This window comes from Falco biarmicus, chromosome 4 (assembly GCF_023638135.1).
Source record: "Falco biarmicus isolate bFalBia1 chromosome 4, bFalBia1.pri, whole genome shotgun sequence".
Classification (NCBI taxonomy): domain Eukaryota; kingdom Metazoa; phylum Chordata; class Aves; order Falconiformes; family Falconidae; genus Falco; species Falco biarmicus.
The window spans coordinates 69,910,188-70,169,411 of NC_079291.1; the positions used below are offsets into that span (position 1 = coordinate 69,910,188).

A 259,224-nucleotide genomic window follows, 5' to 3' on the forward strand; every position below is an offset into this window, starting at 1 on the left:
CTCTGCGATAAGCAGAAAATCCTTTGTGAATCAAAAGAGAAAAAAGTACTTTTTTTTTTTTCCTCTCCACACTTAGGTCCTGTGCATGAAAGGCAGTAAAATACTTACACACTTAAGGTCCTGTAATCAGCAGGGCTATACACAAGTCTATCTGTTAGCCACCGAGTTAGGATACTCTGCAGATTCAAAACCCAAGAGGTAGCAGAAAAGTCCAGGAGATTCCTGGCATAGTAAATAGTACAATTCAGGATGTCTCTGCTTTGCTGCAGTGCTGCTCACCACATGCATGGGGTGATAATCCCCTCTCATTTTACCAACATCTTCACTGCATACTGTTCAGAATGTGTAAGCTCCCAACCACCTTCCTGCTACTGCATGGTCCAGACTGACTCCGGAAGCAGCATGGAGCAACAAGCTTTGTTTGCTCCAAGACTGCAAAGTTAATTGAGGGCCGTGTACTTATGTCTTGTACATATAGGTTTTGGTTTTCTTATTTTGGCTCAAGCAGGCTGAATTACAGATTCCCACTTTTTTTTGTTTCTTCACTGCCTACTTTAATATAAAGAACCGGATTTCACATTGCACATTAAGCTGAGGATCCATCCTCCCGAGTCTCCTGGAATGGAGGAGGAAAGCTAATAGAACAAGGTACAGCTGCTCCTTCTTGTCTCCCAGATTAGATTTGCTAGACATCCTCTTGGTTCACAACACAGAAGTGATTATTTGGTCTACCACCCAAAAATAAAACATCTTACAGGAACATGTCACTGTGCAGATAGATTCAGAATTGCTCCAAAATGAACCCTCCACACTGTGAGCCGAACGTACCTGAAAGGTTGGCTCGCTCTTGCAGTCAAAGGAGTGTCTGAGTGAAGAGGTACAAGTCTACTTTTCTGGGTGGACTGTAGCAGGATACGGCTGCAGATCTAAATCCTAGTGCAAGTACACAAGTGTTCTTTACAAAGGCCCAGCTCAGAGCCTGTGGAAGTATGTCCCAGCTTTCTGGTTTCAGGATTATGTTTTTCATTTTTCTTTCTTACACTGAAACAAAAAAACCCAAACCAACCAAACAAAAAAAATTAAATCACAACAGAGAACTAATAACTGACCTAGAACTCAAGACTAAGCTGCATCTCAAACACTGACAAAGGCAGCATATGCTGTTGTTCGTACTGCAGTGTATGAAAATTACTCATTTGCGGAACTAACCATACTTTAATTCTCAGAGCTGAGAAATACTGTGGTTTCCTTTCCTATGGTTTCCCTAATCTAGAAGCAATTCAGAGACATGACAGCTCCATGTGTAAAATGGAGTAATGAGTTAAGACTAACTAGTCCCTAGCCAGGCCTAGATCTGTATGTATGCCTGCCTGCCTTCACCCCAACATGGCTCTCTTAAGAGGAAAAGTGTGTCCTACTGAACTGTGAAAGACACCTTGTGCCTCTGGTCTGGTTGAATGGAAGAGCTAACTTTTTGCAAGATTTCTAGTGGAGTAGTTTTGGCTAAGGAAGGCTTGCATGAAAGTTGCTTAATACACTTGGAATGAAATACCGTCTCATTAAAAAAACTGGAATATACGTTTCTCCATTGAAAAGCTTGAAATCATAGATTTTGTTCATTTAGTGTCCCCCTAAATTTGTTGGTTTAGATACTTTACATATAACCAAACCATGAGTCATGTTTGAAACTTACCTATAGCCCCCTTTAGGCACAGCGCTGTTCCCTGAGCGTAACACACTGCATGGCATTAAATACATAGTCCGCACAGGAAAGAAAACACATAACCAATCATAAATGTACAGACTTCTCCGCTACTATTCCCATGGGGCCTCACAGAAGTGTAGCTGGACTGATTAGGGATCCTCACTTTGTGTCAACATTACTAGTTTTCTGAACTTTTCAGTTTACAGAGGAGATGGGAAACCGCTCTTCATTCAACTCTTGTTGGCAGCTGAAGCAGTATTCCAGATGATCCTCATCCAGACTGGCTGAAAATCATTCCAGGTTTGTCCTATAATTTTTCTTAAAAGATCTATCTACTCATCATAACATGCTATTCTAAGGAATAGCATTACATGGAAAAGTTTCCTCATAAATACTAGAAAAAAAATCTTGACTAAATGATGTATTTTAACATCAGTTATTACATATAATCTCTCTTAACACTGGAAATACAAAGCAGTCATCAGTAAAGGTAGCTGCTTTGGGTTCAGTTCTTGAGTCATCCACAGACTTTATGTATAATTTTGAGTAATCAGCCTATGATACGCTTTCCTCATCTTTACTACAGAAACAATGCCACTAACTTACACTCAAGTCACACACCCTACCCTACACACAAGTCGTCACTGCAGACTGTAAACTCTGTAAGAGTTTGACTCTTAATTCATGTCTGTACAGCACCTAGTGCAACACTCAGTGTCACCAGGGACATCTGTGCAATACAGCAGTGAAGAATGAGAAGTTCTTGAATCACCTTTTGGTCATCCAGCTCAGAGTCAGTGAGGAATTAGGAAAGAATACAGCATTAAGTATTTCACATTAATAAGATTAGTCATGGGACTATCCAGAAATTTCAGTTTCCAGAATTAATGGTACATTAGCAACCAGGGAGCTGAGGAAATCCTGCCAACAGACACTGATGCATTCTAACACCAGGCTATGGTGACTTCTGCATTTGTTTTCCTGAAAATCAAGACTAGTTTCCCTTGGATACATTCACTTAATTCACTCAGAGTAACATTACAATTATTGTGCTAAAAAATACATATTGAGTGAATCTTGGTTAAGTCTCATTGCTAGTAGTGCCTTAATAGGACTTGGACTGCTGTTCACTTCTGGTTCTTCATTTTGGAATTCTAAGTATACTTAAAAGAAATTATCTATTTCTTTCTGTATACAGACTCTGTTCCCATTCTAGTTCTCAGCTGCTTCCCGAGAAATCTTTTTCTGAAAGACAAGGCTCCACATGAAAAATAGTACAGAAACCAAGCTTTCCATGGTCTTTGACAGACACTCTGTGCGACAGACTGATGAAGTGGGATTGTTCAGTTATTCTGATGAACAGTTACATATCGTATTTGACCTTTGCTGTGGCTTATGTTCATGGATGTCATATTTTCAGTACTGTTACTAATCAAGCTCAAGCAGTTAAAGATTTCTTCATGCTCACCAACATGTAACACACTCCTTTGCCCTGTTAGAGGGAATTTTGTCAGTCCCAACTCAGAGACAGCAAAAGGGAATGTCTGAGAGCTGCTCACCTACACCAACCCTTCCACATTATTTCAAAATACATTTCCCATCAATTTTAGCTGACTTGCCACTGAATCAGATGAAAAGTGTTCACATGTTCTTTTGTAGTGACTGTGGTTTTGTACTTTAATGTCTTAAGTGTGCCATTTTTGCAATTTTTTTTCCAAAATAATTGTGCAACTAAAACCTGAGGCTTTTGCAGAGATGGCCTGTACATCATATTCCTATGGCTGAATTTAAGGCAAATTTTTCACAGTATCTTGCTTTCCTTATGTATTTCTTTTTATTTCTTAAGTTTCATACCTCTTTTAGCCTACATACAAACAGAGTCTTAAATCAGTTTCAACATTCTAAGACTGACTCATGCATTCAGTTTTACTACTTAAAGGATAAATAATTTCCTTACTATCATTAGTAGAATCTTTTCTGTCCGTCCTGCTTCATAGAAATATTGATTAAAAAGAAACCAGGCTTCTTTTCAAACATCAAAACCCTTACCATGAACTAACCAGGCTGGACGATAGTAAACCATTGCAAATTATGACCAAAACTTAAATCAAACAATCCTAGAAGCTAGGAGGAAGATTTTTTTTTTTTTCCTTAACATTGGCAAGTTGTTCAGATGACTCAAGAGTTACAGTGCAAACAAAAACCCCAAAAGTTTCTTTGCAGTGACTTGAAAAATTACAGGTACCCACCAGAAACTACATTACTTGGTACAAGCAGTAAGACTGGAATGATAATTTAAAAAACATTCCTTTATGGCAAGGAGTTAAAAAGACTGATGCTAAGCATCAATATCAAAATGCTTTACAAACATGAACTAAGCTTCACAAGTGCATTATTAATTTTTTTAATGTAAATATATTTGTTCACTTAATGTGAAACAATCTAAATGCAGCTACAGAAAAGTCAGATCTGATTTCCCATAAACAGGTCTGATTTTCTTTTCAGATTCAAAGAACAGAGGAAGCTTAGCTCCAGGACTGGGGTTCAAAGAGATCTGTGGTTTTAAACAAATTGACAAGTTTCCTTCCCATATTAGACGAAACATCTAATACAAAGATCTATTCAGAAACTCACAAAGAAGCTTGCAAGACCTATTTTAACCAGGATTTAGCAGAGTCAAGCAAGACTTTCCCTCCAAAGCATATTGGCAGCTATGTAAGAATTACAGATTATCTAGCAGACAGTGGTTGCAAACACCACTTTCGCAGGAAAGCCTTGAAACTGATAAACTGCGATAAGCAAATTCAAGTGAACTGCATGATGGAAAAGCAGCAAAGCAAAGCTGCTCACATCTTAATTCCAAAGTTCTTGGGAATAAGTTACACCCTTCTCACAATGGGTTTGCATACAAAAATACGCATTTGATGTAGAAAGAGTATGATTTAAGCGCAAATGTGGCTGCAGTTAAATCTGATATTCTTACAGATTAGGTATGTCCTTTATAGTATCAGTTAAGTAACTGGTATCCTGAATAGAGGTCAAGATTACATATAAAACACTATATACTGATGTTTCTTTTCTCTTGGAATGTTCTGTCAAACAAATTATTTTTATTCTTTGTACAACTTTGAAGTCTTCTCTCCAAAAGCTTCAAAACTTCTAATACCTGAAACAAGATCTAGTTACATAGAAGTTAACAAAGGGTTTCAGTTTTCTTATCAGAGAGAAGCCAAAATGGAGCAGCGAAGTCTGTGACCAGTCAGACAAAGCAAAGAGACTTTATTTTGAGCTTAAGGTATGATTACTGTGAAAAATGCATGCCTATGCATACTGGAGAAAATGTCTCTGGTTTGAGAGATGCAGGCAGTCCTAAGCATTCAAAAGGTTGTACGCACATATGCAACATTATGTCTGTCTTGTTAAGGTTCTGGAAACTACTCTATTTTTTTTAAGACAGTTGAACTTTTATTTTCCTTTTAAATAGAAACTTTTTGAACTCTCATCCACTAGAAATGTATGTAAAAACCTCCAGAGCTGGTTATGCAGAAAATAAGACATGAAATTTTGCATCGGACTCTTCAGTTTTACCGAAATTATACAACAAGTAGCCAAGATTTTTGGTACAAATTATTGAAATCACTCTGAAACATTTAAATGGATTTTAACATGTGTCATTAATGACAATGAATCAGTGGGCACAGGGCACTGCAAGAACCATTTAGGCCTCAGGTAAAGGATCTCCACTCTGCCATCTTTAGGAAGAATGCAGAAAAGAGATGGTGAGCTACCAGAAGGCAGGAACAGAACAACCACACAGGGTGAACTTTGGAAACTTGCTCCTTTCTGTCCTTGTTTTACAAGCACTGAGAAAGACGTTCTCATTTCTCTGGTTACTATCTCTCCCATCTCACAATTCCCATTTTGCTTGTTGGAACCTTTTCAAAAAAGAGCAATAATGAATAGAAAAAGGCAGAGTTCATTCTACTGTTTGCAACTTCTCATTTACCATACAGCTCCTACAAAAAGAGGAAGAAGCAAGCCAGATGTTCTGCCTTTAGCCAACTCTTCCTTAGGAACGGTTACTGTTTCCAATGCCATTGCTTGCACTAGCTGGGGAAGGATGTGTTAGCTAACAAGCAGCAGGTTAATTGCACATTCAAAGACCACCCTTCTGGAACACACTGATTTTATTTAATTTTAGAGTATCAGACAGAAATCACAAGATAAGCATAGGAAGTATTCCCAAATCATACCATACCCCAAACTGTATTCATATAGATTAACAGATGTATCAAATAGGGTAACAAATACTGGAAATACAAGGTTAGATGATTACTGGCCAGCTAGGATTTTCTTATGGTGCTTTGCTTTCCGTTATTTTTATGTAATTTTTCCCATCTGCATATAGATATCAACTGATAAAAATAAGTTAAAACTAACATCTAATTACTGCCTTACTTGAAAATCTTCCCCTGAATAGGGCATTACATTTCATTTTAATCTATGTATGATTACTTTGATGCTTTGTGAACTTAGAAGGACAAGACAGATCAAGCTGCAGACAGCTTCAGCAGTGACCAGATGCAGCGGGCCTTACTAGACCGCTCAATCACAGCAGACCTGTGCAGTAACCTAGAACTTTTCAAATTCAGTTCAACTTGAGAACTGCTGACAAACACGTTTAGTTTCTTTTTTAGGAGAGTAACTCCACTAGCTTTCTGAAACAATTTATATCTGAAACAAAGTACTTCAAGTCTCTCCAGCACTGTTCTCTCTAAACAGCTGGGCAGGTTAGAGAGAGGATTGCTCCTTCATCTGCTCCTAAGCCTGCCCTTAGGGCTGGAAAGCAGCAGTCTCACTAAATCAGAAACAGTTGGGTAGGAGACCAGCACAATTTTGAATCTACTTTGTAGTCCTTTTATTGATGTTTTTATTCTTACTCATTGGCAACCTCCCCATACCAGATGTTCTACAACAACCACTTATGCAATTTCTCCTGTTCTATCAGATGCAGACCTAAAAGATAATTAACCCACTTCACCAAACAGCATGCCAGTTAAGGCGCACCTGCACAATACAGTTACCTACATTTGTGATGCTGTACTCTCAATCCCCAGAAAGAGGATAGATTTTCAACAGAAAACAGCAACAAAAGAAAAATGCCAAACCATATCACACACCGAATCAACAGTGAGTCACAACACTCCTAGACTCTGAGTAACGGACCAGAGAATGAAGCAACATTGCAAAGAAAAAACCACAACCCTCTATTAGCATATCTTTTATTGGCTGCATTAAATAAATAATCATGGGAACCGGGGATTTTGTGAAAAATCAACTGCATTGGTGATTTGTTAAGGTTTTTTTGGGCTGCCTTTTTTTTTATTATTATTATTCTCCAAAAACCCTCTTGTAACTCATAAAAGCAGAGGGTAAACTTACTCATCATCTGATATTTCCAAAAACTGTGGAAGTTTTCACCTTAATCATGACTTCCCAATCAGTACTTGTTAGGAAGGGGCATCTGCTATTTGGAGGGAAGCATCTCTCTTAATGAGGATACATTCCTTCCTGCCTGCAGTTTATGGCAGAACCATTAGGGTATTTGTTCACTTTTAGGCACCCAAAATTTAATTTCTACCTTCAGAATATTATCCTAAAGCAAAACTATGTAAACCCAATCCATTTACTAGGGCCCAGAATTGGTAGGAAAATTCTGCAAAGCTATTCTCAGGTATTTTAAAAAAAACCTCACTACCTCTTGCAGATGAGGTTTTTTGGTTTTTCTTTTTTATCAGATCTTGTCATATTTTCTCCTTTTTAGTACTTTCTCTGTAGTTTAAACAAGCTGAGAAAGGCCTAAAGTTTTCCTCAAAATGAACTCAGAGAATGAAGAGTTTCGGCAGAAAACGAAAAAGCAGCTCTTTGTGAATTGCATGGTTTAGAAAGATTTTAAATATCAGAGGATCAAGATTCTGCTCTTCTCAGTTTTATCAGCCTACATGAAAGGATTCCCATCTTCTTGTGATTTCTTCTAAAGCCTTAAAAAACCCACAAAAAACCACCACCAACACACAAAAAAAATAAAACAAGCTTCCTTCCCACTTCCTAAAAATATATAAACAAAAGCAGAGAGGACGAGAGCAATTAGACATTTAAGTAATGCCGTTAAAGAAACTAGGTTAGATAAGAGAGGCTGACAGAGAAACTTCTATTATTTCCACTTTGACCATTCTGAAGAGACTTTCCTTCTGCCTTCTATTTACAAGAACTTTTAGGACAGATGGTTGTTGAAACTGAAACACTGAAGGCTAGCCACCAAAAAACCTCCAGTGAATATATTCACTGTCACATAGTTAAAAAGAAAGCCTTATCTCCATAATTCACCGGTCTTACTTGCTACTCAAAGAGCTTGTCCTAAGCATGTCATCTCCCTGCTGAGGGATCCACCTCTAAATTTGATTGCTTGGTGCACATTACTGAGTAGAATTTCCTGTGCATGCTATTACTCATCTCACCCTGATGTGTGACAGAAATTGCAAGAGGAACTCTGCTTTACCAAGTGCGTAAAATCCATTGCAAAGGAAAAGTAACACACAATTGCATCCTTCCTACACCTAAGACAAGATGCAAAACAGAGTCAAAGGAGCAGTAACAGGCTATGTGGTCCTGCCAACCCATTGTGATTTTATGAGTGTTTTAGTTATTTTAACTAAGGTTCTTAGAATCCTATTATTGGAACATTATTACCCGAGAACCTCATCTCTTACTAAATAGAAACTTTTCTAGCCTCTGTGAGAGGTCAGAAAAACAAGGATCCAGAAATCTATTCCAAAACAAAAACTGAAATCTCTACACAAAAGAACATCAATACAAAGGACTCTACAACCTCTGAGTGAATTCAAGCTGCAGTGAGGGATCTCCTCGCTGATCAAACACTGTAGACCAGGGGTCCTCAAACTTTTTAAACAGGGGGCCGGCGCGCAGATGAAGTGGCAGGAGATCATCTGCGGCTGCTCTGTTTCCCCCCCAACCGGGGGGGGGGGGGGGGGGGGGGGGGGGGGGGCAGGGGGTTCTGTAAATACCGGGGGCCGGATTGAGGACCCCAGGGGGCCGTATCTGGCCCGCAGGCCATAGTTTGAGGACCCCTGCTGTAGAATCATCCATGACCTCTTGACATCTCTGTTCAGGCTGAGGGAGGTGGAGAGGCAAGAGGACTGGGGGTGAGCAGCACGGCAGCAAAATGCTGCATCTGGTGGTAAGGCACACTCACCTGCAAACAACTTCTGTCTATCAAAATCTGACTGAAGTACCTATCATCATACACTGAGATTACTTTGGCTTCTTACTTCCCCTCCTCAGCAATATGTAATTTCAAAGACCTTCTCTATTAGCCTTAAAAGTATACTAACAATGTTATAGTATTTATTAGTAGTCTATCGGGATGTATCAGAGAAGTAAAGCATGTGGGATAAGTGTGAGTACTGTTACTTCAGTTCACAAGTGACAGTCAGGAGTAAGTCTGTTGTTGCATAGTCTACCGGCTTTGTCACTTTTGTTGGACAGAGGACAGATGCAAGCAATTGCCCCTCAATGTTAGAGACTGGACAGTGTTTTCGCTGTTATTCAGCAAAGGAAAACCGTGTGCACACACAGATTGTCATCACAACCAGGTTCTCTTAGGGGAGAGAAAGAGACCACTTTTATCCTTTGTAGGCCCTGCCTTCTTCTACTGACTTGAAATTCCTTTCTCCAAGACATTATCATGATTCTGCCTCTCTCCACCTTCAGAAACGCCTTTTTCTATTTCTGGTAGCTCTAGCTCTTGAGGGAGAGTAAGCTCTGACGATATCTGTAGTGGTGATATAATCTGACTAGGTGCCTCCCGGACTCACTTATCCAACAACATGCAATTTCAAACAGCAGATGGAAATAAAGAGCAAGTTAGCATAGCTGAATAAACAACTTTTCCATAATCCCCAGTTGGGTAACTACCACCAGATCAACAGGACACTTCCCAGCCCTTTAGTAATAGGACGAAGCCGACACATCATTTGAAATAATATGCAACGACTGTAGCTTTCTGAAAAGATCTTGTGGGGACTCTGATGCTGGTACATACACTGAAATAGCTCAGATTTCAGTTGACTTCTTAGTTTCGTACAGACTTTTGTTCTATTACTTCAACTTCATATAGAAGTCTCAAAGTAAGTAATGTTTATAATCCATTTGAATCTTTGAAAAAGTAATCTTGTTGAAGCAAAGACCAAATGCTTCCCAAGAACAAGGGACCCATTTTGGAAGAGCAGGAGAGGTAGGAAGCCTCAGGAAACACACTATTATTAACAACTGCACTAAAATAAACCTCCTCTCCAAATTTCTAACAATTTTTTTAGTAAGTTTTCTGGCAAGAGGCTAGAATAAATTATCATTCTTTGCTCCTGTGCCAATCACAGTAACTCCTGCAACCAGCTTAGCTCAGACAACTGGGTCACTACATCTGTTCACACTACTCCTTTTAATCTACAGAAGTTTTAAGTGTACTTTGTAGTTTTAGACATTTGTCTAAGATTCTCAGCAACCTAAATAAATGATCCAAAAATGAGGACAAATTTATACAAAGATGTCTTCATCCAATTAAAAGCAAAATTTATTTCTGCAGTAAAACAATAGTTTGTTTTCCCATCTTGTGTCACAATGTTTATTGCATACCAAAGCTGAGAAAAATTATATGTAACTAGGAAACAGAGCTTAAGTATTCATCTGTCCCTACTGGTCATCCAAACAGCGGCGTCCCCCCCCCCCCCCCCCCCCAAAAAAAAAAACAAAAAAAACCCAACCCAAAACCAAAACACAACCACCACAAAAAAAAAAAAAACAAAACAACAAACCCAAACCAAAAACTGTGGCCTATGTGAAATATAAACATTTATTTGGGGGCAACACAGTGAGGATGGAATGATGAGATCAGTATTTTCCATTCAACAAGCACATTTCCCAACTTTGTAGAATGAGTCTCTGAGGACAGGCAAAAGCCTTCACTGTATTTCAAAAGGACTTGTAATCTAAGCTTGAATAATAAGGCTCTTGATAATCTAAAAAAATTTCACCTCTCAAAATCCATTTAGAGAACTGGCATCCAAAAGTAATAATAATTTTAAGACCTAGACATGTTTGTAGATAAGCTGTTGGTAAAATCCTTGAGCTAAAACCACACACACAATGGAACACCATCCAACCAGACAGACCGAGTTACTCCCCATCAACTCAACTGCTTTAACTGTGTGTACACTTGCCTGAAACCTTTCTTCAAATTTTGCCAGTGAAGATTTGCAACTCCAGGTGTTGCAGCTCTCACCAACTCTCCTTACTTGAGCGATAAAAGGTATCACCTTAAAATTCAAAGGAATTTTCAGGGAATACACTCACATAAACAGTGAGTTTGCATTCCCAGCTGTACACACCACATATTCAAAAAGATCACCAGAAAGTGTCAATACAGCTTTTGTCTTTGCACAAGATCTAACATGGCAGCATAAAAATGCACTTAGGGATGCAATTTCTTCCCCCCAATAAACAGAAGAATAAAGATACCAATCTCTAAATGCTGCATCTCTACTTAGAAAAAGAGTTACTTTGATAAAGACATATATATCAACACAGTTTCACTTCATTTATATTACTAGAATGAATTATCTTAATAAATATGTGGATTTACCTATTAAATGATGGTTCAAGTGGCTACACTTATATATTCACAGGGACTAAGAAAAGAGTGGACTAATACAGCACTGCATTTCTGTCAAGTTCACCTTCATCCGAGTCAGAACGGGAAGAGGGCCTGAGGCTGTGCTTTCATTCCATCTCTGACCATTAGTAATGCAGGGCAAGATGCTTAACCTGACTCAATGTCCAAGTCTAAAAAGATCTTGCACAGAAACAGAGGAAAAGTAAGACGACAAAAGGCTGCAAGTTCTCAGGCATCAGAAGGAGACATGAACCACAAAATAGTTTCAAACAGAAGGGAACTTCCTGGCCACAAATTATAGAATTGGTATCCTTAAAGCAGTATTATTGGCATAATGTTGAAAGCCCAACTGCTAGAGCAGACTCATGCTCATTTTCCCCAATACACCTTTTTTTAATATTCGTACCTTATAGTAAACCACAATGCCGTCTCCTATCTACAATACTTAGCTTGCTTATTTCATAATACAATGTAATTTAATTTCTTCTTTAAGAAAGCTTCTGGAGCATTGCCTAGTTTGAGAAAAAACATTTTGCAAGGAATGTATATTGACTGTAATTAATTCCTATAGATGGAGAAGCTAATTAACAAGAATCCAACTAATAACGTGGTTGGACTTGATCCATATACTGAACTGGCAACATGCACAAGAGAAAGACAAAAGGTGCAAGGATATATTTGGGGAAGAAATCACGTGACAGGCAAAGTGGTTCACAGACATTTTAAATATTGCCCAGCCACTCTTAACCCCTGGCCTCACCTACTTTCCATCACCTCTACAGGCTTCTCTTCTGCTCTCTCTTCTCATGCTATGTATACCCTGCATACTCAATGCAAAAAAACCCTTGGCTATTTCAGTTTTCAGCTTAAAGGCTAAAAGACCTGACATAGGAAGAACGGTGTGCATATGTCAAACAAAGGCAAACTTTTGCAAATTTTGCGTTCCACTGTTATTGAATCTCCTTGTGTATCAAATCCAGCAACACAACATGAAAGGGAAGAAAGCTTTCTTAGTAACACCATTTTTATTGCCAAGTTCCATTTACAAAGAAAGGTCTGTTGTTCATTCTTGTCCAGGTTTTCAATAGCCATGACACATGATCAATGCCAGCAAATACAGACTCAGCTATAGAAATCTGGATTTCAGAAACATACACCAACATTTTCTAATTTCACTCCCTTCCTAGACATCTAATAACATTTTTCTTTAAATTAACATAAGCTAGTCACATTTACTCCAAATGTCTAACATAAATTAAATTAAATAATTAATACTTATTGCCTGTAGAAAGACATTTCAGAATTCAATTCACCCCGTGTTTGGGCTTTTTCCCATGTAAATGCAAATGCATGTTCAGGACTTTCTTTTTCTCCATTCACCCCACCCCCAAGTGAAGTACATTTCAGACACAAGTTTATTGAAATATATTTCACAGGAGGATAGTTCTCCATATTCATTAAATGCTTTATGCAGTGTTTAAATCCCAGGTACATTCACTCTTCTAGAAAAATACATTTCCCCCTCTTCGCACTTAAAACAGCTCAAAAAGGAAGTAAAAAGTTTGCAACAAAAATATTAACACACCTATTCACAAGTGGAGATGCCTAAAGTTATCCCCTGAAGTTCAAAATGCTTCCAGCAGGTTCCCTAGAGTTGTAACAATCTATTATTGAGTGCCACTACTGGACAAAACAAAGCTCCTAGAAATTCTCAGTCTATGAATTCCCACACTTGAATCTACTCTCAGTCCTTTTCAAAATGATCTTCATGTTCATTGTTCATGTTCACAGTTAGTCCTTAAATACACACACACACAAAACCTCAGACCTTCTCATCTCCTCATACATACTTATCAGATTGCAATTACTATGTCTTAAGCTCACTTCACTACGAGTACCCATAACCAAAAGTAACAGGGAACAAAATGTAAAAAATTCTCTTGCATTTTAAGATTACGATCTTAAAAGAATCCTGGGAACACTATATACTAGTCTGAATATTACTTAACTCATAACTTTTATCATCAACAAGTATTCTTAGTCATTACCTGCTTTTAAGCCCTTTTTAGTTATTTAAAATTTATGTACTCCACACATTTATTTATGCTAACAAGACAGTCACGACTCAAGCGTTTCCTTTTCATATTAAGAACCAATGAATTCAAGTTAGCAAAACAAAACAGATACTGCCACAGCACACATTTATTAGATAAGCAAAATTTAGCTTTATATTTATAATACATTAACAATACATATTTTGCAACCCCTTGCAAAAGAAATCAAATCTGAGCAATGAGCAAATCTAAAAATTTTCGGAGATCAAAATAGGGAAAATCCTGTACAAATGTAATATAAAAATATGTTTCCATAAGAAAGAACCTTCTGTTTGAAACTCAGTCCAGAACAGCATCTCCCATGTCTTTGTTGCTGCTCAAAAAATCCCGAGCTGCAGGAAAAAAAACACCCAGCACTTCCCCCATTCCACCCCCCTAAAAAAATCCCACCCTAGCAAGCCCTGCTTGGTTCACCATCTGCTTTTCAGAATCTGATAGGAGACAGTAAGAGTTATTATTAGGAGACAGCAAGAGTTATTACATTTGTTTCTAATTCATGCTGCAAATGTTCAGAAAGGTCAGAGCAACAAAGCAGGCAAGCACAGGAGAAGCACTCCAAAGACTTCTAGGTAACAGAAGTACAGTGCCCAGGTTAGTGTCATCCCAAGGTAGGCCAGTGATGGTTAAACAGTGACATATTGAACTCTTTCAAGAAGACAGACAGTAACAGTTAGGAAGAAAATTTCCAATATGTACCTATTTAGATGCCTAACATTAGGATGCCTGAAAATAAGTAGTAGCCTCATCATCTTTGAGGCAAAATGCCTAGATCTCACCAATGCCCCTATATGATGTCTCTGCAAATCTTTGATTCAACTATAGAACTAAAAGTTTCCTAGATGACAGCTGACTGGTATAATGTTCTTTTAAAAGCAACTCCCTATTTAACTTTAGCTGGTTAGTGAAGACGACATCAGGATGTTTAGCATAGCAGGTTTCCTCCTGAAGAGTACTACATGCAGGTCAGTGAAACTACCCATTAAGCTATTCTGTAGTTATTTACCTATAACATGTGCAGCAAAAAGAGTGCCTGACTACACTAGAGCACTCCCAGCACCATGTCATTAAATTGTTTACTTTTATGGAGTGGCTCCATACTTATACATAGCTTGACCTGCTTTTGCTTAAGTAATCATCCCAGGCCATTTGCAGTAAGCGTGGAAATTGCAGTCACTCATGTCTTACTGCTTCATTAGGAGAAAAAAATCACAGTAATTTCAGTCCTGAAAATAATTTGTTTATAGCAAAATCAGCAGTTTTAACCATCAGTTTTCAAATTCTACACTCAAGAATACCTCAAAGCCACAAAGGAATGTTATTTTCCCCCTGTATTCTGTCTCTATTGGGCAAAGGGCTCATATGAAGCACTGGACGTTGACTTAAAAGGCTAAATACTGATCTAATTCTGATATGGAAGAAGAGTTTTTAAATGTCACATACCTGTCCTTTAGCAACAATACTGAAAAAGAATAAATAAATTCTGGAAGATATTCCCGATTTTTCCTCACTGAGTTACTTCAAGGAAGATTCCAACTGTGTTGTAAATGAAGAACGCTGAGGAGCTTCCTTAACAGGTGTAATTTTGTATCTTTTTTTCCTCTTTTAAGCTCATCTTAATTTAAAGGAAGAGAAGTCAGCATTTTAGTTTATCATGAATTAGCAGTGGAGAATACAAGTGAGCTCAGTCCTTATACTGTGTACAACTTGACACACAATACAGCATTTAGTATTAATATATGTGGCCACATTTCTAATGAATTTGGTTTAATCCACACAGCTTGTAAAATGAAGTGCAGGAATCTTAACCTTTGGTTCCTTTCTATATCAAAGAATTTCTTCAAAACAATTTTTGCACAAAGTTTTACATTGCAAGCATTAATTCCATGGTGAAGCAGATATTAGAATTGGCCACTAATGTTTCCTCCCTCCCCTTCTTTACCAAATTACCAAGTGTATATGCTGCCATTACTCTCTTCACAAATGAAAAAGCTCGAGCCTTGTTTGTTTTTGTACACTTGATGACAGAAACGCAAAGGGGACCAGCAAGAGGGAGTGAGACCTAACAGTGAAGGCAACACATAGTTCTCTAAACAAGTAATATCCTGGTAAAATTTGATAAAATGACACACAGACCATAAAATAGCAAAGTAACATTCAGTATGCCTTGGCTTCTTTGGCTTCTCTTCTCAAAAGGATGGGAATTATAGAACTGTTGTATGTTAACAGAATATGGCTGAAGATAGGCATAACCTCTACAAACAGTAAGAATTTAGCATCTCTCCAACATTTTGCTCTGAAACATTGCTATACTTACTTTAGAGCGATTCTACCTCCCTCTGCAGTGTTACACTCAAATAATGAGCCTTTTGAATGGTCAGTTGTTTAGCTGCTGCTCTCACTTGCAACTTGGTATCTGGATTTGGTTAGAGAGTGATGTTACACTGACTAAAATAAACTTTTTGTTTAGAAAAAAAAATTACATTTGTGACTGATGTGCTAATGCTTTCTTGGTTAAGCTTCCTTTTTACAGTGAAAGGGGGATAAGGAAGCAGCCCTTGAGTTTTTCTGGTAAGGAAGAGATAGATACAAAACTCTTCAAGGAATTGTAGATGAGTAACATCATCCTTGCAGAGATAAAAGATTGCCAATGACAGATTATTTCAGCATCTCCAGAGCTTTTACATACTGAAGTTTCTACTGCAGCATGAAGCACAGTCAAATTGTGAACACATATGCCTTAACATAAGCAGCAAACAACCCAAAAATCAATTGCTTCTGTGGCATAACCATTCAGCGATTTAGCTTGGTTTGTACCCGTTGTAGCATTTATATAACAACACAACGTCGGTAGAGCTGGTGCAGTCAGAGCTTTCCTAGCACAATTCCATTGTTGCAGAGAGCTTTTGATAGAACTGCTAACAGATATCCCACTTTACCACCCCTTACACCAGCAAGGCTCTGCCAGCCGTGGATTAGACTGTAGACCTAGATACAATTATAAGGAAAATCGAAGACTATCTCAGCTACTTCCTCTGAAGGTCTCAGTAGACAACTGGTCATGAGATTTAAAAGCTACCCAAAGGCAATGAAAAGCACAAAGTCAGCTTTCTTTCCCTTTGTCCCCTTTCTTGTGCAGTATGGCTCAAGGGTGAAATTATGCATACCCACTAAAAAGACTCCTTGTGCATGGTCATTAATTTGAAATTGGATAAATAAAAATCAAGGTTTTCCTGTCTAAAATTAATTCTATTTAAAGGAACTCAGCCCACACAGTGGCATTTTGTGTCATCTAAGTCAAGACTTAAGGTTAACAACTAACACAAAATGCTTTCAAATTAAGGCATTTTTTATAACGATCTTCAGAATATTACTAGGGCTACAGTGTAATGCTGCAACATATTAGAGGAACTCTAGTCTGCAATCAGTTCAGCTAATAAAAAATTACATGGTCCTTGTGTCCAAATTGCTGCTGATGTTTAGGCTTGTTCAGGTACATGTAACATCAGCTGCAACAGTGACTGCAGTGTAAACTCACCCTAAGCGTATGGGGGGGGGCGGGAACCAAAACAAAGGAAGGCTTTTACTCCAGCAATGCCAAATTCTCATCCCATATCCGTGGTAGTGCTGAGGACACCTAACTGTCAGAATTAATTTAGAGTTTGGGCCACTCTGGAATGATCAGAATATTGGTTGATTCGATTTGAGACAAAGTAGAGGTTACAGAAAAATAGAAATCAGTAAAACTGCATGCAAAAGCTAATAAAGGAAGAAAAAAAAATGCTGGCATTCAACAGCAGACACTTTGTATATGTGCTTTACAAAGATTAAGTTGTTCTGTGAAAGGAAAGATGGAAAAAGCAAGTTATACTTGTGGAATAGTCAATCTCATATATAAATATAACATTCAAAATTACTTCAAGTATTCTATATAACAGCCAGGAAAAGGTACAATAAGAGACTGGGAAGTAGATAAAAACTTATCAGATTCACCTACTTTATATGAAATCAGTGTTAGTAGAGACAGAATGAAGAAACAGATTGCACAGATGACTGGAATCACAATACCAAGTAAAGTAAATAATAGTAGTCTTCAATCTTTGAGAGCCAGAAAGCACTCAATGTTATGAGCAGACCAGTAACGACTATCTGCCCATTTTACTATTAACACATGTGGAAACTGATGAAAAAATCTTAAGTTCAATTCATGTTAAATTATGTATTAAATCAGCAAAGAACATTCCAAACTTTAATCAACACTCCTCCACTACTTTGTCAACTTGGTATCAAGATGTAGGAAGCAAAGGCAAGCAAACTCAGAACCACTTTTATGTAGCAGTGTTGTTCAACTGTGATACTATCCCAGATAGGAAAAAACCTACACAATACCTTTCCTTTTGACTTTCAGACTTGCAAAGGAATTAAGTTAGATATGGTGACCTTCCTCCTACATGAAGATGAAAAACTTAGAAAACCTCTTTAGAGCAAAACTGCTTCCATCTGTTTCTAGCAGCTGTCATTCAGTAGAAAGGGCATCATCACTCTTCTGAGGTGTAGCAATTTGACTGTCAGAAGCAAACAAACAAGCTATAGCAAGGTCTTAAAATATTTTAAATTCCTCTGTAGCTAGTTAAAGCAAAGGCTAAAACAGTCTCAAAAATCCCTTAGGTTAATTTGAATAAGCATTTGTCATTAAATTTCAGGCTCTTATAATTTAAAAAATTGTCTGATATATATTTTGCTTTGAATCAAACCTTGAAATAAATATTACACATGGAAAACGCATTGCTGAAGTATGGTATCCTAAGACAACAACACTCAAAGCAGCCAAGCCTGCTGGTATCATGCAGGGCTCCAAAAGATGAATGAGATGAGGGTTTTACAAAAATCCAAGCCAAAACACCCCCCCTACCCCAACAAACACACAAACAAAAAAACCCCAACAATCAAAATTAAAAACACACCATGTCTCAAATGGAAATGTTATCTCTGTACTACAATATATAATTTTTTCTGATCAATAGTATTTTTCCAGTTTCAGAGAAGTAATGAGACAATATCCCGGTATTATGATACAATGGCCAGGTATTCCAAAATGTCTTCAGTCTGCTGTAATACCGTAGACCTTTTACAATTAACTTAGCTCCTGCAGCTGGAACTCCACAGTAGAAAGAAGGTAAGTGCTCTGAAATACTTTCATGTTCTTGTATAACAGGAATTGGTAGGAAACAGCCAGTCCAGATTCAAAAGTTGGGGTTGTTTTTTTTTTTTTTTTTTTTTCCATTTTAAAAATGCTGAGCATCTGATGTTTGCTCTAAAAGCTGCCCACATTCTTTCATCAGTGGGCCTTCTCTTGTGGACCAGACGGCCCCTCAGGCTTCAAAGGGTATCTGCACTCCCAAAGAAAAAAACAACAAAGAATTTGGTTGCATTTGCTTCACCATTTATCACAGTATGCAGGTTGGCTTTAGTCAGAACATTCTTCCTCTACCTCTTTTACCTTGCAGACTTCAACTTCAGATTGCAAAGATGACTGAGGAATGCAGCTGAATGTTCGAATGCTGTGTGGATCAACTGGCGGCACCAGTGTAAGTGACTCTACGCTCAGTGCATCCGTATTGTCATCTGTTATTAATGATATTGTGGGCTGCTGTGCAGGAATCAGGCTTGGAGACAGGTTTGCTATTTCTATGTCACTGTTTTTTACAGCGTTCTTGCTAGACTTTGAGACAGCTGAAAGGGTTTCGTCAGTCAACATCGTCTGACCAGATATGGTCATCTGAGACTGCTCTGGAGCTGAAGCATCATCTAATAAAAGAAAACACCAATAAACAATCAATATTCAACTCAGCATGTACATTAGGCCTAACAGTATACTATTATTTATGGATATTTAAGAATAACTGGGTAGAAAATGCAGTTCTGTGAAGCACTATGCTTACACATTCACTTTTTAGTGGTTAGAAATAAAACGAAATATTATGAAGGCATAACACGCCAGCAGGCAATGTTCAAATAAGGAAATTTTACACATTTAGTATTAGAATATGCAGCAGTATCAGAAATATTCCTAGAGAGAGGAAGAATAAGAAAGCCTCTCCAGTATTTAGTATAGACTGAAATGGTTAGCCATCCCATACCAGGAAGCTCTTTAGTAATAAAAAAAAGAAAAGAACCCCTGTATAACTAGTTTTCCCAAGAGGTGGCTTGTTTCTTACAATAATTTGGAAGTTGTTCTCTCATTTCGTTCTCCAGATTCACATTTAAGTGACACCTCAACCACAGAAAGCAGAACTATGGAAGAACAGGAATGAAAATAATGCGCTTATTGTAACTGAGAAGTGCTGTGAAACAGGCCTGCTTTTATACAAGCTTGCGTGATTATTTTTTTGTGCTCCTAGGTATGGTGCATGTAGCAAACTTGGGAATAAGCACTATTACCACGGAAAACTGATATGCTACTACACCTTCCCAGACAATGGAAAAAAAAACCCAAACCAAAAGCCATTAACAGCTATTTGTACTGTCATTAAAACCTTAGCTAACTATCAAGTAAACTGCTCATTTGGCTCAGATGGATAGTGAATGGAGGAGATGAGGCAATACAGCCTTACACATGAGCAAGTATGCCCAGAAAAGTGTTGTTTTTTTTTTTTCTTTTCAGACTAGAGTAATAGATCCCATTAAAGTAACCAGGTATCCAGCTTCAAAACAGACCATTTTTAGAGCTCTTGAAAGAAACAGTATGTGTTCAAGTGTACAGACATCTGCAGAAAAGTCTACAAGGCAATGTAGTGAATACAGAAGCTAAGATTTAGGTTCTGTTTTTAATACAGTGACCTTAAAAATATTTCAGTTGCAATATGATTCCAATTAATCTCGTGAAAGAACAGACAGTATGAACATAAGGCAAAAAAACCAACCAAACAACCAACAAAAAAACCAAAAAGAAAAACAAAGCTGAGAATGGAATGGATATCAGTATGGTATCAGTGGGATAACAGTAAGATTATTGGGGTTTTAAGCTTTCTGGTAAGATAACCCCACTTCCTCACTTCAGAAAACCACTCAATTTTACTTTTTGCTGAATCTGTGGCTAAAGCTTCTTGCTTTAATAAAACCACCATTTATAGACTGTAGAAAAGTCTCTTTTTAATTAAAAAGGACATCACTGGTTATTTTTGAAAAATAATGACAGATTCAAAGTAACTCTTCAGATTGTTTTTAGCTGTCAAGAAGCTTTAGTGAGAATGTAGCAATTGATAACAGAGGAAGTGATGCAAGATCTGCATGGAAAATGAACTTCTAAAACCATTGAAATAAAGCCTCATTTCTCTGAATTTCAAGATAAATGCTAACCTTTAAGTATCCACAAAACAGTGACTCTCTTTGCAGTGATTTTACTTTCTGAGTTTATAAAATCTTAAAAGAATATCAAATGTTCTTTGCCAAGATTATTTTTTACCTTAATTACAGTATGAGTATTCACCAACATTCAGTATTCAGAAACATGAGATATTCTGGTAAATAAAGTATTATCAACCAATGGCATACTACTCCGGAATGTTATATATAGCACATTTCTATTGCAGTGCTACTATTTCACTTCTGATTCTGTAGTTCATTTCTTAAATTTTTCCTTCCCCAACAAATATTTTCTCAATAGTTTCATTTACTGAAATAATTACAGACATACATATTCTTTTGTTATGCTGTATTGTCCCCAAATCCTTCCATGTAGGATCTAAATTAATGCTGAAGTGATTCTCTTCTTAATGCCACAGAGAAAAAAGTATTTGAAAAAAGTCTCCATTAAAAAAGAAAAAAGTATCTGGAGTCAATGAGTCCAACTTTCCTATCCAAAAGTCTGAAAAAACATTCAGAAAAAAGATAAAAATACCAAAAAATGTAAGCAGCACATTATCCCAGTATTTTAGCTGCAGTACTTGTAGGGAATGCAAAATTAGAGCTCTGGTATACTTCCCTTCAGCTTTTATTTACTATTGATAGAAGTCTCTCTCCTTTACTTCCAACATTTCATTAGCTGCTGTCAGAGCTCCACTTCTGTTACTGTATTTAAGGGTAGCAATGACAGATTTCTGTATCCCAGCATGGCTTTACTGCCAAAATGATGAAGTATTCACAAACTGCCACTAGTTCCTGCAGGGGCAGAAAGCTAATACCAGTACACAAAGCGGCAAGGGAGGGAGAATTTTTAACACTGTCTAGAAAAGGTCAAAAGCTCTCACTATTATTTTGCTATATGTTATCCATTCTGGACTAATAATTAACTAGAAATCTTACTCCCCAGTCACAGCTATAAACTACAGCTCTGAGAGTGGTACTTAGATCTTTGTGACAACACTCTCAAATCCATAAGCTACTTGAGGCGTATACTTAGCTTCAAACTGCAACTATAAATTTGTCCTAGGTAATGATCGTCTCCTGTATCTTTTAGATAGAGGAAAACAATCCTAGACTACAGATGAAAAAACCTAATCAGAAAACAGAATACAGAGATCCAGCATCTTGGAATCAAAATTTAGTATATTAGAGACATTACAATTAAAAAAAAAAATCAAACCACTCCCTTGATGTAAGAAGTTTTCACATATAACACCTCCTAGTTAAATGAATACTGGCTTCAGGACAATAATTACTAATCAGAAAATCTGTGAGGCTCAAAATTTCAAAGCCTTTTGAAGTCATACTCAGTTCAGAGAAGGATCCAAGTAGATAAATACAAATTTATGTATGATCTGAATTCTTAAAGTCTTTCAAACTGGAATAAACAATTGGCAAAAAGATGGACCCAAGCTGGAAAAAAAAAAGCTCAAGAAGGGATTACTACAGGAATGTCTGTCTCTAAAATTCAGATAGGTACCAAGCTCTTGAATCAAGAGTTTCAAGGCACCCAGTATGTTTAGAGATTAAGGTCTCTATCCATTATTGGAACTTCCGTCTATAACGCGCATAAAAATCGTAACTGGCTTTCAAAAAATCCAAACTCCTAACATTTGGTTCCAGTTTGACTTTTGGATAGAAAAAAAAAAAGGGTCATTTTTACCTGAATAAAATCACAAGTCACTAAGATCTACTCTTAAATACCAAAAAGTTATGCTTCTACTGTGGGAAATCAGCACTTCAACTTTATCCCTCTTTACCCCACCCCAACCCCCATGCATTTAAGCAAAAGTGATCTGGCAAAAAATACAAGCAAGATCTGCAACAAAACCAGGGAGAATGAAGTCACTTCTTAAAACAGTTGTGATGTTACCATTTAATTCTAATAAACACCCCCACACCACCCCAAATTTAAGTACCAAATAAGGTTTGAAAAGAGTGTGTAATTTTGCCAGGTTCTGGGTATTATTAGTTCTCTCTGGTTGCAGTGGTTACAGCAACCTTACATGTTTTTCAGCACCTCTATAATGCTACCCGGATTATCATTACTGCAAAAGAATCCAAATCAAATCACTCAGCTTCTGTTATATTAACTCATGCTACAGATGATTATTAGTGTAAGATAGAAAACAACAGGAAAAGGAAAACATGAATATAATCTACAGAGAAGTGTCCCAAGTTGTACACCAACATACTATGAAAGGATAACAAAAACCTAAGTAACAGGACATTAAGTGAAAAGATGAAAAGTAAACCTATAAAGATGAAAATGGGTGTTTTTATAGTATTAACAGAGTAAAATATCTTCATACAATGACAGTAAAAAAAAAGTAATTAGATACAAGTTAAAACAGGTTATATAAATAAGAAGGTACTCTGAAACATATTTACATCTTTTTTGCATGATTACCCTCCTGACCTCCTCAGGCAATTAAACAGTCCACAAAGCCATCTGCCTGAATTTGATGATTATAGAAATATTAAGCTCTAACCATCACAGTCCAAGGACAGTCTTATGCTGAACGCTTGTCCATTTCACCTGAGTTACAGATTTCTTGCTGCTAGCCAAGTACCTGCATTACTGTCCATACAGGAGCCTGTGCTCCCTAAATTCCACTACAGCCATGGCTGCCTCTGTGCAAATGAAGACATAGCTGCTTTGAAGCTGGAGGCTTGATAGCAGTATTTCCATCTTTGGCAAGAGAGCCAAGAAACATGGTAGAAACTGCAGATAAGGCTTTCAGAAACAGCTAATTCTTGCTTTACAACCCAGCCCCCCGCCCACAAAAAAAAAAAATATTATGATGCTTTCTTCATTTTCCTACCTCACTGTCATTGCTGTCAGCATGGAAACCAAATACATTCTATTAACTGTTGTGGGCTTTTGAAATCTTATGGAGGAACCTGCCTGAATTGATATTGCGCGAGTTTCTGTTGCAGCTGCTGCTTGAAGACCTAAACCCAGTGTCCACCGTGACTGTCAGCCTCCGACAGACTAAACACCCGCCGACGTCCTTTCCTGCCAGACCTTACTAGAGGAAAACACAGCGATATATCATACGAAGGCTTTAACAATGAAACAAGGAAGGGAAACTGGAATGAAGACAAAGGATAAATGTTAGAGCAGCAACAAGAATAAGTGACAAGGACACATCCGTAACTGCTGGTATCTTGAATACAAACCGACACCACACCAAGAGTCTTACAAGTCTGGGAAATACTTCTGAAGCTGGAAGTATTCATCCTTTAGAGACAGCAAGTTTAACTGAATCTGATTTTTTGCTTACCTACCTGGAAATGTTCAAAATACAGTTTGGGTCATGTCTGGCAATACCAACAGCACTTACACTGACAAGGGACTGGCAGGCTCTAATTTGAATTACAATCTACTCACATGCTTTAGAAATCTTGAGAGAAGCTGTTTATCACAAATTCTGGTGAGACAGAATTATTCTGATTTCCACTGGCCAAAATTATAAGAGGTGCACTACAGTGCAGGTGATAATTCAGCCCTACTAGTCTGTAACATGAAACTGAAGTGTTAGATTTGGTTCATAATAAAGCCAAACAGTGTTTTAAAAGATAGCAGCAGTTCAGACAATGATGCTTGGTGCGTAGAAAGTTTCTAGAAAAGAAACTTTCTAGAAACAAAAGTACTTCCTCACCTAGTTAAAAAATTACTGGCATCATAGAACAGAGGAGATCAAACCACATTTACATTACTGATTATAGAGGGAAGAGATAGGGACGGTCTCAACAAGATAGGCACTGCTCTTACAAGCTCTCCATCCTTGATTAATCATAGCCTCCTTGGAATATATAAATGTTATTTTACAGACTGGAATCCAATATATTCTCTGCAAAAAAAGATAGCTCTTATTTTAGACCTTTTACCAGCAATATCTGACAGAAATGTGAAATACAGCGTTGAGTGGCACAGAAGATCAATGCCTCCTGAAGTCCTCAGTATCCATTGCTCCAATGTAAACATTTTCTTAAGTACTGAAGCCAATCGCATGTTAAAGCTCAAGATAACTTAAAAAGTGATAAAATACAATGTAGATGACATTACACATACATAATTCCGGAACACTGCTAACTTACAGTAAGAGAGCTTCTTTATCTTAATCCTTAGCATATATAAAAATAAGCACTTTAAAGTGCATAGTTCCAACAAATGTAGCCAAGAAGAGACTGTATTTTAAGCTCAAAAGCTTGTTAATTAAAATCTGCCTAGCAAGAGAACATTTTTATTTTATGTACAGCAACACTTCAAACAGACACGTTAATTTAAAAAAATATCATGTAAATACAAAGGAACAAACCAACCTGACAGCAGCATTTGCAGAACCTGACACTGCTTTTTCTGTCTTGCTAGGGATTCTGATTTAAGGGATGACTTCTGCTTTTTCAATATTAAGGAATGGAGATCTTGCAAAGGCCTAAGCTTAATTCCCAAGTACTGCAAACAGGGCAGCTGCTAGGGTTTAAAATATCCGTGCTGTGAAGTACTGTTACAATTATTAGGTAGCATAGCTGATTACATCAGGAATCATAAGACTATTTTACTCATGACAAAGCCGTTAATGCAACTATTGTTCTCTTACAATGACTAAAACACGCACAGTAGTCATACGATTTTATGCAGGTTCAGTTAACCTCCTTCCTCACATTAAGATAGTGTGTGATTGTTTGGTGCAGGTAGGAGTGACAGCAAGTAAGTTATTTTTACAAAACATAAAATTAAAATTGATTTTTAGGACACTATAATCACAAGTTTACAGCATAAACAGCTGTCACAGTTTAAGATGTTGCTCTTAAGGAAGGTAGTTGAGGTACTTTCCATCCAAAGCCCCCCTTTATCTAATCTGGCCTTCTTGACTGAAGCTCCTGAGCAACCTACCATGTTCTTCATGATCAAAAACCTGGGCAGTTGCCAGAACAAACAGAGGAGCAGGGAAGAAGGGACAGACGGAGAGCACATACATGTGCTCACATGAGTGCATTTAAAATGGAATGGGAGGTAAGAAGATTCAAATGTGACAGACAGTGGCATCATTCAAGTGCTGCCTTGGAGCATAAACCAGATCTTGGTAACCGCTTAATGTTCATCAGCAGTAACTTGCTGTTACTTCCCCCTTGAAAGGGTTGCTTCACATTCACAGCAGAGTAAGATAGTTTAGTTTCAATTGTCCTCAACAGGAAAAATCACAGTGTTTTACACTGAAGTGGGTGAATACCAACAATTGTTTCTGTACCTCAGCTGAGTGATCAGTAAGACCTGATGTAACACAGACAGTGGTCAAGACACTACTGCTTATTTCAGCTGCATACTTCTGTTCATGCAGAAGCCTACAGAACAGCTACCTGGACATACCAAACAGATCATCTCTTTCATGGTCATAGTCCTGGCAACAGTTTCCAGTACAGATCACAATTATATACAAACAGTATAAAAGGGAGAACATTCAGGAGAAGATTCATTACAAACTTGCAGTAAACTGGTCAAATCAGTTAATGCAGAAACACTGTTCCCAGGAATACAACAGTATTGATCTGACACTAAAGATTAGCAAGAAGTGTCAACACAGCTCCCTGGGTTGGAGAAAATCCTCCTCACACTCCCACATTCCAAAGACTCAGCTCCAGGTATTTCAGAATCCTCTCTAGTCTGTATTAAGGACCTTGAGACACCATCAGCCACTCAGCTGTAACTACTTAACACATTACTTTTTCATTATTGGCTGCAACTACATTACCAGTTTGGTTCAGACCAACAGAGAAGCTTTGAAGAATTACGCACACTTACTGCTTTAGCCTGATTTTAGGAACAGTTTCTGTGCATTAATGAGATTCTTTGACAAGGAAACTGAATCATAAGAACTGCAACTATGTACCAAATGCAGTTCAAATATTAATAGCAACATACATCTGAGCTAATAATTGGTCCTTCAGACAATCACATACATGGCAGGGATGCTTGGTCCTAAAGGTCAGGGTAAATATGATCCACAGCAAAATCCCTAAGCCACATGCACCTCAGTACTTAATGTTTATTGTCCTATTGCACCAAATTACCTGCTCATGCACATACAGTCACTGCCTTCCTCTTTGTAACTGCTGAGTAGAGTTAGCAGAACAAGATCCAGGAGCTGAGCTCAAAAGTCCTGCAGCAAATTAATGCAAGCTGCTAACCTGGGACTGAAGTAGCTAACACATTCTCATGCTCCTTTCCCTGACTTTGCTTATGGTTACTATGCCCATAGCGGTAGGACATGGAATTGTATCCTCACAACTTGATTTGCTAAAGCATTTATACCAATGCACCTAGATCCTGTGCAAAAGACCATTTTACTGCATGACACAGGCATTCTGAACATACTTTATGATTAAGCCACAATGAAGACCATGCTAAGTATGTGCAGTTCATGCAACCTGACAGGTAAAGTGCAGACTGAAACCAGGCATTTAAAAAACCCCTTTCCTCTGTTTTCTGATTTATTTTTGCATTTCATTGTTGGTTGGCTGTTTTTTTTCCTTTTTCCATTTGTATTAGATGGTGGGTTTGGTGTTTTGTTTAGGTTTTTTTTTGGGGGGGGGGGGGGGGGGGGGAGTTTGGGGGCTTTTGTGGTTGTCTTTTTTTTTGTGTGTGTGTTTTTCTTTTTTTTTTAAACCCAACAAGCAGCCTCCTGTTATCAGGCTTTTTATACTGTAGGAAGAATAAATAGAATTAGATATTATACAAATGACAACACACTGTGTAAATAGATTTTAATGTTACTTACAGTCTGTGATTATTCTTCAATAAGGCACTATCTTTTTATGCCAGATGAAGAATTATGTGCTCTGGATCTACTCAGTTTTTCATAAAGTCAGATCATATGCACTTGAAAGACTTCAGTTTGAAATCTATAGTATAGTTTTGCTTGACATTTCTGTGAACTAGCATGTTGCTTACAGCAACAATATAGATTTCTTTTTATTTCCTTTACCTTGGTTTTCTCTTAGCCACTATTGCCAAGAACTTGTAGTTGCATTTCACTTCCTGATCACAGAGGATTCAAATACAGCAAAGGACATCGTAGATGAGTCTTTCTACACTGGTAAGGAGAAATGTAGTCAAACAAATGTTTTCTCCTAGTGCCAAACCATACTGAGACTTTTGACAAGTGATACCACTTCTCTGTGTAATCATCACATAAAGGCCATAAAGAGACTAGATAACAGCACTCACCAACAGAGAAAATAAAATTAGGTCCTTCCAAAGTTTTGAAGAGAGTGCATATAGAAAATATTCCACATTTTATTCTGGAATTACACGTATTGCAGGAATATTTTGACTATATGTTAGTCTCACAGTAACAGATACCTTTTATCTAGAGTCTGGGTGCTAGAATGCTTTACACACCATTCATAAACTTCATAAGCAGCCTTTGCTTACCCTTTCCAGCAATACTACTTGCAGATCAATGTACACTATCTCCTGACACTGTCTCCTGACACTGTGAAATCTACAAAATGCTAAATGCCTAACAAGATTGTACCATTTCCTGTAGGACTGCAAAAAAGTTTAGATCTACATGAGGCTTCCAAATAAAGACAAAATGGTATGTCTTAGGGGGAACCAGAACGACCATTTCCCAGAGTGATCAACATTGGAAGTGGCTGTTAAAGTGAGGGAGCTGTTTGAAAATGTCTTGAGAATCAAGCTACCTCTATTGGTTTATAACAAAAATGAAGTAGAGTAGGGTCAGTTCTAGCATGAAAGTATTTCAGTATGTATCCTTTGGGATTTACTTCTTTCTTAGTCTCCAGCTTGAGGCTTTACCTCACACATAACTGAACAAACACCATTCACAAGATTCTCTACAAATATTACACAAAAAGAGAAGGAATGAAGGCATTTTAATGCAACAAGAAGTCCCAGTATAACTATACCCACTAAAAATACTGACCAACACAAACATATTTGTACCTACATTTGTGAAAGTTATACTGTCAGTCTATTTATATGGCAGCTTCTTCTGCACCAATGAAAGCCTCCTCAAAGATGGTGGTGTTCAGCCAGAGCAGTGTTATTGCAAAAACTTTACAATATCAACATCCTAAATAACTATTTTCAAATTATTTCATATTTGGCCTATTGTTATCAACTAAAATGGGTATCAGGTAAACATACAAAAGCAAATGTCACCCAGTTAAAAAAGATACTTTGTGTGGAGATCAACTTATCCATTATGGCGAAAGGCTAACATTTTATTTTACTAATTTATGTAGAGCAGTACTTCAGTTTGAAAAAACACGACCACCAAACCCCAAAAAACAACATTTTAAACTGTATGTGCTAAAACCCAAGTCAGACAAGCAGGACATTATTTCACCAATACTTCAAATTACTGCTGAAAGATGCCAAGTATTCATTAGATTTCCAGAAAGCTAAAAAGATCATTACAATTTGTACCACAATTTACTTTGTTTTAGCTGAATGGCCAAGTGATCTAAAAACATAAAGCCCTACTGTTTTTAAACCACAACACAGTAACTTAGTTTTACACTCAAGTACTCTACATCCCTTAGTGCTTAGACTGAAAATCATGATTTAATACCTGATGGGCTTTGTGCAGCAGAAGGAGTGGATGTTGAGCTTGCAGTTACTGAATCACAGCGCCCTGTGCTCCCACTGCCACTGGAAGGTGATGGTGATGAGAGTGGTGATGGATTGTGCTGATTTATACACTGGGCTACAGCAAAGCCTGCAAAACAGGATGATGCAGTTTACAAGTTAAATATGAGCTTGAAAGAGTTAACCTATATGAACAAATTGAGAAAGGGTAAGAGCAAATGCTGCAAAGTGGTGCTGTTTTTTGTGTAGTGACCCAGAGGATGCACCCTCTCCCACCTTCATCTCAGAAACCAGAAAATCTGAATGCATCTTACTGAAAACAAGCTATAAATGCTGATAAGCAAACAAGAAAGTAGAGATTAAGGGATTCAAAACATTTTAAAACTTAGAGCTTGCACAAACAGTCAAAACTCTTCAGTTTTTTATATAGCCAACAAATTCATGTGTCACAGACCTTAACATGATAAGGAAAATGGTTAAATCAAACGTGAACAAAAAACCTCTTCGATAGAAGGCCTTCACTACATTTTTTATTGCAGGGATAACTTCAGAAAATTTTAATCAATAAATCTAATGCTGGCACTGGATTTCATCTACCTTCTCACAACTCAAACTTCTTCCACTCTGAAGACTGGGAAGTTCTATACAGTGCCTGACAGCACTTAAAATAAGTCTTCTTCTGGCTTTCAGTCTAGTATTTCCTCAAATTCTGGACATTGTAGCATCCTCCTCTTTCCTAACACAACCTTGCATTCATTCCTTTGTCCTTCCTCTGCAACACCCTGTTTCTTTGACATGCCTTAAAATAACCCCCACAAACTACAAAATCTTCATTTTAGTTCCCTCCCTCCCCACATACAATGACTCATGAACTTTCTCTTTCAAGATGCAATTTCAGAAAGTATTGAGGACCTGCAACAGAGGGAAATTCACTGGAAGTATGTAACTTGGGAAAGAAGCACAAAGAAGGAATTCAAATCCCTAGTTTCTCAAACCAAACATGTCAGAACCGAGTAACCTGAGAATAAGGTACTTTGCAATATTTAAGTTCATTGATTTAGTAAAGATGAGAAGCCATGAGTATATGGAATGTATATCATGCATTCACTGCAAAGGACTACACTGAATCAGAAAGTAAACAATAGTTATTCCATGTATGTTGTGCAAGATCTTTTGTGCAGAAGCATGTTACGAGCCAAAAGACAACTGAAATTTATTCTTCAGGTTACTGGTGAATGTATTGTGTTGCCATTCAGCCATATTCTACTAAAACAAGTCCCCACAAAGCTGTCCCCAGTAAATCAGCATCACTGCAAACACATGCTGAACATTTAGTAGAAGTAAACAAGCAGTAAATTTTTCCTTTACAGGTGAGAATGATTGTAGAGTAACTCTGTACCAAATGGATACTACATTAAAAACTTGACATAACTAGCTTGTATTTATAAACACCCTTATCTTTTATATTGCCTTATGGCAATGTGCCTGGTTCACATGATTCTCATGATTCACTTGTGACAATTTTGAATTAAATTTAACACTAAATTTCAGACATTCACAGATTATAAATGCCAAAGGCATACACTTGATCATTATTTCACCTCAACATAAACAGAAACACATGAGTATCTTTGTAAGAATTAGAACACTTCACAACATCAGTCTTGTAAGAATGTAGTTTGTATTTGAAAAGAGAAGCTGGAATATGGAAGCAACAGAAGCAGAAAAAAACACTTGGTGCTTGAGAAGCATGTTACTTTAATATTTTTTTTCTTAAAGTAGTCATGTTCTATTGTATCTGATAGCTGCATTTTTGTTTGTTGTTTTAAACATATTGTGTTTTCCAGCGATTGTTAAGACTTTCTTAAAGCTTATGCTTTCACTTAACAACGAAATGTGTTTATCATTGCTGGGACAAAAGCAAGTAAGCATGCTCTGGCTTTTCAGCAGACTTCAGATCAAGAAAGTCAGAGCACTTAACTCTTGCATCAACCCTCTGCTAGATTATCAGAAAAAAGTTGTTCAGCGACACTATAAAAGGTCCAGGCTTGACAATGGGTTTTCTTTTGCACAAACCCCATACTGTGTAATACCAAGACCTGCACTGAAATTACTCCCATTCTGAAAAACTTCAGTATTTTTTTCCCCACATACTCTGTTGATCCCCGTATGTTGAAGAACCCTGCTTTGGGATCATCTGCTAACTTAAAATTAGACTGTTTGAACAAGTCAGGATATCCCCCATGAGATTAAAACCAGTAAGCTGTCCTTTACTGTATCTTTCAATTAGCTGTTGTTTTCCCCCCTTGCTCTGATTTTTCAACTGATTTTTTAACTTATAGGCTGGGTTTTTTAATACAAGTCAATAATCTGGTCTTGAACTGCATCGGTATTATAAAAAGGCAGAAGGATCAAAACCTTAAAGGTCTAGAGCATTCAACGGGGTAGTATAGTAGCATAATAGCATTCTATGGAATTACATGCTAGAATTTACAGCGTGCTCTGACAGAGAAGTTCACGAACTGCCTTTCCCACACAAGTCCCATGAAGACAACTACCACTGCATTGTTCATACTTAATTGATCCCTTATTCTAGAAGATTACACCCCTTCCACGGTTCTCAGCAGCCTTCCTCACAATGGCATGCCTATAGAAATTCCTCAATTTTATTAGCAAGACTTTCCTTTGGTGGACATTCCTCCTAGTACTTGGAAGCTTAATTGTCATCTCTTCTAGCTTTGATTAAAAGCAGCTTTTCAGAAGCTGAAGCACTTCTTACAGCAAAAAAAGTATCTTCAACATGGGTTGCATGTCAGGTGATGTACACAACTCAGCTGCTTCTGCAGCACTCCTCGCTCTCACATGGGAAAGTATGAATGCAAAATTTTACTTTTTACTGGCAGTCCCCGGAATTATTGAAAGTAGCCATAAGCCGCACTATAAAATACTTAACAATACACTACTTGTTGCCTTCACTGAATAATGAACACTGAAAAGGAAAATATCTGATAATCAGGTATGAAAGAAAGCAAATGCACCACACAAATCTATTCTTTTATATGGGGACCCCCCCATGGCATTGGATGGATGATTCACTCACGTAAGAGAATCTTCCACATGGGCCATTTGCTGGTGCCATGCAGTAGGCAGCCAGTCAAAACTTGCTCCAAGAAGCATATGAAAGCTTCAAAACACAGACAAGTCAGGAAAATGCTATTAGCGGCAACACACACTGACGGGTGGTGTCACAAGGCAAAACCCTGGAGTGGATGAAGAAAGGAAGATACAGAAAAAAAACTATCAAGCATCAGTCCTGTTAATAATCTGACTTAATGTGCAATCCCACCTCTTACCCTCTACCTCTCGTGCTTATACTCAAGAACTAGGCTCAAAACCACTTGCAGAAACACAGTGCTATCTGAATTGCTGTTGTACTTGCATCATAGTTTTAGATGGGCAAGTGCCACTTCTACAAAGCTTTTCTCTTAAGGTACAATTCATTATGTCCAACACAAACACCACTTAAAAGAATTAAATAACCACCATGGCAGGAGACATTATTTCAGTTAAACCCAAAACAGTTTAGTAAGCAACTAATTATTCCATAAATGCAAATAAATCCATATATTTTATTTCAGAAACCAAACTGATTCATCTTCTACAATCATTTAGGTTAAATTAAACTGAGGTTACACACAGTGACGCCTGATAGTCTGCAAAAAGTTAAACACAAACTAAACTACTTCAAATGTGAAAGACTTCTATAGCACTCAGGGCCACTGATACATATAGTTTTTAATATAGCAAATGTGCATTAGGTCTCTCATGCATAGTTCATACTCTGAAATACCAGTTAGGATAGGAAACAATAATCAATGGACTTGTGACCACAAGAGTGAGGCAAAGCCACCTGTTAAAGTGATTGGAACTTGGTTTTGGAACAGTTACTGAAGTCACTGGTATAAAAGTGCTTACACCAATACACTGTTTCCCTTACAGCACTGGAAAAATTTGTACCCACCCAAGACATTCTATACCCACAACAGATTTGCACTTCAAGGGAGTAGAAATCTTCCATCCCCACCAAAATAGCTGACAAAGCCAACAAGGTCTACTGTGGCTATCATAGGAAAAGCTGGCCTGATTCAGCAAGATTGCCTGCCTAAAGGTTCTGCAGAACAGCACTCATGGATTCATGTCCTTACACTGAAGTGTTTGTTTGCAAATGATTTTAATGTATTTTCTCTCCCAATACAGCTGCAGAGGAAGGATATTAAGTGTGCCACAGGAAGGTAGTTTAGACAGGAGGGAAAGGTGAGTCTAAATCATTCAAAATACTGTAAATGGGAAACCACTGACCAAGAATAAGTATTCTAATTGGGAAACTCCTTCAGGAAATAGCTGCAAAGGTGAACAGAATTAATCATGGCAACAGGAAATAACACTCAAAAGGTTCTAGATGTGCCTTTGTTACTACTTTAGGACTCTCAACTTGTGATAGAAGTTCATTACAAATATTTCCTTTCCAGTAGTCATGATTCTGCTTCAACATAACTTTCTACTTAAGACTCAGTAAGTTATTACTGTAAAGATGTACCTTCCCAGTTCCTTGGAGAAGATTTTGTTTCCATAATCACAATGTTTCATAATGCTGTGTTTCTTTCATAAAATATGTATCAACAGTTATACTTTTGCCACGTTTCACGTAACAGCAGCAAAATTTCATGCCAAAACCTGAAACAGCTTCTCAGCTTTTATTTAAAGGAACTTTTTCTTCAGCAATTGATGTAAATAGTTCTCTTAAATTAGAGAAAACTTTCCTGCCCTCTTAGTTTCACGTGAACGACAGCCTGAGCTGTAAGATCTCTTAAGAATAAATCCATTTGCATTATATTACTGGCTATCATAAAATACATTTCAATAATGCAGCATTTGAAATACTTTGTGTTCTGTGCTTGGTTTCTTATACTTGGTATCAGATAAAAGCTTCAAAATACTTTTTCTCTGGATTTGTATGTGCATACTGTAGAATTCTCAATTTCCTGGAATACATAGTTAAGTATGTGGTTGTTTCAATAAACTACCATGGTGCACCAACCCCATTATCTCCCCTGTTATCTCATAAAAAAAATAATAATAATTAGGAGAAGAAGTCACTTGTTATGAACACAAGCACACTCAAGAGAAGATTGATTCTGAAAGAGTAACACTGTCATCTTTTCAACCAAACCTTCTCCATGCAAGTCAAGTCAAATAAGGAAATATATTCCCATCATACAACATACATTTGTCTTTTGAAAAGCTTGACCGTTCAATAATGACAAATTCAATACAAATACATTTATGATTTCTGTTCCCTAGACTCAGGACTTGGGAAGCTGAGCTCTGATTTAGTCCTGAGGCAGAACATCTGCTTTTCAAGCAGGGCATGTGAATCACCGAATCAGATTTGAAAAGAAATGCTGAGTTTTGTGAAATTACTGGCAGCCAGCAGTAACAAGATTGCACCTTTTTGTATAATACAGAAAAATTATGTACTTTCAAGCAGTACAAGATTCAACTTTAAAATGACTCAATCCAAAAGGAGAAAAGTTTACCATCTAGAAAGAAAACTCTGCAGAGAAGCCAATTTGTAAAACAGACAATAAGGAGACAACAAAGCAAAAAGCTCATTGATTTAGAATCGTTCCTTTAACCCCAGTTCCAAGCTAATGTTTTAGGAGTAGCTGTGGCCTTTTTGTGTCTTGCTAACTTTAAGGTAAACAAAGCAGTGCACAGTATTCCAGTTATTGTTACAAACTGGCAAAAGAATTATCACATCCAAATTAAAGGAGGAACTATGCACAACTGACAGGTGTGTTGCAGAAAAACTGAGTACGCGAAAAAGATTTAAGTGAACTCAATTTGTAAAGGAAGGCAAAGTATCAATACACTTTCAGTGTATTTGGGGAAACAGTCACGGATGTATTGCTCACAATGTACCTGGAATACATATCCAGTATTACTTGTTTCTCTAGGGGGAAATTTTTCCCATAAGCTTCACCCTGGAGTTTGCATATTCAGAAACATATCACAGTAATCTTTCAACTGCTTATGCAAGTTACAATTTGGCTTTTGCAGAAACAAAACACAAAGCAAAAATTGCTTCTTAACAAATGCTAATCTTACCTGGAACTTTGTCAACAGATGCAAAAACAGAGCGCTGCACTGTAGGATCACTACTACCACGTCGTGAATGATCATAAAATCTAAATGGAAGGTGTTGGGCTGTAGCTGCAGAGCTGTGTCCAAAACCCATAACAACTTCAGTTGAAGGCTGAACAGGAAGATCCAGGAGAGCTATGTTTAATCACAATTGATAATTTTTGTTACTCAAAAATACGTAAAAGAGCAAGCAGGTGAAAATAAAATTGATAGTTTGCTCAGGATCTTTAAACTAAACCAGATTGATTTACATAACTGTCCTGCATTTACCTCTTAATTATGGTTACAATTGCATCAGAAAAGAAGATAGAGAACATTTCTGGCAACCTTTTCTACCACTGCTGTCCACCCCACATTCACACTACGGAAGCCTCAGAATACAGTGGAAGAGACAAAAAAAGGATTACAATAAGCTCAAAGTCATTCATTAGTTAACACTGAACACTGCAGAAAGCCATTTAAAAAGATAATCTGCTTTAAACTGGCAAAACCCCCCCCCATCAATAAAAAGGCCTTTGCATTACCATTACCTAAAACTTTAATACTGAAAGGCCTGTATTAACCTCAAACTTGCTTTAACATGAAGCAAGCCATAAAAGAAGAAATACCTATTTTGTAAACTCAAAGCATAAAAGTTTTTACTTGGCTTCTTACAGAACCATAAGACACTAAAATAATCTTAACCCATCTATAATTTTCTGGCCAACTCAATTTTAATACCAGCTATGACACTTTTTCACAAGTCTGACTGGTTCATTATTGTTCTTGGACAATCCAAGTAACTGTGATAGCTGCTGTCCTTTTTCATTTGCCCACCTCTTTTCCTCTCTATATTTCAATTTTCTTTTCCATGCTCCCCAATTCACTCAGTTTACTAGTAAGCTTCAATCTATTCTTCACTCACTTGATTATTTAAGTAATATTTTAATCACTTTTTGATAGTTATTCAAATTAACACTTTCCTTCATCTCTGCACATGCATTTCCTCCAAACACAGAAATATTTCTGCTGATACTCCACTTAACATTTTGGATTGTCCATCATCACCACATCTAAGCATTAAACATCATCATCAACACCATGAGGGTACCATTCAACTCGGGACTTGGGTAAGCTGAGCTCCAATTTAGTCCTGAGGCAGGAGAACAACTGCTTTTTAAGCAGGGCATTTGAATTTTGAATCGCTGAATTGCATTTGAAGAGAAATGCTAAGTTTTGTGAAATGACTGGCAGCTAGCAGTAACAAGACACAATTCTTTTTCATCCTTTCTTTGATGTGTCTATCATTAAATATGAAAAAACATATTTGACTCCAACAAAAATCCATTGCTTGGAAACTAGACACTGGTTTACAGTTTTCTGTGGCACACCACTACTTAAGATTTTTCTAACGTATGTTACAGAATGTCTTGCTGTATCATACAAGTCTTGTTAGAATCATGGAAAAAGTAACTTCACCTGCTATTCTCTGCATTTTCATACGCCGAGCTTGGATACGGCCTTTTGCAAGACGTTGTTTTGCAATAATGCAGCGAATGTGATCAGAAAAAATAAATGTAGCTTGAAGGATGGGGAAGGGCTTAGAATGAGGACTTGAGGCAGGCTTGTGAATTATTATGTTCAGAGCTCTACTGTCATCCTCTACTCCCGTCACTTGCATATCCTAAAAAGAAACAGAAGGTAAGTAGCTAATGAAAAAAGTTAGCATTTTCGAACTACAGATTAAACATCAACATTAAAAGAAAACCCTATGAATCCTCCACTACAGCTCCTGAACAACCAGCTTCTGTGTTTTAAAAAAATGCACATTAAACACAATCTTTGATATAGCTCTTCAGAAATTAGTACTCGTAGAGATTAAGTCAGTTTTAAATTCAATTAAGATATTTGAGCATAGTGATTTTTCAGGACATACAAACAGTGCTGACTAAGGCAAGAAGAGAGATATAAAAATGAGACAATCTTCTTAAAGCTTTTAAAATCAATTAGGTAAGCACACATCATTTTTAAGTTACAACATGTTATCTTCCTTACCCATAAGGAAAGTGCTTGGGACTTAATACTAATTGTATATGACTTCAGTGTTCAAATGAACACAGGCCAATATATACTGGGGAAGTTACCTCATTTTCAAGTGTGGCTCTAGTTAGCTATGTTAACTTCAGGAAACCAGAAATAATTTAAACAGCAGGAACTAGAAAAAAAGACTAGTAACAGAAGAAACAAGTAAGCGTGGTACAGAGCTTAAATATATAAGCTAATATTGGTATTACTATTTATCCAGCATAAATGTAGAGTTTTAGCTGAGAAAAAGTAACCACCCAGATTAAAATTTCTCTTACCTGCAAAAGACCTGCAAATTTAACGACACCCCATCCAAGTCTGGCAACATCTGGCTCAACCAAACTCATCTGGTAAATATCCACAGCCAGGAATCTTTGAACTTGACCCCCATCTTTTGTTATGACTGTACAAGCAATTAGATCGCTGTTATCTGAAGGAAGAAAGGAAAAAAGTTACATAGCTACTGAAGTTAAGGATTCTGGATTTTGGTTGTTTCATGTAACAAAATATTAATATATAAAAGTGTAATCATTTTTACAACACTTGTTTAAAGTTATATGTTAAAGAAAACCCCTTGAATATTTTACATTTCCCTATCATTTATAATTACATAGAAAGGGCAGAATAACAACAGTGATTCAGGTATCTTACAAGTTAGGTATAAGATGTGTACTATATGCACCTTGCTTTCTCTTACCACCTTCATTACCTTTTAATATAAAAAGTCATTTCATTTCAGGGGTGAAATTGCAACAGTGCTGATTTTTCTCACTAAGAGGACATCTCAAAGAGTCTTGTCAAAAGTCCACAGATAAGAGTCCTACACCACTGCAGGTAATTACATCCACCTCATTATAATCTTAGGCTCTATTCTGACACAAGTTACACACAGGTCTAAAACCTGACTATTCTGACTGTTGGAAGCCTTTCCACTTCAAGACTCCATGGACTCGCCAGGTAAACTCTATCAAGTTTTTGCCAATATTTGTTATGTGAGGTGACATTTGTTTCCTTTACCCACCCATTTTATGAATATATGAATAAACATATCCACACTCAACCACTATTCTAGGACCCCTCAAACAAGCCTCAAAGTACAGATCTCAGGTAGTAAATAAAAAAACCCAAAAACATTCCCTGATCTTCCTGTATCTCCTCACAGCACCTGTTCTAGTTCAAACCCATCATTCTTGAAAATTGACTAAGTCACCTTCTTTACACCAGCTGAGGTCTACTGAGCACCCTATAACTGACACCGACACCTCCTAGCAGACCTTTGCTTATCTTACAAATTTATACTTTCATTCACATACTTAATACACACAGGTTTTTCCTCTCTGTCATCTAGTACAATTTGTAGCAAGTAAAAGATTCTGTGACCACACATGCTGTCCTACTGGTTTATCATCTTTGCAATTCTAAATGGTACTCCACAATTTGATGGATTTAGTCAGCTAAGTTGCAGCATTTTAACTATTTCCTGCAAAAGTTTTGATTAGGTTTTGTTTAGTTGTGGTTGTTTTCTTTTTTTTTTTTTTTAGGGTAGAAACCATACTATGTGAAAGCACCGAGTTCTGTATTTTGCTTCTATCATAGCCATTCTCCTTAGCATTGCTAAGGCATTGATAGACAGCATCTGGAGTTACTTGTTCAAACAGCCTTTCCTAAAATGAGGGTTCAATGCTATAGGAATCAATTGCTGTTAATTGCTGCTTTTCCCCTCCTCCTATTCCACATATACATACTACTTTTAAGGATGCTATATTTCCAGACATGTGTCTACATACTGAAATCAGTTTGATAAAAAAACTAAAACTAAAAAAATTAGCTAAATGGACAGGAATGAGGCTCCAGGTTATACACAAAATAGTAAAACTTAAATTTACTTGTCCAAACATCTAAACAAGTAGTTAACACTGTATTTCATGCTAGAAACATATGTGGGATAGATACAAGTTACAAGTGGAAGCATACAGCTCTTTGCAGTGGCAGGTCATACAACCAGGGACAACAGCCACAAATTACGGTTTGGGAGGTGGAAGAAATTCTTTTGTGCACAATACGGCACAGCAGGTTAGCCAAAAAAGTTGTGGAATTTCTATCACCACAGGTTTTCAAGTTTAAAAAACCCCAAAACAAACATTCCTTCCAAAACCAGCCTCCTCTTCCCCCCCAAAAACCCCACATACCACAACCAAGAGGTCCCTTCCAGCTAACCTGAAAGACCACAACAAAAACTGACACGAAAATTAAAAAAAAAAACACAACAAAAAACCAAAACCAAACAGAAAGCTCAGTACTTCCAATAATAGTTTAAAGAATACCTGGGAGGCAGGAAGATTTTAATCCATACATAAATAGTACACCATACTTAAACAGTACAAATGGATAAGAAATTTAATACAGGGCCAGGTCTAATAGACAAAACCTACAAATGGCAGCTGTTCCATGGTGAAAATAGTTGATAAAAATACACAACTGGTAGCTCTTTCCTACTAGGACAAAATTTTTAATCAAGAACTAACATTTTTCTAGAAATACACTTCGGTTCAAACAGAACCGGCTTCAGAGGAAGTCATGTGTAATGCACAGGATACATGCAATGATTTTTTTTCCAAGCCACAGAACCAGAACAAAACAAAACAAAATTCCTATGAATATAGCCATTAACTGAGAAGGAATTAATTCTCAAACAGTTGGTATGACTAAACAAGGATGGGCTTACTATATGGCCAGTCTTTATACTGCATACAATTTTATAGCAGATACCTTTTTTGAAGCAGTTTTAACAACAAGCATGTTAGTGTTACCAAGCCCTGAAGGCTTTCAGCAACGCGTTTTGAACAGGACTCTAGAACATGTCTCATTTCTTAACTTGGGACTCTGTATTTATTTATTGCATTTTTCATTCTCTAATCCAATTAGTCCATCCATCAACATATTTGGTTGATATAAATTCCTGGAACAGCCCTATTCTTCTCAAGACCTGAAATAACTGGATTTGGACCTCTCTAAACATACAATGTGTGAGGTTGCTGAATTTTGTAAATAATCTATCATGAGATTCTTAACATATAGGCCACAACAACGGAGTTGTGAAATTCTCAAATACTTGTTTTTTCCAGTATTTATACAGTTTTTAGTGCAACAACAAGAAGACTTAAATACTTTGAATTACTGCTGTACAAATTCTACTGTCTGACTACAAAAACCCAGTACTCAAAGAACTCAAAGGACAGAAGTTGTTTTCCAGAGCACAAAGGTTTCATTTTAGATCTCAAAAAAAATTAAAGCATTACTGTAGAACTTTATCAAAGAACAGAAAGGAAAATTACTCATTTATTAGGCAACTGTTACAGGAATCTTTTGAGTTTATACAAGTGAATGTACCACCTTTACATGACTGTTTTTAGTTAACAGCTGCTGAAGGGTTGTAGGCTACAGTCATCCTTTATGACAAAAACAGAAGAGAATGCGGTTAAACGTGTTTCCAGTGAACTGATCTGAAAATACTTACAGCCATGCTACGTAACAGATATGCAACCACATAGACGAAAATTTCAAGCCTTGTAAACTCCAGTACTATTGAAATTTGATCTGGGGATTAAAGTGAACCACAGATTGAATGGCTCACCGATGCAACACTGCTAAACAAAATGTTTTTGACAACCTATGTTTTGGCCATGTTGTTGAACAGTTTAAAATGTTTTTTTTTCTGTTATTCTTCACAATAAACAGCCCTCTTTCAGAGAGGCTCAGAATTACTTTCTCACTATGTTTGCCAGCTCTCTTCTGTCCAGTAGAAAAGTCAGAATTCCAGTGTGCATACTGGTCCCTCCTCTTGGTCAGGACAGGATGCCACCACCCTTCTCGAGCAGGGTAGACTCTTTCCATGAGGAACAGCAGAAAAGAGCAGTAACAGCTGCTAGGAGTAACTTGAAATCTCTGTGCTTGCAAGAAATGCTAACTACTTTCAAAGAAGAAGTCTTCTTTAATGCATTTCTCAACACCCATTTCAGATAAAGAAATGGGTCTCAAAGGCAGTTTTAATACTAAAGACTTTTTATAAAAGAAAAAGACTACGTTAAGATTTACTGCATAAAAAGAAAGATTCAGGAAAAAGGCAGTGAGGTTTAAGATGACTTTGGAAAGAGGGAAAAAATATGAGTTGAGAAGGCAAGACAAATTGAGGAGAAACCCAGGGCACACATTGCAGAATGTAAACCAAAGGACAAGTCATGTTAAACATCATTTGAGTTGCAGGTTTTATTACCTCCCCACAGTGAAAATCTCTTACTAAGCTACAGAAGGAAGCTTTCATTTACCTAGGCTGTTTATGTCCAAATTAAATGCTACTTATGCAAATAAACTGAATTAAGTTTCATTTTCTTGGCTATACTGTACTGTATATGTTCACTGAACAGACCTGCAAAGTAACTGGATAAGGACTCAATTAGGAAGTTATATTCCTTGGAAGATATTTACTAGAAGAAAAATGTATATGCCCTACAATAAAGCCTCTTATTAAGAGGCTTATGAAAACCTGTTTGTAGAGACTAAAGAAGATGAAGCCAGTGGTATCCAATAACAAGACAAGAAGTGCTGAGCACAAATTGAAACACAGGGAACTCCACAAAAACATTGTGGTGGGAGAAACCCAACAAAAACCCACTTTTTTTTTTATTGTGAAAGTGGTCAAACACTGCAACAGGTTGCAAGCAATGCTGCAAAATCTCCACTGCTGACAACATGCAAAACCTGACTGGTGAGAGCCCTAGGCAACTTGCTCTAGCTGACCCTGTTTTGAGCAGAGGGGCTAGACTAGATGACCTCCTGAGGATCCTTCCAATATGCATTCTAAGATAAAATTTCCTCAGATCTTATTAAAAAAAACCAACAACCCACAATGTTGACTATGATGGCCTTTATAAAAGCTGTATATTTGATGGAGACAGAGTGAACAAGGTGACTTAACTATAACATTTCTTTGTTCATAGTGTAATTTTTTTTTTTTTTTACTTTTTTCAGTTTTAGCAAAGAAATAGAAGTTTCAAAGGTATTACTATTTACCTCTTAACCATAACATTTAAAACATTGTCACTAACAGGATCAGCAGCCTGAAACCAAGCACGGAGGCCGTTAATTTGAAGCTGCTATTGAGCTTCACTGAAACAGTGAGCTACTGAACAAGATTAGAAAAGCCACCTACAGAAGAAACCTACAAACTCACATGCAGCCTAAGGCAGGCAGTTATCACATAATACGCAAGTGCTTCAAAACTATTTACAGTAAAAACCAATATTGACAAGTAACAGTATATATCATTCTTGTAGCAGCATACCCAGCAGCATGGAATGAATCTTCTGTGGAACACCTGACTCATTTCTAAATGTACAGTCACATACAGTGCTGACAACCTTGCAACTACACTTAAAGGTTTACCATGAACATCAAAATATTAAAATGCTTCTCTACATGAATATTTAACCTTTCTCATCAAGTTTCCATAGAACACCAGCATTGTATTCAGAAAAAAAGCCATTTTGATAAGGTGAGTTTTGCAGGATTTTTCAAAATCAAAACAGCTGTGGAAATAATTACTGGATCTTGTTAACCTCTACTCCTTCTTGACACTGTACATATATGAATGAGCACAACCACTGGAGGCATCTCAGTGTTCAGAAAAAAAATTAAAAAGCATTGTGATGTGGATAGAGGAAGATCTGTTAAATCAAAAATATCTCCCAAGTGATAACTAAAAAAGGCACACAATTATAATTTTTGGGGGTCACATTTTGCCAACTGCTAAGTCTCCTCCCAAGATATGGTACTTATGCAATAGCGTGTATCCCATATGCTTTATGCCAAAATGCTGATATTCTCTGGTCTCTCTTTGGCAATGAAGAGACATGAACTGGAAACTATGTCCTCATGCTATCATACACACTATGTCACTGTACTACCCCAATTCAGGTAGTTTAAATAACAATAGCAGTAATAAGCAGTATAGAAAGTGTTACTAATCAAAATACATAAACTGATGCACACATCAATGCGGAACTTCACTCAAAGGCCCCCATGAATGCAGAGTATCTGCCAGAAGCCTTAAAAATATTAGAACTAAAAAAAATAATCACAAACCAACTCTGGATGACTCTGAGCAAAGAACACAGTGTTGTAGGTGGGAAGAAGCAATGGAGGAAAAAAGGTAAATGTCCCAAGGAAAAGGTTAAAAAAACCCCACCAAAAACAACAGAACATAACAGGGAAAAAACAGCTAACACCAACCCCATAGTCATGCATACTCAGCAAGCCACTTACTAAAAAGAAACAGTATCAATTTGCTGTGAGGATCAGATCCAAATATCTGTATCTGTGCTACACAGTATTATTTTAGCCATTTACTGACAAGAAAATCTCCTCCCAAAGAAACACCTGAAACATGACCATATTTTGTGGGCACAGATACCAGTGCCATTTCTTCAGAACACTACTAATGCCTGTCAACTTGACATGAAGATGGTATAAGTCTATGCCTTTCTAGCTAACCAGGAAAGAAAAGTCTTTTGAAGCTAACATATGAAACTCCATGTCAGGCACTGATTGTTCAAAACATATTCTGACTCAAAGACAGGAGTCTGACCCAACAGGAGGGCTTTTTACAGCCCTTTTCATTTTATTTCAGTTTTTGGAAACAGGCTAGAAGTCTGTTCAAAATTTTGAGATCCCAGACTGACTGACTCCCTCTTCAGATAAAGGCTGTTTTCACCAATAGCGGGGTAAGCAATAAGGTTAACTGAACTTCTGTAACTCTGCCAGCTGTGGAAAAAAAATGTTTACTAATAAATGCTGGAATATATGGAAAGACCCAAGCTTTGAAAAATCCATGGCTGTAATTACATGTTGTGGTCCCAAAATCAAGACTAAAACCTTCTGTGAAAAGATCAGAAAGCAGTGAATACATTAATGCACAGAACTGCCATCATTATGTGGATACTCTGTATTTAAACTTAAATATGTAACAGCACACATAAGGAATAGTACAACTGTAATACTCTTCAAGAGTGTAACACTTCTTACTACAATGTACTGTTTATAAAGTCTGTTATCTGCACTAGAGGTTTACTAAACAGTATCTCAGGAGGCAACTGGATCTACCAAAGTATCTCTGCAAAAGGTTCAGGTTTAACACTGATGTAACCTGTAACAGCTCCCATCTGTCCAAAGAATACAAACACATACACTATCTGTGCATTCAGACATTTTGAAAGTCCTACATCAATCCTTCTGTCTTCTGACTTATGTCAGAAAAAACTGGTTTGGTAGTTAACCCCTGGTTGGTAAAAAAAGCACTGATCTTAATTCTTAATTAAAAAAAATAAAATCAGCTCAAGTTAACTACTAAATTTCTACAAGACATTTAGAAATGTCTAAAGGGGGTGGTGGGGGGTGGTGGGAATAAATATCTTTTCAAACATTCCAGTAACACACAATGAGCAGCAGGGATGCATGTACTTAATTTTGAGTGACATGTCCCCTTCCAGGAGAAGCACTTTAGAGAGGTTTTTTTCTGTACAGTTAAACTCAGTTGCTGAAGTCTACACTAATGAGAATTTGGTTTTCTACCCCAAAGAAGGATGGATCTGCTGTCCCAAATTCTGTGTATAATAAATTGTAATTGCTATTTTCAGCAAGTTCTTGGTTTTGTAATCAAAAAGCTACCAGCATATGGTAATATGCTTGATTCAAATTGCATTACAAAAAAATTAAAGTGAGTGTAGCCTGACAGATTCTTACCTACAAGATGGTTTCTAAGCACTATTCCACATTTGAGTCTTTCTGCTTTTCTACTGCAGTTGTAAGCCTTCTTGAATGCTTTTTAACACATCAAGTGATAAACAATGTAGTTAAGAATTTGATATTGTTACTATAATAATTTTGAAAACAACAAAATATTCATTGTAGAACAGTCTGCTGATTTAAAAGACAAGCTAGAAATCACTAGCTAGAAATCCATGAGCTCTTCTAAAAAACAGAGCACTGGGAAAATACAATTTAGCAAAGGTGTTGGGAGGACTATCAAGCAATAAAATAGCTTACTTCATATGAAACTGTCATGCAGGCATCTGTGCTGCCTTCCATTAAGAAAGCAGAAAAGCACAAGTAAGTAGCCTGACTCAAAGAAAAAGCACCTCCAGTCCTTTAAATGAATCAAAGCTAAATAAGGATTCAGTCAATCCTGGTGTTGTTCTTTACTTGAAATACCACCATTTACTTTCTCAAACAGCTTAATGTTGACAAGGAGAATTCTAATCTTCTTATCTAAACCACACGTTTTTTAAACTTAATTTTTATTTTTAACTTGAGTTTATGCTTGTTAAAGAGTGGAAAGGATAAAACCTTCTGAAAATTAAAGTGAGTTACCACATAAACTATTAAAAAAAGATTCTCATATAAGGGTGCCTAGAGGTCCAGAACACTGGTTCCACAGGTAGGGCAATGGAACGTGTTTTTCTTCCCTAGTTATATTTGCACATGTGCAAACACATATCAATGTATACACATATTAACAAATGGCAGCTTCGTGCACATACATACAAGTACCACGTGACAAGCAGTTCAGTACCATTGTTGCCTTCGTTCACATTGGTCAGTATAAACATGTATTTTAAGTTAATGATGGTACCACTGAGGACTATATATGCCTTAAAGCAGCAAATGAGTTTAAATCTAATAGGGTGATGTTCTAAATCAACAGTACAATTTTAATTTAATACAACTTCTTTAGTAAAACCTCACCTTTTATAGTAGGTATTACATCTTTATATTTTAGAACACTTCATTCAAATTGAAGCAGATAATTTTGATGCTAGTAGGTCTGGGGGGTTTTTTACATCCTTTCTCTATACAGGCTCTTTTAATCGTTTATATCTAGCATCCCACACTGGAAGCAGGAAACAACTTTGGATACCATTACACATAAAGGGCATGAACTACTTCTGTAGCAATTAATCTGGCATCATGGACATGTAATAAAAATCACAAACAATTATACAATACAGAGTGAAGTATTAATAATCTATGGTCTAAACTACATGTTCCAAGAAAAGGATACCTTGTGTTCTGTGTAAAAGCAACTGCCTTCGGAAAGTCATGAATAAAAAGACACCTGCAATGAACTGCACAATACCAGTGACAGAGTCCACTAAATTTTATAATAAGAGTGATCAGCATTTCTCTAGACTAACAGATAAGCAAGGACAAAAGGTGTTCCTTTTCTTCTTTTTGCAGGGTTGGGAGGAGGAATAAATAATACTTAGAAACAGTATTTCAATCAGATCTACCTTTTGTTGGGTATATTCTTAAATTAACTTTATAATCACATTTCCAGTTAAGAAAAACAGGTTTTTTCCACTAGAAGCTGATTCATTATTTCATCTCACCCTCTGAAAAAGAGCCAACATTACAATAAATACCTAAATGATTTGAATAGGAAACTGAGTTAATTCTGTATTACCAATCCTTTAGCAAGTCAACAGTAACTATACATTTTGGACATCTTTTTTTTACCTGACAGTTAATAACTGCATAATGTAATTAACAACAGCTTGTGCTTTCTCTTTGGGAAAGACCAAAAGTGATGAGTTTGCATTAAGCTCATTCCATGTAATTCACCAAACCAAAACAATACCAATAGAACAGGACAGAATACTTCTTAAAATGTGTTCTTCAAGTTGCATTTTCCCTGTATATTTTCTTAAATCTTTTAAATAACACAGAAATTCAACAAATGGGAATTGTGATGACTCAACTGTCAAGTCTTCCACACCATCAAATGTGTAGCTACCAAAAATGCAACTGGACTGATATCTTGGCATCTTCTCACCTACTGTAGCCTAAAATTTACATTTACTTAGTAAAATGTTGTGCGTACCCTATAGCTTGTGCAATTTTACAAGTTCAGTTAACAGCAATAGCATTCTCTCCACATTTACAGATGAGTTTATTCTCATTCTAAGCTGCATGGCTTGGGCTTTATGGCAGAGGGAGTATCCTCTGATATTTTCAGTACTTCAAGCAAATATATTTTCAAACAATTAATGATTTTTAGTAATTATAAAATATAAGGTATTTATTTGCTTAAGGTTTAATCTGGATGTTATCCATTAAGCAGCAGCTCTGATATCACAAAACTTCTGCTTAGCTCACTTGATTTCAGTGTTTTCCCCTTCACTCAGATAATTAATATTCTTGATGGACTTGATGCACAAAAAGGTCTCGGATACTGGACATAATCTTCTAACACCTACTAAGGCAACTAGGGTAACCGCTTTAGTTGGAGTAAGATCAACAAGCACTTACTCAGAGAATCAAAGAAAATTAACATCTAAAACATAAAGCATTTTTTCCCCTTCTTTTGTAAGAAAAAGAACCTTCACAAATTAGAGCCCTAGGAAATACACTCTCTATTTTAGCAATCACATGTCCTCTAAAGCTATGAATGGTACCTGCAAGTTCTTAATAAGGTAACTGCCTGAACAAAAGTTAAATACTTATCAGCTGACACCAATATGTCAAATTCTTCTAGGTCTTGATTATAAGAAATGAATTAACAGTATTTATATTATCATGCACCTTCTTTTAAATCCTAGCCTACAAGCACACTTCTGTACATATTTTAAACCTTTAAACAAAACCCTAATGTCTCACACCAGTAAGATTCACTTAAAACATGACAAGTTATTGTTTCATAAAAATGTCAGTGCTGGAGACAGTAAAATTACAGCTTTATGATTTAGGCCAGAGTTAGTCTAAAAGCTGTACTGTTTAGTAACATGAGGTCATCTAGAGATGTATATTTTGCTGTTAAATGAACACAGGTATATTTAATTTGCAGACAAAGAGCACACTTCATGATTCTGTTCCTTCCAACTTTTGTTTCTTCAGTACAGAGAGTGCAGTAGTACTCCATGACACTGCAGAAAGAAGGACTTGGTCTTTACTTCGTAAGAAGTACTACTCAATATCAAAAGGTTATTCTATACATTACAGACTGACTCCCCTTGGGAATAGCTCAGCATCCGCTTCAGCTATAGCAGTAGACCCTTCCACACACCGACTTTAAAATGATGGAAGAGATGTGAAGAACAACTCCTCCAGGGTAGGGCAGGGGGACACGATGACAACCAAATCTCATTATTGGTAAAACAGTGCAGTGATGCTGTTGGAGTAATTATCTCCAGTCTCTTGAAATTCATGACTGCTTTAAGCGCATTTTGAATAGGTGAAAACAGAATCCTAGGATCAGTTAATTTAGAAAATTAACATACCAGGAAATGAAATAAAGGACTCTGAATCCTTTATGTGCTAATCTGTAAACCCTGGTATATTTATTCACAGTTTCTTTTAAAAAGCCACAAAACCCACAAGTTATCCAAATACAATAGAAGACAAACTTCATAAAGTCATCCTTGGTAAAAAAAACAAACAAACAACACACCAAAAAGCCAGCAATTTGTACATGTCATAGAGTGTTTGGGAAATTGAGGGACTACTTACTCAAGTCAAGAACATCATCTGTCTTTATCAGATCTTCCTCCCTTGTGAGTGGTAACTGAGTTTCTGGCTCATCTCTTAAGTGCAGCGAAAGTGAACGGAGCATAAAGAAAACTCTGATTGCCTTGAGAAATTAAAAAAAAATATTGCTGCACTCAGTACTCGATATTTTAACAGAATCTTATAAATGTATATTTGTTTTTACAACCCCTGAGTTTGTTGTCACGCAGTAAATATACTTTTTAAATTGAGAAAGCAGAACTTAATTTTCAAGTAAGTTAAAAAAGAATATTGAAGAAATCGAGACATAACTATTTATTTTCAATGAAGCAGAAGCAGCAGAGCTTTTATCCCACAGGCACACTTACACAGATTGTGACTGACAGGCAAATGATTACAGGAGCTGTTCAAGCAAAACCCCCAATTTTTTCTTTTTAAACATTATTTTAAGACTGACTGTATTTACAGTACCTGTACACTACAGACAACCAATCTTCAGACGCTCTCATCTTTTGAACTTAAAACTGTAATAGCTAGCACACAGGCAGAGACCTTGTACTGGGTTTGCTTGGCAAGACTGTTATCAGGGTGCTACAGCAGTGGCTTCTGTGAGAAGATGCCAGAAGCTTCCCCCATGTCAAATGAAGCCAATGTCAGCCAGCTCCAAGATGAACCCACCGCTGGCCAAGGCTGAGCTAATCAGCAACAGAAAAAAACCCCAACATATCTGTGGCAGTGGGAGAGAGGAATGTGACTACATGAGACCAACAACTCTGCAGGCACCCAGGTCATTGCAGAAGGAGCGGGAGGAGGTGCTCCAGGTGCCGGAGCAGAGATTCCCCTGCAGCCCACGATGAAGACCATGGTGAGGCAGGCTGTCCCCCTCAGACCATGGAGGTCCACGATGGAACCAATCCCCACCTGCAGCCCATGGAGGACCCCACACCGGAGCAGGTGGATGCCCAAAGGAGGCTGTGACCTGTGGGAAGCCTGCACTGGAGCAGGTTTGCTGGCAGGGGTTGTGACCCTGCAGAGGACTCACGCTGGAGCAGTCTGTTCCTGAAGGGAACTGGAGCAGTGTGTCAAGAACTGCAGCCCATGGGAAGGCCTCATGCTAGAGAAGTTCATGGAGAATTCTCTCCTGTGGGAAGGACCCCACGCCAGAGCGGGGGGAAAGTGTGAGGAGGAAGGAGCAGCAGAAACAACTGTGATGAAGCAACTGTAACCCCCATTCCCCGTTTCCCTGCACTGCTCAGGGGGAGGATGCAGAGAAATCGGGAATTAAGCTCAGCCTGGGAAGAACAGAGGGGTGGGGAAGAGGAGGGTTTTTTTTCTGATTTGAATGCTAATAAACAAAGCTAATTTCTCCCCAAGTCGAATCTGGTTTGCCCATGACAGTAGCTCCCGAGTGATCTCCCTGTCCTTATCTCGACCCATGAGCCTTTTGTTATATTTTCTCTCCCCTGTCCAGTTGAGGAGGGGAGCGATAGAGCAGCTTTGGTGGGCACCTGGCATTTAGCCACAGTCAAGCCACTACAGGTGTCTACAAGTTTGAGATAAAACAGTGGGTATTTTTGATTTTAATTTGCTGTGTTCATCAACACTAACCACATGCAATACAGCATTCTTGGAGAACTTAATCTGTATTCTCAGGTCTACATAGGGGCAAAGCATTCTGAAAGCTGCACCAGTTCCGAGGAACTTCCAACAGATGCTTTGTGAAACTAATATTTTTGTTTTGATTTAGAAATTAATGACATGTTATGCAAAGACTAAATAAAAGTGCCAATGAACAATTGCCATTTTATTAGCCACATTTTGAGAGGCACCATTTATAATCCTCTTCCGCTACAAGAACTGTATTTTTGGTACAGCAAATGAAAAATCATTTTTATATTACCTCCAGTGTTTTGTTTTTTAAAACTCTTTCCTATGGAGTAATTTTGTGGCATACTGTAAATTAACTGCTGCCTTACAGTAAAAGCATCGAGTTCATGGAACAGCTGCAGTGCCCAGGAACTCCCAGATTGCAGGAAGTATTAGGAAAACCAAATCTAAACTGCTTTAAGGAAAAACCCTTCAGCCCTCTATTTTTAAAATCAACAGAACTGTGGCTCCCATGAACCAGAAATGTGAGTGCTTGTCCAGCTATCATACTGGTGATGCTTTCAGAAACTTCTGACAGAACAGGAAAGAAGAGAGGGAAGTGATGTATCTGCCTCTTCCAGGAACTGACACCAGAGCAGATGAATTTCATATGCTGTTGAAATCTAATAGGGCAATACAATTATTTGGAGCAATGAACGTCAAGGGTATCTAACAAAAATACAGTATTAATACTACCTTATGAATAAGAGTAGTCACTTTATAATGGCAGATGATCTCTCCTGTTTAGGCAGACTGCATTCTAATGTATTTGTGGATTTACTGAAATTAAGTAAGATTACTATAAAGTAGTTTTACTACCAGATGCTTCAAGAAGAATTCATGGTATTGAGTTTAAAAGCTTCCAACTTCAATCAGGAAGAGTAACAACCTTGCATTTTTGGTGACCCAAAAGTCAAACACAACAGTTGTGGGTTTTTTTGTTGGTTTTTTGATGGTTGTATGTTTGGTTTTTTTTGTGGGAGGTGGGTGTGGGTGTGGGTGGGGGGGTGTTGGCTTTGGGGGTTTTTTTTGTTAATACAGAGGGAAGCCATCACCCAGCCTGCTTTCACTTACTTTCCCCTCAATCCTCTCTCCCTCCTAGACAGACCATTGATTTTCCTTGCATATGTTCCCTATAAAACTAATGTCACCCATCTCCAATGTGTAATCGCATTTACTGCACAATTATCTACAGGAGTAGGAAAAAACCCTAGAACTTTAGCCTTTGCAAGAAAAAAAAGTAAGAACATCAGATGAAAAAGGAACTACACTGTGCTTCCTATAAGACCGATACCCCTCAGTCTGCTAGCAATAGCAATATAAATCCAAATACATGCAATTTGTGACTTCCTGTAACATTTTATTAGATCTCAATAAAACAGCAGAGCAGTTCAGTGGACTACAATTTTTTCAGCTGACTTCTGTTTTCTTGGTTAAGTAGGAACAAATATGAATTACTATCTACATTAAAGAGCTACACATTATGATGAAGTATACTTTGCACTGACTCCTTCACTGATATATACATACCATACACAAAGAAATAGCAGTTTGCAGGGAAACCTATCAGTATCTGATTACATTTCCATGAAATAGTGTTCTCGCAGGTAGTTCAAAACCTTCTCTCAAATTCTTTGCTTGCTGTGTGCTCAAAGGTGCAGAGTTCAACACCCATATTGTTTGTTACTTCCCAAATAAGCATGTAAATGAATTTGCATTATTCTAGGCAACTGGTAAATAGTATCATCTTTAGGACTACAGAAATCAGAAGAAGAGATGCAACCGAAAAGCAGTAACTGGACTATCAACAATTCAAAAGAGCATCTGATTCTGGGCAGAAGGCTTGATCAAGCAGTAGCAGCTGTTTTCAGAAAGCAACCCAACAACTAGTAGTCATTTTCATGTTTTAAGTCAGAGGGGTTGCCTGTCTGGATTTAGGAGATATGCCTTTGACAACTCAAGATCTGATTTCTGAGAGTTCCTTCTAAAGTTAAGAGGAAAAGAACTGCCACTTCAAGGGACCTTCTATAGCAAAAGAAGAAGTGAGAGCCTAAAAAGCTCTGATGTCTAACAGCTAAGAACTCATGATATAATCAAAGTATGAGACTTCTTCACTTACTAGTGAAATAAAACCCGAGAATGTTTTTAGAATCATACCATGGGATGCTCAGAATTGAATCACTACCCATTTGAAACTGTCAGAAAAAAGAAAAAGCCTCAGCAGGTTAAGTGGTAGCAGCAATGTCACAGCATACACCTGAAGTTCAGCATACTGTTATGGCAATTCAGCCTCAGAGAGGTAGCCTAGTTGGAAGAAAATAGCACTAAAACTTCTAGCACAATGTGATCAGGGGAAGGAGAACCAACAAGGAAACATTCTGGGAGCTCTTCTGATGAGAAAGATCTTTTCATCCCAAAAAATTAACAGAATATTTGTATTGATTTTTTAATTTCAACCAACAGAAGCCAAGTTATTCATTATTTAGCACATGAAAAAAACATGGAGCAGTCAGTTTCCATTAATGTGCATTTTTAAGTATCATTCTGTTAAAGCCTCAGAGAGAATTCTAGGAAGCATTTTTGCTTTTCAAGAACAACACTTTTAAAGTCAAGTCACAATACTTTATCAAACTTAACTTGCTGTGATAACAAAAATTATGTGACTTTTAATAAGTAAGGAATTGAGAAGTTTTCAGAAGATTCCCATACAGGTTTTCTTCAAGAGTACTTGAATATACTTACACATACACATAAATGCAAAGCTACCTGAACAAAAGTAGTTTGCAAACAATAATGTTGTGCAGTAATATATCTTTTAACAGTTACTGACACTGTAATGCTTATAGGACACTGTCAACAGGGGCCAAGAACTGATCATTCCAAGAGTGCTGATACTGATGTGAATAACATCATTATCACCTCTATGAATTGTGGCAGTCATAAAAATAGATATTTTGCTATTTTTCTCCTCACTCTCAAGAACACCATCATGAATTACTTTAGCAAGATGAGCACTGCTGAGCAGAACTGTATTTTTTGCTACGTCTAGAAACACAAGCAGCATTAAGCCAGCCAGCCTTCCAGTGGAGATTCTACTACAGGAATATAATGAAAGAGGGACTGAAATAGCAGATCACGAAAGGAAACTGGTCATGTATTAATGAGTATCATCAAAATGTCTTTTTATGTAGATGTCTCTACAGCCTAAAAAACAGAACTCCGGCACAAAGCCATATTGACTATACACAAGAAACTGTAGACAAAGGTTTTTATACCTGGGACAGGTAAGTATTATATCCTCTACACACAGGCCTGTCTTCATCAAGTCTTCATAACTTTATGCATGATATTTCCTATCAAGAAGCTTCAAGCTTTCAAGGAAAAACATCTGTATTTTTGGAACTGTTCTTAAGCCTTTGGCATCATTCCGTCATAAATGAACCTAAGAAAAATAGTCTTACTCACTCTTCGTGTTCTTTCCACATCTCCACAAGGCAATCTTTTCACAAAATCAATACCAGTTAGTGGTGTCCCCGTTGGAGGCAGCAAGATTGAGGCATCCATCATCAAGTACTCTACATTCATGGGTTTAATCTATAAAAATATTTTAACATTGATTACTGTACAGAACAATATGCATTTGCATCTTCACTTGCAAATACAATTCACGGTTGTGAAGTTGAGGAAGGAATTGTTATAGAGTTCTGAGAATTTTTAACACCATCCATCTTAAATTTTAAGCTCTTTACATGCAATCTCTATTTTGTATTTGCTCCTTGTTCCCCAACACACTGTTGAAGCTTCTATACTGAAAAAAAGAGGAAAGAACTCTGAAAGATTAGAGAAGAAAAGCTATTTCAGGAGTACTAAAAACCAAAGTCTGTCAGGTTTTATTTTCAGTTTTGACTCAAATTTGTAATTACTTCAATCACAAGAAAAAGTCTCCCCTATCTTTTCTCTTCAAGAACTCTCTAGTCTCTCATAACACATTAACTTTCACCAATTCCTTTCAGCTTTGCCACGAACAGAGTCTCTCCCTTACATGGTTGTTTATTTTGATGAATAAATGATGGGTGAAATATCTATCCTTCTGTACCTTTGGGCAATTTCATCCAAGTTCTATTATATACACACACACACACACACTGGAAAAACGAGCTTTTTTGCTAGAAAGCCAGCTGGAATGGCTAATACATACAAAAACCCTTCCTACAGCTTGTACAATATTCTGCATGGAAGAAAAATGCAGTCACATGGGCATTCCAAAATAGCCAACTGTAACTAGAAGCATTCCTGGCTACTTTGTAACAGTCAGATACTATAGAAGCAACAGGCTGAAACAAGGTCCAGACTTTTCACAGTGCAGTCTTGAACTGCTGCCTTGCACACATACAAACTCAAAAACAGTCTTTAGCCAATTTTTCTGACCTCAGAACAATTAATCTTCAGCATCTACAATTAACAAATTCAATTAATGTTTAGAAAGATACAGAAATTTACATAGACAGCAGGAACAAATGAGAACACAAACCTAAAATTTGTAACAAGTAAATAACTACTTCAGATGCAATTCACATGAATGTATCCTGGTTTAAACAGCATTTTACATCATAAAGGTGAAGAATATTAAAAAAGGAAACTCAATTGCTGAAAGTGAAAATATTAAGGACTACAGTGCTCAATTTACTTGCTCCTCTGAACTTGCTGTCATCTATCATTAATGAAGACAACTTTTTCTTTCATTAGTCATCTGGACAGAGCAGGTATACTTCTGTCTCTGTAGAAGCTCTATATCATACTATTTGCACAAGTCATCCAACAGGACATTTGTGTTAATCAGCACTTAAATCAGCCCTCCCAGTAAATCATTTGCTATCTAACCAAATAATAGCACTCTAAACAAAACAAAGTTCAAGTTCTAGGGTGTAGCTACGCATTTTATGGTAAACAAAAAAAAAAGAGCAGTCTCAGAAATAGATACAACAGAAAAACCTACACGTATACTGAACTTGCAACATAAAAGTGATGCTAGTATTGATGTGACTTCTCAAACCAAAAGCACAGTAACACAACTACTAAAAAATTAAATGCTTCACTGAATACTTCTATTATTTAGGCTGGTACGATACGTGCAAGATGCGTCCCAAATTAAGGCTTATTGCAACGCACCGACTGTAGCTTGAGCTTTTTCAAAAAGAAAACCATTGGCTGCTCATTAAATAAATGTGGAAAAAACCTTAACTGACTACCCAAAGTATTTTTATCTGAATTCTAACCTAAGAATTTAAACAGATAATTAGTTTTAAAATAAGTTTACAGGTTAGATATGAGCTGTCTGAGATTAAGTTTGGTAATCTGTTAAAACTTCCATATCCAGTACTGCAGCACAGGCTGTATCTCTCCTAGATGAGACAAAGGCCCACATATTTACTGCCTAGAACCCTCTTCTCTACTAGTAAGTAAAGTGGCACCACTCAAAACTGAAACTTTGCTGGACTTCAGAAAGATATAGGAAGATTTTCACAGTGCTCCATAACCAGAAAAAAAAAAAAAATCTGATGTCTCATTTCTCAGGATAAATTAATTTTTACATACTCACTTTCAAAAAGTAATGGGCTTTTATTTAGTAAAGAGCTGTGAAATTTCACATAAATTATTTATTTAGGTGTAGACACAGCTCCTCAGAGACAAAAAAATAGTACTCACATCTTGTTATTCTACTCCCAGAAAGAAATATACCAGTGTTCTCAGTAGTTCTCAATAAGTACTAGCTCTTGCTTTTGTGTTCTATCTGGGTTTGAGGATTTGGCCAAGTAGAAGAGGTGTCACTTACTGTCATACTCCGGTATTCATCTTCAAACATATCCAGAAAAATTTCTTCTCCCTTTCAAAAAAAGGGATATGGACATATCATGAATCCTTATGGCTATGGAGCCACGCTGGTTGTTTTTGTTTAATTACGTACTGGGTGTTGCTGCCCAGGCACTGGTTGCGGGGCTCTGTGAGGGGAGGTGGGTGCCCCCGCAGCCCCCCAGCCAGGCTGCAGCGCCTCTGGGAGAACACATTTTAAAAAGGGAGAGGGATTCCTCTGCAGCCTGAGGAAAGGATCCCAGGTGGAGCAGGGATCGACACTGCTGTGTTGGAGCAGGTGGCTATGCCCTGAAGGAACTGCAGTGTGTGGAGGACCCACACTGAAGCAGATTTTTGTTCCTGGAAAACTGCAGCCCACTGGAAGAGTGGGTCCACATTGGGGCAGGGGAAAAGCATCAGGAGGAAGCAGCAGAGATGAACTGTTATGCACTCCGCCCAAACCCCCATTGCTGAGCCCCACCCCCACTCTGTAAGGGGAGGAGGAGGAAAAGTCGGGAATGAAGGAGCCAAGTTGAGCGTGGGAAAAGGGAGGATGTGCTGAAGGTGGTATTTTGATTTGTCTTTGTTTCTAACTATCTAAATTTATTTTAATAGGCAATAAATTAATTTTCACCAAGTGAGGTCAGTTTTGCCCACGATGGTAATTGGTGAATGACCTCCCTATCTTTATCTCGAGCAGAAGATCTTTTCATTTTATGTCCTCCCACCATCCTGCTGAGGGGAGAGTGTGAGCAGCTGGGCAGATGCCTGGCAACTAGCCAAGGTCAGCCTGCCACAAATTACTGATTTTTGTAAATCACACATTCTTCAAGAGAATTCTAACAAAAAAGGGAAGAGATCTTACATACTTGAAATCTGTCATAGATTTACCTTTCCTTACATACAAGTTACTGCCTAGGGCTAAAAATTTTGTTTCTCTCATTGTTTACAATAAAAAATCTAAAAAGCTGCAGAGGTCTGTAATAAGAAAAAAAGTTAAGTAAAATTTCAGATCATCGCTTCAGGTAAGACAGAAATAAAAAGTAACACCGAAAGGAAATACATTCCATATCAGTGTTGTAGGGGGGTTGCATGGCAAGGTTTTGGTAGCAGGGCGCTACAGGGATTCTGTGAGAAGATGCCAAAAGCTTCCCAGCTCCCAGACAGACCCACCGCTGGCCAAGGTTGAGCTAATCAGCAACAGTAGTAGCACCTCTGGGATAGCATAGTAAGGAGGGGAAAAATATAATCTGTGCCAGTGGGAGAGAGGAGGTGAGACTACATGAGACCAACAACTCTGCAGGCACCCAGTCATTGCAGAAGGAGCGGGAGGAGGTGCTCCAGGTGCCGGAGCAGAGATTCCCCTGCAGCCCACGATGAAGACCATGGTGAGGCAGGCTGTCCCCCTCAGACCATGGAGGTCCACAATGGAACCAACCCCCACCTGCAGCCCATGGAGGACCCCACACCGGAGCAGGTGGATGCCCAAAGGAGGCTGTGACCTGTGGGAAGCCTGCACTGGAGCAGGTTTGCTGGCAGGGGTTGTGACCCTGCAGAGGACTCACGCTGGAGCAGTCTGTTCCTGAAGGGAACTGGAGCAGTGTGTCAAGAACTGCAGCCCATGGGAAGGCCTCATGCTAGAGAAGTTCATGGAGAATTCTCTCCTGTGGGAAGGACCCCACGCCAGAGCGGGGGGAAAGTGTGAGGAGGAAGGAGCAGCAGAAACAACTGTGATGAAGCAACTGTAACCCCCATTCCCCGTTTCCCTGCACTGCTCAGGGGGAGGATGCAGAGAAATCGGGAATTAAGCTCAGCCTGGGAAGAACAGAGGGGTGGGGAAGAGGAGGGTTTTTTTTCTGATTTGAATGCTAATAAACAAAGCTAATTTCTCCCCAAGTCGAATCTGGTTTGCCCATGACAGTAGCTCCCGAGTGATCTCCCTGTCCTTATCTCGACCCATGAGCCTTTTGTTATATTTTCTCTCCCCTGTCTAGTTGAGGAGGGGAGCGATAGAGCAGCTTTGGTGGGCACCTGGCATTTAGCCACAGTCAAGCCACTACAGGTGTCAACGATAAAATCTCAGAAATGTTCTAATAGTGTGGCTCTGTTACATGAAATACTTAGCAGTTGCAACAAAAGCATGACCACTAACTTGGCCCTTCAGAACAAACCCTGTGACACTTCAAACAGCCTTTTTGTGACATATGTCAGCGTGGTACAGGAAGGGCAGGAAAGGAGAGGAATAGTCCACAAAGCACTTCATTTCTCCATCACAACTATGGAGTTCCCATCTATAAAAAAGTGCCGCCTTGGGCACCGTGTAGACAGCGGGCTGCAGACTTGCTTCTAATTCCACATGATGTAAAGTAGTTTCTCCATTCTTTCCTATAGCATTTTGCATATATACCTTATAGAAACGACGAAGGAGGTGAACACTTTCTTCCCTTGCACCCTAGAAAATACAAAAAAAACCTGTGTTTCAGGGAGTAAATACACCATGAACTCAAAAGTCACATTTAAAAAAAAGCCACCCAAAACCTCATACAGAAGAGACTATTAATATTGCCATACTCATAGCCTTCAGCCCAGAATTTGATAGAACACAGTTCTTGCACTTACAAAAATACAGGTTATGTGAGCTTGCTAGTTTCAAAATCACTTTTCTTTACACTGTTGAGACTGATGACACACAAATTTCAGAGCGGGAACTATACATAACCTTGCTTGAGAAGTTAAAAGAATTTAAAAAGCAAGATAACAGCAAAGCTGAGAACAGAGCATGGGGTACTGATTCTTTACTTTCACCGCACAGAGCTGCCAATGGAAAAATGCACTGGAAGCTCATATTTCACACTTTTGCTTATTGCAATCAGGAACAAAATAAATTATTCAATTATACTACAAGACTTGAAGACAAGTAATGCTCTGACTGGTAATTTGAAAGAAAATACTTACCTCAAGGCAAGCAAGGTGAACATCTTTTATGATGCTGCCATTTTTAGAAAACACAAGCTGCTTCAGCAACAGGCAGCCAAGTTCTAAAGTGGCCAAACGGATTTTTCCATCTGCAAAAAGAAAATTTCAATATACAAAACAGTAGCAGTTGAAGCATTGCTCTTCTCATTACCTGATGATGTTAAATGTTTCTACACTTCTCTGCAATTACAAACTTCGCTCCTCTGTCATACACACCATATCTGACACAGATGAATGCTGATGCTGGTTTACAATGCCGACGGGTATAAACAAAAAAAAAAAAAAAAAAAAGAACGGGAAGAGTAATTTAAAGTGAACCATGCAATAAGAAAGCAATAAAGATTAATAGTATTAGAAAAGAAGCCAGAAATAATGCCTTTATCAGTCTGAAGCACAGGCTGGCTTACACTAAAATTAGAAAAGAATCGCAGACATTTGGCATGGATAAAGTTACAAGATCAAAGGAAATTTTGTATATAGCATACTAATAAGGCATAGCTTTTCCTTCAAAAAACACAGTCCAGAGGATTCAGATACAGCCTGGATGTGAGAATCTAGAGAAGTCAGAGTGAAAGAATGCATAGCAATTTTAAGCTTATAGTTTCAGAAAGCTAAAAAAAAAATATAAATAAATATTAGAAATTTACAGTCTGAGCTCAGTGATCAATACTAAGACATATACCCAAGAGACAGACAGCTTTTGACCCCAACTCCCATCTACTATTTTACAAGTTAACACTATGCTGCCATAAAGTAAAGATACAAAGGTCAGTGCTGCTAAAAAGAACCGAAAAGGAGATGCTCCACACAGCATTTAGCAAGCTTTATAAAAATCCATTATTTCCACCCCTCCCCAGAAGCGCTTTTGTTTAAATAAATACATCTCAACTTGGACCCTTTCCTTCTGCAGTATGTACAAACTCTTTACATATAAACATGCTTTTAATCTGTGACTGGCACATCAGCAGAAGTTAATACTCTGAAGATCAGTCTTGTGAATCAAACAAGCATTAGATTTTATTCTGCAGACAATCAGAATCTGATAGTGTTTCAGTTGCAGGGGAAAATCAGTTCTACTCATTTGAAGTTTTAAGAGCAGAAATGCATGGAGAAGAGCTGTGGCTTGAACAAAATTCATGTTTCTGTGGAATAGGTCACTGAGCCTTATATCCCTCGTTACAAAGAAGCTGAAGTCAGGAAAAAACACATTTCTGCAAAACAGTTCGGAACAGAAAATACAATCTGCTATTAAAAAAAAAAAAAAAAGGAAAATTTGCTATAACCTCTAGAGACAAAGGACTGCTATAAGCAAAGGGTTACATATAGTTTTCAAGACTACTCCACTGGAAGTACTTTTATAAGCAAAGGTGCCACAGATCATTTTTCAGGCTGAAATCACTACATGTATCATTTTTGTTTATTCAAAGACACAAAGTAGGAATTGAGACAACAGATCCCTGTATAAAAACAACTATTCAGCAGAAATCCAGTTACTGGTTTCTCAACAAACACTGAAAACCAACAGTTGGCTTTCACAGGCTGTATCTACTTATTGTTCATTGAAGAGCATGTTAAACAGGTTTTCCTCTCAAACACAAGAGGCTAGGCAGCTTTTTGGGGTTTGTCATCAAAAATTTCAGCTTGGCAAGAAAACAAATATTGGAAAAGCAATACCTGGTTGTGCAGCATAATTCATTATCCTGATGAGCCCTTCTGCAAGAACATGATTATATGAATTTCTCTCTTCAGCATGCTGAGCTGGAAGTTGAATTCTCTCCAGCTTGACTGGGTCAATTCCTTTTGTGAGGGATGAATGAAGAAAGGAGAATTAGAGAACAGGAGTACACCTCGAGGCAAGTATTTAATAGACCGTAGCAGTTTTCTCACAAGACTATAATTAGCAATACAGAATTGGGCAAGTTAGTTTTGCATTTCTATTACAAGGAAAAGGAGGAGCCTTTATGTATTTTTTTGTATCACCAAAAAATCTCAGCCTTAAATGGAGCCTACTGGGTGAAGACAATCCCAAAGTGGTTGGTGACATCCAAACCATTTTGCTGCATCTGGAATTTGCAGACTATTTGTTTGCATCTAAATCAAATCAAAGTCAAGCCATATGTGTGAAAAGCATAAAGGTTACATAAAAGTTAAAAGGGAATAGACAAAAGTCTGATTTCAAATTCTGCTTTGGTAGTAAGTGATTGGTTCATATATATTTTAAAAGAATAGGAATTTTCTTTTGTTAGTAGTAGCTTCTTATTTAGTACCCTCCCCAACATGAATCACAGATTCTCACTGACTACTGGTATAAAGAAAGTAAACTCAACTTTCTTCAGCCTATTCCTAAGAGCAAAGTTATTTCTCAGAATAGACTGGTTACTCTAAGACCTCTTAGAACAAAGCGTAGCTGTGGATTGCTGAGGACCTCCCTGCTCTTGTTCTAAAGAATGGTAATAACCCCATAAACCGAAGTTTTAAAGTTTCTTCCAACCCTGAACTTGTAGTTAACTCTATTAACAACACAATCTGTGATATCTAATTTATTTCTTCACTAAGCATACATATTTTGAACAATTAATAAAAGGTCTGTTAGAAGATTATTGACAGTGATACAAATGTTCTCTGTCATGATGAGTAAAGGTGTAGGAGTGAAGGAGGCATTTAAGGAACCAGGGCAATCAGAGATTGTTGTGAACACTAACAGCTTAGTTAAGAGCTACAGTTTCCTTTCTGGAAAGGAAAGCTGCTTATGAGTAAGATTTCTTAGAAAATACCTATACGCAAATTAAGCTCTCACAGAAGGACATGGTTGTTAACCAGCAAAAAAACATTAAAAAAGACTAAGAGGCAAGACCACACAGATGCTCAACAAAGCAGCCAAATTGAAATCATGGTGAAAGAACTCATACTCTGCATCTTTCATTTGGTTGTCTGTCTGCCAAAGATGCAGAGTTCTGCATTCCTGAGATACAGTACATGATCTAGCAACATATATGAAGGGCTCCTTCTGGGATTAAAGATCTCTCAGATACAATTTGCAACAAATCTATCTAGCTGTGCAGGTGCACCTCTTGGGATTCTTTCTTTTTGTTGACACAAACGATTCTTTCTGGTGGAAAAAAAAAAAGAAGTGTATTTTCTTTAAACATGTTCAATAGCATAGTGCAAAACGCAGACTCAGTACCCAAACAGAAGGACTCATGATAAAAAAAGCCTCAATAACAGTGTCTACATGTAGTGGCAAGAGAGCAAGATGCGTTCAGAAGACTTAGAATGCAAGGCCTGAAACCAAAGTTCTTGGTTAAGGTAGGGCTATTCAGATTTTTTTGAATTTGTTCTGTTGTAGCCCTCTCCACATGCCAGAATGAGTAGGATGGGGGAGAAAGGTAAAACTCAAACTGACCAGCTACAGAATCAGAAAAGCCAATATACTCAAACAGAAAACCACAACTCATTTTCCTGTGGTGTAGAGAGGACAAGCTTGTATTGCAGTCACAAGAAATCACTGTAAATTTCCAATTCATTACCTGTTTGTTTGAACTGATTCAAGTGCTCACTAGAGCATTTACCATCTGTCAGACAGTAAACAGATAATCAGATCCTAGACACACAACTCCTAGAGATTTATTACTTTCCGAAACTGGGGAAATAACTTGGCCTTTCGATGTCTGCAGAGACCTTCATGCCATTTTGTAAAAGAAAAGGATCATTGACCCATGCTTTGAGAAAGTCTGTAAGCAGACAGACCTCTTCCATTATACTAAATTCAGATACGAACATTGGCTCCTACTCAATCCTGATGCATCTTCCATGACCGATAATGAATTTGCTGTAGAAAGGAGCAGCTGTACAACTCCTGAGCTTTTAAAGAACATTCTGCTCTTGCATTAAACAGGGACACTAAATCAGGAGCTTGTAAAACCCCTCCTCTTCAAGACACAGAGGCACTGGTTCCATGTTCCCCAGGGCTGAAAGCAGCCTCTTACAGGGCACAAGAGGAGTGGGTTGGTGAGAGACAGTGAAGACCAAAAACTGGATGTCACCTGTCTACTAAGATCTAGGGTCAAGGATAGGGGGAGAAAGGAAAATAGCTTCCAAAGAGCCACAGGCCAATGTAAATTGTTGACAAGGAAAGCCAGTGAGTACAGATAGCCTGAAGAATTTTTCATTTAAAGGGCTGATGTGACCACCAAAGAATGAAGTGTAGATTTTGACCCCTTAAGTGCATGCAAGGTATCTCCAGTTTCAGGGCCAGGATACTTTTAGTCTCTTAGAAGGTAGATATTTAATTTCCTGTTGTATTTCTCTTGGTAACCCTGGATATTGGGTGAAAAATAAACATCAGAGATTTCTGAAACTAAGCAGCAAGAGGCTGTATGTGCTGCATTCCTCACTATTTACAGGCTTCTACAGATGTAAGCAAATGATCCTTGAAACAAGAGGATATCAGACTTCTTTTGGGGAACAAGATATTGAAGAGCGACCAATTACACTGAAACGAAATACAGTGGGCTGAAGGACTATGGTCTTAAATAGAAGAATTCTTAAGAAATACAACCCTAGAGTGCAGGCTCAGTCATTTACAATGACTTTGAAAGATTCCAGGGACACTCTGAAGCTGCAACAGTTACAGCTAATGCTTTTGGTTATTCACAGCTTCAACGAATGGATTTTAAGAGAAGACAATCCACCCGACATCACCGTTTTCTAGCACAATAATGCTCAAAAGTACCTCGGAGAAAGATATTTTCTAGAAGTGGTACGTTGCAGGGGGTGCGTGGGAAATCAAGAGGTGCAAGTCAGAGAGTGCTAGAGCATGGCAAGGCTGTGGTACTATCTTTGGTGATAATAGTTGCATCATTATCTATTGTCATAAGAGACTGTGAAAGCACTGACAATGTCTGCAAATTATAATCTCAGAGAAGCATTCAATTTTTCCTGGAAAAAGATAAAGCTGTCAAGTGGATGGAGGAGAACAGAAGGGGCTCAGCTTAGCTAGTTCGCTCAAGACACTCATTTCCACTCTGCTTGTCCATCAGAGGTACCTTCAAGTCAGAATCGAATCCTTACTTTTAAGCATGCCATCACACCTGATGCTCTTTTGCTCAGTTTACTGTAGCAGTTAGTTCATTTAAATTACTAGTATATTATAGAAACTATCCTCATAAGCAGAAAATAAATTCAGCTCTCAATCCCTGAAACACATGATTATTCACATGAATGAGATGTTTACATGATTGCTCCAAAAAGAATATTTAAAATGCACAAAAAGATAAACAACAAAAAAGCTAACCATAATCATTCCTTCGAAAAGGTTACATATTCTCATGCTGCCTGAATTCTAATGAACTACACATTTAAGATAGTTTTACTAGTTTATAAAATAGTCCAGGCTCCATGGGAGCCTTGCAAGATGTATTATGGCATAGAACACTGACAACTTAAACAAGCCTTCCATCAATTATGGCACAATGGCTGACAAGGTTGATGAGGAACTGCGCAGTGTAAAAAGAATTACTGAAGGACTGTCAAAGCTGGACAGAAAAAGGCAATAGATGACTTCCATAACCACTTCTCAGGTCTTATGTATGATCTAGATGTTTAAAGTATACAAGGATTTAATGTTAACATAGGCGGACAAGTTTTACATTTTATACTTGGCTTACATGTAGCAATCACAGTACATGCAAAGTGGGAAAGAACTGGATCCCACATGTATGTAGATTGAATATAGTGGGCGTCAAATGAAATTAAGAGATTAAAAATGGAACAATAATCCTATTCTAATTCCAAGAAACCTATGGAATACAAGTTACTGACACTCACAAAGCTTTCTACCAAACTGTTCTTAAAAAGGTGATCCTTAGCAACTGTTTTTACTTACAGCATATTTATTTCTGCCTCCTCTATGTGAAGAATTTCTCACTGTTGTATGCATAAGCGTAGAGTACCAACAGATTGTGCCTGTCTAAAACCATGTGTCTCATTCAGTTTTCTCTGGAAAAAGAAAAACTTGTTTACCTTTGTTGTGTGACATTGCATATAAAAGACAGAGCACGAAGAGGGCATAGTAATCATCTTCAGCACAGTCCAGCGCATTATAGACCATATCAAGAAAAGGCCTGTGGAAAGGAGTAATTTTAAAACAGTTTTAAGACAAACACCACGTCTACAGAAAAATTAGTAACTATCTTGTTCTACACATAGCTAACAGAAGAGGCAAATTTACACTAATGCACATTGTCAGGCATTAAACAAAAATTAATATGTTCAGGAATACTCAGATTATAGCCATGCCTTGTATTTACATTCTGACATTAAATCTGATGTTTTAATGGGATTTGTTACACAATACTTCCCCAAGAACTGATTGTTCACACATTTACTGTGTTGTTTGTAGCACATTTAGTATGCATGCAGAGGCATTATACAGCTCCTTTTAAGTGCACACATCAGTAACTTCAAGTAGCTGCTATCACTGTTGCATATATATAAAAAAACCCCTACCTTAAGACTCAAGTACTAAATTCTTACTATTACAAGAAAGCAGTTTTCACTGAAACTTTGGATGAAGGTAGGTTTTCTAAACCAACCAATCAAAAACTTTATCATCGAACAGTTATAGGAAAGACAAATGAACAAGAAGGCAACATTTGGATCAAAAAAAGCAAGCTTTGGACTGCAGATGAGCTTTGTTTTCCTGGGTTTAAGCATGTGTGACCTACAATGCATACACAGGAAGGCTATAAACAGTGCTGACTTCACCCTTCACCCGTACCCTGAACAGATCAGAAAAGTCAATTTAATCCAGAAGCCATCTCGACAGGTCAGATATGGGTGAGAATCAACTGATATTAGCACAACTTGGCTCCTGTCTTAAGCTGGCCTGCATCCAATCAGTTCAGAGCACAAGTAGAAATTAAATTATTTTTTACCACTGGCCCAGACAACAACAACAATAAAAAAAAAAACCAAGGAAGTGTGACAGTCATCAGAATTTTAGAGCCTTGATTGAAAAGAGGTAATTCCTACCTCTCAAAGTATTTTTTTTTAACAGCAAAAGGAAAAAAATAATGCTTCCATTATGTAAATTACATCCAAATAAAATATATTAAAATAACATCCAAAGTCATAAAAACAAATACATTTCCCTATCTTCAGGCCTAGCAGACAAAAAGCATTCACTGCAAACTCATCATTGTGATTACATAACTTTAAAAATACAACTACAACAGTGAGAGATAATACTCATTCCACATGTTTCTTCACAGCATCTATTTGCATTATCAAACTCTCAGTTGCAATAATCTGAACCAGGAACAACTTCTAGGAATCCCACTCATCAACGGGTCCTCATACAGACTAAATATAGGCTAGACTCAGAAAGACTTCAGCTATAAGAAAGAAGCAACAGAAGGTACAACATAGCATGAAGGTTTCACATTTGGGGAAAAAACTTTCATCATAAAAGGAAATGAATTTAAAACAAGCCTTTAGGCTTAAACTTTCCAGTAGTGAGGCACATCAACATAAAATTACACCAAAATTGATTAAACTTTCTCTTTTTATGTTCTTCACAGCAGTAAAAGGGCTAAGGGAAATGGAAAACTTCACTTACATTTTACAGCTGCAGTCTTTTAACTGCAAACTGTGCTGTCTTCCATTTATCTGTCAACAACTTTTACACAATTTTTCAAAACCACTTTTAATGTTAAGGGCTATATGGCAACTATTTTCAAATCTATTTCTTAACTCTGTAAGATTCTGTTATTTTACTAGCAACTTGATCGTAGGAACAGTTCAAATGCCATACAAGTATTCTTCAAATTAATTATTCTTGTGAAGTCTGTCCACAACTGAAGACTGCAACACATTCAGAATCGCTTTCATTACAATTGTTGATGATTACTCCAGCTATGGAGGTTTAACTCACTTCAATCATGGAATAAAAGACCACTGCATCTTCCACCACCACCCTTACCCATGTGGCTTATCTCATCCACAAGACGTGGTGACTCCAAGCAGTGTAAGAAAGAAGCTATATGCACTTGAGCAAATTTCTTGAGAGATTTAGTTACTGTTTTAAATACTGTACTTAACATACAGAATAACAAAAAAATCTTAAGTTATAGCAACTTACCTACATTTCCAAAATATGTACAAAACTAAGGCCAAAAAATGCCCTATACAAGGTCTACCCTTATTTTAAAAATATTTGTAGCTCTGCACATTCTTTGATGCTGTTTATTTTTAGAAAAGATGCAGGATGCTGTCAGATCATACATGCAGATCAAAAGACACATCTGCCACATGCATTGGCATCTCACGTGTAAGTACTCTGCATTTAAGACCTGAGCGTCCCAGTTGCTTAGTATTCAGTGCAGACATTGCCAATTTTTTTCTAAAAGCTATTTGGCACATATTTTAGTCAAAATATCAATAATCTAGAACAATATATTTTAAAACCAGTTCAAGACAAGGTTCAATTTCACTTTTACAATTAAATTAAATGTTGTCTTTATTAATGTATATTATCTAAGCTACATCAAAGCTATAATGGAGACAGAACGAAATTCTGGGAATACTATGCAGCATTTCCCAAATTTAAAAATAAATTTGATACCCTATTAAACATAGGCATTTCCCCAAGGGACATATTTGCAATTATTTTTGTGTCAGAGATAGCACAGTTCTTTGCAGTTTCTTTTCTTTAGCATTCTAATAACACCACAACATTCTTACTGATAAAGTGCCTTGTGGGTATTTAATATATTCTGGTTTAAATTTTGAAGTCAGGACAATCTCTGCTCCCAGAAACACTTAAAACTGCATTTCCAAGAGTAGTTTTCATTACCCCTAGGATATATTAATGGACGTTGGAAGCTGTACATAGGTAGCAGCGTTTATTTGTAACTACTAATACTAAAACTCTGCAAAATTCAGCCCTGAAATGAGGGACTTGCCTTGTTTTTTCCCTATAGGCGCATAAAAAAATTGACAGATGTGACCATAAATAGCCTTAAGAAAACTTCTTCTGGCTTAATTTAGAGGTTTAGAAAATTCTACAATGAGAACATTCACATTTGGGTTTTATTATGTTAATATTCTGTAATTTAACTTCACCAACTTAAGGCATCACAATTGCCATAAAGAGCAGCACAAACTTTACAAAGGAACAGGACCATTTCCAAAACTGATCAGTAGAGAGGCCACATCCCATCCTTCTGTTGCCTCACTTAATTGTGATCCACAAAAACACCTGGAATTTTAATTGGAGGCAGACTTGAAACATCCCTTAAGAGAAGTGAAAGAGTTAATGGGAGGGCAAGTAAGGAAGCAATATAGCAAAATATAACAGTTCCTTTATACCTGTTCCAGTTCGTTATCTCAGTCCCAGAGGCAGCTGCACTCTTTTCTTCATCTGTTGTATTCTGCTCCGTCACAGTAGAGATAGACAATTCTGACAGTTTACATCTCTCCATGATTACCATCTCTATTTCTAAAAAAGAACCAAAAAAACCCCACCAAAATTTGTAATTTTTACCAAACTGTTACCACAAGCTCTTTTGTATTCAATAAATAAGTTTGCTTACATTTCTTTAAGGAATTTAACTGCTTTAAGAAAATTATATATATATAAAATACATGTAAATATACAGATTAGATTATTTTGGCAAATAAGCAACAGTAATCCCCCTCCTGTCCAAACCACAGGATGAAAAAACACAGAACCTCTTTCTGGAAAAAAAAGAAGATCTCTGTGAAAATGCTGGTGAGATCGGGGCATGAGCAAACATCAAGTTTCATAGAGGGTGTAAAGTCTCTACAATTACAGCAAACAGCATATCTGGTCCTGAGTGCTTCATACCTATTGGCTTTAAGTAGAAGTATTAGGATCAAATATAGCTTTTGCTTAAGAATTTGGACAAAGAGGACTACTAAATGCACCAGTGTAAGCAGTAAATCATATTTTCTTCAAATCATGGTAGACAATACATCAGTTATTTGACACCATTTAAGGTAAGCCTTCTCAAACAAACTGCTTACCTAAATTGAAATGCAACGATTTGCGGAGAGGGCTGCCAAATCATAAAGGCCTTGTTTTCAATTGCTTGCCTGCAATTCTGCCACGTTTTTCTCAATTATTCTCAATTGAGAAAAATTCACTCTAGATTTTTTCTCAAACTAGCTAAAGACTAGTTTCTGATGTACATCCTTTAACAGTTACTAACTAATAAAATAAACAGTTAGGATGGACCACTCATCCTACAAAAGCAATACTTAAGGTATTGCATTACATAAAAAATCCTGAAAATGTGCAATTCAATAAAAATCTAAAAATTAAAGATGCTTTCTTCAGGTCTGAACTAAATTATTTAATATCATCTTCTACTATGTACTGTCACTTTTAGCTTGCTGCTTGAATTTTATCACTGAAACGTGCATAAAACACCCCTGACCATCTTAAAAAGGTAAAGCGGCTACACCATTTGCCTTGATACAGAAGGGAAAGTTACAAAGTTGTGAAGTCTACTGATAAAATGCCCCATAATCATGTACAACTTGGTGCAAGGCATGCATTTGTGATGAGGGCCAAAGACTACAGGGAGGCATGAAAACACTTCCATAGTTTTTAAATCAGATTAGAAGTACATGTTCTGGCAGAATGATTTAACATGAGAAAAAAATAGTCAAAGACTGAAACAAATTTAATAGTCCCATGTTTACCTCGTGCAACAAGAGAACAAGTCACATAACAGATCACAGTTAGGTCCATACGGTAAATAAAAGTATCCAAATTGTAAGCATAATGTTTATTTGCCGTTATACTCACCTTCATTTTCACTGCTTGTTCTGATGGCCTTTGAACTTGCTTCTGTACCTTTACCCTTATCTAGGTCATCTTGGTTATCTTCAGATCCTCTCTCCTCTTCATCTTCTTCACCAACATTTTTATAGTTGGGTCTTTTCTGCACCCTCTTCTTCCCCTTCTGTTTGTTAATTTCAAGAGACCTCTCAAGTGTTTCTGTTGGTTTTATGAAACATCTGATACTTGACTTTGCCTGCAAATTTGAAAAGTTTACACTAAGGTACAGCAAGACATTTTTAGCTAACTGGTAAAGAAACTTCAGTTCATATGAAAGAGGGGGTTTAGAATTTAAATTAGCGTACCACTTACAAATCTCAAATCCATTTTGAAGTACAAGAAAGTAGACCTCAAGCTGTATCAAATCATCAGTAGAACAATTATCTCCAAAGTAGCATATCCTAAAGATCTATCATTGAAAAGTATGCCATCTTGAGACAAGAACATATAGAATTACCTATTTCATCAATAGAAGTTTATTAATTTTTTTCCCTTCATTGATCTTTTCTTAACAGGCGAGACAACTAGTAGATTCAAAATTAAGACACCTTTTGCAAAAAGGATAAAGGCAGCAAAATCCAAAGCATGTATTGACAGCAATGTTAATTATGAAACACACTCTTTAAATGTCTTTGGCAATAGCAAGGACAAAAAACAATGCTCTAAGCTATGAGATTTTTTTGAAACTTAAGCTTCCCTCAACAGCATACTAGTCCTTGTATCATCTAGGACAAATGGCACTGATGTCAACCCTTTTTTGGCCTCCAGTCACTAACTTACCAAGTCTGGAAAACCAACACCACTTCATTTGTCAGACCTTAATATACTTGTGTTCTACTGAAAGTTATCAGCAGTTTATTTTTCAAGTCAAAACACTGCTTCTGGATAAGGCAGCAAACAGTATTCAATCAATACCTGATTTTCCTGGTTATTAATTTATAGAGCAAGAAAATAAAGTTAGATGACAAATTTCTCCCAGTGGAAGTATTTCCACGGGTCTGTGCCATCCTAACAACAGAGGATGATGTACTCTTACAGAAAGACTCAAGACACTACAAGAAGTCCTGCAACTAGCAGGACTAACAAAACTTTGTTTCCTACAATTTTGCAGATTGCTTCTGAGCTGTGATGCTTTGAGCTCCCTTCTCACTTGTTAGGCGTGGCAGCTGGATTAGCAGAGTACATGCTCTCTCTCACCTAGAGCTACAAACATTGATCAGCCAAACTTCTGTTACTGAGAAGTGAAACCATGGTCTGGGGGTTTCCTGCCAGCACACATTTATGCTGAACAAGACTGCTACAGAAACTTCATTACCTTTCAGACTTCAATACTTTGATCACACTTAGCTGATGCTGGCTAAAGGGTTAAAAATTTGAGGTCAAGCAAGAGAAAAGATAACTAAATACAAAATTGATTCCATTCCTTGCCTTAGGTGACTCAAGTACAGTAAGCATTGAAAATGGGCATATCAGAGAGCGCTCAAAGTTTGGAAAAACCCCTCCCGTCACTTAATAAGGAACACCTATACAGATTAGGAAAAGATCTGGGAAGAAACCTTCTACAAGTCAGAAGGCTGAAGTATTTCTCTAAATCTTCTGACTTTTAAAACAGGTTTTATAGAAATCTTGCGTAAGTCAGCTTACACTTGCCACTGAAATAAACCATACAGTAGGAGGAATCTTTCACAATACTAAAAAAACCCATAATGTGAAATCTATCAGACTTTTGCAACCCAGTAACCTCTCTGATATATTTTGTCTGATCAAACTGCAACATAGGAAGGTTACAAAACCATCAGAGTTACAACCAGATTACTTTTATTGATGGTTTCCGGTCAGAAAAGTCATAAGAGAAGGGAAGAACACATTAAGCCCTATTCTTCAGGGGGAAAAAAGAAAAGTAGCAACCAGCTGCACAATGCATTCTCCCCTTCCTGCATTCACTCACAATAACTTCCTAGAACCCTGTAGCTGCTTCCTTTATGAAGAATGCATGTACTTAACATCCTTGCATTTCTAATATGCTGCTAGCCTTATCAGCAAAATAACAGAAGAGACCAGTAGACAGCAGTGTGCTCATAACCATCATCTGGTCCATCTCAAGAAAGAAGTCAACATATATATACTCTTCTGCTACATACAACAAGGTTATACACTTAAAACATTCTAAAATCAGACAAAATTAATTTATGTAGTATGTGGTTTATCTAAATTGATTACAGAGTTTGAGATACTGCTATTTTATGCTTTTTAAGTGTCTTTCAACCCTATTTTCAATTATGGTTTATCTTATGCAACGTGTGCTGGTAAGTAAGGCAGTACCAGTAACAGCTTTTACGGGAAGGAGAAAGTAGGTTAAACAAGAAACCAAGAGAAACATGAAATAGGTAGAACTGGCCCACATCCGAATTATGCAGGAAAACAGTTCTCACAGGAAGTAAGGTAAACCTTAGTGTGATGGCTGCTAACAAGTTTAAATACATGTTGGCTACACATATTCAACTCATCATCAGAAATTAGCATTTCTTCTGAAGCCACCTAAAAATTGAAATACAGGGAAAACATGGAAAGACAAGTGTATCTTAATTTGCTATACTTCGAGGTGGAGAACCTGTGGACTCGAGGCTGGGCAATAATTACTGCCCTATGATGCTCAGCAGATCTCCATAGACAGGTTATTGCCAATTCATATGCTGTCAGCAGTAAGATCCATTGCTGATTTTTTCCACAAATTGATTTCCAGTAGAAAGTAGCACTTGTTCCTATCGTGACAATTACCATTGCTCTTTTGCCCTAAATAAGTCTGGATATGTTGCTCTTATACACAGCAACCACAACCCTTCTCAGCATTTTTATTAGGTATTCTTTACTCATTTAGTCTCCTATCATGAGGACACACGACCCTGCTTCTGGTAATCTCAGTCCATACTTTCTACGCCTCATTCCACTTCATCTTACTAGGAAAATGAATATAGACATGATGTTCTGCTTACTTCTGGTTTTACAAACTACATGTTGGAAAATGACAGTTACATGTCAATTTAAATGTATCAAGACATCTCAGTTACAAGAGATAAGCAGTGTTAGGTATAGAGTAGGGGTTCAGAGATAACTGCAGCTCACCATAACACACGGAGATATCCACAAAAGCAGCAGTTTAGGAGAGTATCAGAATGATTAACATGGGAAATTGTAACAGAAAGGAAGTAGAGAAAGATAAATCTGGGTCTGACTTAAGAACAAACACAATTCTAAACTCAGCCAAAAAGTATATTACGTTGCTCATCACTTTTCTCTACTGACTTCAAAACAAGCAAGCCTGAAGTAGCTTCTGAAATAGCTTCCATTATTCAACAGAAGTTAGTAATTTCTTTGCAACAGAATACACCACAGTAACAACTTTGCAATGGTCCTGATACACCTTATAGTCCAAAGAACAGCCCCTCAAATGGCTAACAATGCTCATAAATCAACTTGCTGCTCTAAGAAGTCCTACCACAGGGCAATAGGGAACTGTCTCACCTTTACTTAATTTGTCTGTGCCTCTGTATCTATGGCTGACTAGTCTCACTGCATTGAATTGTGTATCAGTAGAAAACCCCATGCAATATATGCAAGTAGTTTTTCATACTCATCAATGGAGAGCAGCTCATTGACAGCTCCCCTCACTGGAAGTAAAGCACGGAGGTCTTTGCTGAAGATTATTCCCCGCTCTTTCTGCAAGTAACCAGTTTCCACCAGTAGGCTTTCTGACAGTACCGGCTTTCCCCTCCAAAGTTTCCTTGAAGAATATAGTTGAATTTATGGAAAAACCAAGGTTTCTCCCATGGAAGTTTTTTCTTCATCCATAAAAACTGCTACCACTCTGCTCTCCCTGTAACAAAGCTCCACCTCTAGCAGTTTCACCCAGCATCTTCCTAGAAAGCTAACACCCCTCCTATTTATTACCTGTTCAGGCACGACAGAACTGGGAGTTTACATGCCACGGGACACATTTAAGACCAGTGAGAAGCAGCAACCTAAATATTATTAGAAACATCAGAGAATAGATGAACCTAAGTTTATAGGAAACCCCTAAAATTCCTAACAAGCACACAAACATATGCTATATTTTGCAACTCTGTACAGTAACGATGACAGGAAAAGAAAAATCCCACCCAACAAGTGGTGCCGCACCCTCTCACCACAAATTTCCTAGTAACAAAGCTGCTTCTGCACAAGTAGCACACACGACACTTGGTACACAGCTAGCAGAATGTCAGACATTTGCTAATACAAGTGATGGCTTTAACTTAAAAGTATTCAGTCAGCTCTAATATTCCACTCTTTTTACCTAAAAAAGCTTAGATTCTGAGCATCAAGGTCAACAGTACAAAATAACAGAACCCAAAAGCTACTGGCTAAGATTAGCCCAAACAGACTCCACTGCACTGTAGGAAAAAATCTGGAAAAGCTGACTTGTATCATAGAAGAGCAGAAGCGTATCTCCCCCTTGAAACTCTCAGAGCTATGGCAACTGCTGGGAAATAAGGTGCACAAGAACCAATCTACCGCTTCTATAAATTAAATATTCAGTCACTCTTTGCTGACCAGTCAGACATTAGGAGACATGTTCAATCTTTAGACAGAAGTACTACAGTCAGAAGCCTCTTCACCACAGTAAAGTCATACCCACTTCTTATAACCAACACCAATTAGGCTTTTAAAAAGTAAAAAGCAAGCATTTCACAAACTGTGAAACCCACAACGAGAGAGGAAAAAAAAAATAATCATATACATGACACTTAGAAAAACACTAACAACAGCATCTACCAACATCTACACAGGATTAAATCTGAAGGTACAAGGGTGAACCACCATCTATTTGTGGCTGGTCTATATTCTCTTATGCACACTGATGCACACTTTCAGAGATGATCAGCTTTACTGCTAGAACATTGGGAATATTCAGATGAAAATCTTTGTTTCCTTCTATATCCAAAGGATTTACCCCAGGTATTTTTTCTAAGTCTCTCATTTCTGCTAGAAATTGCACAAAGGAATAATTTCAAAGCAAAGCTGTGATCACTCATTTCGATTTCACTACCAAAGAGCTGGTAACAAAAACTTAACACAGAAGACTGGATTAAAAAAGTGTCCCATTAAAACAATGGAAGCCTTTGCACTGTCTGACCTCCACAGAAGCAAGTATTCTGATTTGCATCCTACACATTCTTATGCCACTATATGAAATATACATGCATGCAGAAAAATATTGCAACTTTGACAAGAATGTAAGTTGCATGGAGCATTTTTTTTGCTATCGCATCCAGCAATATAAGGTGAAATCGCCTATAGCTGCTCTTCTCTCCTAAACACAATCACCTTTTATCTTACAGTTTCCAGATACTTGAAAAACAAACCCAGGTACTTTCTTTGCCTCTAAAAAAAATATCAAAGATATTTGGCCACTTACTGAGTTTTTCTGTATATCTTGCTCAACTTTAGAAGAAAACACTGACAGGTCACCATTAAGTATAACCTCAGCCAATGAGTTCACCAAAGGGGCATAATGTATAATTAGAAAAACCTATTAAAAGAAAGATGGAAAAAAATATCAGACATATTACAGAACACATACAGTTTCACAATTTCAGTCACTGAACATGCTTTTTTGACCTTGCTAAACTGGTATCTTAAGTTTACATATACAGTAAAGTACAACTGGTAACACTGATAGTTCATGAAATCTACTTCAAACCACAAGAGACTATAATCTTCTCCATAGGTATCTGACCTTTCTCTACATTTTAAGCTACCTAGTTTTAATAATTCTTCATGCTCTTCTCTCCTTCTGAGAAATGTAAATTCTCTTATTTCAAAGCAGATGAGGAAAAAGTTGTGTGATGTTCTAGCAAGGAACCCAAAATAAAACTGCTCCAGAAAATTGCTTTTTTGAGAATCTACACAAACTGATCATGGTACACAACATCCACTGACCTTGACTGGCGGGACTCCATTAAGTTCTGTGTTGTGTGCCCAATTACTTAGCAGTGATTCACAAGTAAATGTCATGCAATAGGCTGAACTGGATCAGAAGCAGCTTTTCTGGCTATGCAATTGCAAAGAATTATGGTCTAGCTACAAAGTGGCTACATAACACAGGAATAGGGGCCACACTGCCTGTAATGTTAAAGCACTTATCCAGAAGCCCTTCAGTGCTTTAGCAGAGTTCACTGTTTACACTAACTACTCTATTTTGAGGCAAGGTTTACAAGGTTGGGCCAGCAAACAGCTGGCTTCTGGACAGAACCAGCTCAGGTCCAGCCACAATAGCCTTATGTCAGCTTATATCCATTATTGTCACAGGAATATCAAAGCTGTATCCCTAAACAGTAGTTCTAGCTGAGAAATCCCTAAATAATTTCTAATTCAGTAAGCCTAATGGTTGTTCTGACAATATTTAGCTAAATATGATCTCCACGTTTTCTGATTAAAGTGAGAACCACTTCAAAAGTAAAGTGATTATTAGCATGTGGTGGTGACGTATGTAAAAGTTTGGAAAGTCACAACACGCTTCAAAATTACTTTGAACTACCTCACAAATCACTCAAGCTTCTTCTAATTCATAAAGTGTAGCTCAACTATACACAGGCATATTTTAGTGTATGTGCATTACATGTTCACTTTGCTAGTACAAGCCTCTCAAACACTTGTCTCTAATATATGAGTAATGCCTAAAGTGTATGCCTGCTGTCAGTAACAGAAACATTTAAGAAGGTTACTCAGGATACTCAGTGTACACTTTTTCAGATCCTACTCAACAAAGAAACTGTAGGTTAAAAAGATGCATTTCTGCCAGTGACAGAAAAATTAGTTTGACTTTCCACATCACATACCATTCTGATACACAAATTTGTTTCCAATACTTTATGGTTAGGAAAAAAAGTTCCATTTTCTTTACTAAAAGCAATAAAAAACACAGATGCAAAGCATTTGTGATACCTAGCCAATACTTCTGCTGAAAGAAGATGTGAAAAGAGGTTAACATACACAATCCTATGATGCTGATCCCTTTAGTTGCAAGAAAATATTGCTCCCAAGGTTTTATCTGTGGTAAATAATTTAAACTTAAAAAACTGTGGTGATGTGTTATTGTATTATCCTGAAAAATCACATTTTTCAGAGAAGTTCTTAAAAAAAAAGATGGAATTATGGACCACACCATAATGAAATTAATGTAAAATGGTAAGTTCAAAGAAAAAAAGAAGTATAAATGCTATGAATACAAGTCAAAACTATTTTCTGAGAATGCAATTTAAGAAAATTACTCTCATAGCAATGCACTGAAGACTACAGGGAGAAAATACCACTTTTCTCTACAAATACAAAAAAAATTGACAGCAATTTCTTCATTTGAAAATAAGTTCCAAAAAGAAAAGGAGGTGGGACTAGTAAGAACGTGAAAACAACAAGTACTTTATTACAGATTTCAGGTATAAGCATAATGAAATTCAAATTGTGAGGAAGTTTGAGGTTTGGGTGGATTTTGTTTGTTTAAAAAAAATACATCAAAAAAAACCCATGATAACATTTCTCAGAGAGGGAAAGTGCAGCCTGGAATCTTCCAGAGCTTAGGCAGATTCAAAGTGCAATACAGTATCTGCCTAAATTTCGCCTGCAATTTTACTAAATTCTGTCCTAGTATGTTGCATGGCTCTACTACGTACCACTTTTCAGGTGGCGTACATAACCACTGAATGCTCCAAAGGCTACCCTGTGCTATGGGATCCTCAGAAGAATATTAATTCAACTAAGAAGCTATTTGGCACTGCAAAAGATGTTCAGAAGTAGGACAAAATACTTAAAATACTTACTTGAGAAAGAAGATAGAGAGAAACTTGGAGGCTTATTTTTGGACGCTCTCCACCCTATGGAAAAAATGTTATGAAAAATGCAGATTTATTTATACAATGTTAAAGCACTTATTTTTTATTAAAAACAAAACTCTTAATATTGTATTGTTCCACATTCTACTACAAAATGTTCAGAAAGCAGCACGCTCTAACATTCTTTTGTAAGCTATTTCAAATGACGACTCTCCAAATAAGCAAATCCCTTACTCTATATGCTTAAAAAATAGCTAATGATTATTATCTTTCATAGTCACTTTGGTAACTTAAATTTGAACAGATGAGTATCTGGGAAGTATGTTGGTTTTCACTACGCTACTATTCTTTCAAAAAGTACTTCTCAGTTAACGTTCATTAAAATCAACTCTAAACAGCTATTCAGAAACAATGAAATATCACCCACATAATAAAAGCATGGTCAGTAGACACTTCTCTAATCAGGTACATCACACTGGACAAAAATATTTGAAGTAGCACTGTTGTGCTCAAGTTATAAGTTTATATGCCAGTAGTAATGAAAATGTTTCTAAAAATAAATTGGTGATACTTTAAAAACCATAACCACGTAAATTAATTATCTCAAGAGGTACGAACAGCCTAATTTTATGACTGCAAGTATCTCTGACCTCATGATAATAGACAAATCTGCCTGAAAATAGGAGGACAAGCAGATTTTGGTAATGCATGAATGGAAAGAGTTACAATAGCTGAAATAAAAGTCTGGAAGTCTGCTTCACCCTATTTTAATGGCAAGACAAGATGATGTTTATCATTCAATCAATCCTTAGTGCACATACAATATACTGAATTAATTAACCTGACCTCTGGTTAATGAAAGTATGCTGAAATTCACAAAGCATTGTGTATCTTAAGAACAAACACCATTACAGAAGATCGGAGGGGGGAATGGATAAACAGAAATAAAATATAATTTTTTTTTTTTAAAGACAAGTGAATACAGGAACCCACACAGGCTTTAAAAGAATTTCTGTTTCATTAAAAATAAGCTTTTCACTAAATTTAAAGGCTATGCTTTAAGAAAAAATTCAACTATATGACATTGAGACGCAGCTTATCTGCAAATCGAAGAATCGCGTATCAAAATCAAAAGTTAGTATCTTCTGCGTGGAGTGGATTTTTACACCATGGAAAATTTGCACATATAATGGGAAAAGGTATTATAATCTGCTTTTGCCAGGAAACAGGTTACCATATCAGGAAAAGAAATCACACACCTCAAATTTCCCGGTGCCACAGAAATTTAAACCCTGTTCCAAATTTGCAGCTCTTCTTGTCTCCACTATCATTAGCATTTAACAACCACATCATCCAAACCAGTGTTTGTTTCGTGAATAAAGTTCTATCATCTATTCTGCCCTTAATTTCAGTCTCAGGGTACTTCCCCTACAGTTACCTTAAACCATTTCATGTAAAAGACACAAACATAGGTATCTACACTACCAACCCTACTACAGAATACACCTGCTGAACTAATTATTATGCATAAGGAAAGCAAGTAACACTTTTAAGACTTATTTGTTTACAGGCATTAGCTTACCTTATCTTGATTTACTAATGAATACACATAGAGGGGAAGAAAGAGCCTATTAAGTAGGTGGTCTGTTAGCACATCATTTAAAAATTCACAATTAATGATAAGGATATCATTAAGGTAATGTAAATGATCAAGATGTTCTGCTACCAGGTCACTCAGTTTGCCCCTATTTCTGTGCCTGAAAAAGCAAGCAAAAAAAGTCTCAGATACAATCATTTGTCAAAATCTTAAAAACTTCAGAAGAGAATTAATGCATATCCCTTCCATAGATCCCCTTGTGCAGATCAACTGCCTAAACAAGATGTTTTCATTAAAGTCAACAAATGCAGCTAGCAAACAATCTTCAGGCTTATATGTGTTTGAGGATGCACGTATCAGTTTTTCCCCCAAGTTTTCAGATGCAATGTTTTTATAAAACTTCACTTTCCACTGCCAAACTCTTTTCACAAGACATAAAAAAATGTTAAGATTTGTTTCAAAAAAGAAAAGAAAAAATCTATGTTGTATTTAACATCTACATCTTCACTTTAAGAAAGGAAGAAACAGCTGCCCATTCTAAGGTGGGGGTAGGAAGGCAAACCAAGAATAACCCGAAATCAACAAAATGTTTCTGGAGTTGATAGTAGAATATTACACAGGAATTTCAGGTCTGACAGTTCACATACTAAAAAAAGTTCATCTTCCCAATTTAATTTTTTTTCCTACAATCTTTTCAGAAAGCTGTTCTACTGAGATGATACACAGAAAAGGAACATGAAAAAGACCAAGTTGGTAAGTTTGAAAAGCATGGAATACCTTTTGTGTCTTCTGGCTATCTGCTAAATTTAGCAGAATTAAAACAAAGATGGAAAAGCATGCTGCTGAACACTAATTGTATGGATATTAGCACAGATAGGGCACACAGCACTAGTAATTATTAATTCAAAGCTTGAACTGACTACAAGGGAACATATTCAGAAATTAACTTAACTGCACTATTACAGACAAAATAAGGGAAGTCCCAACATATGAGAAAAACATTTCCATTCAATACCCAGCATTTGTAAAAGCTTACTCTTCATCAGTCTGCACACAGTTATCCAGTTCTATCACGTGGCTTCCAATAAACCAAACGAGGTTGGAGAAATAAGGGACAGCAGTTTTATCTCTAATGTAATGCAGCATAGGTTGGTTGTCCACTGAAGAGAAATTATTAAAAAGAAAACTCAGTTGCAATTTTTTTTAAATTAATGTTTAAGAAATACAATAAAGTAACACCTGAGTTTTTATTACATGCTAGCTTTTCATACCAGTATATACCTGACATGATCTTATGCATGAAATGGACATCTACAAAAACATCACATCAACTCTTAATTGGCTCGAACGAGCCTAATATTGATATATTTACATAGATCTGAAGGTAAATCTAGTGGAATGCAGAAAGTTTTTTAGCACAGTCTTTATTAAAAGGAAGAGGAAAAAGCATAAGAATAAAGCGGTAATGCTGAAAGTCAAGCTAGTTAGACTTACATGACACTGCATTAAGGAACACAGGAATCATCAGTGAAGGAAGGGCAAAAGAAACAGACAACAGTTAACAGGATTAGGAACTGGGATAGCGACATCCTCCAAAAGGGTTTAAAAAGCTAAAGCACAAAGCATCTAAACTAAAAGATACAGGGTAGGTGTTAGATCAGAATATATGCAAATGGATAGTCAGAAAATTATGAAACCTGAACATCCGAGCTGTGTTTTCTCAACTCTAACCTTTGTATCACTACAACATTCAATGAAAATCCTATACATTTTTTTGAACCATAAAACCACTTAGTTACGTAAATATATAGCAAATAGGGTATGGAGCCTGCACTTTGCTCTTTTTGTGAGCACACACTTGGGTTTACAGCTCTTTGAAGCAGAAAACTTTGAAGTACCAAGTGTCCATTGCTTAACACAATTTTGCCCCTTGCAGTCAATACTATAAAGAACCTATCTGCTATGCAGGCTATCCAGTTATTTGCAGCACCAATTGTTCATTGTTTTAAAAAAGTTCTCATATTCTTCTACAATAAAGACTCTCATCAAATCACTACTACTCCTGATAGACAGAAAATTTTGTAAATCCAAAATGTAATTTAATTTAAAATGGATTAAAGAATAAGAAGCCCTGCATGAACATATTCCATAATACATACTACCTTACAGCATGCTGATTTCAGAGGTAGAAGTTCTGAATACATGCGAATTTTTCTACAGAGATCACTGATATTTTCAGCCTATTACAGATTTTACACACCCCAACAAAATTTTAGAGGGAAGCAACTTTAGGACATTGCCTAGTCCAAACCCATTCTCAAAGCAGCATTAACTTCAAAGTTCAACCAGGTTGCTAAAGGGCCTTGTAAGTTTTGAAGATCTCAAACAATACAGAATCCTCAGTTTCTCTGGCAAACCTGTTGCAACACTTAACTAGTCTCACAGTGGAGTTTTTGGCTTTTTTTCCTTATGTCCTACTGGAATGTCCAGTACAGGAATTTGCAACTGCAGCCTCCTGGTGTTCACTGGGCACCTCTGGGAATGGTCTAGCTTTTCTTCAGACTGGAGTGACTGCAGCACCTAGAAACTCTACAGTCATATTCTAGTGCACTTCAAATCCAAAAGGAAGTGATGCAGCCAGCAAGGTTACTGCTTCATATATTATAAAGCTCAAGTTCATAAGTAAAAAATACTTGATATTCTTAAAGCACTTTGTTTTGGGGGTTGGGGTTTTTTGTTTGTTTTTTAAATACAGTCACATTCTGATCTCTGCTGGAAAGGAAGCTAAAGGTCCTTGTGTATGCTTGATATTCTTTTGGGTTTTTTAAACCAATTTAATCTGTGTATTTCCAAGTACATACTGTAAGTTTGGGGTTCCATTTCATAAAAACAAAAAGGTGTACCTGAAGCATGTCAATATGCTAAGCTTTTCAATCTCATAAACCAGACAGAAAACCCTCAAATGTAAATAACTGAAAATTAAACTAAATGAAACACACACTTTTCACACATGCCTTTTTTAATATAGAAAAAGCATACCTTTGTAGACATTTAAAGTTATAGTTCTAACAGCAATCCTGACCATGCTTTCTGGGTGGTTAAAAAATTTAATAGCTTCAGTGTACAAAGCAAAGTCATTAGTGTGCTGTAACAAAAGGAGAGAAAGTATTTATGAATTAACGAAAATATGTACAGGGCATTTGTAGGGATTCTGTATGAAAAATGTTTTCCATGTATTATGCTGATATTTTTACCTTCCGATTTGACAATGAACACTCAACTGTATTTGTAGCTCTGCATTAAAATAAATTGCTTTAAGTGTCTGAGCTTTCCGTGTTAACTCTGCTCATATTCAGTGCTTTAATGCCCTCTTCTGGCAAAAAGTGGAATGGAGCACGGAAAAAAGCATTTCGCCTTTGGCCTTTGATTACTCAAGCTTCTTAGACTTTGCCTAAGTATTTTAGAACCAAGTGGTGCAACAGAAAATATCCTGTTTATAAAAGCATTAGAAAACAAAGCATAAACAAGATTGATTCTCACGGAAGTAGACTTCAGAGCTACGGAAACAGTCCAATACTAACTTCCAGATTTTGATTTTATTATAGTTGTACAAGGACAAAGACCTATTCTTTATCATGCTTTCACAGTGCTCCCCACAAATGAATTCTCTATCACAGATATTAAAGTTATAAAAAAAAATTCAGGACATGCTGAGACAAGAGACTGTTTAGAATATGTGCCAAATTACTATCAATTTCTAATTAAAGTCCTCTTAGCATTATACTGCAACTCTTCACTTACCTCATTATAAAAGAAATGTACAGTATGATTGTTGAGCTTCAGGGAAAGGGTTTTCAAAAATGATATGTAATATGCCATGATTTCCTCATCGGAAAAGTCAAATTTGTGGACAATAATAGAATTTACATAATTATTAGAGAGCAGATAGTCTGAAAAATAAAGACATTAAACAGGTTAATAGAAAGAAAAAACCCATTATGCTACCTAGCTGTATGTAAAGTACCAGCCAGCAACAAACTACCTGATGTTGAAGATTCCAATTTTTAGCCAAACAATTCAAGCAATGGCTTCACACGGTAATAAGGAAATTTTTCCCTACAAAGGCCTTTCCTCTCAAGAAAAAGGAAACCAAAAATATACTTCACCTTCCGCAATTTATGTAGGCTTTGCAGCTAATAAGACTTAACTCTCTTTTCCTCCCAAAGTCGTAACACTCAAAGGTTTGCGTACGACTTTCGTTCAATATAGTTGTAGAGTACTTTAATAAATTCTCTGTCCTCTTTATATATTTCTAAAAACTTGGAAGTAAACACAAGTGGCTGAATGCCAGCCCCAATGATGTCAGAACAGTTTCAGTATAAATTATACAACAGTTTCATCATATAACCTGCAGCATCAAGGGGAACATTTCAGACCACAGCTGATATGCTGACTTAAATCCCTTGAAATATGCTAAGTAAGCGTTTGTGTAGTATCAAAAAACTACTTTTGTACTACTGAAAATTAAAAGGTATTTTGGAGTCAAACTACACTGCATTTTTAGTAGCGTTCAATTAAAAATATTGTTAGGGATTCATATAGTTCTTCTGTGAAGGGACACTAGGACTAAATTTCATTAAATGAAAGGGAATTCAACCAAATCTTGAAAGTGTGTCCTTACACAGTGACGTTTCATGACTGATGTTCTCAAAAAGGATGTTCAGGGTCTGTAGAAGCTGTACACACACGTAACGACCAGACTTCTGACGCAAGATGTTCAAGAAGAAAACAAACATATTCTTCTCCAAGAAAAAACTGAAAGAAAAAAATAGAGGTGTCATTAATTCACTTGCTGTTTTCAACAGGAACATAATTTTACTAGGATCAGGGATGATTCCAGGCAAGTCTGACAAACTACATTTTACATTTATGAAGAGTTACTTAGCGAAGTTATATCTGTGTAACAGAAGAGTATCTTCCAAAAACCTTAAATACTAATAAAGGGTGCTTAAATATTCAAATTACACAGAAATAGGATATCAAGAAGTCAGGGCCTTTTTTATTTTTAGTATATTTGATTTATCAGGCAGCTTCCCTACCTTGCAATCATAATTTTGAAGGCAAGAGCCTCTAAATGAGGGTTATGTTTTGTTCACTTGCCCCTTTTAAGCTAACACTTTTTATCTTCAACACTGTAGACCTTATTTTAGACCCACTTTATTTTTTTTCTCCACAGCAGAAGCAAGCATTTAATGGTTTATTGTACAAATCAAACATAAGTGAATGCTTGCCGTGTTTTTAAACCAGAAATGCATGCAATTTAAAGAAAACAGTGTGGACTCTTTCCTACCAGGACAGGACATCATAAATACAAAGCTATGGACATTTTTTTTTTTTCCATTAACTGCAGAAAAGACTCCTCATTCCTAAAACAGCCCCAAGCAGAGAAGACAGTGAGAAATTTGATGGAGTTACAGTATAGACAAGAACAATCAGAGCAAGTTAATCTTCTTAGTCCACATCACAACCTAATCATGTTGAAATAGTGTTTTAAAATAAAACCAACCACTCACTAAATAAGTAATTAAAAACACCAAACACCTTTGTTTTACTTATCTCAAACATAAATGGCATGTATAAAAGAACAAGTGTCAAAGCAAACAGCCAAGGAATGAGCTTTAACACTGTCAGATTTGCAACTGTGAATATTGGTTTTGAAGTTAGTTTTTCTATCACGCTATTTTATGAGGATTAAAATAACATCTGAACAAAAACTCTAAATATCATAGCTGGAATAAGATACTACTTGTAGTATCTTATATAAATTGAAGTTAACAAATTAAAGTCATATGGTATTAATAGATGTACTGAGTAAATCTGGGCCCTAAAATAGGTTAGATTTTGTATTTGTGTCAAAGATTTAAGAGTCAAACAAAAGCAGTACATGAAAGAGTGAAAGCGGGGGCTCTGGACTTGGAACACTTAAAAGCAACAATATCTGGGTTTTTTGTATGGCAAGAATATATGGTCCTGCTTACCCGTTTACTACAGGACATAGTTTCACACCTATATTCATGAAATTCAGTCTTGGAACAGTTATCCTTCTGCACTAGTTCTCATGCAACTCTAACCATTCTTCAAAAACAAAACCAGAGTCAAAATTTCTTAGAAGTACTTACTCAAATACTGAGCTGTCATTCTGATCCCCCCATATAAGGATCTCTGTTATAGAACGAATAGTCTCTACCAGCAGGTTGCGGTTGTGATCTGTTACTGTTGTATTTTTAGTCAAAACATGATACATGTACCTAAAAGAAAAAAATAATTACAAGTAGTATGCTATCCTGCCACTTTCACATCTGCCACTTTATGTGGCACATTTGACTTTAGTCACTGTAACTTAAAGTAGATGCACACACTATGTCTAATCATTGTACAATTTAAAAACCCTAATATTTCCTTTTAATATTGATGCAGAAAGAAAAGTAATTGTTAAACAGAATGTGACAAATGAAAAATCCATAACTAGCCAGGTGAGTTACGAATGCTTATGCATATATTAGCACAGGACTAGAAACTATGTAACACTTGTCCCATGGTGCTTCTTATGGCAACCCACTGAATTTCTTTGCAAGTATGTTAAAGTCAAAGGAGTGATGAGCAAGAAAAAGGAGAAATACAAGCAGCAGTTAAGCATGCAGTAGCTGACACGGGACAGTAATTCTGGAAAAAGGCATATACAGATTTAACTAGAAAAGTTAGATCCCTTCTCTTGTCTGCAGAGACCCTTTACAGACTCATGTTAATTAGCCGGTTAACAATCAGGACTATCAAACACTATTCAAATTGGCAAAGCTTAATCATCAGGTTTCCTGGCCCTTCCAGCATAGAAATACTGATTGGAACTGTGGCAAATGCCAGCTTTACCATCTCAAAGGGCAAACGTTTAAGGCTGTAGTGAAGTTTAAAAAAATGCATGTCTTTATTAGACTGGTGCCAGGTAGACAGGAAGCTAGATAAAATTTGAAAGGCTTGGATTATAAGTCTCAGAATTTTACTCAGTCAAGGAAGCATTTTTTTTTTCTTTCCCAAAATAAGATGTTACATCAAAGATTACTTCCCTTTGTCCTAGTTAAAAAAAAAAAAGGGGGGGGGGGGGGGGGAAATGTGTGGCAAATTCTAATACACGCACAAGAATCACGAGGTTTTCTCCCTCTAGTTTGTTGGGGTTTTTTTGGTTGTTGTTTGTTGGGTTTTTTTTATTTTATATAGTAATAAAGAAAAAGGATGGATGTAAGAAAGTTGCATAATTATGCAAGTAGTTGAATAAAAAATATAATCAGAAATTTCCTGACATTTTAAAACTGCAAGAGTTCAGATGACTGAACATAGATCACATATTGCTATACCGCAATCTATTGAAAACCCTGAGTAACACCTGAGCATTCAGGAATATCTGGGCAACATACTAACAAGTGTTTGGGATGGAACACACATTTTTCTGTACTATTTACCTTGCCATGAAAAGTGGAGTTAATCAAAACTCACATGACCTATTTTTGGGAAAACAGCCTGCATGTCCCAACTCTGGGGCAGCCTATCGTTATTGTTATGGATTCCAGGAAAGTCTGTGCAGTGATTCAGGTTGAAATTTTAGGAATCTTATTAGTACAGTATGATGCAGGAGTTTAGAAGTTCAAGAAACAACAGACCCAAAGACCTCAAGCAGTTATCATGTAAAAGATAAAAATAACAATTTTGCCAAGCTACTGTAGGATTCCAGGAAACACTGTGCATTCTAAAACATAATTTTGGAGCATCAGGTTTAAGGCAAGTTTCAGAAGTTTAGGTCAAAACCAAACTTGAAATCACATTTCAAAAAACAGTATTCCCATCAGTTTTATCTACACTAAGAAAATGAATCACTGCGCAGGGCAAACACTATGCTGGAGACTAAAATGCCATGTAACTGAACACAATATCAGGCTGTACCAAGTAGTTATCAGATGTAACAAGACAAAAGAAGATATCACCTACTTTCAGAATCTTTTTCATGCTTGAATTAAAAAAAAAAAAGTTTGATTATCTTTGCAGCTTACTTAAAGTTTGCAAAATCTGGTTTAGGGAAATCTTCTTCAACCACGGAACTGCCACTCTGTTGGCCAGAGCTTCACAAGACTTGTTGCAAGACACAGTCCATCCTCATAAGCCACGCATGAAGCATAAGCTATTTCAGAGAAGTTTATTATGCCATTATGGGAAAATGCTGTATCCTTGTTGATCTTGATATTGCTTAATGATCAGGTACCGATTTGTCTATGTGGAGTAGTGCACAAGAACACTGAGAGGTAAACAACCCTCAGAAGTTCACAGTTTTAACAGACTTAACATACCACATGCTCTCTTCCCTCCATCCCCACCCAAAACCAGCAATGTGATAAAGCCTACATCATATTAAGGTTAACCTACCAGACAGCAGAGGAAAGAGGAAGAAAAAAGGGAAGACATGGCTAGGAGGGGGAAAAACATTGGCTTTTCATACTCTTCAGTAAAAAATACTCTCCCTCTTCACACTGTTTTTTCCCTTCATAAACCAACACTAATTTTGCAAATCCAGCAAAGAAACTGCTCAGATTGAAACCACTCTAGAAAAGTTGATTCATAGCTATCTCCTACAGTCATAACTGCCTGGTCATGTGCCATACCATAACAGAATTCCTTTAAATAGCAAGTAAACAAGCACCTGCAAATCCTCTTCAACTAATCTGAGGATCACGGTTCAAAATTCCTTCTATGGAAACTGACAGTGTGATGGCTCACAGTGAAGGTCTTAGAGTTTAAGTCTGACCACCTATGAGAATTCCCAGGGCTTTCTAAAACAGCACATGGCACTCAAGCCCTGCAAAATCTCCCCATTATGGCACCATTTGTATTATCAGGACAGTGAGTCAAAAGACAGAGCAAAAACCAAGTCGCTGCTCTGAGCATGCATCAGTTAATGGAACAGTGAACACCTGAAGACAGAAGGCAATTAAATCGGAACAGTTCATTCCACAGCAATCTGTATAGTAAGTATTTTTCCCGAGAGAGTTAAGAATAATTAATATTACACTACTTCAGATATTTTAGCCTATTTATTTGAAGTCACATATAAATTACTGCATCTGTGAACATATATTTCTCATTAATAAATTACATTATACAAACCTGGGAATAAAGTTTACTCCAATTGCAGAACTCTGGGAATGGGAAGCAGTGGGAAGTGCTATTACCTCCTTTGGGAGCCTATAGAACATTTTTGCTTTTGCACCTGTAGCGCTCCTAACATTTAATAGTCAACAATACATGAACTCTAAATTAATTCATTTAATATCAACATTACTGCAAAGTTCTTTGATTTGCTAACACACTGATGCACTTGGAGAAAATCGGGCCTTCACTTCCAAGATAGTCCTTCATCTAATTATTTGAAAATTAATGAGAAAGCATACATGTACTTGTTTCTTTTACCAGACATGCAATGTAATGTATCATGAGAATATAAGGTATCACACAAAACCAGTATTTTTATATTCACATAAATCCTTAAAGCTTGTCTCTATTTGCTGATTACAAAGAGGTCTAGTTCATGCTCCAAAATGCTAAATCCTCAAAGAAGAAGGTTTTGTCATCTCTGTCTCTCTATATCTGAAGACAGGGTTCAAACAAGCAAAAACCTAACAAAAATCCACGATGCAGGAAGCATCAAAGCACCCAATACCATCAAAATCAGTGGAAGATTTTACCAGCAACTTAACAAAACAAAATTCTGAACATTTTCCTTGTAAGAAATCATGCTTAAAGGGATAACATAATAACTCATTAATACAGAAAGTATGTATTAATGACTTTCCTACTTACTATTTTAAAAAAATACACTAAACCAGGTAAGAGTTGAGGAAGACAAGCACTCAAATTTTAACACCCCAGACAATAATAATGAACCTGCTTCTTCATGCTGCCTGTAACTATGTAATCACATGTTGCTCTTGTAGAGGAAGCTCGATGTATAGCATGGACAGTACTTCAGGAAATGAATCAGCTGTGAAACAAGCCTTCAGCCATACGTGTTTATGGACACTGCATCTAACGAAGTCACGAGAAATGTTCAGCACTCAACTCCAATGATATAAAACCTTTTTGTGCAATCAGTTTGCAATTAAAATACCAAGTGTAGAAGCAACAAGGGGAAATAGACTTGAGGGTAATGACAGGGCTATGTAAAATACCCCTTAGAAAAGCAGGAAAAAATTTGCATCTAGAAACAAAGATACTAAGCTTAAGTTCCAAAGCCTTTCACTTCAGCAGGAACACCAGAGACACTACCAGATGAACTCTTCAGAAATGGTTATCACCACTTAAATACTGGGAGAAATTACATAATTCCTCTTCATTCCAATGCAAAGTCAAAACTTGTAGACAGACAGGGAAAGAAGATACAGTTATGCTCTCAAGGAGACATGACCACATATCTGCCAAGGTTACACTATCCTCAGCTGGGCAATATGAAAAGCTTTTTGGTACTTCAACCATAGGCCACAGCTCCTAAGGTGAAGAGCTGCAGAAGCAGAGTACAGTGACTATCAGTCAGTGGCTGGGAAGAACTGTAAGAAACCCTGACCCACACAAGAACACCTGGCATGACATGCAAAGGTAGACCACAAGAGAAAGAAAACACCACGCAGCTTCTGAAGTACCACCAACTCCAAGTCTGTGTAGTGAGACAGACTGTTGCCTAAAAGAGCACCTTGATGTATTTGCTTCTAGAACTAGAAGCATATAATAAACAGAAGAGAGGACCACATAAAGGAAAGGGAAAAAAAGTTCTCATTTTAAACTGCTCGGTTCCACCTTTAAGAAGTGGATTGTGCTCATTTCAGACACAACCCCATGTAAAGATGAACACACCATTTCAGCCTGTTTTCACAAGCAATCACTAACAATTTTCCCGTTTCCAGAATATTTAGGCTTTCTCCACTTAGGAAGTTATTGACATTCCCTCGATTACTAACCAAAGGGCACAAAAATACCAAGTTATCGGAAAAATTATGGTCAGAAGCACTCGGGTAATGCATAGTACTGTTTCATAGCCTCTCTAGACTGTAATTCAGCAAGGCGTGGGAAAGCTGGATTAAATTGTAACTGTTTTCACTAGACCAAGAGACTGTATCAAAACACTTAATACAAACAGCCTCACAATCTTCCTTTAGCCAATCCATTCTATGGCATGTTTGCACAAAGACCGAATAGTAAAATTTCAAAAGCCAGCCTCAAGCAAACTGCATTAGAGCTGATGGGAAAGGGAGTTCCAGATCCAACATTTACTGACAAAAAGCAGTAACTTTCTCAGTACTACTAAACAGGTATATTGCTTAAAATTTAGACTAAACTCTACATTATGCATGTTAAAAATATTTCCATAAGGATAGCCCAGGCTATCTCTTGTAACATAATATATTATACCTTTTATAGGCTAAGCTAACCTTTAATAGCAAGACTGGTGTGTTCTACTCAGCGCATTCACATGGAACACAATATGGGGTTTTGAGGAGTTGAAAATGAGAATGCAGACAGCTCACAAGATGGTGAGCTTAGCAAGACTGACTTTCATGACCCTGAAACGGAGGTTCTTTGCCGGTTTTCCTTCTGTTGCTTTACCCACTTGAACTGCTACCTTAGAAAAGCCCTAAATTTCAATGTAGCTACCTTTGTTGTTGACATCTAGCTACGAACTGATATTTATACCGCCTAGCTTAACAAACACTTAAAATATACATAACCTAAACAGATCAAAGGTCTTGGCTGTCCTTTACATGCTTCTATTTTAGATTTTACGACTAAAGAAATAACACTGCAAAAAAAGCAAAAAAAACAAAGCCAGTACTTTAGTAGAGAACTATATTCTTCAATCCTCAGGTAAGAGGTCAAGCGCAAGCCACAACACTTACAGCCTAATTCCTTTTGCAAATCAAACAGGGTATCACTTTTTCTTCCCTCTACAGCCCTGAGAGAACACACAATCACATTTCTCTTGCCTGAAAAATTCTAACATCCTAAAGTCTCCCTTTTGCTAGCCTATTTTTTCTACACTTAAACTCAATTTCTTCAAATTTCATCATGCATCAGCATTCTTATCTTATCTTCAAGGGTAATATCAAAACCAGATAGATGTAAAGCTCCACTAGTGCTGAGTAGTGGTACCCAATGACTACCCCTTGTACATTAAATAGAACATTCCTAAGTTTATATCTGAGCGTGACTTTCCCCCCTTTCCCTGCAATGCTGGGTCATGTTGATGTACTAGTCTGCCCTACCATGCTTTCAAAATTACTTTCTGAAGTGCTACTGCCTTGTCAGTTTTGTATTTGCAGACTTGATTTCCCTGTCTTTGCTCAGAAGTAATGCATTTCAATTATCTTGCTGGTTTTGAACATTTTTCCAGTTTAGAAACAAAGACCAGAATCCACAAGTCATCTTGATAAAGTAACTGCAAGGTCCAAATCTTCTACAGCACACCCTACTCATTACTGTCAGACTCCATTCATGTCCTCCTTGTAATGGGACTAATCACTGAAAATGACCAGCCACTTACTTCTCAATAAGCTATGTATTCATAGCTATTTCATTTAGAAAATGCTTCCCCTCTTAATGACCTCCTTTTCTTGTTCAGCAGAAAGAGTGGATCTCATTTTTCCTCACAGCAGCACAATGTTTAAAATGGAACAGTGAATTTAAAATTGTTTAATCTCTTGCCAATCTTCCAACTCCCTAGTGGCAGAGCTAGAAAAAACTATTCCACCTTCCTCAGTCAGCAGTAGCACAAGGATATCAGACTCTGGAGACTAACATTATAATCCTCAAGCTCAATGGCTTTACTTTAGCACCAGCTGCTGAGCCCTTTAAGCAGGGAACATCTCCTGGACCTGCAAAACCACCATGCTGACTACCATGAATCACTGGTGACTACTAAGATCCACCCTCCTGCCACACACACCCACCCTCAAAAGGTCTATGTTGTTACAGGCTGGGACCAGGCTCCGCGCTTCCCCATCTCATCCGCTACCAGGAAACCGAGTTCTCCCTCAAAAGGAATGTGGTATTTCTTGTATTTATCACCTCATACGCTCTAATCCACCGAATGAGTCTGTGACATTGTTAAAAATCAAACAAACGCGTCGCAGCCGTGTGACACACCATAGCGAAACTGCGTCTGCCCTGAAGACGTGCTGGGACGAAGGGGCAGGTTTCCATGAGGAGGAGCAGAGCGCGCCGCGCCGCCGGTGCTGCTCCGGCCGGAGAGTCAGCGGCTGGCAGCGCCGTCCGCCGCTCCTCGCCCCCGGGACGCCTGCGAGCCGCCCGGCTCCGCTCCGCAGCCCTCGCCCGGGGAAACGCTGCCCCGAGCAGCTCCGCAGACGCCTACCGACTACCGGAGTCCGCCCCCGGCCCGCCGCGCCGGCCCCGAGCCCCCTCACAGCCCGGGAGAGCGGGCCGCGGCACGGCTCCCCCCACCTCTCTCCTCACAGCCGCCCCGAGCGCGCGGCCGGCCCCGCGCTTACTTGAGGTGATCCAAGGAGTGGATGCTGCGGGCGGCCTTCCCGTGACCGCCGCCCACCCAGCTGCGGGAGCGGCCGAACATACTGACGGCGGACGGTTGCTGCGGCCCGCGGGGCTCTAGGGCTTCATAGCCCCACGGGGAAGGGCGGGCGAGCGGCGCCCGGGCGGACGGACAGCGGGCACTAGCCCCAGTGGCGGCGGGGACCGGCGCACATAGGCGACGACGCGCAGGCGCGGGCGGGGCACGCTGGGAAGCGAGGCCACGCGCCCCGCCCCGCGGACTGCAGCTCCCAGTGGGCACCGGGGGGGCGGGGCCTCCGGCGCGAGCCCGTCAGGTTCCCGCCTTGGCGCGCGACCGCCGCGCTTTCTGCGGCAGTCCGGGCTGAGAGGGCACCGGCAGCGCCGCGGCCCGCCACCCGCCTGCCACTTGCGAGAAAGCGGGAGAGTCCCCGGAGTTCGCTCCTTTCTTGTCCTGATTTCCACAGGACAGGAGAAGCGCGTTGGGCGGCGCGTCGGCAGTTTTTCCTCAGAGCAAACGAGGCGGCCCCGTCGGGCGAGCTCGTCCCTCCGCCAGTGCCACGGCCCCTCCTCGGGCCGCAGGGCTCTGCTCAAGCCTGTGTTGAATTTGCTCCAGCCTTGTCTTTGGCAATCGCGAGTTAGGCCTGGTCAGGTCATAAGAGAACTGTTCGGTTAGAAGAATATGAAAGACTTAAATTTAGACTAAACAAAAACCAGCCTTTCCATGTGTACGTATACCTCCCCGATACACGCTAGCTTGAGGTAACACTTGGCCCCTGACGTTCCTTGCTCACTGGCAACTCAAACTGGAGCAGCTGTGGCGGGTTGGTGCAGGGCGGCGAACACGGCGCTGCAAGTGCAGTGACCCTTGCCAAGCATTTTTTCCAAAAAGGATTGCACATTCACTTTTGAATCGGCTTAAAAAACTAACTTAGGGCAGAACAGCGAGAACCAGACCATTCATGACTTGTCCTCACCTAGTGTTATTTTTTTTTTTTGCTTTAACTGGATTAAAAAAAAAAAAAAAAGTTGAAGAGTTTGCTAGTGTCGCCTCCTTCCCACCCACCACACCCCCGTTTATAATCAAGCTTTTGATTATTTTTTGACACAGGTGGAACCTCGGCCAGCAAAGACGCCCCCACCGACGCCGGCACAGCCGCTTCAGGGGCCCTTGTCCAGCACCGGGAACAGCAACGACTCCCGGGGCCCGCCCCGAGCCCCCGGGCCGCTGCGGGGCCGGCGGGGGGCGGGCACGGCAGGGCGCCCCGGTGCCCTCCCGCCCGGCGCGGCGGCCCCTCGGGCGGGCGGGGGGTGCCGGCTGCCGTAACCGGCGCGGCGGCGGCAGGGGTGGGGAGCGAGGCGAGCGAGAGGCAGGCAGGAGGGTGATATTGAATGAATTCACTTTAGGATAGAATAAGCCTTGTAGTTAAAGTATAATGAATATAATAAATATATTCTAATGAAATTAAGTTGCACAACAAAAGCTGCTATGAAATCCTCTGTACAACCCTGTACCAAGGCTAAGAACTTATATTTACTCAAAAATGTAGGTATAGTAATTAGGTCATGTAACCATAGTCTGAAAGAAATAATTAATGAAATAACTGATCAACGAAGGAGTCTGTTTCTCTTTCTTTAACTTTCTCTAACAAGGGGCCTGCTTATAAGTTATCTAGAGGGAGCAATTAAAAGAAACAAGCGGAAGAAACAGATGGTCGACAAGGACATAAATTAGCTCAGACCGATAAGAACACTGCAAACTGGCAAGATCATCACATACCAGACAAAAGGTGAAAAGTACACCATGAGGAAGACCTACGGCCTTCCTCCCGAAGACCCCTGCCCACAATTCTTAGAGGAATATGCGCAAGCGCAAAGGACTGATAAACTAATTAACATACGAAGCGAGAGTAGGCGGGATTAGGTGATGAATATGTATAGGTATTAATTGAATATTCATTGTTTTATTGTATAAATATAAGATAATTAGTTACTTTAAACATGCACGTTAGGATCCCCCGTGCACCCAGCGCTGCCAATAAAGGATACTTAGTCACTAAGAAATTTTGACTACGTTCTTTAAATCAAGGGGTCCTGCCGCGCCGGCTGGCGGCGGCGGTGCTCGGCGCCCAGCGGCACAGCGCGCCTGCGGGCTCCTTCCGCAAAGTTTGCGGGGGGGCAGGCGGGGAGCGGCGGCGGGACTGCAGCAGCCGGGCGGGAGATGCCCTGAGGAGCCTCCTGCCAACGGCGGGGCTGCGGCAGCGCCGCTGAGGCCCGCGCTGGCCGCCCGCCCGCCTGGCGCGGCGCCTCCGCCTCCGGGGCAGGAAGGGACCGCGGGGCCGCGCTGCGGCTGTGCCCCCCCCCACCCCCACCCCCCCGCGGGACTCGCCTCCTCCCAGCGCCCGGCCCCGGCTCTGGGGCTCGGCCCTCTCCTGCCGTCGGGGCTGCGGAGCGCGGGTCCTGAGCGCCCCGCTCCCGGCTCCGCGCCGGCCGGGCGGGTCGGTGCCCGCCGCCCCCGCCGCCCGAGCCCGCCGCAGCCCCGCACGGCTGCATGCCCGCCGCGGTCTCGGCGCGGCTGGATTCGCTGGAGTCCTGGGCCTTCCATGCGCTGTTGGTGCTGCCCTATATGTTTTACGTGGGCTTGTTCTTCGTCAACGTGCTGATCCTGTACTATGCCTTCCTGATGGAGTACATCGTTCTCAATGTAGGCATCGTCTTCCTGCCCGAGGATATGGACCAGGCTCTGGTGGATCTGGGGGTGCTCTCCGACCCCGGCTCCGTGCTCTACGAGACGGACAGCGAGCTGGATGTCTTTGACGGGTACTTGGAGTAACGCCCCGCGGCGCTCCGAAGCGACTGCGGGGTGACGGCGGCCGGCGCGGGGCTGGGGCCGGTGTCCCGGCGCGGCCGTGACTCGGGGGCCGCCGCGGACCCAGGATGCCCGCGCTGCGGCTCGGCTCCTCCTGCGCAGCGTCCTCCCTTCCACAGGCCCCCCTTCTCCCGGTGCCGGGGCGGGGGACCGGGACCCGCCGCCGCCGGGCAGGGCTGCGGACACGTAGAGGGCTCGCCAGGGAAGTAAGTCCTTTATTTCCTCGGGCTCGCCCCGGCGCGGCGCTGCCCGGGGGGTCCCGGCGCGGCATCCCGGGGGGTCCCGCCCCCGCGCGCTGCCGCTCGCTCCGGGGCCGCTGCAGCGGCTCGCAGCTGGCCCCCGGCTTTGCTAATCCGGGCTGGAAAGCAGCATGAGCCGAAGTGAGTATCCAGGCTAATACTAAAATTCAGAGACCGTACTGCAGCCAGAAATCCGCCTTAGTCAGATGCCCTTTAAAACCTGTATCTCGGATAATAAGAAACCGACCAGCGCACCGTTCTTCCCATGCTAACCGTAGCACCAGGGTTTGCTTGATCGATTTATTGCTGTAGTTTCGAGTGATACTAAAACTCTGGAAATGTTGTAAGGGTTTAGCATTTTAAAATGCTGAAATGCAATTGGGAAGAAAACCGCTATTTCTAGCTAGGACTTTCTGTGCCAAATGTATGTTAATGAAAACATTCACAGTTTAAAATAAAATGTGTTAGCAAATCTGCCAGTAGAAATTTTAGCAAAATACTGTCTGTAAATTTGAAAATCAGTTTAACATACCTTTGTATTTTCCATTTGAAATTACAGAAATAGAAACTGCTATTCTAAGGTTACAAACATAACCTTGGTGAACATACTATAGAAATACCATTTAACATCAAGCTATTTTAATCAGTCTTCTAATTAAAAAACAAAACAAAAAAAACCCCAAACCAAATAAACCTGTCCTGTGGTGCTGTCTTTCACACAGGTTTAAGCTATCTCCTAAATATTTCTGTTCAGGTTCCATATAAAGCAATAGTGGCTGATTTCGGTCAATAGTTCAGAAGGAAAAAATGGAAATTTTTGGTGTTGGAGTAACATTGCACAAACACAGCTGAACAAAGCTTGATCAAAGGCATATGGCAGCATAACAAGTGTGTGTTGGGGCTGGACACGGATCTTTGTTGCTACTGAAGAAATCCCTCTGCCTACAGTTACTGCAAATGAAGGTGTCCATCCCAACATTTGGTGCTCCATCCCAAGCAGCTGGATTAGAATCACTTCTGCTGGAATAGAAGGTCTGGAGCAGAACTAAACTTCCTACAAAACACACTTGGCTACTTTTGGGGCTGTCTCCTCCTCTCCAGCTGGGCTAGTAACACACATGCTTTGTATTCCAGGAAAGCATTTCATATAAACTAATGGAAATTTAAACAAAATCTTTGGTGAGAAAAGCCCTAGCCATTTTCTCCAACAAAATATTTTTCCCCAAACCCCAAATCTTATCACTCCAACACCATCTAATACAGGGATTAAAAATACTTTTTTTTTAATTGCTTTTTTGCTGACCAGGATTTGTCATGGTGAGTTGCAGCTAGTTTTCAGGAAGACCTAAGGAGAACAGACGTAATTTTCCTCGGTGGATTTTTCCTACTACATGAATACATAGTTTGACAGAGTGTAGGGTCTGAGCACAATTCTGCTTAGTGTAGATAAATGGGCTTCTTGAAGTTTTCCTTCATATTAATAGGATGAGCAGCTCTTCCAATTTCTTGATACTCTAACTATAAAACCATGTCACCTCCATATGTAGAAATCAAAATGCAGAGGTCTTCACAAAGCTCTGAAGTAAGTCTCAATCTATATCCACCTTGAGAAAAGAGAACCCTGCACAGGTACCATCCAGCCTTGATCTTTTCATGTGGACGTTGTCATGTTAGGTGGCGGTTTCCACTGGGAATCAAATCCTGCAAGTTAGATCAACTATTAGAGAGCAAAAAGTATACTATTACTCTGCTTCATATATATATATATATATATATATATGTATGCAGCAACCAAACCACAAATTGCATAATTGTTTAGCTACCAGGCAAAGACTTGCCATGCCACTGTGAGCAGGAGCTTGTGTTAAAAGCCTGGTTACAGCTCTGTGCCATTCCTCCTCACCAATTCCTTAGCAAGGCAGGCAGAAGAGGGCCCTAATTTGGAGTTGTGTTCTCTGCTTAGGGAACAGAAGGCACTGAAAGGGAAGATTTGAATCCCCTTGGTGCCTAGCCTGCAGTGACCCGAGTTCTGTACGAGTGTAACCCGTGCTCTGCATAGGCCTGGGAAGGCTGCCCACCTGCCCTGTGCGCTTGGACCCAGAAGTGCTGAGGATTCACAAGGCACTGCAGGAAAAATTTTTACCAGCAGAGATGAAAAATACATAGGCATACTCTGCATTAAATGTAAGAGGAGTGTTCTTCATGTGACTCACCAGTGATTACTGCTAAAAAGCTATGATTAGCCTTGGCTGAAACCTTGCGGTGTGCTCCATGCATTTAGCGAGCATGGAGTGAGTGGCATGCATGACAGGAAGACACAGGGGGGAAATCCCAAGAGGCAGTTCTGCAAAATGTGGAAAGGCTAATTTAGATGTAAAAATAAAAGGGCATGTGGATCAGAAGAGCTCTTTTCTCTCTTGCAGCAAACCCCTCACTTGAATAAACTAACAGGAGCAAAATTATGTCCAGGTTTCTGAGCGTAATTGGTGGCAGAGACTGAAGGCAGACAACTAAGCAGCTGAAAGAAGCTTCCTGTCCTATTCAAATAGAGAAATCAATCTGTGCAAACGGAGCAGAATTGAGCTTGCTCATGTCAGGTACTGTTTTAGCGTGAGCGTGCCGGGTTCCGTATTGTATTTGAAGTCCTCTGGAATAAGGTGATATGACTGTTCTCCTTGTACCTTCTTAAAATCAGATATGACTCATCATGAAGCAATCTAATCAGAAAGAAAATGAGGCAAAAGTAATCAATAATTAAAAGTGCGCAGGAAACACTGGATTTATTTAATCTTACAGTACAAGCATTACCTATATTTTTCCATCACAGTGAGTTATGATGAATATCTTCAGTGAGCAAAATCAAGCACTCAAAAACTTTTGACTCAGCACTTCTGCTGAATGCCAGCATCGAAATCCTGAATCCAAGCAATAGCTTTACTCACCAGCTCATCAATATAGTTAGTGCCAATTAGAAATGCAGGCTCAGTGTCTGTGAGAGACAGCGTGGCCCAGTGGAGTGGGAAATAAACATGTTGGACTCCTTCCTGCATCTGCCAGTGATGTCTTCTCTGAGCTTAACTCATGCCTCCATTCCATCTCTCTAAACCAGAGATGCCATGTAAAGGAACAGATCAGAAGAATGTTATCACTAGCAGTGTCAGGATACACACAAACGCATCAGAAGCCACCTCCTGACTTCTTCCTTTTCAGACTTGGAATCATAAAAATAGTGAACACAGTGATCTGTTACTTGTTTTACCTTGTCATTTTTCACTGTGCTCTCCCCTTATTAGTAGAAATTTCCATGCTAAAAAAAAAAGTGGCTTGTTAACTCCATAGTACAGTTCAGTCAGCTATTTTATACGAGTTACAGTAACAGGATTAAGAACAATAGCTGTGATTTTTAGAACTGTGTTTTGAATTCTTAGATGTTTCTAGAATTAATAGAAGTTGAGTGCTCAAACTCACCTGATAGCTCTGCTTCTGTACTCTGTCTCTTCTTAGCAGGAACTCCATCCTAGATGGAAGGAAGACAAAATCATGTTTAACTGAAGAACTGGCCTTACAGACTCATTAACCACAGCCAGAGACAGTCCTAAGTGATTTTCTACCAAATGCATTCATTTATATAATGCAAAGAGAGGAGGCAGATTTTTAAGTTTTCCAAAAGCTGCTGTTAATAACATGAATTAAAATGAGGCATAGAAAATAGAGACATCAAATTTAGAATAGAAATAGTTCCATCCTGTTTCATGGGTTAGAAGTCCCAGCCACAAGTGATTTTAAAGAATCATTAAAAAACCCCCAAATTATGTGGTTTTTCCTTGCAAAAATGAAATTTACTGTAATCAACTTGCTTTGATATGTGGCAATAGCCAATTACAATTTTTAAGTTGTCAATGGAATTAAGAAACAAATGCAATTTAATGCCTCGTGTTTGTTTCCTCTGGTGGAGGGGCAAAATGACACTACAGTTTAGCTAGCAACTAGCAATCCTAAAATAGGAGAAAAGAATAATTTTTAGAGATTTAGTTTTTATATTTGGCCAGTCCAACTCTTTGCATTTGTCCCCTCATAATGATTCTAGTTTATATGGAGTACAGCTGTCCCAAAGAATTCAATACTACACAGAAGTGGCTACGTCTTTCCCTTTCTTCAGCAAAACTGTCAAGCTCTCTTTCTTTTCCCAGCTGAGTTTTAGTATTTTGGCCACAAACTGGGGAAAAAAACCCTAGAAAAATAGCTGAATAGTTTGGATGATGCTCTCCGAGGACACAAAGATGTTTCTAATACATGTGATTAAAAGGGCAAAGACGAATAGCAGCCATGTATGGAAAATAACGGTATAATGGAAAATGGTGACATGTACTGAATGATTCATTGCTGGGTACAGGTTTAGTTCAGTTAATAGTCTTAAGGTTATGTATTGAAGGACCAGAAAAAAAGACCCGAGGCTTGCTCAGACAGCAGAGCCCAAACAGGCCATGAGATGCGACGCACACCCTTGCAGAATGTCAGGAAACAAAGCAGACAGTGCCCGACTGCAAAACACAGTCACCGTGTTTCCTTTGGTCCAGCCTGAATTGTGAAGAACAGTAACTTCACAGAATGGACAAAAATATCGTGACCAAGTTCCTTCTTCTAATGCTAGCAACACAGTGCTTACGGGCATCTTTTAGGCTATTGGAAGGCTGTAGTTCTGAGATTTTACAGCATTTACTAACTTTTCAGTTTACGTTGTTTTTTGAAATTTTCTGTTAAAAACCAGATTCAGATGAAGTTTAAAGGACAGACTTTTAATCAGCTGAACAAAAAGGCAAAAGTTAATATCCTGGTCAGTTGTGTTATTCACCTCCATTTAGTGTTTGTCACTACAAATTCCAGTCTTGGACTAGCAACCCTGTAGCAATATTTGAAACGTCCATTAGACAGCTTTATACTTTGCTTTGGAGGCCCAACACTTTTTTTTTTGCTGTGCTATTTTTAAGTCAGCCTAGAATTTGATCTACAATGCAGAATACTAGCAGTCTCCCTGAACTGTCTGCTGTAGATCAGAGGTTTCAGTTCAACTTGGCAAGCACAGTCGGATAAACATTAAATGAGTGTCCTGTCAGAGCTGCTGTTTCTCCTTTTCTTGTTCTTTGTTCAGGAGACAGGATTTTGAGCATCTGCTCACTGTTAGCAGGGTACAGTAGCTGATCGATGTGTGATAGACATACCTCACTGGACACAAAAGCGCTTCTTGTTCCTGATCTAGCAACTACAGCAAGTGACACACAAGAACACGGAAGGTCACGATGAGCCAGACTGCGACCACCCAGCCCTCCGCTGCCTCTGACGGACCAGGGCTGCTCGCTGGGAGCACAGGACTGACCCAAATCTGCTGTCTGTTCTCTTTTCCCTTCCCAGAATCCACAGTGGTAGAATAAGGGATATTAGAAGGCACATGGCTGCCCAACCCTTTAATAATGTTTTCCAAACCCGCCACCTTTTGCCCACTCAGTGCTAGGAAATCCTTCTGGAGTTCCTTGCTCTCAGTACAGCATCTGAATATCTGAAAGGACTTACTTTCTGCAGTCTTGAGGATTTCTGTTTGCTCTCATCTCTGGGTCACTAACAGTGATGTGGAATAAAAATTGGTCCCTGGTATACTCTACTGCTGACTGCTACTGACTTCTGTCCTACCAAGCCTTATTGTTTGCTTCCAGTCTTTTAACCTGCTTTCAATCCGTAGCAGAACCTTTCCACTAGCGCTCTCAGCCTGTTTGCTTTTGGGTTCCTGGAACGCCTTTGTTAAGGATGCCCCAGCCTGTCCATGCTCATGCAGAACGTCGGACCATCGCATTTCATTCTGACTCCTCGCAGACTGTTATGCCTCGTGCCCCTGCAGTGGCAGCAGCCCTCCTGCCTCGGGACCCCTCGTGCCAGACAACCCGACATCGACCTGCCGAGGCTTCGCTCCAAGCACAGAAAGGGGGGAGCAGGAGATGGCTGTGCTTCGCCCTGCAGCCCAGGGAGAGCCTTCTGGCAGAGCTCCATGCTTAAAGCAGCTCTGTTAGCAGCTCTGTTACGGCTTTGTACCACAAACTCCCTTCCCATTATACGACCAGATTAGCACCTTTACTGTGTAGGGTAACATATATGTCTTTACATATGTATATGCCTTTCCACACTGCGCAGGAGGCCTGTAATACCTACAAAGGGGAAGGAGGGAAGAGCTTTTCTTCCAGAGACTTGCTCCAAACAGCGCAGATGATCTCCTGAGCTGCAAAGCAGCCAGGGGACCTGCTTTTGGTCTTCTGTACCTCAGCTCTTCTTCAACACAGATTCGTCCCCAGACAATCATCCCGCTTCAGAGCTGCACCGTTCTACACTACATTAATTAGCCCTCTGTAAGACCACAAGACCAAATGGATGCTAGTGCCCAGCACCTTCATAACCCACAGCTCTGGCTCTACTTCAGGCGGCTGCTCAGGCCTTGTGTTTACCTCTGATGATAGTAAAAAGTCACCTCTTGATAGCTGTCAGATACTTTGACCCAGTCAAGGCAAAAGAGATAAACTGGGATCAAGCAATATAACCGCTTTGTTCTTGTCAGTAACCCCAAGAAGTTACCTCAACATATTTCACTGTGTAACTACTTAGCAGGGGATCCAAAATGCTTTGCACAAAGTGACTCTAAAGAAGAAAAAGAGAAAGCAACCAAAATCAGAGGCTACATCAAATGTAGGCAATACATAACTATACAAAAAGCAACAGTCTAATGAACAGTATCTGGTTAAGAAAATGTACCCAGGTCAAAAATTAGTTCTAATAGGTAGGTCTACTGATATCAAGCCTAGCATAAAATAGGATTTCCCACTGTATGTCACAGCTAGTTGTACTCACTTCAGAACAACCCTTACTAATTGACATGATGGACTGTGGCTGACAGCTTCTTCTCATCCCCCTCACACTAATATCTTCACACCTTTATTAAAATTACACCAAGGACTAGTGTGCTCTGGCATTAACAGAAACTGTTACATTGATTTCTTGGAAAGTTTGTTCAGGCCTTTACTTGTCAAAGAATTATTACCCATAGTCACAAAAGGTGTGATTTTTTATTTTATTTTTTAAAAAAACAAGTCAATGGCATGGTGCTATATGTATATAAAATGTACACACTGACTTCTTTGTTCATTTTGGGTATAGAGGGTTACTCTGTATTTATGTGTTTTCTTTTAAACAGATTCATTGAACACCTGAAATGGATTATGACCAGGTTAATGGATCAAGTCATGGAAAGAAACTATATACTCTGAAACGTAGAGATGAAAAGAAGGACAAGGAGACAACAAGAAGAACTGTGATCAGACCTTGTCAGTTGTGACTTTTCTCCATGATCATTGCCTCCTGAGTGTGCACTAACTGAAGTGATTCATGCACTGCACCAGGCTTCCATAGGCAATTCTGGGATGGACTGTATGAACAAGTAATATAAGCTATGTTCTATTATAACAGAAAATCAAGATGTTACTCAGACTTGATAAACTTTTGAATAAATACCGTCACTCGAAAGGACACGCTCTACATAACTGCTTAAGCAAGTTTTACAATCACACATTGAAAATGCTGCCAGTCAGTAGTTCAAAGACAGTGCTCTCAGGGGAAAATATGCAGGAGTGACTGCAAGGAGGTTCTGTTCAGGGTAGTATTACGGCAAGAACTGTGCTAGTGAAATATTTTATTTAAATTGTGAGTTTTGAAATAGATCAGAGAGTGAATTTTATATAAGTCAGATGGATTCATTATCTAACGCAGGATACTTCGCAGATTGTTTAAGCTCATGTTCCTATGTATAGATGTGAAAGCAATACAATAAAGACTGACCTTTTCCATGAAAAAGTTAAGCAGTTGTGTGTTGGAGTTTTTCTTTTCACTTTGAACAGAAAATAATTGAAACAGGCTTTCCAGGAAATTCCAGTTTTCCTACAGGTACCTGGAAGTAGTTCCAGATTGTTGAGATGGCCAGCACGTAGGAAATCCTTCTCATGAGCAACTACTGAAAGAAGTCAGACCTGAACTGAAACAACAGGAAGCGCGCACTGGGGCGGGGAGGAAGCCCACATTAAGGGCAGGCATTAGGCTGTGTTTGTTTTACTGTATTTTTTAGAAACATCTGATTTTTGTAACTGTGTAGTTAAGCCAAGTTGATATATCAAGAACATTTCAGATAAAGCAGAATTGAAAACATTTCTCCTGAACTCTCTCTATGCCTTCCGTCTGTCCTCTGCAGTCTGTGTCCCTACCATCTGCTCCCAACTCGGGCGTTTGGATCCAGACAGACAGATGGTGTCACACGTCTCTTGACAGCTAGTATGGGGGAACAAGAGGCTCATGGTGTAGATCCCCTTGGAAACAATGGCAGAAACTTAGGTATCAAAATCTTACCTTCCGATGCTCTTGGTGTGTTGCAGTTAAACGACATTTTTTAGACTCCTAGTGCAGTAGAAATTAGCTCCCAATCCCCAAAATTCTGTGCCCCAAATGCAATTTTCAGCTGCTCCTGCAAGAGGTGAAGCCCTGTCATTGAACTAAGGAGCTTTTCTCCAAGATAGGTTCCATCAGATACAGTTTGGGGCCTTAAAACACTGATTAGGGAACTAAATCCCCATTTAGGCACCTGTATAAAGAATAGCCAAGTTTAGAATCTTGTTAAGCTTGTGTTCACATACCCATTTGGTACTAACACAAGAAAGGCTGAATTTTGGTCCTGAAGGTGGCATTCCTGCTGCCTATATAATTAGAAATTCCTGCTGTTCACAGAGACAGATTACACTAATTTTTCAGGGTCACATGTACACCATTTTAAGAACAGGGTTCAGTCTGTTATTATAGGTGCTTACAACACTATCTACTTGTTTGTAATCATTTCCCTGAAGTGGGTTAATGCCACACGGTGCACAGATCCAGCAATACAAATTCCACCAAGTAATTAACTTTGGAGATTCTGAATCTTAGATCAAGATTTTCGGTTCCTTAGAAGAACTCAGCTTCATACATTTAAAGGATAAGGAGAGTACTCAGATTACAGGATTTGACTACCATCATAACACAAGCCTTGGCATTCTTTGACCAAAAAAAGAGCATGGACATAAAGAGAGTAGTATTTTTTCTCATCCTAAAAGATTTTTAGAACACGGATTTGATCAGAACAGCATTTTTAGGCTAGCCAGTGAATTCAGTCCTCTATATACAAGGCACTCATTTGGCAAAAGCATTCTGGGTGAGCTTTGTGCCACAAGAACATCCAGACTTGAAACTTTATTGATTTTAGAACTTTAAATGGCAAAAAGCTGAAAGGATGAAAAAAAACTTTTTGCTGTTATTAGCAGGTGGCTTCAGCCAGCACTTTTATATCTTCTAATTTTGGACTCACAGCCTGTCAGTTGGCGTGGCAAAATCACATTGCCTGTTGGGAAGGATTTCTCCATTTCCAGACCCACTGAACTGATAAGTGCCAGCAGCACCAACATGTCTCCCTTGCACCCAGAACTTTCCATTAACTGACAATACAAAGCTCTGAGCACCTCATCATGTTCAGAAGCCAGCGGTGATTTCTTAATGCTTCCAAGAGAAAAAAGAACATGATTTTCAATAGGTACTACAAGCTACTGTAAAAAGGAATACTCACTTTCATTAATACTTTAAAAAAAAATGATGTGTAAAGACAACCAAAACACTGTATTGTTGCTGGCAAAGCAGATGCGTGACTTGGTGTGCAGTAAGTCAGTTTTCACACACTCGGGAAGACATTGCTTATTTATTTCAGGTCTGTGCAAAGCTGGAGGCTAGGTAGTATTCCACAAAGCAAGCCCACCAAACGGGACATTCCATTACAGATTTATACACAAAACCTGCAGAGTTAGTAAGTTTCCAAATCGATCCTCTTTACACTGACTGGTTAGAGATTTCAATATAATTCTAATGTGGTCACACAACCATTTCTACTGTCATGCATGCTGAGGGGAGGGGTCTTCATCTGGGCAAGAGTCTTTTTGACCTAGGGGTGTGATTTTTGGTATTATAATGAGGGTAGTTCAGGTAAGGATACATGGACCTTGAGTCTTCTTGGTAAGTTGGCAATGCACACAAAACATCCTCAAAGTATCCTTAACAGTTTCTTCAAGGCCTGATTGTCCCAGAATATCCTTGCTCTAAGAATGCTGTGTACTCTTTTGATTACAGCCTGAACTTGTCAACTTAGCATATACAAAATATATCTTGCACCAAACAGTCAGACCATTCTAAATTTCTGAGTTAGCCTTCAACAGTATCACAATTTACAATCTGTACGTTATAAACATACATCTCCCACTAACCCACAGAAAGAGAACAGCAGTATACCCAACATGATTTTATGAGTCCATCCAGTGTCCAGTAATACTCAGCTGCCTGTGTAATATTTAGCAGATTCAGGTTCAGTGAAGTGTAGCTGCAGAATATATACCTAAAGGGGCATTTGTCATCCACCTCTTAGTTAAGGGAAGCCAAGACAAGGGCTCACCACAGACCCGCGCAGCTGGAGGGCTGCAGGCTGAGGGGAACATCACACAAGATTTGGCTCAAACTACCTCCCATTCAAGCAGCTGAAAGAGCGGAGTGTAAATGAGGCATTTCCCACGACTCTGGCTACAGAGAAGAACCATGCAGATAGTTAAGAAAAATACCACGTTCCAGGCTGAATCATACTGTCCATAGTCTTTCCACCTTGGTCTCTTGCACTATTGCCTTCATGTACTACCATGTCTGGTTCCCTGCTCTCCTCTGATCAACAGAAACAACAAACCAGACCTTCCTTCCTTCCTTCTGTAGTTTGCCCGCCCTCTTCCATCCCTGCTGTCAAGATTCTGCAGGCACAGAGTATAATTTGCTGGAAAAAACATAAAGATCGGGGACTTCTTTAAAACCAAGGAACAGATCATTTGAGAGGCAAGTAGAGAGACTCTAGTTTGCATAGATCCTTGGGTCAGTATCATCAGTGCTTCCTAGCAGAAGAGAATTCAAAGAGGTTGTTGAGCTAACCCTGAGCTAACTGTGAAGTAGTGACCTTCCTTCCCAATTTGTGGCATATTGAGTATTCCTTGGTTTTTTCTGTCCCTTTTTGTTTCTCTGTCCCCAGGCTGTATCTGGATGGGGAGCCAGAATGCGAGTTCTAGCAATTGTCTCTGTATGTTTATAAGTTCTTTGAATATTCACAGAGCTGAAATAAGAGAAAACAGGAGATGGTTGGTTTGCTTTCACAGTGAGCAGGACCAGTATTTGGCCCACATGTGACTGAGACCAGCACCATAGACACATGATAATGCTTTGAAATATATTATTGTCTGTCATTGCCTAGTTACTCATAACCGTAAGAGAAGAAGGCTACATAAACAACACACGGTAGTGATTTCACTGCAAGTATAAAATTGATGCTTGTACATCTACACTGCCACCTGCAAGTGAGAAACTAAATCCCAATCCAGGTATATGAATTTAAAATTCTCATTTGAGACAGAGTAAAAAACTTTGAAGATTGTCACTTTGAGGATTTCTGTGCAATAAACTGAAGCTATTTGTATGCATTTGGATTTCTGTGATAATGTCAGAAAAATCCTTACTAGTTGTCCAGTTTTAATTCCTTTCTTCTCTTTACACCTTTTTCCCCAATCTTTTTGAAAGATTCTATAACAAGAAAGTGATAGAAAATACCTTTCTATCACTTAATATAGCATTGGTGATTACCATCAAGAAAAGAGCCACTTCTAGATTCTTGTGAACACAATACCAGACAGTTTTCTAAGACCGATTATTATTTATGCTGCTGACCCTAATGCTTCAAATCAGTCCAGACAATCAGATGAAATCTGTAACATAAGCTTTGCAAGTTGAAAAATCATCAAACGGAATCTGATCGCAGTTACCACTGGCACCAAGAAACAATTAGATTTAATATGTCACTACTTCAGATGTTGCAGGTCCAGCAGCTTGCAGTCTACTCTTTGATAAATCAATAATGGAATTTTATACTATCAATATCCTGGTGATTCCTAGTCACCTTTAATGGTGATCACAAAATCCAGATGCTCTTTTCATCTTTGAAACTTGATGTTGCTTAACTCTTCAGCACTTCTGTAGAAATACAACTGGATGTTTGAATAGCATTTTAAATGACCTTTAAAATTTTTGAACTCCATTCACCCACTTCAAGTGTCACTCAGACTTAAATGCGACTTTTCCATTTTGCCACTGTCATGAAATCAGCCACCAATTCATAAAGCAGCAAGAAGGTAGGAAAACACAGAGGACACCTTCCTGTTCTTTATGTTACCTGTGAAATGATGAAGACAGATTATGACATGTACGCCCATAAGCTTAATCACCATTAACATCACCAAAACCATATATTTAAGGTGCTCTGAAAACAGACAACAGTGACTGGTACCTGCTGGATGTTTCAAGTTTGGCAGGTTTGGGAGACAGGATCCACACTTCCTGTTGCTACTTATCCTCAGTGCTAATGAAGAAGACTGTTTCCTCACATACTCAAATACTACACTAACGTGGCAATTGGTGCCAAAGGCATGTGCTGCAAACAGGCAGAATGGCAGGGGAGGGAGATGCGAGGGGTTGTTTACGTGGAGCTGCGTTAAACACATCTTTTGCTTGGTGTGAAAGCTGACTGGTGTCCAAGAACCACCAGCTTTCACAGAGCGGAGCTCTCTACCACTGACTGCCATTTCTCTGTGTCCAGAGGAAAACCAAAGTCATTTGGGAGCTGACCTACATGTTCAGAGACTCTTAATGACAGGTTACAGGAGGTTAGAGAAAGCTTGGCTTTTATAAGGTTTCCTGGCAGAATTCATATCCCTCATGTACTCTTTCCCAACTAGGTATGGTTATCCAACAAGACGGAGACTTAATTGTACTGTAGGCTATTAAGGATCACTACAATTTTTCACTTTTGCTGTATAAAGTAGTCTGTGAAGCTGGTATGGCACCTCGGTCTTCCACAACCTGTCGCCTGATCAGTGCCGTATATACAGCCCAGTCCACCACCGGTGATTAGTGCGCTGAGAGCAAAGTCACGCAAACGCCTGGCTCACTGCATGGTTTAGGGAGCCAGTGGCAACTGCAGCCATTGCCAGGGCCATTGAAACCACAGCTCAAGCAGCTGGCCATCACTCTGCAATGTGTTTTTTGTCATCTGAAAGCAAACTGGAGGGTATCTGGTACCTGGTTTGACTCTGGCTTCTTATTCTTCACTGGGTTCGTTTCACTGATGCATCCTGCGCAATTTATTTATTTATTTATTTATTTATTTATTTAAGAGTAAGAGGAAGCACACAGAAGAAAACCAGGAGCAGAAGTCCTACACAAAACCCTAACCTCCCATACCTGCTGCAGCTCCTTCAGGCAGATCCTGATGATCATCAGCAAACCGTTAGCAAATTGCTAACGCAATTATTTCAAGGATTCTTGAAACTGTGCAGGCAGAATCAATGAAGTAGAAGTGGCTGCCAGTGGCTAAACCACGGGAAAGAGACTGACAACAAGGACTGTAGGAAGCAACGGCTTGCTCCGAGTACAGTATAGGCACAGCTTCACAAACAGCCATTGAGGATTTGTATTCAACAACGGAGAAGTGAAAGGACTCACTAAAAATCAACACAAAACAACCTCTAATGAGTACAGAACTCTTCTATTAACTAAGAGAAATAAAAAAATGCTATTTAGTTTCCCACAACAGAAGAGAGAAGGTAAGCAGGCCAGCTGCCAGTCACTGAACTGGGCCGATCTAGGAGTTCAGAAGTCCATTCTTGTTGATGCAGCTCTTGCAGTCTGCTAGTGCTGGTGCCAGGGAGGTGGGGGATGCAAGGTGAGTCGGGGGAAAGGGGGCCTGATGTGATATCAACCTGTGCCACTCTAGGGCAGCATCTCTTTACTCAGCCACGTATGCATTGATGCTGTCACTGTGCCTGCTGCCAGTGAGACCAGAATCAACAGCTGCCACAGAAACAAATCTTGTTGCCTCAGGGAGCCAGAATTTATGCTACCTTTATGGGATCTTCTGAACCTACACGCTGATCCTAGAGTCCAGCTGCTGAAGGTGTTCGAGAACTCCATAGGGAATGGTGGGATTCCACATCCTGTAAGGGCAAATTCAGAAAGGAAAGAGATTTTGAGAACTGTAATTTGCTTCACAGTTGTTTTGATGTGTTTGGGATGTTTTTGTTTGTGTTTTTTTTAAAAGCTGCCTTTTCCTTTTGAATATCATACTATAAAAGTATTTAAAGCTATGGAACAAATGAAAATATATTTTCATTTAGAAGCAGTTTCCCGCACAACCTGCCTGACTGGTTATAGGACACACTACAGTCCTGTCTCCATAACTGTTCTTTAGATCAGTCTCTCTTCCCCTGAATGTGTACTGGCAGCTTCAGTATATTTAACCTCTAACGGTGGCTGCTCATTGTTTAGCCTTCAAATACTCATCCTGCAGCCTAGAGTAGGTCAGGTACTCTGGGAGGGTAGAAGATTAACAAAGAGAGGCTCAATATAAACTATGCTTTAAGCAGGACAAGCTTGCTTGCCTGGGACAATTGGGAATTAATGCAGCTAAAACCAGAGGCAATGTTTTTAACAATTCTGTAACTGCTTTTGTATTTTGGTGATGTCTTTTTTGTTTGCTTCTTATAAACTTGAGAAATACAGAACACAGCTTGAGTTCTAACCCAATTTACAGAACAAAGATACAGCAAACAGCATATCAAGTGACTTACACCAAGTTTTTTATATGGGGACATTTTCGTAGGCTGTCAGTCAGCTGCTGGGCTCCAACACCAGTTATTTTGTTATACTGAACACTAAGAAAAAAAAAGAAGACTTTGTTAATCCACATCATTATATTATGAAGTGGTGTAATCAAATATTTCATTCAAAAATCAAACATACTATATGGGCTGATCTGCACATGGGGGAAGAAAGAAAAAAACCAAAATAGAGCCTTGATGCAAAAAACCAGCAATAAAATACTCAAAAGGTCAAACGGGAACTTCATTAAGTTAGCTCATCTGAGGAATTCCTTTTTCTATGTACCTGAGGTCCTTCTCCAACTCCCCATGACCCTAATCTCCCATGTTAAAATAAATGTTTAGGTTTTTATGGTAAACTGGTTCCTTAATCCTTTCTAACCACTGGCTACCTGGCCTCTGCATAAGCAGATTTTCCCTGTGAAACTTCCCTGAAATTTTATTCCTCCATTTCTGTCTCCTCTATCTCTGAGCACATAAGATTTGGATTTTCAGTATCCAAGCAAGTGAGCTTTCCCAGGCCATCTGAACAGATTTCATACTCACTCTAGCACTCTTAAAGATGCCATCGCAGGAAGAACTTTTGCAAGATTTTCTGCTCCAAAATCACAAATGCTGTTATTGTATAAGCTGCAGAAAACCAGAGCGGTATACTTCAGTAATTTTTGACAGAGATAGAAAGGTATGTTGTATAAAACAACCGAACAGGATACAACTACTTACCTTAGTGTCTTTAATGAAGACAAAGAAGGCAAAGCGGTAGCTAGTTTCTCTGCACCCACATCTGTTATCTTATTCTGTGATAAGCTACAGTAAGTGAGATAGTTTGGTTAGCTGAGCGCATTTATTGTAACATATTACAATGTGAATAAAATAAATTTTGATGTCTTTTTTATGTAATTTGGACAGTCTGTTTAGGACAAATACAGAGGAAAAGATTACAGCCCTTGAAGGGAAATGAGGAATTACTGTAGGATTAACCTATTTCTTTAATGAATGTACAGATTAAGTGTGTCCATAGGCTCATTGGTCTTCCATGCCCATGGGTCAGTTGTGCTCATAATTGTTAACACACAGCCCCTTAAGGCTCTAGGTTTAATTTCTTTCTTTTCAAAATTTCCCAGAACTGTTAACCTTGCACTTACTTTAATGTTTCCAGTGATGTCAGGGTTGGAAAGACTTCAGATAGGCTCTTTGCTCCTTCATCTCCTATGCCATTTTCACTCAGAGCATCAAGACTGGGTGACAACAAGGAGAAAATCAGCTTCCCTTTTAATCTAAATTTTTGTGGCTTATTCACCTCAGAGACCACTCTATCTTGAGAAGCTCCTTCTCTGCGGGAGCCTCAGCCAGCAAGAAGCATCACGCAAATTACGGCTCCTCTAATAAGCAGCTCTCTACTTCTCAAATTCACAGCCTAAGATTTTTTTTTTAACTAGTTGAATGGCATGACCCATTTCTTTTAATATGCAACATTATTAAAGTGGTTATGAAATAACTGTTCCAGCAATGCTGAAGTGAGATTTCCTGTGCATACAGAAATACAGAACTGAAAATCCAGCAGACACTGTAAATCCCTGCCTAAACAGCTCCTTCTCCAGACAGGGAGTATTAGAAATTAAGTTTTTCTTCATTCAGGTATCCAGACAGAAAGAGTTTTAGATAATCACAATTTTAGATACTGGATCCCCTTCTAATCTGACAGATAATGCTGGGATACATCGTACTCATTTCAATTTTAGACCTTCTTGTTTTCCAAAAATATCATGAAAATGCCAGATACAATACAGACAAAGGGCCAATGGGCTGAGCCAGTAAGGCCGAAGGCCCTCTCAAACCCCTGGTAATCTTCCCACAGAGATGAAGGCAGAATATTGACTATTGTTGCCACAATTGTTTCTAGCCTAAAGAAGCTTAAAGTTCAGTGACAGCTGGTTTGTCATGGATAAAGAGAACAAATAGTAACTGGAGTTCTTAAAACTCTATTTCTAATACTGCTCCTGGCAAAGGAAGGGACAAAGACTGCCTGAAAATACTTGGCAGAACAAAACCAGGTACTAGCCGAGTATGGCTATTTTGTGTCTTTTATACGAATCAAATCCACAAAGCTCAATCTCTTACAAGTTCTACCAGAAGTTCAGGATGCTCATTGACACTGGAAGGTGCACTGGACCAGCACAAATACTGAAGTTAACCTCCAAATTTAACCCTGCTTCTGGTTCAGCAGGGAGCCTGTTCTTTCCTGGGGAAGACAGGACCATGAGTCTCTCAAACTCACAACGAGGGAGCCTGGGACTCTGGCGTGCTGTGGACCTTGAATGAAGAAATAAGTAATCTGCGGGCAGTGTTGGTCAGTGTCAGGGTGGGAAAGGGGAGCCCCAGCGGGGCTCTGTGCTAAACCTTTCCCACAAGCTTTTAACCGCTGAAGAACACACAGGGAAGTGACTGAATGGGTATTGAACGAACCACTAAGAAGCGTCTTAAGGAAGGATGAAGACTGCTAGCTTTTAGTCTGCTGCTATACTCTCTGAATGTTTTTGTTCAGTTTGTTCAGAGGAAGTAGTCTTGCTGGCAAATGTTTCTGTCCATGTGAGCTCTGCCATCATCAAGGGCTGCTGATGAGCAACATTAGCAAAGTTAAACTTTAGCATTACTCACTCTAAATGCTGAAGCAATGGAAATGCTGCAAGAATTTTCACAAGTTTTAGGAATCCCTGAAGGCCACATACTGGACCCAGCCTGAAAGAAAATAAATATAGACATGCAGCAGTTTTTTCACATGCTCAGAAAGAGCAAAAGTTACAAATTTTTAAGTTCTTCCCCTGCAACCCCAAAATGCAAGCTAGTTTACATTCCTCAGAAGCCGCCATTCCCTACCATCTGCAGCAAGGATTTCTGCTTTGGAGCCTCCAGATAAGGACCCCACAAGGCTAAGGTCAGACAGAGCAGAGCTGCTTGCACACAGGCAGTGGTACATGTGTCTGCCACTTTTTTGTTACTCTCTGCAAGATTCACCTCACTTGGTTTAGATTCCTGTATTTCTGTTCTTTTTCTATTTTTTCTTCAGGATTTTAAGTATTATAATCCTGCTAACCGAGATGAAAAAAATACTATTTTTCCTCCAACTACTGGCAATTTAGAACAACAACTTAAGATCAATATTTTATTGCAGCTTAAAGCATAAATTGAACTTTAATATTTCAGCTCCAAGCATTTTTCCTTCAGATGCTAACCTCATATTTTGAGTTTCCTTGGTATCAGAACAAGTTCAGCCTAGTTAAAAGGATTGGAATTTTAACCAAAATTTTAAAATAAAGGGAAAGTAGAAGAGGAAATGAGAAAAGGAAGCAGCATAAAATCAAGAGTAAGGCCAAGCACAGCAATTCTAGACTGGATCAGATGTGAAGAGCAGGAAACACGTGAAGACCTAATCAGAGTTCTCCATTGCACTGCTGTAATTTCTGCCCAAACTAATTCACATTCTATGGCAGGATGTTTAAAACAACAGAATAGACTTGGAGGCTGTTTACAATTTGGGGGAAAAAAGAAACATCAGTAAACCTAATTTTTAAAGAGTTTCCAAACCAGTCTTCCTTCTTCCTAGAAAATGGTGGCAAATATTTTATTTGGGAAGCACTCTCTGACCTTATTCTCTCATGGTCTAAGCTCTGATAGGACAGAAAATTGCATCAGAAGACTCAGAAAAGTTGAGCATTTCTGGGGAAAAAATATTTCCCAAGCAGTTGGATCACAATTGACACACTTTATACCCTGTGGCACAAGACCTACATCTGGTGATAAGGAACTAACTTGTAGTAAAATCAAACAACACCGATAGAACCATGTTGATCTATATCACTGCAAGAGCCAGAAACAATGTTTTTTGAGTTTGGGCCATAACTTAATAAATCTGGTTGAGAAAAGCAAAATAGCAATAAATGGGGTTTACTTAATGCTTTACCAAAAACTAACGAGATATCAGTTCAATGACTGTAGCCAATAATTGAACCACAGACTGGTTTGGGTTGGAAGGGTCCTCAAAGATCACCCAGTTACAACCCCCCTGCCACGGGCAGGGACACCTCCCGCTAAAGCAGCCTGCTCCCAGCCCCATCCAGCCTGGCCATGACTCTTCTCAGTTTTAAATGTAATGTTATATCAATCAACAGAGAGTTATATATCACTTACGCAAATTCTATTTTTTTGAGGTTTTTGATGGCAGGAATTCCACAGCTGCTGCAACCAGATGCATCTTGCACACTAAATAAATCACAGTAGAACCAGAGTACAATCATTATTTTAGCAAACAAAACAGTGCTTTAAAAATAGTTTCTTAGTAAACTTTTACAAGAAATAAAACCAAAACTTCTGCATTAACTGAGGAACCAGGAAATTTCAGAATAACTTCTGCTCCAACCTTTCTTGATTCAATTCATTTCAATCTGCTTATAGTCTTTCATAGTGCAGTCATTTTCTCTTTTGCCAATAAAACTTAAAAATACTTTCTTCTAAATCAAGTATTTACCATCAAACACAAAACTTACTTGTGTATATTTGTAATCAAAATATTCTGCTTGTGTTAAAATGGAACTCACCATTTTTATTTAAAAAAAACCCAACCAAAATACTTTATGTGTGCTTTTAATTGCAACCAACCCCCTGGCCACACCATAATCATGGATGAAACACAGGGTTTATAGAGCACATAACACAGGCTTTTACTTCCTGAGCTAAAGGGCTGACTCAGGTCATTTGTGACCAGTGCAAAACAAGCCTTCATTTATGGCCCAGGTGCTGCAGGGGGGGAAAAAACAGTTAGCCCAAGTTATGTAACTGAAAACAACTAGAAGAAAGCATACTCAGAGATTATAAAGAAGTCTGAAGAAAAAAAGGACAGCTGGCTTTTTTATTGGCAGTTTTGATAAATATTCTGCACGGTGCTATCTTTGCTCCTCCCTGCCATGACAACCACCACACATCAGGGTAGGAGAACACTTTGAGATGATACAAGAGCTCGCACAGCCATAATTACTTCTTTGGACAAGCAGAACATTCTATTCTCCAGCAGTGTCAGTGTACCCCCATTTTCTTAAATAGCTAGTATATTAAGAGGACCTTTGATCATAAATGAGCCTACCAATTGATCATCTTCTCCTGCATCTTTACAAGGTCTGAAAGATCACTGATGTCCTTCATCGTCTTTGCCTTAAAGGGATCAAGAATGAATTTCTCTGTTGATGCTCTCAGCAGTTCGTAGTCTTTTGCCTGTTCTAAAGATTTCCAGAGCCTGACTGTATCACTGAGGGAGGCCCTGTGAAGTGACAAAACATGTGAAATCAACAGATACAACTGCTGCTGTTGCGTGAAAGTGTCATCTACACACACTCCTATGAATGACACTACTATCTACAAAGAATGACCAACCTGAAAGATGCCACATTCTTTAGGCCAACCAAGTCTTTTAGCCCTTGCATGTCAATGCTGCTGTTTTGCAAATCCAAGAAAAACTCTTTTCTTGACCTTTTTAAAATAGAGTGCAGTACATGGACATCGGGTGGTGCAAGAACTACACCCAGAAAAGACAGGTCTGGCTTGAGCCTTAAGGCCACATGCTGCAAAAGATAATTGCTTTGTGTTTCATAAATACAATGCAAAAGTTCGAGTAACCTCTCTGGGCAGAGCTCATTTATCTGCAGCCTTCTAATATATTTCAACAGTGGTTTTTGCTTCTTGGTTGATAGTTTTACATCCTTATTTGAACGGGAGCAGAAGTAGGAGTCATCCTGGAGGAACAACAATCCAGCCAAAAATCGAGGCACTAAATCTAACCAGTTATAAGGTTTTTTCTTCTTGGATGCAAGAGACAGGTACTTTGTTAGACTTTTATCCTTGATGTCTTCTGCTAACATAAGGTGAAGTGCACCCAAGAAATTCTGAATGACAAAGTCAGAGAATGTGCTCCCAAATTCCTGTTCTCCACTATCTGAATGTCTGGGGAATGCAAAAGGCAGGAAAAATCCATACTTCAGAGCAAACTCTTTCACTTCCTTAGAAGGATGATCACTTTTCATGGCACTTTGGCGCTTTTCTCCAAGATACCAGGCTATACGGGCTAGTGTAGCAAGACTCTCTTGATTCTGTATGGCTGTAACATCTGTTTGCATAGGTATTATCTTTTGCTGAACAAATTTCAGGAAGACTGCAGTAAGAGTTGAAGGAAGGCTTTCGTTTCCCATTTCAAGTACTGTCTCACAGATAAAACAAACAAATCTACACATAACAGGGCTGTAACAATAACTGAACAGGTACTCACACTCTTTGATTAATTTCAGGGCATTATCACAGTAGGGTAATCCTTCAAAGTATTTGGATATGTACAACTCTCTCTGCTGAGGGGAAAATCCTACTATTTCAATAGCCTTATCCACTTTTGACACATACTGGTACACCTTGTCTTTTGGTCTTGCTGTAAGTAGTAAAGTGCAACCATTGAGTGTCTTCTTTTGTATGAGTCCTGAAAGCAGCTCCTTTATAGTGCACAAGTGTTTTTCAGGCTGACTGGCCAAGCAACGAGGAGAATTTTCATGATCATGCAAGCCTTCAAAACCATCAAAAATCAGAAGGACTTTAGCAGGATTTTGCAATATATACTCAAAGATCTCTTCATTTCCCTCCTGAGGTTTTACAAAAAATTCAAGAAGCAGATCCTTCAGGCTATATCGTTTCTCAGGAAAGCTTATTTGTTTGCAGTCAAACCAAAATACAAATTCAAACTGAGAAAACTCTCCATTGGACCAGTCCTGGCAGATCTTCTGAACAAGAATGCTTTTGCCCATTCCTGCTTTTCCCAGCACCACAATCACTTTAGTCTCTAAGTCTTTACCTCTGGGGATTTGAAATATTTGGCTTCTTTTAAGGACTGCCTTCTCCTTCCCTTGCAGACTGCAAGTTACCAGCTCCTTTTCCATGGCTTTTTCACTATTCTTCCCAGTCTTGGTTTCAGTTTGGCTTTGAACAAGTGTCCCATCAATAAACAGGTGATCAAGAGTTACTTCACGCTCCATGGCCACAGATTTGCACACATCTCGGAAATAATCCATAAGTGATGTACAGAAAGCTTCCACTGGCTCTAGAGAAATAAATAGCACATGCAAACTGAAGAAAATACTCCACAGATTACAACATCACTTCATGGTGGTTTAAGTACGTAATCATACTCAATATACATTCAAAATACATCAGTTCCCATAAGGCATGTAGGTCTGGATTTATCCCATGCAACTGCATGTACTCAAATTAGGAGTGCAGGCACAACAGACTTTCAGACATAGGAAATGAATAATTTTGGAGACCTATGCATATGATAAAATCAGCTAAATACACTGACCTTCTAAGTAGGTACTACAGCTAGATATCTAAAGGTAGACAAGTTTAACAATTTAAAAACAGGAATTGTGCTTCAACGCTCAGAACAGCTTCAAAAATTGCTGAATGACAATTCCTACACATAGTTTTTCTATTTGCAAAGAAACACAGAAAAATTAGCCAAAAAATACTGGAAGTTTTAAGTTCAAGAGATCTAAACTCACTCGGTCTTTTGAAAGGTTCTTCAGAAGGAATTATGGGAATCTGGACTTCTTTGAACATTTGTAAACCTGGAGAAACAGAACAATATACTTGAGGAAGATACCTAGGTACTAGTCTATTCAGTTTCATTAATTTTAACAATAAGACTAATGCAAATTTTGAAGTTCACTGCAACATATATTATGTATCATCCAGAGAAAGATATTTTGTTTATTTTACAAGGGAAGGGGGAAAAAAGTATCCTCACACAAATACAATTCAGCTGACAAACTGTTGCAGGCAGTATGACACCATACAAGATGACAGCTGTTCCGGCAGTTGTATGAAGCAGAAGACCTGTCATAACAAGTTGACATCCACTGTTCTTTTCAAATGTCAGTGTTCTGCATAAATTCACATTCACACATAGGACTTCTTTATGTCATCAAAACCAATAGATTCCTTTTGTTTTTCTACACCTTGTAACCAAGCATTAAGGATGAAAGTCACAGAGAAGTGACTGTCAGCAACAGAATTTACCCATTACTCTTCCCGAGAAAGGACTGCCGTTACCCAATTTTCTTTCTTTTTGCTTGTTTGTTTTCAAACCTACTGCAGACTTTTGCACTTGGTCAGATGAGCAGTGTCTGCCACACACAAAGAAATGGGGGGAATTTTTCAGAGAAAGCATATTTTCTACCGACTAGTAATGACAAAGTATCAGTTTTAGAAAAACTTTTGTTAAGAAAAGCTTTGCAGATGCAGGACAGAATTTAAATTGACAGAGACTGTAACAAACCCAAGCCCATCAACAGTCTTGTGGTAACCACACTCAACAGAGATGCAGAAAAAAAACATCAAAACAAAACAGGTTAATCTCCCTCGATTTGTACGAATGTATTTATTGCCACAATATTTGGTTTATCTTGATGTAGGATGTGGTTTAAAAAAAAAAATACAGATCTTACATTTTCAGAGATCTGGAAATCAATTCCAACCCTGCATGCCAGTGAAAGTTGGAATGGTTAGAGCAGGGAAGCACCCACAGACTTCTAATAAGCAGGTCTTTTCTCCAGTGAAAGAATACATTTGATATAGAGACAGTTCTTGTAGAAGAAAAATCAACTTAAGATATTAATTCAAGAGGGGGCATGCCCGTCTTCAGGCAAGTGTCTGGGTTTGGTTTACTATTTATTTTATTAAATAAAAACAACAGAATGGAAACCGAAGAAAAGCTGTAATGAGACATTTAGATAGGAAGCAGCATTGGTCAAATCAGATACTAATAATTCTTAAAAAAGGAAAAGAGACTCACTTGGTAGCTTATGTGCTAATTTTTCTGCTGCATTTGGAATTCTGAGGTTTGTGACATACCCATGTTATGCTGCTGTAAACCAGCTGGAATTATTAGTATTGTGTATTCAGATAAACAGCATACATAATTTACAAATACTTTCCCAAACCAAGGGGTGTTTGCCTAGTAATCCCCACTTTAAAGCCTTGCTCTTTCGGGTGTTAGCCACCGGAGGGGAGCAAGCCACCCGCGCTGGGCGGCTAGCGACTGCGCACACCGGGGAACTGGGCCATCACCCTCCCTGAGCACTGAACCCAAACTCCCTGTTTCACAGCTCTGAGGGCTGGGAGAGAAGTGGCTGGGGAAAGTTTGCTACCACAGGTGGGACTGTTGTATGTTGGTCAAGGCTCTGATTTCTTTATAAATCTTTCTGTATTTTGGGCTTCTGTATTGTTTAGTTAAGTTGTCACCATTGTGGTTTTGGGGCTCCCATGTGAGCTGACTGCAGTCAGCATTTAAGATACTCAGGCCATGCCAGTACCAGCACAGCTTCCACTTCTGATGATGCTCCAGCACACTGGGTTTTTGTATTGTTTCAACTAGACAAGATGACTTCTTCCAGAATCTGGACTTCATAGCAAACGATGGATTGGCTGCTAAGATATGGCTGAACCTGTAGCTCTACAACCCCTTATCTGTTCTTCATTTTGGACTAGACTAAGCAGCCAGTAATCAACACAAAGAAAGAAATGCTATTTATTTTTATTTTCCTCAGTAAGGTCAATATGGGCAGAGCCTGGAGGGGAGAATTGGCTTTGGGTAGAAGCAACGTGCTCCCTCTCCCAATCCAAAGTACTATATATATAAAAGTTCATTTTCTACTTACCACATAAACTGACTGGAAAACTTGGGGGTATCAACGTTTCTGTGTAAGAAGTCAGCACTGGCAAGAAACAAATGATAGTGTTCAGCCTATCATAGCTACCAGTAAACTGAAATGAGGGAACTTAGTACTTTGTTGACAGCATAGATTTTCCAGTACTTGCTGCCTATTTATGTGGATAAAAGTGCCTATTTATGTGGATATTGCTCTTACCTGGATATAATATAACATCTGATGTGCCATTTCCAAGAAGAAAGTTGAGTATCTGCTGAGGAGGATCTGCAAAGCCTCTATTCTCTTGGCTCCCCTTCACGCCGACGGGTAGACAATCCGGAATCAAAGGTGCTGAAGATCCTGAAATAAGTGCAGGATAATTACCCTTCTGCTTTTAAAGGCTCCTGGTTTCTAAAAGTTTCTAAGAAAGAAAAAGCTTTCTAGAAGCGACTTATCCTTTCCAGCAGCTTCTGGGCAAATATTCCCAGTGGAGAGTTTATAAACCAGAATTTACAGGATCACAGCAGGTCCATTGAATCCATTAAACAAAAACACTCAAAAGGTATGATGGATGTGAAGTGCAAGGGATTACCCAGTTTGCAGTGGCCACCAGTTTTTGATAGTCTAAATAGAAATCCTATTAACATAAGGAAAGTGCTTGAGGCACAGTCTGTAAATGTATCAACCAGAGATCCAGAAGAGAGAAAATATGTTAATATTATGTAACTGAATTAATTGTACCATCTTTCGCCCTACGTCTTTCCCACATAATCACACCTCATGCAGCTTATACAAGCAGCTAGCAAGCATCCTCCCTCTGAACCCACACTGGGGAATATTTTTGATGATGCAGTGCTTGCAATTTAATCAGCCATAGCTCTGATTTTCTGTAGGTGTGACAGAATGTCTTCTGCTACTTTGTGCTGTTTCAGCTAGCATCAGATACTTCAAGATTTCTAATTTAACCACTCCTTCTTGGTTCCTTTCCAGCATAGTTTAGTAGTGAATGGTGTTGAATTGTGTCTTTGTCATTAGCCCTTGCCAGTGTAGCACGTCTGCTATGCAACGTGATCAAGGCAAGGTGGCTACACAGCCCATCACTTGGATTAATTGGATTAGCACTTAGTTTTTGTGAACAAAATTCCAGCCTAGATTTTGCTCTACTATTTCAAATGCAATTATTCCACAATCCTTTACAAAACTCTGGATGAAAAAGAAATTGGAACTAAACCAAATTTATTAATGAAAATTCTGTGATTTCCTAGTCTTTAAACAAGTAATTAATTATTAAGATTAATGTATAATAAAGAACTCTGTTCTCTTATTTATTAACCTGCACTTCACGAATTAAAGACTCATTCTATTTCTTTAGGGGCAATGAACTTTTAATTTCCCTTGAATATTTTTCATTCTTTCAGTGAGTGCCACACTTTTAACTCTTTGATTGAAACAGCTGCCATACTTGGTTTTCCTGCCATTGTTCATGGTCAATGTCCAGATTTATAAGAGAGTTTTCCACTTGTATAGATCAGCCTGTGTGTAGATACACACTCACAGCTGTACTGTACATACCAGGAATGTCAGAACTTCTTTCCAACACATTGGTAGCAGGAACAGAAAAGGATGTGTGCTGGTTAGTGAGTGAGGTGGAGCTAGCTGGATGGCTGTTGAGAGGCATAGGTAAGAAACTGCCATTCCCTGCAGACACTGCAGGGACTTCCACTTGAAAAAAGCAAAATAGGAGAAAGTTATTTCATTGTTAGAAGTTAAGAGGGCCAAAGAAGAGGTCTCAATAGATATCATAAATCACTTGATTCTGATCAGTTGCGTTTTGATTTTCCAAAAGCAAGAACAGTTCACAATAGCTTTATGAAATTTGCTCAGGTCTCAAAACTGAAAATGTATTATGATATTCTGTAGTAGATGGCTTTTTTTCCAGTAGTTCACTCTCTTCATTTTCTTTTTCTTCATCTTTCCTGGCCTTTCTACAAACTTTCAGATGTGTTTAGATGCAAGTGACCTTACACATGGCTGACAGACAGATAAGACATAACAAGGTCTTACATTGGCTGTACTAAGTTTCCCAAGCACAGTTTATTGCGTTAATACTGCACAAGATGAGAGAGGCCTAAGTGCAATAAATTGAGTACCATGACTCTACTTAGACACTACAGTGCTTGTAAGGATAACAAGTATTTTTTAAGAGGCTTTCCTGAAGAACAGTCACAAACACCTGACTTTTAAAAGATGCAACTTACCTGCAGCACTTGTTTTTTTTCCAAGAAGAGGACAAATGGGGAGAGAGACTCCTGCGCATTGTATAATTTCATTTGCTTATCGAAAGTTTCTTACAAAACAAGGAAAATGCACTTGCTTATTTTGAACTAGTTGGCTAGTTTCCTCGATTTTGCCCCACTCTCATTCTCAGAGTTGCTTTTGCTTTTATTTCTCCCTCCTGTCTAGCAACAACAATTAAGTCTCTATTTTGTCACTTTCTGTGGTCTAATGTTTTATCAGGAGCTGCAAACCTGTGTGTTTTGTGCCACTATAGTGTACACTGTCATCTGGAAGGAAAGCCTTTTAGAGTGGGATGTGTTTACATTGTTTATGAGGAACTGATGCATTAGTTTGTTATAGGAACCTTTCATTCTTACTGTATAAAAACAGACTTTACAAAGTGTTTTTCAGCTTTTGTGTAAACCAACATGTGAAATTCCCATGTAATTTCCTATCCAAAGATTGTTGCATTGCTACAGTCAGATAAACCAGGTATGTCATAGCTAGCCACAAACAGTTTGTCAAATCTAAAGTTTCATTTCATTCAATTCCTTTGAAAGAATCTCATCTTTGGCTTACCACTCTGAACTTTAGTACACATTATCCTCTTTACTGTAGGTAGTCTTCACTTCTGAAGAATTGATGCATTTATCTTTGCAGGATCATACTGTGACACTCTTTTTATAACAGGTTAAATAAATTCCTGATTTTTTCACGTAGCTCATCTTTCTGTCAATTAGATTTTTTGTACCCAGTACTTATACTGCCTTATGTATATATTCCTTCCCTCAGCACCTTCACTAGGTCAAGTAAGGTAGAGAGATTGATAATATTCTGAGAATTTTCCAGAAAAGGATTTCTGAGCACTTTCCAGACTCAGGCAGAACTACACCTGGGTCACATTATCCATCATAAACAAAAGGTATACACAATAAAAATTACAAAATTTAGCACTGACCCAATTTTCCACTCTTTTGCTTTCTTCTCTCAGATGGATTTAGAAGAGTTCAACTGTGCCTCTTGCTGATGCTAAGGAAGTAATTTTTCTATCAGCCAGCAGGAACGTGCTTTTCAAGCATGAGGATCCAGCTGTTCCTAGGCTACCACGTAGCTGGTCCTAAGATGCACAGATTAATAGCTACTGATAAGAGGGCATGGATTTGTTGCGTCATGAATTAGAGGTGTATAAGGAGGCAATTTTACAATGATTTCTACTCCACTAGAAGTAGAAACATGAAAGTGCATGACAACACTAGATCATCAAATCTATGACAGCAAACTTTCCCTACAAGGCAGAGTTTGCAACATGAGGCAATGTGTACTCAATGATCTTTTCCTATTCAGCCAATAACTTACCCATTTTCTTGTATTTGGGTTGTGAAGCATCAGAGCAACTCTCTGAAGAGCTTAAGAATGCTGAAAGAAAGATGATAGTAAGTGACAAATATTGAATTAGTTTGGTAATTTTAAGTTTCCACCACGGAAATTTATTTTAACTTTTTAAAGTACAAGGGGGCGTTATCAGTTTCAGTTCAGCTATTTCAGAACTGTACAGGTCCAGTGTATAAAACATGAATGTGAAAAGCCTCACGTTATTTCACTCTGACTGTGAAGTTTCAATTAGGCAGCAGATTTTTATGCCAGTAATCAAAGATTTTTGCTGCTGTTCTTGCTATTAAAGTGGGAATTGTTCAGCTAATGCTTGTTGAGGTATAGATATGCTGAAAACAAAGTTAATGCTGTCACATGGATGGATTAATAAAAGGAAGAAACACACCATGCTTAATGACATATTATAGGATAACAAGTTCTGCAGATTGTAAGGAATGTGTCTGGGGGAGCTGTTTTCACTTCCAGCCCACAACAGGATGAGCAAAGTCAGAGGAAAAACATCTGGTTGTCTAAGTGAAGAACTACATGAAAGATGCATTGAAGCTGTGGTAAACCCAAAGTACTATAATGCAAATTTAGAATTCAGACACCACAGCCTTTCAGACCCTCACTGTTTTTCACTTACAACGTTTGTGACATTTCTGCATCTTTGTGTCAGGAAACCTCTCAGTGTTTTCAGCAGCCATTTCATCCAAAATAAGGTTCCCTGCTAGAAATATGAAATATTGCCAAATGTCAACCTTTTTTATCCTAGAAAAATTATTGAAAAAGATAAAAGCAAGAGAAACATGCCAACAGGCAGGAAAAAATGAAATATGCTCCAAATAAAAGATAAAAAACAAATCATGCAATAAAACACATATCCAGATCGATGTGATTTAGAAAGCTCACAGAGCTCTGAATGCAGATTCTGTCACCCTGTGTTAGTTTCTGAACTGCTAAATATTAATATACTGCCATAAATTCAGTGGCTAATAAAACATAAATACTTCTCAGTTCTCTAATGATGAGCGAAGGATAAAACATCACAGTCTGTATCACAGCGTGATCTCAGTACTAGTAAAGTTACTTACTCATTATATGTACAAAAAGCATTAGATCTTTTAAGAGACACAGTAAAGGGTTCTAAACAGATTTTACGTTTTGTGTTGGAAGAACTGTGAAGCTATCATCCATACCATTCTTCTACTGGCAAATACTTAAGTAGTAATACTGTGTCTCATTTCCTCTAAAACCAATATAAATGTTGCCATTAGGTAAACACACAGACACACAGATTCTAAACACACTAGGGAGCAGCAAAAAGCATTTAAAAAGTCATGTGAGCTTTCTGTAGCCAGGTTTGTCCTAGGGAAGGACTGACCTTAGGTAAGTTATTCCAAATTACTTTGCTCAAATATAAAAATGGATTTACAGATATACTGTGAATCTTTCCAATTCTACAGATTTCCCAACAGCCACACTATATATATAATCTGAAATAGTAATCAGCTGCTTTTGGGCCACTACCAAAACAATGATTTTGTACCAAAAGCCAAGCAATTATCTCTGGTCAAGCACTGAATGAAGGAAACATTTACTACATGTATATTACGCCATTGCTGCATTGATCAGGGAGAGAAGTAAAATCTGACATGCTTCCTTATGCACTCTGTGCATCCTGGACAGAAATATGTCTTCATGAACTGCAGTTATACACGTGTTAAGTCCTCTGGGTGGGTCAGGTTTAATGAACATACATATATCATCTGTTTTTTGCTCAGAATAAGTCTGATGCTAATTGAGGGCATATACTGCACTAGACAGTTAAGCTGTGCATATATTATGGCCATAGTGACATGATCAGCAACTTGCTCAGAGATAAAACTGCCGTCTTTGAGAAAGGCCCGTAAAAATACAGAAACCCCTCAAATTTTGCCAAGAAAATCCTGGAAGACACTTCCCAGGGGGAAAGAAGATGATACCAGATGTATAGAAACCTTACTAGTGTTCAGATTGTGGGGATTAAGTGCAATGTAGATGTTAGCCAGGACAACGTCATGGAGAAAATTAATCTTTGCCACATAAATCTTACCAAAAGTGTCTTCCACCTGCTTCTCCTGCTGATCTTTGAGCACATATTCTGCTAATTCAGCTAGCAAGAAGGAAAAAAAGAAGGAACACAGTAATGACAGTAAATTTCACAGTAAAACTCTTGTAAGCTTACCCTCATCAACAGAATTCTGCAGTATAACTGAAGAGCTAAAATAAGTTTTTATTCTCAATTGTTGTTCAGGAAATAAAGAATATGAGAAAGGAGAAGTTGAGACAGGAAGTATTAAGCAGAAGGAGCCATTAATAGAGAGATTTTCCCCCAACAACCACAAGCTACTGTTCATCTGTCACCCCACAATGCACAGGTTCAGCTACCTTGGCTAGATCCACCACTGCATGAGGGACAGGCCACTTAACTATATGCCGCTCCTTTAGACTGAAAGTAGGATTTGTAAGAAATAATTATAGCAAATGTTTTGAAAATAATGATTAAAAAAAACCAAACAAACTGCTTTCATACCTATTCTAGCATAAGCTTCTATGGTGTTGGAACAGATATACAGTTCATCCCCATTTTCACCATTTTCCATCGTATAAAGGAAATCCATATTATTGAACTGATCACAGTTGCTGGCATCAGCTTCAGGATCTAGAATTAAAGAGAAGTACACATTGGCTCAATGAATACCGTAACCAAGGAGTAAAGAAAAACAGGTAGCAGGAGATACAGAAAAGGCAGATTTGTTACTTCAACATAAGGCTTTAGCTCTTCATTGTATGTTGGCTAAGTAGGAAAAGAATTGAACTCTGAGTAATTTATCACTCAGAAATCAACACTTTTCTTTTTCTGAACTCTGAGACTAAACCCTGAGACTAGTAAATAAAACAGTTCCAGAATCTGTTTTATGACACCAAGGCCTACACGCACAGCCCAGACTCATCCATACTATCAAACCTTCTTATTCTTCAGGATATGGCAGTACCATCCACATTCCCTGTTCAGAATGATGTTAGGTCCATGGTAACCTCTGAACTGCAGCTACAAATTGCCTGTGAAGCTGCTAGCTGGGCAAGGCCAAAAACATGTCAAAGACCATGCTAACGTCTTAACAGAAGAGATGTCCACCTTCCAATAACTGGCACCATGTCCTGATAATGTTCAGTTTATCTACATCATCTTAGACTTTGCTAAGGCTCAAGCATATTCAGATCACTGAAACTTCCCTGATGTAACAAGAGTCAGTCCTTGATCCCTAAATTCATCTTACTTTCAGTCACTAGGCAAGTGAGGCCATGGATGTGAAGAAACACTCCTGCAGGTGTTATTAACAGGCAGAAGTTGAGAGCACAAAGCTCAATCTGGGAAATAGTTAGTCACAAAGATGAATCCAGATTCTGGTGCTCAGTTCTTCACTGATTTGCCCATGTACCTGCTGACACTGGTCACTCATGGAAGCAACAAGGATTGTGTTGGTGCTTTAGGATCTCAGAAGGAAGGCTAGTTTGTTTGCAGACTGGCTTCATCACAAACTCATCTAACAGTTTCTCTTTTGCAAAGCTTTTGGCTTCAAACTACAAAAGTATTGACAGTTACATGTAACCAGCTTACAACAGGAACATTTGCAAATAAACTACTTACAGGAATGATGAACCAAAGACATTATTCTCACATCTTGATGAGTCGCAAGTATAGTATGTTTTGTTAGACTTACTGAGCAGGAAGCTGTAAATATGTACAGTTTTCAAAACACGATAGTTTCTGGAAGCAGTCATTATTTTATATACAGATACAAAGTCATCATATTGTAAGACCAAGTGTCTCTTGAATTTAGCCCAGCCACCATGATAAACTGACTGTAATTGAGAGGAGATAGTAATAACTTATAGCATGATGATTAAAATAATCAAGCATTTTTTAGTGTTTTACTAACCTGCAGAGAAGTCACCTTCTTCATTTCCAGATGACTTAGGATCAAAGAGAGTATACAGATGCAATGGGTCGATATCACTGTGCAGTAAATCAAGATAGCTGTTTTCAGGCAGAAATGCTGAATCCATGATTTGTCTCTTGCTGTCTGAAATCAAATTATGAAATAGTTAGCTATGACAAAACCCCAGTTTTGTCAGCCAAAACTACAAGTCCTGGCCTGTGGCTTTCTGTTGAAAAGACATTGAGGTACCATGGTACATGGAACTGCTGTGGCTTACCAAGTCTTGCGTTATTACCCTGAGTTACGGAAACTTACAGATTCAGATACAGCTTCCAGTGAGACTTACCTACTTTTTACTCCAGTCAGGGGAGTGGGATACTGCAGTCTGACCACCTGGACCAAGAGTGTCAAGTACTGAATAAGTCACAACTCCTGTATCTTTATCAGGATATAAATGATGCAAGCACAGATCCAGCAGGTATTGGGGAAATGAGAAAACTGCAGTGAAGAGGATGGAAGAAGAACCTCATTCTTTACGATAAGGACAATTTCTCTTCAGGGGAAGCAGCTTCTGGCTGGGATGCTACACGCAGTTCCTAAGCCCTAGAGGTGGCACTAGCAGACATCACCTCAGCACAGCAAGGAAGAGTGAAAGGTAGGACAAGTATTTTATATAATGATTTCCCAAACTGTATGGTTGATTGTGACAGAATGGCATGGTCACATTGAGATTTAGTTTCTGGTAACAGACATTCATTGACATTTTGGAATCTATCACAAATATTTTTTAATCATTTTTCTTTCCCGCTCAGAACTCATGCATGCACCTACTCATGAGTTGTGAGTTGCTACAGCCTTTCAGGGTGCCATACAGTACGAATCTGACTGACCTAAGGTTCTCCCTGCTCTAGTCCCCCATGTTTATTTGAGAACTGCTTAGACTGCTGCAGCTACATTTCTTGAAAAAGTTTATCTCTTCCTCCACCTTATGTTAAATCCCTTCTATTTCCTTCTAGTGAAGCAGACACCAACATAAGCTCAAATATTCCTCCTGGATATTCCATAGGTAGTGGAATAACACTACTTGTTTGTTATTCATCATCTTTATTAAACTATTTCAAAACCAGATATTGGATCCTCAGTGTTTACAGGTTGCTGATATGAATGCCACCTGGGCTGGTGATCCAAGTAATTTACTCCACCATAATACTGAGATGCCAGCATGATATGAACAAACAGCAACACTTCCAGACCATATCCTGTCAGAATAGGTGTCCACACACCACAACCGTGAAAAAAAATTCTGCTTGGCTGAATTCCATATTTTGGAATGAAGGACAGCTGTAATACAGCTCTCATATGTTCTGCCTTTAGCAGAATGCCATTGATGTCCCTGGTTGCACATGTCTACTTTCCTGAGGCGTGCAAATGTGGAGCAGCCTGCTGCACCACGAGGTCTACCTGCAACATGAAAACAGAAATACAGCTAACACTGCAGCTCTGATGAAAGAAGGCAGAGCAGACCTAGTCACACACTAACACATGCTGCTTTGTTATTAACTAATCTTCATTCCTCTTACCCCTCTACAGAGCTGTCCCTCTGAACAGCTTGGAAATGGACCTCTCTGCATTCTGCTGCAGAAGACACCAGAATCTAAAACCAGACCTTAGAAGAGCGAGTGGACACAGTGAGGTCCCATGAGTAGGAAAAACCTACATCCAGGCAGGTAGTTCTTTTTCATGTTGTGTGGCCTCATAACGTTGTCTAGGTAGCAAAAACATCTATATCATTGCCCGCCATGCTATAAATGGAAGGCAGAAGTTGACAAACCTGCGTAAGAAGCATGAATGAAGTTATAAATTTAACAGATCAATTTTTTGGTTTGTTGCAACATTTTTCTTTGCCCCTTGCTTTGTTGAATTTTTGTAAATTCTTTTTGTAAATTGTCCTTTTGTAAAACCTAAACACATTTGGGCCTTTCAGAATGTCAGGTTGCTGGACTTTGTAACACTGCTGAAGCATTACCGCTGAGTCAATACAAATTTGGGTGTAGAGACAGAGAAGTAATTGGGCAGAAGCCATAAAGGCAATGCAAGACAGACAAATGTATCACTCCAAGTTCAGTGATTAGCAAACTGCTTGATTACAGCAGAAAAAAAAAGGTCAAGTCCTAGGGAAAGAGACTGAGCAGGCTTACTTAATCTTCATGAAAATAACAGGCTTTAATTAAGTCACAGTCATAAGAGCTTTTGTTATTTTAAACCTCTCATTCAATACCATTTTCCTGTGGATAAATACACAAGTAATGTAAAATGTTTACATGGCTACAATGGTGAGGAAGTTAGGAAGCAATCAAGAGAAAGTCTTGCCAGTGTCAGGGCCAGCTAGAGAGCTGAAAATTAAAGTGTAAAAGGTGTTTTAACCCAGGAGCACAGGAGCGAGAGACACATAGTTGTCTACCCTGGGAAGAAAGAAGACTGCCGCTCTTTCAAGAATGAAAAGCTTGATTACTTGTCCTTTTTCTTTCACTGGTCTGAATGTCCCTCAGCCTATCCACATTTTTCTTCGTTACTTTGGTTTTGACACAAATCTATACATAGCTGGCTTTCTATTGACTACATTGGATTTAGGATGCTGTGGTTTCTTTCTGCAGCTGAACCAACATATTCTTAATAGCAGGCGTGCTTTGCTGCATTAAAATCACAGTGCCACCATGGAAAGCATTCTGTCCAAAGGTGCGGGAAAAAAGAAATGAGTTTTGGAAAGGGGAAAATTTCTACACTAAGAGCCAAAGGCAAGGAGACTTAGACCTCAGGGCCAGCAAGTGTTTTGCTGTGAAGCACACAAAATGAGACCAGACGTTACTAAGCTTGTTTACAACAGCAATTCCTTTCCCAGGGCTTCTGCTTCCTTCTCACAGCATTCCAGCAGGTCCCTGTCTGAGACCAAGGATGCATAAGCTCTATATTGGTCAGCTTTTTCTCCATTTCACACATGATTTTGACTTAGTTTACTGATAACACATTCCCTTTGGTGTCCCATACAGTGCTGCCAAAATGGGTGACACATTTTCACATCAGAGCACTAAAAATTTTTCTAATAATGTCTGCGTTAGTGCTGTGAACACTAGAGCCAGCTCTCAGCAGGAGGAAGGCAGACACCCCACAGACCTGCAAGACTAAGGGCTGTAGTCCCCAGGGATGCCTGTGCTCTCTTTGCAGCAGGCCTCCATGCACGAAGTGCATGTGCCGGGCAGGGGGAAAGGCAGGACATACTTCCGAATGTATTTCCATGCCATTCAAAAAGTCCAATCCTTTGTTGTTGATGATGGTTTAGACAGTTTTTTTCTTTAAATCTTTAAATAACACTTTCTTTCTCTCTCAGCCTATACACTCTGGCTGCATCACTATATTCAGCAGACCTGTGTTCCCTTTGTATTACCTCTGCGATGATTCAGCGCGCATCTGCTACAGCAAGGCTTCTACTTGGGATGCATTTGTTTTAGTGCTGTATTCTGCATATATAGCACAACAATATGATTCATTTCTACAACTCTTGAAGTTTTTTTTCAGTGCTTTTTTTAGAGTCCAAGTGATACCATATGAATTAAAAGTGCCAGAAAAGTAGTAAAAGAAATAACGAACATCACCATACCAGGACAAAGAGTCCGGTTAAAGGAGTAGGTGTTCACTTAAATCACATACAAGTCTTAAGAGTTAGATGGGGTATCTTAAGATTTCTAAAGATAAGAGAGGTGGTTCAATTTATCATTTTATCCCAATAATTTTATATAACCAGGTCTTATATTTTAAAGGATCAACATATTAAACACTCCAGGCAATGGGGTCTGCTACTAGTTAAATCAAATGGTATCTAAGAGAATGGAGAAGGTTTATACAGACAATAATGTAACACCTACTCCCAAAAGAAGGTGGATGCTTCTGAGAAGACTGGTTACAGGGTTTCCTTCCCAAAAAACTGTTGACATCTGAACTGACAAGTAGTAAAAGAATCTCCCACATGAGTATAGAGGTTAACAAAATGAAAATATGTAAAGTCATTTCAGGAACAGAGGAAACCCCCCTGCAATTTAATTTTTGTTCCAGTTTAGGAAGCTGAGGATAATTCATAGAAAAGAGTAGTAGTGCCATGCAAATCACACATTTCTCAACAGAGGATGATATAACATTACAGCTGAAAGTCTTAAATTACAGAAAAATAAGGGAGGAAGACTGCTGTGAAGACAGAACACAAAATTAAAGACAAAATTTGCTGAAGAAATTTTATTTTCTTGCAACACCCCAGACTCATTAAGTGTTACACAAGAATCCAAGTGAAGCAAGCTGACAAAAACCAGGTTATATCAAACTCTAAATAAGGAGTCCAGTGAAACACTGGTGCTTTGGGCTAAAAGCTCAGTATCATCAGCCACAATTTTAAAGGTGTTTTTTTTTTAAAATAACTTTAGAAAGCCTTCTCTCTTCTTCTGCACCCCCCAAAGATTATGTCATTGTGCACAATACACACACCAGAACCAGGGATGCATTTCCCAGCTTTTGCCACAGGCAATGCTTTAGGGCAATGTTCTCTGGGAGGTAGGCACCCCAGCAGCAAGGAGGGATGAAGTCCCCTCCATGCTACAGCCGCCTGTCTCCCTTTCCTCAAATCCATCACCAACAGTTCCTCTGTTCCACAGGTACCTAAAAGATTTTCCCATCAGCAATGGCCTTATTATCTGTAAACTGCAAGTAATGGTGCTCAACTTATATTTAGCTTTGAAGTTTTTAGTTTCTATTTCAGATCTATGAAAGGCTTACACATCTGAAAGCCAGTTTAAAATTTTCTTATTGTTTTACCCAATGTAATAAAAGATACTACATTTACTGACAGTCTTTATCTTGCTGGTGGAGTGGTGTGTTACTTTCCATAGGCTTTTTTTTCAGTGTCCAAAAAGTAAGAACAGCAGAGATGACACTGAAAAAAAAGCTGCTCCATATCCTGCCACATTCTCTTTTGTCTGCCTTAGCAAGGAGTTTAAAGAAGTTAGAAAAGTATAAATATCAGATAAGAGGAGCTTCTACCTTTCAATTAACTTAACTGTTGTGACCAACACAACAGATAAGAGAAATGTTACTAGCCTTGTGCTGGAGACAGTCGAGTTCTGGCAGACTAATAACGTACTGTCCTGCAGGTGTACCAGTTGTGATTTGCAAGCAGAATTTGCTTTTCATATCCAGTATCACCTCATGTGTCACAGCTCCCATCCCAGCAGTAAGATTAAAAAAACCAGCACAGCAGACACCTTGCCTATAAGCTTTTTTAGCAGGAAAAAGTACATTTGCACTCAGAGACTTTGTTCAAGACAGAATCTCAGCCCTATGAAATAGGAAAGTAAAGCTCGAAGATCTCTTGCCAGATCTGTGAAAAAAATGGAAATAAGACAGTTTCTGCTGATGATCCTCAGTTTCACTTTCCATAGGAGTAACTTTTATACAAAAAACAAGTATTCTAACAGAGTCTAAAACAAACTACAGCAACCTTTTTGAGCAAGTAACACAGCTACCCACAACACAAAATCACTAAAAAGTCTCCAAAATTTCACCCACATTGGCTTCATCCTAATATTTCAAGTAATACAAGTCCAAATACTGACACACCACAGTTACCAGTATCTACAAAAGGTAAGAGAAGATGAATTTGGCATGACATACCACTGCATTCAGGAGCTGAGGAAAAACTGACCTTAGGAAACAGGACAGTTCCTGTTCTTTCACTCTAGATTCAGTACCAAAACCGAAGAGAGCTGCTGTCATTGCCCAGGGCTTATAGAAAGTGCACCAGAAACAAGGAAATGAGCCAGACTAGTCACTGCAGCAAACTTAAAGGCTCAGGGGGAATTCCAAAATGGAAAGTTAAGAGGAACACCCCTTCTAGCAATCCTGGTATATTAAGCACCGTTACCTTTACCAGCCACTTGTCACCACGAAGAGGAGCTTGAACTTGTCACTAGTTAGGAATAGATTGAAATCATTCAGTTGGAAACCAAAATTGGGTGAGAGCCAGCAGTAACAACTTCTGGTGCTCCCCAGAATTATTCCTCTCTTTTCTTATTCCAGCTCAAACCTGTCTCAAAGTCATGCTGTTAAACAGTCTATCAGTAAGAACAAAGCAAACAGTGTGCAGACACTCTTACCTTGCAGCTCCATTTGGTGAAACAGAAGTGAAAGTATTTCTTTCACATGTTGACAGACTATACCAATAACAAAATTAGCCTGCTGCCTTATGCAAACGCTGGTTGCCATTGGCCCAAAATGACAAGTAGGATGTTCTACAAAGCAGGAGTTCATAAATCCTAAAATCTGTAAGTTTCAGGATTCAGGGTTTGCTTGTAGCAGTATCTGACAGAATGTTTATTCATCTAATCATTGCTTGCCCTGCCAGTGCCTACCTGACATAAGACAACCTTTTGCAAACCAAGTTCATTCACGTGTTCCTATCATGATGTCGATAGCTGATCCTATGTGGCTCTGCAAGCTTATTTGCCTATTTTTCTATTTTTTATCATGAATAGACCTACATAAATTAGAAATTAATTATGGAGGAGAATATATTCCCAAGTGAGCTAATATTTTTTTGTAGTACTATTCCATTGGCTATAGTTTATAACAAAAGTTCCACCAGAGTCTGAAGGGGAAAGAAAGGATGTGGTATTGGATGAAATCAATGACATCCGGGACTTTCTGTCTCAGTAAGGCAAGTTTCTAATCAGCTGCTTGGTAACAAACACCTTCTGTACAAGGCAGCACCTCCTACAAGCAAAGTAGCTGCTGATCTGTGTAAGCCTTTTCCGTTTGTAGAGATGATCCACTTAGAGCATAGAATCATTTAGGCTGGCAAAGACCTTCGAGATCAGGTCCAACCATTTAACTTCCACCAGGTCCCAAGGGAACACTCTCACTGAGAAGAGATAAAGCTGCTTCCTTGCTGGGAGCAACCAATCTGTTGCCCAGCCTGCAATGCAGAGCACCAGCCTCTTTGGGCTCTCCAACCAGCCAGGCACCTGTGTTCTTGGTATTCCTCTACACACATTAGAAGAAAAGCAACATCTTGGTATAACAGCATTCAGAGCAGAAAACACAGTGAAAAGCTGCACAAATACAGATTCTGTATTTTAGTGCTCTGTTTTGATAGGAGACAATAATACAGTCACTGCATAAGAAATCCCTACAAAACTTAAGAGGGTTATTTGTTAGCCCTATTCTAATGCGCAGCACAACCCAACAAGTTATAAGCTCCTTTACTGGTCCTGGAGGCAGATTTCTTCATCAGTTCCTGAGGCTGTAGTCCCAGGAGGCGATCTACACATACTTCAAGAATGACAGTCTGGAGATCAAAAGAGTTCAGCTGTTTACTGTGATTCCAGTTCGCAACTGCAGCAAAGACTGTCAGCTTTTTGCACAACACCCACAGCTGCTTAGAAACAGCAGAAAGAACCGCTGGATCAGATCAGAGTACTGGTTCATCTAGTGGACTAGTCTATAAAGATGGTCTTAGAGACAAAGGGAAAAGCAAACTGGAAAACAAGAGGCTGTGAGACAGCTGAGAACTGCCTGAGCTTCTCAGGTGACCATCAGCTTCTTTCATTTTGTTTGCTGCCATGCTGCTCTACTGCAAAAGGAGGGAACAGAGCATATCGATTAGCATTGGAAACACTGCAAAACAGATGTCAATAGCACACTTTGCAAGAAAGGGAAAGCTGGGACTTCTTTGTCCAAAATTGTAAAGCTCTATTTTGTGGTAGAAGAAATAGTTGCAAAACTATTAAGTAGTTAGCAAGAAACCTGCTGATACCAATCTGTTCCTGACACAAGTTTTCTTTGCAAGTCTTCTTCAGAGTGAAATGATGATTGAACATAAGGCTGAAAAATTTAAAAATTTCAAAAAGAAAGTCAGAAAAGAATTTGCTTCAAAGGAAGCTGAAGTATCAAATACAATTGGATTAAATTCCTGGTGAATTAATATCTTTTAAATCACTGGGGTTTAAGCCTATCTCTACTACAAAACCTAGAGAAAAGTGACAATGGTTGAACATGTGATAGATGAAGGCTAATGCTTCTTCTGATGCACTTCAGCTTCCTTCTGTCATGTCTCAAACACAGGCTTCGTGACAGAGATACAGTCAGGCATGAAAGGATCAAGATCTCCAAATGGAGATTTTAGGTGCTACCATCACAAAACCAAGAAGGAGCAGATATCTTTTCAAGCACTTCAGAGATTTAATTAAAAGTAGAAACCAGACTATATATACTCCCAGCATAAGTGACACTAGGCCATTTGCTATATTATTCTACATTTAAAATATGAATTCTTGGCATTGATTTGAATGTGTGTAATAATACAGCTAAAATCTTCCAGGTCAGTATTTTGTTCCCCCATAAATTGTCTTAATTCTCCCTGCCCACCCCCCCACCCCACCCCCCCCCACCCCCCGGCACCGCCAGCATTTCCTCTTGTACTTTCATCAATGCCTTAAGAAGTTATGTCCAATACTGTTTTTTAGGAAAGGGAAAAATTTAGACCCCTCACTACGTTGCAGCCCAAGGTCCTTCCATCAGTTTTACAGGACTACCTCAATATTCTATTGAGTATTCTTTTACTATCCTTTAACAGTTGCTTTGTTTTGTAAAAGTAATTCTGAATGCTATAGTTTAAGCTGGGGTTCTGTCATTTTATATAGGATGGACAATATTAGGATTGTCCCAGAGCTACCCCTGTTCTCCAACATATACATTAATCCTCTGGTGGGTCAGATTAAAGAGTTTACTGCCTAAGAACTATAAAGTGTCTGGATTTTTCTCTCTCCTGCTGCCCAATAAAAATGGCATCCAGCTTCATAAGTCATTAAGTACTCCCCCTCCTTAAATCTGCAGCAGTCTCCTGTAGACAGTGCAGTTTTGCTGCCTTTAGACATCTGGAATTTGAAGTGGACAGCACTCCTCCATATAAGATTGAAAAAAAGATTTCCCAACATGAGTTGTCAGCATGTGCCATGAATAAATGAAACTCAGATTATTAATGGTTGGCATGTTACTTGAGAAGTAAGTGACCTTGCCATGGTCTCTTTAATCTACTTTGCATTTCTGGTTCTGCAAATGGTGGCAAAGAAGTTTTGTTATGGGTTGGCTATGAAAATGGGTATCCAGTAGCTACCCCAAATGGGTGGATCTCTTTTTAGCTGCTCTTGCATTACATTCTGCTCCCTTCTCCTCCCCACCCACTCTCCACTGGTGTCCTCTGCCCTATGCCACAGTGCAATCTCAAAATGCAATAAACAACAAAAAAAGAACTTTAACAAAGCAAAAAAGAAACAAAGCTCATTTACCTGAGATGTACTTGCTTCCTGCTGGCTCATTATCTATCATGTTTAGAGGCTTACTGCTGCAGAGGTTTAAACAACAGAGGGGAACTGAAGTGCTCAAGTACAGGTCCCATTTTTCTACAAATGTCAGAGATATCTTCCTTGCAAGGTCCTCTCTGTCTTTTTCATGGAGCAAGGCTTGATGGTACTCCTTGGATATCACATTTTTCAGCATGAGGTTAAGCAATGCGTGGTCATCAGAAGCTGTATCAGTTGAAAGGATCTTTCTTACTCTAGGCAGGATCTCCTTAAATAGATTTATACCTGCATCTGAAGATGTTTGAAGGAGGTCTGAGCAGAATCCGAACTGTTTCAATAAAATAAATTTTAAAAAAACCCACTCAACTTCAAAAAGATGAAGTGAAAAAAGCCCACGTCTTTGGCCTGCAATAGCAGAGGTATTTCCTCATTTGGTTAAGCCTTTAAATAACATTTCCAACAACAAATAACTTCTTGATGAAATGAACAGCACAATTCTTCCAAGCATTGATAAAACACAATTTTCCAATCAACAACATGATCACCTGAAAAAAATATTAAAAAATTGTTTATGCCCTTAAAGAAACATTGCTATAGGTGTATCTTTGTCTCCTGGCTGAGGTGGAGCATGGACCCAGCAAGGTCATTGCTGAATCAGAACAGTACTAAAAGCTTCAGCACAAAATGCACCCTCTGCAAGAGGAATAGGTTTACAACTCGAAGACTCCAATGTAAGATTAGAGATTAGGTTGTGAAAAAACTCTGCTTTAATGAAAGTCAAATGGATTAGAACCAGGATAAAAACTCTGGGGTAAAAAATTATCCCAAATCTGTCTCCAGTTTCTGCCATATCTGAAGTTAATAGGAAGAAAAATAACCAAGAAACAAATTGGGTGTGCCTTCCATATATTGTTATCCAATGTTAACATACTTACATTCCAAGGGGCAGACACTTTAAGTTAAATTCCTTAAACAGAAGAGTTTTCAAGTCCCCAGTTTAAATAATGAGCAAGTCTTCCACACCACCAAACACAATGTTAAAATACAGTTCCAAACCTATTTCAACCTCAGCCCTCAATTCAGCTCAAAATGATTAAGAAGTCTTTTTTAATATTGCCACCTTGAGTAATTCCTTGCCCTTCTGTTGTAGAGCTCAAGACCAGGCAATGCCTAATCAGGACACTTCAGAGACTTCTAAATGCAATCAATAGTGTCTTACCTTTGTCATAAGAATATTTTCTATTAGGGATCAAAATTAGGGATCAAAATAAAGAATGGGTGCCTTCAGACTGGATAGCTTTAAAAATAAAAACCTCCAAGTTTTGAGTAAGAGCAGAGTAAAAGGAACACAGCAAATTATCTTGATCAGATCAGTAAAACGTACATGTAGAACATTTTTTGCTTAAGAATGCAAAGATTTTCAAGCAGTCTTATGTATCGTGACTGCCTGCACAACACAGAATAATTCTATGAAGACAACATCAAAAGGGAGAATATCTTTACTTGAAAATTGATGTGTTTAACATAAGAACCTCTGAAATGAATATGAACATCAGTCAGGTTGTAAGCAAAAATAGGCTAATTTATGAGCTGTGTTAACTAGCCTATTAACAACATGGTTCTTATTTATAGTAGCTACATCTGCAAACAACAATTTGTTAAAAATGCAAAGTAAACCACCAATTTTGCTGAGACAAAAGATACTGTAAATGAAACTGATTTTCTCATCTATACAACATTTTAAAGGCAGAAAGGTTTACATTTCCAGATCTTTGATCATGAAAATGCAGTTTAAGAGGCTCACATACATAAGAATTAATATCTAAAATGAAACATATTCTATCCAGTACTCCCTAACGCTATTTTCCTTGAGCCTATTTAAAACTTTCTACTTAATGATCTGTGCAATGTTTTGCAGTGGCCTGCGTTTTGGCACTGTATTTTTTCAGCGTTCTAGAATAGAAGTAAGAGTATTACAAAGATGACAGTGGCTAAATAAAGAGTTGCCAACTACTAACAATTTGGTTTACCCTATAGTTGTTTTCTACTTTGTTTTTAGATACCTGATTGTTATAGCAGAACCTACAGCCTTGAAATAAATACTGGGGCAAAATTTCTAGGGCTCTCTGGGGACTTACAGCTTTAATTTCTAGTCTGCTACATGGCTGCCTAAACAAGCCTGTAGGCTGAGTATGGGATAACTATTCAAATATAATATAAATCTTTATTTGCTATTAGGTTTTCCTACCTTGAATATTGCTATGGTTTGAAAGTGGAGCAATAATTCAACCTAGTAATAAAGAATACACTGAAAGGAACTTGCTAAACATTTATAAAACTTTTAAGTACATTACTGCAAATTCTGGTTAAGATCCAAAATGCCTCTGTGGAATAACAAGAATTTGCTGCTGCTTCTGAACATTCATATTTATGTTCAATTATCAGGAAGTACATGCAAAACACTGGAAAAATAAGCTAACTTGTTATCCAATAGTACAATTTTGACTTGCAGTGCAGCTAGGTAACAAGTTTTACTCTAACTACATAAATGGCAACTGATAAAAGCAGATAAATTTATTTTCCTTACGGAAAGGTAAATCACTTGGTTTACTTACATGTGTATTATCTCACTCAGAATTTGTCTTTTAAATGTATTTTCCTTTGAAGTCGCTGCCTACATTGATTCAAAACAGGATATAACATGGGTTTTGTTGAAGTATGAGTAGGAATAAGCTCCAATTCATTCAGTGTAGCATTGCTCCTAGGGTATTATGTGAAAACAGATGTTTCATTTAGTTTTATCAACTAAAAATTGCACCAAATAAGATGGACTTGTACTGTACCATCTTGTGAAGCAGAACACATGCTGAAGACTGCTAAGTTGCAGAAAGTTGGGAACTGCTTGCTATCATGGCAAATCTGAATGAGTATACCACAGTTTGGGGAAGAGACAGTCTCAATCTCCGTTTCTCCTGCAATCAGTGTGCTCTTGAATGGGTTCAAATGGGTTTTTTAAAAAAGTATTTTCTCCATTATTTGGCCAGAAAGGGTTTCAGAAACGTATCTCAGCGTCAGCAGACACACTCAAGCAGTTCTCCTAAGAACTCCCTTCTTGATGGGAAGTGGAGAGTTTAAGCCACATGAGAAGGTGTGTATTAAAAGAAGAAACTATTTAAACTCTATTCCTCAGCTAGTCTCTGCAACTCTTTGACCTGCTGAACCTTGGCTCTGCAAAAGCCAGATACATAAAGCCTTGCTTGGTGCTCTAGGGCATAAGTGCATTTGACTGAGGTCAATAATGACGTGGGAATGGTAGACTTCTTTTTGTGGGCAAAGAACTTGCCTCCATAGGACAGTTCCCTCCAGAAGCAGACAAGCAAATGTGCAAATATCTTGTGAAACATTATCATGATTGCCACTTAAGAATGAGTGTGGTGGTTTAACCCTGGCTGAATGCCAGGTGCCCACCAAAGCTGCTCTATCACTCCCCTGTCCAGTTGAGAAAATATAACAAAAGGCTCGTGGGTTGAGATAAGGACAAGGAGATCACTCACCAATTACCATCACGGGCAAAACAGATGTGACTTGGATAAATTAGTTTAATTTATTACCATTCAAATCAGAAAAAAACCCACCTTTTCCCCACCCCTTCCTTCTCATCAGGCTTACCTTTATTCCTGATTTCTCTGCCTCCTCCCCTGAGGAGGAGGAACAGGGAATGGGAGTTACAGTCAGTTCATCACACATTGTCTCTCTGCTGCTCCTTCCTCCTCACACTTTTCCCCTGCTCCAGCGTGAGGTCCTTCTTGCAGAAGACAATTCTCCATGAACTTCCCCAGTGTGAGGCCTTCCCGTGGGCTGCAGTTCTTCATACACTGCTCCAGCGTCGGTCTCTTCCACAGGGTGCAGCCCCTCAGGAACAGACCGCTTTAGCATCGGTCACCCGTGAGGTCACAAGCTCTGCCAGGAGCTGCTCCAGCATGGGCTTCCCATCACTTACAGCCTCCTTCAGGCATCCACCTGGTTTGGTGTGGGGTTCTCTATGGGCTGCAGGTGGGGGTTGGTTCCATCATGGACCTCCATGGTCTGAGGGGGACAGCCTGCCTCACCGTGGTCTTCATCATGGGCTGCAGGGGAATCTCTGCTCTGGCACCTGGAGCACCTCCTCCCGCTCCTTCTGCAATGACTGGGTGCCTGCAGAGTTGTTGGTCTCATGTAGTCTCACCTCCTCTCTCCTGGCACAGATTATATTTTTCCCTTACTATGCTATCCCAGAGGTGCTACCACTGTTGCTGATTAGCTCGACCTTGGCCAGCGGTGGGTCTGTCTCTGAGCCGGCTGGCATCAGCTCCATCAGACATGGTGGGGGACCTTCTGGCATCTTCTCAGAGAAGCCAGCCTGTAGCCCCATGCTACCAAAACATTGCCATGCAATTCCACTACAATGAGCAAACCAGATTTTCTGCGTTTCACATGTTAAGCCATTTCTGCTTGTAAATGCGCCCAGGCAAAGTTCACTGTGAACAGTTCATAGGCTTTTCAACCCAAATACAATATTGTTTCTTCTGTTATGTCTAGGTTTGAGACAGATCAAAAGTGAAATTGCCTTTGCATAGGTGTTAAGATATGAAGATTTCAATTGATTCCTGGTTTACTCTTCCCATGTTTTAAGGACTCCTGAGAAGTTTTCCAAAAAGACCTGCAAGATCATCATCTGGGAGGAGGTGTGGTTTCTATAAAGCTGTCCATGGCTTTCACTAGACTACAGGCAAACACAGCAAGCAATAATGTGCCAGAAGTACTCTGCCTTTGACCCCAAAACTGGTTATCTTGTAGCTAAGACCAAAATAAGGGAAAGGGGACAACAGTGGCTTAAGCTTTGAAAACTTGATTCAAGTTCTAGTGCTCCTACAGACTTAATCTGCAACTCTGAGAAAAGATTTACATGTGACTTCTCTTTCTTCTTTTTTTTTTTTTATTTGTAGAAATAATAATAATAAAACTATCTTGACACTAGATAAAAATCTACTAAGGCTCGTGACATACCCAGATGCCAAGCACTGAAGGACATAACCTGGCCAGATGCTTCACTGTCCCTAGGAAAAAAACAGTGAAATGAATTGCTAAGATTTTACTAAATTATTTGGATTTCAAAATCAGCTGTAGACTTTGGGCAACATCATATTTACTTAGAAGTGATACTTCCCCTCAATACAGAGAAATCAAAAGCACGAGTTCTCCTTTTTAACTAACTTTCCTCTTTACAATGTATCATGGCACAAACAATGCGTGTGAAAAGGAGAACTAAGGCAGCCAGTACATTTTTAGCATTTGTTGCTTCTTATGTTGCTACTTTTTAGCACTTTCTATAGCTAAGACACGTCTTTTGCTTTGGACTTTTAGAGGAAGACTACCATGATGAGCCTTAAAAAGAGACACAGCTGCTAAGAGACATCAGTCTCATGCACATAAGCTGTGATTCAGTTAAAGAGAATCCTTAGAACAGCAAGGGAAGCTGTGCAGTTGAGTACATGCATTCATCTGTGAAGCTAAGTAGTGAAATGCTGATGCCTATGTATTATACAGGTTTGAGTCATTACAATTGGGAAGTAGAGAAATTTGTTGAATAGACTTTCCAGTCTGAAAAACTGCTCAACCAGTAGTATGTCAAAGTTATTCAGCCTGGACAGAAGGAATCCCAAACAAAATTTCTGATATTGAATCCAATTTATGGCCAGAGAGGCCAAAGACACTAGCTGACTGGAAAACGAGAGCTCAGAGACAGAGCCAACAGCTCAGACAAGGCGAAAGGAATTTTCAAGGAAGTACAGTTAATTCATAATACAGTATCTACTGAAATCAATAGGGACTTTGCAGCGATGTCCCTGGGCATTAGAGTGCTGCCCTCGGTGAATATCTACTTACCAGCCTGTCCCCTAACTGTTACATTTTACAAAGCTGAACTGCAGTAACTTATTTTGGGTAAATCTTAGAATGGCGACTTTAGTCACCAGTGTTGTGTCTTTGTGGTGCATATGCGCACAGGGTTTCCCAAGTAATTCTGCTAAGGTTTACAGCTCTTAATAGAACATCTTTTATGTCTATCATGAAAATTACTTACTGTAGGAAAGAAAAAGTATGATACTATGGAAGATGTTCTGACCATGAAAGGTCTTTTAGATTTCAGAGCTGTTCTTTTTTCCCCAGAGCTCATTCTTCATGCTGTCTGATCAAATCTTTTCCCTGCCTCCTCACCTCAGAAACTAGCTGTGCTTCCACTGATGTGTAGAAGTTCTTCAGTACCATTCCACGCCTCCACTTCTAGTATCACCTACCATATTGCTTCCCAAACACTATGATGAGCCTCAGCAGTGCAGCATGAACACTGCAGGTGAAACATGGCAAGAACCCAAGGTAATGCACTACGGTGCTGCTGGTCATACTGGCAGCTTCCCCAGAATATCATTTTCTCAAGCAAGGTTAGGAGCTCAAAAGGTTGGGAATTTCCAGTCTAGTGGGTGCAAATAAAGATTACGGCCTCATATATTTGTGGCCATTCAGAACTTCACAGAACTTTGGACAAGCATTCTCAGAAGGCTGACAGAACAAGGTAGGCCAAACGAAAGACCCGTTTAGATGACCGCTTTGCAAAATCCTGATAGACTAACTTCAAAAGGCATTCCTGCAGAAATCACCTTGGTTTCTACTTTTATTAGGCTGGGACTGTCACTACCAGTCTGCCATAAACATTTAAAAACTCATAGCCCTCTCATTTTCAGCTTATAACATAAATAATGGTAACAACATAAAAACATCAACTTGCTAGCCTAGCTTGTGCAGTCCAGATTCATTGTTGTGCCAAGAGGACACAGCTACCACAAAGCTCTCAGTGGAGAAATAGACAGATACATGAAGACAAAGTCATGAAGCTGTTTTCAGTGGCAAGGTATCAAGCATTTTCTAAACTATCACTGTGTTGACAGGTCCACATTTAAACTATGAATTCCACCACTTTCTTCCTCACCTGAATACCAGTGATACGTTACTTTCACTGGCACTAGAATGATGGTGCTATGGTACATGCTGCAACTTCCCAGTGAAAAAATAAACTGAAACACTGCTGATTTATAAGCATGCTGCCTCTATTACACTATTTTTACTAGCACAAGGCGTTTCATCAGGAAGCCAAGGATGGAATGTGTTTTCACTAGTAATTGGCTGCAGCTGCATGCTCTGCAAGCACATCATGAGCACCAGGACCTGCAGCATTATCCAGCTGTTGCCTGGCCTACAGACAGAGGAAAAGGCACTGAGAAAAGCTCTTATTCCTTCCCCTAGTTTTCAAGAAGCCTATGAGCATCACAAACTCGGTAGTAGTTTTGGGAGAGAGAGTGCACAACAGTATTCATCTTGTTAACAGAAGGACTTGTCAGTCATTTATCTACAGCTGGGAGCAATTAGGAAAAAAAATGTGTATGTTTTTTGTTACGACCATTGGACTAGTTTTAACTAGTCCAGTACAGTGGTACATTGGAGCATGTAACAAAAAAAAACCACCCGTAACACCTTACACTGAAATAAAACAGAGCAAGAACAGGAAACAGAATACAAATGCAAACCCAAACCAAGAAGGAAAATGATGGTGCAAAACCACAGCCTATGTCAACTTTCAGAATGATGGAGGCAAGGAAACTGGCAAAAGTATTACACTGACAGTTGAAGAAACCATGTATTTTAGGGGCTTCCCTAGACCATTTCTGATTTTTGTCAACTGAAACATACACCAGACACAAGAGATGAAAATCCAGATCAGACATAGTAGCTCTATCTTTAGTCATTTGGATAAACGAGCACTCACCATGATTCCAGTAGCTGTGCTATTCTTGTAACTGCAGACAGTGAGCGTGGTATAGACAGAGTCACACTGCCTTCTTTTTTGGAGCTTCAGGTACATGTTTCTGCAGTCCTGCAGCAGGGTCTCTGGGCTGCCCTGCCGCAGAGAAGGGGAACTCACAAACCCTTCTGCTGAAACTGCTCTACCCTGCATGAAGGATGAAAGCCAGACAGTTAGTGCATTCTCTGAGAAACAAACAGGTTTGGATCCCCACCCTTCTTCTAAGGTTTATGTCAGTATTTTTAATTGGTGATTATTCATAGATTTTAAATATGTGTGGATCATGAATTCAGGCCCATTCACAGGAGAAACAAATGGTGTGCCCTCCAGTTGGGGAGTCAGGCAGAACAGCTTTCATGGGAACAGCTGTGGAGGCCTCCAGTACAGCCCAGAGCTTCCTTCTAAGCTGGGAGGTTAAGGCTTGTCACCTTTCAGGCAGCAGAGGAAGTCATGGTGTCTTCCAGAGCACAGACTCCATTGTGAAAGGGGCTCACAGGCCACAGACATGAACCTTGGTTTTGGTTTTGCCAAAAGAAGCTGGGTCACTACCTCCAGGAGGGGTTCAGTGCTGTGTGCTTTATTTCCAGTAACACCTGAATGTGAAGAACATGCAGTCAATGTGCCAGATCCCATTCCAAGGCACTTAATGTTCCTGTGGCTTATATGAGGGATCCAGCAACCTAAAGACCAGTCCTGAGCACCTCTACCTCTTTGATTCAGACCTACAGAAACAGTATAGATTTTGTGAATTTTAATTGCTTGGACACCCCTTCAAGTTCTCTGTGACTCAGTACAAGGAATTTCAGAGAGCTGAAGCAATTCAGTGAATTAGAAAAAAAATGTACTATCAAATTAAGGAAAGATAATATTAAACAATAATGCTGTAGAAGTAGGGACCATAGTCTGCAGGTTAAAATAATTAAGAACTGTATGTACAGGTTTCTCACTTCATTGCACCACCACATTAGCAGCCCTTTCTCACTTCTCTTTTTTTTTTGTGTTTTGTCTATATTCTACTTTTTTTCTGAGAAAGTTATTGTTTTTACCACTCCCCTGACACCAATTTGGAATAAATAAGAACAATAAATGCAATCAAATATAGCAAAAGCTGTTTAACCACAGCCTCCACAGCAAAAGAGGAAGTAGGCATTGCCAGTAGAAGTAGTAGTTGAAGAATTGTCCAGCGAGCACCTCAGGAATCTGAACAAGACTATGCAGATATTAGTAGCAGCAAGAAACACAAAAAAACCCAACACACACACTCCACCACCACCCCACCTCCCTCAAACAATGAAAAAACAGGTTACAGCTTTTAGAAGCAACTTCAACTTCTATTTTTGCAGAAAAAACAGTAGAAGCAACAATACTCAATTTTTCATACTGACTCCCTGTTGTACCAAGTTTCTCAACTGTTTGATAACCCTTAGTGTCTTTTATTTAATAGATTTAGATTACTTTTATATTATTCTTTTTTCTCAGCAAGCCTATAGAGGGCTGGCTTAAGTCAGGAAAGGTATTGGATACTTGTGTGATTGTGTACAGGCCTTTTACATTCATGCAGCAAAAAGGAGGGAAGGGACCCCAAGCACCTCTTCTGTTGAGATCAGAAGACTGCCATGCTGGGAAACAGATCTTATCCCTACGTACTGCAGTGGATCTATGAAGTCACTTAAACTTTTGACAGGTGTCCAAACAGCCCAAGTTCCTTATTTTTGGAGTTACAAAATTGAGAAATAAGAGATGATTTGCAGAAGTAACAAGTACCAAGAGCTGCAGCTAAGAATGATTGAAGCTTTGAACATATCAAGAGATATATAAAGCTAAACACATTAGGAAGTCTGCATTCAAATGCTGGGAAGCAATGCACCCCAAGCTGAAAGAGAGCAGAAGACTGCTTTGGTCTGCCTTTGTTTTGCACAGTCTCAACAGAAAAAGATACTGAAATAAACTCATTAATAATTGCAAAGCATTTTGTCTCCCAGGTAACAGCACTAGAGATTCCTACAGCATAAGTTAAATAAGTCTTAAAGCCACACAGTCAATAAAGAGGGTAAAATAAGCTATTAAATAAAAATTTGTAATGTTTTCTTGATTTTTTCCTAGCTGAAAGGAATACAGATACTACTGCATTTTTAATAATGAAGACCAGTTACTGTGCAATAATGGATATTTATACTGCTCTCAAGATACTAAAAAATAACTTTTCATCTCGTTAGACATAACCGAATGAAGGATCAATACAGCCTTTTTTTAATAAAAAACAAACCACCCTCCATTTATATTTAGAGCCTAAAACTCTTCAGCTTTCACATATATTTCAGTCACCCATTTCTTACTGATGGCAGAACTCGATCCCTACTGAGAGTGTATTGCTGCACAACACCCAACTAAAAGATGCTATCCTGATCTTCCAAGTAAATGCTGTGGCTTCCGCCCTATTAATACAGGGCTGCCAATTACAACAATTCAGGTATATACGGCCAAAAAATTCCACAGAAATTTGTTCTGGGCCAAAGTGGGAAATCATCTTTTACAAATTAATTAGAAGGTGATGCTATTAGAAAGTTATCTATTTAATACCTTCTCTAATTTGGCCTATCTCCTCAAAATTTAAACATTTTATTGAACCTCCAACAAACCCTTTAAAGCACATCTAATGGGAGTGAGGTAAGAGTTATTCTTGGATGAAAAGTTTTTTCCAAGATTCAGAGGAATAGAATACCTAACTGTAAACACCACAGAGATACTTAAACCAGAGCAACCACCGTCAAGTTATTCTAAATATTCTTGTGCTGTTTACAAGGGAAGTCTCTCACAGCACCCCAGAGCAAGATTCTAGGCAATGCTCCAAAGAAAAAGAGAAATAAGCTGACTTCATGTCAACGCCATGAAAACACTGCATTGTCTTGGAGGAGGTTGTATTTATTGCTGAAGCAGAAAGTGAGAGACATTTCTCAGTTATTCATACCAAGGCTTTGGCATTGATAGTGCCGCAACAGAAAGGTCATTATTTCTTCTGGGGAGAGGATTGCCTGTAAGGTAATGGCAAGTGCACAGCAGCAAAGGATAAGTTTTGGACTATTTTATGCTATATGTTTCAGTAGAATTAAATAAAATCTTAATATATTTCATAAATGGTCAAGGTTTTCCTGTGTACAAACCTCGAAAAAAACCCCACAATTCATAAATTCAGCATAATTATCTTAAACCTTTGTGTTGTTGAAGCAGTGTTTGAGGATTTACATCACCTTTAGGGTGTTGCTAAATTTTCTAACGTTCAAATAATTTGTAGTTAAATCAGAACACTGAAAAATGTTGAAAATAGGGTAGTTTTTCTGCAAAGTCCTAGAAAACACTGAAAACTTCTAATGAGGTTTTGCTTGGATGTGTTTATTTTAAAACAAAGAAGAATGCTTTTCTAATGCCAAAATTAAGAAATTCTTGGTTTGACTAATGATTCCTCCAGGGACCAGGGATTCTTTCTAGCTTTCAATTTGCTATAAAAGAAAACAATAACCCATAAAATACCCTGAATAAATACACAACACAATTTGACATAGCTTTTTAGACAATGTTACTAAAACAATTTGCATGGTATAGTAACAGTCTTCTGTGGGATTATATAGAGTTTGTTAGGAAAACAGATAATCCCTACATTGAATAAGTGGAGACAAGCCCTGAAAGGAGGGAAAATTGAGGAAACATTTATCTGTTTTAAAATAACAGATAAAATAATCAAAACACAGGTTCGGGGGGGGGGGGGGGGTTGTTTGTTTGGGTTTGTTGTTGGGGTTTTTTTTGTTTGGGTTTTTTTGTTTGTTTGTTTTTTGGGGTTTTTTTGGTTTTTGGTTTTTTTTTGTATCATTGCATCTCTAATGAAATCAGTTAGGAGCACCAGAGTAGTACATCAGGTACCTAATGTGACAGGCTAATTGTCACCTGTCCCACAGAAGCGAGCAGTTTTATCTGATAAGGAATATAGTACACTGTTATTTTCTGGTTCCTTAGAACAAAAAATCCAACAGTTCAGACAATACAGCAACATAACAGAATAACTATATTCTAACCATCAGACTTGCTGGCAGCAGTGTGCTGAGAGGTGAAAGAAGAACTGATATAGTAGCTGGATGAATCTGGCAGTCCAGAAAATGTGAGAGCTCCCTCCACTGCTTAATGCTTCTGTCAGTGCAGTTCCAGGAACTGCTTCTGATTCTGAAGCTGGTTCCGATTTATCGTTAATATATTGCTCATAAGTAGAAGTGCATATTGATACAGTAAATGAAGTACAGGTCAGCTTCAGGTATGACAAATATTTAATCATTGTATCTCATGGTAGCTCTCAGAGTTTATATCTTCTTTGGGAGTGAAAGCTTACTTAAATATTTTAATATTGTAGGCTATCATGAAACATCCCACCAAATTACAGACTGGCTATCCAGTTTTTTAGTGCAACTCTATTGTACTTACTGACACCACAAAATTGTTTTAACGCTACCAAGGCCAAAATCTGACTACCACAATATTAACATTATTAGTCATAAAATACACCTTTCCTTCCCTACAATTACAAATCCTACTAAGAACAGCTCTGCCAGTTGTCCTGATGCATTAGGCATTGTCTTGCTCTAATAACAGGTCTTGCACAAAGCTACTTTTGGTTTTGGTTTTGAAATGCTCACCTCAGTAACTTTTGTACTTACTCAACAGGTATCTTCTGGTTTAGTTAGACGTTTTAGAAGAGACTAGGAAGTTATTATTCTTGCAGGCTTATTTAATGCTAGTGGCTAGTCCGATCTATGAATGTCATTTACAGCTCTTCCTTGAGCCTCCGCTTCAAATGCCGCTGACTGGACTATCCTTACCCATATCCTGAAGATCGGTCGCCTGGTTTCACTTTCCTACAGCTTTAACTCTGCTGCGTAATCCACCTGCAATTTCAATGAAAGCAGGAGAAATCTTTAACTAAAGGGCTGAGCTACCTACGCTACACTAGTAGTACACAGTACTCCAGTCACAATGGACTGTCCCTCAAAAGCTGTATCGTGACAGGAGGAACAAACTGCCAAGCTGGGGAGAGCCGGACTCGGCCCTGACAAAAGCTGTATCGTGACAGGGGAACAAGGCCCACCACTGCCAGGCCGGGGGGAGCCGGGCTCGGCCCTGACAAAAGCTGTATCGCGACAGGGGGCCGAGGCCCACCACTGCCAGGCCGGGGGGAGCCGCGCTCGGCCCAGCAGCGGCAGGGAGGCGGCTGCGCCCATCGGCTGGGCCTCGAGGCGGACGCGCAGGTGCCCATCGTATCTGTACGGGTACATTCACCTTCGCCGTTACTTTTCCCTGCGGGGACCCCGTTCAGCACAAGGCCCCCGCAGTCCGGCCCCGGCCCGGGGAGCAGGCAGAGGCCCCGGCAGCACCGACCCCTCAGCCGGCTGAGGGCGGCCCCGGCCGGAGCCCGCGGCAGTGCACAGCCCGGCCAGGCGGGGCAGGGGCGCCGACAGCTGCGCTGCGACTGGGCTCGCCAGCCCCGGCGAGGGGAGCCCCGCGCCCTGGCCGGGCCGGGCAGGGCAGCGCCGGCGGCAGCCCGGACCCTTTTCCCTGAAACACCTCCCGGGCCCTGGCAGCGGCCGCGCCTGGCAACCGCGCTCGGGACCGGAGGATGAAGCAGGTACCGGCAGCGGGCGGGGTGCGGGGCGGCGGGGCTCCGCGGTCCCTCCCCGCTGACAGGCTCCCCGCCGCAGGCGCTGGTGGACGACACCGAGGATGTGTCCCTCGACTTCGGGAGCGAGGAGGAGCTGGCGCTGCGGAAAGCCAGGATCAGGTAAGGGCGCGGGGAGCGGAGCGGCCTCAGCCTGAGGTAACCGGGCCTCGGCAGCCCCTGCTGCACCGACGCGCTGAATACAGGGAACTCCATTTAGATACTGAATTACCGTTGTTTACAGGGAGGGTGGTCAAGCGCTGGGGCAGGCGGCCCGGGAAGGCCAGGGACCCTCCTCCGGCTCGGGCTGGAGCAGGTGAGGCCGTGGCCTGGCCGGCTGCACCGCTGCTGCGACCCGGCTGTGCGGGCTGGCAGCGGCCTGCTGATGGAAATGGGCATATTGCACACCCACAGCCACGGCTGCCGCTGGAGACTGGCATACCGCACACCCAGAGCCAATGTACCACACACACTCTCTCACCTTCAGCAAAAGTTGAGCAGCAGAGTGCTCCGGCACAGTGTTGCATATGTGGCTGGAGGGATACAGTAAGCTACTTGCAGCACAACTGTCATGCCTTCCTACCATGGGATGTGCTGTCATGCAGAATATAGTATTCCTTATCCTTTTACGTTCCCAGAGGTGTCGCTCTGCATCTCTGCCTGCACAGAGGGCCTAGGGGACAGAGTTGTCATTCCATCAGTGCCTTCTGAAGGCAGTCAGAGGCTGTCAAAAGAAAAGTTTTATGTCAAAAGGAATTATACATAAGCATACACTCATCAATAATATATATAATCAGCTTTGATTTATATTGCTTTCTGCCCTTCCACCTTGCCCTAGTTTACTCTGGTCCATTAGGATGTTAATTTTTCCTGTAGGTGTAAACAAAGAAAAATTACATGTTAAACCTAATACAAATGTTACCCGAGATGCACAAGCAAGAAATAGTGTAGCTTTACAATACAATTACTCTGTTTTACAAGCATCTGGTGAAGCATTTCTGCCCTTCTAGTGCATCAGAATTTGCAACTACATGATGAGTCAGCCTTGACACAAGATTAACATTCCTGGAGTTGCTGTGTTTCTGTGCTTTAGCAGCAGCACACATTTTAAATGAAGGCTTATATTTTGGTGCAGTCTTGGAGAATATAGCCTAAAGGATTAAACTAAACAGAGAAATACAGCTTAGGAGTGTGTCTTGAGCACATGAACCACAGATTCATTCTGTGGGACCAGACTGGAATTAGCATGAAGTGAAACCACTCTGAAATGTTTGTAGGAGTCTCACACCACCAGTTACTTTACTCTGGAGATCTGTTCCTACTGGTTCACACTACCCAATAATATAGACAGGTAAATGATACTATTAATTAGTCCACTGTAGATACTTACTTCATTAGAGACTGCTCTTCTTTCTTGCCCTCATTGTGACAATACTAAAAGATAATTTCATACTGAAAAGTCTTCTGCTATAGAATACAGAAATGAAACTCCTTACATAGCTCACACAGAAGTTTGGTTTTGTATTTGTGAATAATCTTGTACAAACATGCCTGGAACACACCCACATGCTGCAAATTTTTGTCGTCTTATTAGAGGCTATGACAATACCTTTCAATCATCCTTAATTTTTATCTCAATTTCACCTATCTTGAACTTGGTTAGAATTTGCATAAGCTATGATAAGTTGTGCATTTGCAATTCTCCAAGATACATGCAAGTGCTCCTTAAGAACAAAAGGTATGTGGATAGTGATTTAGTTAGTGGCTATTTTCATAAGATTAGGAAAAAGATAACTTGCACCATCTTTATAGTTCATTGTGGTACCAGAACATTTGATCTGGAACAGTTAGGAGCACACAATCATTTCTTTTTCAAATCAGCAAGTAACACAAAATGATTAAGCCAGAGAGCCTGTTTGTTCAAAATTTGCCTAGAAGTATTTGAAGTACCAGACAGAGGTATAAAAAGCAGCATGTAGAGTGCCGCCGTGGTGCTTCTGAGCAGGTACTGGGAATGATTCTCCTGTGGTTCAGTGGAATACCTTAGGGTTCACCCAATTTGATTCCTTAACACGGGTAACAGCTTATTCCTATCCTAGCAGGCATCATGCTTGCAAAATGAATGGAGGTTATTGTAACAACACAAACAGTAATCATTTAGCCCCACAGCTCCAGTGCTACACTGTATAGATGTTTAGATGCAACAGAATAACTAAAAGTCCAAGCGAGTGGCTTGCTACACTTTCAGCAGCAAATGTATGCCAAGGAGAACCAGTGCAGAGTTTTAGTCACCCTTATCCTTTACGGGACTTGAATGCACGGAAAAAAGTTACCATGTTTTAAAGTCTATAGCAAGGGTCCTCAAACTTCTTAAACAGGGGGCCGGCGCGCAGATGAAGTGGCAGGAGGTCATCTGCGGCTGCTCGGTTTCCCCCCCAACCCCCGGGGGGGGGGGGGGTGGCGCGGGGCAGGGGGGTTCTGTAAATACCGGGGGCCGGATTGAGGACCCTGGGAGGCCGTATCTGGCCTGCAGGCCATAGTTTGAGGACCCCTGGTCTATAGTCTTCCATTAGTACAAAAGATGTTAGTTTATATACAGATTTCTTAATGCCATCATATTTCTGGAAATTGGCTTTTAAAAAATTTTATAAACTACAATGGAATTAAATATAAATGCATTCACTTAAAAAAAAAGATGTAAAGGGTTTTGTTTCAAGACGGATGCAGACTGTTTAGCTTCAGGTTGCAGAAGACAATTTTATCTATCTGGGATTATGTCCTTATTTAAAATTCTGTTTGTATATGATAGGAACTTTAAGTTTCATCTGATGACAGAACAAAAGTGTTTTCTTAATTCACAGCCAAGTGAGGAATTGAACAATTTATTTACTGGATTCTGTTTTGGCTTTTGTTTTTAAAGCATAAATAGGTGGACATTTTCTGAGATGCAGAGAGTTGTCCAGAGAAATAGGTGCAGATTTTGATATATCTCCATATGCTTCCCCTAGGACAAGAACCTGCAAGCCTGTGTTTTTGGCCTGGCTAGCCTCCTTGTGAGAGGGCTGATATTCTGTAGCATCAATAAAGTCTTTAGCACTGTAATAAATGTGAGCCTTTTGCTAATGTATTGTTTTTTAGCAAACACCCTTCAAAACTGAATGTTGGAACAGATTCAGCATCTAAACAGTAATTCATCATCTGACTTCCAAAATGAAACACTGCTTCTCCAAAGTTGCTTTCACATTTGAAGCACTGATACAATTATAAAAGCTCAGTCCACCGTGATATGCTTTAGGGCTGTGATCTATGAATAGCTTGTATTGACACAAGATACCACTTACGCAATGAACTCTGACATCTTCTTGAACAAGATTGAGACTTGAAGTAGCAAGACACTCTGCTCCACCTGCCCACCCACCCATCTGCTTATGGCAGAAAAAGCTCCTTCTGCTTAAAATGTCACATGTTTAGTTTTAAGTCAGAAGAAGTTTTTGGAAAGTTTGAGGTTAGCATGGGCATGATCAAGAGTAAATATAAACTGCAGCTGTGCGTCATTCTTGCTTCTGCAGTTACATGTGTGTAGTACCACAAGGACAACATCACCATTATAGAATAGATAATTACTAGAACAGTTACACAGCTGTAGAATACAATTAAAAAAATGAACATTATTGTGTTTTAAATCTAACAATAATTTGTTTATAATAAGCAATTATACTTGTGTATATGTTATCAGTATCATTTTATTATACACAATAGTAGAATAACAAATTTAATAGTTGAATAGTTAATTATGACCTAGGCCATACTACTGCTAATTGTTGGCAGAGGTAGAAAAGCTTAATGAGACAATCACCAATTTAAAATAAAAATCCTATTCAGAAAACAAGGTATATTCATTCAGTCTCAAGGGAAGAAGTTACTTAAAAGCAATAGCCTCTAGTTAATTGTCACTTTAAACCAGGGGTCCTCAAACTTTTTAAACAGGGGGCCGGCGTGTGGATGAAGTGGCAGGAGGCCATCTGCGGCTGCTCGGTTTCCCCCCCCAACCCCCGGCGGGGCGGGGCGGTCTGTAAATACCAGGGGCCAGATTGAGGAACCTGGGGGGGCCGTATCCGGCCCACGGGCCATAGTTTGAGGACCCCTGCTTTAAACTAATTGACACAAACACAACTGTACAGAATAAGTTTTTGTACTTGGCATATTACCCTGAAAATTGTACTGTGCTCATTACAGCATTCTCCAAACTGCCTGTCTTACTGTACTGGCTAATATTCTGTGCCATATAGTTATTTCTTCCACTGAAATTCCCCTTTCTTTTGTTACAAACAAAATTTTGTTTGGTGAGCATAGCAGAAATATCTAGTGAAAGAACTGTTCAGTCCCCAAATTGTAGTCCCTCTGTTTCACACATTACATATGAAAGTTAATTTTGTCTTGTACCAAACTGTTATATTTCTATTTTTTTTAGTTTCAGAATTCCTGTTCTTGTTTTCAAAACAGGTCTGAAAGGCATAAGATCTGTCTCTATTCTTTTGTACTTTGCAGTGCTGATTTATTTCATGAAATGAGGATTTCAGGGTAGTGTTGAACACAACCACTAAATTATTTCATGCAGTACCAAACAAACTGGTGGAGGACTAGATTTTGTTCTGTTTTTGAGGAAGTTTTGCTATGAACAGAACATTCCATCTTTTAACTTTAGATCAAATCACAGAATGGTCTGGGTTGGAAGGGATCTTAAAGATCATCTAGTTCCACCACCCCACCCCACCTCCCGTCATGAGCAGGGATGCCTGAAGGTTGGTTATTGGAAATACTGTTTTGATAAGGAAGATAATACATCAACGTATGAAATAATAGCAACGACAAACCAAAATAATATTACAAACTAGAAAGAGTTGTGTTATACTACTTTGTTAACAAATACTGTAACATCTCTTCGTGTCCCACAACTTTCTAAGTGCTCTGTGTTTTTCTTTCTAGGCACCCACTGGCCACCTTTTTCCACTTGTTTTTCCGAGTGAGTGCTATTATTACCTACTTGTTCTGTGACTGGTTCAGCAACAGCTTTGTTGCCTGTTTTGTCACTATTCTCCTCCTTCTATCCTTTGACTTTTGGTCAGTTAAGGTAAGATGACCCTGAATAGTAATTACCTTTGAAAGTATTTTGTGTGCCATTAAATAAAAAAAGCGAATACATATACTGACAAAAGTGACAAAGACATTGTGATCTGTTGATTTATTAAACGTCTAGCCCATTTTAACTAAGGTATGTAAATACCTTAGTTACTGCTTATCACCATGTTCTCTATGGCTGATGTGAGCTACTAATACAGTGAGAAAATTGCCTTGCCATAGGTAGGACTGATTTGTATGCCTCCCCTCTTATAAAAAAAAAAAAAAATTAATCCCAGCTTTCAGCAATGGACGCCAAAGGATGTCCAAGCTGCAGCACTGTGCCCAGACCCAGCAGGCAGGAGCTGCAGAAGGGAGCCCAGCTATGGCACTGGTACCCTAATCACACACGGGCAGGTGGGTCAGGCCAGCCCAGAATCCCAGGGGCTTCACATGTGGAGCAAGGCTTTTGATTTGTAGAAGTGAAGCACTGATGCATCTCCAATATACTGAAAGCTTCTAGTATTCATCCAGGTGCAGAGATATTTTCTTAATTTGTTTGATTCCACACAGCTTGCTTGCTTACAATTAATCCTCCATTTTGTCAGTGTGCTTTTGTTCACAGTTCTCCTCCGTTACTGAGAAAATTTGTTTATTGGGGGCTTCTTCAACCAACTGACTTAGAAGAGATACATCCTATAATTTCTTACCTAAGTCAATGTTATTGTGTTAATTATGGTCTTAGAAGAGAATAGGCCTCTCAATTTGTGGTAACTCATTCATCCTTAATGACTATTGTGCTCAAGCTGGCACAGATTTTAGAACTAATTTTAGTATTTGATACAAAATATGATTTTCAGGCATGCTTGTCTTTTTTTAAAAATGTTAATCTGACAAGTGAATTATGCTGCTGATTACTGCAAATTGTTTTTGTCACTAGAATGTGACAGGAAGGCTCTTGGTTGGTTTGCGTTGGTGGAACCAGATAGATGAAGATGGGAAAAGCCACTGGGTGTTTGAAGCAAAAAGGGTAAGTATGTTAAAAAAGCATGGAATCCAGAGGAAATCTTATAAAGCTGATACTAAGTCAAGTAAAGTAACAAACAGAGCACCTTTGTAACAGTTACTTTTTATCCAGCTTCTGTGGAAGATAAGGTATTATTCCTTTGCAAGTGCACTGGATTGTCACCTGCTGGAAGCATTCAGGACAATAGTGGTCTTGCAACATTGTCATCATGTACATCGGCCGCATAAATATTCATAGCACTGTACTACCGGTATTAAACATTTCTGGTAGTTCTATCTTATTTTGTAGTGAGAACGTCTTGTTGTAAACACACCTTCCCATAGTTAAGCCCAACACAGAACCCTCTTCAGGAAAGACCTATGTTGAAAGCAATGCTGAATAGTTAAAATTCAGTATTTTGAAAATAATGTTTTATTCATGCTCATGGAATCTGGTGGGGAATGGAACCCAGATCACAGAGTATTCTGACACTGCTAGAGCTCCACCAAACACCCTGAGCAACAAAGCTATAAACCAGCACTTGGCATCTCTACCAGGGTTAAGACCTCAGGTTTTTGCTTTCACATGCTGACATTCTCTGCACAGCCCCAATCAGGCAAGAGCCTGGCAGAAAAGCACTTCAAGGTCTACTGCTAGGACACTCCTTTCAAGCCCGTCCAGGGTGCTGTGCCCAGTAAAATACTGCACGTGCAGGCCTGGAGTGCCTCTAGCAGCGCTGCAGCTGCTTGCCTGGGGGAAGCAGCCAAGCAGGAACGCGGCCAGCTGCATGGGGCTGCACACCATGGAGAGGGTGTCAGACATTAATGTTCTTCCTGTAACTTAAGTGAAACCTAAAAAGAGAATATATGCTATCCTGCATGAAAGCAAATAAACTAGACAACCTTCAGGGTTTCTTAGTTCGGTCAAGTCAAGACAGCAAGACCTTTCTTAGCACTTAAAAGCAATGGCACTCAGAAAGCGACCTTCTGACCCCCAAATTATTCTGGGATAAGCAAGCCTAGGTCACCTATTACAGTTTGTTAATTCTAGCCTGGAAGTACAAAGTCAACTTATCTGTATGGGCTAAAACCTTCCAAAATATCTGGCAAACAATAGCTTGATTAGTGTGACAATAATAATACCGCAGGAAGAAACATATAACTAGAGTGGATTGTATTTTTTGTCACGGCTTAGCCACAAGAACTGCTTTGTCATGACAAGGTCCTAGAACACATGCAATTCTCTTACTCTCCAGAGTCAGGCATTCCTCACCTCCTTTGCTAGTCCTCTGGCAACTTTTTAAGATTTCTTACTTTACAGGTAAATCTCTTAGAAATATTCCAAGTCATTCACCAAAAATAAGTAGCTGCTTCCTGGCGTGCTGCTGATGCAACAGAGGTTTACCCCTGAAACCCTGTCTTCATCGATGGCTTGCTGGATGAAAAGTAATTCTTACATTTACTTTCCAAACATCACAACCCCCTTCTACTCTCCTTGAGCCAACTGCAGCCTTTTGTAATCTTGCTTATCAAGTTAACTAGGCCTTTTAGGTGCAGAGTTCTCAGGTGTTCTCAGTTGTTGCTAATGCAATGTCACTGTTGGGTAATTTGCCAGTAATTCAGTATTCAGGTGATTAAACCCTTTTATTGACTCAGAACAGCTCTTATTCTGTAACTATGAAGGCCCAAAACATTTTGTGGACCTCTGCAACTTTACTGGTTTAGAGGGTACATAAAAAAATTGAAGACTTTTCATAATTATTGTATCTTTTGGGGTTTTCTTAGGCAAGATAGGCTAACAACTGTATTTACAAGGTGGATGCCATTGTCTGCCTTATGATGGAGGGATGAATATTATCTTTATATTGGAGAATTCAAGATACTGAAGATAAACTAAAAGGCTTTTCAGTTTTCAGAGTGGAAGAGCCCACATGGTTTTCTTTCCTAGTTGTGAGGGTTGTATTTCAGAAGTTAGCACTAGTGGTATCTGAGTGGTCTGAAGTTTGGAGTGAGATTTGGAATTCTGATCTTTCCTGGGAGACCAGAACCTTCTGAATAATTATCTTCCTTTAGTTTCTTTTAAGTGTTAGGAGTTAACAATGACCCTTTCAGTGGAGATAAAGACACATGAGTTGTGCTGACCCGAAGAAATCTGCAACCAGGGCTGTTGCAGCCTGCTTCCAGGCTTGTTTCCCTTCCCTGAAGAACACGCAACACTGCGCGCCTCTACAGAGAGCTGCCAGCAGTCACTGCCGTGTCCAACACTAGCATTACAGAAGAGGCATTTTCAAAGCCACAGTTCTGAATTTGTGGAATATCAGTGGACTTTGTTGAAGTATTGTTTTACATAATAAAAACTAAGCTTTGCACAAGATTTAAGTTGAGCCAGGATACTGTGTGCTTTTAGGAAAATGTATGGAATTGGGCACTGTTACGAGAATTCCATTGTCTGAACTAACTAATAAATCCTATGGAGGACATCTCAAGTTTGCTTGTTAGCATTTCCACCAGCTCATTGCAATTTCCACATTAGATGCTGTAGCTTTTCTGATACTGGACTTACTTTATTCACCCAAGCTTTTGATGTGTGAACGGGGCACATGTGACAAAGCTACACTATAGGCAGTGAAGTACTCACACTGTAGTTCTGCTTGTAACACTCTCTCTTGTTTCATGCTTCTCTGAAGCCTTGGTAAAATTTGGATCTAATGTCAAAGTTAACTTGGTATTTCTGAAATTTTCAGTGTAATGGAACTTTGACTTTAAAATACTACTACATTTGTAGTGTTAGTGGGAGCTATCATTGACAGAAGAAGTAATTATCGCATTTAAATGAGACCAGAGACCAGAACATTTTGAAAAGAAAGTGTTGTCATGTATGGTAGGGCAGCAGGCAGAAAACTTGGCATCAGCTACTTCTCTTCTTATTCAGTCTTCCTTCTATGCATGTAATAAGTGAAATTTAGGTAAAGAATTAACTTTATCCATTCTTCCTCCTCTGCTGATTTGTTATATATTGTGGATTTTGTTGTTGTGACTAACAGTTTCAATAATTTTCCTTCTAGGCACCTACAACAGCTGCCTCAACTGAAGCTGAAGCTCGAATATTTTGGCTTGGTCTCATCATCTGTCCAGTTATCTGGACAGTGTTTTTCTTTAGCACTTTGTTCTCCTTGAAGCTGAAATGGCTGGTAAGTCAGGGGGTACTGAAAGACCTACGGCTGACAGACACTGCTGGTAGCGGGGAAACCCAGATATGTTAGTTTTGCAACAGTCTCTGAACCAAATCTTCCATCTACAAAAATTCCACTAACAGCTTCAAGAAATCACAAGGAGTTTTCTGCTCTGCATTCAGGAACAGATGAGTAATTTTTAGCCCCACTTCTACTAGATTATTGGATGTCAACTCCTGCATCTGACTTGAGAACCGTAAGTGTTTGGCAAAATTACAGGCTTCTTTTTAACTGTAGCGACTTACTTTTCCCCGACTTACTTCAATCAAAGGAAACCGATAGGAGAGGACAAAAAAACGAAGCAGTGGTGCTAGTTTTCAGGTTTTCACATCTCCTTAGAACTTGAATGTTACTTGCTCTTAAAAGTAAGGATTCTAGATACCTTTTGAAAGAACCAGTATCATAAAGCTTAAAACCTTGATAAATTGAGCTCTAAGTATGTATAATTACTGTATTTATAAGCCACCTACTCTAAGCCACCTACTCTACCAAAAAAAAAAAAAAACCCAGAAAAAATTACAAATGTTTCTAAATATAAGAGGAAACTTACCTATATATTGCATTATGTTAAGATATTTTTGTCTATGAAATCTTCATGTTCTCCCCTGTAAACATTAAGTGCTTGGATAATCACCACAGAATTCATTTTGTCAAGTTCTTAGCCATGCTAAGTACAATGTCTTAATTCACTTTGAAAAGATAAGAAGTGTCTTGAACACGCGTAGCTACATAACCAGTAAGTCAAGATTACATTTCACTATTAAATGAAACAGAAAATTAATTCATGGGTATGATTCAATTGGCCACTAGAAAGCAGTTCATGATTTGCAAAATAGCATAGCTTAACAAGCAGTATTTAAATTTAAACCAGCTGTCTTTCTCCACAGCTCCACCTTTATTTTTGAAAACCAGAGATCATGTGCTAAGCTAAGAGCTGGTTAGAGAAGGACCCTAACTAGCACTGGAGGCAGGTTGCTCAGATGCTTGTAAAAGTCAATACAGTAGCTTCCAGGAAACTGTATCTGAGGCGCAGAGAAACGTTTTTTAGAAGTTATTTCATTAGTCAATCAGGTGGGTTCTGCCTGCTGCTAAGCCTATAGTACTATGAAAGAAGCTAGTTGTTGTCACTGCCTGTTAATGCTAGATATGATTTATATCCATTGATGCGCTTTGTAAATCCCTAAGTTTCTCAAGGATCTTATGTGTATATAATAAGGCATCTGTCAGCTAAACAAGCCTGCAGGTTTGGTATTTATCTGGATGATGTGCAACTTTTAGATACAAATTGGGCTTAAAAAAAAAAGTGAAAAGATTATAGAATCAGTTGAACGGGACCCTTTTTGGGTAAGTGCTTTTAGGAGAGCAATGAAGTTTTTCAAGATACACAATGACAAAAAAAGTTTGTACTGGTGTTTTGATAGAGAGGCATTTTCTAGAAAGGAATGATTGTGTTTAAGTTTGACATGATTGGATCTCTGTGAAGGTCATTTATTTGTGGAACGAACAGCCTCCTCTTAATAGCATGTATTTATATCTAAATAGTGTGTATACACATATACATGCATTTGCATATATATATATTCTACATGTACAGTCTTCATATAGCAGCACATTTGTCCCAGCTGAACGTTTGTTTGTTCATAGGCTCTGGTGATAGCTGGGATCTCCCTTCAGACTGCTAATTTATATGGCTACATCCACTGCAAATTAGGGGGACAGAAAAGCACGAGCAGAGGAACCTCAAGGCTTTTTGTCACAGCAGATGTTCCCAAGAGTAAGTACCGAGTTGGTCTGTCAGCTGTAGCCCATGATGCTACCGTGTACTGACCTGCCTCACGCTGTTGGTGTCGGTGTGTTCCGGCTCGCAGGTCCCTAGGGGACTCCTGGCAGGGCCACCCTGACTTTCCAGCATGCCTCCTGCAGAACTCACTGGGGGCCGTGCCCCGTGTCACACTGCTCTGGGTTCGGACAACCGAGCTTTCCCGCCCCGTGAAGGATGTCCCCCAGAGAGCTCCTCGGGGGCTGCCTGCCGAGGTACCGCAGCGCCTCTGTGCCGGCACAGCTGGGCGAGCCACCCCCACCCCCAGGTGCTGCTGGGCTCCCGCCAAGCTCTCCTCCACCTTTCATACCGGATTCCTGTGGACGAGGTTGTGCCAACACCCACACGTCCTGTATTTGTTCTACAGGACAGACGAGAATTTCAGAAGACTGCACTGAAGAATACGGGAAAACAGGCACTAGATAATCAAATCACTAAGAACTAAAAGGATGAGCAGTAAAAATACTCATTTGTGAAAGCTGAAGGTATTTAAGCTGTTCTAGAAACACACATGAAATAATAAGCATTTTATGTCATTTGAGTCTTTAGATTCTGAAAGGTTTCGAGCCTTTGTTACCTAAAAGTTTAACCAACAAGCAGTTTGTGTAGGCACAAAAACAATGCTTACGGTTCATACAGAGCACACTTCTTTAAGAAAAAAAAAGTATCTGTCAGCTAACCTGAAACCGTTGGATTATCTTAACCAAGAATTAGAAAAGATGCCGCTCGTTTGTCTAACTCTGGAACTACAATAAAAATCAAACTGCCTTTCCTTCTTGTACACAATACTGATTTCTCAAAGCTTTGATTCCTCAATAAAAAGAGGAATTACAGTTACAAAGGACCTCTTAGTTATCAGAGACACTGAATATTTACTTTTTAGTGTTCAGGATTAGGGTCAAGTAGAAGAGCAGAAGTCACGTAGAAAGTTCACACAGTACCTGTGTGAAGCAGACAGTTATGTATAAACAGTTATAATATGTAAATCTTATTCCAATACCAGTAATAAATATTGTACTTGTACTACAATTAACTTGCCTAAAATCCTGTAGGTTTTTATTTTAAAACTGATGCCAATTTATAAAAATAGGAGACAGTACTACACTGAACTTCACTCTAAATATAATCTTTTCCACTGAAAGGAAAGATACTTAAATGATGTTATTCAGTGAGAGAGAGCGGGCATTACAATTCATCCTAGCGCAGAAGGCAGGGTAAAGCCCACTATGCGTGCATAGCAGAAACACCAGATAGCAAGCCCTGATGTCAGCAAAATGTATTTTATATTCAACTTCCTAAATAAAACCTTGTATACGCACGTCTTCAAACACTAAGTTCGTATTCAGGTTACTGGTACCACCACGGCACCAGATGCAGACTGCGCCTCTACTACAGCTGAAGACTCAGTTTTACAGCTTTCTAGCAAGCCTTGAGACTACCCGTGAACTACAAGAATCTTAAACTATGGAAAAAAACCAAGGCGAGAACATTTATATTAAGGATTTATTTGCAATATACAAAAAAAATACATTCCTTCCATTAAAATCAAGACATAAGTTACTTTTCTGTAATTAAACATGAACTACATTTTTATTCCGTTCATATATTATCTTCTCTTCTTGAAAATTGCGTTGATCACAGTATTCCTGAATTCCTACAAAAGACAGGGAAAAGTTAATGTCAGTATTTTAGGTGCATGCCAGGAATTACTTATTGCTGCACCACTCTGCTCCTTATCGGCACAAGTACCACAAGCTGGGCCTCTATCACAGTGAAACGGCTTTAGGAATTTCCCAGCTGCTGGTATTTTCAAACTGCACATCACCAGCTCCTTAGGTAGGTCTGTACGTTTTTTTGTGCAGTGACCATTAGAACTGGAGGAAATACCAGCCAAGTGCACCACACTCCGCTATGGCGAGCCCCCTCAACAGGCTGACTTCCGAACCTCAGATCCTTCTGTGACAGCAAGTACAGACACACCTTTTCTGAGAAGGAATGACAGAAGCCAAACATTGAAGCTCGTTACTGAAGAGGTTCGTTACTGCTTTAAAGCCTGTCATAACTGATGCCCAGAAGCGAACATAGTATCTGCACCTGTTACTTTCATAATGGCTGTGCACATCTACTGTTTTTATTATTCATGACAGAATTATCCTGTTTAGCACTTTTATATGCTGCAGGGGAGCTCAGAACTGAGAGGATCCATTTGCACAGTGATTTTCAGACTTACTTTGAATGATATTCCTGTAAGAGGATGTAGCTGGAGAGTCAGGTGCTTCAGACAAGAAAGACTGGCCTTTGTCACAACTTTTCCCTTGAAAGACAGGGAAAAAACAGGAAAGCAAAGCAATGGGAAAAGATGAACTATTCTTTGTTTTACCCTTTATCCTGCTACCAATTACACCCTTCCAAGGAGCCACTTGCACCTACTCCTTTTAAGAAGTCCCTATGTCATTAATATAACTACAACTGCAGCTCACAAGGAATACTATTAACAGAAATCTTCAGTCATCATTTTGGATATACTGACCTGTTCCTTGATGTCATTAAATCAAGTGTTAATTGGTAATAGCTAATGGGCAAGGAACCAAGCCTTCTCACTAGCCGCAACAGGATTTGGGTAGTGCTAGTAACAGAGACATTAAAGCACTACTGTCATGCTGAGCCATCTACAAGATACTACTGTTCATTGTAGTTATGATTTTATTATTGTATATCATATATATTACGTGATTTTATTCACACCAAAGAGAAAGACATGTACTTAACTATGATTATACATCTGAAAAGATGCAGTCTAATCTTAATCAAGATTAAGTTTCAGGCTAAGGCAAATATCCTGGCACTTTCCTCTTTTCATACCATGCTATGTCGCAGTTACAGTAACTTTTGAATCAAAAAAATGTTCTAAAAGTGGAGGTTTACCTAAGAGACAAAATGTTTAATATTCTAATTTATCCATGTCCAAGTCAGGGTTTCCCAGTAACAACATAAATATAGGAGGAAAAACTTGTTTTAAACATAGTGAAATATAGTTTAAGTACTTTACCTATTTGAGGATCTAGAGGCACTTTACCCAGGAGGGAAACATTTAAGTTCTGGCACATCTTCTCTGCACCTCCCGTAGTTGGGGGAAAGATCTGAGATTCATTCTGGGACAAAGTCAAAATTAGAGTTAATATACTGCAGTTCTGAGAGCAAGGCATTTTTGAAGCAGTATTTTATATACAGGCAGTTTCAAGACAAAACGTGCTGTAATGTACAGACAGCCTTACCTTACACTTTGGACATATAAAGCCACTCATATTTTCCACAACACCTATGATTGGCAGTTTCACTTTATGGCAGAAGTTGATCTCCTTCCGGACATCCTGAAGTGACACTTCCTTCAAATATTAGGAAACACTGCTGTTTTGACTGTAATGATTTGATGCTGAACATATCAAGTTACATCCTTAGAGCTCTTTTAAATAAAGTTCATAATAAATCTTCACCGCTTTCTTCTTACTTTCAGGAACATAAACCTGTGTCATGTGTTCTAGCAACAATGCTATGAGTAACAACGGAACAGTACAACAGCGCTGGCCTACTGAATGTGGTTCTGTTTTGAAATCTGACCTGACTAGTATAAAAATTCAGCCACATTTATGTTTTATCTCCTGTATCAATCTCATATCTTTAGTTCTTTAAATGTAACTTTTTCACATTTCAGTTTACAGAAAAGACCCTCGGTGTTCTTTGTAGAGCAGGCACGGACAAGAACCACCAGGATTACGCTTGTTACCTCTTCACAAATTACATTTGAGATAGTTTATCGTCCCCTCAGGCTTTTCACATCTGTGCCTGTTCTCATTCAGTTCTCCTGTTCCCTTCTCCTTCCCTCACCACCTGTCTGGTATTGCCCTCACCGCTTCATGACCTTTACAATTTATTCTTGCACCTGTTTGGAACTACTACATGTCTTTGGCTAGCTTGATCTCCTGTTCCTTTCCAAACCAGGCATTAAGACCTATGTTTGAATTTGACATATTTTGAGTTTCAGCTTTCCAGGGGCTGATTTTTCTTCTAAAAATGCAGATAATAAAGTTGCCAATTAGAGGTAACAGGCTACTTCATGTGGTGTCAAACGGCGCACATTTTCTCACTTAAAAGCTGAACTTCTTACTGACTTCTGAACATTAAGCTGCTGGTGAGTAAATTACAGATTTGCAATGACATGAACTCTAATCTCAAAGACAGAAGTGAAATCCTGCATTTCCTGTCACCACACAGATCATGTCAGCTTTTCATTGTGAACTGCTCAGAGGTTTAGTGACTCACTTGGATCCCCTACTCCACTGAGACACCGATCGAACTCAACAAGCAGCCAGCCGTATGCACAGAACAGAAAAGTCAACTCCCTTAGATTCTGTACCATCATTTCTCTGAAGTAAATAGAGGCTAAACCTAAAGAGGATTGGCTTCAACTGCCATGATGCTACAAGCAAAGCAAATTAAGTTCCCATACCTGAGGGGTAGTGACTATAACAGCGCCGGCTACATGCGCTGCACCGAGATACTGCACAATAGACAAGTGTTCGTCCGATGTCCCTGGCGGCGTGTCTATTATCAGGTAGTCGACTTCACCCCAGTCCACATCACGAAGAAATTGTTTGATCAGTCCTACAAGAGAGGATAAGAATGTGGAAGACAAAAAAATAATCTCACTATATTTCAAATTTTAGGGTCTACTTCAACTTTTATAGTCTATGTATGCAGATTCTTCTGACTTGTCAAGTAGAGAGAAGCTTATTTTGCCGAGACTTCAAAAAAACACCAAAAACAAACAGAACGTGACCTCCTAACTTCATCAAACGAGTATGTTCAACTAAAGAAAACAACTAATCACTCATTTTTTCCTGTATCTTATGAATTCATTAAACAAGCTCACGACACTAAGTCTTTCAAGTACATAAATTATGTTGAAAACACTTGATACATACCATTTTTTTTGGGTCCTCTCCAGATGACAGCATCATCGGGACTACTAAGCAAGAAGCCCACTGACATAACACCCAAGTTTTCTTCAACATACTGGAAGAGAAGTAGAGAAACTCAGCAGAGCATACAGAACAGTAAAGAAAAGAGCAAGAAACCAAATCTAAAACTAGATTTTATAGAAAAAGCAGTTGGGGGACAGGGAAGACATTAAGAACATAAAGGCAAGAAACCTTATGCAGCTCTTTTATCAAAAGACATTAAAAACTATAATTTTTGTTCAACGCTCACCAACTACATTCACAGACTGAAAAAAAATCCAGTTGTGCTAACATTTACAGTGGATTATGAAACCACTGGAGACCATGTAAGGATAAACGCAGCTTTCCCTCGCAGCATTGAGCTGTCTTTTTAACCTTCTCTGCATTTTCTAAAGGTCAGTGAGGTTTTTCTTGGGGTAAGATACTTTTTGTCTGTCATTGAAAAGGTGACATACTATACAGATGCACGATAAACGAAAAAGTAATCACAGCATGTAACATCTATTTATTGCCCGCAGTGGGGAAGTACAAGGAAAACAAGAGATACTTAAGATAATAATACTGTTTTAGAGATGTAGTAGTATTATGTTTAACAAAAGAAATCTAACACTTTGATCTATATAGGCTATTTACATCGTTAGAAAAAGAATTAATAGACGTACCATCTGCTCCTTCCTCACTTGTTTTTCATTGCAGAAGACAGTGCCCAACCCAAACAAACCCCACAAACTTTCTGGAACAGTTGCACCAACTTACCACTGGAGACCAGCCAGATCCACTTTGATGAACCTAAAAATTGAAGTTACAGCAGAAATCAATACATGTTACGTAAAACATGACAATAGGTAAAAAATGGGTAAATAGATATCCTGCTCACAGGTACAGTACTGCTTTATTGGAGCAGCAGAGCTAAAAATGGCAGAAGGGCCGGATCTGCATTAATATGTGAATAATACCTGTTCAACTCTTTTGCAGGAAGTTTACTGTGACTTTATATAAAACATTCCAGGGCTGATAAAGGGTGTCACGCTGATATTACTGAAGTGTTACACAGCCGTAAGTGGCCAATATGCAGCAAACGTTGGTCTGCAGCACTGGCCAGCCGGAAAGCAGCCAGCCCTTTTAGGAACCAAATTATGCTGGCCTCCCCCACCTCGCCGCCTTTACCTCCCTTCCCACCGCCACACACGCTTCCCAATATGCAGTTGCTCCTTTTAGAAGCTTCATATCTACATCACTCTAAAACGTTAACAAAAACCGAGCAGCAATCCTTCAGACGCCACGACAGAGCATCCGCTCACCTGCTCTCCGTCCAGGCCCATCATTCTGGGGATCGACGGCCCACAGATATCGATGTCCAGCAGCGCGACCTAGGAACGGACACACGATCACCCGCTGGGGCCGAGGCCGGGCAGCGCTGCCGCGGGCAGCCGGAGCACCCCGGGCACCCGAACCCCCCGGCACCGGCTCGGCGCGGCCCCGCCCCTCGGGGCTGGAGCCCGGCCCCCGGCAGCAGCTGCCCCCGCCGGGCGCACTCACCTGCTTGGCCTGGTCCGCCGCCAGCCCGAGCGCCAGCAGCGCGCTGAACGTGCTCTTCCCCACGCCGCCCTTGCCCGACAGCACCAGCACCGCGTGCCGCACCGCCCGCAGCCGCGCCCGCAGCGCCGCCGCCTCCGCTGCGGGAACCGGGAACGGCCGTCAGCCGCCGCCCGGCCGGGGCCCTCGCCCCGGGGTGCCGGTCCCTCCCGCCCCTCGCCCCGGGGTGCGCGTGTCCCTCCCTCACCCGGGTCCGGAGCGGCGGCGCCGGCCGCGCAGATCCCCTGGTTGGGGCATCCTTGGCAGGCGGCGGCCCTGCCCGCTTGCGCGCTGCTGCTCCCTGGGCACTCTGCAAAGACAGCGAGAGCTGGAGCACCGGCAGCACCGGCACCACCCCGCCCGCCCTGCCCGGCCGCACTCCCCACCCTGCGGCAGCTGCCCGTCCGCTAACTCGGCCATGGCGCCCGCTGCGCGTCACTTCCGGCGGGCGGACAGAGGCGGGGCTCCGGGCGGGACTGCGTGTGTCTGCGCCGGCCACGCCCGCTACCGTCAAGGGGCGGGGCCTCTGCGGGGCGGGGCCTCTGCGGGGCGGGGCCTCTGCGGGGCGGGGCCTCTGCGGGGCGGGGCCTCTGCGGGGCGGGGCGGACGCGCGTTACCGGCAGCCGCCCGAGGCGCCGTTCCCGGTCCTGGGGTTGCGGGGCCCGCCCGGCGGGAGGTTCCTGCGCCGTTGTGCTCAGAGGCCTCGCCCCCGGCCGCCGCTGTCGGATGGGGCCGGGCTGGGCACCTGTCGGGACGTTGCTATGGAGGGTTGTTCTGCCTTAACTTGGCCCATCAACCTCTGAGCAACCAGGCGGCCGCTGTCAGTCATACATAAGAATTAATGAAATAATAAATTAATCTTCCAAACCAAGGAAGTATGGACCGGCTTGTGACACTGACCTGGCCCTTACTGGCCACCGGGGCCCGCTGGCTGCCCCCCCCCCCCCCTTGCCTGAGGGAGGCCTGGGCCCCTCGGTCGGTGAGCACGGGGAGCTCAGCCGGCGGGCACGGGGAGCGCGGGGGAGCGCAGCTGGCAGGCACGGGTGGCTGCTCCCCGCGACCCCCCAGCACAAGCCGACAGGCAGCACCCGGCTCGCGACCGCACCTGCAAAACGCAACTGCAGACCTGGATGGCCTGAAGAGGCCCCCTGAGGGTCCCCAGCTGGGACACTTACCGACACTCAGCAGGAACTCGGGGAACCGTACTTAGTCTTACGAGGAGGAAAATGTTTTGTCAAGACTTTTTACCATCTTTTCACCTTCCCTTCGTTTTCCCATTGCCTGTACGCGAAGCTCACCCCACTGTGACGATCAGAACAGCACAGCCACCGCCCGCAGCAGGAGCCGCCTGAGCAGCTGCTCCACGAGTAAAGCTCCGGCATTCAGAATAACCCCTTAAGTAGCGAGACCACCTTGCTTCGGAAAAATGCACATGATGCATTCATGTCCTTTGAAGAAGTTGTCAGTTTTGCTCCGGGAGATGCATGTAACGTGTGTGACCCCAAGACAACAGTCCCTCGGTCATGGCTCCTTCCCGCAGGATGGTGGCTCACGCCCCAGGCAGGGCCCACCAGCTCCAGCGGGACGGTGACTCACAGCCACCGGTTCCAGTTTCAAAGCCCCCGATGGTAACTCGGGCTGGAGGGACGGGCAGGCCGGGGTGGCGGCGGCAGAGCTGGGGGGGGACCGGCACTTCTGCTCACAAAGCCCCTATTGCTTTGGCTGACAGTGCTGTAAGAAGGGTATTTTTCTGACTTGAGCACAGTCAGGAGTCTCAAGTATTCCCATTTCTAGCTGATTAGTCCCAATACTTGATTATTTTAACATACAAGTGTTTAAGTTGCTATTTTAAGGCAATCTGACTTCGAAAACACAATATATAGAGAAGAGTATCTGGTAATATTTGGAAAGGTACCAGCACATCCTGGTGTTAAATCTTCTTCTTGAGAGAAAAACACAGCAAAGTTATCTTTTAATGAACACTCTCCACTTCAGCAACAACAAGCTTATTAGGAAAAGCACTTGTGTGGGGGGAGACACCACAAAAACTTCTGACTAACTGCCCACCTATGAAAAAAACCCTACAAAACAGATTCTTAAAATGCATTTAGTTATTTGAGGAATTCAGCCTCTGTTTTTCAGTCATTAATAAATAGACTATTGCTCATTTTCCTTTCCAGGTACTTTTACCTCAGGTAAATGCTCATCACCACTTGATACTTGTACAACTTCTGTACTTACTGCTCTGTAATTATCTTCTATGGGAAACCAATGAAAAAGAAATGTTGTGTGGAAGTGGATCCAAATGTTTAAGCAAATTCCAAAGTCTGGGGTGGGTGGAACTGGCCAGTAAGACATGTATGAGAAATGGACACTGTACCTTTGGTATGACAAATTTGGCTCTGCTTTAGCCCTTCAGGTCTGTGCTTCTTTTCAAACATATGGATTAGATTCACTGATGTCAGCAGGGCTTTCCACGTTTTAAATCGAGGTATGTGTTCAAATATTTTCTTTTGGGGCCAACAGATCATTTCCTGTGCCTGATACAGAACAATCCCCACAAAAAGTGCCAAAAAAAAAGGAAAAGTAAATCTCTTCCTCAGCACCCCTCTTCCTCTGAGCCAGCAAGGGCTCTTCGTGCAGGGTATGTGGGCAAAAAATAGGCTTTATAGTGCCTGTGCCAGGCTGAACTCAGCAGCGAGCTCTGCCAGCACCCTTGCGATCCCTCATGCTTGAGCATAACTTTACCCTCCTGGGCAGCTGCTGAGAATTAGTTCCATCGGTTATTGTGAGGGGGAAGCTCCTTGTGTGCAGTGCGGGAGCGTCCACGCCGCCACTCTCACCCTGGCTGTGCACGCCAGCCCCGCGCCTGCCCACCACGTGTGGCCCCTCAGCACCCCACCGCTCCATAGCCAGCACCCCACCGCCCCGCGGGCAGCACGCACACCTCTATGGCAAACGTCACAAGAAGATAAACGGAACTTACAACGACCATTTATTTAAAATAACCTCTACTTTTCTTAGGTGGTGTGTAACGTCATGCTAGCTTCCTGAGATGTACGTATCACATACATTCCTGTAATGTGATGCATATATATACATGTATATTTATTTCCTCAGGTTGATAAAAGGTTAACGAGCTTTTTTCATAGTTATATATCTGGAGAAGAAGAAACAATTGAAATTGTCTTGCGTTCAACCTAGAGGAAATCTGTGCTGATTTAAGGACTCTTAGGATAGTGAAATATAGTGCCTAATTAAAGATAATTATTTATGTTCACAATTCTTGGCACAGAAGACAGGTCACAATGCAATTTTACAGCACTGGATTTCAGAAACATTTTTTTGCCAGGCAGGCCAGAAGGCTTGAAGGGAGAAGTTAGAAAAGTTATCTGAGAAGTTAGTCAACATTTTAAAGTGAAGGAAAATCGTCATCAGAGGAAGGTCTCCCCATCTTTTCTACTTTCTATGTAAAATGAATACAGCCGAGGGGAGGGGCAAAGCCCGAGATAGTTACACCTTTTTTTTTTTTTTTTTTTTTTTTTTTCCGGTCAATTTGGATCACTAGACAATTGTAAGAGATGACTCCCAGAGTCTGCGTTTCAGTTCAGGCTTGTCTCCGCTGCTGCATTTCCCTGCAGCCACCAACTGATACACGTGAACCACTCTAAAGTAAAACTTTTATTTTGTTTTGCTCAGGGTAAGCTCACTGAAGGCAAACCTACAGACCATCCAGGCTAAGCCTTTGACAAATTCCTCCGTACCACAACCAAATAGTCTCACTCACACCATGCCTAGACCTCAGGGTCCCAACACGCACGGCACCGCTCTGGGGGGGAAAGCACTGCTTCTCTGTGGGAAAAACAACGTGCCCCAGGACAGGACAGCTGGGGCTCAGGTGGGTCTCAGCCTGCAGGCAAGCTGGAACAGTCCTCAGAGCTCTGCAACATCTCTGCCGTGCCACAAGGCGCTGTGCAGCCCCGATGGCAGTGGAGGCCCTGGGGTGCTCAGAGCAGCTGGGGATGCTGGACAGCCTGGGCAGCTGCCCGAGCACAGCGCAGGAGGCATTTCTGGGGACGGCGCAGCTAGCCAGGTACTGTGACATGAAGAAGCGCTGCCCATTCCTGGGTCTGGCTCCCACCAGCACCAGCAAGGACACCTATTGGTCCCACTGCCTGCCAGGCTACTGCTGCCTCAGCTCCCGGAGGCCCAGTCTTCTTCACAAAGTGGTTTCGGTCCCTCCCAGCTCTGACAAGCAATTTAATCCCACTGGGCGGCTGCCTGCCATTGTGCCGGCGTTACGCTTTTCCCTGCACGCCCGCGACAGCACCCGTGACTGGCACCAGGAGAACACGCTGCAGTTAAAGGGCTCTGAAGCCTCCCGGTACCGTGCTGCTAGGCTGAATGCTGATGCAATGAGACTGGTGCAAGATAAGGATCAACTGACTTACCAGATGCAAGAAGACAGTAGAAGAAACCTGAGGGAGAGGAACTCCAACATTGATTTCTGGAGATCTAAGCTCATCTATGAGCTAAAGTGTCTGCTGAAAGAGACCTAACATTGGAAACAGAAAAGAACCAGCCTGAACGTGCTGCACGTGAAATGCAAGGACCACTGGAGGTAGGTTTGACATAGTTATCTCATGGCTGTACTGTGGATGGGTAAAGGAAATGGCTTTTTCTCTGCGGAATACTGGTATGGCTTTTATCAAGACAGGTCTTGGTGAATCGTGACCCTCAGTAAGAAGTAAACCTGGCCACCATGGGCTTTATATATCAAAGTCAACAAAGGAACCTATCAAGACATTTCTATGCCGTCTTTTTCTTCCTTTCTGCTTGAGGCTGGAGGAGGCCAAGCCTCCCTCAGGCACTGGCTGGTCAGCTCAGCACACCACAGGAGAGCAGAAGGTGGCCCTGTAAGCTGCAGTATCCCAACATGCTTACCTAGCCCTGAATTTTCTGCTATTGCTTGATGAAAATAATATTTTCATTCGGGATAACACATCATTTGTGTTACATTTTGAAGTTCTCTGAAATCTTAAAGGCAAACTATTTGCAACAGAAAGAGCCACAGTAACGTAAGAGTCAGTGAATGATGCTAGTAAAAACTCAAAACATGAAAAAACCAGAGTGTAAATTCTCTGATGAACGTCTGGAATACTGCTGATGGAAGCTTTGTCTACCATGTTTCTAGGCACGTATGAATAAAAACCCCAAAATTCTGTATTCAATAAGGACCTTTTTAGTTGTCTATATCTGTACTGATTCAGAGTGGCAGGCTGAGGACGCTTTCTGTTCAGAGAACATTTTCTGCTGAAAGGCTGCGTGCCGGCTAATGCTGGTTCCTTCATTAGTTTGGTTCAAACAAGTGGATGAGATGTGGAGAGTAAAGTTCGGCTGCTGGGGCAGGTTAACTGAATTCCCTGCGCAGTGACTGTAGTTATAGTATTCTATTGCATAGGTACGAAACCGCCAAACTTTGGCGTTGGCTGAGGGAGGATGAAGGGAGATGAGATTAAAGGATTTTGCTGTGGATCAGTGTAGAACAACACAGGTCTTTTAAACTACACAATTTACTGCAAAGCTTGGGCATGTTCCATGTTCAGGTGTAGGCCTTGCTGCACATTAGTAAGCAGGTAATCAAATGGCAGCTATGGTGGCAGCTAGTCCTTCAAAATCTGTATTAACAGGAAGGAGGAATGAGCCTCTAAGATGTATCAGCTGAGCGCAATGAAACCATCTCCTGCTCTGTTCCACCCTCAACAGATGGCCATGGACGTGTCAGCTCAGTGGCACCTTCAGCAAGGTTTGTGGTTACACTCCACAACGCAGTACGGAGCTTCTTGCAAATGTTTGTTTGCTTGCAGGTAACCCTAGAATGCTTGCACCACCGTGAGAAGTGGAAGGGTATAGACTTAGTTCATGACAATGTGGAAAAGAACCTCATAAAGGTAAGATCAGACTTACTAGTTAATTTTTCAAAATGTGGAAATAACTAATATCCAACTAAATATTTGTCAGGGTAAAAATATTGCAATAATTTATTCCTTTCATTCATCTGGAAGACTGAGGGGGAGAAAAGAGGAAGAAATTTGGTAAAAAATGTATATGTAGGGGATGGTTAATGTTCTATTAATTCTTCCTGGAGCAAAAAGGAATAGCCTAGCATCTTTGTGAGGTCTTTTTCAGTTCTATCTTCCCAGATCCTATAAAAAACAAGGTAGAAACATTTCTCAAAATTGGTCTCTGGGCCATAGTCTATAAAATCTCAGAAATTCTCAGGGCCTACAATATAAAATGCTGATTTACTGTCTTGCTATACATATAGTGCTACTGAACAAACAAAATGAGATGGATAGTAGTGATTGCTAAATCTTTTAAACAAAAAATATTAATCAAATAGCATTTTACTAACATATTTGAAAAAAATTATATTGGATGTGTATGAGAACAAAAATACTATGAAAGAACGTTACGGGACAATGGCATTGCTTCGCGCACTTTTCTGGATACAGAAGGATGTGCAGACCACTTGGATAAACCAAGATGCTTGCTCAGAGCCTACAGCCCGCAATTTGATGTTTTAGAGTTTTAGCGAAGAATCATGGAGCTAATATAAATTAGCTTAAGTATTTCAGCACTGAATTCGGAATCAAATTCATAGTAGAATGAAATGCTGCTAAATGTTCCATATGGACAGATGAAAAAACTATTTTTTCAAAACGAAAAGTAAAGGCTACTTTGACTGATCTCACCAAGCAATGCTCTGACTATGGAGCAAGCTAGGTAGTGACAATAAAGGACACCAAAGGCTCATTTTGCAGTAACGAGAAAGTCAGTTCTGAAAGCTGCTATCGCTCCTAAAAATACTGTACAAGTAAAGAGACAGCACCTTTATTTTCAAATTTGGGGTGTCTTAATGACTTCCAAATAATTTAAAACACTTTATTCCCTGTTTCAAAACTCAGAAAACTGTACACAGTTAGGTAAGACGGTACGTTGGGCTAAACCAGAGTTTTTAAAAAGGAAAGGGGCTGGGACACCATAACATTCTTTGAGGAACCATAATTACAGTGTTTGCATAGTTTTCAGTGTGGTTGGTTTAAGTAGTTTTTATTTATTTTAAGCTGAGTGGAACCTGGCTTTGAATTTCTTTGACTAATATGTACAGTTTTGAAGAATACTACAATATACTTCCTTAGGGAGCCTGTTTCTGAAATCAGATATAGTTTCTACCTATTCCCCTACAAGTAAAATATTTGTATTGTTCTAGAAAAATATAAAGTAGTTAGAGAGGCTAGTTTAATGGATTAAGGTTCATGTTTCAAGTATCTTCACACTTAAGCCAAGCACAATTTGACTTTATGTTTATTAGAATGACTCCATTCAATAAAATCTACTAACATGTTTGATATAAAGAGCCATAAAAAACCAAGTCAAAAGATACAACTTTGTATCACTGAGGAAGAGGGGGACCAAAACACACCCTTTCTTGACCTGCATTGCATTTAACATACACAGGACGGTTGCAACACCTAGAATGCAAAATAAAAAAGGTAAATTCACTAAAACAAATGATGTCTGATGATCACTGAAAATGTCCTCCCTTTCTTTCTGAGGCTTTCCTTCATGCCACACAACAACTAGCAGTTGTCTTTCATCCTTGTGGTTGTCTGTCATCAAAATGACAAACATTATTAAAGCCGTGAGTTAAAGGCAGGTCTCTGGGGAATGCTTGCTAGAGGCTGGAAGGAACGGCTGGTACAGCAGCTCCCTCCAGCCACCTTACAGCACTAAGGCTTTCAAGCCACTGCAAATGCCAGCAAACTGTGAACCGAAGCACTGTAGAAAGCTAATGAAAGCAATTAGCTGTTCATTTAGCACAACAGCATTAAAAGTGGTTCAGATTAAGGTAAGGCTTTCACCTTCACAGCATCAACAGAGATGTACATCATGCCCTGGAGCAGGATCTTTCTGACAAAAACTCAGCCCATTTTATTGATGAGAAGTGCTTTAACCTGAGGAACATATTGGACAGAATCAACTTCTACCATGGAGTAGGAAAAGCAGATGGGACGTGAGTGGCTATTGCAGCCTTCTCTTTCTGTGCTCCCTGCTGTAAGTGGGAGCCTGATTGTAGCGCAACCCCTAGCCATATTTTGGAGAAGTGATGCAGAAAAAGAAGTGGCTTCTCTCTCCCTATGGCCCTGTTTTTCCTTGGCAGGAAAGCCTCCATCATCCTGACTTATTCTTGCCTCCTACCAGCTGCCGCTGTTGGAGGTCAGGCAGGAGCTGCCGGCTGCAGCACTGATGCGCAGTGAGCTGCGGTTCTCAGCGAGGATGGTCACTTTCAGCCGTGTTGCAGCTGCCTCCTTGCCCTCAAGCTCCTTTGTGCAGATGTCTCCCTCTGGTTTTGATTTACACTATTCTGTGGGCTTCAGGTTCCAAAACCGCATCCAATCAAATCAAAATTCAGCTAAGGTGTGCAGTTAAGCACCACGTGGTAATGGCACGCAAGTGTACACCAAGAACTATATGTATTTCCTGTAAAAATAGCTTGGGTTATTTTTAAATTAGACCATCAAGCTATACAGAGGTATGCATTAAGCAGCATAGTCAAAAAGGTTTGGTGCAGCTTTAGCGTTACAGACCAAAGTAAAATTACTGAACTAAACCGTCCCAACCGTACACAGTTTTAAAACTGTTTCTTAGTGGTGGCCTCATCAAGACCTGCATCCAACCCAAAAGCAGTAGCAGAAGGCAGCTTGCAACAGAGGGCAGTGTTTTTGTGCTAATGACTTGTTGGTTCCCTTATCGCTCTGTAGCGTAGCAGTATTTGAACAGGGAACGTACTTCAGAATCTCAAATGGTAACTGCTTTGTCTTGTTGGAAGCAGAAAAAGTGTCAGTATTATTTGTTTACTTATGTTCTGCTTTTCATTAAAAGATCACCTCATTCACTACTGAAATGAGAGCATATCGGAAGGAAACTTGGCAGGCGTTCTGCTGACTCTAGTAACACTACATACTTTTAGGATTAGCAATGAATAAAATTATTCTTGTCACCTCTAGTAAAAAGCAGGTTCATGTGGGTAAGTTTTACAGCCCTTTTGCTTTCTCACCAACCATTATCGAGAGAAATGCCATTTCTCATTAACATTTTCCTGAAACGATTTGGCAGACTGAGACATACCTGCAGCACTTGGGAGCAGAGCAGGTGTTTTCTGCCTCAATAGAGCCAGCAGGATAAATTACAGTCTGAAAAAGCAATGTTAAAGAACAGATGAAGTACTAAGTATTTCAGATAGTCAAGATGGAAATTTCCTAATGGGAAATTTAATTTTCTGATGAGAAAATGAATATAATCCATCAGACCATAGAGGGAAAAAAACCAACCCCAAAACCCAAATACTCTGCAGAAAGTACACTGAGATTGTCTGGATCAGTAGCTGTAAGCCATGTCAGCTTGGGTTTAGTACACTGATTTATGCACTTTACTATGGTATCAGGTTGGTTACCTGAAACTTTTCAGGGCAACTGCCTAAATAAATGTGTAGCACTAAAGAATTCCAAATAATTTGGGAAGAATAGTATATTAGTTTTTTCTTTTTGCATCGCTTAATATTTATGCTCAGTGTTCACTTAAAATCTAGAGTAAATGTGAAACTCAAAAAATAGTGACCTATCCCTGCAGAGTTTAACATACAGGCATAATTCTTAAAAAAAAAGTTTGTTTCAGCTTTTCAATTTGATGAGTAAAATATCTGTGCCTTTTTGTAAAATATGCTAAATATTTCCGGGTGAAGAGGGACGTGATCTAGTAGGCTAAGCAACGCGTTACAGAAAGCGGTGAATTGAACTCCAAAGAGTAGCTTATGCTGCATCAGCAGTTTTCAAGCCAGGGGTTCAGGCTGCAAGTTCAGAGCCTTGCAGGCTCCTTCTTTGGAAAGATCTGAGTCTGGGATTTATGTTCATCTAATTATGATGATGATGACCATTTTTGATGTTTGGACATGCAACCAAGCATCCTAAAGTTTGTTTACATACAGGGCATGGCAGCAGGAACATTCATGGGTGGCATTTTGCAGTGCAGGAGCCCTATATTTAGTCTTTTTCTGTATATTCATAGGCTGTGCCATGGCAGAGCCATTTCTGTTTGTCTCATAGATATTACTAAATTTAACTGTAATAGCCCTGCAAGTTAAAGCAGATGTGTTAATTTTAACACACGGAGAAGTAAGAGGATGGAGATACTTATCTGAAGGACACAGCAGGACAGTGTTGGGGCAGGGAGAAAATTCCAGTTCTCCTTACTCCTGAGTCAGTGCCTTATCCATTTTCCTGCTATCATTCCTTCTGATGAAGAAGGCTGCTAGGGGGTCAGAGCCACATGCTTTATTATGTAAGTTATACATATCTCATGAGGTAGGGCTGCTCCGACAGCAGACCAGAGCTGTCTGAAGAACTGTGTAACAATCCTTGTCCTTCGTTTTCTTACTCATTTTCCCCATACTAGGTTCTCTCATGTTCTCAAGTGGTTGGAGACACAAAGATCTGTTTCCCCAGGATAAATGATATTTTCCCTTTTTTGGGGGGATTTGGAATCCCAAATCACAAAAGTAGATGGTATTTAAATCTAATCTGATGGTGTGCAATGTACAGGAGATCATACTAAATAATGTAATAACCCATCAAAGCCGTAAGCACTCTGAAACCTGGCACAGAGAAATGAGTCACATCTCAGCTGAGATACAGCGGGTGTGAACTCAGACCATCACCTAGCCTGTTAACGGCAGGAAGGAGCTGTGTTGTTGACATTCATACCTGATCCTGAAAAACTATTTTTAAGTCTCTGTAAACAAAAACTATTTAAGAAAAGGCAATTCTTTATACAGCAAAACATAAAACTAGTTACCTTGGAGTTGACACGTGGGCCTCTAAGACCTTCAGTCAGCAGCTACAACGTTCATTTACACTTAACGATGATAATCCCTTGCCATGTCCTGATACAGAAACAGTACGGGAACTATTTTTTTTTTTCAAACACTGAACTAACTTTGGGAAGTGTGTAAATAAAAAGGCCCACAAACAGCAGCACATTTATCTGTTTAGAGAGAAGAAGTTTTTGCACTTTCATTTTTCAGCAGCAAGAGCAGAGCCCTAAATTAACTGAAATTTACAAGTATTTACACAGAAAACGTCATTAGTACAGCTTTCACACCTAAGTTCCAAGTTTTCCTTTCCTTTTGATAAATACACTTGCATGTCTTCAGCCTTAATTTTGGCCTGGTTGTGGTCAGAAACAGCCTGATATTTTGGAGTGGGTCAGACTGAACTTTTCAAACGTTTATTCTGCCTTTACATTATACAAAGCAGAAATGGCACTGGAGGAGACAGACCTGTGTTAATCTCTATCTGTATTACTTTTCAGTAAGCTTTCACTGAAGTAAGTGATGTGTTGGAACTGTGTTAGTTGAATTGTGGAACATACAGTCTGAAACTCCCAAGAGGTGCTGCCCATGTACTGACAGGAAACATCTCAGGCTAGCAAGGCTCACTGTCATACTTCCCTGTGACTTCAGTCAGAGTTCAGTAAGTGCTTCCATTAAGATTCTTTCTCTTTTAGAGGAGCCTCATGTTCACTCGTTTATTCTTTTTCAATGCACACTTGGAAACAATAGAGTTTTCCTGACATTCTGTTTGTCATAAGTAATACAGGACATTTTCAGTTTATTTTTAGGGACTCTTAGGAAAGTGCAAACTAACTAGCTAATTATGTGTTAAGTCACAGTACATAAATTAATGTCTGGGGTTTTTTTCCCTGCCTGTAGAGCATCAAAAATGTTGAATGTAGTTTTTTGTGTGTTTTGGACTGTGCATGATCTAGCATACTACAGCACTTTATCCCTGAAATGGCTATCCATCTAAGTTTCTCATGGATTTAGATCCACGAGAACATTTTCTTCACATCCTCTATTAACCTTTTCTAATGCTTTCAAAGGTAGCACAAGCTGCACATATGGAATCACAAAGTGCCTTGTAAGATAACAACGTACAAGCAGGACTTTGTCATGGAGTCCAGATGAGACTATGACATAACTCTTGACAACTGGTACATAATGGAAAACCCGGTATTTATGTCCATATACCGTTACACCGTAAAATAGCAATAATTTTCTGGAATGTCTGGAAAATAATGTCTGGAAAAACTCAAGTAATCATATTTGTTGAAGGAATAATTAGTTTGATGGTACGCATGGCCTGAAAAAAGTATCAAATAAGATTGCACTCTGAATTAATGATGCTGTTACTGCTAAGTTACTAGTTAGCACATGCATAGCAGAGATTCTTTACTCATCACAAACTCCATAGTAATGTAGTTATACCAGAATGACAAAACACTAGAGAAGAAGAAAACTATATATGCTGGTGAGGAGTAATTCAGGCTGGTCAGTGCTGTTGAAAAAAAATACAATAGGTTTACTGAGCAAAAACATTTCTGGTTAAAATGTGGATGAACTTATATGGTAGAAATCCTGTTAATTCTCTTGCTCATGCCCATACCTCGAAAGGACAAGAGGAAGGAGAAGGCAAGCGAGGGCAGAAGTGAGGAGTGAGGGTTCGTTTAACAGTTATCTATAGGTAAGCATAAGAGTGCTGTTTCTTCTTTGTCTAGGCTTGCAGTATAGTCTGTAATAATCAGGGAAAAAATATTGCTAGGATATGCTTTACTAAGACAGCTAATGGCTGTCTCTTAAATTCTACCACACTTCTGTTCTTCCATTGGGATGTGATTATAGTCAAATGCAGCTACTACAGCTCCTGTTCCCTTCACATCCAATAGTGATTAGACAGTCGGTGCCACAATTGCTTTTTTTGTGTTTTAAAAAAATCAATCTTTCAAAGACTGTTTTTGCACTGACTTCTCAAGCAATAAATGCCACTCTGAGACATCCTTCCTTCTGCCTAATTATTTTCCTAGCTAAGCAGGCTAGCTCCATAAAACAAGGAATATGAGCCTAGAAAAGATTTTCTATCTTGGAACCAGGAAAAGCTATTAATTTAACAAGGTCTGGAGCCATTTTGTAATGAAAAATACATTTCTGATTTGTGAAACAGCAAAGTCTTCTCCAGACGAAAAATGAAACAACCTACAGGGAACCTCTGAAACCGTTTGTTTCTAAAATCAGTACCCCGAAAAAGGAAAGAATCAAAAAATACGTAACAGAATAAATAGTGTGAATATGGTGACGATCTAAGAGTGATCCTATGTTGAAATGGCAGATTTATATCACTTGCACATGAAAGATCAGCTAGTTAAAAAATACAAACGAAATGCCTATTGCCTCAGCTCTTCAGAAACATAGAGGGCCAGCTGGAACAGTTTGTCTTACATTGTAGACTTCATCTATTGGCCCTGGAAAAATTTAGTTTTCCTTTGGAACGAAGCTTTTTGTAAAAACTCATCTAATTAGATTTAAACCTCTGGGATCAGTACACTATACTAGTGTCTGTCAGTGATATTGTGGTGGTGATTATGCTGTGTGGTATGGTTAGCACTTGTCACCTACATACTCAAAATGTTTCTATTGACCTGAATATTTATGTATTTAGTTTATATTGCCTATATGTATAATGGCTTTATGGCCACATGTTTACAGTCCTGAATTTCTGTGCAAGAATGTCATTGCTTCAAACCTGTTAAAGGAAGTCCACTACCAAAAGGAATATGGCCATTGCTCTGGTAATCATCTATTAGAATATTGTTGTGTTGCTGTACTGAAATGGTAAAGGCCCTTTCTTTTTCTGCCTTTCTTCCCTCTGCTTTATGACAGTATTATATCACTTGTGAGATTGCGAGTAGAGTGCTATTCATTTATCATTTGGAAAACAATAAACAGGAATAAAAAGACAAGAATTAACAAGATTTAGCTAGTTCTGAATTTACTCAGGCAAGCTAAAATTCCATTTCCAGTTTGCTATACTAGTTACTTCTAAAGAGCTAAGATTTTCCCCTTAGTAGGCATTTGTGCATATTGCATCTAATACCTCCTTTCTTGGGTGCTGTTGTCTGCAGGAGCCCTTCACAGGACTGCTGTTCGAGAGGATGTTGCTGAGTAGATATTCTAGTTCAACAGTAGTTGATAACAGTTATGTTATCAAAGGCTCTGTCTGAACAATCTAAAGCAGTCCTTCCAGCACTTCCTTCTCCTCCTAAGTACCACCAAATTTGTATTCCCATTAAAAAAAAAAAAAAAAAAAAGTAAAGAAAGCCAGTGATCCATTATTATTCTGTTTAGTTTCATTTCAGGATATTGTCTTCCTTGATGTCTAGAAAAGTGTGTTCTATATACCAAAAGATACACGGAATGCGAAGAAGTAAAACCACGGTACCTTCTACGGGGCATTACGGCAGTTTTGCCAAGTCCTTCTCCATCAATGACATCATGTCTCCATTCAGGCTACGAACCGTACAGGTCTGAGCAGTAACTGCACATCAGTCTTTTTATAAGCATTTTGTCTGCCTCTGGTACTGCTGGTGGACTTGTACCTCAGTTTCTAGCATATTCCTGCACCATTTACCTTGAGTTACTGAAATACAACTGAATAACAGACTCCAATAATTTTCCTGTTGTAACTGATTGAGGATCTGTCACAGAATTTAACCTAGATTCACACATCATATTTAGAAGCCCATGAACAAAATACAGTCTTCAGAAAAAAACATCAGCTATACACACTTTCCAAGCCAGGTAAACCAAGAGATACACCTAAGGGCTTTTTCTGGTAGGCATTTGAAAAAGTAAAACAGTCCAAGCAAGACCAAATGCTTTTAATTTCTAGTCATCAGACAACACACATGATGAAAACATGCATACAGTATCATTTTTTTGTTACCTGTCCTATCACATTTTTTACTATAAACCTAAACAATTTGCATTTAGTTAGAGGAATGGTTTAGCAACTTACAGATGTCTTGTCTTGGGGCAGATCAGATGTATTTTTTACTCTTTATTCTATTCGGTGTTTGGTCTGAATCCCAATACTGAACAGGCTTCAAATTCAGATCAAGTAACCAAGTCAGCAGAACAGAAGTCTCCAAAGAGCACTAGTTGTCAGTGATTCTCACTTGCTTTTCTGCACTCTCAGTCCAGCTGCTGTCTGCTCTCAGTGTTACTTCATTGATGCATTCAGGAAAATGTCTTGAGTTCCCTTTACTTCAGATTTTCATTGTCTGCCGTTTGGCTTTTCCTGCCTGCCACTTCTTTTGGGGAAGCTGGCTGGTGAGGCTGCCAACCCTAAGTCTATCAGAAGTCAGGGAAGTGATTTGCATAGGGGAACAGTAAAAAAGGATTAAATTGCTTTTGTATAATTTGAACAGGAAACTATCAAATGCAGAAGGGAAACACTGTTCTTAAAAACCTCTTTTATACGTGTCCTTGTCCAGTTCACTGTACAACTTCTATGTAAAATTATTCCTGGCTCACTTCTGCTTGATTTTCTTCTAGACAAGTAAGACAATTTGCCACCTTTACAGTGGCAATCAGACTGAGTATGTGGGAGCAAGAGTGTGGTATAGAGCATTTCCTCCTGCAAGTCCAAAGCCCCAAAGCCATCACAGCTGCAAGAATGATTAAAGGACTAGAAAGCAAGTAATTGATAAAGTTCCTCAACTTTCTCCTTAGCAGGCAGAAAAAGGTGATGTTAGCAGCACTAGATGACACTGCTTTGTTTAGCTTATTCAAATAACAGTTGGGGTAGGGGCAGAGAACTTGCTAAATCTGCAAGTATCTATACAGAAGAAAGAAGAATCATAATAAAAGACTTTTTGCTTAAGCAGACAAAACCAAAAGAAGAATCAGTGGCCACTTATTTTTCAGAGCAGAGGAATTCATCACTGCAACAGCTTACCACAGAGAGATGGCTTCATTAGCACCAGGGACTCAAAATCAAGGTCATGGTCCTCCCTGAAAGCTCTGATCTCTCTGCAGGCACTGGCTTATAAAGAGGAATTTCTACATGATAGACCAGTGACCTGCAGGCTGTGCAGACTTAATGCATAACTATGACTTCTTTCTGACCGTAAGATTGAAAATGTCCCATTTCTATTTCTGTCCCAACTGCAGAAGTCTAGGATTAATTTACCTTACTTGATTCTGGGATTAATCTTGGTCATAACAATGTAAGACTGATCCAGAATTTGGATAGCAGAACCCTGGAAACATGAGATGCTAGAGGCAGAAGCCCAGAAAGCCTAGCTAGGTATTTGGCAAAGGTTAGATCACAAACCAAAGAAGGTATTACAGCTCCTCTATGTTTCATCATCGCTGGTGCTTGCAGAGCATGTGGTTGGTTGGGGAAGCAAATATTCTGCAAGAGTCTAATGACAGAAAATGTAGTGTACGCAATTCGGTGTAGAAAAGGATGGTATGTTGTCTTCAGCATGCCTCAAGAAACACTTAGTTTGGTAAATGTATTTTCCATCTGGTGTAAAAGTACACAAATCTTTAGGAAAAGAAAGAAAACCTTTTAATCATGCTGCCAGACCCTCACTAATATGTTTGCATCTCTTTTCCATAAAGTTTAATATTAACATAAATAGTTACCTTGGCTTCAGTCTCCTGGAAATGACCAATAGGGCAGGATGTTTACGCACATTACCTCTGGGAATTGGTCAGAGCAGACAGCAAGTGACATGTTTACATAGTCCAGTATTTACACCATACCTAAATAGCAGATTATTCCTGCTGGCTCCAACACCTGTACTGTGTTCAGAAGCATTTCTATGTCCAGAGGCAGAGTAGCCAACACCACCCTTCCTCCAAGCTTACTATTCCACTACCCAGGAGCACAGGGATCAGAAAGATGCTAGGAAAACAGGTACAGGTTAAGTAAACCCATGAAAAAGTAACCGCCTACTCGAATAAATGAGTAGCCATGATTCTGAGTATTTTCACTCAGTTCACTGAGAATGCATGCTTTTAGAAACAGCTCTGTTTGTTGTTTTTTCAAGGGTTGTTTTTTTTTTTTGTTTGTTTGTTTGCTTTTTTTACCACAGGGGTATGAAAAGTCAGTGTGTTACACCATTATATGACAGAAATTAACTCTCACTTTCCTTCTCGCCTGGTATATTTTTATTCTATACCTGAAAAGCCTACAGTATTTTGTTTTAGTAAGTTACTCCATCTCTTAAATAAGTTACCCCCTCAGAGTCTCCATCCTTTCCACATTATTTTTATTACATTTAAATTTGCTTATAAATTTAAGAAAAAAACTTTCCTGTCTTAGCAACTATCGAGCATGTTTATTTGGTGGTAGAATTGAATAGATTTTATTTTTGCATAACTTTCTCCTAATTCAAGGTGATGAACCTACTTATTTTTAACAAGCGTAAAAAATAGAGCAAAAGACAGGAAAACCTCAGTGGCAATGAAACCACAAAATGCCTACCAGCCTCTGAAATAGTTTTCAAATTTCTTGTCCCAGAAGTTCTGCAAGGAGCCCTCCTATGGCTGTTGAAAAGGACACAACCTGTTCCTCTGAACAGAAACACAAAGAAATACTAAAATGTGATGGGAAGCACCCTGCAAGAAGCACGTAGGAGAGGTGTAGCAGTGTTGTGAGCTGCAGGAAGGAGACGAGTATAGCAGAGGCAGAACTTTCCTTGTGGCACTTGCCACACAAAAGCTTTCATCTCAGACCCCAATGTACCCTCAGCATAACCTTTAAATGTATTTTTGTTGATCGCTTTTTCCCCTTCCTCTTTTTACGCCTTAAAATCTCAGTTATTTACAGTTTTTCATACCTACTCATGGTGGCTGGGTATACAGCTAATCTTATCATTTAATATTGGAATCTGAGAGTAAAGTTTTCAGATGAAGGGTGACTCAGAAGTGGTTGGGAAGGTGTGTGCTGGTGGTGTAGGCAGCTCAAACTTGCCTGGAAAAACCTGTTTGAAGGAGGAAATAGTTTTTTAAGCGAGGAATAGACTGTTGCCTACAAACCAAGAGAAATTACAGATGAAAGTTAAGGCACTCACTTGAAGACAAAGCCAGATTTCTCTCTCCTAAAATTGTTGCTTAATCTCACAAAATCATAAAGACTTGCCTAGCCTACATCAGAGCACAAACTATGGGCGAGTGGAGAAACCACGTAGGAGAAGCCTGCCTCCTCAGCACGTGCCATGCAGCAATGCTCCACTTCATGGATTAGCCTCAGGGGAACATGAAATGGGGAGGGCTAGAGTTCCCCTAATTGAGTGACAGCCATTGCACATCAGGATGTATTCAGGCTGTCGTGAATTCAACTGTCTTTATTTGCAAAGTAACAGAAATCTCTCCTCACACTGAGGGACACATAGCTGCTAAATAAAGACAGCCTGGATTGAATGGATGTGAGACTTTGCTGGAATCAATACAGAAGATGACTTCCTTCTGCCACAACATTTATATGTGAGGAACTGAGGTGGTTGCTACCATTACTGCTCCCTCCCCTGCACTCAGGCAATTCATATAGGCTTGGCAGAGCAAACAGGGTTTGGTTCAAAGCAGCAGTGCTCAAATGTATTTATAAAAAACTGTTCCGTATTCTCAGAAAGGGCTGCCTTGAAGGAAATGGAGATGGACACATGTAGAAGCTTTTTTAGAAAAGAAGCATTTTCAGGCTGCAAAGAGTCACGAGACAAACGTATTGCATTGACTCTAAAGTCAGGGCAAATTTAGCTTGCCATGACTGGCTTGAGATTTCATTAGTAACTGGAAAGAATCTCATTCCTGACAAGAATCATTGTTATAGAACAGCTGCATGAGACATAGCTGTTTCTCGCTGGCACTGCCTCCTTCCAGAGACATCTCTCTATTAAAGGGATTTATACCCTTCTCTCGAGGTACCTTTAGACAAAACAGAGCATGCACAAGGCTTAAACTGCCTGTTTTACTGTTACTTTGACCAGGTTTAGCAAGAACACATTAATAACTTAGCATTTTATTTTGTTCTCCTAAATGATGATGCACTCTAAGATTGCTGGTTCTGCAGCATCTGAAAGCATGATACAGTGTAAAATGGATGAGAAATATGACAGAACTCTGAGACTTATTCTCATTCTTAATAGTTAAAAGTGTAGCAAAGAGTTAAGCATTTTCCTGTGTATAGCTATGGCTTCCTCTTATTTTGGAAATATTTTAGAAAATCCAGGCCAAGTTAAATGATCCCATGGTTTTCTTCCCCTTTAATTTTAATAAAGCTGTTTTAAAATAAACATATTGTATATTTCTAGGACCAGTGGAAGAGATAAATAGAAACTGATTGCATATAAATGTGAAATTGATTGGATTATTTTCAGAAATTAAAGTAAAAAAATGCATATTGGAATTCAGTAGAAGGAGGATTTTTAAGGTTGTAAATCGTTACACTGACCAAATGAAAGGCCCAGGGTCCCTGGGTCCTTCGTTTTGATCTATGCTGAATAGGCCAGTCTGTGTAAGGACACAGATTAAATGTCCAGATGTATATTTAAAGCCTTCGTTGTTTTAGAAGTATGGTATTTACATTCTGATAGTTTCCTTTTTTCTGTGAAAATGTCATGTTTACGACAATTACAAAGAGAATATCGGGGATTGTACAGATATCCTTTAGCACACATAGAGCATATAATATACTTTAGCTTCCAGATCTGCTGACTGTATTTATGCCAGCCCTATTGTCATTGTTATGAAGCTTTATAAGTAAAAGCTTGCAATATTCCCAAATCCAGACAATCTCCCCACTCCTGATACGCTTGATGAATGCATTGGTTTGAAGATATTTTCTCTAGGCACAAACTAAACTGGTCCTTCGCACTATGAAACTGTCATCCCGTATGAGTGTACACAACAAATGCACAGAAGTTACTGCTCAGAATGATTCTAACTCTTCTTCAATACAGTTAAACTAGCTGAATGCATTACCTGCTGATATCACATTCTGTTGAGGAATGTGGTCTTTTTTCTTTTAAATGTGCTATTCTTCTTAAGAGATTCCTTGACTGTTCCACACCACCACCTGATTAAAAACAAAACAAAAGTTGGTACATCATAAAGCAGTGACCTGCAATTAAGCTTCAAAAAACCCAAACAAACCCTAAAAACAAGAGCAAGGGGCATGGTAATCTCTATCAAGAATTTGTCTACAACATGACAGTAAAAACCGTCAGGTCGAAATTAATTTCAGATTCTAGATCTAGGTTATACTTGTAAATCCAAAGACTGCAAGATATCATAGTTTAACTTTGAAATAATGTGGTCATATACCCTAAAAATAATTGTGAAATCAGTCACAATTACACTATTCAACTAAGTATGAGAACCTCAACAAATGTAACTTTTACAAAATAATTTGGATGAAATATGGAAACATGGATGAAAAAAGTTTAAAAACCTGACAGGCAAAATATAGAAGAATTTTACAAAATGAGGAGGCACAAGAGTGTTCCTCCCACCATATCACCTGGCTGCTGCTTTTTGCATTTGGATACTAAACACTAAGAAAACCTTGGAAACAATAAAGAAACAAGGATAGCTGTCAGACTGTAACATTTTGAAAATGCTTATGTTGTACATAAGGTTACCCTGATTACATGATGAAACATGTGACTTCAGCAGCTTTTTCTCTGTCTAACTGTATTCAGCCTATAAAAATCACAGCCTTGGTGAAGTGAGAGAACAGCAGGACCGCAGTTTTCTACAAGCTCTCAAGAACGCTGCAGCACAAAACTTCACTCATGTCCTGGAAGGGAAAGTTTCCGCATGGGCAGCTGCCTGAGCCAATGCCTCACCACGCACTCTTAGGAATATGTTGCTCAGCATTTGTTGTTTTTGCTTCCTGCCTTTGGAGGTCATCCAGAAATGACGCAGACTGGTGCAACACTATCTGGTGATCCTCCCCACCAATCCGTTTATGTATAGCAGATTATCTAAATCATTTTATCCAATGCGTGGCCAGAATGAGTAATTGAAAACTGTTTGTGCAAAGCTTCTGTGATGTATTGGAGGTGGTTCCCCTGAGGCCATTTTTCTTTGTATGTCTTAAATGACAGTCCTTAAAAAAAGATAAAAAAAGTAAGAAATAATTTGAGAACACACAATGAACCTAAGCCACATCCACTTACATGCAGCCAAGCAAGGCTTAAAGATGGACACATAGTTTTATGTTTGAATTTTGAGTTCACAGGCAGGTTTAAACAATATTTTTCTTCAGCAAATGAATGAGGGGTTTGCTCAGTAGCACTAATCAGTTGCCTTGGTTGTGCATAATGTGCTTGCAGATCACTGCTACCTTTATAAGCAGGACACCAGAGCACCTAGTGAAATCACGTGGCACGAGAGTGTAGCTACTACTGCACATTGTGCTGACACAAAGTGTTATAAGGGTCGGACACACAACTCAGTTTTCAGTGACTTTCAGATGAAAGCTCTCTTTTAAAGCTAACAAACCACTATATTCTCAACAAAGAGAAACAATTTCTATTCAGACTTCAGAGCTTGCCCTTTTCAAACATTAACATTGTGTGAATTTGTGGGCTGTGCAAGCTCTAAATACTTGAGTCGCTTCCAGATATAAGACTACTATTGCCCTATGACAGTTATATGCCATTCTGTATGGAAATGACTTTGTATTCTGAAAAGAGAGAACAATATAGTCTCTCGCTTCTGTGTCACTAAAGGAAGACCTGTGTTTGCTATGTGTACAGTGGGCAATGAGGCCCAGCCAGGTGCTGTCTGATAACACAGCATAGTAAATGCTGTGAAGGAACGGAAACAAACCTTAGGCTTGATGATTACCAACATTCATGTACTTGAAATGTTACTACTGAATTTGAAATACATGGGTTTGTGGTCTGGTGATTGTACTTGCACCATGGCCACATGTAAATGTGTCAGAAGAGGATTTGAGAAAAGCATGGGTTCAGAAAACCACTCTTCTGCTGAGCTCAATGAAAATGGCCTTCCCAAGAGACTGAGAACAGTTTACACACGGACAACCTGCTCAGTACTGTCTGTACTAGAATCAGCTTTTTTCTTCTGCATCTTAAAAATACATCTGATATATAATTTATTTTTTCATGCAAGCTGAATGGAAGAGTAAAAGGCACCCAACCATTACAGAAGCATTGTCATATAGTAATGGAACGGCCACAGTTAGCCATAGGCAACCCTTATATGATAAAGATTTGTGGCAGAGGAGTGGCACTTATCTGAAATACTGAAGACTACTGAATTTCTTTCCCTGGTTCTTTTACAGATTTGTGTCATGCTTCTAGAGTCTGCTGCAGTATGTTTCTGTGCACATGCTGTGTCCTCTTTGATGGCTTCCTGCTTTTCTTCCAAGTGTGGAATAAACACAAGATACCTACACCACTTACAAAGAAAGAGGGCAAGAAAAAATTTCTCGCAGAAAATATTAATTTCTTCTTCTTCTCTAACCTGATTAGAACAAACAACACTAGTAAGTATAAGAGAGCTTGTAACCTAACTCCACTCACTGAATAAATTAGATTGTTTTCATCCATATTTTCACAGGACAGAAAGCGTCAGCACAGTGGCTACATCACATACACATTACATACATACATAACCATAACATAAGTGCATTTGTGAACTGCAGCATTGCTCTGGGGAGCTGGTTTCATAGTCATGGTTCACTTCTAACTATGTGCTCTGGGCTGCTTTAATTGCACTGTTTCATTGATAGATTTGCTCCACAAAGGTGAATCACCATTTTCGACTGCTGGAGAAAGTGTTACTACCAATAAAGCTTAAAGTCTGAATCACAAAGGTCCTACTGAGAATCTGAACTGAGAGTGGAAGTCCTCTATTCCAGTATAAATAGAAAACAAATACGCCCCTCAATCTTTTTTGAAATGGAGACATAACTTTGCCCTGTTCTTACTGGGCTGAGACACATGCTGCTTTGTTTCATTGTTTTTACTTTGAAGTACACTTTTCATTAAAAAGAAATAAATCTGCTTACAACTTGCTCCACGTTGTAAGTAGAATTAATGCAAGAGGCCATCATCCTCACACTACCCCACTGAACTGTACCACAGTGCATTTGCTCACTCGCACGCAGAAAGGCGTAGCATGGGAAACACCACTGTAGTGACAGAAGCTGTAACATAAACACAGGAAAGGAGGACCCTGCTAAGCAGCGGGTGACCTCTAAAAGCACTGTGTACTCTTTGCCTCACAGCCTTGGTATGTCCCCACAGGTTGACGTTTTTAGTTAGCAATAAAGGTGAACAGTGGGAGCGAAGGATAGGACTGACAGGCTTGTAAAACTCCCTGACATACATCCCTTAATCACCAGTGGCCTGCCTAGGATCGGACCTCACCTTTGTCATGTACAGATGAACACACGCTGGATTCTCTTAGGGAGGTTATAAATAACAAAGTTTTGACAACAGCACAAACTACTCAAATTCTGCTTCTGAGCAGAAGACCCGAATCTTTGGTGCATTCAGGGGAAAGGAAGGATGTGGGCTTGATGCATAATGAAGACATTTAACTTCATTAAATCTCTTTCCCTTGGTTTTTCTCTACAGAAAGAAGTATGCGTAACTAGTAAAATTGTAGACAAGATGTAAAAGAGTGTATCTAACAAAGCACTTTTATCATAGATAGTTCCTCTACAAAACAAATAGCTACCAAAGTGCACTGGATTGCCTGCATAAATACTTCCTCTAAAACACAGCTAGCTTACAGTAATTACCTAATTAAGAAGGAACTACTGCAGAATAAAATTATAGTGAGAAATTTACTACTCTTAGCTTCACTTTCTTGCATACTGTTTTCCCTTCAGTAACAAACCAGATTTTTCCCCCCTGCAATCTGTAAGCAATAAAGGCTTCTTTTTGCATGAAGATGCCCTCAAGCTAGCTCTGGGAGAACCAGCCTCGGACCCAAAGGGCTCAGTACAGTGTGGAGACCTGGCTTCAAATCAGTACGGTCATGTTCATATGCTACTTCTTCAGGGTCCAAGATGATTCATCTATTGCAAAGTTGCATTGCTGTAAGGGTTAAACTGGCTGGGACAGTGCTAGCCAGGAGATCTTTCACATTGCTCTACTATACAGTGTCAACAAACCCTTAAAGATTTAGGACTGGGGTGCAGGTTCCTGGTATCCTTAACTCTTCGGGTTTTGTCTACAAATAACCTTTCAGCAGTGGGAACTAATTTAATTTCCAAACCACACACATCATTAGCAAACCTGCTACAACTTAGTGTGTAGGCAAGATCTAAATAGCAGCATAATTTAAATCACATTATGCCATTTTTAGTCATCGTTGAAATTCAAGTTGCATTGATTTCAGTAGACTGGCTGAGAAACTACATTATTTCAATTTGTTCTCTTCCATTTTAAAGCTGTCTACAGGAAAAGCTTGAACAGGTTCACCACGTTGGCTGCAATGCTAAAGCAAAGGAACATAATAATCAATTGTCTGGGAAATGTTACCTGAATATAAACACTTCCTCTCTTCTTTCTTTTTTTAAGGCTGAGAAGAACTTTTCCTTTGCATTTTCTCTCATTTTTTCATAAAGATTAAAACATACAGGAAGTGCTTACAGGATTCTCAGAAATACTATGATTACACGATAAATGCCCTGCAACTAAAAACTGTGCTATACTAATTCCCTAGGCTACTCCTTTTTGGTGACGTTTCACTTCATATCTTCCACATTTAGAGAAAATAAGTCATTAAAAGAAGTTGGTCTTCCCTCTACAGCTCCCAGTGGAGTTTTCTAAACGTTGGGAATTTAGTTTCAGTATGAAAATGACTTGTGTTCATATGTTCTTGCAGCAAATGTCCCCACAATACTTGGAGTATGAAACAATTTCAGGGGACATTTGATTGCTTTTGAATTTTTATGAGGCAAAAGGAAATAAGAATTGAATGAAGGTTTAAATGAAAGTGACAGTCTTAAGCATTTTTCCTTTGCAAAAGTGTTCATAGATCAAGCAGCAGATTTTTTTTTATTTAGAAGAAAAATTAGATAATGAAGCAAAATGGAAATAAGTCCCTGTAGAGCTACAAACACTGCCTCTATGAAAATGGCTTTATCACAAAAACACTGTTAGCATTTTCCCCATCACAATATTTCAGTGCTGTTCTTCTGTTTCCAATAAATTTGTATGCCAATTTGCCTACAAATTTCTCAGTTTTATAACAGGAAAGAGATGGTGCATTTCTCAGCCGAAGTTGGTTGCCTGCTTTCCAGGAACAACTTCATTAAATGCTTTCATGTGATTTACAAGTGTACAGGCCCCTCCTTCTGGCTCCCCTAGGAGATTTGACTGCCGTATGTCCTTTTACAGAAATGGCAAGATCAAGCCAACACTATACAAAACCATCCCATTACTATAACCTCACATCAATCTCCTCCCCTAAATTAAACAAAATGACATGCCAGAATGGAAGCAGTTCCAATAGCAGTGTTTAAAAGCAGGGGTGAGTTCTGACTTTTTGTGCACCATGAGGCTTACAAAAATGTTCTGCTTCATTCAGATACTTCAGGAACTCTTCCAGACAGAAAATACAATTGTGGTACTGGAGAGATCCATAAAGGCAAAGGAGTACCCACTGAATGTAGCTCAGACACGCCTGGAGGGAAGAACTAAATGACCCAATGTAGAACTCTGCTGGGATGCACCTCAGCTTCAGTAAGTAAAGGCCAGACTACTCCTTCCCTTCCTTCAATGACTACTCAAGAACAGGAAATTTAACGACAGTGAATCAGTTTGATGAGATGAGAATTACATTCATTACATTGTGATACAAATTGTGGGAGGAAGAAGTAAAATCCAAGTAGCTACCTTGAAATAATGGGCCAAAACATTTAACGTTCAGTGTGTGTGGTTGCCTGTAGAATCCCTCCCCCAGGACAGTTGAGAGCTCAATTGCTTGTTGGTGACTGATACCTGTTGGGATTAAGTCTCATGTCCAAGTTGGTATTTAGGAATTGATTTTAATTCCATTCTGTATGAAACACAAGATTTCACTTTAGGAAATACCTAATTTTAGAAACATGTTATCCCAGAAAAAAGCCTGGTGTGAAAAGCTATTTAATGGTCAAGCTCCTTAAAAAGTCAATTGCAGATAAAAATGAGGCAGCACCTCTTACTGCCTCAACTAATTTTCAAATATGTAGTGACTGCAGTATCACCTTGGTATAGATTAGCTCATTTGGCATACATTTTGATTATACAGCTGTGGGAGTTTCCCAGCACATGCTGGCATCAGCTTGGTGATCCATGTGCTGTGATCCACTGTACAGTTTATATCGTGTCTTTCTGGATATACATGTCTAAGATACCAGCTTTCCTTCCCTAATAACTGAAGAAGGGTCTTTTGGATTTTAATCCCATTTATCTCCTTCCAATCCAGTTTGAACACATCAGTGATCCAAAAGAACCCTATTGAGTATGTCTTATTTAAAATACTGTCTTCAAAATGCTTTGTGGGGTTTTCTCCAGAAACACTGCACCAGGATTTCTCCCATAGCTGGAGTTTCACAGTCCAGTAAAAGGATTTTTCATATATTTATGAAAAGTAGAAAAACATTACCTTTTTTATTTTTGTCTCTACCAAAATCCCATTGTATTCAACAGCTTCACATACAATGACATTAATGAAATACATAATGCTTAATCTGAGTATTTATATTATTTTCCCTAAACAATGTTTTATCAGCTCAAAAAGCTTCCAGTCAAACAAAGGAGTGGCAATAAATCATAGGGTTTTTGTACTGGTATCTCTTAACTTTTTCTAACTCCTTAGACCATTAATTGTACAATGCAATATACATTTTTTTCCAGCATCATATCTCCTTAATCGGATTTCCTTGACATTTCCTTTGGCATATCCATGTATTAGATTTCTTCAACTTCATGCTCTGCTCTCCACCATCTATTCAGTCACAAAATACTGTTTTGTATCTGAATTCTTTTATATCCATTTGGATCATTTCATTCACATGGCTCTTCATATCACACAAATCATTCCTGTTCTGGATGCAGAAGTTCAGCTGTAAGAAACCAGAAAAACTTCTGACTAGACTGTAGCATTCACTCAGCAGTTATATTTACTATGGGAGCAGATCATTTGCCACTCAGTTACCACCGCACCATCAATTAGGTATGCAAATAAGCTAGTATCAACATTTTATTTGAAAAACCCACAAAACAAGGTTGCCTTAAATATTAACATACAACTCCAGTTCTATACTCAAGAGTGAGTTTTGTTCTCTCTCCACTTCCTCCCATCTCTTCCACAAAAATGTCCACAGCATTATGATTATGGCAATCTGGTCAGCAGGACTGCACATATCCAAGGTGTAAAGCTTGTTGGATTTAGGATCCAAAATGCAGGGTGTCACATTATTCCTTCTTCCCACAACTGCCAGTGATACTGTTGATGTTCCAAAGGGTCCTGTCTAAAAACATTTGGAAGCTTCATCTAAAGTCACTGGAATGTCAGAACGTCCTTGAATATTTTCTTCAATTAGAGTGAAGGGACATTAACATGACATACCTAAAACCAAGAAATGCATAGGGGTTCTGAATCAATCTTTGCTCCTACTAGCTTCTAGGGTATATAAGGGCTTCACAAGCTGTGGCACAGCTATTCGGAAGTGTTTTAGGCTTAACATACACACAAGTTTTCTGTCAGTCTAATGTGATTTCTAATAGTTTAACCAAAATGTTTATACAATTACACTGTTTACTAGATGTAGTTGTACTGACACATAATTAGCATATCCTGTTCTCCCTTCCTCCAATACATATGAATTTTTCTCTACCACGGCTCCCTAAACCAGACCAGGTTTCATTGGATGCTTTAGCCCAAATCATTGAATGTTATGTTCATCATAACTGCAATTAGAGATAGAAGTTCTGATGAGGTATTTGAAATCTTGACACTTTTTTCTACCACAGTTTTTGGTAGAGCTCATGTCTCAAAATGGATTTTCTTGTAGACAAAATCCTAGCTGAGAAAGTAAAAGCATTTGCTAATTCACTTTTTAAGGATTTTTTGCTTTTAAGTAATTTAAGTGTATTTCTCTCTTGTGGCTTAAAGCAAGAAGGAATTCAGCCCAATAGCTCAACTGTAATAGGGGAAAAAAATATTAAATGAACCACTTCTTCATAACATGTAAATGTTATCTGAGTTTGCTGTTTGTTTAAAAGGAAGTACTGATGTTGGCACTTGATCTCAGTGTGTGCTGCCAACTTTGTAGTTGAAGGGATTAGACAGAAAACAAATTAATAAAGTCTAGTTTTTCTGTGCTGAAGCAACTGGGACTATCCCAAAACAAGTTAGTGGATTCTGGAAATATAGTCTATAGTGCACCAAGCAATTAATAGATCATTAGACAAAACAAAGTTGACAGATTTAGAGTTTACCAGCTCAGTGACTACACAGGAAGATTTGCCACATCTTCATTGATAAGCCACTGAAGAAATGCAGCTAATATCAGCTCACACAAATTCTTGATTTCAGAGCTTTCAGTGGTTATTCTGGCAAGTGATTCTTGTTCCAATTAACATCCCTCTGTGCCAAATCTAGACTGCTTAGCACATTCTGCTGCACAAGTTTAAGCTATCACAAACTACAGCAACACTCTCCAGTAACATCCATCCCAAACTTATTCTACAGGACCATACACAGGTACACAACACAGCCACGGAGCCCTAGAGAGGCTACACAAATGAGAGACTGCAAATGAAGAAGGTAGCAATTATAAAGGTATATCAGAGTGGGTTTATCCGCTGCTGAAGGTCAACACATGTAAGAAATCACCACTTCTTATGGATGCTACACAAGCTAGTTTGGCAAATGGGTTCCACATCAATTCAGTCCAACATCTGTTCAAATCCTGCCTGAACGCGTGACCTGTCCACTGTTAAAAAAGGAACATGGTGAGGGACTGCTGAGGTTATGTGAGTGGCCCGTCCCCTTCTCTTTTTTCAGGCTTTTCACTGAAGTTTACACTATAGATGACACCTTACAGACCTTAATGTGACATCTGCAAGAAGCCCATGATACTCTGCAAATGCTGATCCTGAACAAATCAAAGCTGGAACATGAAATCTCTGTGAAGACAAACTCCTTCATTGACAAGAAGTGTATGGGCATGTGCAGTCTTCCCCAGCACCCCACGGCTCATTGGCTACACTTGAATAGTAACCTTTGATACCTTAGCACATGATATAAAACTTGCAGAGGTTGTAAATAATTTCCAAAGGAAGTCATTATTATTCTGTTTTCTCAAATAATGAAGTCCCATAGAAATAAACTAATGAAAATTAATATCATACCTCTTTCCTTCGAGCAACCTTATATTCTCAGCTGTAGCTGCTACTAATTCAAACAGGATTAGTAGACTTATTCTAACAGAATCAGACTGCACTGAAATAACCAGGCAAATATTGCAAAACAGGAATTACTAGCAAGAGAAAAACGTTATACCAAAACACCAAACTTCTCAACATAATCAGTACAATACAGGATTTAAGTGTTCGGGATAATGTGCCATCTCTGATTGTCCTTGTCTGGAAGAGTCTAGCTTAAATGCTTACCCCATCCTTACATTCTCCTCCTGTCTAGCAATGCTAAATTTGGTGTTTGGAATTAGAGGAGGCTGAACAAAACTTGATTCACAGAAGCTGAAGGGCAATTTCAGTGCAACTACTTCAGGTACACACATAGCCTGTATTCACTGAGAAAATTCGGTTTTTCATATAAATAAGTATGAAGAAAGTTTGCCTATTTATATGAACTATTTGTGACTTGTGATATTTGCCTAAGTCTGAAAGGTCTTACCTGTTTAGAAACATGTCCTATCTATCATTAGATCGCAAAGGACTTCACGAGCAAGGACAGTACCGTTGCTCTGTTGCGACTAATGAGAAAGTTAAGACAAAATAGGAATGGAACCAATGTACAGGAACATGATGCGCTTGAAGTGTGCTGAAATTATCCTTCAGTCTGTAAGTCAAGATTGTTGTAGCAGTGGAGTACTGCTCTGTGGTGGAGGGGAGAAGGATGGAACAGGATTTGAGATCTGACTCTTCTGGATGACAGCTGAAACATATTAACAGCGCAGTAATGCTAGTAAAGGATTTGAGGAAGAACTAGTTTTAATTAATGGTAAAGCAGCATGTTTGGGACAAAATGGAGTAATAATGTTTCACTGTTTGCGTTTCTTCCTGGATTTACTCACACTCATTTACAGAGTAACTGGCAAACTACTCTGCAAAAAACTCTAATAACTGAGCTGTTTCCTGCTGCCTCAGAGTCCTCTCTACAGGGCGGCTTTAGGAACACACAAACCTCATTTTACGCTGGACCCATGCCAAACGCGAAACAATGCTAGGTTTGAAAGTCTCCTGAGCAAACTGGCTCTGTTCCTTATCCTTTGTTTTGTGTGGGTGGTGGCTTAATCTAGCTACCAACAAAAGTAACATTGCTGAGGCACGCCAGGCTGAGAGGTGCCGATACTTCGTGTGAGTTAACTTCAGCTCTCACCGAATGTGGCTATGGCTGAGCCGTCTTACACTCAGGTTCTCTCCTTCAGTTAGAAAAGCCATATCTCCTGGCTATTGTGTCCGACCATTTACACAGTGATATGTTTCTAAAGTTCTGAAATCATGGGAAACCATTTTGGTACACAGGATTGGGAAGTGACATCCAGGTCTACTTCTGATACTCGTTAAACCCCTCTCTCACTGACTACACTGCATCTTGACTTTCTAAAGGAGGGTAACTCCATAGTCGTGTTGCACGTGACTATGGGGAGGGCAGGCTGCTCCATCCAGTCAGCTAAAGCCAAATGATGGCTTTTGGGGAGGAATTTCTCTGAGTATAGGGAAAGTTCTAGAAATAATGGTTTTGTATTGCAATGTATGACTGCAGAGCAGTTCAAGGGGTCCTGGTGATGTGCTGCTGGAGATCTCTGTTACTGAAGACTTCACCTGTAATCTGGTTTGAATGAATAGTCATACCTTGCTGTTTCTTACACAGAAACACTTCACAACAAACTTCTATCACAGAACCCCCTTGAGACATGACTTTAGGTGGGAGGAACGAGGAATCTCACCATTTTTTTTCCCAGCAAGGAAGACACACTGGTAAGATTTTCCTCCCTCTCTATGCCTTTGTATGGAGGCAAGGGAGATTTTATTACTTGCTTCTCTTACTACCAAACTATAGTATAAAGCACTTGTATTTGTATTTCATATACTATTTTTACAATTTATGAAGAATAATATTTGTGTCGAGCTGTTAAATATTGACAGTAGTCCCACCCTATTTATCAAATACTGACAGCTGACCAAGCAAAGGAGAAAAAATTATTTGGAAATTTGGATCTTCTTAAAGCCTTTAAATATATTTCTAGAAGTTGGAGGCTTTCCCAGTTCACACAGCTACTCTAATAGCTAGAAACAGTTGCTCCCTTCCTTATGCCAAGAACTCAATTAAGAAATACACAGCAGAAGGGAGGCACCTCTGAGAGCACTGAATTCCTTTACTAGTTCTTGACAGAAAGAGAAAAAAAATAATCTTTGTCTGAAAACAATCAACATCAGTGAAAAGTCCACCTGAATCACAGCCCTGAATTTGAAAATTTGGGAGCTTTGGGCTGGAGATGGTGGGGCTGAACAATAGTTCTGAACATCACAAATTCCATCTCCTTCCTCACTGTGCTTTGTTCAGCAATGTTCTCTCTGAGATCTCAGCCCTCGTTTTGGGTGGAGTACTCACTTGGTACATTGTCAGTGCAAACAACACTGAACTTGTTTGAACACAGTGTGAACTCCTGAGTGACTGCCTAAACCCATAGATCTATGACAGTTAGTACTGTTCTTTAAGAGCATCATTTTGCCTGAGAGCACTAATTCCCTGAGATTCAGCTACTATCAGCAAGAACAAATTTTTACTGAGTACTTCAAAAATAACAACACTGTACAAAAATCATCATCTTCCCTAACTATAACTGATGAGAAGACACTAAGTATATTATCCTAGTGGGAAAAAAAAACACCTCAGTGAAGAAAATGCTCTTGTCTTTCATTAGTGGTGTCCACACATGCAGCACACTTCATGTTTGCTGATAGTGTACATCCTCTTTTTAGAAGTAAACAGTTTTCTTTAGGCTACTGAAAAGGAGGAGACTTCCATGGACCTACGCTATAAACCTCTATAAATCCAAAAAGGCCAGAAATAAGTCACCATTTGCTTCTTAGAAGTCAAGGTAGATTGATAATGCAGAAAATGTGGATTGTAGTCTTGTTCTGCTGCTGATTTACCACATAAATGAATCTACACTCAGCATCCGGAATGAAGGTAATCCCAGTTGTGGGATTGTGGGAATACGTCAAAGGAAACACATTTCTAACAATCATAAGGATACTCACCCAGATAAACCTGAGAATCTCTTAAAAAGACCCCAACAGAATATAAATTCTTTCAGCTTTTTTTCCATAGATCTCTCTTCTTACGAACTAGGTTATTAATTATTGTACTCACATGCAGCCACAGACATCAAGAAGCCAGATCTACTGTATTTCCATGTATAAACTCAGAAATTTAATGAAAGATAAGATCTGTTTTATAGCAAATAGACTAATGCAGAAAAGACCAAAACCTGTCCCTGCCTGTTTCAAACAATGAGATAATTTTAGTTCCAGACAAGCTATTTCCTAACATTATCTAAACTATAGCTCATAAAGGTTTATGGACTCAACCTCCAGAGTAAGAAAACAATGGATCTAAGTATCTTCACTAACGATAATCCCAGTTCAGTGCCACAAGGTTCCTGATTATAGTGAAGGTAGCTTATTTTACCCAAATCTACTAGGGGTTCACTCCTACCTCCCTCATTTTTTTAAATTTTAAAATCACAGCAAGGAAGCAGAATTTTTCCTGTACAGATTAAATGCCTTGCCACACAGAATTTACAGACTGTGTCCCCAGTCAATATATGTGATGGTGCTCATGGCAAATCTTTTTGGTCTAGCTATTCACCTAGGTAAGGCCTGGCATGTGCTTTCAGCACAGGATATTAAGGTGTGAATTACAGGAGACAAGGAATATTAACTATGGAGACAAAAGAGTAATGAGATTGGAAATTTGCATTTAAATACCATTACTGTTTGGTAATACAGTTGCACAATTGCACTTTTTCATAACATAACCGTGTTTTAGTTTTATTAAGGGGGATAGCATAGGAGGCACCTCTCAACACCTGCATCCCCCTGCCCTCCCCCTTCCTAGTGGTGCATTTTGGCATTTTCATTTTTACCAAAAGTCAAGGAATGTTCAGTTCTGTATTTACTTACAGCACCTGCAGGCCCACTAGGTAATAAGAAATCCCAAATGAAATGAAGAATACATGCCAACAGTTTGTTAAGTAACTACTGTCTTGGGTAAGGTTAGGCACTGACTTTGACCTCTGCAATATTCAATCTGAAGATACGAAGTTGGGAGTCAAGCCTTCAGGTCATCACTCTGCAGCTGCTTCAGCAACACTCATTTCAGAGAATCACAGAACAGCTGATGTTGGAAGGGACCTCTGGAGGTCACCTAGTCCAACCACCCCCTTACTCAGAGCACAGTCAACCAAAGCACATTGCTCAGTGCCGTGTCCAGTCAGGTTTTGACTGTTACAAAGGATGGAGACTCTAAAACCCCTCCAAGCAGCCTGTTCCAGTGTTTGATAACCCCCACAGTAAAAAAGTTTTGTCTTGAGTTTAAATAGAATTTCCTGTATTTTCACCTGATCCTCCTCTACCAAGCATAACTCTTCCTTGCTCCAGACTTTCCCACTTGTCCTAAGGACCTGAGATTTCTGAGGACATATCTTATCAATAAAGACCAAGGGTGAAGAAATCATTGAATATCCCAGCTTTTTCTATATTGCTGTCCCTGTGACCCCCGCCCCATTCACCCAGTAGTCCCACATTTTCCTTAGCCTTCCTTTTGTCGCTGATACACTTGTAGATGCCTTTCTTGTAGCTCTTCCATCCCCTCAGGCTTGGACCTCTGTACACCTCCTGGATGACCTGACACTGCTTTCACCTCTTGTATGCATCTCTGTCAAGCCTGAGCTTTATCAGCAGCTCCTTGTTAATCTGTGCAGGTCTCCTGCCACCTTTGGTTTATTTCCTGCCCATGTTAATGGGCCATCCTTGAAAAAACAGTAAGACCTTGGTGATCCCTCTTCTCTCTAGGACCATATCCCATGGTGCCTCTGAACAGGCCAAAGTCTGCTCTCCTGAAGTCCAGGGCTGTGATCCAACTATTTGTCTTGTTTCCTTTCAGAGCCTGATCTTCAGAATTAGGTTCCTTGAAAGAAGGAAATAAAAAAGATCCACAACCTGGATACGTCATGTGAAACCTCTGACATTAAACATAAGGAGAAGTTAACTCTCTCCTGATGGTAGTGCTACAGAAAAATCCCTGATGTTATTTAAGTCTGTTCCTTACAAACTAATTCTGTCCTTTTCCCCATGAGAACGGTGGTGGGTATCATTAAGTTAGAAGAACTTAGGAAACTCTTCCCTCTCACACTCTCCTTTTAAAATCAGTTTTTCTTTTTTATTGGTGGAGACTGTGCCTGGAGCTTGTTCTTCAGCATGCTTCTCCATGCTCTTCTTCAGAGCAGATGCTGTACCTTCTTTGAGACAGATCCAGCAATTCAGTATAACTGACCTCCAAGCCTGTTTTATTTCACTCACTTTTTTCAAAACTACACATCTATTACTCATCATTGCTAGGAGGTAGAAAGGAAAACTGTAGGTTGATACTAAAGTGGTGCACCCACCCTTCTCTCTAGGGAAACCATCTTCTTATGTCTTCCTCATCCCATATGTCATCTTGAAAGTTTTTAATCAGAAGACATTGCTCATTCCCTAGTACAGAGGAACTAAGTATTAGCTACTTGGAAAAATAATAACCTCTCAGAAGATCCCTTTCTGAAACCATATTAAGTCCAATCATTTCAAACCAATGTATTTAGGACTTTTACATTTGAATTTGAATCGAGACAGTCTGAACTGTTACTCACCCCCAATCCATGCTACTGTTTTTGCCTCAGAACATGATCAAAACTTATTTTTGTACAGCAGTAACACATAGGAGACCCAAGAGATCTGTACTTTTCACTCTGCATAGGCATAATGTCATTGTCATTAATCAAAACATATTATAATGATACACTCTTACACAAAAAAGTGATCAGAATCAGTGAGTCCCCTGACACTGTTTATGACTGCAGACAGTGTGAGCCCCAGGGTAGGCTGGTCAGTACAAGAGATCTACAGATAAAAAAGGATTTTCTGGGATTTCCTCCCTCTCCAGAAATTACAGGCATGAATGTAACACATTATGATCATGCATTTCCCTAATACAACACAATACCTGACAGCTTTTGGAAATAATGGCAAAGTACATGCATCTAAACTATGTTTAGTAAAGGTGAGATTTCAAATTTCTGTCTCCTTGAATCCCAATAAAATAATTTTTTGTTAGATGATTGGGTTTAACTGACAAGCAGCTACAATACGTGCTTGTCACTATACACAATGGCTTTGGCTCATTTTCTTTCATCATCGTGAAAGAAAGTGTATGGGGCAACACATTTTATAGAAGCAGCTCATGAGAACAGGAGAACTGCAACACAGAAGTAGATATACCAGTGACAGATGCAAAAGCAGATTGCTCCAGACCTGGATTCTGACACCAAAGTGGTAGTTTACAAACTACCATGAAATTTTCAGTTGATTTCTGCATGTCCTCCAAATTCTTTTAAGAAGGAAACCCACTCCAAGCAGTTTACAGACTTTTTTTCCCCCCTTAAACAAAAGGACTAAGTTCTAACAATAAAGAAATAAATAATTCTAACAATGAAAAATAAATAACCAATAACAAACAAACAAATAAATAAATAGTGCTTTACTCTGGAACAAAGATTTTAAATTTATGGAGGATGTAAACCAGCAAATCTTTCTTCTAATGCAATTTGCTTTGAAGTATTAAAGAATAATAGAAATTTCAGTATCACTGAATTATGATCCCACACCATGTAAGAACATGCTTGCTCTCCTCAAGCCATAAAATAACCTCTAGCTCCTTATTACTTGCATTACCAGTTTAGATCTGTTGTCTGGCATCAGGCCTGCTGAAAAACCATGCTATAAAACAAACCTTCTATTAAAACTTAGTCAGGAGAATAAGGTACGGGTCAGACTGGTCGAAGTGTAACTTGGTGAAGGAAAGACCCTTCTAACTATTTGGACTTTATACATCTAGTTATTTTTCAACTGGAATACTTAAATGTTTATCCAGTCTTCCTACGATTCCCTTTGATCTCTTACATTTTTATTTTAACAAACACAGATAGCATTCCTGTATCCATATTAGACAAGTAAGTAGAATAGACAACACAGTGGTTTGAACTTTTGTTTGGATTTTCTCTCAGTATTTACAAACACCAAGGCAGACCTTAACTGGTTGCCAATGCAAAGAAATTCAAGCTTATATAGAATACCCATGCTGATAGGGTATTTTTAATAGAAGGCAGACCTATGCTATACAAATGAGACTCCCAATCATTTTTTGTGGAGTTTTTTTTTGTTGTTTTTTTTTTTAATTTACTGTTGTGACTATCACCAAGGTCTGCAATATTGACTAGAACTTCTAAAGTAGAAAAAATTGAAGGGAAATAAGTCTAAATATACAAGGCAGAGGTTGTATTCTGGTGGGAAATTTCTTCATGTTGTGAAACAAACATTCATAAGAAAATTCAGCATAACAAAACCAGGCTTTAAGTAAACAAAACAGTGGTGAAAATAATCTCCAGGCCAGAGGGCAACAAGCAAAGTGTGGTCAGGAAGGTGGTGGGACAATGAGCATCAGTGAGTTCCTACTACCCAGAGTCTAAAAGCTCATCACAGTTATTTCACAATTAAGTGGAGCTGGCACAGCAAGAGCAGGGAGCTACAGCAACTGTGTGGGGTACTGAGCAGCACAGACTGATGTGCTGAACTGCACTTCAGTTATGGCCGTGAGAGCCATCCTGCTGATGACTGCCTAGATCACAGGCATCCTGCAACAACCCCTGTACAATGCTCCTCGTGGCCTATGTGTCCTGGCTTGGTCCTTTGCTTTAGCATGCGAGGAAAAGCGTTTATTGAGCAGGCATCTGATGTAGTAGGGCTCAGGCTAAACATCTAGGCACTTCATATGCTACAGTGTAGTTAAGGCACTGCAGGAGGAAGAATGATATTGTTTTAAAAGCTCAGCTTCAAAAACAAACACAGTCATGGTACTACAAACATGCAACAAAGACAGGAGTGTATTCATCCCCTCATATCACATCTGTGCCCTGCAGGCAATGTTCTAAGAGAAGTCTGTGAAACTTGTACTTACAGCTATCTCAGGCAGCTCCACCTACAACTGTCTCAGCTCTGGCTCTCCCAGTGCCTGACATGATGCCAGAAAAGCGTACGTGATCCCTTAATGTTCCTACACAGCACTAGCTGTGCTTAACTAGCAAGCATTTACAAACACGCCATACAGGAAAAAAAGGTAAACATGAAAATGGACTCAGAAGTTTGATTTGCATCTATTGTGTTCATTTGCATACACTGCAGCGAAGCACAGTGATCTGTACACGCTGACACTCTTGAATCTCTCAGGGAAGGACCGTGCTTCTGTGCAGTCCTGAGGGAGCTCTAATCCAGCCCTGCGTCCAAGCAGTTTGTGATACTTCCGCACTGCAGACACTGCTGTGACTTCAGCCCATGGGCTGAGTTGATTAAACGTTAACCAAGGATTTGTATGTGCTTTACTGCCAGAACTGAGCTCCGTGCTGCTATGGCTGCTGCATTACGTTAATCAGTTGCAGTATTGCTGGAGACTTTTGTTGCAGTCTGTCTATCCTGCTGGCCACTCCTCCAGCACCAGCACTTTGTAGACCCTGAAGATGCTAAGCTGTAAGTAGCATTAGCAGTCCTACTGTTTTCCACTGGCCCCAAGTTCCTTGTTCCAGGGTCCATTCCTAACCCCACTCCTTTAAGGAACACAAAGAGCCAGCTGCAGAGCTCAGCCAGACACCCTTCGTTAAGGGAGCAGGAGAGGCAGCAACCACAAGGCTGGTCTATCAATGGCTGAACAATAGCTAGGCTGGCCAAACCCGGCAAGTGGAATTCAAACTGAACTACCTGCAAGCACCCTTTGTGTTACACGCATTTTACTAGATTGCAGGATACATTGGCTAACTGGCTGAAAGACACATTTGCATACACAAATAATTTTCTTGGCATGTGCTTTTTGCTGCTTTTAGAGCTTGCCTGTCTTATAAGCAATCTATACATATTGTTAAGATGAGCTGCAGGTCTCTAGTTTTCAGTAGCCTGTCAACACTAACGTTACAAAGTATCACATAGCACTACGCAGAGTACTTCAAGGATCTGCAGTTCCCCCATCAGTTGTCACAAAGTTTTTACAATTCAGCTATTCCAAGATGTCTCCTGTAACCGCTGTTGCAGAATTAAGCAGAGGTACAAGTGGCTAGTGAAGAGACACCAGAAAAGCCACATTTGAAGGTACACAGCAATTTTTGCTTCACTACTACTGATGGCTCCGAGCAGGAACAGTGGTATTACTGGTATCTGGAGACATGTGCTCATAAACTTCTGCATAACGTATCAGATCTGCACGGACTTCAAGAAATCTCTCTTCATCCTCTTGTAACAGAGGACTTATTTGAGTGAATCATGACACTACTGAAAGGGACAACTTTTGTTATCAGGGAAGTAGCTATCTTGGTTAGCTACCTCAGATACCATGACAACTGCTTTACAGCACTGACAGGTCAACAGTTAGTCATGGTGGAGACTTGTTATAAAAGTTATTTACTTCTGAATTGTCAGCACCAGCTATGTACCAGAAACAAATCACACCGCTCCCAGGGATTGGCTTTTTAAACAAGAATGGAATTAGTGATGACTGCTACCCGTCCTGCCTCCAGTCCTTTGAAGGAAGGAACAAGAGACTGCCTTCTCTGCAGGGTTTGGGGTGGGGAGGCACTGAGATCTCTGTGAAACTCTTAACAAGACATTGTGCACAGAGCCATGCCTGAACAGCGAGGAGCCACTGCAGAAGCTCAGTTATGCATGTAGCCATTGCAGAACTGGGGTTGTGCTCTTGCTGGTTCAGTCTAGTTTGGTTGAACTGGCTGCTGAAATTGTAGTTGCTTGTTCTAACTTGCCTCGAGCAAGCTTTAGTCTGCCCCATTATCCACACACCCCACCCTGCCCCCTCTCCTTAGGAGCTACAACACACTAGTGCTTCTCCTCCTGCTGTTAACTCTCTGCTTGCTCAGGTTCAGTGTCCCCACTTCACCTTTCTCATACACAGCAAAGCACAACCCTCACCAGGCCCCTCCCGCCTGCTGTCCCATACACAAAAGAAAGGGCACCACCTGCCTCCATTTCATGCAGGAAAATATGTGTTAAATAGACTCAGGGAAAAAGCTTTTAGCTGCCAGTATCACAGGTCCTGTCTGCACAGTGCAGCCTCCTCAGTGTCTGCAAAGACATATATACTCCTGTAAAGAAGGCAAGTTGCAAAGAGTGATTAACTTTCCAGCTGAAATTTGTAACTGAAAAGTGCCACCCCATGATACATGGGCGCAGGGGTGCTATGAAAATCAAGTGACACATAACCCCTGTTCAAAACTGACAGTTTTATAACTAACTCCTAATGGATGCCCTGTATAATGTCTCAAAATATTTCTCCCTCTTCCAGAACCTTAAAGCTGAGTTTACTCCTTAAGTCTACGGGAGGCAAGGAACAGCTCATCTGTACAAGTTACTTAGTTCAGAATTAGGTTTTTTTGCATAAGACTAAGCACAAATGGATTGTTTTGCTCAATAAAAACATCAGTTCATATATTTCTCCTCATGTTTATTAGTCTAAGCAGAGAGAGTATGGGCTTAGAGCTAGATGGAGGAATGTCTTTTAAAAATGTACCCTGGATACTTAATTAAAGATTTTTGGCATAGCTGAGGTTTCCTGTGTCCTGCACTGAACAGACAAGTGCCTAAGCAAACAATGGTGCTTTACTGAAGTCACAACTCTGTACAAAGGAAAAAAACCTCAGGAATAATATGGCCTAGCAGGAAAGTTAAGTGTCAGGGGGAGACTACTGAGCACATTTGGTTTGTTTGTTAACCTGCAAGTGATGTACAAGGCTTTACTGGTAAACGGGTCATCCAAGGGTGGGTGGAAAAACGTTAGTTTTTCTTCATCTGCAGTTTGTGCAGGGAAGTTGACAGACTTGCCAAGAAGACAGCCCTAACCAATACATTATTTTTTTTGTATTGTAACTGAAAGCATTTATGCAAAAGAACTGCTACCTGGTTCTTCCCAGGGGCAATTAAATTATAGCTATGCACTGGAGAGCTCTACAAGTTCTATACATAAACATTTAAACACGGATTTATTAACAGTAGATAGTTCCAGCATGTTAATGTTCATTTATCATTCATATTCCAAGAGCAGCAGAAGAACTACACTCAGCATGACAACATTTACAACTGAGTTTATGCAGCCACATTTACCTACTTAAGGCCATCACTTTGTATTTAGAGCTGTCAGTCTTACAGAGTCCCCTGGCATCAAGCCTGGTGGCAAAGATGTTTAATACCCTAAGCAAAGCAGAGGCAAGGCTTTCTAACTGGGGAATATTCAAGGCACAGATGAGGGGAAGAGGGAACAACTGATGAGACAGCGAGACTTCTTTTTCTGAGCTGAGCAATATGCAGGGCTTTAGAACAAACTTCCAAAAAAAGAACAGCTGCAGTTATGAGTGCAACTGAAAAGAGGACAAAACGATACAGGTTTATGACAGGCAGAAAGCATCCAGTAACCTGATCTCTTCCCCTAAGAGGACAATTTTTTTTTTCTTTTTAACTAGGAAAATGTTATAGAACTAGCCTACCTGGATTTTGGCATAACACTTCACAACTCACAGAGAATTAACTCTGTTGAAGGAAGTACTTGGTAAGAAAAAAATTGTTAGGTAAGGAGCTGGCTAACATGAAGCATTTTACGGTAATACGCCACAATCTCTCTCCCTTTTCTCTGCTGGTTTCCTGCTCGTGTTAGTTCCTTGATTGGGCTGCTGGGCAAGAACCAATCTGGCTTCTCCCCCACCCACAAGAAACACGTATGATCAACCCACCATGGCACAGTGGGAACAACTAGCCAAGTAACCCAGTGCTGAGTTGCCTGAATACATCTTCTGGGAGGAATAATCTCCTTCATATTTGGGTACCTGCCTAGAAGTCACTTGATCAGAATCATGTTATGTATCCTCTTCCCCACACAAAAAGCATCCTCCCCATTACATGCTAAAACTTTGTTAGAACGGCTCTACATACAGCTTTTTTTTTTTTTTTTCTTCTGATCCAAGATTATTTGATTTAGAAGAACTCCAGAAAAAAATCCTGAAGGACTGCAGTAAACACTAATTTTGCTGGTAATTTTCCATCAACTAAGTATGAAGGCTGGAGTAGCTGAAAAGAGGTCCAAGTCTGCCTTTGTATCCAATTTATCAGTTTTGATGGGTTAGGCCCTCTTTGCTTTTCTGCATTCCTGCTCTATATTGTAGCCATTAAAAGACTGAAATGGAGCTTGTGGCATTTCTCAGAGCTTCTGCTTTTACATCAGGTGGTTTTTGGTCTGGTACTTCTGCTCATCAGAGGAAGACTCTGCTAGCTGTTACTGTGAGGCACAAGGCTTTATTCCACAATGCGAGTCCTGACTCAGCTGCAGGTACTCTAGAGAAGCCAAGAAAAGACTGTAATTCTAGCATGAGCTAACAAGTATGCCATGATCCTGTCAGGCATCAGGAAGAGCACCTATTCTCACCATTCCTCTTGGGGTGTGTTTGGGAAAACTACTTTACAACACTCTCAGCTTTGTAAGTAACCACAGAGAGACCCTCCAAAATAATTTATAATGAAAAAATCCAACCCAACAAATGAAATATGCAGTAAACTGAAACAAGTGAAATCCTGCATCAGTAGCAGAAATTAGAGCTCTGCAACAAGTGGGGTTTGTTTTTTTTTGCTTTGCGGTTTTGTTGGTTGTTGTTTTTTTCTTTTCATTCCAAATTCAGATTACTTTCAATTTCCAATGCTAATCTTAAATGGAAGCCTTAAGATTTCATTTGAAAAAACATGAACACACTAGCGTTTCTGAAACCAAACTCTATTAGGAACACATTCACATACCGCTAGATGAGGTAGCTGAGTAAATTGGAACAGGTTGTGAAATATGAAGGGGATAAAAGCATACCAGCAATACAGGAACAGGGGAAGATGTTCAGAGAAGGGGTTACAGCAATCAGCATAATTTTATCATATACATGAGTGAAGTAGAGAATGTAATAGTTACTATCCAAATTCTTTCTTTCAGAAGGCATTTCCTTCCTGTCTGATGAATTCAGCAATGGCAGCTTAAGCAAACTGACCTTTGCTTTTCAGCTTGTGTCAGTAATGAAGTGAAAGAATTGTAATGAGCAGCATCAGCTAAAGCATAAATATACTGATTTTTCAGTCTCAAGCACTGACAAGGAGGTACTGCAGACCTGCAATTCAGTCTGTGGTATATAGTTACACTAAGCATTCTCACTTCAAAACTGTATATGCTTTATTATGTCCACCTTGTCCCCTCACTTGCCTGCTTCTTAACAAGCAAAGAGCAGATCATGTCTTAGTCCATGATTCTCTGTGTTGAGGTGTTCTACAATTCTTTCCCAGGCCGCTATACAGAAGACCTATCTGTCCTTTGGAAAGACTTACGGAGAGTGTGTTGAAGGGGAACCAATATTTGAATTATTTTTGCCTGCTTCCTCACAGCAAAACACTCAGGCTGCACCAAACGTACAGTTCCAGTTCCAGTTGAACACTAGTTTTAAAGTGCTTCCATATGAATGTTGAAGCTGCAGATCCGGATAATGCACTTTGTATGATTGGCCGAGTACAATTTGCAAAAATAAAAATGTATCCTTCCCTTGCAAGCAGAAGGAAATGACACTGATAGCTCGTCAGTGAGAATCTGTGACAAACAAGTTTTGTTGATGTTAGTTATCAACCAACCAGCCATTGCTTACAGAAGCCTTCCTGACTGCTGAATTTTGATTCTGGATTCAATAGGCTCTAGTACCATAGCTAAGTGTGCACATTTCTGTGGTGGAAGTCCTATTCTGTTATTGCTAAAGGCCTTCAGCACCAAACCTGTGAACAAGGTCTGAACAAGCTTATACAGGAATAAGGAGGGGCTTCTGTTTGATTAGTTGGTTGAAGTGGGCTCCACTTTTGATAATGAACAGTCAATTGCTTCTTTAATTGCTCCTTTACCCACTGGACCCTTCAATCTTTATGATTTAATGATTAGTTCATCAGGAGTCGAAATGCTGGAGTAGTTTGTCACACACAAAATGTGACATTTCTTTCTCCAGAAAGAATCGCAGTCTGGGATTTATATTGTGTACAAGTTTACAATGTCTGACTCCTTAGGCATTTCTAATTGTTCTGAATATTTCTCATAAACCATATCATTACCAAATCAAAATCATCATAGTCAAACTTCTCATTTGTTATTTTTTGCCAAACTAGGAGAAAATATCTTCTACAAGTATTCTGCATTCTTGTCTTGTTTAGAAATGTCAGGGTGTAAACAGAAAACAAAGTAGCAGCTTGTTTCCATTTTTGCTTCCCAGAGTGAACTGAACAAGTGGCCTCTCACATACTGGACACAGGAGAAAAAAAGTGATGCAACTAATTAAAATGTCAGTTTTATTATTTTCAGACTTCTCACATACAGAACATTCCTCAACGTTAGCAAAGCTAACATCCATTTATTTAAAAAATAAAATCCTTCTGAGAATTTAAAGAAGCATTGAGGAATTTCCTCCATCTCTCCAGGGTTAAAGATGACCAATGTTTCTATACAATACTACTAAAACTAATCTGCCCTCTAAAAAGCCTTCTACTTGCCAAGATTTCCCCCCGCCCCATTCCTTAAAAATAAACAAAAGCTTGTTTTGAAAGAAATATGAAAGGAATCAAAGGAGTTGTGTTAAGCCCAAAGTCCTCCTTTCTCTACCCTCACTGTACTCATCTGGAAAGCATCTGGCAAACAAATTCATTGATAGTTTAGAAAAACCTTTTATCTGTCCTCACAGACTTAAGGAAAGTGGACAGCATACACATTCCATGGGCTAATTGTATGTTCCCTTTATATTATTGCCATTTAGAAAACATAAGAGTACAGCATAACATCTACCACACTCACAAAAAGTCCAACACCTTCCCTGGTAAGGCTGCATGAAACCCAAGTTAATATAACTTGCAAGAAAAAGAGCCAGCTATGCTGATTCAACACCACCCTTGCAATGGCAGCACAGCAAGAAGACATCAACACACAGTGCCTACCTGAGTCCAGTTGGGCTTATTGCTCATTATTTGGTTATGCTCAATTAGCTACACCCATTGCCTCAAACTCATTTTACTGCTGTATTCTTTACTTTATACCACCACGCTTCCCAGGTCTTTGAGATGTGCAAGTGGCTGGACTGCTGCTGAACCTAAAGAAAAGGAGCAGAGATGGGTCCAAACTATTTCTGTATATATTTGCTGGGCTCTCCCTTGATCCACACTCTTCAGTTCCCATTTACTTGTTACTAATGATCCAAATAATGAACAGTGGATGGCAGTTCCCTTTAAAATGTTGCCACATTCAAACATAAAGCAGGACTTTGTACCAAAGACCACAAAAAAGTTTAACTCCCTGAAACAATTTTGAATGTTCACTATAAAGTACAGCCATTGCCTGGACAAAGCCAGTAGGCGGATTCTATTCTAGGAGTACTGTCGCTCACTGAATGAATACCAACCGAGATCATTCTACAGTCTTCCTAAGGAAGACCAAACTATGGAAAGCAGTCAATGTACGATTAGTCTCTTTTTCTCTTCTAGAATTACCAGGAGTAAAGGCAGGTACGGGAGGGGCTATATTACCTGCCTCTGTCCCTCCCCTCAGAAGGCCAGAGTGTGTCTGTGGGCACGCGCACACTTTTTCCAGGAAGCAGCATAGAAAGGAAGAAATCCAAAAGGCATTGTATCTCTTCAGAGGCATGAAATGCAGTATTGTTCTATTAAAACTTATAAATGCACACACTGTAGCTAGACACTAAACTGGCAGGTTTGGAGGCACATGCAAGTCCTATCAGACCCAATTCATCCCATATGATATGAAACCACATCTTTGCTCTCCCACTTTCCCCTGTCTTCAGTCAAAACTGAAGTTTAGGTAGCTGAAAAACTATTTATGGTATGGTAGCACTTGTAACGGCCCTTCAGTCCATTAGAACACTGTAAAAAATGTCTCAGTTGCCTCAGGAGTTTAGCTACAGTTCTTGCCTTAAAGATATTGTAGTCAGAGTTTTCTGCTGATGCTGTCAGTGACAAAGACATGCAAGTTCAGAGGTGGACCCAGAACTTTAGCTGTTGAAATTCAACATTTACAATCTGACCCCTTATTGTACCACTGGCATAGCTATCAACACAGACCACCTGCCTTGTTCAACAGATTCCTGAAGTATCTTCTGAATTGCAACCTACATACTTCAAGTTTTCAATAAAGCTTCAGTCATTATATCCTATGGGAATAATTTCCTTTGGCTAACTGTATTAATATCAGTTTATCCCATCCTTTATAACCCAACTACCATATTAATACTAGAGAGTACAATTCTTCCCTAATAGAGTATAACAAGTTCCAGTCTCTCAAATAACCACTTTCCCTTTCAGTTTTTGACTTTTGAGAAGTGTTTTAATGCTATTCAATTTTGATGACGAGATTATAATACTGACACATCACAATCAGATCAATACATTACACTCTACACCAAGAGCTGGTTAACAACAAGTAATGCAAATAAACACAGATGAAGAGAAGCCTACAAATCCTGCCTCCGTAGTGCAAATCACATAAACCTACACAACATACCCTCCTTAACTGGGATTACAAAGTATACATACCTCTCCTGGTACATAAATTTGAAGCATGTAAGACACAGTGAGAGGCGGAAATTATGAGCTGCACTGCCTTTCATGCACATTTATGTAAATTCCATGATTACATTAAGTAATCAAAGCAGAATTATGTAAATTTGAACATGCAAAGAAATGCAAATATTTATATAACAGTTTAAGTGGGAAACATTTAGGATGGTTCTTTCCTAAGAAAAGATTATTTTTCAAACAGCTGATTGTTGTAAAGCTGGCTGTTTATTAGAACTTAAGCATTCAGCAGACCTTTGGGGACATAATTCCTTTCTGTGCTTACAGGTATCCTCTGAGGGGAATCCAATTCCCCCCAGAGTGAAAACTGCTTCCTGCAAGGATTGAGTGCTCCAATGCCTTTTCCCATATGAAGTGGACACAGTATTGCTTTCTCATTCCTTCCTCAAATATGTAAGGCATACATGCAAGAAAAAAACAAAAGAGTCAACCTTTTAAAAACCCACATTCTGTAACTGTTGCAATGTATTTTGGCAGATGCATAGTCTCAAAGACTATTTTAAATCTGTTAAAGAAGTTAAAACAGATTTGCAAACAACTCAGACTGAGGAGAGCTCTTGGGAGTGCTTTCTTGGCTGTCTTGCAATCCAGAACTGAGATGGGGAGAGGAAGACTTAGTATATTTTTGCAGATAGTTTCATGTTTTTAGCACTATCAAACTGGATTTCATAGGCCATCATTTCTGTCTTTAAGACTTCACATCTCTTGGAAACTTATGTAGCTCAGCTGTACAGCACTCAGTATACTTCATTAAAGGACAGAGTGTCACGTTATAAGAAGTACGAAGTCACCCCCTAAATATTATGAGCCATTGAATTTCTGGGATTATACTTTCAGCTAGAAAGCAAAACAAAAGCTTTCATTTGTCCACATTTCTACTTGTGATCTATAGTGAGGGCTAAAATTTGTTTTGAAGAGTATTTTAGAATGCAGTACAGACCTGTGGAAGCTGCCATGCTAATGATATTACACAATGTCTGGCAATTTTGACGTCCTCACTGTCTTGCCACATGCTCCTCCCAGCTGCAATCCCATTTTAGCCATTCCATGGAGCCTAAGGACACTGATGTTAACAGCTACCATCCATTAAAAACAAGAACTACAAATAAAAATCAAGTTTCCTTTTCCCGAATGGATGACTACTCTTCTTTTCCTTGAGACAGCAGTTACTTAAGACTGAGCAAGTTACCATGCTATTACTTAGAAATTTGTGACTGTCACACAGCAGGAAGAAGCCTCCCCACATCCCCAGTAATCTGGTTTAACATGCAGAAGGTTCTCTGCCCTGTTCTTTTGCTGTCTTTGACTTCCATCTACTCAATACATGTTTTACCTCCCTGTCTCTGCATTTAATGATTATTAGAGCCTAACTTCAAATGGGCAACAACCATGCTACTAGATTACTTTCACACAGCAAGATTTGGGTTCTTTTCAGGTTAAGTAAACTAGACAAAAATTTAGTGACAGAAAATATCTAGCACTGCACAGAGAAATTCCAAGAGCTGCTTGTCATCTCTTGGCTAGGGGAAAGAGACAACCCCCAGACACAATTATTTTTTTTTTTAAATCTCTTTCAGTAGCATAAATTTGTAGGATTTAGACTGAGCTAACACACAATGGAATATTACACCTGCCAAGCCTCACTTGTTCTTTATTAGTCTTATCTACTTTTTAGTAATTATTATAGCATTCCACTTCTCTCCTGAGACATTGTATAATGTGTGTTTCATTAAGTTATTATTTTAGCCACTTAATTCTGTCTCAGACTAGGGTGACAGAAGATATTCTACTATATATACACACCAGTAAAATCACATCATCCCATTTGATTTCTATAGCACTCTTCCAGAATTTCTAGTTTGGAGCCACAAAAGTGATCTGACTGCATGCTTTTATTTACATTTAAAAGTATAAAGAAAATATGAATGCACTGTTTTGAAAAAAATACACTCCTGTGCCATGTCTTCAGCTATATGTGTGTACATACCTATCTCCTTATTTCTGTGATCAGGCTGTCCTCCCAGACTCAGTGGCACTGTCAAAAATTAACGCAGATGGGCACAAAGAATTAGCATGGGCTCAATGCAAGCTTCATTTAATGCAAAACAATGAATGTCACAGGGTTAGAAAGTGACAAGAGGTCACTATGTGTTTAAAGTTGTTTCACACTGCCATGAGCACAGGAGAAAGTCTTATCTACACAAGCAGTGAAAAGCACAACCATAAGGCTAACTCTGCTAACAAAGCAGCAGGTGCATTTAGGTCGATTACATCCTGCTTTCAACAATGTAGGAGAGCTAACCCTCAGTTTTAAGATCTTGAGTGTCCCGAAATGACATGCTCAGCCTGCACGCTGACCTTTTAGCACCTATAGACATGCTTGACTCCCCAGGAGGCTTCTGCTCTTCCTTTCCCTTTGCAGCACTGGCTAAGGTTCCACCTATAAAGTGTATTAGAATCTTCTGAAAAAAGATATTTCATATTATTAATTTAAAGACAATAAGCAAGCACTAGCAACATTAGTCAGTCTAGAGTATAGATCATAGCTTCTTAAGACAAAACTTGCCCAGTCTTTTGCTAAAGACTTTCAGGAAAGAGAAAAATTAACTTAGATTTTGCTGTTTAAAACATTTTTTTTTCTCTCCTTTTAAGTTTGCATTATTCTGAAGAAGTACAAGTTAATACTGCAGCATTTCATTAGGCGGCTCAACATTTCACAAGGATCTGAAGCCTCTCTTCCCCCTTCCCGGTTCACACCGTCCAAATTCTGTTTATTTCAGAATGTCTTTATAGGTCCTAAGCCTGCTTTGACTGTTGGTGTTAACCCACAAATCTGAAAGTACTAATGGCTATGGTGACAAATATCTCAAAATTCTCACTTAGACAGAATCTTGAGGTTAGACACAAGTTTGACTATTACACCATGTATACTACTGTCATTTTGTGAAATATTTCCTACTGACATCTGGTTATGTTTAGAAAGATGCTCACAAATAAAGTGGGTTAAACCAAGTGTTCTTTTCACACCTTCTACTAAGGTCTTGTTCTACATCACCACCATACAAAACTGAAACTTCTGAATTTTTACTCATTTCAGAAAGAAGTGCTCTTCCTGTTAACTGTTATCGAAGTATCATCTTAATTTATAACTGCTTTTTTTTTTTTTACAAAATATGATGCTTAATTCATGAGATGGAAAGCAGGAAGAGAAGAAATATTTTACTTACACCAAGAAAACCAGAACTGAAAGTAAAAAGGAAGCCCCAAATACACTGGACATTAAAAATATTACCAAAAGGAAAACAAATATATCAGTAGTCATTGCCTTTAAGTAATTCTCTACTTGGGGCTGCCCTCAGACCGAACTGGAACAGCATGCAGCCTTGCCAAGCTGAGGACAACGTCCAGCCATGACTCACTAGTGAAAAAGTAGCAGTGAGAACCTGGCAGCTTTCCACATCTCCCAAGGCCTGGGCTTGCAATGTCTTCTGCCCTCCAGCTCTGCCCACAGGACTCTGCCACTAGGCCATGCTTACAGGTGAAATGCAGAGTCCTGGCTAGTAACAGGTTTGTGTTTCAGTAGCGAGCCTGGTTAGGAACCTGTCAGGTCTGCACTCCCACAGCAGCAGCCATGTCAAGCAAACCAGCTGCTGAACAGAGCACTGTTTGCGTTTACTTGTAGCATCGCTCCCTCTCCCAGATGTCAGTGCTGACTTTCTGCCAAGTGGCAGGGGATATCTGTGCCCCTTGGATGTCACCATCCTGAACAAGCAGCAGTGAGACTGAATCTAGATATATTTTAAGTGACGTTACTTTTGGTAACGCAAATGAGGTGTCCAGTTTGTCAAAGCAGTATTATAGGTTGTCCCTAGATTGTGCTTAAAAACCAATCCTTACACAGCAGCCATATCACGAATCCATCCCCTTGTACTGTTTTGGTCTACATGCATCTTCCAGATCTGAAGCCATTGCAAGCTGACCCTTGCTAAATATGCAATATTAGGTGAGAAACATGGCATAGCCTTAAAATTCCTGCACACTTGCTAACAGCATGGTGAGACAGTGAGTCAGTACATACCACTAGAAGGTTTCACACAAAGCAGTCTCCATCAGGATATTACCTACATAGTCCTCTGCAAATCCTATCGGCACATCACTTAAGCATAGTCTGTCAAGCAAACCAATCTTTTAGATCTTATTTTTCCACTGGAAGAACCTTAAATCAAGATTAGCCTCTAGACAGCACTGTCAGTGGTACAATTATGCATACACACATTAGATAATCAAATAAAGCCTCTTTGGTAGTCTACACTCACAGGCTATGACTAACCTACTTCTTTTATTGACAAATTCTATAACCCAATTTCTCTGCAATACTACCTTCTCCCTTTGAATCCCCTATACTGACTGATGCTTCCTGTACATCAGGTTTTGTGTTGGTAGAAAGAATGCAGGGACAAAGGGTTTTAACAGAAAAGGAGAAACACGTAAGCAGTGAGTCAAGATCTTCACAGACATCTACAGAGGAACCTAGATGAGCAGGGCCCCAACTCCAGGCTGCCTACCATATCTTTTGATCATAAAGAAGCTCTACCCATGTAAAACAAAAGCACTTAATGGATCAGAAGTGCAATACTTACAGGAAAACCTATGAAATGACAAACAGATATGTCACCCAATGCACCCAGTGAAAAAAAGCAAGTTTAAAATACAACTGGTTTTATTTCCAGAGTGATGTTACTGTCTTTGTAATCTCAAAAGGAGCATCACAAGCCAAAACAATATTCAAACTGAACACTAAGGTCAGGATTCAGCTGCTTACACATGGTATTCTTACAGTCATTTACACTGTGCCTCTTACTGGCAAGCTGGAAGGGTGTTGGTCTCAAGTCCTGTATCACAACTTCCATCCGCCCTGTGCACAGGTCTCAGGCACCTAAAGGGCATTTCAAACAGAACCAGTATGCATTAACCCAAACACATAATCCCTTTCCTCACATTACTCTCTCACCAAAGACAAGCACCCTCTTCTCTAAAACCTATAGTGGCTCTAGCAAATCAAGGAAGGGGAAAAACATCAGCTCACAACTGAAGTGTTCCAAAATAAAGCATAACTATTTATAGGCATAAGGAATTAATGGGTATTAAGGTCTTTCTCAAGTAAGGAATGAGCTCAGGAATATACTAGAACTCCAGTCTGGAATTAGTATTTGTTCATGAGCTTGGGTCTGTGCCTAAACTCAGATTTCATCACTTTCATGTATTATAGTTTTCAATTCTACAAGTTTGTTACAAATCCATATCCAGTCCAGACACATACAAATCCATATCCAGACACTTTTCTATATAAAAATATCCCCTACTCTAACTAGTTTCCAGAATACAGAAAATATGAGTTGTTTCTTAACTTAGGAAAAGGTTAAATAACTAAAAGAAGCAGCAAGACCAGCATTCTTAACAGTCAAAAACCCCCACATACTTCAAACAACAGAAGTATTGTTACTGATTGCAATGATGTTATAGTTGCATGACCTGGCAAGAATAATATGCAGTTTCCAGAACTCAAACAGAGGTGCTGCGAGAGAAATATTATAGACTGCCATTCTTTCTTTTGCAGCTGAAAACAGAAAAAGTAGTCAAAACAGATACAGGCCCCCAGCCTGCACAGGCCACATGCAAGTCAAGAATTTACCTGTTTATTAATTAAAAAAAAAAATCACAGAAATTACAATAAAATCCTGAAATTCCACTGCGGTTTCAAGTCTGGAATGTAAGGCTAGGATTTGGAAGACACACACAGATGTCCTCTCCAGCACAGGAAGTGTCCTTTCTTGGGAACATTCTGAATTTTTATTTAGCAAACTTTACAGTTATTGCAATGGCCCAAAAACTTGTGGTGAACTTCATCCTCTTGCTGTCTGTGGCTTTGGGATCTTCTTTACTGATACAGAATTTGTTATATGGTTTTGGAAAGCAGTTTTACAGCCCAGTGGTCTATATTGTTACCATTTTATACCCTTTTGAACTGGCTACTGCTGCACTGTTACTTGTAACTGCAAGGCTGGCCCGATCCAGTTGCTTCCTTTCAATTAAATGGGTTAAATTTCTTCCTAAAAGGGAAGAACAGGAACCTTAATTTGCATTACTACCAGTAATTTACACAAAATGCTACAGCCAGCAATATTACAACAGATCTAGCGATACTACAGGATACCACAAGTAAGAGTTCTTTTCCTATTGTAAATGTGCCCATAGAAGTGCAACACAGAAAAAGGGAAAATTACTGGGGTAATTTTGGGTCTGTGCCTAAACTCAGATTTCATCACTTTCATGTATTATAGTTTTCAATTCTACAAGTTTGTTACAAATCCATATCCAGTCCAGACACATACAAATCCATATCCAGACACTTTTCTATATAAAAATATCCCCTACTCTAACTAGTTTATGGGCAACTGTGTTGCCCATAGAAGTGCAACACAGAAAAAGGGAAAATTACTGGGTTTTTTTTTTCACATTGCAATTTTGACAGGCTGTCTTTCAGAATTTTAATCTGTAGTCCATGCACTCTTCTTTTACACTGAGAAGTTTGTCACGTTTAACATCAAGTTCGCTTGCAAGGAACAATATAATGTCTTATTCAGAAATCTGAAAATACATCTCTATACCTGTTGATATAGTTTGCTCAATCAGCTCTGTTTATAGAAGGCTTGATCCTCAGAAAAAGAAGAATTAAGATTCATGATTCATTGATTTAACTACATCTCAGTGCTTCCTCTATGCTTTGAAACCCAGTGCTGTCTCAACTATGTTCGCTCCCTCCACAGGGAAATCCTTCCTACAGCCCCAATCTACAGCAGAAATCTGCATTCCTGCTGAGTGCCTATGTTTAATTTTGAAAGTATACATTCAGTCTAATAAGGAAAAAAAATATGAAACTGGGTGCCTAGACTGATGTAAGCACACCACTGAATGCACAAATTCAGGCAAGGAGTAAGCATGTTGTTTATTTCCCACAACAGGTTTCATCCACTGAGAAATGCCTTGAAACTAGAGGCTAAGCAAAAAGCTTAATAGAGGCAATGAGAAGCAAGATGAAGACAACCCTCTTCAGCCATCCTCTTTGCCACTTTCCAGACTACTCATGTTTAATCTTGCCTTGAGGTATCATTAATAGACATTACACAGAAGGGGTATAAACACTTGTCCACATCTACACAATTCTAATGGAAAAACAGTTTTTCCTGACAGTTCTCCTTTATTTAGTCTTAAACTGGTGAAATTCACTTGTCCATAGTGTTTTAGAAGATCAGGCAAAGGTACTGCATCATCTCCTGAAAAGTCTTCAGAAATAAGAAGCAGAAACAACTACTCCACTTCTGCACACCCGTCCCAGCCCTGTAGCAGAGATTGGACTATATGAAGTGGTGCAGTGAACTTGGCAGTCCTGGGTTAACGGTTGGACTTTATGACCTTAAAGGTCTTTTCCAACCTAAATGATTCTATGGTAGTCAGAGGAATTGTATTCTGCCTAGTCTTTGTCAGAAAATGTTTTCTGGCTGGTATTTCTTTTTCATATTCAACACTTTGTTATGTTAGCTATCAAATCAACCTCTGCAGCTTGTCGGGAAAGTCATCCTGAATTAGCTTCCTGAACCTCTTCTGGATTTCAAGTTCTCTATTACACTATAATACAGCTATTTTGGGAAAAAATACCAAGATGCATTATACTTGGCACAATTGCATGAGGCTATCGTTGATGGTAGACAATTCCAAAACAGCAAATAAGTGTAGTCTAGTGAAGCAGAAGGTTACATTCTTGATTACAAAATAGGAAATAAAAACTTATCAAAAACAAAACAATGGAACATACTTGAAACAGCTCAGTTCTCCCAGCTGTCTCAAGACTTCTGAGTCATGTCCCAGGAGCCAGACGTGGGAGAAGATGTAATGTAGTCATACTGAATCCTGAATTTTTATTTTCAAAAGTAACCTCATGTTATTGTGGAACTAGAGAGGTAGCTCTGCTGAGGTTGCTCAGAGCTGTTACCACTCTGTTCACTTCATGCAACATCCTTTTCTTCCCCTTCATTTTTATTCCCATCTTGGATAAATTAACATTTTCTCTCCTTGGGTAGTTTTTTGACTTTACAGTCTGTCTTCATATATTCTTTTAGCTTAAGTAATCTTCAGGAGGGATAAAAATATTTCAAGGCTCATACAGCACCAAGTCACATCTCTTAAGCAACACCACCATACCTACTCTTTAACTGGACACATTTTAGTATGTCGTTTTATCGTCAGAGAGGTCACTATACAACTTGAATCATACGGATGATACACTTAGTTATGAACACTTTAGTGTTCCCTCCCTAACGTTTAAGGGAAGGATCCTTCAATTACAGTGTGTTCCCATTTCCCCTGTTAGAGAATGGTTGAGGTTGGAAGGGACCTCTGGAGGTCATCTGGTCTAAACCCCCTGCTTGAGCAGGGCCATCTTTTCCCCTCTGGAGGGAGAGAAGAAACATCTCCATCTTTGGAGTTTTCAGGACTCTACTATGGCTTATCTGATCTAATGACAGCAATAGCCCTACTTCATATTAAGAGGTCAGGCCAGAGGTACTTTCCATCCATATCTCTAATCCCATAAATATGAGTGTGCTTCATTCAGCTGAATGCTTTTTTTCCTCTTTTCTTGGGCAAAAAGTACCTCCACCCAGTGAGTCAAAGATCACTTCAGACAATGTGCCGTATTTCATCCAATTTCATTTGCACATTGCAGTTCTATGTCAACTACAAGTAGATAAGTCCCTACAAAATGAACACTTCAGGTGCTGCCTTACTAGACCATATACAGCTATGTATTCTTAATGCTGCAATGGCTGGGTTCCTCATCAAGTCTGGCCGAGCCTTGTCTTCCTTTCATGAAATGTTTACAGAATTTCAGTAACATTTGCTACAGTTTTCCCCCCCATTCATCTAAAAGCCATCACTAATGGTTGGCTAATAAGGGATTGTTTTAGTGAACAAAGATAACAGTAGCTAGGGCCAGAACAACATGAACAAATTGAAACAGGAAATAAAACCACATGGAACAATACAATACACACAGCCACGGTAATTAATCTTATTATTCCCTACTATACTGTTTTTCACAGTACATTTTTCTTTAAAAGAACAGAAGTTCAGATGCTATATTCCAGCCACCTAAGGTAGCACTGGCAACTTTTACTAGACGTTGCCGACAGTTCTGCTGTGTTTGAAGTAGCATCTACATATAAGCTTCTATTTGAAAGTGACAGAAATAAATTCTGATCTGTCATTAAAAGCTACACAACCAGATGCTTTTCCTTTATTCACAGGTTAAGTCTGTTCTATGGAAAAGTCACTCTTTATCTTATCTTAGCATTCCCCCAGGAGCTGGCAGTTCTTTAGTTCCAGAAGAATGCAGCCATCACTGGCACTTTGAACATTTTGGCACTCTAGACTCAAACCCTGTTGAAGGTTGTCATGCAGGTCTTCAGCCTGGTATGGATTTTTATTCAAGGGGAGCCAATACAGAGAACAGTGCACAGGAGCCAGGTGTTTCATGGAATCATCTATTCATGGAATCATAGTGCTTCCATTTGATAATGAAAATTTATCTTTGAACGCATACAGATGCAAGCTACAGAAGAACATACAGCTTTGGTATGAGTTAATCACTAGGTAGAAGGCTACATCCAAAGCTATTTACTAGTTTATGAATGAAGGAGAACATACATCTAAAGTATTTATAATTTTTATTCCCTTTCAGTATCCGGATGAACAGGTTAAATACAGTAGTTTTATACTGAATGAACCTGGCAAGAAACAGGACAAATAAGCAATAATTTGATCTATTGATCTTACAATAATTTAAAAATCTTTAGCTACATACTAATAAGTTAACCAAATTCTACTTTGTACACTTTGACAGTCCAGAAGCACTGGATGCACACTAGTGGATGGATTTTAAAGTTATATTGTGAAAAATGTGATCTAGCCACTACCTGCACTTTGAGAACTATCTGCTACAGCTACATGCTAGAAGAGAGACAGGAGCAAGACTCATCATTTCCTTAGTGGAGGTGAAACAGGATTGATGGAAGAAACTGCTTAAGAGTCCATGGAGAGAGATCATGTAAACAAAGGGGTGGATCACCATTCTGATAAAGAACAGGACATTCTTTCTTGCTTAATGAGAATTATTACACTTAATATATGCCAATAATCTTCCCACCTGCCCTGGAGACCTAAGTGAGCCTATGCATATTGTTCTCTGATGTTTTTGATGTCTGCTAATTAATCTTAATGAGAGGGAGGGTTGAGTTTAGGGGTTTTATCTCACTGCACTGCAATTTGTTTTCACTGGCAACTGGTTGACTTTTCCTTTAAAACATGCAGGTTACAAATGTCTTGTTTATTTTGACAAAGCAATCAAAGATTGATTTTAAACATGTTTTTAAAAATAGCAGTTCAAAGTCCCATTTAGATACCAAGCCAACAGTGATTTAAGGGTTTATTGTGTTCTCAATTCTACTAGTTCAGTTACTTTTGGACCTTTTTCTCTGGCCTCCACCCTCAGTTGCTCCTTGGACACTCTTGCACATCCTCCATTTGCTATTTTCTGAAGACTTTGGTATCCAAACCACTGCCTTTTTTTTTTTCTTGCTCACTCGACAGCAGCGGAGAACCAGTGGCAAAGGAATCTGGCAGAGGAACGAGTCACCACTAACTAGTTCATTAATCATCTGGAAGAAGTTACTGTATGCTAAGTATGCTGCCTTAAGCTTATTACTTAATAATAAAATTCTACTTTTTTAGACTATAAAATCTGTAAGATAAGTAAATATAAAAATGAGAAAGTAATTCACTATGCTGATGAAAGCAAAACAACCTGTTCCTTTCAGCTCCTGAATTTGTGTTATTAAAAATGCATAGCTGTTTAAAGTGAAAAATGAGATATGGAAGAAGTCTGTCAATATTAAAAATTATTTTTTTCATAGAGGAAAAGCATGGGGGGGGCGGGCGGCAGCAACAGAAGAAATATATTCTAAGATGTTGCTGCAGGCCCTGGACTGTGCGTTTGCACAGGCAATATACCATCTGAGCAGTTACTGTGAAGAACTGTTTTATTTCACATTATTAGCTCTACCACAGCTTCTTTTTGCTGAAGAATATAGCATTATTTAAAGTTTTCTCTTTAAATCAGATGAAATATTTAAATGCTTTAGTAGCAATTGTGGTATTTGTAGTGACATTTCCCACGGGGAGTATTATAAGCTTCCACCTTCCTACTTATGCAGGAAAGTGGAGGATGTCTGAACATCAGATACTTGTTGGAAGAAAAAACTTGTTTCACTAGGCTGTAGAGCAGTCATGACTTGTCAGAAACTCTCTAGTAGTGGGTATGTCTGGTGGATGGCAGCATGTATACAGTAGGTTTCCTGTTTCCACTTCAGATAATCTTTTGTTTCGTTGGTTGGCACACTTCCAATTGCATGTGTCTTTAAGCAAAGTCTTCCCAAGGGGTTGTAAGGCAATAGGGACAGTTTCTGATTTTTCATGAAGTCCAGCCAAACTCTTCTAGCCTAAAAGAGAAGGCTCATGCAATAACTTGATGGTAAAACAATTTTGAGTACCTGAGTCTAATTGGCACCATCTCTGTTCTACCAGTGATCCCCTGTGAACCACCAGTACCAAGTCCTAGATGCTTTCCTAGGCAGTCAAGGTCCTTCCACACCACCCAGAAGTGGAACCTAACCTTTTAGCTTAAGGCTTTAGTACCCAGACCCATCATACAGAACTGTAAAGATGCAAAAGTGGAGCCAAGACTTTAAAAGGTTCAGTTGTACTGCATTTCCTCCATTTTATTTCCCAGCACATGCAAATCTGATTTCAAGTATAGTCCTAAATAATGAATTACAACAACAACAGACTCAATACTGTAACACCAGCCATCTCCTTCTGGTTAGCTATGGAACAAAATCTTCTAAGATGTAAGCAAAGTAAAATAAGCCCCCCTGCTTCCCTCAGGAAAAAAATAAAAATAATAAAAACCCCCAATCCTCTCAGTCAAAATCTAGTTTGATTTTCAAGGCTACTGTGCAATAGAGACTACTTTACTGCCGATTTACCTTTTATTACCCTACAACTCCTAGGTCACTTGAAAAATGAACATTGGTTTTATGTTAAGTTTTTAAATCTTTTAATGATCTCAACCTGCCCAGACCAAGCACTCTCAGAATAACTAGCACAGGTCACAGCATTGCCATAAAAAAGAAATATGGCTTGAGATCCAGCAGTATCAGTGCTGTTGGAACTTGAATGCATTCAGGTTTAATAGGCTACCAGTAATTTTCTGTATTACTCTTTGCCAATGCTCTCTTGGAAAGAGATGATGAAATTTGAGAAGTACTCTGGCCCTAGTTTCAAAAACAACATCAAGAGTTTCTCAACACATCCCATACATCAGCATAATGAACTTAAACTACGCACTGGCTAGTCAATTTACAACAGAAAAAGGAATCCAAGTTCAAAACCTCAGAGTTACTTTGCCATTACTTCCTTAATCAGACATTAAGACAGAAGCATTTTATTATTGCACTACATAGGTGTTCTTAAAGGCCACAAACTACTTGCATTTTAAATTGCAGAGCTTGAAGAGAATATTAACTAAAAAATTTAGAACAGAAGAGTCATGAAAGTTCCCGAACTTGCCTAGTCACATTGTCCAGAAGCATGGCAAGGCAAAAAAATAAAAACCCTTTAAGTTATTTTTCTGTCTAGTCCATTGTAGATTTATCTAACATTCAGAAAATCTTCCTGCTGCTTCCCCACAAGTTACTCAAAAAGGCAAGTGAGGGCACCTAGTACCTTGGGAAAGCACTCTAGCAGATTAGTCACCTTTACTGGATTAATTTTCATCTAACAAACACGCATCCTATTTGTGGTTTAGCGAAGTCTCATTTACAACATGCACTTCTATATAGGTTTGTTTGCTTTTTTTAAAATGCAGATAACTTCACCCACAGGAAGACTTCTGACATGTTGTACTTCCTCTGCCCCTTATATTTTTGCCAGTGTTTTGAAAAATGTAAGGTAAAACCCAGAAGGCGAAGATACACAACTTCATCAATGCTTGAGCATACTTCTATCACTGCACTTACATTTCTTGTAATGCTGATGAAATCAATTTCACAGCTCTCTGGCACAGTGGCAGAAAGTTTAAGTCCAAATCCTATTATTTTTTTCATTAAAATTAAAGTTAACTTTCCACAGAAGTGTTTCTTATCTCCTGCAAGAGGAGAGGCAAGTGACCAAATGAAGATTTAAGGATAACTGCCACAACTTCAGACTGACCACGGATGATCTCCTAAGACTCAACTACATTTACTCAACTCCAATAGCATAAATACACTGTCAAGACATGTGAAACAAGCCAAATACTTGTGTGCAATTATGTACTTCTCCTGTTATTTTCCATTTCTTTTCTTCTTTTACTGTACATCTTACACACATATTGTCAAAAGTTGCACTTCTTCAGAAAAATTTCTGCTGACAGGAGGCTGTGCTTATGGCTAAAACATGCGAATAAACAGCGGGAGTTACTTTCAATCCCTGCTGTACTATCCAGGGACCGGACTCCGTATCTTATTTTCCAGTATATAAGGTAACACCTTTTCACAGAGGGACTGCAAATCAACATTTCTTAATGATTAAGACTATGTGGAACTCTTATCCACAGATGTTTCTCATTGGTATCACGTGACATAATCCCGCGTGTGCATTTCTGTTACTTGGACTTCTCCCTGTTTTCCCCTCACAGGAATACTGGCTTGGCTTCCTCTGCTCTGGACTGCTGGCTGTAGAGGGAACTGGGATAGGCTACTTTTAACAAGCAGCAGATTTCATTTTAAACCTTTTTGCACAGAATACAAATCCTTGAAGGCTTTCCAGAAATCTGAAGTGTGTTGACCTCTGTACTCAGAATAAAAAAACCTGTGCTTGTCTAACCAAAAATAAGTGGAAACACAGTTCTGTTCCCCATTCATGAAAGAGCAGTCAAAACACTTTCATGCTGTCAACTCTATCAATATCATAACTGGGTTTCTCTGAGTGGGAGCAGCAGAGTTTATTTTTTATTTTTTTTTTTTAAAGTTGTTCCTTGAACTACAGCCAAGATTTCAGATAGTTCCCATTACAAAGGCAACAAATAATCAAGATGCTCCCCAGCCTCTACCACTGACTTGTGCAATTCCTGCAGTAGAGCATTACCCTATGCTGTGTGCAAACAGAGTGTGCCACTTTGCATCAGCAGCAGACACCCTGGGAAAATAATTAAAGAATTACAATGCCAGTCAAGCATTAAAAAACCCCAAACAACAAGCCTTCAAACTAAAGCCTCTAGGGATGTTAAGTTTAGCTAAAAATCTAAATGTTAAATTACACCCAACGTGAATGCATAGAAGCATCTCGAAGTAAGATGCTGTGACTAAGGATATGCAAAAAAATCCCAACCAACCCCAATCAAAAGCATAGACATGCCCAAGTTAAGTGGTTTAAAGCCAACTCTGGTATCGTAGAAAGCAAGTAATGCCAACTCAGAGGGAGGAGTTATCCATCTTCTCCTAATTCTGCTCTTATTTTTATGCCTAGGCAATACCAATGCTCAAGCCAACACAACTATCCACAGTCCTGGTATCAATGCCATAGTAGGCTTACTCTGAAAAAATTAGACTGTCAAATTGTTCAGGTCACAGTCCAGCTGGAGCAACAGGAGATCAGCCAAGGACATAGATTGTGGCAGCTCCCTCTGAAGTCAGCATGTGGTCTTATTATAACTATTTCTTATCAGAGCATCAGCCAGAAGAAAACAAAAAACCCAAATGTGGCCAGATGAAAGAGGTGCATTCTAGGTACTCATATTGCCTGCTTTTGTTTATGCCCATTTCTGCTGTATATAGGCAGAGAATATTTGTCTTTAGCTGTACATGTTCATCTGGTTTTCTAATTGCATTTGCGCTGCTTACAAGTGTGAGAACAAAATCTGGTCTTCAGCTTAAAATATTTTCTAGACTTTATGAAACCTTAACTTATTTATCCAGTGCAAGACATATTGTGTCTATGCTTTTTATTAACAATCTAGAGAAGCTTTTGGATTTTATACTACAATAGAATAAAATATGACATGGACTGAACAACTGTGTCACCTACTCTATCATCAAAATGCAGTAGAGCTCACAGAACATTTAAGACAAAGAAAACTGCTGTTTGCAGAATGACTTTTTAAATAGGAAGCATTTTTCTTTCAGAAAATCCCCTTTCCCAGTTTCATACAGGAAATCACAAGGGTTTCAAATAGAGAATTAGTCTGAGACAATGTATGGCTGTTGCTTTCCTACTCAGTGTAATCTACTAGTTTTCTCACAGCTTCCTTTAATATTTGAACTAGAACAAGAAGTCTGTCAAAACCTTTAATTCCTTAATCCAAGTATATAAGCTAATGAATGAGATTTTCAAAAGGCAAAAAATTGGTTCAGACAAGAGCAGAACAAAGTTGCTTCCCTTACACAAAAGCACATAAGCATGCATAAATTTTTATAAACTTATAAATATATATAGAAAAATCAGTAAACAAGTGTAGCCTCAAAGGACCATTCACTTAGTTCCCTCAATGTCCAAAAAGCAAAGAACTTCAGAGGACCATGAGGTCAAATCACAAGATTCCTGCTAGTTTCCCATGGAGGCTTTTAAATATTGCAAAATATTAAAATAAACATTTTAATTATATTCCACCAGGTGAAATCTTCACCATAGCCTTTGGCACAATGTCACCTCACAGTAATTTGTACAACGTCCTGCTGTTGATTTTGGAAGCTCCTGGAAGGCTGCCTAACTTACGCTTGCTCTTCAGTTTTGTTCCGATTCTCCCTGGGCCAACAGACATACAACTTAGTACACATGGCTCCAGAAATCCACTCTGGATCTGAAAGAATTATGTAGGTACATTTACCATTTGATGTGGTTGCCCCTTGAGAATAAAAGCAAAACTGTGAGATGGAGTTTCAAGCAATCACTTTCCAAAGCTAACTGGCTTTGCTGACTGTGGCAGAAGGTTGCCCTGAAGGGGTCTGCAGAAGGACTTAATGCAGACTGACACAAAACCAACCAGGCTGGCTGCCACAGTGTTGGTAAGACATTGCTGTTAGTATCTCAATGTCTGCTGCACTTTCAAAATTTTCTATTGCATAATCCAGAGGAGAGGGGAAAAAAAAGGCACTTGTGATGTAAAAATGTCAGCATTGCGAGTCCCCTGAAATGTTCTTCTATTAATTGGTGATAAAACCCACACATCACAGAAGCATATTAACAGAAGAATGGGAGGAACTAGATCACCTGCTTTTCTGTATAAGCCATTACGATCCACTAGATTAGTAAGTAAAATCAGAGTAAGATAATACACACATCAACACCAAAGGTTTCCCTTTCTGTATGCTTCAGATTCTACCTGAAGATCTCGGTCTTTAAAGCCATAAGTTGTCTATCAGTGCTATAAAGCACTGTGAAATACTCCTGCCATTGATAACATTTGCTCAGAATCACCAGCTACAGGGCCATTGATATCTTAATACCTGTTGTGTGCTCCTTAAAAAAAACAAACACACAAAACAAAAACAACCCACAAACCCCCAAAAAACTAGGTTACACAGACGTGAAGCTACCTGGATGCCCTTCTACTCCAGGCTTCCCAAACTGTTACATTAATTATTGGATTAGAACTAATAATAAAAAACCACCTTAAAGATATGAGTGAAATACCAAACTTGGCTTAGTCAGAAACACTACCTATTCTCTTCACTGATAACAGCCAAAACAATAATCCCTTTTGAGCGGGATGCAAAGCAAAGTTCTAGAGATAGGATCCTCTTGATAAAAGTGCTTTAGAAACAAAGCTCCAGATGAGGTCAAACTAACAAAAATCATACTAAGGCACATGCAAGGCCAAGTTACAGCAGGAGGACTTTTTGAAAGAATGGAGAGTGGATTATGGAGTGATATGCATATTTCAAACATTGTCTTAAGTAACAGGTAAAGGGGAAGATAAGATGCTGTGGGAACAAAGAACACTTGGGGAGTCCTGTTGAAATCTAATTTACCTAAGCAGCATTTAGTACCCTCTGCAAGGCTCAGTGACTATAAATATTTAAGAAATGTGAAATGGTATACAAATATTTAAGGAACTTTTCAATTAAAACCAAAACAAAGAGACACAGTGGAGTCTTACACATTCTCGATGCAACATTTCAAGGTGGTTCTGCAGTCTCTAGCACACGGTTGTGCTTGTGATGATGTCTTCATCAGCAGTGAAATTATCCCAGCAGTTTCTGCTGAAGAAACATACTCAGGTAGTAATACCTGCTTTGAGTAGTCATCTTCTGAATTTCCTTTTGTTGTGAAGCAAAGGGCAACATGTACTTACTCTGCTGTTCATCATGAATTCATTGTACCTCAGTTTTAAGGGACTAGACTCAGCAAAATCTGTTGTCTATCAGAACAGGTAAGAGAACTACTAAGTCCATCTACTAGATGACTACATTTCTAATTAACTTGGTTAATGACTATTTTTTGACTCATAATACTAGAAAACACTCGTGGGTAGAGGATTGGAGTGAATGTATTTGTCTCATTATCTATTAAGAACCAAAGCATTCTAGGGGATGCTCATCCACAGTGTGATTTTCTACCGAAACATGCGGCATCTCCACGTACAAGACAGTGCTGGTTATAATTGCTCCTTAGTTTTCACCATGCCTGTACCAGTGATGTTGGGCCTTGGCACTGAGGTGGTCACAACCTCACTTCCCCTCCAAAGAAATTACTCAAAGGCAGTTTTATCTGGAGATATCTTTGAGCAGTTTGCTGGTTGTACAACATCCCAAGATTCTGAGGATTAATATGCTATGAATTCTCCACTCAACAATATCCTTTCATATAATCTTTTCTTCAAAGATCCTGTTGGCAGAGTTCTCCCCTTCTAACAGCTGGAATCAACAGAGAGCATAAATGCAAACCTGAACTCAAGACAGGACATTATGTTCCACAGGTGGCCTCAGAAGTGTCTCTGTATTGAACTACACAGCACTAGATAAACAATTCTCCCCTGGAAAAAAGTTTCAGCAACTAAGTCAGAAGGCAAAGCACAAATCCTATGCAAGTATAAATGCAGCAGTCGTGCCTTTTGCTTTCTGTCCTCCTGCCATTTCTAACTTTGGCTGACAGTGTTTCCTTTGGGAATCTAGAAAAAACATGCAATTCCCAGCAGCTCCAGCTGCAGTGATGAACTTCCTCTTGGTTAGAGGTACACAGAACTAAATCTGTTTCCTTAGAACTGGTAAAAATCTAGATAAACTTCAGAATTCATTAGTCAATCTTCAGAGGTATTACAGTAAAAATAAAAATCTGCTCCATGTGATTTTGTCATAACCACAAGGTTCAGACTTGTGGGGACTATTCTTCACCAGTTAGGAACCAAAACTTAACAGCAATAACAGCTGTTACTGAATTGATGTAATATATATCTCTTACCCAAAGAGCCACAGCAAGTCTAAACCCATTTATTTTCAGAATTCTCAAATGGAGTAATTTACTGCTTGAAGTCTGTAATCGAGACCTTATTTCTTCTCCTCTGCTTCCCAAATCAAGTTTTTGTAGACTGGCAGGCAAAACTTCTATCAATTTTGGTCATAATAAGTGCTACCTTACTCCATGAAGAATTTCACAAAACTATTATTGATCCTTAATGAATATCCACAATATCAAGCTGATATTTCTTGAGCAAAAGTGGTATCCAATCACTGCTCCATCTTAACTGTCTGTTTCATTTAAAAAACTAAACATAACAAAAAAGGAAATTACCTTTTGTGCATGTGTTACTTGGAAATATTTTGCCATTGATTTTGCAGAGAAGACTGAAATAAGCCATCAGGTAAGAACTTGTTTCATGCAAGAAGATATTCTGGCTCAGATTTTAGAAGAATTACCTTTAAAATACTTTCTACAACGAATAAGTAATGTTTTCCCAAACCTTTACAGACTCGAAATATAACAGGAGTAAAATTTTGTTAACCCTGAAAAGCAAGGACTGAGACTACACTAGGTGGCAGTGCTACACACAGCTTAAGTTCCTTTACTGTGGGTTCAAATTAACCTTAATTTTTGCACAAATACCTGTATTAAGTTTGAGGGAAGTTTGGCAGGCAGCAAGCAAGCACCCTCTTTGTTCTCCTGTAATTACAGAGAATTTTTGCTATCAAATTTTTATCCAGAAACCAGCCAGTAAGAGCCTTGATGATAAAGCTGATCTCTCCTTCAGGAATTGCATACCTGCTGTTTAAGCCAGTCCTTCGACAGTCACATGCACAACCAAAACCAAACATTGCCTTTGCAACACAGACAGAAGCCCAGTCACTGGCTTCAGCCAGATGGTGAATTTGACCCTAAAGAGCCGGACACTATCAAAGACTGAAAATGCCAGAAGGACGATGGTGCTTTAGAAGCCAACTGAGTTGGCTTGGGTTAGAAATAAATAAGATCTTGTCTTTATATGATACCATCTAAATAATCATTTCATTTAGATGTCATCTTTTAACATTATTCAAAGGTTACTGATGCATTAATGGTGCTCTACAGTTTGTATTTAGACATGAATTACCCTTTTGTTTACTGTTACCACTTAACACCAACAAATAGGACAAAATAGTTGTTGAAATGGATAGTTGCAGGCATCCATTGTTCATATTAATTCACAGCATTGTGCATTGCACAGCAAGATATTTACTATTAAGCGTCTGCAATTTCACTTGTCTTTTAAACCTAATTCCTTCATAGTAGCAACTGGAGTCAACTGAAAACCTTTTGCCATTGCAATCCCAAGGGTGCAGGTGGGTTCACACAACCAGTATGCTACCCACTGAATTGAATCAACTCAACCTTCACTCTTCTTCTTTACAGTAGTTACATAGAAGCAGAAATTCCAACAATCTTTTGTTCTTAGAAAAATCAGAAGGATAGAAGAGCCTGGCTGCACCACCTGCCCAAAAGAAAAACTTACAGAACTCAAACACTGTCTATTATTTCATCTTCCCCAATTCTTGGGTAAAAAGGAAGACAGTGATACTAAAATTATCATAGCTGAAACTGGCAAGGCTTTCTTTTCAAACACACCAAGCCTTGTCACTAGAGATAGTTTAAATTAGTGCCATGCCGTAGCTTTCCAGAGTGAGTTTTCAACACTGAGAATCTGTTTCAGCCAGATTAAAAATACATGAAGCAGTTTCCTCAATGGGAGGAAGAGAAAAAAGTTCTGTTCACATTCTCTTCCATTTTATAATACCAAAAAGAAGCAGTGAAAAATCTTCGACCATACATTTAAGCAAAAGCTAAAGTTCTGAAAATTGTGCAGTCTAACTGTTATTGCAAGTTAACTACCAAGACACTTATGCCATTACAAAAAAATCAAACAGATGGCTAGAACTACAAAAAAACATATAGGTAAAAAGGAGAAGCAAGAGGCTGGCTCTACATAATTCTATTTTTGTGCTGAATCTGGCAAGAGCACCGCTTATTCCTCTGCTTCCATCCCTGAACGGCTGAGGATGTTCATGCTTCAAAGTCCTATTACATCTCATGCAGATCAGGGTGAAAAAGCTCACACTGCTCAGAAAACACCCTGTAATATCATATTACTTGATAACTAAAAATGTACCATGAGCTATGCTCAAGCCTCATTAACTCTTATACTTGAGAATCATTGTGTGATAATAAGAGAAAGGCATCACCACTTTGCCACATCCACTCAATTTCAGCCCAAATGTGAGGATGTACCATCTAGAGAAAGCCACTTGATATTTAAGCAAAAAGAATTTTCTGGTAATCCTGCAACCTATCTAATAACCTAACATTTGAGGGTATGCCTCAGAAGCTGGAAGTCAACAGGCTTTGGTCTGAATGATTTTTAAACAGATCCACTTAGGAAGATTTACTCTATATTGTCATACAATGAAGAGGAGCAGAGTTCTATTCTCCTGTTCCACTTTAAAAAAGCACCTTGGTGTTATAGGTTTTATAGGCATTAAGGTTTGATAAAGTTGGTTGTGGTTATCACTACAAAATTTTTGATCTTTAGACAGTAGGTGTTCAAATGTAATAATTCAAGAGTGCAAATTAAACTCCTCCTAGTCATAGTGACTGCAGAGTGGCAGAGTTGCAAGAATTCCTCCAAAAGCAAGCAGGACAGACTGATCTTTAGATAGAAGCATGAGCTTGCCTCGCAGAAGTACAAAGTTTCTGAAAGCAGAATTTATTATGGACAAATTAATCTTTCATTTTAAGTGTCACAATTTTGAAATCCATTGTCAAATAATGTACTGAAACAGAAGAATTAGTAAGTCAAGTGTGTTCTCATACACCTAGAGAGAACTATAAGCTGGGTTTAATCCTATCCACATGACTTTGTAAAGTTATACTGCTATCTTGCTGACCATCATAGAATTCAGTCACTTTTTTTTTTTAATGATCCTACAAGAAATATTTCCATGACTTGGGGGGCAAGGAGAAATCAATGGAGTTTTTATTATCAAATAATCATAAACCAGGTATTTTTACTCAAAATTATTTTTAACCGTATAATCAAAAAGTCAGTCTCAGTATGGAAAAATACAATTATTTTTTCCCTTTCACAGTAGTATCTTCACTATTCTTCCCCAGAAAACACTTAGTCTGTGAATTTTAGTGAAACTATATAGAATTTTTTCCTTTTTTGCTTGATTCAAAACAAAGAAAAAGTAGAACTATGATCTTGGCAACCAAAATGGCTCCACTGTACTAAAAAGCCCTAAAAGACTGAGTTTATAGTGGCCCCTTCTTCAAAGGAAGCATTAGCAGACACAGCTACACCAAACACTGATTTGTGGGACTACTGTTACCTTTATACGAAGTTTGATTCAAATGTCACGATCGGAACAGGAAGCAAACAAACTGAAAGCAGACATTCCTGCTCCAGTCAGCTTTTAATATTCCTTTGCTTTGGTTTCATTTCAAGTGTGTAACTTCCATTTATCCAAGAAGGGTGGGTTGGGGAGGGTGAGTGGGAATCAGCATTTTATGGAAAACTGCAAAATGGAAATGTTGAAATGCATAAAACAGCTCATTGGCAGGTCCTCTTGACAGGAAGTAAAAACTATTCCAACAGATTGCATCTTTCTTGGAAGGCCAGAAAGTATCAGGCTGTCCTAAAATTATTGAACATGTTCTACCACATGTATTCAATTAAGAGAAAAAACATACTAGCCATTACCTGTATGAACTTGAAAACTTGTACTGAAAGAAAAAGTCTGCATAGTCAGGCCTCTGATCCTGTGATGGAGTCCCAAAGCACAGAATTAAACTCTGATAGCATCCTACTGAATTTTGTAAGACTAGGGCGGTGATGGGAATCATGCTCATTTCAGAGAGGGAAATTGTTTCACATCCCATGATGCCATATGATTTGAGTACCATCTTCTCTACACAGAAAAGACAGGTATCACTGAACTTTTTTTTTTTTTTTTAAATGGAGGACAAGAGAAAACACACATGCATATGTTGATCCAGCGTAAAAGGGTAAACAGCTTCAGAGAGGCTGCTCAGAGGTAAGAATAAAACATGAATTGATCACTTCAGAACAGGAACTACCTCCATTCAATCACTCCTCACCCACCAGATTATTGGCAAGTGCTTCCCAGGGCAGATACCTGGCATGTGCTAGGAAAAGCAGTATAGGAATTTGAACCAGGGGATTTGCCTAACAAGGCTATGTACAGTCAGTCTCAGTTCTGTGCTGAAAGGTAACACAGGGAAGAAATTAAAAACATCAGTTGGAGAGAATAAAAACCCGATACAAGTTACTAGGCAAAGCTGCCAGCAGAACTGCTAGCAGAAACTTGGGGACAGCCAAATTCAAAGGGTCTGGGGACACACAGCAGAAAACCTCTCGTTCAACTGAGAAGAAGCCTGCTCTGTCAAAAACTCCAAGAAAATTCTTTGTTCCCACAAAATGATTTGAATTTTGACAAGTCAGTATTTTCCCTTATGTATTTTATGTAAAGCAGTCATTTTAGGTAAAGCCATTAGGAAAATTCCCTAGAAAAGCTCATATTAGTATTCCACCGCAAGTTCAAGATCTGAAAGGCAATACTGCATTCTGCAAGGTTTCAAAAGAAACAAGCTCCTGCAGTTCTTCACATTACATACAGTCTATTCACAAATCAGTGTTCTGTATGTCTTTATTTACTGGATGAACCTATAACACTGGTTTCCTCATGTTTCTGAAGAGCCAGACAAGATTGCTTTTCTTTTATGAAAGCTTTGATTCTCACATAATCCTATTTTTCCATGAGAGAATAAAGGACAGACAGGACACAAATAAACCAGAGATGACAAAAAAAAGAAAAACAAATTTAAGTGTTTGCTGTCTTCAAGCCCATTAACACAACAAAATATGGAAACCCATCTATATCTAAACTGAATTTGTTTATGAAATAAGAATTTGCATTCCAATATCTACTGACACATGCAAATATCCCATTCAACAGCAAAGCTACTGCAGAACTTTAGTACAGAGTTTAACACAGTGGCATTGCTTTTCAGCTGGCTGTACTGGTCATGGGCCTGTGAAATGAGGCCTTCAAAGCAGACTATCACTATGGCATATGGTGTTTTTTTTAAGAAAACCAACATGTCACTCACTACCTGTTCTGAATATGCAGCAAACTGAGAATATAGCAAGTTCACGAAGTAACAGTTCTGCTTTTGGAAGGGTGGAAAGTGGTGTTCCCTCAGATTCTAATGGTGCATGTAATCTTTACACTTAGTCACCAGGAAAAAACAGAAGTGACATTCTAAAGGGACAAATTCTTTCTTTATGATGGGTTTAATTATTCAGTATTAACTGATACACCTCCACTGCAGCAGACGGGGCTGCTTTCACTGCAGGTGGTCATCTTAGACTTCATGCTCTAGCACTCAGAGCTCCCTACCACAGGTTAGTAAACGCAGGTTTCTCAGCAAAGAAACTCAGCACAAGGCAGTTCAGCTCCCATGCAGCCACACCCTGCACCTGGCAGAGCTGCAGGCACTATCAGAGCAGGCAAAAAAACCCACCAACACACCCCACACCAGAAAGCCTGTTTCTCACCTGTCAGGCTGGTTTTAGGTGCATGTGAGGGAGGAAGGTGAGGGAATGACTCTCCAGCCCTGGCTCTTCAACAAGTTCAATCAGTCCCCAATGTTTTCAATGCAAATGATTCAACATTAAGAGTTGTTTCATTATGCCATGCTTTGATTTATAGCATATATTTGCAAATTCCCTGTTTGGACAAAGCAATAAGAAGTTTGCATTTAATTTGTCACAAATACAAGCCAAAGAAAGACGACTGCAACTGCTAGTCACCCAGAAAAGTTTAACAAACAGGCTTAATTTGAAAGCTGATGCCGCTATTACTTAAGAGTATGGACAGAAAAATAAAAGCCTAAAAACTGTAATATCCAAAGGTTTGAATTAAAAAAATAATACAAAGAAGATAGCTTGCTGCAGTTCTAGGTTAGACAGCAGGAGAAATGGGAAAATGTGCATCCACACAGCCCCCTCATTACTTGCAACACACCCACTAGGTCTGGTTCCAATTCCACCCTCTTGAGGAATTCAGCAAGCACTGCCAATCAGCCCCAGTAATCTATAAACTATCGTGAATATTTTGGAACTGCCAACAGGTTTATTGACAGTTGATTACTTTAATCTTTTGTTTTGATGCAAGTAAAAGCTTTAATCCTATTTGCCAAACACTGAAAGGTTAAGGCAGATGAGAAGGCCTTACAGCACAGGAAGAAGCTTTTATCTTCTACAAATGTGACTGTCAAAACTTGCAGGGGATTAAAAAGCTCAAATATTTGTTATGACAAAAAAAAATATCCCAGAACCTAGAGTCTCAAAAGTGTACACAATTTTAGGATCAAACACTAAGCACTCTGAAGTCAGTGTCCCAATTAACACAGCATCAAGTAATCTTCTGTGTCCTATTACAATAAATTTTAATATATTAGTAGATCCCATATTGGCATTACAAAATAAAGTATCAAAAAGCCTTACCTTCTCTCTCCCAAGAGTAACACTGCAAAAGTAAGGATATTACAGGAATGGTTGAAAGACAGTATAGTTTATATACACAAGGGAATGAAACATAGTGCAGTACTGGCTGACTATATACAACAGATTCCATATGTGCAACATAGAAGTGGTCGGAAAAAGTGAATCATCTTGTACAGAATGTGATGAGCAGTTTATGGCATTTGAAATACACATGAATCTGGATTCAGAATTTCACAACAGCCCTCACTCATAGCTAGATGCTTATTTATGGGGGAAAAAAAAGTCTTTAAAGCTCCCCCCCCCCCTTTATTTTTTTGTAAGTATTGTACTTCTGTCTCACTGAGGCGAGTGAAGTAATTTTTTTTTTTCAAATGTAAGTAATTATTTGCAAGTGCACCTTGCTAACATACAGCAGAATGCTTTGGGCTGAAGAAGTTAAACTGACACTGTACAGTACTCTTGTGGTTTGCAAAAAGAGCTCTTGCTGTGCATGTTTTGATTAAGTTAGTGCCTGAAGCAAACAGTAAGTGTAGCTAACTCCAAAGATTAAATCAATTTTTAAAATGCTGATAGCAGTCCTAGGAAGGAGAAGCTCCTTGTTTATAGTAAAGTCTCACTGGAGAACATGAGTAGTGCTGTGGACCTCAGTGGACTCACTGTCTCCAGTTCTTTCATATCTACCTCAGGGCTGCAGGTTCCTTTTCACCCCTTGTCTACCCTGAGGCTGCTGCCAGGACCAACTCTGCACCTGGCTGAGCAAGCAAGACAGAGATGCTTGGGCTGTCCACAGAGCCAGTCTCAGGCCATTCGTCTGGGCTGTCTCAGCAGCTGTGATCAGCTCTTTGCTCCGGGCCTGTAACTACTGGGACAAGCAGTCAGCAGCTAGCGTATGCAGACCTGAGAGGAAGGGGAGTTTGACAAATGTTCCAGGTTAAACACAAGAGGAACTGAATATATATTCTTGCAATTAAATGAGGATGGCTATATATAGTTATTGGGAATGTACTGATAAATTGGGGCAATAAGTCACTAGGGTGGCAGCAGGTTTGTACATAATTAATAAATAATGAGAAGATGATACATAAACATTTTTTCAATTATGATTTATGAGACTATGAAATTGGCTCTCAGTGAAAGGGGAATAAACTGCTTGATATGGTTCATTCATAAGACTTCATTAACATAAAAGGCTCAAAGTTCTCAGACCCTAGATCTTTTTGAACTTCAGCACTGTCTTCCTAACACATTGACTAGAATAAATTCTGTTCCTCCCAAATAAAGGCAACGGCCCATCCCAAAAACAGGTAGAACATGTAAGGAAAGAGAATACATGAAGAAGAAACCTAATGCTGCTGTAGGATCTTTCTTATTTGTGTCCTTCTGGGGCTTAAATAGAACACCATTCTTCCTGGGTTGAGTCAACGCTGTTCATAGTGAAGGCACAATACCAGCTACATTTAATTCTAAACAGATTAAAAAAAACCCCAAAAAACCAGCTCAGCAGAGCTTTTTTATTCAACGGGCAGCATTAACTTCCTCCAAAACCACATCAACAAGGCTTCAATAGAAGTTTTCTTAGCCACATGACCAACAGGGCATGTGGGTGAAGAGGGAGAGGAACTGATCCCCTTTGGGATGATGATTGGAGGTACCTCTCCGAGACAGTGGCCTCTCAGGCAGAACAGGTACTGCAACATTAGACACACATGTCCAAGAACATGTGTAAGCAGCTCTGACCAGGGGCCCACTGGGAGGAACTGACACACAAAAATCCAGCTTCCATTCAATTCATACTGTGTTTAAATCAGACAAAGCTTGTTAAGACAGAACAGAGAAATGCACTGAGAAACAGACGTTTGCAACATGAGAGCCAATGCAACTTTTCTTAAGATGTGGTAAAAAGCTCCCCAGGAGCTTCTGCAACGCCATCATGAAGTGAATGAAGAAACCCAAGACAAATAACATCAATGGATGAGACTAATGGGGAAACTAGGATGAGAACACACTGGATAAGTGACTCATCACAACAGTCTTCACATACTCTTTCAAGAACAAGTCAGAAATCCCATACAGCTTTCGAATTTCAACGCTGATGACAGAATATTGCTACATCCCACCAAAGCCACAACCACTTACACCTACAAACTGTTGCTTGGTCCATATTTTCACAGCAACTGAAGTCTGGTTTGATCTGCTAACTACAATAGCTTCCACGTACATAAAAGGCTGCTAAGGACAAGACCTTCACCTTCTAACATATTCCACAAAGCAGCACTGCACTGAGACTAGAGCAGTCCTATAAGGTTGAGGGAAAGCAAGGGAACAAGCTATTTTATCCTGTTTGAGAGGAGGAAAAATCCCAGAGTGACTCAGAAAAAAACAGAAAGAGCTTCTACCTTTCAAGTAGAATAGAAGGATAAGAAAGTAAAGATTACTGTCTCCCTTACAGCTAGGGAATCAACCAACCAAGAACAGAATCCTGGAAAAAGCAGAATTCAGGGACCACAGCCTTACAGAAATGGACAGGAAAAATTCTGTTCTCCTCCTTCAAGGGGAATTTTCCCCAAGTACAATGTTTTGGGGGATTACCTGTCATCATTCTTCCCAAACTTCTTAATGATGCCATGGACTCTGGACACATTTAGACACTGTTCTTTAGTACCTCAAGCCAAACAAAGCTCTCCAGAAATGAATAGTATATGACATGCATTTTCCCAAGGTGTAGCTTTCTCCATCCTCTCATTCCTGTGCAAGTATGAGTATATCTATAACTGTTCTAGGAAAAATAAGATTATATTTTACATATCCTAATTGTGTTGTACATATCCTAATTGTGGGTTCTTTCAGGGGGAAGTTGGGGTACTTCCCCAAACAGTTAAGAAACCACTGTTTTTTTGATACCATACTGCATCACCAAGGTTGAGAGAAAACAATAGATGCCAAACTTCCAACTCAGCTGAATTACCTGACAAGTAGAACATTAACACAACAGATGGCCATGCTATCACTAAACTGAAGATGACTGGCTTCACAGATGAAAAAACTTCTGAATATGGCTCTTTCATCACTTGTTTGGAAAGTATCCATCACATTTGGAATGCTCTTTTTTCTAATCAGATGAAAGGAAATACCTACTTCTCAATCTACAAGCAAACACACTTCACACAACCTTCATATCAAATAGAACATTACCATCACATTTCTGTCTTCCCAGCATTCACCACACAAGACAAACAGGGATAAAAAGCAAAAATTTACTTACTTTACCAAAATTTCTCTGATTAGCTCAGGCTACAGACATTAAGATTCTCTCCCTTCCACCACCTGCTCCAGCCTGCAACTCACCTAAATGTGCCCAGATAGATTTATAATATGCATCTGGGGTACCCTGATAGCATAGGAACAGCACCTGTTCAGACTTCAAACACCAAGTACTCAGTATCCCAGGTCCAGAGGTAACTTACACAGCCCATCTTGTATGCTATTATGATTATCCTTCTCTGTACCCCAATTAACTGGTTCAGTTAGCCTAGACACAGCTATACAAGTTACACTCCACCTCTAGCTTACAAAAGATGTACCTTTTCGGACACCACTGATAAAAGATCTAGAAATTCCTACCTTTGTTGCACACCCACTTGTTGACATTAATATTACTTACTGTACTGAGGAAAAAAGAATCTGAAAGATAGATATTGCACCAGCTGAACAAAACTAGTATTACAAAAACCCCAAAGTAGGTAACTAGTACTCTAGATTGGACAAAAGTGTTTTATCACAGCTTAATCTTTTGAAACTGTTAAAATTAATTTCAAGCTCTTTCACAAAACACCACTTGAAAAGCCTTCACCCATTTCCAAGGAGATGATAAAAGCATGCTTATCCAGACCTTGATGATAAGATCAAATATAAACTCTCAAAGAAAGGGAAATACATTACAATACTCCTGAATAGCCAGTGGAGACTGGCAAACATGTGAGTTTCAGGTTACATTCACCCACAGTTTGTGCATCAACACTACTGAAAAGTATGCTTATAAACTAGAAAGAGAAGCCATTAGGAAAAAGTGGAGAATAAGATTTGAAGAAAATCCAAGGATCTTCTATGGACACGGAAATGGTCTACAAATGAGAGAAAACCCAGAATCAAAGGATGACCCAACACTGATTACCTGTAGCATGTCTGCTCAAAATGCCCAAGGATTTTTGACAAAAGTTAGCAACTTGTAGGTTCATTGTGAAGATGCAGATTCACAGACAACACTAACTAGCAGAGGTATGTATAAAGTGGTCATTATTATGCAGAGTTTCCAGGCAAAATAATTCTGTTTGTTTTAAGGAGGACACTAGAAGGAAGAGAATGGTTAAGTAATAGGTAGAAGATTTAAAAAGAAAAAAACCTTTAAATACCTGTCTCTCAAACAGATATACATTTATCTACATGAAAATCTGTTGCTTGTTCAGGAAAGAGGGGGAAAAAAACAACCCAGATCATCCCTTTTTAAGGTTATTGGGGTTTTTGAAACTGAAAGACTCCACACAAGGATTTGACTCCAGATTTTATTACCTAGTAAAAGCTCTTAGAAAGAAGAATATAGAGATACATAACAAAAATAGTCAAGGGAACATCTTGAACGAGGACACCTGAAAAGAATGAGTCTCTTTAGGTCATCGAAGGATGAGTGAGACAGTACAAAATAAAAGTAAACAAACGAGTGAATTACATAGTTAATGTACTTCAGAAACATTTCTTGCATTACAAGTACTGAATATTCACTTTAGAAGAGGTGACAACTTCAGAGCTGGAAAGTAACACCTTTCAGCACTGCATAGCTGACTCACTGTCACAAAACATCCCTGATGTTTATTGCTTCACTGGACTCAGAATCGGGTGAGATGTTTCTATTAATAACAATATCCACAGTTCTAAAATAAGTATTACAAAATAGCCAGGGCTTTGAAAGTGATATAACCTCTTCAGCTGTGGAATGGGAATAACTTTGGCCTTTTGAAGGTTAAATGAACTGTTGTAGTAGTAACTGTAGTATAACTGGCAGCAAATTAATAGCATTGCTAAAATTGGGCATTTTTCCATGTGATACCTAAATATTTAATTTTTTAATTTATTGCATTATTAATGATGAGATTGAATGCCAATACAGTCTGATTTTCCAGCAATACTTTTCCTTTCTTTCTGTGGATGCAGAGCAGCCTCATCTCCTTGAGTGGAATAAAGGAGACGGATAATGTGAGATGTCTAAAACATTATGTTCACTTGTCTAGTACAAGGGCAGAAAGTGGAAATTACTGGGGGAATAAAAAGAAACTATTCCATATTATATTCCACTTTATTATGTATTCCCTGTATTGCCTAATCTCTTCCAACTTCCATCCAACAATGCAGTCTGTCTGGCAGCAGTTGGCAGGCACAACAGCAGACTAGGCATCATGCAACCTTGCATGTGTAGAGACAAATTCTGCTCTGTGATGTGATCTTAATGCACTTCTTTCCTTGTAACCCTCCAGCATGAAGAGAGGAAAAATCTATGAACCTAGTAGATGTACCAGATAAATAATTAAAGAACTTCTTGAACAGACCTGTTGGTGGACAAAGGTTACTGTGGAAGTGCACTGCAAGTAATTAAAATTTAACATAGATTTTTACAGGTTTCTTTACAAAAGGCATTCTTACTTTTATACTGATCTAAAGCCCAATTCTTACAAGCCCTGCTGTGAGTGGCTAGGTATCTTGCCTATGCATTTAGTGACTCCATACTTCGTAGAGTATTAATGTACTGAAACGTGTTTGCTAAGCAGTAAATCTCCTCAAAGAGGGATTGATGCTATCAACCAAAAGTTAAATATGAGAGACCCTAAAGAAGTTCAACACCCTTCCTGTGAATTTAAACTGAACACATACTACATTGCAGACTGCTCTACTCTTTGCTCTTTAAACAAAATGGCAGATAGATAGTTCTCAGTCAAAAAAAAAGGAGGTATAGGAAGCAAAACTACTGAATGATATTTAGGACTATGCCTTGGTAAATGAAAGTTTGTTAGAGCATAGAGGAAAGATTTGGCAGTGTTTTCCAACAAAAACAGCTGGTACTTATGAGCTCTACTTATCCCATTGCACTTTTTCATATGGAATCTTGCAAGATTCAAGCAGTACAGACAGTTCCAGGCCAAATCATCATTAAAGGTATTTCTGTTTCTGTAAATTTATCACTAGAATATACTTCAAAAATAATGTACAGTTTATATTAGTTTAGTTTATATTATTTCTATATCTCTTGATATAAGGTCAATTGCAGTATATTATCTCATCTATATTCTTAGCTTCCCCTTGCTTTGTACTGTGTTTGAACAAATCATTTTGTTCTACTCTCAAAACCCTCTGAGAGAAAGGGTAGACACTTCCATTTGCTGAATGATATGTATTACCAGCCATACTGTCACAGGGACAAAATAAGAGCAATTAAACCCTGTAAACTTTACTAAAACTGAAATATTCTTTCACCCTGATACAGTGACAGCTTCAGCTAAAAAAAAAGAGCTAGCCAAACAGCTCATGTCTTCTAGCATGTTCATGGCCCTGTGCCACAGGGAACAATTTCCAAACACATACTATTACATAGCAAACACCTGCCAGCGTACAGCAAAGCAATAAAGAAACACAGAGCTTTAAATTATGAACTTATAACTGGGAGCAAGATCATCTTGTTTCTCACGTGCTGTTGAGGACCACAGTTTCTTCATTCTTAATATAAACTGTAGGTTATACAAAAATGTAAATTATCATATGTCTTGACTGATAGGTTTTAAATCAGATATTCTTCTCTCCACATTGAGGTATCCAGAACATGGGCCTTGCAGGCTCACAGATCTTTGAGTAATTTGTGCACATGTGAACACATTCAAGTAGAAACAGTAGATAATAGAGACATAGTATCCACATTTTACGAATAGCTGTCATTTTGAGAATTTTCAGCTTCCTAATAGGTATATGATTCACTTATCTGTGTCTAATACCTGACTAAATAGGGAACTAATGGCATAAATACATATTTAGATTATTAAAAAGAGTAATTGCTAAGAAACTTCTTGGCAGACTCAATACCTGATACCCTCTGTTGAACTGTGCATAGCAAAGCGTCCTGCGCCTCTCCCTTGCAGGTGGTGCAGTGCTACCCGCCTGATGTGGCACCATGCTCTCTCATCTGGTTTTCCTGCTTATTCTCTCCCTTCTGGTTTCATTCTGTGCTGTGCAGGAAATTTTGCACGTCCTACAAAGACAGTATTCATTTAGGCTGGCAAAAAGGAGGCTAACAGGAATTTTAATAACTGCCTACGACTATTTGAAAGGGATTTGTGAAGTGAAGGGATTTTTGTGAAGCGATTTTGTATGCTAAACAATACAGCAAGGGCAATGACCACAAACTGCAGCTCTGAGGATGCAGATTGGATGTTAGGGAAATCTTTTTACCAGGACAGTTAGAGTAGCACTGAGACACCCTGACAGACAGATGGTAGCATATCTGTCCTTGGGAGATCTAAATACTTGACTAGGCAAGCCTCTCTCCATCTTCCTACCAACATTTTTCTGACCCTATCATTCTTCAGATGCAAGTGAATCTCAGATCGCCATGAAAGTAATGCACAAGTACTACAATAAGTACCATATCAGATGTACGGAAATAATCAAAACCACTGTCTTGAAAGGTTCACAGAATTCTTCATACATGGGCTGCTTAAGCTTTGTAACAAATCTAGATGGCAGGTAAGTATAAAGCCCATTTCATAGGTAGGAAGTTAAGTCACCAGCTAAGCATTATGAGAAGAGTAAAGCAAGCAAAGGCTCTGCAGTCTTGAATTTGTGTTCTAGCCACCAGAATGATTTACCACATAAGAGAAGCAGTCTCCCAAACCCTCTGCAGTGTTCAATGAGCTACCCAAGAGGGGGGGCTGGTTACCAGCCCAACCTCAAAATATCATAATCATCATCTGATTTTGAGGCTCATTGCTGCAAGTCCCCTTTCACCAAGCTTTTTACCTTCAGGACAGGTTCAAGAGATGCACTTGGCCCCTTTAGTTAAAATCTATAGGCTAAACAGACCAAGTAATTTACATAATTCCTGTGGAAATAAATTGCAAAACCTCACGTGAACTTCTGTTATTCCTTTACTTCTGAAGTATTTTGCATTTTATCTGCCATTAAATCTTTATGAATACACACCTATAAAAAAGTTTTGTACAGGAAAAAATAAGACAGATTCCCTCAATACTTAACTGCCCCTCCTTGAATCTTAGTAGCTATTAGCCATTCAGTTTAAGAGAAAGAGGAAGAACTGCAGGGCTAGATATTGTATGAGAACACGCTTTTCCACGCATAAGTTTGTAACAGTCCTACATGATGTTTTAACCATGGAGAAAAGAACACAACACAGTTTAAGTGGAATTCTTAAAAGGAAAAGAGATGAAGCTGCTGTGATTTTCTGAAAACGGGCTAGCCTGGGCACTCCAGCCACAGTTTGTTCAGTCCGAGCAGCCCACATGCAGCCAGGGAGACATATGTTTCCTTAAAATTGCCAGGAATGCAAAGCAATGCTAGACAAGTCTAGACTGATCACAGGATAAATGCAAGAACCGAAGAAGTGTATCCAGCTGTGTGGTGGATTACATTTGCCTGGCAAGCGGGGAGCTACAAGTGCTGAAGTCCTGGAACGAAGTGGGAGGGAGAAAGAAACAGTTTTCCCAGAACTGCAGTTGGTTCCAAAGGAGAATTTACCTCCCATCAGTAGGGAAACCCAGCTTAGCTAAGTTTGCTCTCCTCTTTGTTAGACAAATACATCTCCCTCTTTCTTAACACAAGTATGTGCAGATCCGGTTGAAAAGCAAAGTCCTGAACACAGCTACTGCACAACTCATGCAAATCAATCTCACTCAAATCTTCCTGCTTCTGCCCAAAACACAAGATGATGTATGCCCTTAACTGTTGCTCTCCCCACCCTTTGAAGGGGCATACCGGATGTCCCTTCAGTTATCTCAGACTTGTTTGCACACTTCCCATACTCTGCCCTGTCTCACTTCCTGAACATCCTAATGATACCCTCTCTTATAAATTAAAAATAAAAATACAGCCTTAATAATTTCTACTTAAAATTTATAATGCTGCTTCTGCCTTCAACAAGCTCCTGCTCCCTGATCTAAATCCTACCACTGTCCAGTTTACTCCCAGTGATGCTGTTCAAATTGCCGGACTAATTCATGACCTATAATGCAGGGCAGATGTCAGTCCTGGACAACTGGCCAGCGTGGTGGAGCACACTTAAGATTTCTTTTTGACTTACATGTATGTATTTCCTTCCTGTGGAAACAGGAAGTGGGTCAGAAGGAAAAGGGAGGAGGGCTATACACACTCAGGTCTTCGAGCCCAGTACAGACAGACCCAGTACTCTCATTAGTATGCTCCTTTTCAGCTTCAAATCTTCTTCCAGTCATTAACAGTCTTTTTGTCTGAACTTATCAGTATCTCTTCTTCCTTTCCTTTGCATCAACCTGATTTTTACAGTCTGCTGCAAGGCTGTAACATTTACTTCCTTCCCAAAGTTTACTTAAAACCAGAATACATATACAGGTCCCACCTGTTACAATACAGCTTCACCTGCTTTGTGGAATTACTAGTATTTTTTCACTTTGACAAAGACCCATGTGATAACATCTTAGTATTGGCAAGTATCTACATTCAAAAACCATGAGTCAGGTCACAGTACATTTCATGATTGACTTAAAAAATGATAGGTTTCAAAAAAAGAATTTTGGGCTTCCTTTACATGACAAATATATTTTCTTCCTTTTTTTTTTTTTCCTTTTTTTTAGTATGAGGATAAATGGCTCTCTCATATTCCTGTGGCAGTCTTTGAGAAAACACTAAATGCCTTGAGATTCCTAATAATGTTGCAAGAGCTGCAACACACTGCTGTTTTCCTGATACCCTTATGCACTGTTTACATAGTAGGACTTAAAACATAAAATTTGTAAGAATCATTAATACTTCACATTTACATTTTTTATTTAAATGGTCTGTAATTCACTAAAAAATTAACTCTTATTAATGGTAGGGCTCATGCTGTGCCCATTTGGTATTAAAACTTGCAATCACTATGAAAACCATTTCCACTTTAAGAGTACACAGGTCCAAATCCTGCCTGTGGCAACATCCACTGAATTCAATGAGATTAAAAAATGCGTATCTGCAGGCAGAATCTGGTTCATTGCCACTGTCTGTGTCTAATGCAGCACCCCAATGCTCCCATGAAGAGTCAGATGTGTATTCCATTGACTTCAGTGAGTGTTGAAATCTGTAGAGGCTGAGTTTTCTCTCTTTTCTGTACTGCTTTTCCTGTGAGAATTTGTTACGTGATCAGGAAGATACTTAAACTTACATAAGAATTCAGTAGGAATAACAATATTGTGTTCTTCTGATAGACAGAAGGAGCTAACATTCACATGCATGGAGATGCATCATAATAATAAAGATGATGAATTTCCAAATGGTGTACAGAATAAGAGCCTTTGTAGCATGTGCTAGTCCTCAGAAGATACGCTAATCCAAAAATTCTTTTCAGGTGACCCAGTTTCTGGATTTGAATTTTTATGTGCACATATTTGGAAGCGTACATGTGTATGTGTGTACAAATTTACATGGAGAGAAGTGTATTTGCACATCAGACTTGCTATTTAAGTAAGAAAGCTGCAGGAATGCTGTGGTTTGCCCTATGGGGAGGGCAGCAGAACCATCTTACAGATAGGTCAGAGTCTAGAGGTGTTTGTTTACATGTGTGTTTTGCAGAATAGATTCATACAGAAAGATAGCATCCTTACTGGTGGAGCTCTTTGTCACTCACCTTTTGCTGCAAATGGATAAGTCCCTTTGTGTGTTTGGACACGAACAAGAAACAAAAATGCTACATAGCTTATTCTACTTTACAGATCAGATGGAAATGTGAAAATGTGATTTATTCATTCCTTATATTCTAAATGTTTGATATTATTTGGAATGTGCTGAGAGTAAGCAGTTCTCTTGGGGGAGCAAACAGGCATGTTTTCTCATTAACTCTTGATTTCTGAGTGATTAAAGCTTTGTCCTTTTTCAGATTACAAGGTCAGTAACCAAAGTGACAAAATATATTGTTGCTCTAAGCAGTACAAGTGGCTACTTTTCAAAATAGTGTCTTCTTGTAGGGCACTTTGACCTTTTTTTGGATTTTGTTTGTACAATGAAGTTCCAGTCCTGCTATTTTAACCACACACTCCTGCAGATTTCAAACAATGGTATGTTTCCTGTGGCCAAGTCCCTATTACCCCTCTTTAATTTTAGCCTCCTGTATTCATATCTCTAGTGTAGTGACTGTTAGAAGTTGTTTCCTTATATATTTGATTTGTAAAGCTGTATGTTTAGAGGGTTGGGTTGCTATTGCAATTGTTTTGGCAGGATGGTAAGCAACATAAGAGTTTATTTGTAATGTATTAAGTCCTTGACATACTGTACTGTACTTCAGAGGCTCCACAATTTATTTTTTGTTGCGGCTTGCCTTTAGTCCTTGCCAATTTATTTCCTTTCCTTTTCCAAACAAAGCTAGTGTTGTCAAATCATAACGTTAAAGAATTTTAATAGCTAGATTCAGTTACTGAGCTAATTTTTAATTTACTATTGTCTGTATAACTTTTGACTAAATAGAAAGCCTCTGCAGATGGGCTACCAAGATGTGACCCACTAGCCAACAGCATCAAAATCCCCTTCTCACTTAAAGGCCCCTGGACTCGATGCTTTTGCTACCATCATCCATAAAAATTTTCTGAAATACTGCTTTTAAGAAGTTCTCATAATGAGATCACTGTACTGGCAAACAGCTTTGTCTGATCCAGCAATAACATTTCCAGGGGCAGCACTACAGTTTGTCTTGGCTAGATTTTGCCAGAAATTTTTATTGGTTTTCTTAAAGTAATTACAACATTAATGCAAGAGTATTTTCCAAGAGAACACACAAGACTGGGGAAGAAAGGAAGGGTAAGCTTTTCCTTTTCATTTAATTTCATCTCCACAGGTCCTGCAGATCAGCATGGTAAACAGAAATTTGATTTCATATATTCTATATGTTTGCTGTATAACCCATGGAATATAGTTCCCTGACATTTTGTGCTGTTTGTGCCTAAATCTTTCACTTGTTTCAGCAAAGCCTTACTGCAGCTAACTAGAGGCATTCATTCTCAGGAATATTTTTGGAATTTTGCATCTTTTGGTTTGGAAGATGACAGTGGGACAAGAGGCAGTGGAGAAGAATGCTAACAGATGGAAGCGGTGAATGAGAAAAACAAAATGTCTTCAGATCCCTCAAGATTTCACAAGTTTGTCAGAACACTTTACAATCTCATTGTGCTAGGCTTAGCAAGCCTAAACAAGGACTTCAGTTCTCAAGAAGTTAAGGATTGTTGGGAAGCTGCTGCTCTTACTTAATCACATCATGTTCCTTTGAGGGGAAGGAGGAAATGTTCCCAAGGTTGGAGTGGGAAAGGGTATGTGAGTGAGGTTGTTTACCAAGGACACACTAAGGTTTGTAAAGATATGAGACCCTTTTTACGAGTATACCAGGACTCTCAGGGATGAAAGCAAAGAGGGAAAGAAGAAGGGGGAAAAAACTGTAAGAACCTTGATGTGTCTCAGTGGCTTTTAAGGTGACTAACAAAATGATGTCCTACGTTGGGCATGGCAGCTGCCTTTGTATGGACTTTTGAAGAACCATGAGAGAGGAAAAGTCCATTTCGCTATTTTCCCATTGTTTTCTACATTCCTCCCCTCACAGAGCTGTCCAACAGTGGAATTGTTCTACAGCATACTTCCTAAGGTCCATCGTGGGAAAGAAGTTGTATTTATCCGGATTTTGAGCATTAGTGGAGTGTGATTTTGCTCTGAAAGACTTAATACATATTTATGGTAAATTGAATGGCATCCCTGTCTCTCTATCTCTAAGACTATGTGCATCACATCATAAGGCATGGATGCTTCCCAAGGAAGCAGTTTAGGAATCTCAGCTCCAGATTTCCATAATTTCCAATGCTGAGCATTTAGTGTTAAGTTTCACATTACCTTTGAACTCTCCAGACTCCATCTTATAAAAATTCCTGTAAGAATTCTGAATTCTAAATAAACAAAGTCTAACTTTAGCATTTCTGCAAAGCTTTTTTGCTTGTCAGACCTTATGTTAAGAAAAGGGGACAAACAATGGAAGGATAAAAGCTGCAGCATGGGAGGCTCTGTGGATGACAGCTCTACAAATTGTGGGCAACATTTTGCTGTTGACAGGAACCGCTAGAAAAAGTATTACAAATGACTGGCTTTTAAAAACAGACACATTTATAACTTGACCTTTCAATTACCTAAAGCTGCATGCTAATTTTCCCCATACTACTGTACCTGGTAGGTACTGATGGGAGAAACATATGCAGTTTCTTCCATCAGTGCTCTTTTAAGAATGTTATTAAGTCCATTCTACTCCTCCCTAAGTATTTGGCAGCTACTGCCTCTTCATGAGAAAAACTAATGTGGAAAAAACGTAGCTCAAAAAGGAGTATGTTCACTCAGACAGTGGTTTTTTTTTGCAGCCAGAGGAAGCAATGACTGGGGTAATTCAGCATCCATCCTGCTAGAAGAGAGAAACTAAGAGAAATCTAACAATATACAATCTACTTTTTAGTTAACCAAGTGAAAAAAATAAATGAGCAAATTGCAATGAAAGGGTTATTCTCTCACTTGTCTAAACACAGCAATCACTGGGAAAAATACCCAAAGGAAAATATCAGGTGTTTCAAAGAGGTCTAATTTTTTACATTAGAGAAGAATAGATAAGTGAGAATTCACTGCCTTATTGGACTTTAACTCACCTCATATGTTGAAGAATTTATAAGCCATCTGCTGGCACTGAAACAACAGGTCTAAGCTTGCTAAATAAAGCCATTATATTCAGACTTTCATTCTTCTAATTCAAATGCAAAACTAGAAGTGTCTTATGAAAAACTTTGTAATAGAAACCCCTTATACAAACCATGAGCTACCGTTTACAGGTGTAATGCATAAGTCACCAAGTCTAATAGTGGTAAACATCCTGTATTCCAACACAAGAAATGGAGTAAATAGGAAGTAAAATAAAACTAACCAGGAATGAAAGAAACAACTATTGGAAGAGAAACAGTCCTTCATCTCCAGAGCCTCCAAATGCCTTGTCCAAATGGTTTAATGATATCGTTAATGATATTATTACCACAATGGTGAGATAGAGAGTGGAGAAGTAGACAATACAGTGGTTGGAAAATTGGCTGAATTGCCAGGCTCAAAAGTTTGTGACCTGTGCTGCAATGTCCATCTGGCAGCTGGTGACCTGTGGCATCTTTCAGGGTACAATATTGAGACCAATACTGTTTACTGTCTTTATTAATGACCTGGATAATAACATGGATTGCACACTCCATGAGTTCATGGACTACAGCAAACTGGAAGGCATGGTTGATAAGCAAAGTGGCAGGGCTGCTAATCAGAAGGACCCTGACAGAATGCAAAAATGGACTTACATCAACTGAATAAAGTTAAATGAAGTTCAAAAAGTGCAATGTGGACTGAATAATCACAAGAAATGGTATCAGCTGGGCATCAACTGACTAGAGAGCAGCTTTGCAGGAAAGGACCTGGGGGTCCTTGACAAGGGAGCTTCATGACAGAAGGAAAAACACAGAGCAAAGTAAAAGCAGCATGGTTTTGCCCAGTGGTTGTTCACTATTTTGCATTCTGGAAGGTGAAAGAAGTTATCTTCTTTGAGTTTAAGATGTTCTGGTAAATTTATGCTAGGGTTTTTGCTTCTTCAGTGTTTTCCTGAATTGCTGAAATGAGCATCTCAGAGGAATCAGTTTTTTTCTGGTGATGAGCAAACTGAACATGAGCCAGCAGTGTGCCCATGCAGCAAAGAAAGTTTACTACATGATGGCCTGTGTTAGCAAGAGTTGTCAGTAGACTAAAGGATATGATTATTTCACTCTACTTGGCACTTTTTAGCCCACCTGGGGAATACTGTGTCCAGTTTTGGTCCTCCAAGTTCAAAAGAAACATTGAAAAATTGGAGTGGGTCAAGCAGAGGACCACTTATGATTAGAGGGCTGGAGAACCTGACCTGAAGAAAGCTTGAAAGAATTGGGTTTGCTTAGCCTGGGGAAAAGATGTTTCAGGGAGGATCTAATCACGGTCTTCCAATACTGAAAATACAGTTGCAGAGAAGACAGAGGTACTCCCTTCACAAGGATGCATGGTGGCAGGACGATAAGTGACAGACACAAATTCCTGCACAGGAAATTCTTCTGGATATAAAAAAAATAATAATAAAAAATATTCACTGTGATAAACAGCTTGTGGTTGCCCAAAGAAATGATGGAATCTATGTTACTGGTAATACTCAAGATTCAGCTAGACAGGCTCTTGAATAACCTAATTCTGCTTTCAATAGAAGACTGGCCCAGGTGATCTCCAGAGGTATCCTCCAGCCTAGATTTTTCTATCATTCTGTATGTGCAGACACTTAAAAAAAAAAAAAAAAAACCTAATGGGTAAAAATGAACTTTACAGTGGCAAACATCACAATTAATATTATATTGGCAAACTGAGCAAGTTAAACTTCTAATGTCTGAAAGGCTCATGGAAGTCCAGTATTCAACGTCCTACCTGAATGCTAAATTAAAGCTTCTAAACCCTTGTTCAGATCCCTAGATCAAAATCGGTTGTGCCTGCAAGGAGTCCTGTTATTTTGGTTGGGGGTTTTGTTGAGGTTTTTTTGTTAGTTAGTTAGTTAGTTTGTTTTCATAAATACATAGTTTTGGGGCTTTCAGCTTGTAAGCCTCATTTCCTGATCTGTGGCAGTGAGCAAAATTAAGGCTCCAACTTTCAGTCTTGCTTACAGTATACATCCATCCCTATCTCTCTTCCTAGCAGAGTAAGAACAGTTTATTCAATAATAGAAATGACAGCACAGCCATACAAGTCTACATTTGAAGTCACGTTCATTGATGAAACTTCCTACCATTCAGCAACAGCTCATCAGTATTACTTATGTCTACATAGCTGACTATTGGCAGTAAATGTAACTTTTTTTAAAAAAAGCAAGTGTGAAAAGGGTTTGGTAGCATTGTATACTCTGAATCAATAATCTGAAGGATTTCTACTCAGATTCTTGAAGAAAAGTGTCAGTTCTGATGTTGTGCTAAAAGTCTTTCATTGGTATATTGGTTTTCATTGTGACAAACTAATAGATTGGTGTTACAAGGATGCCTATACAAGGTGTTGCCTTATGTTCCTCTCACGAGGAGTTTTGACATAGTATTTCCAGTTTGAGAGAGGTTATATCACAGCCTGCCTAGGCAGGGATACTTCCATCACAAGTCATTTAAGATTTGGACAATAATTACACAATTACCCTACTGATCAGCAGCTCCCTCGGTCTGAAGGGTTCTCGCAGTCACTGGCAATCATGAGGTCCCTTTCTTGCAGGTTCCCTCCTATCCCTGTTCAGATAAATCCAAAGATTTTGTTAGCCTGTGTTTTTATTTACAACCTTTTACTGCACAGCAGAAAGCATGCCCTGGCCTCTTCTAGCTATGTAAATATTTGACTTCTTTGCTAATTTTGACAGGTTGCATGATAAGGCATAAACTGTAGCTATGTAATCAGTAAATGTAAAAAAAATGCCAACAATTTTATTATTGCACTCCTTAAATTACAAATTAATGAGACCAACACTTACACCACTGTCCCATTTTACATATCTGCAAATTGTCTGTAAGCTGTTTTATATTGAACTTTCAATATTCAATGCACACACATGCCAGTAAGATCAATATTTGAGCTTGGATTTCCATTGTACAGTCTCTCTTGGTCATGATGGCTGCTCAGCCTGCATTTTCAGACCTTGTTCTGAAAGCTCCTCATATATAAAAAGGAATTCTAACTACTGGAAAAAAGTAGTTATAATTTTGTTTGTATGCCTTAAACATACAGGAAAATTGTGTCCACTGTATAACAGCTGATAGTGGGAAGTGGGAGAGATACATCTGTTCATTTATGCATTCCATCTGGTTTCAATGATACAGTCTAGGATGAACTGTCATGGAACAGTTGTCTTGTGTTTGCCTACTATGAATTCCACTGTCAGTAACTTTGCTTTCAAATAGCTTATCTCTCAAGATACTTAGATATGCCACCTTTTCCTTCATACCATTATCCTTCATGCAAATGAGGAGAGCAGGAGGCAGGAAAAAGGTCAACACCACTTTCAGATACTTGGCACTGCATTAAAAAAAAAACAAACTCAAAGCACATCAGTCCAACACAAGTCTGAAAAGCAGAACCTGGATAATTTATTTCCAGGAAAAGCCTGAAGTCATCTGGCAGTGTGTTGATACTACTTTAAAAATATTTATTCTTAGCTTCTAGCTAACATAAAAGATGGATGACAACTATGCAACAATTAAAACCACAAGTAGGAGAAATTGATGGAGAAGAAAAGAGACTATTTTTGCCAGTAAATGTTTTTTACAGGGACAATATTATACACTTACTAGCAAGCAGAGCCTTTAATGCAGTACATGATGAAGTAGAACAGTCAATTTTTCTCTTTCTAGTCACTTCAATTGTAAGCAACAACATCTTTTGTTTAAAAATCAGGTGTTGCCTTTCACACCACAATTCCACTGGCAAACTTAGCTCTCTATGAGGGGAATATTTTAAGTGACTTCAGCTCTTATGCTTCAGTCCAGTGGAAGTCAGGCTGCTTATGCTTACAGTGGTTGGCTCAGCCAGAGGTACTACTCTCTTTCCCGAAATCCCTG

The 259,224-nt window shown here is 39.3% G+C and overlaps 6 protein-coding genes and 1 long non-coding RNA gene across 35 annotated transcripts in view; 3 read left to right on the forward strand and 4 right to left on the reverse strand.

Moving 5' to 3' along the window:
- Window positions 1-1,759, reverse strand: part of LOC130149119 (uncharacterized) — an 18,473-nt gene extending 16,714 nt beyond the window's left edge. Inside the window, exon 1 of the long non-coding RNA XR_008821798.1 lies at window positions 1,694-1,759. This is a non-coding gene — a long non-coding RNA (uncharacterized LOC130149119). The remainder of the gene's footprint in view (window positions 1-1,693) is intronic.
- Window positions 1,760-12,459: 10,700 nt separating this feature from the next.
- On the reverse strand, window positions 12,460-94,044 carry CLEC16A (C-type lectin domain containing 16A). Of its 7 annotated transcripts, none has more exons than XM_056335424.1 (24): window positions 93,816-94,044; window positions 86,400-86,528; window positions 84,902-85,035; window positions 84,022-84,170; window positions 83,260-83,365; window positions 81,257-81,380; window positions 80,206-80,380; window positions 78,612-78,665; window positions 76,211-76,324; window positions 70,723-70,951; window positions 69,258-69,387; window positions 65,910-66,010; window positions 61,563-61,685; window positions 59,868-59,977; window positions 59,320-59,364; window positions 56,896-56,946; window positions 54,528-54,656; window positions 49,419-49,539; window positions 38,138-38,289; window positions 37,254-37,458; window positions 35,760-35,930; window positions 29,575-29,721; window positions 23,877-23,996; window positions 12,460-19,372 (listed from the first exon to the last, which is right to left on the reverse strand). In XM_056335424.1, exons 1-24 carry the CDS (start codon window positions 93,893-93,895, stop codon window positions 19,032-19,034), a joined length of 3,240 nt encoding a protein of 1,079 aa, XP_056191399.1. In that variant the 5' UTR covers window positions 93,896-94,044; the 3' UTR covers window positions 12,460-19,031. The 7 variants fall into 7 exon arrangements, 6 of the variants coding, with proteins under 6 accessions (XP_056191399.1, XP_056191400.1, XP_056191403.1 ...); XR_008821337.1 differs by lacking the exon at window positions 23,877-23,996 and adding an exon at window positions 27,961-28,068 and having other exon boundaries at window positions 19,235-19,372; XM_056335428.1 differs by having other exon boundaries at window positions 19,239-19,372; window positions 23,877-24,000.
- Window positions 94,045-95,843: 1,799 nt separating this feature from the next.
- DEXI (Dexi homolog) lies at window positions 95,844-104,831 on the forward strand. 7 transcript variants are annotated; one of them, XR_008821637.1, is made up of 3 exons: window positions 95,848-96,906; window positions 99,363-99,536; window positions 104,171-104,831. XR_008821637.1 is itself a non-coding variant. In XM_056337617.1 (2 exons), the coding sequence occupies exons 1-2, from the start codon at window positions 96,383-96,385 to the stop codon at window positions 104,241-104,243; spliced, it is 342 nt and encodes a 113-aa protein (XP_056193592.1). In that variant the 5' UTR covers window positions 95,844-96,382; the 3' UTR covers window positions 104,244-104,831. The 7 variants fall into 7 exon arrangements, 1 of the variants encoding a protein (XP_056193592.1); XR_008821638.1 differs by having other exon boundaries at window positions 99,409-99,536; XR_008821641.1 differs by having other exon boundaries at window positions 96,524-96,651.
- CIITA (class II major histocompatibility complex transactivator) lies at window positions 99,630-142,720 on the reverse strand. Of its 13 annotated transcripts, none has more exons than XR_008821634.1 (23): window positions 142,215-142,717; window positions 138,531-139,090; window positions 129,148-129,291; window positions 127,737-127,865; window positions 127,257-127,316; window positions 125,808-125,891; window positions 125,147-125,206; window positions 123,086-123,235; window positions 121,733-121,873; window positions 121,523-121,579; window positions 119,366-119,431; window positions 117,201-118,905; window positions 116,914-117,087; window positions 115,965-116,036; window positions 114,435-114,515; window positions 112,922-113,014; window positions 112,500-112,583; window positions 112,323-112,406; window positions 111,747-111,830; window positions 111,021-111,113; window positions 100,408-100,456; window positions 100,199-100,246; window positions 99,691-100,039 (listed from the first exon to the last, which is right to left on the reverse strand). XR_008821634.1 is itself a non-coding variant. In XM_056337604.1 (23 exons), the coding sequence occupies exons 2-22, from the start codon at window positions 138,739-138,741 to the stop codon at window positions 100,229-100,231; spliced, it is 3,615 nt and encodes a 1,204-aa protein (XP_056193579.1). In that variant the 5' UTR covers window positions 138,742-139,090; window positions 142,215-142,718; the 3' UTR covers window positions 99,691-100,039; window positions 100,199-100,228. The 13 variants fall into 13 exon arrangements, 11 of the variants coding, with proteins under 11 accessions (XP_056193580.1, XP_056193579.1, XP_056193577.1 ...); XM_056337604.1 differs by having other exon boundaries at window positions 111,045-111,113; window positions 142,215-142,718; XM_056337605.1 differs by lacking the exons at window positions 99,691-100,039; window positions 100,199-100,246 and adding an exon at window positions 99,630-99,656 and having other exon boundaries at window positions 111,045-111,113; window positions 142,215-142,718.
- Window positions 142,721-150,655: 7,935 nt separating this feature from the next.
- On the forward strand, window positions 150,656-165,595 carry TVP23A (trans-golgi network vesicle protein 23 homolog A). 5 transcript variants are annotated; one of them, XR_008821636.1, is made up of 8 exons: window positions 150,663-152,104; window positions 152,178-152,257; window positions 157,121-157,265; window positions 158,193-158,282; window positions 161,323-161,448; window positions 163,135-163,264; window positions 163,677-163,794; window positions 165,172-165,595. XR_008821636.1 is itself a non-coding variant. In XM_056337615.1 (7 exons), exons 1-7 carry the CDS (start codon window positions 152,096-152,098, stop codon window positions 163,364-163,366), a joined length of 588 nt encoding a protein of 195 aa, XP_056193590.1. In that variant the 5' UTR covers window positions 150,656-152,095; the 3' UTR covers window positions 163,367-163,670. The 5 variants fall into 5 exon arrangements, 3 of the variants coding, with proteins under 3 accessions (XP_056193590.1, XP_056193589.1, XP_056193591.1); XR_008821635.1 differs by lacking the exon at window positions 165,172-165,595 and adding an exon at window positions 164,656-164,905; XM_056337615.1 differs by lacking the exons at window positions 163,677-163,794; window positions 165,172-165,595 and adding an exon at window positions 163,359-163,670 and having other exon boundaries at window positions 150,656-152,104.
- NUBP1 (NUBP iron-sulfur cluster assembly factor 1, cytosolic) lies at window positions 164,795-170,423 on the reverse strand. Its single transcript, XM_056337613.1, has 11 exons — window positions 170,289-170,423; window positions 170,111-170,212; window positions 169,867-170,003; window positions 169,629-169,697; window positions 169,084-169,116; window positions 168,292-168,382; window positions 167,817-167,971; window positions 166,585-166,695; window positions 166,359-166,461; window positions 165,540-165,623; window positions 164,795-164,963 (listed from the first exon to the last, which is right to left on the reverse strand). Exons 1-11 carry the CDS (start codon window positions 170,320-170,322, stop codon window positions 164,881-164,883), a joined length of 1,002 nt encoding a protein of 333 aa, XP_056193588.1. The 5' UTR covers window positions 170,323-170,423; the 3' UTR covers window positions 164,795-164,880.
- A 3,462-nt stretch (window positions 170,424-173,885) lies between these two features.
- TEKT5 (tektin 5) lies at window positions 173,886-199,116 on the forward strand. The gene is given in 8 exon segments (XM_056335083.1): window positions 173,886-174,456; window positions 174,459-174,523; window positions 175,770-175,918; window positions 177,809-177,979; window positions 193,737-193,848; window positions 195,443-195,597; window positions 198,908-199,072; window positions 199,074-199,116. Coding segments are annotated over 8 exon segments (1,431 nt in total).
- Window positions 199,117-259,224: the final 60,108 nt, after the last annotated feature.

Excerpts from the sequence above, each read along its gene's own strand:
- CLEC16A (XM_056335424.1), bottom strand. The coding sequence starts at position 93,895 with ATGTTCGGCCGCTCCCGCAGCTGGGTGGGCGGCGGTCACGGGAAGGCC. Across the intron at positions 83,366-84,021 it reads TACATTTCTTTTATAATGAG|CACACTAATGACTTTGCTTT; the intron begins GTAAGTGAAGAG and ends CTTTTGTTACAG. Across the intron at positions 80,381-81,256 it reads TGTGTGCAGACTGATGAAGA|GCACAGAAATAGGGGCAAAC; the intron begins GTAAGCTTTTAC and ends TTGCTTTTTCAG.
- DEXI (XM_056337617.1), top strand. The coding sequence starts at position 96,383 with ATGCCCGCCGCGGTCTCGGCGCGGCTGGATTCGCTGGAGTCCTGGGCC. Across the intron at positions 96,652-104,170 it reads GAGCTGGATGTCTTTGACGG|ATTCATTGAACACCTGAAAT; the intron begins GTACTTGGAGTA and ends TCTTTTAAACAG.
- CIITA (XM_056337602.1), bottom strand. The coding sequence starts at position 138,741 with ATGCTGAAAAATGTGATATCCAAGGAGTACCATCAAGCCTTGCTCCAT. Across the intron at positions 121,580-121,732 it reads AGATGTTATATTATATCCAG|TGCTGACTTCTTACACAGAA; the intron begins GTAAGAGCAATA and ends GTTTCTTGCCAG. Across the intron at positions 111,831-112,322 it reads GCATCTTTAAGAGTGCTAGA|TGTTCAGTATAACAAAATAA; the intron begins GTGAGTATGAAA and ends TTTTTTTCTTAG.
- TVP23A (XM_056337614.1), top strand. Across the intron at positions 152,258-157,120 it reads CTGCGGAAAGCCAGGATCAG|GCACCCACTGGCCACCTTTT; the intron begins GTAAGGGCGCGG and ends TTTTCTTTCTAG. Across the intron at positions 158,283-161,322 it reads GGGTGTTTGAAGCAAAAAGG|GCACCTACAACAGCTGCCTC; the intron begins GTAAGTATGTTA and ends TTTTCCTTCTAG.
- NUBP1 (XM_056337613.1), bottom strand. The coding sequence starts at position 170,322 with ATGGCCGAGTTAGCGGACGGGCAGCTGCCGCAGG. Across the intron at positions 166,696-167,816 it reads TTATAGTCACTACCCCTCAG|GAAGTGTCACTTCAGGATGT; the intron begins GTATGGGAACTT and ends TAATATTTGAAG. Across the intron at positions 165,624-166,358 it reads GCCTCTAGATCCTCAAATAG|GGAAAAGTTGTGACAAAGGC; the intron begins GTAAAGTACTTA and ends CTGTCTTTCAAG.